This window comes from Felis catus, chromosome A3 (assembly GCF_018350175.1).
Source record: "Felis catus isolate Fca126 chromosome A3, F.catus_Fca126_mat1.0, whole genome shotgun sequence".
NCBI classification, from domain to species: Eukaryota; Metazoa; Chordata; class Mammalia; order Carnivora; family Felidae; genus Felis; species Felis catus.
In genome coordinates, this window is record NC_058370.1 from 31,266,116 (window position 1) to 31,479,694 (window position 213,579).

Sequence of the window (213,579 nt, forward strand, 5' to 3'; positions counted from 1 at the left end):
AGAGCTCAATGCTGGGCTTGAACTTACAAACCATGAGATCATGACCTGAGCTGAAGTCGGACACTCAACCAACTGAGCCACCCAGGTGCCCCAATAAATACACGTTTTTTGAAAAAGGGGGTGTCTGGGTGGCACAGTTGGATGATCTTTCGACTCTTGGTTTCAGCCTAGGTCATGATCTTGCAGTTGGGTTCACGGGATTGAGCCCCATATGGCAGAACCTGCTTGGGATTCTTTCTCCCTCTCTCTCTGCCCTTCCCCCACCCATGCTCGCTCGCTCGCTCTCTCTCTCTCTCTCTCTCTCTCTCAAAATACATGAACATTTTTTTTAAAACAAAACAAAAAAAAGAAGTACGTTTTGAAAGCCATCACCCTCAAGAGGAGGGAAATTCACTCCACTTTTTGAAGGAAGGAGTGTCAAAGAATTTGTGAATAGATTTTGAAATCACCGCACCCTTTATTTGGGAGGTCATCCTAGGAAGCACGAGTGAGGGAGTGAGGAAGTGGGACGAGGGAGGGAGGAAGGTGAATTAAAGGTGCGCTAATAAGCAAGTTACGCTGGGGGCAACTGGAGCTTGGTCCTGTGAGTTCTCCGAAACACTATGTGGAAGACGCCTTAGAGTCATCCCGTTGGGGGACGGAAGTCTGGGGCACGACCCACCTTTGCCAGTCCTGCATTGGTTGAAGTTAAATCCCTGCATCTTCCGCTTCTGGGTACCCCTGCCTTCAATGGAGCAAACGCGTGTGATGCTCAAGCTTTAAGCACAGAAAAAGCAAAATGTACACGTGCTTGACCTAGGAAGCTGTCAGTGGGCCGGAAACTGTCTTCTTCTGCAGCTGCAGATGAACTCAGGTGGCCCAGGGGGATAGGAAATAAGGCAGAAACAGCATCTACTCCAGCCTACAAGGTCGTCCATTAATTAGCGCTTACCTAAGGCTCCCTTTTCATGACTGACTTCTCTTTGGCTCACACTTGAATGCTCCAACAACACTGAAGTGTTTGTCACTCCCTGCAATTGCTCTCCGGGTTCACTCTTCCTTGACTTTGCTCGGTTAGCTATCACGCCCCAATGTGAGCAAAAAATTAATGACTGTGCCTAGCTAGATGTAAGAGCAGCACAAAAAATGTGGAGCTAAAATACTGAGCCTTATTATGAGTATTTACATATACAAAGTAGAAAGTACCATGAATTCTCATTTGCCCGTCCCCCAGATCCAGCAACTGTAAAGATTTTGCCACAGGCTTCATCTACTGCCTTTTCTTCCCTATTAAGTATTAAAAAAATTTTTTTTTGATGTTTATTTATTTTTCAAGAGAGAGTGAGAGAGACAGAGCATGAGCAGGGGAGGGGCTGAGAGAGAAAGGGAGGCACAGAATCCAAAGTAGGCTCCAGGCTCTAAGCTGTCAGCACAGAGCCTGATGTGGGGCTCGAACTCATGGACCATGAGATCATGACCTGAGCTGAAGCCAGACACTTACCTGACTAAGCCACCTAGGCGCACTGCCCCCACTACTAAGTGTTTTAAAGCCAATTCCAGGGGCACCTGGGTGGCTCAGTCGGTTAAGTGGCCGACTTCGGCTCAGGTCATGATCTCGCGGTCCGTGAGTTCGAGCCCCGCGTCGGGCTCTGTGCTGACAGCTCAGAGCCTGGAGCCTGTTTCAGATTCTGTGTCTCCCTCCCTCTCTGCCCCTCCTCTGTTCATGCTCTGTCTCTCTCTGTCTCAAAAATAAATAAATGTTAAAAAAAATTAGAAAAAAAAAAGCCAATTCCAGACAGCATGTTCTATCACCCCTACATATTTCAATAGGCAGCTCTAAAAAATACATACTTGCTCTCTTCTAACCATAACACTTGTTTCATCTACTTTTCTACTTTGCAAAAGTATTTTAAAGCCAACTCTAAAAAATATGGGCATCTTACCATCTAATCACAATGATAAAAATATGATTTTTTAATTAAAATTTTCAGTAAATGAGTTGAAGGAAAGGATGACTGATGTTGAGATCTGAAAGAAAGAACTAGGCACCTACACAGGAAAAAATAATCAAATTGGCACCAGACTTTTAATCTGCAACACAGGAAGCTAATGGACAGTGGAATAACATATACTGATAAAAAATTTAAAAAGTAAAAACCCAAGCAACCCAAGAATCCTCTATAAACCAAGATATCACTGACAGGTCAAGGTAAAAAAGAGATATTTGTGGATATGAGAGGCATCAGAATGTCCCGTTCCTTAGGGAAATTCTCAAGAAAGTACTGTCCAAAGACAAATGACTCAGAACACAGATTTCAAGTTGAGAGAGAGTAAAGACAAGAAGAAACAGTGGTGAGCAGTGGACCTTTAAAAGAGCACACTGTCGAATTAAACAGAATAATACACAGTGTGAAACTGTGTGGTATAAATATTCAGCAAGGATTGATAAATAGAAGAGACAGACTGTTAGAGAAATTCAAGGAATCAGCTGGAATGAAGGGTATTAAAGTATCTCTGCACAACTTAGAGGAATTGTATTTGTTTAATTATGAAATCTGGGAAAAGTTCAATGATATTCCCTAGCTAACCAGGCAGAGAAGGGAAAGGAAGGAAGAGATGAACACAATTTCATCACATTAATATGAAATGTTAGAAAGGTAAAACAGATACAACAAAGTAAATGATAAGTAAAATGAAGAAAGAATAAAATCAAGAATATCAGTTAATACAGTAAGTTCAAACAGAATTAATGAACCTGGTAAAATACAGAAATGTCAAAGTGAAAATGTGAAACCTAGGTTTATGCTGTATATAAAAAGCACAGTTGAAATAGAATGACAGGTTTTCAGCACACAGATCTCTTCCATCTTTGGTTAGGTTTATTCCCAGGTATTTTATGATTCTTGGTGCAATTGTGAATGGGATCAGTTTCTTTATTTGTCTTTCTGTTGCTTCATTGTTAGTGTATAAGAATGCAACTGATTTCTGTACATTGATTTTGTATCCTGCAACGTTGCTGAATTCCTGTATCAGTTCTAGCAGACTTTTGGTGGAGTCTATCGGATTTTCCATGTATAATATCATGTCATCTGCAAAAAGTGAAAGCTTGACTTCATCTTTGCCAATTTTGATGCCTTTGATTTCCTCTTGTTGTCTGATTGCTGATGCTAGCACTTCCAACACTATGTTAAACAACAGCGGTGAGGGTGGACATCCCTGTCGTGTTCCTGATCTCAGGGAGAAAGCTCTCAGTTTTTCCCCATTGAGGATGATATTAGCTGTGCACTTTTCATAAATGGCTTTTATGATGTTTAAGTATGTTCCTTCTATCCCGACTTTCCCAAGGGTTTTTACTAAGAAAGAATGCTGAATTTTGTCAAATGCTTTTTCTGCATCTATTGACAGGATCATATGGTTCTTTTCTTTTATTAATATGATGTATCACATTGATTGATTTGCAAATGTTGAACCAGCCCTGCAGCCCAGGAATGAATCCCACTTGATCATGGTGAATAATTCTTTTTATATGCTGTTGAATTCGATTTGCTAGTAAGCCAAATTATGGAAAGAGCCTAAATGTCCATCAACTGATGCATGGATAAAGAAATTGTGGCTTATATACACAATGGAATACTACTTGGCAATGAGAAAGAATGAAATATGGCCTTTTGTAGCAACGTGGATGGAACTGGAGTGTTATGCTAAGTGAAATAAGTCATACAGAGAAAGACAGATACCATATGTTTTCACTCTTATGTGGATCCTGAGAAACTTAACAGAAGACCATGGGGGAGGGAAAGGAAAACAAAAGTTAGAGAGGGAGGGATCCAAACCATAAGAGACTCTTAAAAATTGAGAATAAACTGAGGGTTGATGGGGGTTGGGAGGGAGGGGAGTGTGGGTGATGGGCATTGAGAAGGGCACCTGTTGGGATGAGCACTGGTTGTTGTATGGAAACCAATCTGACAACAAATTTCATATTAAAAAAAAAGAAAAAGAAATAGAATGACAGGGACACCTGGCTGGCTCAGTTCATTGAGCATCCAACTTTTGATTTCGGTTCAGGTCATGATCCCAGCGTCGTGGGATGGAGCCCCATGTGGCACTCCATGCTGAGCATGGATTCTTCCTCTGTCCCCCCACCCCTCCCCACTGTTTGTGCACGCTCTCTCTCTAAAATAAAATAAAAAATAAAAATTTAAAAAGTGTGATAATTTTATATTAAATATGAAATTTAAAAATTTAAAGCACTAAATAGAATAAGGAGAGTCACAATATATGTCACAGCATACAAAGAAGATATAACAGCTATAAACATATGAGCACAAAACAACATGGCAACTGGGGTGCCTGGTTGGCTCAGTCAGCAGAGTGTGCAACTCTTGATCTTGGGGTCATGATTTTGAGCCCCACCTTCGGCACAGAGATTACTCTAAAAAAAAGGAAACTAAATATATAAAGCAAAAATTATTAGAAACATGAGGATAATTCCATTTAAAAATTAGTGTTAGAGATTTAAATACAACTTTTTGACATGTCTAATAAATGTAAAATAAAAGCAATAGAATAATATAATAGAACTAACATACTTAAGTTTTTTGAGTAGAGAATATATTTTTTATGGATCTCGTGGTTCGTGGGTTCGAGTCTCATGTCGGGCTCTGTGCTGACAGCTTGGAGCCTGGAGCTTGCTTCAGATTCTGTGTCTCCCTCTCTCTCTCTTCCCCTCCCCTGCTCATGCTCTCTCACGCTCTCAAAAATAAATAAACACTGAAAAAAAAATAAAATGCTAAATAAAATTGGAAATTTCTTAAATATATAATAAAGTCTATTTACTAAGATCCAGTAGGAAATATTCTAAATGGACACTCAACCTAAATCAGCAACTACCCAGGATGCCTGACCTCATCATTATTATTCAGCATTGACTTGGAGCTCTAGTATTTGCAGTACGATAAGAGAAAAAGAAAAGAATCCCAGCATCAGTCAAGAAAAAGTAAAAACTATCTTATTTTTGTCAAGAACACACTGTTTGAATTCAAAACCTAATAAAACTAAAAGAATTAATAATAGAAGTTAGTAAGCTGGCTAGATATAACACAAATATATAAAAATTCATATCTGATGTGTACATGTGGAGATCTAGATCCTAGATAAAATATTCCATATGCAATAACAATAAAATTATTAACTTCTTACGAATAAACCAAATGAGAGGCATAGACATGTATGAAAAAACTACAAAATCCTTTTGAAGGTCTTAAAAACAAGATTCTAACCAAATGAAAGGATGTATCACATACTTTATTGGGGAAAAATATATAAGTATACTGTAATTCTAGTTAGCATCTTAACAGGGCTTCTTAGGGATTTGGATAAACTGTGATTAATACAATGTTAATAAACAAGAAACAGCTGAGGCTGCTCAGACCTCTCTGAGCCACTCCCCAGTCCCAGCCTCTGATTCAACTCCAACAAGGCAAGGATCTTCAAGTCTACAGAGACTGAGTGGTGCCCTGAGTCTCTGACTGCTGTGTTCCAGAAGTGTCCTGGGAGGGACGGTAACAACTGCAGACTCTCTCAGCGTGTGTTCCTAAGCATCATGAAGATGAAACTGACTGCCTTCACAAAGAGCCAGAAAGACCCTGGTGTCCTTGACCACATGATGCAAAAATGGAACCTCAACTGTGAAGGGCAGCTAGATTTCCAGGGGTTTCTCATTCTGCTTGGCAGCATGGCTGTGGCTTGCCATAACTCCTTTATCATGGCTACCCATTCCCATAAACTAATCCGAGGAACCCTTGGGCCTGGCCTCCAAACCCATCTTCTTTCTTTCCAGCTTCCCAACCAACATCTCACACCTACCCTGAACCCAGTGCACCGACCACCCACCCCATGCAGGCCACTCCTGTTGGTAGTAATAAAGCAATACAGTCTTTACAAATAAAATAAAAGCCTGAGAAAATGTAATAAATATATGGAAAAGAATAGTAGGCATGGATTTGCCTTCTTATTATAATAGGAACAGATTAGTAGAATAGCCAATCATAAACATAACTTCCAGAATCATTAAGCATTTAAATGTAAAAAATTAAATGGTAAAACTCAAGAATGAAATCTTGGACTACACATGCAACCCAGGGTGGGGAGACTGTCTTAATCAAAACAGGAAACACACTTGCTCAGCAGACACAGACATAGTTAACTATATAAACATTAATAAGAGCTCTTTATGCATCATGAATATTTAACTCTATCTGTACTGTGAAAATCCCCCCCTCCAAATTTGTCTATTAACACTGTTCCTGATATTTCTTGGCAAGAAATAGTAAAACAAATACACGTGGGGAAAAAATTATAATATAGATGAGGAGTTAAATATCCATAATACACCAAAAAAAAAAAAACCTCACAAAATAAAAGACAAACAACCTAAATGAAAAAAATGAGCAAAAAATATGAACAGACCATTCATCCAAGGGAAAATCGAAATGGCTGAGAAATATTTTTAAAAAGCTGTTCAAATACATGATGGTCAAGGAAAGGTAAGTTAAAGTCCAGTGAGATATCCTGTTATAGTTATTAGGCTGAGAAAAATTAAGAGGAAGGTAATGTCATTGCTGGCAGGGGTGCCGGGGTGAGGAAAGGGGTGAGATATTCTCATACCTTGCTCGCGGAAAAAAAAAAATTATTATGGCTTTTAGAAAGCAATCTGGTAAGATCCCTTAACATTTAAAGTACATATACTCTTTATCTTTTTAATTTTTTTTTTTTTTGAGAGAGGGCTCAAGTGTGCAAGAGGCAGAGAGAAGGAGAGGGAGAGAGAGAGAGAGAGAGAGAGAGAGCGCGCGAAGCAGGGCGTAAGCTCCCCGAAAGAGGGTCTTGAGCTCACTGATGCAAGACTTGGGACTCCTGAACTGTGAGATCATGACCTGAGCCGAAGTCAGATGCTTAACCGCCTGAGCCACCCACGCACCCCCAAAATACTCATGCTCTTTAGCCCACCAGTTCCACTGGTGGGAAAGTATTTTATCATTTGTTAAAAGCTCTTACAAAAATGTCTATTGTAGCTCTCTAGGACAGCTAAAAATGGAAAACACCGATATCAGCTTTGAATAAGCTACAGTGAATCCTCAGCAAGAAATATTATAAAATCTTTATGAAAAAATGAACCAGAGTGATGGTGGCTGACTTGTAGAAACTTCCGCAAGATATTGTTGAGAGAACGTGGTGCGGAAAAGTGTTTAAGAGGGTCTTTTTTTTTTCTTTCTTTTTTTGGTAGAGCAAAACCTGACAAAACATGAATGAATGTGTATATGCGATGTTGATGCCTATATGTGTGTACAGGTAGGTAGGCAGTTTGCATAGCTGGAGGAACATGGAAAAATGTATGAATGCTAAAAGCAGGTTGCCAACATGGATTACTAGAGCAACACAGAAGGATGGGCAGAGGGAGAGGGAAATGGAAAAAGAAAAGCAAGCAAACAGAAAAGATGTAAAGAAGGCTGCGCTAAAAAGAAATCGTTGTGTATAAGATCTTATTTATGTTAAACTGTATCTCAGGGCATAAAATATCAGGAAACAGATCTACCTCTTCCCCTTTGTAGGAATGCTTATGCCATACTATAAAATGAAAAAAAGCAAGTTTCAGAACGTAGTACGCCACCATTCTATTTCAATAAAATCAGCAAGCACAACCCTTGTATATGTCTATTTATGATTACATACATTTGTCAAACAAGAATATAGTGGAAGGAGACACCAGATGGGTAACGATGGTTATGCAAGATGGGGTAGGATTGGGGTGGTTGGGGGAATAGTTTTCACTCTTCACATCTCTGTATGATTGAGCTGTTTTGCCAGTCACAATAAGCACATATTACTTTGATGAGTCTCCAAGGGCAGTTGCTTCATAGTTGATACAAACAGAATTTGAGGCTCAGCATCTCCATAGTGGTTGAAGGTTGAGGCTGCAACGGAAGGAGAGTTTTCTAGTTGCTCTGCCCAGGCAGAGCACATCAGTCCAGAGACCACATCAGCCCAGTTCAGAGCAGCACTGTGTTGGTGTGTGTGTTGGGGGGACGGGGTGTGGTATGGGAGTGCACACTGTAGACTTCTGGACCCAGCTCAGGGACAGATGCCCAAAGTCCACCATCTGAGAGACATTCAGCTTGAACCTGTGTTTTCAAACCCCATTGTGCTCTCCCCAACTGACTTCCCCACCTGCCCCCGGTCCCTAAGGATGGAATGTTCTGGAAGATTTTATCCACCCAGCCATGTATGTCATTTAGGAGACAAAAATCTTCCTATATAAGACAAAGGGTAGCAAACAGAGTAAGTGATAGCTTTAGCACTTTCATATTTTCACTGAGGTATATTTGGCCACAACTATTATTTTAATGTCAAGTACAATTTGAGGAAGTGGAATGTTTTATATTAGTATTAGAAGAGTGGAGGGACTTTCCTATTTCTTCAACTGTGATATTACTATTTATAATACAATTTTCATCTTATTTGAAGAAACAGTATATGAGTAATTTGCATTTAAGACAGTTTAAAAATAAAAAAAATTAGGATAGAAAAAATGGCATTAAGTGTAACCTGCAACCCCACTTCCCAAAAATAATGATCACAGATCTTGGGCTACATTTTTGTTACTTTCTTGTAAGCACATGTTCACATAAATATGAAGGTATCCGTAATAAAATGGAAATGTTGGAAGAACACCTATGGTGAGTTACTGCCAAATAAACAAGAGTCTGGTAAATGGATGCAAACTGATGACAAGTCCAAGGAGAGGTCATCTCAAAAGGTCTAAAGGATTCTAGTTTCAACTCATAAGCTTTGGGGAAAAAGTAATCAACCAAATCCACCGTAAATCCTGTTGTTGAACAAACACAGACCTCCTTCTTTAGCATAAGCGGTCAGAAAAAAATTACCAGATACATGAAAAGGTTCAATAGTCCCAAAGAAGGGTATATTTAGAGTAATTGGAAGAAACATTTGCCAATGAAACGTATGAAATGGGAGCAAAGTCCCTAAGATATGCTTTCAGTGGGATTTGAGAGGTTATTGCATCTATGAAGACATCTTGTGGGAGTGTTTTAACTGGAAATGAAATTATTGAACCAAATTTAAAAACTGCAATGTCCCCCAATAAACTACCGGATCTGGGAATGGGGTACCAATAGCTGTAAACATCACAAAAGGAGAGACTGTGTGCTGCCTGACAGAAGGACACACAGCCACTTACAAAATAGTGCTCTCCCCCACCAATACCAGATTCGGGCCAAAGAACATATTTAAGGAGCTGTACTCAGCACTTCTTGTAGGGAACTGCAGGACAAATAAATTGCTCAACAAATAAACTCCAAGGAAGAGACTTATCAACCAATAACAAAGTATAAACATTACGCGGATTCTATCTCAAATACTTATGAGACAATTGTAAATTTGAACACTGAGTAACTATTTGATCATATTAAATACTGTTAAATTTTAAAGACAGGTTTTTTTTTTTTAAACTACCTTTTGGCGATAACTGCTGAAATATTTACAGATGATGTGGTATGTGAGGGATTTGATCAGAAAAATGGAGGGAAAGTTGAGAGGTGTAGATGTTTGAAACAAGACTGGCCAGGAGTCGACGCCTGTTAAGCTGGGTTGTAGGACGTGGGGGAGTGGTTATGCTTTTCTCTTTGTTTGAAAATGACCAAAATAAATTGCTTACAAGACACGAGTAAGAGATTCAGTGTTCTAGAAAACCCAGTCAGTAATCTAGATCATTGCTCAGGAAATTCTCCTAGAACTTAGAAGAAATGGAAAAAGACAACATGAGTGAAACTATATGAAACTTACGGGAGAGATCTAAGAGATGCAGTGTGGATGTAAAGTCAGAAGTCCAGGAGGCGTGCATAGAACCACCAGAGGATACACGATACACATCCATTAAAGAACATTTCTGTTATTGATTTCTTCTTTGAGCATGGAGCTATTTAGCAATATTCCGTACATCCAAATATGCAAACTTGTAAACTCAACTTTTTATTGACTTCCGACTTAATTGCTCATAGTTTAGTGGACATGTTCTGCTTAACACGTATTCTTCAGATTTTGGGGGCTTGCTTTAATGCCTAGAACATTTAGTTTTTAGAAACACCCCTGAGTGATTGTGAAGAATGTGTATTCTCTAGTCGTTGGGCGTAGAGTTCTAACCATGCCCTCTGACCACTTTCACTTCTGTGCCTCACTTCACTTTTTGCCTGCCTGACGTATCAAAAGGTAAGTGCTAGAATCTCCCACTGGCAGGTGGACTTATCCGTTTCTTCCTATAGTTCTATCCATTTATACTGCATGAATTTTGAGGCTGGGTTTAAAATGGACTCTTTGTAAATTGCACCTTTCTATCATTACACCATAAACTTTCCTACCTTAACAATGCCGTCTCAGGATTTACTTTGTCTGAGAATAATATGACAAATAGATGGTTAGTATTTACCCCATGTGATTTTCCCCCATCCTCTTACTTTCGATTTTGCCCATCCTTAAGTAAAACAGTTTCTGGTGAGGTGCTTCTAAATTTTTTTTTTTTTTTTACATTTATTTATTTTTGAGAGAGAAAGAGCACAAGCAGGGGAGCGGCAGAGAGAGAATGAGACACAGAAGCAGGCTTCAGGCTCTGAGCTGTCAGCACAGAGCCCAATGTGGGACTGGAACCCACGAACTGTGAGATCATGACCTGAGCCAAAGTCAGATGCCTAACTGACTGAGCCACCCAGGCATCCCTAGGTGCTTCTAACCCTATCTGTGGTGAAGGATTTTTTGTTTTCCCCAATCCATTATAGCCTAAGACTTTCAAAAAATATGCTTTAAGAGATTTATGAAATTCTGGAATTAGAGACATACAAAAATACAGGGGAGATACTTTAGTATTAAACTCAACACACATAAGACGATGTCAAATTGCCTAGAAACTTTTACATACTTTTTAAAAAAGTTTTTAAAATGTTTTTATTTGTTTTTGAGATGGGAGACAGAGCATGAGCAGGGGAGGGGCAAAGAGAGGGAGACACAGAATCCGAAGCAGGCTCCAGGCTCTGAGCTGTCAGCACAGAGCTTGACATGGGGTTCAAACTCACGGACTGTGAGATCACGACCTGAGCCAAAGTTGGACACTTACCCGACTGAGCCACCCAGGCGCCCCCAATTTTTTTTTAAATTTATTTTTGAGAGACAGAGAGACACAGCATGAGCAGGAGAGGGGCAGAGAGAGAGACAGAATCAGAAAGAGGCTCCAGGCTCTGAGCTGTCAGCACAGAGCCCAACGCTGGGCTCAAACCCACGAACCGTGAGATCATGACCTGAGCCCAAGTCAGACGTTTAACCGACTGAGCCACCCAGGTGCCCCCTACACACTTTTAATAAAGTTTCTAAGATGTTATCAGTTCCCGAACACATCTTGCAGCCATCAACAGAACCACACTTTTGAACACTAGTGTTGACTAAGTCAGGATTTTGTTCTAGCCGTCCTAACATCTTCTAATTGGCAAGTTTAGTCCAATAATTGTTATTGGTGCATTTGGTCTGGTTTCTCTCATGTCTAAGACTCCTCTCTTACCCCATCAACAACTTCATATGGCCTTGAATTACAGTTTGAGACCAGGAGCTATATAGACTGTCCCCCTACCCAACAAGTTCACGTGAAAACCTAATCCCAATACGATGGTATTAAGAGGTGAACGCATTGGGGTGACTAGGTCATGATCATGGTGGGGGATTTGTGAATTCCTCATTAGTGGGATTAGTGCCCTCATAAAAGAGCTCCCCACCCCCCAAAAGAGATCCTTTGCCTCTCCCACCACGTGAAGACACAGTGAGAGGGCAGCATCTATGCACCAGGTGACAGGTCCCTACCAAACACTGAATCGACTGGTGACTTGACTTCTAGCCTCCCAAACTGAGAAATGTTGGTTTCTAAGCCACCCCATCTATGGTTTTCTGTGATAGCAGCCAGAATGGATCAAGACCTCAGTTTTACCAAGTTATTTACTGTTCATCTTGCTCTCAGCAATTACAATGCTTCCTAGGTTTGTTTCTCCTCATATTCAAGAACTTTATCTGAAGCATTTAAGTGAGGGCATTTGAGTGGCTAGACACGAAATTCTAAGTTCAAAGTTCTTTTCCTTTGGTCCTTAAAATGTAACTCCATACACAAAGTTGCTGCTGAAATATCTGATGTGCACTGATCCTGGCTCTTTAGGCTCCGCTTCTGGCTTACAGTCTCTGGAAACTTTCAGAATGATCTTTGTGTTTGTTAACCTTAAATTTTACTACCCAGCAGTGAAGATGGATGAACTACATCATAGACACGTACCAACATGAAAGAATCTCACAATAGTGAGTGAAATATAATATATACACTACTATTCTTTTTACATGATGTTAAAAAACACGTAAAACAAACTAAACGGTAAATTGTTTAGGGACGCATATATATGACAAAATTGTGAAGAAAAATAAGGAGAGGATAAACCCCAAATCTGGACAGTGGTTCTCTTGGTGCATGGGGTGCCCCAGAAGAGAGGCCCATGGGGTAGAGGGTCTTGAGTATTGGTAATGTGCTGTTGTCCCGCTGGGGGGGTGGGACCATGGGTATTCTATTAATACCTTATACACATGTTTTGCATGTATGTAGTGTAAGGTGAACATTTCACCTTGTGGCTGGTTGCCCAGTGGCAGTGCTCAGGTTAGGGTACTGGGAACAGGAGGCAGCAGGTTGCACACTGGATGGGAGCAGCCGTGGTGGCCACTCATGGCCCAAACTGCCAGAGATGGACCAGGGATGGAGATGGGAACGGGAGAACTCCAAGTCTGCTCTACATCAATATACTCGAACACCTCCGCACACATCTTCAAGCCCCACCGGGAGGCCTGACAGAACGAGCTGTCACCAGCTGCTCTCAAGCTGGGCTCCGGGCCTCTTTGGCACCCACGCCTCAGCATTTCTGGCCCCTGCCTAAACACTCAGCAGGGCTTAGTCTGCTCTGGAAGCCTTTGATTCCACCGTGTGGACGGACTGGCTCTCTCGATCCAGCCTCCAGATGTCGCTGACTTAACAAGAGGTTCCTGATTTTGCCCACGGTGCAGCAGGGTGCATCCTGTAATGAAGGTTCGCTCAGGCATCCCCCAAGCGGCCCGCTGTGGTTCTCTGCTCGCGGGAACAGATGATGCTTTGGCTCCTGCTTTCCTCCTGTGGTCTTCCAGGTCCCCGACAACGGTAACATCTGAGACTTGCTGAATCGAGTTTATTGAGTCGATTTCCCTCCCCTGGGTGATGACTTTTAATTAACGACAAATTTCCTACAGACCAGCCAAAGGAGGAGGCACGTTTACAGGAACTGCGTCCAGGAGAGCTTTTATTTGTACGGAACAGTTTTAAAAATACAGAATAAAATAGCTTTATCTCTACTATTATTCACAACATCTGGTCCAAATATTACATATTTTTAAAATACTTAAACGTTTAATGAAGCCATGTTAGAAAAACAATATGAAAATTCTTTTTTAAAAACTCCATAAAAGAATTACACATCTCAAAAAACAACCCCACCCCCAGATACCCTCGGTATGCAAAATAAAAATAAAAAACAAACAAAACCCCAGAAAGGTATATAGCCAAAGTCAGTCACAAAAACGCAAGGAAAATATAGGCATCCCCACTGCTTTAAGAACAGTCAGAAATTTATTAATGTGTCAAACAGAGGTTGTTACCAACGAACAAAAAAGGGTATTAACTTGAACTGTCAGTGAGACGGAGACACTGGTGAGGGTGCCCTAAGTGCCGGGAAACGAGCGCAGTGAGTCTAAGGACGCCGGGTGTTCCTTCTGCGGAGGAGGACCAGGCACAGTCAAGAACAACCTAGAAGGGCAGGAATGTGTGTGAGGCTGCTGAAAAGGGGTGCCCAGCGCTAACGTGCTTTCCGCATCCACAGGGAGAAGCCGAATGTCCGCGACAACGGGCGGTCTTCTCAAGCTACTCAGGAGGTGACTGCAGGTGAAGTGGCGGGTGGGAAACGTCCTGTTTGTGTCCAAATCATAAGGGGACAGAGCGCAACACGTATGGCATGTGGAAACCCGGGGCCCTTCTCTGAGGCCCAGGGGGGCTCCCCTGAGAAGGGGCGCCCCCCAGAAGCCTCAGGCCCGCGTGCAGTGAGTGCACAGCCACGGTGCCCGGGGGGTGTGGCTGCGTGTGCACGTCCCAAGCACAGCGCCCACGCAACGCTGCCGCTCACTGCCAGGCAGGTTCTGGAATGAGGCTTCTGCCACAGCTCCTTATTCACCTTCTACCTGGCCTGGCCACTCTCGTGGCATCAGTATTCTGGATGATTATAGTTGCCAACTCGTAAGTCTAAGTTGCCAGTACCAATCCTTCAGCAGGGCCGTGAATGAAAGAATTACTTTAGCTCATGGTGATAAAATATACGCATGGTTAAATAAAGTATACACACATACTAGAGATTCATCAATGGAGAAATTCTATTATCACATGACATTGTCATGAAAATTATATCATTCCCTCCCTGGAGAACTGACTATTATCCTGGGTAGAAATGTTACTTTACTATATGGAAATACTGCAGTATTCATGCATAAACCAAGTCGTCATCATGAAAGTCAGTATTCTACAGTATAAAGCAAATCCGGTGTGTGAATTTGTTACCATGAAAACGGGAAACCACCAGGACACACGATGCCTCATTCCAACTGGCCTGGTTAAGCCACTTCTCTTACCTCCATCAATCACGAGAAACTACGACATCTGAAACCCTCTTAAGAAAGAGTCTGTATGAAAGAATCTAAGTTTAATTCCCTAATGAGACAAAGACTGGAGCCATTCCCCATTACTCTATGAACCACGTTAGATAGTTTTTATTAAAACCAGTGGTGGGCTCTCCCTTGCCACCCACCTCGATGGGACAGTATCTACTGTCCTTCTAAATAAATACTTTCTACTTCTTACATTGAGATGGCCAGGGTCAATGTAAAGACGGTGGGTAGGTGTAGTCACTATGGAAACTGGAGGCTGAATGCCCTGTCCAAGAACACTTACATCCAAAACATTTAAAAACGTTCTATTGGCCAAAGTGTGGTGGATATGCGGCCCCAGAAATGCAGGCCAATAATGTAAATGCACATGGCCCCTTCGTCCCTCAAAACCTCCCTTTCAGTGTGTGCTTGAACCTAAGGAGCAGACGAATACATTTCTCTTTTAATTACAGACTCATTCTGTAGCATATTTGCCGGCAGGAGGACCACTTTCGATCATGGTTGTGTGTGCTGCACATGCAGGATCTGTTCATTATCAGGAGACTCCACTCACTCAAGTGAAAGTGAGTGCAGAAAGCACCAGACTCAATAGGACCTTTAGTTGGGCTGCCCTCTTTCCTCCCCACCTCCTGTCCCCTTCCCCCTGCCTTAGAGAATCTAAAGTTGGCCCCAACGAAACAAAAAGAGCACAATCCATCATCTCTAACATTCGGTATGGATACAGGGCTTCCCTCCACATTTAAATGCTTGCAGAAGACATCCCCCAGACCAGCAGATTTGGAAGCTCCCAATAAAACCCGGCCCAAGGAGGGGTTTCAGAAGGGAGTGGGTTTCTGGATGTTTGAAGCACATATCCTAAGTGTCACTCACTTGGAGGGAAGATGCCCCATCAGGTTACGCTGAAAGTTAAATTACCCAATGGTTCAGATGCTTTTATTTGATATTTGGTCCTTCTGCTCATCTAGAGAACTAGAATACTGCAAATCTCTGGCCTGTTTAACAGTTTCCCCACTATTTAGAGCAGAGAAATTAGAGATGCTGAGCAAAAACACAAACAGAAGGAAACTGAGAGCAACTCAGTACAGGACGGCTGTCGGCATTGAGTGTTAGTTAACCAAGTTAAAGAGATGAAAACCATTGACCAGTGTGCTTCTACAGTTAACTATGCACCAGATACACTTTTAAAAAACATACAAAATTAAATGTAATTTAGAATCTCATTTTTTTGTTTTTTGTTTTTTTTTTTTTACTTAATCTGCAATAAGATCTTGGCAAAATGGTACAGTGGCTCTGAACTATTCTTGCCAGAATACGCCTTGAAGCCCCAAACTTCCCAGGAATCGAGGAGGCTATAGTGGTACAACAATGCTGCCAAAGACATCAGAACGAGGTGGAGGAGAACCAGCTATGGGGGCAGGAAACGGGCCCTGTGGACACAGAGCTGCTGAGAACCATGCCCTGCTGTCAGAGACAAGAACACCCATGGGCTGTCTAAGGCTCAACCAGGTTAACAAACGACCTAGGAAGCACAACCTCACGCAGCGAGGTTGCTACCTTGTGTTTCAGGGTTTCCTGTGGCTGAAAATTTTCAAACCAAATTCCACAGAAGTAACTTTTCCAGAAAAGATTTAGTGTTATTAATGAGAAATCAACAGAAGGGGCCCTGCCTACTGCTTTTCTTACCATCTTCTGCAATAACTTAAAACAAGAAAGGCAGCATTTAGCCAGTCTAATTTCCCCCCCTGCAAAATCAAAATCCAGTGGACATTCCACATGGTAACTCACAGAAAGTCTCCTTAAGCCTTAACTGCCAGAAATGACTTGCAACAGAACTACAGGGATGAATTTACCAGGATGTCCAACCATTCAATATGGCGGCTCTGTTGATTACCTGCCTCAGCTTCCCTTCTTCACAAAACAAATTCACGTGTAACTTAACCCACGGTTTCTGGGCTCTGGTCCAGTAGTCAGTTTTGATAAATAGATTAGGCATTACAGTATTTACACTTTCATGGTATCAAGCAATACAAAACACAACCACAATAATGGTTACTGGCCTTCAAAAGCCTTGACGACAAGCTTCCCTGATGGTATCCACAGCTTTATAAATGCTGGTTCTTTTCTTAATGGGAAGTGAGGGGTGGGGGACAAGTAATAGGGATGCAAGGAAAGAGGGTCACATGGAAAAACACTGATTTCAAAAACCTGTTATAGTCAATAACATTAAATAGGAATAAAATCTTGTAATTTATAGATACGCGCAACAAGAACTGACATCCACATGACGGCAGAGTCAAGACTCCCATAAACATTTGCTTAGTGCCCCTGTGTGGCACTCTATACCCATCACACCAGCCTAGAGTGATAAAATGTCAGATAGAGTGTCTCAATTATAGTGAAAAAGAGGCCAGTATGAAATGTGCTGGCCCATCCCGGGCCAGGGTGGCACCAAGGAAGAGCAGTTGAGAATCAGATATTGACTTCAAGGTCCTTTCCTTTCCCCTCCAATCCCCCAAACAGATTTCAATTCTAATTAACACCTGTACAGACCTTACCCACACACAGATATGGGTATAAGGTAACCATGTTGACTGTTTTCAATCAGGTCAATAGTTTGCTGCTACAGGAGCATCAGGGGACACAGAATCACATCTGACCAGTCAGATGTGACAGTGCGAGGATACTGGTGCCCCTTGAGCAGAGGGGGTCTATGCGGGTGCAGGCTGAGGTCAAATAAAATAGAAGCGGGTCCAGGTGCTTCTGGAACAGAAAAGCCCCTGCACCCCAGAGGCAGCTTGTAGGAAAGCTAGCCCAGGGTGGTAGAAGGAGACCGAAACCAAGGAACCGCTGTGGATTTAAACACCCACTCCCACAGGAGGACAGGAACTTCAAGTTCAATGGATGCTCTCAAAGGCAAGGGGTAGGGCTTAAATAAGGAGACAGGTGAGACACAATATTAGACACGATCACCACCCACAACAAAAAAAGCTATTTGTAATCGTCTTAGCTCTGGGTGCAGAATGTAAATGCAGATATACAAACATACAGGTTACTGCTTGTTACTCAGCAAGGAACTACAGATTCATGCCTCACTGCGGCCGGGCCACAGGGTGAGCTACAGCTATACCGTGGCCTGCGAGTCCTCGTCTGAACTCCGGCTGGTGGCATTCTTCCTGAGGCCTTTCCACGTGTAGCCCGCAAAGGTTGGGCTGATGGGTAAGTAGCCAAAGCATCTGTATTTTTTAATAATGTTCATGCCGAACGGCAGATCGTAGGATTCCATGCCATCGAGCGACTTGCTCCCTTTGCCCACGCCCTTCTTCCACTTCCGGATTCCTCTTTCCTCCGGAGTACCTGTGGAACACCCACACACGCACACACAAAACAATACAATGGAATGTTTAGTTTGACAGTTCCACCAAGAGTTGAGATTCTCCGACATGCTGTCCCATACATGGAACCTGCCAGGACGACAGCAAAGATCCCTTGAGGAGCAGTTGATGGCACTCAGCCATCCAGGTACCTAAACCAGAAACCTAAGAACCACTAGCCCATCCTTGTTCCTTTTGCTCCACAAACATCCCGATGTCTTTGCCTCCTCACTGCCCTCCCACGTGGCCCATATTCTCGATTCCCATTGTTGAGGTCAGTCCCACACCACGTTATTGCTTTCTTGGGTCATTTTAACAATCTCCTAACTGGTTGTCTGGTCTTCCATCTCACCATCTCTTTCCCCAAATCTGTTCTCAAAAACCAACACAAGAACTTCTAAAATGCAAAATATGATCTTGCAGAACAGGACCCGGTCTTTATTATATCACATATAATGTCTTCATAAACTGGTCAGGGCAAACCACCCCCCATCCACACATGCCAAGGTTTATCCTGCTTTGCTCCATCTGTGTGGGGTGGGGGAGGGGGAGGGAGGGAGAGGCACTTTTGCCACGTACTCCCCACTTGTCATGGATGAACATGTGAGGATGAACTTCCACGTTGTAGCCTGACAAATGAGTCAGGGAGAAAGATCTGGGCCCACAGGGCTCAGAAGCTCCTGAGCCCTTGACTTTTTCTGTAAATCTTTCTGGTGCAGAGAGGCACAATGGCACCTGCCCTTGGCTACATGGGATACCTAACAACATACTATCTCTGCCCAAACCCAGATGAGGAGCTTAAGTATATGGCGCAGGATGAGGAACACCATTGTTTTCTTACATCTAAGCAAGGCCCTCCCATCCATGTTGCTGTAACAAAGTGAACTTTAATTTCCACCTGTCAGACTCCTGTGCCTCTCGCTCAATTAGTTCTGAGAGAGTTAGTGACTGACGCCCATCAATCTAACACCTTCCACCTATTCATGCATGTGATTCCTTTTGCCTCATGTGCAGCAACCTCTTGATTGAGGCTTTTTGGAGGTGTGCTGTTTTTAGGGGAGAAATCTCAACAAAACCTTCAAGTTCAAGAATAAGCCTCACCCTTCCTTGATGGAAGGTACATTAATCAGTGTATCCGTGGTGGCACTTTCCAATGGTACCAGCAGCCTCCTCTAGGAAGCTGGGAAGGCTGTGAGGCAGGGCCCACATAGCATCACCCAGCTCGGCACAGAATGCACCCAGCTGAGAAACAAGGGCTACGGGTGTGGGGGAGACAGCTGCCTCCATCCACCTCTCAGTCACTGGTCCTGGAAAGATCCTGTGCCTACCATACTGTCTTTTGGTCCTAGGTAGCTGGGAGCCTGCCTCAGAAAGGAGGAGGAGACACACTGCAGGCTGTTAACAGCCGGCTCAGAAGAGTGTGTGAACAAGATGACAAAAGCCACCGTGGGCACTGAGCGAGGCTGTGCAAGGAGGGCTGGTGGCTTGGACAGTGCCCCAGACATCCCACCACCCTGCATCATGGGCAAGAAGCTTACCTGCTTTCTCTCAACTCAGCAAGGAAAAAAACCCCACTAGGTTTATCAGCAAAAAACTGATTCATAAAAGGAGGCTGGAGGCATCATCTTAACTGCTTTAGAAAAGACAGTTTGAACCAGTGAGGGCTCTGAACTGATTCACTCTTCCTGCTTCCGTATTTACTTCGCAAAACAAGTAATTCACATACGCAATAAGCACGTTTGGTGTATACCACATACCTGGGATGGTGTTATCCAAAATAAAAGCCACGCAGCCTCCTACAAACATAGCAGTTGTGAGAAGAACGTTCAACACCTGATCGATCCCCGTTATGCCTGGAGACAGAACACAGTGGGAGGGTCACTGCCACAGTCAGGACAGCTAGAAGGAGCACTGGGGTGGGGACTAATCACCAGCCAATGTGATGCATGAAGGTGAAAATTTCTGTTGTATATGAGCAGATAAATTTTTTGCTAGTAACATTTTCAACTATTATAAGTAATTTCCATAATAATCAAAAGGTTACCTCCATGAGGAGAATTCCCAACAATGGACCGTAGAAGATAAATCTAAGAATGAAGCTTACCCGATAATGAACTAGGAAGCCACTGGGGCGTGGTGTTTGCAGATTGAGAAAAAAAATTAATATAAAAGATAGCCGTTGCAAGGCTGAAAAAACTACAAACAGAATAAGACAACAAGCATATCTGTGGTGTTCACAACCAGATAAAGGGTTTCAGAATCCTGGATCACTGATGTGTGCTTTAGCTCCTTTTAATTAGGAGCAACTGAATTTATATAAGTGAACTCCGATAAATGTGATATATTAAAATGTGAAAAGCAGCAAGAATCTCCTCGTTATCAGAAGCTCACACACTTCCTAGATTTAAAGTATAAAAATCCTCAACAGAAAATAACAAGCGTTGGCAAGAGTGTGGAGAAACAGAAACCCCTGAGCTCAGGTGGTGGGAATCAGTTTGGCAGTTCCTCCCAGAGTGAAAAATCTAGAACTTCCCTATGACAAGGCAATTCTACCTCAAAGAAACAGAGAGCAGGTACTCAAATCCAGCTGATCCTCATGATTAGCAGATTCTGTATCTGAATTTACCTAAACACTAAAAACTTATCTGCAAACCCAGAATGAATCCTCCTGGCCTTCGCAGTCATTCACAAAGCAGCAGAAACTTTAAGTTGCCAACAACATGCATGTTCCTGGCTGAGGTCAATCAAGGTAACGCTCCGCCTTCTTGTTTCACCTCTGTTCTTCTCAAGTGTGCGCGTGGCGGTCTGTTTAATACCGCCTCTTCCCCCATTTTTGTGTTTTTGGTCGGTGATTTAGTTGTTTAAAATGGCCCCCAAGTGTCGTGTAGAAGCGCGGTCTACTGTTCCTAAGGGCAAGAAAGCCGTGCTGAGCCTCAGGGAGAAAACGCATGTGTTGGGTGAGTTACACTGCTCTTGGCTGTTGCTCCCCTAGAAGGGACGGTTCAGCATTTGCTAATTCTGCGTTCACAGTGACCTTACAGAGCAGAACTACCATGGGTGAGGACTGACTGTACTTGTATGCCAATGTACACAACAGCACTATTCACAACTGTCAAAGGGTAGCAACAACCCAAATGTCCACTGTTGGACAAATGGATAAACAGATTATGGTGTGTGTGTGTGTGTGTGTGTGTGTGTGTATGTGTGTGTACGCGCACACACACACACAATGGAATACTATTAGCCATGAAAAAGAATAGTTATATACAAATCTCAAAAACATGCTAAGTGAAAGAAGCCAGAGATCACATATGATTTCATTTATGTGAAATATCCAGAACAGGTAAATCCACAGAAACAGAAAGCAAATTGGTGGTTGCCAGGGGCTGGGAGAAGGGGGATAAGAGGAATTAACTGCTTAATGGATACGGAATTTTATTTTGGGGTGAGGAGACAGTTTTGGAAACTAAATAGAGGTGGTGGTTATACAACATTGTAAATGTACTAAAACAGCATTGAACTGTTCACTTTAAAATAGTTCATTTTAAGGGTGCCTGGGTGGCTCGGTCGGCTGAGTGTCTGACTTCGACTTAGGTCATGATCTCACAGCTCATGAGTTCGAGCCGCACATTGGACTCTGTGCTGACAGCTCAGAGCCTGGAGGCTACTTCAGATTCTGTGTCTCCCTCTCTCTCTCTGCCCCTCCCCTGCTCAGGCTCTGTCTCTTTCTGTCTCAAAAATAAATTAAAAAAAAAAAAAACAACATTAAAAAAAAACTTAAAATAGTTGGGGCACCTGGGTGGCTCAGTCGGTTAAGCGTCCGACTTCAGCTCAGGTCGTGATCTCACGGTCCGTGAGTTCAAGCCCCGTGTCGGGCTCTGTGTCTCCCTCTCTCTCTGACCCTCCCCCATTCATGCTCTGCCTCTCTCTGTCTCAAAAAAAAAAAAAAAAAAAAAAAAACCCTAAAATAGTTAATTTTACATTATAGAATTTTACCCCCAAAATATGTATTTATATAAATATATATTTAATATAAAATGCTTAATATAAATATAATTATAAATTATATTTATAAATAAGTATAAATATAAAACATTATATATAAAATACATATATAGTATATATGCTATATGTGTATGTATGTGTGTCTGTGTGTGTGTATATATATATATATACACATACATATATACACACACACATATATAATGTATATATAAAATGGTCCCCAATTCCGCATAAAATGTCAGCAGCCATTGCTACTTAAGATGGTTCCCCTTTGTTCATTCTTCATGACATCAGGGTATTAAAAAGGTGTTAAAAGGGTTAATCTTGAATTCAAAGTAGTTACAATCTCAGGAGAAAGACATGTACTTGAAAGTCTATGAAGCTGGGTTTTGAATTCTACGTTTTCAGAAAGCATTAGTCTGAAAAATCAAAAGGTTTTACACACAGGCATTCTCCCAAAAGACAGGGTCCCTGTAAATAAAGAGCCCTTAACGTGCACACGCCAGCTCATGCCGGAAGCGCGAAGGGCTTCCAGATAAGCTGTGGCAAAACAAGACTCAAATGAGATAGACACATGGACCAATGTTCACGGAGACAATTCCTGAAGTTCCAAAGTCTTCTCTGAGCTGGTGGCTGTGGCCAGTTTTCCTTACCTGTGACGAGAGGATTCTGCCTGAGGTAACTTGGAAGGACGAGCCCAAAGAAGATTGAAAATCCCAGGACAAAGAGGTTCCGGGAAGAATTTAAGTCGATAAACTGCAGGTTGGAGAGCCCAACAGCTGTGATCATTCCTGGAGAGAAAAACATCAGCTGGCGGGCAGCACACTAAGCTCAGTACAGATGGGCGATGGAGGGGACACAGACTCCCCACCCTGCCCCTCCTCTGTCCCGCCAGAAACAAGTTGGGAGACAGAACAGTGACAGGACAGGGTCGGAATGTGACCACCTGGGTCTCTGAACCAAATGACTCCTGGCCTAAGCACCATCTGGGCTTACACAGGGACACAAACATCACATTCACTTTCTTTAGACCAAGCAGAAAACTAAGGACATTGGCTGCCTTTTAAAACCTCTATGCAGACATCCTGATTAAACTGGAAAACCCACCCGAAGATCTGGGCCCTGATCACAACCGAATGGCACAGAGTTCATGTCAGTTGTAAACTAAATGCCATTCAGAGAAGATATCTGAGTTAAAGCAATTAGATACACCAATTAAAGATTAAGGTCATCTTATTTTTCCTAGCATAAGTATTCTACACTTGGTTCTACCTTTAACATAAATTCAACTCAGAGACTGATGTTTTTATGTTTTGAAGGGGTATTCCCTGTGTACTTTTAAATGGAAACGTATTAATTATTACCTCCCATCTTACTAAAGGGATTCCTGAGCAAATGTGAAAGGGAGGAGAGGAGACAGGCTCTCAAGGAAATGGGATTTTACCGAAGAGAGTACAGAAGAGGGCGCCAAGCACCGGATCCGGGAGGGAGGCGAAGAGGGCGCTGAACTTCCCGATCATGCCAAGAGCCAGCATGAGGGCCGCACCGTACTGAATCACCCGCCGACTGCCGACCTGAGGAACACACCAGAAGGCATTCACCGCCAGTTCTGCACAAATTTCCACACAGGCCCCTCGGGGGCAAATGTGACAGAAGCCCCAAGCTACAAAACTTTCGGTTAAGAGAGATGTCTCATTTTACAAGGAAGATGGCTCTCAGGACACAATTCCTCCCTCTAAAGACACCCAGAGTAAAGAGATTACCACCAACTCCCCTCTTCCTCTTCCTCCTTCCCTCCCCTCCCCTCCCCTGGAAGAAGGTGGCACCAGGGCCCAGCCTTTGCTCCCTGTTCCCTGGGTGATGTCACTTCAGGGTAGACCTGCTCCTGCTCTCAGGTCTGGGCTTTCAAATACCATTACAGTCAAGGGCCAGGGTGACCTTCTAACGTCAAATGCAAAAACTAGGCTTATTCCTGCTTTTCTCTTCCAGGTTCTTGGAATTACCCTTTATCAAGTTACCCCACCCAAAAGCAATTCACTTGTCTCCATCTTCCCCACACCTTGAATCAGACAAGAGTCCCAAATATTTCTGGAACCTCCTCCCCTCCTCCTCTCCTTCCCTGTGAGAGGTGACACGGCCTAGAGGCCAAGGAGTGTGGATTCTCAGCCCCTTGACTGGTCTGTACCCCACTCCACTCCAACCAGGGAACCAGGGCAAGCCACTTGGCTTCTTTGGGTGGCAGGATCCTCGTTTTAGAATGACACACCACGAGCTTTTGTTTTAAGGGTTAAATGAGACAAGGTGTAAAACAGTTTGAACAGTGCCTGACCAGCATGAGGCTACAGGACAGCCTCCCACTTGGGCTTGTGGCCTCAGCCTTTCCTCTACCTATCTGTCCTGTCCGCTGTGCAGAATGACCTTTCTCACACAGTGATTCGCGAGGTAAGCGCCTCCCCCCTTTAATCTTCTGGTGTTTGGGAAATAAAACCCCTTTCTCAGGCATCCCCCGGCCTGTCTACCTGGACACTCTTTCCCACATCCCCCTTCTGGCCGGTTCTAGACACATCCTTCAAAACACTACCAAATGCCACCTCCTCTTAAAAGCCTTCCTTGATGCCAAAGGTCTGCCCCCCCACACTGGGTCTCTGCAGAACCATTATAATATTTCCCACATGGTCTCCTCTCTGTTCGACCTGATCTCTGCCTTCTAGAAACTTCTGCCTGGGCAGAAGTGGGATGTGGAGCCAGCACCAGGCTCCAGAATCCTGCACTGTGTGCTGCCTTTCCCAGGAAAATACCTTGAGGACATAAATTGATAAAAGAGGTTCCAGAAGGATGACTTACAGTGAGGAGATGGCTGCTAAACTAAAATGAAATGGAATTTCAGATTTAGTCCCTCAGGTGCACCAGCCACTATTTCAAGTGCTCAACAGGAACGTATGGCTGGCAGATCCCACACAGAATGGCACAGGTGTGCATAGAACGTCCCACACCGCACAATGCTCTGCTGGGTGGTGCTGGTCTGGAGCTTCCAACAGGGCCCAAAAGTCAGGTGGTTAAGAATCAGAGTAGAATGTTACTGAGCCAACGAAGGGATGGCTGGCTGTCCGGCTATAAGCAGGCACAGCGGACCCTGGAGCCCAGGCTCTGCCGTCAGAATCTACCGCTCCCCCCAATATGTCATCAGGGCAGGGAGGCAGTGAAAAAGGGTACGCCAACTGGAGAATCGAGCAAAAATGACTTCTGTTTGGCTGCATTACATGATAGGGGAGCCTGCTGTTTTTCAGCAAACGTTTTTAGGAATCTACTATGTGACCAGCACTTGTTAGACTGGGGGGGGGGGGGGATACAAAGACGAGCAAGCCACAAACTTATGATCAAATAATTGTACGGCTGCAATGGTTATGCTGTGTGGGCACCCGGCAGGGAGGAAGAGCTCTGAAGAGCCGGGGAGGGATGAGTAAGAGTTCCCTGGAGGAAGAGCATCCAGGTACAGGGAGCCACCTGTGCAGAGGGGATCAGATGTGCAAGGGGAAGGGCAAGGCCGGCCTTGCTTGAAACAATAAATCCTATATGAAGACTGTACATGGAAGGCTGATCTGCCTTAGATACTCAAAAACAAGCAAACAAACAAATGGGCAGCAGCTAAGCCATTCTCCTGTTCAATGACTATTAACTGATGCCTATTACACACTTCTGGTTGAAACACCAGAAACACAGCCCTAATCCCTGTCCTCAAGGTGCGGTGTACATGGAGCCTTTTGCCTCTCCTTCCCTGCTGCTGGCTCCCTGGAATCTCTTCCCTGCCTCAGTTCTGACTTCTTTCTTGAACTCTGTGCCTGTAGGGCCATCAAAATATTGACACTGCATTTCTGGCTTTCCAGTCTTCGACAGTGTGGAATGCAGCACAGGAGAAATGACCTTCCTCTGGACACCTCCAAAGAGACTGCACTGTCAGGAGAGGTGGTATTTATTCTGTCCCTAGAAGCAAACTTAGGGCTAAATATCAAGGACGCTAGCTGGTGCTTACTGTGCATCTACACTGTGCCAGACTGCGCTAAGTGCATTACATCAATTTATTAATTGCAACGCCTGGCTTTGTAGACAAGGGCATGGAGACTCAGGGAGGTGATGTAAACTGTCCACGGTCACACTGCGAGAAAGTGATGGGATCAGGGCTGGAATCCAAAATAGTCACCTCCCCACCCCGATACGCCATCTCTCTTTGTGGGACAGACACTGGAACACACTGAGCAGAGAAGTACGTGGAATCCAACCCGAGGGCTTCTGAACACAACAGGGTAGCTGGCATCCTCAACTCCTAATCAAATAGGTTAGGACTGCCATGTACAGGGACCGTCATAACTGGATAAAGGATAACAAATGTCAGAGCTGCCAGGAAATGGGAGACAGATCCTTTGGAAGAACCAGAGTTCACCCTCTTTCTGTAGGCCACGGTAGTCTCACACAATGGCCCACACCACTGCTGTCCCTTAGAACTTTCCACAAGGATGGAAATGTCCTGTATCGGTGCTGCCCACTGACAGCCACTAGACACACGTGACTGCTGAGCCCCTGAAATGTGGCTAGTGCAACTGAGGAACTGAATTTCTTACTTCTTATTTCAACTAACTTAAATAGTAGCCACATGGAGCTACTATTAAACTGGACAGCACAGATCTTGATCTAGAATTGTAGGATTTCAGAGCTGAGAGTTCTCAGAAAAGGGACTTGTCCCAAGTCCTTCAGCTGGATGAGAACACAGCCTCCAGCTCGTGCCTTTCTTCTGGAACAGGGACCTTCCATCAGCTGTATGGCTGGGGCCAAAAAGAAATATCTGCTCCAAGTCCCATTTCCCACCCCAATGCAGCTGTGCAGACAGCTCAATTATCCCTCTAGTGAAGTCAGCAATGAAAACCAATTCCAGGCCCCTGAACGGATGCCGCCCTTGCCCGGGGATACTAATCCAACAGGATTCAGAAAGATCAATTAGCTCATTAAAAGTACTGGCAGGTTGCCTTTTCAGAATAAGCTGGCACCATTCAAACTGTAATAAAGAAATTACTCCCCAAACCACCTCAGTCGCATTTCAGAAGGGAGCCTCAATGAGCACCACCACCTACTCCCTACAGTGACCCGGGTTAAGTTTTGTGAGGCTCGTTCTAACGGGGTGCAGAAAGGGAGCTGGCTTGTTAAACCGCTTTGCCCTAGGAGTCCCTCCATCTGTAACAATTTTACTACTATGATATTTCAGATTAGTTACAGGTCTACTGGGCCACGGCAGCAAACTGGTTAAAGGGCCCTTAGCTCTGTGTGGTCGGCACCTGCTTCTACCATGGGCAGTGACAGGACCCAGCACAGCCTGTGAGGAGTAGCAGGCAGGGCTGTGTGCAGCCCCGAGCCCGAGCTCTGTGATGGTCCCGCCCACTTACAGGAAAATGAACAGGTCAGGTGTGCACTGTGTGCTCCCGCTCACCTGGATTTGTAGTCAAGATTAACCAAACTTAGTGTCTGGTTTCTTTTTATCTGGTTATAGAATCCTCCAGGGGGCGGGGGATGGGTTTCTAATTTTACAGAGGTCAGATAGCTCTAGAAGGCTGCAGCTCACCCCTAAATTCTCAGGATAGAGGGCTCAGGTGAGGGGGACCTGTGGCCCACTCAGGCCATCCCAGATGGTGAGCAGGTCCTAACTGTCTCTAGCTGCCCAGAGTACAGCAGCCAGGGCGCAGGCCCGTTCCAGCCTGGCAGACGACGCACTCTGGCCCAGGGCAGCTGGGATGCAGAACTTAGCAATAAATTTGGAAGGTCTAGGAGCAGGCTCCTTACAGAGGCCGGATTGTGGGGTGGGGCAGCCCCTGGTCACGTGTCTATTTGGAGGGGTGAGTCGGACTCCGGACCCAGGCCCTGCTCAGCCTGGAGACTTGCTGTAGCTTGTCAAATCCACTAACTCCGCATCAGATTTCATCTGAAAGAGAAGGACTCTGGTGCTGTGGTTTGAAAATCACATTAATTCTTTACTGTAAGGCTGATTTTTTTCCTCTAAGGACTGGCATCATCTCACATTTAGAACTAGTGCTGTCTCCTATTTCTACCTCCTCCCCTGACCCCAAAGTCCACTCTCTTTGTAACAGGGCAAGTGAGCCTTAAAAAATACCCTGACAGAGCCAAGCCCAGGGCACCCCCTTCTCCTGTCTCTGGCAGCTTACGGGGCTTGTGTGACTTCGTCCTGTTACCTGGAGGGCGTCAACTGCTCTCACCACCCCGTACTCTGCTCCTGCCCCACTGGCCTCCTTGCTGATCAGCAGCATGAGGGCCTGCTCTCACGATAGGGCTTCACCCTGGCCGCGTCCCTGGCCTGAACGTCCATCTCCATCACTCCCTCCACTGCCCTGTTCAGGTGCTTGCTCAGGGTCATCTCAGGTGAGGCTGAGCCTGACTTACTCCCCTTCACTGCCGATACCCCCATCCTGCCCCAGGTTTTTCTCATACTAACTATGCTTACTGTTTATTGTTGATCTTCCCCTCTCTAGAATGTAAACTCTGACAACGGGATTTTTTTTCATTCACTGACGCATTCCAAGTGTCTAGAACAATAGCCTGGCACAGGGTTGGGACTTAGTATTTGTAGACTGCACGAGGGAATGGTAACACTGAGTGCCTGGCTACCGGGGCAGCCAAGGGAGGGAGACCTCCATCAGCATTCAGAAACCTATCAATGAGAAAAAGATTGGGGAGCAGGGTGGGAAGATGATCTCAGAATCAGAAGCCTTCCTTTTGGAATTCACAGTGGTTAGACCAAATGATGAAATGGATCAACACCAGAGGCCCAACCATTTAATTAGAAAAATATCTGTACCTTAGTAATTCCCAAAACTCCAATGTTGGGACTGGACGAAGTAGAGCCATTCCCAGTACCAAATATGCCATCGAGAACACAGGAGAGACCCTCCACGAAAATCCCCCTAAAACGTAAAGGAATGGGGGAAAGAGAAACATTCATTCAATGCGGGAAACACTCTGGAATACTCTCCAAGTGGCTATAATCCAAAGGCGGTGTGCACAGGTGGGGAGCCTCCGCACTCCTGGGAAGGGTCAGAAGGGCAGAGTCTCAGGCCCGCCTCACAGACCTGCTCAAGTAGAACCTGCATTTTAACAGGACCCCCCATGCTCACTCAACTGTGAGAAGCACTTCTGTGAGCCACACATTAGACACAGGTGTTCAAAAATCATTCCAAATGAAAGGCTTTTAGCCAGAAAACAGAGCCATTTGTTGGGATCTGAGACAAGTATGGGCTGTCCACTGATTTGATTCCTTTACTATTAATACATAGTTTCATCAGGAAGGAAATGCTCTGTAATTTTGTCACACTGGAACTTTTTAAAGAATCAATATATAAGTAGCTCAATCATATGCAACACCCGTGGGAGAAAGCTATAAGAACCAAGACTATGAATGCTAACAGAACCAAAGCAAAACATGCTGACACCAGCCCAATGGATCTCATCACACATAATCCCTTCCAGAAGGGCAACAGCTAGTTGGGCAAGGGGGTCTTCTGTGCTCTTTTCTGCAACCCCTCAGGGTCCAATTCGCTCCTAGCTTCCAGAACATGAAGACCAGGTATGCTGAGAGGATAAACCCCCCTGCCCATAAGTCTCTAGGTACTGCAGATTTCACCTATTCCTGCTCTTCTGGTCTCTCTAGGAATTGTAATTGTGAACAGATGACACAGTATTTACCCTTAAGAACAGTAAGGAAAACAAGAAATCAAAAAGGACATACAACCCTGACCCCAAATCAAGCAAAGAACAATGGCAGTGTCTCGCCTCTGTTCTGGTGAGTTTAGGGTCTGGCACGGTCTCAGAAAGAGCATCTTACGTGACCATCACTGAGGAAGGAAGGGTGGGGACTGCGCTCCATGCTACAGATGAGGAAAAGGAGAGCAAAATGGGGGCAGGGACTTGTCCAAAGACAAACAACCAACAAAGAGCCCTGATGCTCAGCTGCTTCCACGCTGAAAGTCTTGGAAAGTCTTCTCCATGATTAACCAAAGAGCCAAGTAAGGAGGCACGGGGCCCAAGGAAGAACTCAAGTTTCTCAGGAACGTACCTGTTTATCGCATGGATGGGAGGTGGCGGGGCACAGGACAGCCTTGCACAGGCGTAATAGTCCCCAATAGACTCGATAATACTGGCAACGACAGCGCTGAGCATGCCAATGACACCAGCCGCGGAGACGGTGGGCAGTCCCCACTGAACTGCGGAAGGAAAACGAAGCAGGCAAAAGTGATCAGGACATCAGAGGACTCTACACGACACACTCAGGTTTTGAGGCTCATGGAAAAAGATGTGTTTATTTTTAAATGTTATTCATCAATGCACTACATGCCTGGAGACAGTTCCTGAGTTGGATGAAGAGGACCATAACCAGGATTGGTCTGCTCTGCATCTTTATTAAAAGTAAAGCGTTTGGCTACAAGAAAGAAGAGGGAAGTGCTTCTCTTCCTGCTTCAAAGCCACACTCTCTGTCTACTAAATTACACAGCCTGTTGGATAGGAATTCCTGACAGAATAGGAAATTTGTATGAAGAGGATTTTTAACCCTACTGTGCAAAGCAAGTAGGTGATCTTGCCCAGGAGGTGACATTAAATGAAAAAGCAGTGACAGGTCACCAGTTAAATTTAAATCCCAGCAGTAAAGCATGGCACAAGATGTAGTCAGCCCTCCAATGTAAGAGCAGCACTTTTTAAAGTAAACCGTGTTATAGAAAATTAAATAGTTTCCTTTAAGAAAGCAAAGATTAAGTCGCCAGGTGACTTTATTTTGAGTATCTGGATTTAGTTAATTCTACATTAGTTTTTTTTTTATGTTATTTGGATACTGAAAGGCATGGATCTTGGGGCGCCTGGTGGCTCAGTTGATTAAGTGTCTCTTGATTTCAGCTCAGGTCAAGATCTCACGGTTTTGTGAGTATGAGCCCCATGTCTGGCTCTGGGCTGACAGCAGAAAGAAAAGAAAGGAAAGAAAGGAAAGAAAGGAAAGAAAGGAAAGAAAGGAAAGAAAGGAAAGAAAGGAAAGGAAAGGAAAGGAAAGGAAAGGAAAGGAAAGGAAAGGAAAGGAAAGGAAAGGAAAGGAAAGGAAAGAAGGAAGGAAGGAAGGAAGGAAGGAAGGAAGGAAGGAAGGAAGGAAGGAAGGAGAAAAAGAAAGAAAGAAAGAAAGAAAGAAAGAAAGAAAGAAAGAAAGAAAGAAAGAAAGAAAGAAAGAAAGAAAGAAAGAAAGAAACAAACCATGGGTCTTATTTAATAAAAATATCATGAGAAACTTTTACTTTTAAAAAGAAGAGACTTTGATAATGTGCTTTCTTTCTCTGAACCATTATAGTGCAGTCACTAAGTAGGAAAGCACAGTAACAAAGAAAGATGTGTTAAATGGTCTTGTTCAAGACCAACAGTAGTTGGGGGGTCTGGACACTGCAAGACCTAAAACTGTAAAACAGACTTCAAACACAGGTGACCCACACCGGTCACAAGGACAGGTTAGGAAGATGCTGGGCTCTTGTCCAGAGGCTCTGGGGAGGGTGTGCAGGAATGGGCTGGTGCTCTGCAGAATGGAGTGCAGCGTGGGGAAGGTGGGCCTGGGAGAGGCTGGACGAGCAACACCGCAGGGCCTGGGTTGTGTCACAGGAGTGACCGCAGGTTTGGGAGGATAAAGAAGACACGTGAAGTAAGGTGTGCAGAGTATGTCTGCAGTGTATAAGGGCGGAACTGCTCCCGCCTGGGAGCAGACAGGGGCATGGTTGGTCAACTCGCATCTCCAGGTAGGTTTGGAGCAGATGTCTCTATCCAGCAACATTTTGTATTTTCTAAATAATCTTATAGTTACCATGTTACTGACACAGCATTGTGGCTTTTAGTGTCCTGATTTGGAGGGAAGGGATCCTTATTTTGCCATTTACTATTTCTTCAGAAATTGCCTTTTATTTTCTTAGTCTTATTACTATTTTCTTACTTTTTTCCCTTTTGCCTGCAGTCCTTCGATTTTTAAAATCTTTATTCCATCTACTTCAACATTTTAAATCTGCAATCTTCTAAATTTTTGACCCTTTTTCCATATATATATATATATATATATATATATATATATATATATATATATATAAATACGTGTGTGTGTGTGTGTGTGTGTGTAAATGCACTAGTCCAGGGCACCTGGGTGGCTCAGTTGGTTAAGTATCTGACTGGCTCAGGTCATGATGTCACCGTTGGTGAGTTAAAGCCCCGTGTCAGGCTCTGTGCTGACACCTCGGAGCCTGCTTTGGATATTCTCTCTCTCTCTCTCTCTCTCTCTCTCTCTCTCTCTCTCTCTCTCTCTCTCTCTCTCTGCCCTCTCCTGCTCATACTCTCTCTCTCTCAAAAATAAACAAACATAAAAAAATAAAAATAAATGCACTAGTCCACTTACTTGTTTTTTCCCCCCAAAATGCAGTAATGTAAATGTATTTTCTCTTATGACTTTAATAACATTCTTTTCTCTAGCTTACTTTTTTGTAAGAATATATAAAAACATGTAACATACAAAATATGTGTTAACTGTTTATGTTATTAGTAAGGCTTCCCATCACAGTAGGCTCTTAGTAGTTAAGTTTTGGGGAAAAAAGTTGTATGTGATTTTCCGACTGTGGGGGTGGGGTGCCCCAACCTCCCCACACCCCCACCTGTTGTTCAAGAGTCAACCATGTGCGTGCCGGAAGCAGGTCTGTGTATACATGTTGCTGTTTTCCAGCTTTCAGTCTTAACTGTCATCTCATGTCTCCTTTCAACTACAACACCTAACAACACCCATGTGGTTACTTTACAGCAGAGTTTCTCCACCGCAGCACTGTTGACATTTTGGGCCCCAAATCGCATTTTACCAACCAATTCAGGTAACTGTTATCAAACTAGAGACTCAGGACCACCGCTCTAGATACCTGAAAACCTGCCTCCAGGTTAAGCCAAACTGTCAGAGTGCGGCTCTCTGGGGGTGGCTTTTTACCCGGGGAGCGGCGGCAGCAGAGCCGCTCGGCCCCGAAGCGCTGCGGCCAAGAGGCCCTGCCGCATCACCGCACCAGGGGCCCCACCGCCCTCCTCACACAGGGGCCCTGGGAGACCCCGGGGAAAGCGCTTCGGACTCTCAGCACATGCGCAGCTGCTGCTCCCCAACGGCCCACCCGGCCCTCCTAAACCGTGCTCATCCGGCGAACGGCCTGAACCCCAGAGAAGCCCAGCCAGCGTGTGCTGTGGCGCTTCCTCCTGACCCCCCTCGCCCTCCGTACCTCCTCCTTCTCCCTGCACACGCCAGGCCCCCTCCTGGCTGCCTTACCGATTTCATCTCATTTTATCTCAAATTATATGTTTACAAACCACGCATTTATTCTTTTTTGGGGGGGGGGGGGCGGGGCAGGTATACAGAAATACATATGATCTGGTGAGGAAGTGATTTTAAATGTTTTTTATTTTTGAGAAAGAGAGCAAGCCCGAGAGGGGTAGAGGGAGGGAGGGAAGGAGGGAGGATCTCATGCAGGCTCCACACTATCAGCACAGAGCCCAACTCAGGTCTCTGAACTCAAAAACTATGAGATCATGACCTGAGCTGAAATCAAGAGTCAGCTGCTTAGCCACCTGAGCCACTCAGGCACCCCCAGATGGTAATTTTAGAGTAAATTTTGTCAAGTATAAATTTTGTCAACCATACAAGGAACAACTACCAAAATCACTTCCATTTAACATGCTTGGAACAGTTTTCTTTCACCCAACCTTAATATTCTCGGCTTTTCCTGCTCTTTCTCCATATCATCATAAGATGTGAAGATGTGACTGTTAAACCGGGGAATAAATCAGCACAACCCCACCTAGGTCAGGTTTGGGTTCTAATTAAAATGTCCAAATGCCAGGAACAGAGTCTTTACCATGGAACAACCAAACGTTAATAACCACTGGACTCACACAAGTCATTTTGGGGACTGGGGCCTAGAAAGTATTATGTGTACATCCAAGGAACACCTCAGCTTGGGACTGTACCCCCCGCCACACCACCTTGCCAAGAGTTACCCAACACTTAAATTATAACTTAAGACCCATCTTCCACCCACTGGTGAATATCAGTTTACTTCTGACAGCTGTGACCAAATAAAAACCAAAGATTATAGCTACCCATTAAAAGATTACACAAATCCCATCATGCTCGAGCAGTCGGCTTGCTAATCTTCAGGCCCCTTCTGCTCAGTTTTGGCGGCTTAGTTACTATGCAGCTTGATACTTGCCTTCTTCAAACCTGGCAAGAGACCCCTTGTCCAGGATTACATCCCAGTGGAACCAAAAGGACTAGATAATCTGAGAAGGGAGCTGGTTAGTCTCTGTGTGCTAACTACAGCCTCTGGGGACAGTGCCTCCCACCTTTCACTGTCAAAGCCTCCTACCAGTAAGCCCTTCGTGGGACCTCCTAGAACAAAGAAGGCTTTTCAAACTGCAGAGCCTCCTGCCATCTCCCAGCTCCTCTAAGTGGGACCCTCGTGAGCTCCTGACCTGCTCTCCCCCTGGCACCAGAATACTTACACGGGTACGGGACCTTAAACCACGGGGCTACCAGAAGCACGCCCTGCCTGGCATCCGTTCGAGCGTAGAAGCCATACTTTGTGCTGTCAGGAGGGAAGACATCTGTCACTGTGAAGATGAAGCACAGCAGCCAGGACACGAGGATGGCCAGGATGATCTAAAGTGGTCCAAGGGAAAAGCTCCATGAGGCCAACAGAGGCGGTGGATGCTGGCAAAACACACACCTTCCTAGAGGCTGAGTATCAGACCCCACAGCTTCCACCATCGTCCATACTTGGCAGAAAAAACACGTCACAGATCTGCTGGAAGCCTATTACTTGAGTGGAATCTCATTCAGAGAGAGCACTTTTATGTAGGAAAGAGTTATTTTAACCCCAAGTCGGGCTAGAAAATAAGAGTAATGGACAATGTGCTTGAAGAAGCCACGGGAACACAGATCGCCCTCCATCTCGAGAACCGTGTCCCCCTGCACGTGCCTGAAAGGACTGCAGATTCAGAACCTTCTACTGCTGTTAAACTTCAAGTCCATGACGATTTGGTGGTCCTTAGTACCCTGATGTCGCCACCCATAGTTCCCCCAGAAAGACCAGCTTAAAACTTCCTTTCACGTAAACAAAGGCAATATTGTCAAGGGAAAAAAAAGAAAGCGACTACTCACAGGGAACATTTTGAAAAGCTGTAACTTGTATGCAGTCCATCCTTTCTTGGATTTGTAAATTGGGAGAGGAAACTTCACGTTCCTGGCATACTGGGAAAACAGTAATACTAGGAAAATTGTCCTGACGAGAGAGAGAGAGAGAAAATAAATTCGGTTAAAGGCTATATGTCTGTGTTTTAAAATAATACTCACAGCTGCAAGGGCAAAACTAACCATGTGTGTTGAGTTGATTTCTCTACAAAGCTGCTAGTCCTCTTAACTGTTCTTTGGGAAATCATAGCTTTTGGAACTGTGATTTTTGAAAAAAATATTAGTTCTTAGCATTTCTTGATACTAAATAAAATTGCCATATAAATACTTGGGCTAACTTTTCCTTGGAGAACAAGAAAACCCAAAGAATGCGCACACTCCTGCCAAATGCTCACACCGTGTAAGGGAAAAAAGATACCATCTGCAACACAACGTACACTAAAATCACAACTAAGAACTGAAAAAAAGCAAGTACTGCACATGCACATACACACACGCAGGCGTGCACACAGGTAAGGAGGACAGGGTCCAAGATGCTCACAGGGACTGACCACAGGTGGCAATATGTTTTGAGACCTTTTTTCTACTTTTCTGTATTTTTTGATTCACGTGTCAAGAGCATAAACTGCTTTTAAAAAGCAAAAACTCCAATATTTAAGAAGGCTACATACAGATTTCAATATTAATAACAATGCTCCCAAGAGGTCTGTGTCAGGCGTTACGTGAAGGTCATCCTGCCCATCATCTCAGCCTTCTGCAGCAGTGGCTTCGAGGACAGTCCACTTCCCAGACAGAGCCAGCAGTCCAAGATCAGAGTTTGCAGGGTGGGAGGAGGCGGGGCAGGAGGTCTAGCTCTACAGCCTGGGCTCTGAACTGCTTTGTCGCAATACTTTGCCATAAGGGCAGGGATGCCGGGGTGTGCTCAGAAGTCTCTCTACCTTAAGCCCCACACTCCTGACCGAGCTGCAGTGAGGACCACAGGAGGCAGCACCATCAGCTGACTCCCCTGCAGCAGGACCCAACACGTCCTCATCCGTCTGCTACAAACGTGGCAGGTGTGGGATGGCTTCCCACCGCTGACACAATGAAGGAGTGTACAACAATGGGTTTCGTCACCCACAGGGACGCACTCTTTCACTTATAACCCGAGGGAGAGTTGGCACAAGAGTGGGTTCTCAGTCAAAGCTCAGCTTAATTGTTCCTGGGCACAGCTCCAATTGTGGAGATGGAATCATCAGCTCTGCTGACAGCCGGTCAAGTGCAGCTTCACGGTCATGTTCCTAACGAGGCGCATGGTCTGCAGCCAGCTGGAGAACAGGCCTGTGCCGCACCCCTACCTCTCCCACTTACCCAGGTGCTTGCTCACCAGGGACATGGGGGTCTCAGCCCAAACAAAGTCACCGAGCCGGTACCAGTCCAAGGTTGGAAATATACACAGTGCCCAAGTTATTCCAATTCTCTGGGGGAGAGGGGATGGTGAAGTTTAACAACAACAAAAAATGATATGGTAATGAGGAGTACTGAAACTGGCTTACTCTAAACTTAGATCAACATAAAATTTTTCACATTCAAAAGAATGCTGACTTATTTCGAAGTGAACACTATGAGATTCCAAAAAGCCCCAAGTCTATTATCATCATTATTTCAGGCAATACCCCGCTTGGCTGTTATCACCTGCACGCAGTGTTCACTTTTTAAAGCATTCGTACGAGGGGACGGAGGACCCCTGGCGAATTCCAGGAAGGACGCCCATCTCAGGCCAAATCTGGCAGGGCACATGGAAGTAAGTGGACCAAGCAGATGAACACTCCACGTTTTGTTGACTCTGTAAAACCCACACCCTTCTAATTTACGTTTATCCTCAAATACGCCTGTGGGGCAGACAGGGCAGGCAGTCCCACCCACAGCAGTAAGGCAGCAGCAGAGGCTCAGAGGTGGGAGATGTGCCCAAGCTCACGTATCTTGGCGAAGCAGAGAAGGGGAAAAGATGAGCCGCAGGTCTTCAGGCCAGGGTTCTATCCACCCACTGGCTTGCTGACCTTTCTTTTTACCTTACAAACATTATGCAAGGAAAGTTATAAAAGGCAGATAAGCAAAAAGGCAAAAGCCTGAAGATCACTGTTCATCCCACCCCAGGTAACAACTATGTAACATTCTGGTCTAGATTCTAAACAGCTTCCATTCCCTGGATATTTACAGGGCATCACTGGGTCCAGGGCACTGGGGTTAGACAGAGACACAAGACTGCCTGCCCTTGGAGCACAAATAGGTCACCATCTGACCTGAACTAGAATCATACTTCACAACGTACTTTCCAACTAACTCGTAGCCCCTACGAATGCCACGACCTCAACAGGAAGGAAATCGGCAACAGCACCTTAGTGGCTACTTATTATTCCATCTTATGGACACACATCTTGGTAAACAATTTCCATGTGGTATGATGCTGGGAGCAACAGAAACAACCGTGATAGATCACCCCTCCCTGGCACCTGTCTGCACATCTCCTTAGGGCAAGTTCCTAGGACTAAAACGGAGCTGTCAAATAGTAAATATCTTATTAAAAAGTTTCTTTAAAAAAAAAATAATAAAGTTTATTTGAGAGACACAGAGACAGCGTGTGCGCGCGCAAGAGAGAGTGAGCAAGTGAGCAAGCAGGGGAGTGTGGCGTGGAACCGGACGCGGGGCTTGAACTCACGAACTGTGAGATCATGACCTCAGCTGCAATCAAGAGTCAGACGCTTAACTGCCTGAGCCACACAAGAGCCCCTAAAAAGCTTCTGATGCAAACTGCCAAATACATAAAAGTTAGCAGAGTTTATAATCCCACCCAGAGACCAAAAATGCCTATTTGCTACTCACTGAAATACAAGATCTTATACTTTTTATTTAAAAAAACTTTTTAAATATTTATTTATTTTAGAGAAACACAGCGTGTTTTTATTTTAGAGTGAAACACAGTGTGAGCGGGGAAGGGGCAGAGAGAGAAGGAGACACAGAATCTGAAGCAGGCTCCAGGCTCTGAGCAAGCGGTCAGCACAGAGCCAGATGCAGGGCTCAAAGCCACAAACTGTGAGATCATGACCTGAGCTGAACAGTCAGACGCTCAACCAACTGAGCCACCCAGGTGCCCCACAAGGTCTTATCCGTTTAAGTCCCTACCAATTTCATCAATTAAAAAAACTATCAATTATTTTAATATTCATTCCTTACACTACATAAGAGTATGAATTTCAGTACTGTTTGCAACAGCAAATATTTTAAACAACCATGAGTATCAATTGGGAATGGCTGAATAAATTCTATATTTCATACTATTTAACACTGTGCAATTTTACAAAGAACGAAGTAGATCTAAACACACTGTCTTAGAGAGATGAGCCCAACAAATTGTCAGGGTGAAAAACAAATTATAATGGTGAAGCTGTAAATGTGTATACGTTTGTATTTACACATATAGGATAAATACTTTTTACTAGTTATTCATGAGATGTTTTTGAGGAGTGGCAGTTGGATGGATGGCAGGAACTATTATTTTACTTTAGATTTCCCTGTTTAATTACTGTTAAACTTCAAATGACTAGAATTTTAATGTATTTTGGGGGTAGAGAGAAAATGAGACTTCTCTTAAGTATTTGGTACTGGGGTGTTCATTACACTATTCTATTTTTGAATAGGTTTGAAACTGTATATAAGTAATCAAAACAATGTTTTCGCAAAAACAAATGGCTCCCTTCCAGGACCTATGTGTCACTCCATTTACCCTCCCCCTTGAGAATCTAACTGTGCCTCTCTTGGCTGACTTAGGAACCCAAGTCAGTACACTCTGATCCACCACCACTACCCCATTCTGTTAACAGAATCCCTGTGCATATGCATGTTAATAACTGGGGAGGGTAAGCCTTTCTGTGCACTAATTAGTGATCTGTACTTCCCATTTTGGTTAAATGGGTGCTCACATCTTCTCCTTCCTCCATTGTTCCACCAGGACTCTCTACTTCAGTTAGTGAAAGTATTCATTAAGGGCATTAGCCTTTTTAATGGAATTTGTTGTAAATATTTTCCCAGATGTCATTTATAATTTAGTTTCAGTGGGCTTTTCACTTATTTTCTAGAAGTTTATTTATTTTGGGAAAGAGGGGAGGAACAGAGAGCATCCCAAGCAGACTCCACACTGCTCAGTGCAGAGCCCAATGTGGGGCTCAAACTTAGGAACTGTGAGATCAGGACCAGAGCCAAAACCAAGAGTCAGTGACTTAACTGACTGAGCCACCCAGGCACCCCAAGTGATTTTTCTTTTGGTCACCCTGGCTTTTGTGAATTAAATCCACCATGGGCCCATAATGAATTTTTATTAATAAATTCTAATATTTAATCATCCTTAAATTCCTAAAATGACACACCTAATGTGTTGGATTTTTGTTATTATTATCCGGAACAGCATTTTCCCAAGCCATGTTCCAAAGAGCATTCTTCCAAGATATGTTAATAGATATGGCACTAAAAAAAATAGTGTGCGCAGAGCTGGATAATAAGACTTTCCGAAAAGCTTCTTCTGCACACTTGCATTAAAAAAAATTTTTTTTAATGTTTATTTATTTTTGAGAGAGAGAGAGAGAGAGAGAGAGAGAGAGAGAGAGAGAGAGAGACAGACAGAGCATGAGCAGGGGAGGGGCACAGAGAGGGAGACACAGAATCCAAAGCAGGCTCCAGGCTCTGAGCTGTCAGCACAGAGCCCGACGCGGGGCTCGAACTCATGAACCGCGAGACCATGACCCGAGCCGAAGTCGGACACTCAACCGACTGAGCCACCCAGGCGCCCTTGCACACTTGCATTTTAAAAGATCACAAGGAGACCTGCAGTAGAGCAAGACGCTAGGCTTTAGCATACTACTGCCTAAACATACCTGAACTCAGCCTGGGGCTTTACACAACTCTGGGGAGGAAGACGTAGGTCTGGGCTCTCCCTTTTGTATTAGCTCTGTCAGGATCCGCCACGGAGATCAACTTGGTTGGGAAGTTTCCCATTTCTTAAACTGCCAGAACCACTTAACCGGTGCAGGAATTCTCTCTTCCTTGAAATATAATATACTATTGGAGCCCAGAACTTTTTTGAGGGATAAAATCCTTTGATAGCATTCTTGACTTATGGTCACGGATGTACTCACAACCCCCAGTCCTCCCCGCCCTTACTACGAGGTGCTTACTAAACACCTGCTCTGTGACAGGTGGTGAGCCAGGTCCTGGGGGTGCTGCAGTAACCAGCATGGAGCTGAAGCCTTGCCCTCACACAGCTGGCATCCCAAGGATAAGAGAAGCTGGCTGGAAACTAAAAAACCTGACAGAAGAAAGGAAAAGCTTGGCAGAAGGATGTACAGATACAGCTGAGGAATTTTCCCATGAATGGAGAAAAAAGTTGGAGAAATGGAAAGCAGAGGAAGGAGTTGGGAGGTCCAAACATTCTAGAGGTTCCAGGAAGCGAAGAGCTAGAATGGAGTAAGGAAAGCATCCGTGAAATCATTCAATCATTTCCCACCCCCAAACGTCGGAGATTCCAACAGCGAAAGGCCCCAAGTGCCTAGTGTGAGATGTAAACAGAATGAGGGACAGCGGAGGTTTCAGACATAGACGAGAAGACCTACAAACTTCCAGAATTCCTGCTTGTGTCCAAGTGGAGTTTCAAAAGGAGGAGACAGGAGAGGAGAATGGCCAGGGACTTCACGGGGCTGTGAATGAGCAGGGAGGGAGCAAGAGAGAAGCTGGAGACGTTGGAAGCATGGCCACGGGTGAGGCTTGTCCAGGGGAGTGGCAGTGGCGTGACAGGCTGGAGAGAGGAGGGAGAAAGATGGCTTGTACATGAGCTGAGGGGAAGCAAAGAATCAGGGACAACTGTAGGGCTTCTGACTCCATCAGCGGGGTGTGTGGTCGTGGCCTTGCCTGAGAGCAGGATGACAGGAGGGGGACTGGGTTTGGGGACAAGGAAGGAAGCAAACGATTGACACCATCTCCTTTTGAAGTCTGAGGAGTCCTGTGTAAAGGTGACTGGAGGGTGCGAACCAGGGTTTGGCCCTCATGGCTGGTGTTCGGGGGTATGGGCTGCAGGCTCACATGGAAGTCAGCAGCATCACAGGCTTGCTGGGGCCGTGCACTAGACGAGGTCTTCCTGGGGAAAGGCACGTGGCAGGGAAGTGCCCAAGGACCGGGTTCTGGGGAACCCCAACATTTAGCGCTCAGGGTGAGGAAGAGTCCATTTTTGTTTTCACGTCTTGGAAAACCACCCATTTTATTAATTTGTTGTTGTTTTTAAGTTTGGGGGCGGGTAGCACAGCTGGAACTCTTCTCCCCTGGACCTAAGGGTTTATCCCTCTATTTGTGCACTCACTCCCTCCTCTTCTCAATCAGCCTCGCCTGAAGTATGTCCACACGCTCTTTTCCACAGAACCAATATTTGAATTTTTCACTTCTATGTTTTACATTTTTTCTATCTGTATTAATTTTTGGTCCCCTGCTTCCATTAGGCTCATTTTCATCCTATTTTTCTAGTTTCAAAGACATAAGCTCTTCATGTACTTTGCTTTTAAGATTGTATGTTTTTTTCAAGAACAACTCCGCTCTGTGTGACTGGTTTGTTCTTGTCCTCGTGTTCTAAATTATCAGCAATCATGAGTTTCAATTTCCCCTCTGACTAGGGGTGATTTACAACAGTGTTTTTCAGCTCCTAGGCGATCTGGGGGTTCTGTTCACCCTTTGTCATTGGTTTCTAATTTCACCATATGATGGCAATTCCAATTTCTCCTTCTTGGAACTTACTGCGTTTCATAGGACATCCTTCCCTGCCTTCTACACACCCATGCTGGTGTGGGGAATATGGACCAACCTTCAGTGAAAGGAGAAATGAAGAATAGCCCTGGACATTTTCACACACCTTAATCTGTAAGGCTAGATGGATTATAGGTACGTAAAGATGCACTTTAACTTGCACACCGTGTTCCAACACAGACGGGCAGGATGAAGCGTTAGGGACTAAGTTCTGACCAGACTACTTGGGTTCTGAAAACCATCCAGCCAATTACTACCTGTGCGAACCTGGGCAGCTAACTTTGCGTCTTTGTGCCTCTGCTTCTTTTGCTGTTAAATGGGCACGATGCCGGCACCTATCTTAACGTACAATATATACGACGAGTGTTTTTATAAAGCACTAATGCAGGAGCTGGAGAAGCGCTAGCTACTGTTTAAGAATTACTGAGTAGTTCACAAAGCAAAACAAAAACCAGCGGAAACTCCCTTCTGTTATTACTTACTTTGTTTTGGGAATTGTACTGGTTGGCAAATGCCAGGTTTTGAACCATTTCCCTATAGCGTGATCAGCTCTTACACATGTTCACCAGGCACACAACAAGAAAGCAGGCTCTGTTTGTGGCACACAGAATTCCATGGCTCTAATAATCCATCTTGTAATAAACCGAAGTCTTGGATGTCTTTACTGACAACACATAAAGGGGTAAGTGACATTTTAATGAACTTGAAGTTCTGTGCTTAAGGACCAGCAATGACTGGCAGGACTCTGGCAAGAACCATGGCATCCCCACAGGTGTAGGAGGGAGCCAGGGGAGCCACGTCTCTCTCAATGCCAACAGACCCTACTCGTGCAGCATCTCTGTCTCCTGCCAATCTGGAAGTTTTTTTGAGTCTCGCCGAAAGGATTTGGCTTCGCGGTATTTCCACTCATGTGCAAGAGACTTGGCATGACCTCAAAAGTTAAAAGCTAATGGCATCACCGTCTTACACCCCCTTCTTAAAGTCTGAAACCTCACAACTCTCCCTCTGCACATCACTCCCAAACAGGTCTTTGGAATACCGTGCTGCATGTCACTTCCCAACCTCCGGGTCTAAAACACCCTTCGGTAACTTCCTGGCAAGAAATGAATGAACTTTAAACCGTCAGCCTCTTCTTACTTTAAAAAAACAAAAATAAAAACAAAACCTATCTCCTAAGTCTTCGCGTAAATGCTCAAACTATCCCAAGAGACTGCGCTCGGTGGTGGGAAGAGGAGGTGCTGACAGTCTGCGCTACGTAGTCCAGAGCACTCACAGCATGGCGATGCCCCAGTGCTTCCCCGCTCTCTCTCCTGCCGCCTGGAACCCAGACAGCCCGATGAGGGCCACCGTGGGCGTGATGGTCAGGGGCCCGATGTATTTCAGCAGAGCCCCGGGCAGGCCCAGGAGGCCGATGACCACTTCTATCAGCGAGGACATGATGATGGCACCTTGGATCTGGAACGAGAGAAGGCACAGACGCGAAGAGTGAGCTGCTTGTAGATCCAGACTCCAAGTGTCACCTGCAACCACAGTGGACAGTTCTGACAGGCAGCGGCTTATTACCTAACAAGTGTGACACTGCTGGAAAATTCCCAGGGCCCCAAAGAAACCAGTGGGGTGAGCGGGGTCTAGCCAACCTATGAATGACATGGTTGACACAGGGGCATTACAGAAACGAGAAATGGACGTATAGCCACCCTACCTCTCCCATGGAGAAGTGAGAGATTTATCATTCCTGCTCAAGACACACAACATTCAAAACCAGGCTCAGAGGAACACTGTGGCACAAAGATTCTGGACTTTAAAAAGTGAATCTCTGACGGACATTTAGAAGATCGTGTTATCAACACAAATTCTAAAGGAATGTTTCTATTGTGGAAAACGACTATTATCTGTGCTAACTCTGAACTAATGGTGAAGGATCTTCCAGATTTGGGAAGATGTGGATAAGCTGTTGGCCATTCTTCATGTCTGAGGACTCCCATGCCTTGTTCTGTTCAAGTGCACCACAGCGGACAAGTATCTATAATTCTTTACACACACACACACACACACACACACACGGAAATGCGGGCTAGAATGAAGAGGTGTGTGCCCTCAGGCAAGCCTCTGTAGCTCTTTCTAAGGGAGCCACGCCCCTCAGCCAGTTATGCTGCAGCGTGTGAGTGGGCAGGTCTGTGGGTACCCAGGGGTTGGGGGGCGGGGGGAATGAAGGCTAGAAACTTCTGACAGAAATACTGTCTGGCTGTACAAAGCATTTCTGTGTGCTTTATTTTATGGTGATGCCATCTACATTTAGTTTCACAAAAGAAATAAACATGTCAGTAGTTGAAAAGGAAAAGGAAGGCTTGGTGTGCATCACTACCACTTCTTGGGCACGGCCAACAATGGAGCAGGAAAGAAACACAAAGAAGCCAAAAGCAGACAATGCTCCTCTTTTACCTCACGTATCCGGGGATACCAGATGTGCTCTGTGTGCAACAGCTCTGTTGTTCCATTGGACACTGAAACATCTTGAAAACAAAAACAAAGACAACATTTTTTTGGAGTGACACCCATGTTTCACGGGATACATTCATCTTACTCTTTGTAAGATGAAATTTCCTCCCTGTTTTAAGTTTTATTTTCCATAAAACACCCATCCCTAAAATTCGAGTTACAACAGTATGGCTTACCATACTGAAAGGTGTCTTCCCCAACGCTAAATGTAACCAAATTTATTCATCGACTGCGAGCTCCCAGCTTGTCAAAAGCTGAACTGGGGGTGCACACTGCTAGTGCCAGCCTCATGCAAAGACCAACCTTTGCGAGCAGCTAACGGAAACGCCCAAAAGCAAGGTTGCCTGACTGAGGTTTTTAAAACCTAGATAAAATAGAGGGCCTTTTCCAGTTCCTGAATCAAATCAGTGGTCACAAACTAACTCCTGGGAGTAAATGGGAAGCAAATGTTGGAAAACTTTGCTCCTAGAACCTAACAGTATTTTGAAAGTATGACAGGTCTACTTGATTTTCTTAAACCTCCATCTGATCTTTTCCTGACCTCATCGGGTTATTTAAGGATCTTTGCAATCACTAATGGGGTGGGGGGGGGGGGGAGTTAAAGTCATTTGCAGAAAACCAAAGCAGCCAGATCCTTAAAAAGCAGAGATGTTTCAGAGAAGGGATGCTGACGCAGCAAAGAGAGTGATTACTGGTGGTTCATAAAATCCACTGAAAGAAAGAGGCAGAAAAATAGCACAAATGTTCTATTCCGTTCCCATATTTATCAGTTTCATTAGCATAGAGAAATGAGGTCCTTTCTGGTCCTTACTTGCTCTGAGGTTAGGGATGAACGAGTGGGGAGAGAGAGAGACAGAAACACGATCCACAGACTGGAGTGTTCTAAGCGGTTTGTTGGTTTGTATGTTCTCTGCCCGATTCCAGAAAGGATTTAACGCTGCCAAGGGCAGCACGTCCAGGCCTCCCTTCTATCGCGTGCGTTAAAGGACCCCAATGACGTATGCGGAAATAACTGCAATTACCTGTGGTGTTACATTTCCATTTATCTAAAGACAGGATGGCTCGAGCAGGGGCCAGAAATGCAAAAGCACTGGCCTGAAACAGGGGTAACCTAAAAGAAACGAGACCAAAACCATGATCACGGCATCAGGAACTACCGAGGTAGTTCACGATTTGACAGCTTAACAGTCTTTTCCATAGACAAACAGCACATGAGTAAATGCAGGCACACGCCGAAGAGCGAGCCCCGGTCTGCAAAGATCTCCTCCGCCACACAGCCGGGCCCCCGGCTTCTCCGTCTTCCCCTCCCACTGCTCTCCCCACAGACAGCCCCAGCATGGGCCCTGGGGGAGCCCTGCACCCCTCCACCAGCCCCTGCCATCACCACCTTTCCCTTTGGGGGTGGGGGGTGTTGGGCATTTGGGCATCTCGCTTTCCTGCTGAGCTTGTGAGCTCCTTCTGAAATATCGGTGTGTGTCTTCCACTTTACGACCCTCCTCCTCCTCCCTTTCACATTCTTATTGGTTAGCACAGGGAAAAAAAAAAATCTATCTCCCCCGTCACTCCATTTTGTAAGTCAGAGGCTGCCCTCAATCCTAGAGGACAGGCATCATAATCGTGTTAGTGATCTAGAGCTATGAGGAAAGGAAAGCTGTACGTTACAAATCAACAGTAGACAAGATATTCTGCTCAATCATAAAAAAAGCATGTGGACTCTCTGTTAAATCCCCTGCCTACAATCCTCAAATGTCACCATTCAATTACATTTTAGATATTTCATGTTGACTTTCTGAACACCTGAGCTATTCAAATTCAGGAGATTTTGCTTTTTTTTTTTTTTTTTTTAATGTACAGCATTTCAGCTACAGTTGTATAAAGATAGCTTTATGAGCTAACATGAAACCTTGATATCTATTTGCTATTTTTAACATTATTTTCAGGGTAAAATATAAAACTGGCTCCTTCTGTTTGCAGGGCTGGGAACTCTCAGATGTCCAGATCTTTCTGAAATACCCCCAAACCACCTGGTACCAGCGTCCTGGACAGTGGACGGGAACCCAGCACGTGCCCCTCAGTGCTCTGATGGCGTATCCTGCCCCAACTGGAACAGGAAGTGGACTAAGAGAAGGTGGCTCTAGCGGGAAGCAGCGATGTTACCAGCCCAGGACCAGCACAGACCACTCTGCGCCAGACACGGGTAAAGATTCTTTTGTTCTTCTGGCCATTTTAATCATGCAATGAAATCAACCAAGAGTAGGCATGATGCTAGCTTTAGAGCGTAGAGACAGGCTGCACAGTATAGACCAGATACATTGCTGGTGGTTTCTCACGTGGGCACACCCTCCACCAACCATCCATTTATAGTTACCTGTCAGAGGGGCCCAGAGCACAGTACCATCAAAAGTGGACATGAAAGTCATCTAACGTGGGAACGTATGCCACAAGGGAAACTCTGATTCACAAATACTCCTGGAGCATAACTTTTCAGAAATGTCTTGAAAGGGCAAAGGGTGGTCCCCACTAATCAGGAATGGAAGCCTTCTCAAATGGCCCAAATAACATCTGCTTTACTGTCATTTCAGATTTCCAGCAACACATCCTAGGGCCACGTAACGTGGGTTGCATTCCGAGATCTCGGCCTAGGAACGCTGCAATCGACACCACACTGGTGGCTCACTGGTAAAGTGAAGACTGGCTCTGGGTTCCACCCCCAGTGACGTGAACTGCTCTTGACCTCAGTCTAGGCACCTTACGGGGCAAACATTTTATGGCTTAACCATGACCAAAGGTCCTGAGAACACAGCTGCAAAGAAGCTCACTCATTTCAAACAACCAGGATCCTGAATTCCTTTGGAAGTAGGTGATAATAGAAAATTCCCACATGTGCTGTCTCGAAGTCTCCCAAAATGATCTGCAAAGGGGCTGCCATGCCAGCTTACACGTTCCCGTTCAGCCACACACACGCTGACCGCCACAAGCAGTACTGGCCGGACGACAAGCGGCCGCTGTACAGGAAGGAGCAGAAGTGCCCCAGAAGTTAAGGGTGGTCTCCACAACTAGCAGAGTCAATCAGTGGGTTGACAGAAATTTTCTTAGGGAAAGTGGTGACAAGAGCTATTATTTCACCAAATAAGAACTTCCCTAAATACAAAGCCAATTTTCCAAGAAAAAGGCTGAGGACGATAAAGCACTAGATATTCTCATCTGATAAGGCAGCTTTTTCCAGCCCTTCCCCAGTGTGCAACTGATCAACCCCAGGGCTCTCCTTCCTGTACCTCGGGTCCCTGGGCTCTCCATGTAGACAAGACTGCCTGTTCTTTTAATTTTGTCCCGACAGCTAGAAAGGAAACTAATTCAGCTGTGCCTTTCTTTACACCAGGAGCTGACAAACTGGACCGTGAACCAAGTCTGGCATATGACTCGTCTTTGTGAGTAAGGTTTCACTGGGACACAGCCTCTCCATCCGCTGATTGTCTGCGGCTGCTGTGGGGCTACAATGTGGAATCCAGAGGTCACAACAAAGACGACAGAGCCCCAAATATTTATTGCTTATCCCTTTACAGAAAAAGTTTGCCACCCTCTTCTATAGGGAAAGTAGATCTTAAATACGGAAGAGAGGTGGTGGGTTTTTGCAGATGAGTTTTTAAGGTTAACAAGATCACTAGAGGTTAGTAAGAAAAAATGTGAGCAGACAGACACTTCTGTTGTGACACATTCCCATGTCAGGCTCTGGCCCCAGGATGGAGAAAAACCTAACCAGTCCCAGACAAGACTTCCTTTCTTCAAAACTCTGCTGGAGGCGTCCCATTTCCTCCTCTGAGCCCAGAAGACCAGAGCCCTGGGCCCCCGGCTCTTCCTCACCAGCCCCTTCACAGACCTGCACTCCAGATTCTTGCCTCGGAGCCTTTGCTCTCCGCTCAGTCATCAACTCACTTCCGATGTTCAATGTTTATTCATCATTAAGGCACAGAGGCCACACCACCTCATCCAGAAAATGCTCCGGGATCTCCTTTGGATTTGTAACGTGTTCCCCTTACAACTCAGGACTTTCTGGCCGTGATTTCCACAAGTCACTCCACAAGTTGCCAGGAAGCTGCTTCAGGGGTGCTGGTTAAAAATGGAGACTTCTGCATCTTACCCAGTCCTGGTTAATCAGAGTCTCGGATGGGGCCTGCACCCTGCACCCTGCATAATCACTTGTGGGCGACGCTGAGGCACCAGGCACCTCGAAGACGGACAACCCCTGGGCCAGATGAAGGGATCTACCATTCTGCAACGACAAAAAAAACTACCCTGGTCTGCCGACAGGTTTCTGCCGTGTGAAGGAAGACAGCTAGACATGGCCACACACGGAGGTGGTGGTGCCGATGGGGCAGGTCACTGAGGCAGGCATCTGCAGGGGTCGTCACCTACCTAAGGGGCAGGAAGCGCCACACCACACACGGCAGGGGCTGTGAGGAGCGCAGGCAGAGAGAAGAGCAGGCACACACCAGAGCCACAGAGCAGCCCCAGGAGTCCTCAGAGAACTGCAGCTTGACTGTGGGCAGCACTGCCGTACTGAAGGTCAGAGTGGACCAAGGGCACGTGCCCCAGCTGGCGCCCACGGGCAAAAGCGACCTTGCTCGGAGAGGACCACCTTGGGGGAACTGGGAAAGCTGACCTTAATCCCAAAACGTCACCAGAAGGCACTCTGGCAGCCTGTAGCCATACCGTCTGTGGTCCATGCTTCCAGACTCGCTCACTCTGTGGTGTCACGTCAGCTCCAGGGACCTGCCGGCCCGGGCCAGGTCTCCGCACCTCAGCCTCGGTGGCCCCCTTCACAGCACTGAAGCTATCTGTGTGTGGACCCGCCCATCTCCCAAAGGGGCGGAACTGCCCTGACCGTGGGAACCAGGCCCTTTTACCCATCACCATGGTGTCCCCGGCACCAACTTTCACTTAACAATTAATTAATGGATTAAAGGTGCTATTGCCAAATGTTATTCTTTGAGAAGAATTTTATTAGACTAAACATAAGAAGTCTTTCTGTCATGTTGATTTTAACTGCAAATTAGGAAAAAGGACTTTCTTTCTTTCTTTCTGACTTTCTTTCTTTCTTTTCTCTTTCTCTCTCTCTTTCTTTATGATAAAAAGCACTGGGCAGAGAGAACAGGGAGTAAAGTGTACATGTGAATTTTCCAGACAAAACCAGACAACTTCTCCAAGGTCCCAGGGGCTAGCAGTCCTCCTTGGTGTCATCAGGAGAAAAGTCCTTAAAAAGCTTACAAGGGCAGGTGGGCCCTACAAACAGCACCTCAAAGGTAAGAAACGTTATCTTCCCAGAACTGAATCATTTCGGGAAAATGAATAAAATAAAACAGTTAATCTATACAGTAAGTACGCTAAGAATCTGGCTGACTTCCTTGGTCTACCAAGAAAGCTATCAAGTTGGTACAAAACCTTTTGTTGTGAAATAAATATTTACTCGAGTCTAAACGGCAGCATGATTTTAAAACAATAATCTCTGAGAAACATAGAGCAGGTTTGGCTTCAAAGAACTATAGTTTCAAAACTCAATCTGCCATCAGGAATGTGTATCCTAAGTGCCTTTAAGGAAAAGCAAACCACAGTATGTCACAAGAAACTCTTTAACTGGTAACATTTTCCTATTGTTTCCCATATGTATAGATGTTCTATCAACTAAACTATCTGGAAAGTAGCCCCCATTTCCTAAGGATAAACATACCCTCCTGCATCATCGCTTTCCCATATCATACCCAAGGACATTAACTTAACAATGTTATCTAATATTCAGACCATATTTAAATTTATCTGTTTATAAATATGCTTATACCTGCTCCCGCTCCCCCAAATCCAATCAGAGTTCCTATACGGCATTGGTAGTCTTGTGTCAGGCTTAGAGCCAGGCCAGACACTTCCCGAAAGGACACTGCCTGGGTGTTGGGTGCTGTCCCACAAGGTGGGACCTTTTTCCTGTTGTAATTAACAATCTATCGCGTGATTCTTAGGCTGTGTGAATATTATATTCCCACTAGCTTATGAACATTCTTACATAGTGGGCTTAAAAATTACAATTTTTCAATTTGATCATTCCATCTGTATTTAATTAGTGGCCTTTTGTAAAGAGCTTGCCTTTTTTGTCCAACTTTATCTTTTTCTTTTTTGAACATCATTGCAGGTGCATGAAGGAATTCCTTTCAAATTCAGTTTTACAATTCACTTCCATGACCATTCTTTTTAATGTACTGTCCCAAACTTGCCCAAAGAACCTGCTCAAGCAGGTTCTCCTCCTTTATGAAGTTGACTCTCCCCCTACACCCCCCAACGCCCTGACCTCCACCCCTTATTCTTTAAGCAGTTTTTTGCTTTCTGGCACAAAATGCTCCAGGGTCAACGTGCACTTTTTTCAGCCCTGGCCTTTGAGTCAACCACTACTTTAGGAAGCCCAGGTCCATTTTAGTGGAGAATGGCATTTAGAAACCAAGATTGAGCACCAGGTGGGCTCACTGTCACTGAGCGGACATTTAGTTAGTAAACAGAGCTACAATTCATTTTTGAATTATGGGGTCATAATGATACCTATAGTTCAGCCCAATACCCCTGGATTACCTTCTTTCTTTCCATATTTGTATCTTTCCTTTTCTTACACCAAGTGTCCTGATTCTCCATCATTATCAACATACCATTCGTTTGTCTTACCCTATATAACATCATACAGCACAGTCCAAGAATTACACATCTGTGTAATTACGTGTCACTATGAACAAGACTATTAAGATTATTAAGATTTCTCTTTACTTTGTGCTTAGGATACACCCCAATAACGGAATGTAAAATACTGTGTTCTAAAGTCTGTGAATGAATTCTTTTCTATGTGGTTAGCAATCTGACATATAGCTCACCTATTTCTATAATTCAATTTTAGGTTTGCTTTTCTTCGTTTTTGATTTTATGTTTTGACTATGTTGAACATTTGTACAGTTTAAAAATCAAATCATATAGGGAGATATACCAGAAAAGTCTCACTCCCATCCCTAACCCCTCTACCCCCTTCCCATCTAACTCACTATAGTTAACCGTTTTCATTAATTCCTAACTTACCCTTACTCCTTCATACATACACTCACACACACTTTTTTGCAGCTTGTTTTTTCAATATATCCTGGAACTTACTGTATACCAGTTAACAGAGATCTTTCCCATTCTTTTCAGGGCTGCATGGGACCATACTGTGTGAGGTACAGATAGCAGCCAGTCTCCTACAGATGGACATTTAAGTGTTAAATATTTTGCCATTACAAATTATACAGCAATAAATCACTTTTTGTGTATTATTTTGCATTTATGAGAGTGTATCTTAAGAGTAAGTTTCTAGACGGAGGATTGCTGGATCAAATGGTAAATGCACATGTACTCTAGATACTGTAAAATTCTTCTTTGTTATAAAGGTTGAACTCCTGACAGCAATGTATTAAGAATGCCTGTTCTCCCCACGGTCTTGCTATCAGAGTGGCTCATCAAAATTTTTATTTTTTGTGAATCTAACAAAGGTGAGAAATGGTTATCTCAGGGTAGCTTTCGTTTATATTCTGTTATTATAAACCAACTTATCATTTCCAGTGGAGAAGGACCATTCTATAACTCTGCTGTGATCTGTTCACAACTTTTGCCTTTACAATTTCTGGTATCTTTTAAAAATACTTAATCTGCAATACATTACAAATATTTCCTCCAGTTTACCATTTTTTGTTTATGGTATATTTTTCCAATGTAAAGTTTAACGCTTTTTAGATTTAATGTCATCAAATTTACTATCCTTGTTTCTGGGATTTAAGTCCTAGTTTAAAAGTTTTTCCCTACTTCTGGGTTATAAAGGAATTTACCCTTGTTTTATTCTTCTATAGTTTCATGATTCTTACATTTGGATCTCTAATCCATTTTTAGTTGATTTAAAATACTCCTAACTAAAGATAAGTGTAACCTTTTAACTTCAAGTTCATGCCATTCTGGTTTTATAGGCAAATGCCCAGATTAGATGAACTATTCCAGTCAGTATTTCCAATTACAGAGTCCTGGAGATCCTTGGCTGGAAGCTATCAACCAGCTTGTCTCCCAAGCCACAGCTCACAGCCAGAGGCTTTGTCCAGACAGAGCACAGGAATTTAGGAAGGAGGACTAGCTGAATACAATTTTGATAACCTCCTTGTCAAGCATGATAGTATCAACTATTTCCAGTCAAGAGTGTGTTAGCCTAAAATATCTGAAGAACTGAACTCATCGACCCCGCCATGTACTAAGAGGACTCAGCCAGTCTCCTAGTATCAGAAATACAGAGAAACAGCATGTCAGCTGAAGGGGAGACCACCTAGCAAAGCTAGTGTTGAAGGAGCTAACTTGAACAGCCTCAGCTGAGAGACGGCCGGTGCTCAGGCTGCAGGAGGAGCTGGATAAAGTGCCCTCACCACTTTCTGATGGCCTGAGACAGATTCTGGGGGCCCTTCCTGATCGGGGGATGCTGGCAGTGTGGCCGAGGATTGCACCCAACCACGTGCTACACGCCATCAAGGACATGCCGCTCTGCCAGACGTCCTAGACCTTGCCCACTGCGCCCTTCTGCCTCACCTGCACTCACCTGCCTCCTTACTTTTCAGAAGGCCCACAAAAATAATGAGAGCCAAGAGACAAGTACAGACAGGTGCCAGGAATTATCTCATTCAGCGCTCACTAACAATTTCATCATTATTAATTATCATTTTACAGATGATGGAAGGGGGCCCTGAGAGACCAGGCAGTTTTTCCAAAGTCACAAGGCTGGAAAATGGTGCAACAGGAGTGAGGCCAACTCTGAAACCAAAGCTCCCCGATGCAGCTGGTTAGGGGATCAAGGCAAAGCTCCCTCCAAAGTCATTAGCTCCGGGTTCTCACTGGCTCCCAATTCTGTAATGTACTACTTGAAATGTAAGTTAAATGGACAATTTTTTTTATTTAGTGGGAAAAAACCTGTGACCTGCTACTATGTGTCTGCTTAACATGACAGAATATGAAAGACAGTCACCTACATGGTAATTTTGGCAAACATGTTCACCTGAAATCAACGATGCCTCTGGCTGGCCCCATCCTCCAGTTTACAGAAGATGAGGGGGACTGTGGAAAAAATCAAATACCATCCCGAAGACACAATCAGACAAATTCAGACCATTGGATGCTCCATAAGAACACTGGCCTGGGCACTTTAGGAAGGTAATGTTATGCAGGAAAGAAGTGAGGACGGTTTATGATTAAGAAACCAAAGAAACACATAAAACAGATGTGCCACATGACCTTGACTGCATCCGGGTGCAGGGAGGTAAACGAATAGTTAAGGAAGGTATTTTAGCGACAACCTGAGAAATTAAATAGCCTGCACATTAGATGACATGAGGGAATGACAATGTTCTCAGGTGTGGTAAGTGGTTACAAAGGGGACCCTCATTCCTAGAAGAGCATTTAGGGGTGAGCTGGCATGTTATCTACAACTACACCACCAATACATAAACAGAAAGCGGGAGAGATCCCAATCTCCCTCACCCCCAATATAATCACTGCGTCCTGTCATCCCTGTTAGTTTTATGAACTGTGAAGAGTTCAAGGCCCCAAACTGGAGCCCTGGAAGCATCCTGCAGCCGCCCGTGCTCAGTGAGCACACATCTCATACAGGCCCCTAGAACCCAGGCAGGTGACAGACAGGGGAGCTCCCTCCTCAGGAGGGACGATCCGGTTAGAGAACAGGTTGCTGCACCAGCTGTCACTCTTGGCCCAAACCCTACCTTCTCTCAGCAAAGGAAGGTTTTGCATGCCTGCTACAGGCCTGTGATGGCCAGGAGGGGCTCCTTTGGGTGGGTGGGGGTGGGGGGACCCCACCTACAGTCTCTTTTTTTGTGGGAGACCTCAGAGTGAGGCCTCCAAGAGGCGTCTGGGGCAAAATGCTGAAGGTAACCCCCAAACACAGCACCTGTCACACCAAGGGGAAGGTCAACATGGCAGATGAGGGCAGGGATCAGGGCCCTCCCTTCCCCCCAGCTCTGTACTGACTGGGGTGAGGGGCGAGGACTCTGGGAAGCTCAGAGCTGGACTGAGACTTGACCTCTGTTTTAAGAGGCAGCAGCAGCCAATGCATCAGCTGAGTCCTCCAGCTCAAACCTACGGTGGGGAGGGGCGGTTAGGGGGATGGTGTCAGAACAAACTTGCCTTGATCTCTCGGGATTTCAAAGTTTTGCACTAATTCTTGGAACAAGCCTGAGGAGTTCCCAGGATTGACATCACAAACTAACCAATGAAGACCTCGTTGAAAGCAAAGTGCAGGGAGTTGAGGTCAAAGGGCAGGAGGAAGAAGGAAAAGGCAGGGTGAGGAGGAGGGACGTGGCAGCGGCCGTGGCAGAAGTGCCGCCCCCAGCAGGCAGAGGCTCAGGGAAGCACTAAAGCCACAGTCACTCACATCAGGGACTGCGACCCACGACCGTCATTTCAAAACAATCAGGACCTAGGGGACAGGAAACCACCAAGTGTGCCCGGGGAGGTGTGCAGTGAAGGGAGGAGGGTCTGCAGCACACGTGGTGTGGCCTCAGCCCACGGGGGGGGGGGGGGGGGGGGGGGAATTGACGGGACATATCCCCCAAAGGAGCCTTCAGGAAGCGGCATCTGAAAGCTGGCACTCTGGGCTCGTGCCCAGTTCGCAAAGGCCTGCATCTGCTTCACCTTCAGTTTCCCTACCAATTCCGGTTATTTTTACGGAATGAAACGGGTTTCCCGGAACAGCGCACCACTCTTCAGCAGGGTGCCCGTGTGAAACGAGGAGGAGGGACGACCTGGTGGCAGCCCACAGGTCAGGGGTGTTGACACTTTCCTCCCTCTTCTGCTCTAGACCCCAGCTTCCTCAAAGGAAAGGTCCCGCTCCTCACAGCCACGGGCCACAGTTGGTCTTTAAGCCCCACGCACCCACTGCAACCAATGCAGGGGAGCATCAGGTACTCAGTACACGCTGGGCAAATATGCAGACATGTACACAACTCAGGCACTACAGGGTCTGAAAATAGGTCCTAGAAATCAGGAACACTGAACATGAAATGTTGTCCTTCTGCTGCTCTAAACCCAAGGAAACAGGCACCAAACTGCAAACACAAATGCACACACACACGGACACACACGGCTGCACACGTGCACATGCATACACAGGCCACCTACGATCCTTACAGCTATAACACCAGGAATAAACCTCACTCCAGGCTCCGTCAGCCCTCCCTTCCTGCGCTGTCCCTCCCTGGCCATCCTCTCTGCCCCAACTGCTTTCTGTATTTAAATGATCCCGCTGTGATCAGGCAATAAATGCATAAGTCTGTTAAGATGATAATTCACAGCCTGTGAGGAGGACCCACATTAGCACCCAGAACTAAAAGGTGTTTCATATGATGCATACTCCACAACTTCTCAAACCTACTGTAGAAAGCTTATAATAATATACAAAAGCAGAATAATGGCAAAACGTCATCTACAGGCCACCTTCAGAAAAGCTGCCACTCATTTTCACAAACGGAATCGGCTGGGGAGGTCATCTGCCCAAGGTCAGGGGGCTGAGTAGGTCCCCGTAACTTCTTGTGCTCACTGAACTCCATGTATGAAAGGAAAAGAAACCATCATTTGCCACATGGCTTCAGCTAATGCTTTATACTGGGTACTGTGGGTTCTCCCTTCCCATGGGATTATAGTTCAATCACTGTAATATCCCAAAACTTGATTTCAAAAAATACATCAATTACTTTTATTAGCTGCAATTCAAAATTAGTTTTCCTTAAAACAGTAATGTTTGACTTTTAATATTATTCATGCATTAAAGCACCATCACTGCACTGCAAAATTAACCATACGCAATTAAACAGCTGACAGGTGCATCCCAACTCGATCTGAACCAGCAATGCAGCCAGCTCTGGCAGCACCGACTTGGTGGGTCTCTGGAACAGACCCGGGGACGCTCACCCTCAGCCCCTCCTGAGTGTCTGAGTACCACGGATGGATCTTCACTCTGAGATCTGACCGCCAGCCCTGCTCTGCTGGCAATACTGGAAGAGGGGGCGTAGAGGGGAGGAAGTTGGGTATCTGGCCACTCTGGGGATTTCTGCTCTTCTCCCATTCAACCTACGGGAAACTGGACAAGGGCGAGGAGGTGGTTCCGCTGGAGAGGGGAGCCCTGCCTCTTGGAGCCCAGTGGAAGGAGGGAAGAGGGCATTAGAGAAGTTAGAGCTCTAATGGAAAGGGTGGGGAGATGCAGGGGACACAGGGAGATGGGAGGGACACATGAATATATAGGTGCAGCAAACAAACCCCAGAGGTGGTGACCAGCCAGTCAGGGAGGGAAAATTCCCTCACCCACCTCACCATCTCAGTTCATCTTTGCTCAGCAGGACCTCAAGTATAAGGTGGACAGACACTGAAAAGAATGTATCAATAACAGCTTAAGGCTTTGCAGAATTGGGAATCCACACCAATGGAAGCTAGGATCCCAGGCAAGAAAAATATGCTATTAGCACAGAGAAGTAGAACAACAGTTAACCCTGGCAGGAAGGGCCAGGAACCCAAGCGACTGACACTGCAAGGTGGGCTGCTCCCCACCCTGCCGAAGCCCAATCTCTCCAGTCCCAAGGGCAGCTGCTCAAATTCATTCAGTCTTGATTCTTTAATCAAGACACATGAAACACACACCCCATGCTTTTCTTTCCATTTAAAGATCAAAGGCAGGAACAGACCTCCAGAATGCAGGCTAGAGCTAAACTCTAGCTAAACTCATCACTCAACCCCCAAACACACACACTCACTCTGCCTCCATCTGTCTGTCTCTTCCCGCTGCCCCCTGGCTAGCTATTTCATCCCACATCTGGGCTCTGCCACCTCTAACATTCTCCTTATCTCCCCACCAGATTCCTTTGCATGGATCCCCACTGCCTTTCTCTTGGATATCCCTGACCCCCTGAATCTGGCCCATAACCCCTTCTACATAGCACCCAAGTAATGTCTTTCAAGGCTCAACCCCAGTAGGTAAGTGCCCTGCCAACAGAGCCCTAGCAAGTTCCCTGTGCCCCGTTGATAACGCCCAAGTATCAGAGATGGGCCGGGCCCACAGCTCAGCCTCTGGTCAGGGGAAGCACTCACCAGCCTGACTTCCTGCCTTTGCCCCTGCCCTTCCCAGGACAGAAAATGCTCCTTCAATCCTCCTGGACCAGGGGCCTACTGAGTGTTCAAGACCTATCTCACATGCTGCCAACTCCCCTGTGACTCTCCCTTCAAGTCTCCAGGACATCACTGCAAATCTCCGAAGGTGCACATGGCTGCCCTTTAGGCTTTGCATCACGTGCTCCCTTCACTGCCTCCATAGCTGGGGCCAGCCAGTCACCCAGGGCCTTATATAAAGACTGTTTGCTAAGTGGGAACCAGTCCATACTTTTCTCCTCCTCTTTTCCCGGATAAAGAACGTGGACACCACCCCACACGCCAACAGCCAGAGAAAATCCACATCCCAAGACAAAACCACACCAAGTCACCCCATCCAGCAGCACATACTTGCTGGTGTGGCTGGCAGATGTGAGCCACCCCCTCCCAACTTAGAGCCAGTGCAGAGGGGCACCACAGTAAGGATGGGACTCACAGCTGCTCATGCCATCCAAGGACATGGGTGCAGCTTCCCTGACACCTCCAGCAAGACAGAGCAGGGAAAGCTATTCTCACCAAGCCTTTTGGGCATAGAGTGCAGACCCAAGCACTTGTACTGCGCGTGCAAATGTGTGCCCGTGCACACATGCTACAGCTCTGCATGATGGGGCCACGAGCCATCCCAGCAGCTATGTCCCGTCCCAGCAGCTACGTCAAAGCCCTCTCCTGTCCTCCTCAGCTCAGCTGCTGGGAGCGGTATGGCAGCAGGGGTGAAATGCACAGACCCAAGCTGTTCTGTTTACGTCTCTTGTGCCCCGAGAATGGACAAGATGTCCCTGAGCGGGTGCCCTCCCATGATGAGAGCCCTCACCGAAAGTCCCCACCCCTCCCTTTTGTGTCACTAGCAGGCACCTGTGCCCGCCGCTGCCAGGCCCCACCGTCAGACAGGACTAAGAGCACAGTGCGTATTCTACCACAATGAAGACGCACGCATCCCTTCCCCTCTTCAGATCAACCAGCACCATCAACTCTAAGCACTGCCCAGTTCATAGATGGTTTGTGATACAAGTTCCACAGTGAGTCACTTGTTTAGAAAAAGAACAACTCCCCCAGAAAACTGGTGGCCTGTGTACAAGGTAACGCTCCAGAGTCAGCCAACAGAGGTTTCTTAATACACTTAGACCGGAAGTGCAGAATCTTGAATGTTCTATCAAAAGACTGAAAGATGCACCCAAAGTTACCTACCTGGCTCTAAGAAAGTAACTCAAGTCCTCCATGGGATGCCCAGAACACATCCCCTGCCCCCCAGCAGGTCAATGACACCCTGCCCCTCCCCTCACGGATCCCCCAAGGAGATCCTCCCACTGAGGGAACGGATCTGCTCAGAGCAGTGGCTGTAGGCGGGCCTGCCGGGACTGGAGTGTGACAACTCCAAGAGCTGGGCGGCCTCCACCGCCTTCCTTCCATCAGCAGACCTGCCAGGGAGCTGACCCTATCCCTTCCCAGGACATCACCTTAACACTGCTCACAGCCCTTCCCGTATTTCTCCTGTCCCCAAGTAAGGGCAACCCTCTTGAGGGCCCTGAGGATTCTGACTCCTTGGAATACAGTCCGTGATTCCCAAGCTGCCTCTCATCTTCTCCCTGCTGTACCGCCCGCCGGGGAGGCAAACCCCTCCTCCAGCTGTCTCTAATGGAGCAAGAGACAGCACTCACAAGTGTGCCCTGCTGCCCTTCCCCTGGGGACAGTCCTGCCCCAGCAGGCTCCACCCTGTGAGCAGAGCCCAGGGCCAAGGAAGAGGCTGTACTGTGAAGAGGGTGAAAGAGGAGAGAGGAGAGGCACGAGCGGCCTGCAAGAGGCAGGCAAGGACGGTTCTCTTCCTTCTTGAGCCAGCTCCACACCTGTTCTAAGCTGGGGGCTGGGGAAGCGAGATGAACAAGCCAGAGCCCTGGCACCAATGAGGGAGCACAATCCAGTGGGAAAAGACATGAAAACAAAAAAGGACAAAGTAGAGGAAGAGCCACATTAGAAGACCGTGCACAAGATTCACATGTGGGGATTCAGAGGCGGCAGCAACGGGGCCTTGAAGAGACAAGGATGCTTCACAGAGGTGGGGGGTGCGGGGCAGGCCAGGAGGATGAGCAGGGTTTCCTGGCTGCTAGGGAGCCAAGCACAGGACGGTGAAACAGCAGGTTCCAGAAGGAGCTCATCGTAGCATAGGTGCGGGGCTCAGAGGCAGGCCGGGAAGGGCGCTCGGTGAGACAGAGTGAAAGGGAAAAACCTGAAGAGTGGGCGCAGTGGGATTTTTAAACGGGGAGTGGGGGCTGCAGCCCAGCACCCGGCAGCATGGAGGAAGACGTGGTGTCAGCAAGAGGGCCGGGGACAGAGTGGGGAGGAGGGGAGGAGAGCAGCTCTGGAGGCGGGAAACCAACTGGGCATGAATGGGGCAGTCAGGTCTGAACTAAAGGAAGTGGGGCAGAAAGGGGCTACTGGAGAGAATGAGCCCCACCGGCTGGGGATCTAGAAGGAGCGGAGAGAGAGACTGAGTTTCCAACTTGCACACCTGGGCGAGAAGCAGGGCCACTGACCAAGAGAGGAAACACAGGATTGGGGAGGGGGGCGCACTGGCCAGTAGGACATGCTCCCTGCCAACTCCAGCTGGTTCTTCCGTGTGGCCCTAGGTGAGCGGCACTGCTCATGCCTTAGGGGGCTTCCGCATCCCAATTCAGCATCCCAATCTCACCTGCATCCAAACGTTGTCTGCAGCAAAGTCGTGATTCCCACACAGAAGAAAATGGTCCCGATGAGCTGGCTGGTGGCCCACTGGTCGTACCCCACGCACATGGCATCCGCCAGCAGAAAGGGCACAGCGATGGTGCCACTGAAGCAGGTCAGGTAGTGCTGTGGGCGACAGGAGATGGTTGAGGGAAGAGTAAACTCTTCCTTGTGTGTGTGTGTGTGTTTGGATTTTATACTAACTTTGACCCGTTGGGTTTTTGTTGTTTTTTTTTTTTTTTTATTTTTTTTTTCAACGTTTATTTATTTTTGGGACAGAGAGAGACAGAGCATGAACGGGGGAGGGGCAGAGAGAGAGGGAGACACAGAATCGGAAACAGGCTCCAGGCTCTGAGCCATCAGCCCAAGCCTGACGCGGGGCTCGAACTCACGGACCGCGAGATCGTGACCTTGCTGAAGTCGGACGCTTAACCGACTGCACCACCCAGGCGCCCCTGTCCCGTTGGTTTTAAAACAGCCCACGTGAAGAATCTCTGGTTTTGGTGTATACGTGCACATCGTGTGCCACATCATCTATCTATCTTTTCCAGCATTTCTCCTTTCTAATACATTTTCCTGTCTTACCACTCACCTGAATCCAGGCCTGCACAGAGCACATGATTCAAGCACTGGTGTGATTTTGTTTACACAACTCTTACTGGAAATACCTGCTTCTTTCAAATGCTTTTTTAGCATCAATTGCTAAAATCCTAGGTCTTTTCTTCCTCTGATCTGGTGACGTGAATTGGGTTGCATGGTACCATTCTTGAAACAAATCCTAGTTCGTCATGCTAGGTTTTTCTTCTGGGATTTGATCTGCCAATATTTCATGTGGACTTCTACATCTATATTCTTGAGATAATTAATCTGCTTTTTAAATTTTTTTAATTCTCTCAGGGTCTGTGGATTGAAGTTACACAGACTTCACTGCACAGGGTGTTTTCCATCTCTTTCTAGGGTCTGGCATTATTTGACTACCATCAGGGAAGGGTTATGGACATATGGTAGCTGTGGGAATCCTCTAGAAAGAGCCCATCCCCTCTTCCCTTGGGCCCCAGCCCTACCCTTTCAGCCCTGGAGGGACATTCTTGGCCCTCACTGCTCACGTCCCTTCCTCCCAAAGGCCTGTCTCTTCAGTTCCCACTTCTGTTCTGCAAACGTCCTACTGTCCTTCCCAAGTCCCCCATCTCTGCTCACGTTTGCCAAAATGTGTGCAGCCCCTGACGCTCAACTGTACAACACGCAGGGTGTTCCATGCGGGGAACAGAGCGTTCCTGTGCAGGACTTCGCAGAGCTTCTCACAAGCTTAAGAGCACTGCATATTGTCAAGAAAGGCACGTCGCACATAGAGTTTCCCAATCCTAGACCCGGGCACACTTCTAGAGACATCTATAACACAAACATTCCCCAAAGCGAGTTTCCTGAACCTAAAGACCCCTTAACTCCTTTGGCCGTGACTCCTCCTCTGTCAGACACCTTTCAGTCGGGGTGACCAACTGCTTTCATGCCTGGGTGGGAGATGAGGGTAGGAGGTGGGGGAGTGCTGGAAACCAGGCCAAAGCATCAGGTGTGGGCAGGTACGGCCCGGCCTCCAAGTAACTACCCCGGTATGGGTGATGGGATCGATTTTTCTCAGCATCTGAAATCCTTCAGGTTGAACAGCCCATTCCAACTTGAGAAAAGAAGAAAGGGAGGTCAGACCCCCAAGAGAGTCCAGGCTAAAACAGCCAAGGCAAATACAGGCCAGGGGAAAAGGGCCTCCCAACTTATGTTCTTCTCCAAAAGCCCCACTCCAATGCCTAAGAGGGAAAAGGGGATGGACAGAGGGAAGAGGGGAGGAAAATACCCAAGATGCAGGGACCTGGTGTCAGCCTGGGTCACCTCCCGCCCCACCCCCCCTTGCCCTGGTGGCCTGCCCTCTCTGATCACACTGTAACCTGCAACCTCTACCACAGCAATGCTTCCCTTCCTTTACAGAGAAGACTGAGCCTCCCACGTGTGTCCTGGCCAACACAGCGCTTCTCAGGGTCACCCACATTTCGTGGCAGAGCTGACCATGACTGGACTGCACGGGTAGGAATGAAGACAAAAGCTTCTCTGCCCTCCCTGTACCCTCCCCTCTTTCTAGATCTCTACAGTCCTTGCTCCTTCCTTCCACATCACTGATCTTGCTCACTCCTTGAACATTTTCCTTCCTTTGTTCCCTGGTTGACCTCCTCCTCCTGTTCCTTTCTTCCTTTCACTACCCTGAAATGGATGCTAACCAGTCCCAGTCATCATTCTTAAAAGAGTAATTTATAACAAAGTCGGCAATAATAAAAATCAAAACTGAATTTTTAACGGATCCAGCCAGATGAGTCGAACATCTGCTGGTGGTCACATCCTAAGGGAACCACCTTACCTGCAACCCCAGAAATATGCACAGGTACCAGGGGGGGACGTCTTCTATGGTGTAAATCATGTCCGATCTCTGGGGGTCTAGACTGCCGGTGCTATCCAAGGTCTCGGCGAGAGAGCTCTGTGAGTGAGAGGGAGAAAAGGAATTGTTTAACAAGAGCAAGGAGTAATAGTAACTCAGTTCAGTACAGCCCACAGTTACTGAAAAACAACTTTATAAAGTGGTGACCATTCTCTTGTGTAAAGATAAGCCTTAGCTGCCTTTTACACAATGCTCAGTCCACTCAGTGAGACGAGCTGTCCTCAGAATTTGGGGGTTCGATATCCCCTGTCACTGACTCATCCCCAAGAGCGCCCATCTTGCTCAGAACTTCTCCCCAAGCCTAGGGAACCCCTACATAGAGAGGGATGCTCCCAGGTTGAGTCTACAAAGCGATACCTTGGCATGAACAATCCTTGAGTGGTGCCCCAAAGGAAAAAAGGTTCTGAAATGCTGATCACTTTGAAACAGAGAGCACTAATCTGCCCTTCCTACCCCATCCCATTCCTGCAAGGACAAAGATCTCTGTACCCTAAAAACCAAACAAACAAGTCCTACGCCTTCCTATCAAAACACTGCTTCTCAGACACAATGCTGAGTGAAAAGAGCAAAATTTTAAGTACAGAGACAGGAAGATTTCAATTTTGTTTAAAGACTAAAACTTTGCTTATAGTTTAGGGGACAGTGGTTTTTTTTTTTCTTCTCTTTCCCTCCCCCCACTGTTACTACAGACTTTAAAAATATTAGGTGTTGCATGCTTTTTGAGCCCAAAATTTTCACCAAGACTGAACACGTTAGGTTATAGTCTAGACGTTTACAGTCAGTGTCTGCATTACTTCTGAGCTAAATAGAAAACTGAATGTAACCCCAAGTCCCCATGTACCCTTAAAACTGCTCTGGTTTCTAAAACTCTATGAACAGTTTCTTAGAATCCACGATGAGCATTTTTCCTAAGTCTTTTGTACTTAAAAACGTGCCTAACAGGAAACAAAATTAAAAGATGTTCCACAAAAAAAAGTAAGGATAGCGACCTTCTGACTATACCTAGCCCCATTTGTGCCCCCTTGTCCATGGATACAGTCCACAGAAAGATGCAGACTCTCTGTCTGTCGCTTGATTTCCCATGCAGAGGTGGACAGGGATTTGGGGGCCAAATATTCTTGAACAAAAGGAGTGATGCAGTTCAGCCTTACCTTCTAAAGCCTAAAAGTAAATGTCTCCTGTAAGTTGACATTTGAGTTAATCCAAATGAGAACGGAGTATGACCTTTCAGAGAACTTTTTCTTACATTCAAACAACGGATATTGGCAGATTTGCATTCCTGAATGAGTTAAAATATACTATGTAAGTCTTTTAAAAATCTGGGATTTTTTAAAAGTGGTGGTAGAGAAAGTACATGTGTATGGAAAATGTGATATGCTATGTGGTGATGTGCAGTAAAGGATGAACAACAACAGGACTGGGTTGTCCAAACCCTCACACATTTCAAAAACAGCTTGGTCTTGCTTGGCAAGTGGGAGAGAACCTGCGAGTTCTGGGAATATGCTGCTCTTAAGAGTGTGTCTACCTCGAGCCTTGGGCTGCCCCAAATGGTTTATGCTAACGATGCCATTTATGGAGGGGGCCTTGAACCACACAGCATCAGTATGACCTTTGGAGGGGCTGGATGCTAACATCAGCCACATGGGTGGGTCAGCCATACTTAACATGGCTGGCCCCAATCAAAATAATGGATGCCAAGGCCTGAGTACACATCCCTGGCTGACTGAACAATCCTTGAGGGTTGTCACACATTGTTTTTGGGAAAATTAATTAAGTGCTGCCCACATGCCTCTACTGGGAGGAGACAATGGAATGCTTCAGTTCCTTGGACCCTGCCCTATGTACCTTCTTCTGCTGATTTTAATCTGTATCCTCTCGCTGAAATAAACTATAATCATGAGTTTAATGGCTTTCCTGAATTCTGTGAGTCCATCTGGCTAACTACTGAACTATATTCGAGAACCCTCAACTCAGATTTTGGGAATCCGTGAACTCAGTTGACCATTTTGTTCACATGATAGAATTATGGATTATACAAAGGACAATCCAATACCATCTTATTACCCATGGCCTCACAGGTAGGGGTACTACTGCCCACAAAGAAACAAAAAATATCTGAAAACAGAGTATATACTAACACTACAACTAACAGATTTGGACAAACTATTACAATAATACTGTGTGCAATATTATTCTAGTGATTCCAAGATAACTGGTTTTAACTATAAAAAGAACAGAAATGAAAAGATTTCATTATCTGTCCTCTTTCAGGTCTTTCACTAAGACATGTACACAAACACACACCCCATTTTTCTTAGTAATGAGGGTGGTTCCGTAACTCATAAATGGAACTAATATAAATGCCCGTGAATGGTATTAAGATGACACAAAGTAGGAAACTATGTGGTCATGGGGGTCAATTAACCCTTGAAGACAAAATGCTGCACTGCCCCCCACCCTCGAGACAGGAATGTGTTTGGCCATTGTGAGCTATGGTACTACACTCAATTATCACTGCATGAAAATATAAACCATTTAAAACACTAAAGGAAAAAAAGGCCCTCCAAAAGTTTTTTTCGAGGACTACATTAACAGGTTAACAATGTCATTTTCAAAAGACTTTTCCATCTTATTCTATGGTCTGAAATAATCTAAAGAACTAGGTAATTACTTGCCCATCAAAGAGTAGGAAACTCAGAATTCAGCTTTCTGGTTAGAGCCTTAAGACTGTCAATAACCTTTTCAACCTCCTCTATCATTATTTACCAAGTCTAGCATTTTTGCGATCCATTGTTGTCACTTTTTCTCTAGGAAATAATTTATGCTAGATCAGGAGTCAACACTTTTTCTGTAAATGGTTATATAGTAAATATTTTATCTTTTGTGGGCTATATAGTTCTGTCACAACACAACTCTGCCACTGTAGTGCAGAAGAACCTTCGATGGTATGCCAACAGGTGAGTATGGCTGTGTTCCAATAAAGCTTTATTTATAAAAATAGGTATTGGGCCAGCGAGATATAGCTTGCCAATCCTTGCTACAGGGTTTCAAACTGATAATCATAAAGTTGTAGTTAACATCCTCCTTCACGGAGCACCTGGGTGGCTCAGTCGGTTGAGGGTCTGACTTCATGATCTTGCAGTCCATGAGTTCAAGCCCCGCGTCAGGCCCTGGGCTGACAGCTTGGAGCCTGGAGACTGCTTGGGATTCTCTCTCACCCTCTCTCTCTCTGCCCCTCCACTGCTCATGCTCTGTCTCTCTCACTCTCAGAAATAAATAAACGTTAAAAGAATTTTTTTTTAAATATCCTCCTTCACAATTCTTACATCACCTTTCACATTGCTAATATATATTTGTGCTTTCTCATTTTTTTCTTTAATCAGGTCCGCCAAAGATCAAGTTCATTGGTCTTTTTAAAAAAAAGCTTTTGAGTTCCAGTTAAATATGGTAGACTGACCACCTGTCACTTCCTCTAACTCCTAAAAGCACACAGAAGGAATGATCACACCACAAATTTACAAAGATGAAGTAAACAAGAACAGAAGAAATTAGATTAACCCCCTGGTAGAATATGTAAAACATTCCCATGAGTTGTGACCCACTGGGGAGTGGGAGGAATCTAAAACCTGGGTGTTCAAAGAGGAAGAGCGTGAAGAAGTGAGCTGGTTGACCTAAAGATGCCCCGACAGGTTCTATGCTTGCAGACACAGATAAGAGTGGGAAAGGGAAGAGGATGGGCTTTAACAGCACAGACCAATCAAATACCCTGTTGCCTACTGCCTTCCTCATCCTTCAAGATAGGAAAAGGCACTGTTTTAAGAGCATGAACCAGAAAGACTTCCACCTCAGAGGTTAAATGCAATCATGAACAGTGGGATCCTCATTTGCTTCTGGAATGCCAGACACCAGGTTACAAAAGCCAGGCTAACCCCCACAGGAGTCTAGACGATTCCTTTCTGGAGGAACAGACCCAGAAATAGTAGGCTTTAAAAATAACTAAAATAAAATAAATTTTAAAAAGTTTTAAAAAATAAAATAATAAAATAAAATAAAATAAAATAAAATAAAATAAAATAAAATAAAATAAAATAAAATAAAATAAAATAAAATAAAATAATAAAGTCAAGTCAAATCAAAGTTATAGTAGAACAGAGGCGGCGCCTGGGTGGCTCAGCTGGTCCAGCGTCTGACTCTTGATTTCAGCTCAGGTTATGATCTCGTGGTGCATGAGATCCAGCCCCACATCGAGCTCTGCGCCGACAGCATAGAGCCTGCTTGGGATTCGGTCTCTGCCCTTCCCCAGCTTGCACACTCTCTCAAGATAAACTTTTTAAAAAGTCAGAAAAGAACAAAGAAAACAGAAGATAGGAATTCATCGAAGAGATTTAAAAATTTCTAAGAACTAAAGAACACATTTGCAAATTAGACCCACCAAGTATTCAATGAATTAATGAAAACCTATTCAGATATTTTAGAATGCACTTTACCACCAACATTGCAACGTTGTATTAAGAATGGCCCCAGAGTAGAAATTTAAGAACAAAGGGAAATAAAACATGGGTTGGTAGAATTTGGATAAAATTAAAAATTAAAAAACAGAAAGTAGAAGTAGAAGAACACGAGAAAACAGACATCATGAATAATACAGTAAAGGTCACAGGCTGGGGAAGAAAAAAAAAAAAAAAGAAATCAAACAATGTTGGGGGGGCAGGAGGGAGATTAGAAATGATAGCCAGAGAAGGCAGGCGGATCCAAACACCTATCATCGGAACCCCCAAATAAGAAAACCCAAAGAACAGACTGAAACAAAAAATAAAGATAGAGTTCAAGACAGCTTTACTAAAGTAAAAGGATCTTTAACATTAAATACTCCAAGTGCCAGAAAAAACTGACCCAGAATGGCCAACATGAAAACATATCTATGTAAAGTTACTGAATATCAAAGATAAATAAAGAATCCAAAAAAAGCCAAAAAGATCAAGATACTGACAAAAAGAAGAAAACAAGACAGACCTGGTATCTTCACAGCCACAATCAATACCAAAAAATGAAAGAGTAGCAACAGTAAGTTATGACTCAATTATTCTCTCAACTTTGTATCACACAATTATCCAAACATATACAAAGGTGGAAATATGGAATGCCCACCCGTACCTGTCTCCATCCTTCAAAAATTACCAATGCTGTGTTCTTGTTTAATCTATTCCAAGAGAACTTCCTTTTTCAAGAACTTCGGGTATCTCAACTACAAGGCCGGGAGGGAGGGGGGGGCGCGGGGGGGGGGGGTGGTTGGTAAAGAGAATCCACAGGACTGAAAGTTAAAAAGACCTTTAACTTTAAAAAGAAATCTCAACATTATGAAATCAAGTTTATCTTCTATATAACGAACTCGGCGATAACTGCAACCACACAGCTGTTGCAATGACCGGCAGGCAGCCAAAGATCCCAGTGCCCAGCTGGGTGGGATATTCAAGTGAGGACACACTGTAAATAGTTCACCTGTGACTGGTTTCACATTTCGACAATCTGCTCCCTAAAAGCCTCACGTTATTTTACACTCTGTCCTCTCTTCCTCACGATGGCCCTGGGAAGTTACGTGCTTTATAACCCCTTTCACAAACGAGGAGTTGGAGACTCTGAGAGACTGAGGGAGCTGCCCAGGATCTGAACAGACAGGCTGTCCCCAAAGACTGCATTTGCCACCATACTACATGGCCTCCCAGGGAGAAACAGAGCTGCTCTCTAGTCATTACGAGAAATACCTGATTTTTTGACGTTGTGATTAATAACAAATTGCCCAATACCCCTGCAACCACTTCACAAGCTCTTGTAAACACATGTGGTGGGGAATCTGTAAAACAACAAAATGCTGGTATTTCAATGGGAACATCTAAACCTTTGGCTTGTATTTACTTCATTTTGTTCCAAATGCCCTCTCTATAAACAAAATCAATTCTTCAACATCCCTCACTGAAAATTCTCAATGATACTGAGATCAAGTTCAGAACATACTGGGTGTGGGTCCCAATGCTATCTTACAGACTCACTGTTCCATGATCCTTCTGGGCCTTTTAGGAATAAATGTCTTTGAGCACATTCCAAGATGGGTACCTTGTGGCTAATACCATATTAACCAGCATTTACCATTAGTAGTTAAGTTTTGTATAACGTTAAGTGAACATATGACAACCGAGAGCATGCCATAATTAGGAAAACAAGCATGAATACGGAGAACGCATGAGATGATCTCTCGGGCCCCCACTTCTCCCATCTCTCCTGCAATGTCGCATTGTTCACTCACGCTCAGCTGTCCAGAGACAGCCTGTCACTGCCCTCTGAAAAGCAAGATCCCCCGGGGCAGCATTCTTTGGTGTGAAGTTTTCTTTGCACAAATTCAAGACAGCGGAAATCCTAAACATTTCATTTTCTTCTTCTCTAAAACAGAGATAGTGGCAGCACCTTTCTAATAGAGCTTTGGTAAGGACTGAACGTGACCCATTGCTTAAAGCATTCAGCCCAAGGCCTGGACCATTAGCACTGTTTAGTACACGGTAGCTCTTCTCCCTGAACTTGCCATTTCATAAAACAAGAAGAGTGGCCAATGAAACAGGAAGATATTCCATCTCACTGGTATTCTAGGAAATACAAATGTATCAAAGTTTTGACAATGAAAAGATTTTCAAACAGGTAAATGAATGTCTAGCATAAATGTGCTAATATAAATAAGCTAGACACTTTTCCTACCGACAGTTCACTAGCATCAGTAAAAGGTGCCACTAGAGGTGTTAGAAAGCCCTGCATGTTAATGCTCCTTGATATTCATTTCAAAAGGTGACCCTCACTTACTGGATACTGGAGGAGGAAGTCTAAAATCATGACAGTCTATACCCTGGAAATTCCGGTGGTTCTGACTAAGGGCCCAGTACCCGAGAACTGGATACAGCCTAATGAGTCTGGGAATTCAGAAGCACTCTGCTGCAAGATGTACCATTTGGATGCTGAGACCCAAGCAGGCCAGGCGGTAGCTCGCGGCCGAGATCCCACTCTGCGGGCCGTGTCTCAGCTGCAGACGTAGGCGTCGGTCAACATGTCCACAGTGGCAACTATAATTTCTGCACTCTGAGGAGTAGCTTAGAATCCAAAACCACAGGAATGTCAACAACTCAGCATGAATCTAATTAGCCTCCACAAAATTTATAATAGCCTGACCAAAAAGTAATATTGGTCAAGAGAGCCAAAAATGGAAAAAAGAAACCATACACAGGCACAAAAATTTGATTATTCCATAATTTCAATATGATTTCCTTGTTCTTTATCATTTTAGTGATTACACTGTAAACTTACTGTGCTAATTAATGCCCAAGCTGGGTACTATGTTTGCATGTATCAACTTTCTAGTGGTCCCTTTCTAAAATATTAAGTGTGCACTATCTAAAGTACAATTCAGGGGACTCCTGGCTGGCTCAGTCAGCAAAGCATGCAACTCTTGATCTCGGGGTCAAGCTCCACAGTGGACATAGAGATTACTCTTTAAAAAAATAGAATACAGTGGTTCTAGAAATACAGAAACTGATTAAATTAGCAAATTTTCACAACGAATACAAAATGTGCTTTAAAAAGTCTACCAAATAAAACTCAAATGAAATTGAGGAGTCTCAGAGCTACAGTACAATCTGGAAATATCCTCTTGTCAAACTCTTCATGCGTTGGGCACAGTGACCAATCAATACAGAGTAAAAAAAAAGAAATTAAGGCATCTGGATCCTCTTTGGGCAGGCCTCTTCTGGCCTCTGTGAATAGGGTCACACAGACTAATCTCAAGGAAATGGGATGGCGGGGGAGGCGGGGGGAGCTTCTCCCCACCTTAACATGTGATTTCTGCCCCTTTGTTCAGTCTACACAAGCTACCGCTGGCTTCTTGTATTATCTTGTTCACTCCAATGGAGTATGTACCAGGCACAATGCTAAGAACCACACAGGTTATTATTTCATTTACTCCTCACAACAACCGAAGACAGATGCTGACACTTTTATTCTCATTTTGGAGATGAGGCAACGGATGATGCCCAGAGACCTTAAGTAATTCCCTCGGGGCCCGGGTCACATTAGCACCCAGCCCTGAGTCCAGACTCACACTCTTAACCACCTCCCTCAGCATCCTGGCTAAGGCTTTTCAATATAAGAACTTCTATATGGACCTCACCTTAATCGCCATTTAGACAATGAAAAGTTAGTAACTTCTACTCCTCATCATCCCTTCTATTTCCACTATGAAGGGAACACACCCACTCGGGAGGGCCGAGACGAGCCCGGGGAAGGACAGCCACATCCCGTGACGGGGAGGAGGCTGGGGCAAGGGAGTACCTTTTCTGCGATGCCGTTTTCTGTGGTGTAGATTGCCATGAGCTCGGTGTCTTCATTGTCCTGTTCACCGCTGGACGTGGCGCCTCCATTTATCACCACCTGAAGACAAACACTTCATTTATAGGCTGTTTCACCGTGCACCGCTCTGCCGTGTGGAAACATCCTCCCCAAACACCTTCTGTCATTTTCACAACAGACACAAGCTGTGTGTCTTTTGCCTACCACATCAGCCAAGTTTCGAATTTTCTTAAAAGAAACTCCCGACAAGTGTGACCACACGTGGTTCCGATGGAGGAGAAATGCATCGTGGGTCCCCCAGGGGAAGGCCGGAAACGGAGCACCCCCAGAGAGTTCACGGAGTGGGGCCTGCAGCTCCATCCAAGGCCAAGGGAGGCACAGCTGGTCACCGGAGCGGCTGTCTCCAGACGGGTGGGAAGCATCAAGGGCGGCCTTGGTCAAGAACCCTGCCCGAGTCACCACGTGCTAAGGATTCTGTGTGGCATTCCCAGCAGGGGCAAGTCAGGCACTGCTGATCGCCTGATGTGCTGACATTTCCCGCCGTGGATACGACGCAAACCAGCCTGCTGGTGCATGCGGGCAGTAGTGTGTGGCATCGGACAGGCACGGGGGCCGTTCTTGCCAACAAAATCTAGCTTCTGGGTCCTCAAGGTAAGAACCAGAACTCATCTTGAGGACTGGAAGGAAACCCCTGGACACATGCAGGCCACCAGCCCTCATGCCTGCCCTGGCAAAGCACTTGGAGTCGTCCGAGGTTCTGGCTGCGTTCTGGCAGCCTGCAGCAGAATCTTAAAATATTTTTACTTTTTTTTTCTTTATAATTTATTTACTTCGAGAGAGCGAGCGAGCACATGCAAATAGGGGAGGGGCAGAGGGAGGGGGGAGACAGAGAGTCCCAAGCAGACACCACAATGTCAGCACGAAGACCAATGAGGGTCTCGAACTCACAAACCATGAGATCATGACCTGAGCTGAAATCAAGAGTCGGACTCTCAACCAACTGAGCCACCCAGGCACCCCAAAATAGTTTTACTTTTTAGCCAGATGGTTCCATTTCCAGAAATCTATTTTGAAACATTAATACTAAAAATAACTGTATGCGTGAATGACAGCACAACTACATTTTGTATAAATTTTTTTAACACTTATTTTTGAGAGAGAGAGTGCAAGCAGGAGAAGGGCAGAGAGAGAGAAAGAGACACAGAATCCAAAGCAGGCTCCAGGCTCTCAGCTGTCAGCACAGAGCCCGACATGGGCTCAAACTCACAGACCATGAGATCATGACCTGAGCCGAAGTCAGTCACTTAAGCCACCCAGGTGCCCCAGCACAACTACATTTTTAAAATAAGAGAAAAAAGACAAAGTATATAAAAAGTTTAAAATCTGATATTGCGAAGTATACTACAGAGAAATAAAAGGTGAGATGGCATAGGGGAAGGTACCATGCGATGTCTATAGCCCACAAAAGTTGGTACCAGTAGGGGGCGCCTGGGTGGCTCAGTCGGTTGAGCGTCTGACTTTGGCTCAGGTCATGATCTCATGGGTTCTGAGTTCGAGCCCCGCGTCGGGCTCTGTGCTGACAGCTCGGAGCCTGGAGCCTGCTTAGGATTCTGTGTCTCCCTCTCTGCCCCTCCCCCACTCACACTCTGTTTCTCTCTCCTTCAAAAATAAACACTAAAAAAAAAAAAAAAAGTTGGTACCAGTAGTTCATAAACACCTGCAAATCAATAAAGCAAACAATCCACAGGAAATGGGCAAATGACAGGTGTATGCAATTCACAGAAAAAATCTGAATATTTAAAACACACGAAAAGCTGTTCAACCTCATTTAAATTTATAGAAATTAAATTTTTTTGATAAATTTCATTTTTAACATAAATTAGGGGGATATTTTAAAAGATGAATCTAGTGTTGACTAGGGTGTTGGGGGGAAAGCTATGCTTAGTTATCAGAGAAGATCACATGGACTGGCCTCTGTAGAGGGTAACTTAGCACTGGATCATTTTCTTGGATCCAATAACTGAACTCCTAGAAACATCCTCCAGAAATATCCATGCAAATGGTATGTGCATTCAAGACTGATGAATGCACTATTTTTAAAATACTGAATCCCTGGAAACAACCTAAATGTTCATCCAAAAAAAAAAAAAAAAAAAGATAACCAATGGGGTTGGGGGGAAATAATGATGAACATTAAATTATGGTACATCCATTTCAAAAATAATGTTAAAAAGAAAATAATCAAAAAGCCACTAAAAAAGAAAAAAATAAGCTGATGCACTGATAAGAACTCCAAAAAATACAGTTTTTGAAAAGAGCCACAAAACAGTAAGCCTAGAATTATCACAATTATACTAAAAAAAAAAAAAAATCTTAATAACCTCCTTGTCTTAACACTTGGGAAAGGATCCAGAAAGGTCTGAAACCAACAACAGGAAGGTTGCCCTGGGGACAAGGAGTAACGATGGGCACTTTTCATTTTTCACTCCCAATACTGCTTTAGCATTTGGGTCTTTTATAAACAGCATGTATTTGTGTGGTTTTTGTATACTGCTGTTTTATTTGTATGCCTGTATGCTGCTGTATACTGGCACCTGGGGTGTCTGGGTGGCTTAGTCGGTTGGGCTTCTGACTCTTGATTTCGGCTCAGGTCACGATCTCACAGTTTTTGAGTTTGAGCCCTGAGTTGGGCTCTGCGCTGGCAGCACGGAGCAAGCTTGGGATTCTCTCCCTCTCTCGCTCTCTGCCCTCCACTACTCATGCTTGCACTCCTGCTCTCTCAAAAGAAATAAAACATTTAAAAAGTTTAAAAAAAAAAAATGTTCACCAAAATATTAACCATGGTTGTCTTTAAATTTTTTTTTCAACGTTTATTTATTTTTGGGACAGAGAGAGACAGAGCATGAATGGGGGAGGGGCAGAGAGAGAGGGAGACACAGAATCGGAAACAGGCTCCAGGCTCCGAGCCATCAGCCCAGAGCCCGACGCGGGGCTCGAACTCACGGACCGCGAGATCGTGACCTGGCTGAAGTCGGACGCTTAACCGACTGCGCCACCCAGGCGCCCCTGGTTGTCTTTAATCAGTAGGGCTGTTTTGACCTTTTACCCTTTATATATTTTGAGAATTTCCTAGAATGAGGACAACTTCTTTTTACAACAGGGGAGAAATTATAAAGAGTAAAGATCTAAGCAGCATACCTTAGACTGAGGAGGTCCAAAGATATTTCAATCCACTTATTTTTACAAGTGAAGAAATCGGGCCAGTGAAAAATTAAACTTCTCATACAGATTAATACCCAAGTATGAGGCTACTTTCAAAAAGTATGCCAGAGATCTCAATTACCTCCTACATAATTTTGACAGGGCAGAGTTTTCTTATGGCTCTTCAAATAAAGATTTACCTCTAAAACTACCTCTTCAAGTAATGCAATAGCTTTTTACGCAAGCTAACTGGGTTTGTGGCATTTGTTGGGCCGTAAAACCAGCTGCGGGCAACACAGACGTTCCTAGCCAAGTTCAAGTCCACAACAGGAAACTCTTAACTATCAGAGCCACGCTCCAAGTCCCATCACAGCAGTGCTCAGCCCACGGAGACGCCAAGAGGTACACACACTCAGGATGAACTCTCTTACAACAACAACGCTCAGTTACTGAGTCATCAGAGAAACCCAGATCTGATTGAAAGTCCTACCCCGGCTGTAACTCACCCACATCTGCACTCATCGCTAGCCACTGTGGGGAACAACTGCTCTATGGGGACAGGGCTTCCTTTAGGGTGATGAAAGGTTTTGGAACTAGGCAGAGGTGATGGTTGCACAACACCAGGAATGTATTAAATGTCACGGAGTTGTTCACTGTAAAATGGTTAATACTGTTAACCATTTGTGTGAGTTTCACCTCAATGTTTTTCTTTTCCAATCTGTATACTGGCACCAAAGAGATTTTGGCAGGAGTGATCAATTCCCACCCATTTCTGACTTATTCCTTACACATACTCTCAGTGAGAGAAGTACCATGAAATGCAAATGCTTCCCAGCCCAGGAAAAGGCTCGCGTACTCATTCCAGGAACCATGTGAGCACTTGCTGCGCCAGGTAATGATGATGCGGTCCTGCCAGCCCCCAGGAGGCCACGTGGAGTGGGTGCCAGGCTGTAAGGAATTCTGACTCAACACGGGGTCCAGCAGGGAGCCACGAAGCAGTGCCGAGAATAGCAGTGCCACAATCGGATGTGTCCTACGATGGCCACTCTGACGCAGTGGGAGAGAGGAAGGGTGGCGTGCGGTACAGGGCATGGTGACAGGAACAGGAGCAGACAGACCCTTTATGAGGCTAGTGCCAGGCACCAGAGACAGCAGCTGTGGCCGAGGTGTCAGTAGTGCTCTGGGAAAGGTAGTGTGGTTTGAGACGGAGCAAGGATGTGGCCTGATGCCCCCGGGGACTGGCCTGAGGGAAGCACAGCCTCACAGCTGCTCGGCATGGGCGCCTGGGAGACACCACTGCAGTACAATGGGCAATACCCTAGCCCTGGACTGAATGTTGGGGACAGAGGGGGCAAGTGTCCAGGCCACCATCCAGTTCACTCACTTGGCGGCTGGCTGGATGTGGGTGCTGGGCCAAAGAGACTGGAGCAGGGAAGGGCAGAGAAACAAATCGGTACAAGAGCAGTGCGTGTAAGCCAATCCAAAAGGTATGTGTTTCATAGAAGGCACACAGGAGGCTTGTTTTCCCAGGCCAGTGTGGGGCATTTATTTAACTATAAATATTACTGACCTAAATAACCTAACCATGACTTCTAACACATTTCCACAGGTCAAGCCCCCACTGAGGACCTCGGAGCCCACCTTCCATCCCCATCAGCCTCCTGTTCCACAGCTGCACTGCTGTCCTCCACACGTGACCTCCTCACTCTGCTCCAGCACTCCACCAATGCCCTGGGGCAAAGGGAACAAGCGTGGAAGGCAGTAGGTTCTGGAGCAAGTGGGAGAGGAACCAAGTTTCTACTGAAAGGAGAAGGGGATTCAGCACCAGAGAGAGGCTGAGGTGACAGAAGGCGGGGTAGGTCCACCAGGGCGCCCATCTGATCTGCTGCCCCCACTGTGCGCGCGTACGGGAAATGACCCAACATTACTGAAAAAATAAAACGCTGGTTTTACTAATGTTTCCTTTGGTTTAAACTAGCTATTCTGATGATCTATACATTTTTTAATGTGAAATGTAAAAAATCAAATGTTCAAAGCAATTCTTCAGGAAAGGCACAGACACTTGTTAAGAGAAAAGGATAAAAAAAATGTTGCTTATACTATTAAAGGCTCACATTTTTGAATCTCTAATATTATTTCAACTGGGAAATAAAACATGACTTGGAAAGCTTCTCAAATGCAGTGAGACAGGTTTTCTTTTGTGTCATTAATAGCATGGCGGATAACGGGGATCTTGGATCTTTCATATCAGTAAACTGATCTAGTTTTTATTTTAAAAAATCAGATTATTTTTGGGAACAAGATGTCCTTTCTCTCCCTGAAACTATTTGAAACCAGACCTGATGGCTTTAAATTTTTTCTGAACCAATATTGTATAATCACCCCACCAGCTGTGATTTAAGCAGGTTTTCTCTGCCTAAATTTGTCCAGCTGATGGCTTGTCGTGACATGCAGGGCTCAGGTTGTCTGTGGGTAGGAGTGTGTGTCTACTGCTCAATAAACATGTCTCTCTTGGTCAAGTGTTTTATCTCTAGTAAACAAAGACAATAGTGCTAAAGTACTTGTTTGTAAAAAGTAATCCTGAGATGGCCAAACCTACAGGAAGCAGGAGAGACAGGAGCCATAGCTGAGGAGTATCATGCTGAGGGACAGTATCACAGCAACGTCAGTTTCAACTGACAGCAAATGAGCCTGTGTTACTCGCAGAGAAGTTACAGCAAATCAGCAGCTGTGGACACGGGTAAGCTAAAGCGTACCAGGAACCTGGGAAACCCAGTGATTCTGAGCAGAGGTTCAGAAATCAGTTTATCACCTATTTGAAGTCTGGTGTAAATCACCCACCACTATCATGTGTTCAGTAGCTAAGAAGTACCCCGAATTACCTGTTTTCTATTAAGGTAGCACTATTCTTACCCTCCTATACATACACACACACACACACACACACACACACACACACACACACGATTATTTCCACTAGTTTCCATGTCTACTCTACAATTAAAATGTGTTTAGGGGCGCCTGGGTGGCGCAGTCGGTTGGGCGTCCGACTTCAGCCAGGTCACGATCTCGCGGTCTGGGAGTTCGAGCCCCGCGTCAGGCTCTGGGCTGATGGCTCGGAGCGTGGAGCCTGTTTCCGATTCTGTGTCTCCCTCTCTCTCTACCCCTCCCCCGTTCATGCTCTCTCTCTGTCCCAAAAATAAATAAACGTTGAAAAAAAAAAATTTTAAATGTGTTTAAAGAATAGAGGTATCAAGGTGTCAAGGGGCACCTGGGTGGCTCAGTCAGTTAGGTGTCTTGACTCTTGATTTTGGCTCAGGTCATGATTTCACGGTTCCCGAGTTCAAGCCCTGCCTGCTTGGGATTCTCTCCCCCCTCCCTCTCTCTCTGTCCCTGCATATAGCTCATACACACACTCTCTCTCTCTCTCTCTCTCTCTCTCTCAAAATAAATAAATAAACTTAAAAGAAAAAAGAAAAAAAGAATGGAGATGTCAAGATTAGTGCTTCTCAGGGGCGCCTGGGTGGCGCAGTCGGTTAAGCGTCCGACTTCAGCCAGGTCACGATCTCGCGGTCCGTGAGTTCGAGCCCCGCGTCAGGCTCTGGGCCGATGGCTCAGAGCTTGGAGCCTGTTTCCGATTCTGTGTCTCCCTCTCTCTCTGCCCCTCCCCCGTTCATGCTCTGTCTCTCTCTGTCCCAAAAATAAATAAATGTTGAAAAAAAATTAAAAAAAAAAAAAAAAAACTCAGAGCACAAAGCAAGCATCGAGTAAGAGTAGAATGGACAAGATGTGCGTTACGGCCCGGATTCGGTGGATCCGGCCTCACACAAAATTAAGAGACAGTCAGCCAAAACGCTTCTCAACTTTGTAAACCTACTCTAGGAAGTGACTGCACCAATTCTGTTATTTCGTGATCATTTATACCAAACTGTCTATGTCCCAACTACCAGGTGAACTTTTTTTTATTACTAACATCTCTCATTTAAAACTACCAAAGGTCTATTTGAATTAAAAGCTGAAGTATCAAATACTATCTGAAATCTCAAAACCAAAGCATAAAAATTCATTTTAATGGGGCACCTGGCTGGCTCAGTCGATGGAACACACGACTTTTCATCTCAGGGTTGTGAATTCAAGCCCCATGCTGGCCAAACAGACTACTTAAAAATCTTTAAAATTAATTTTTAAGAACATGAACTCTAGAAAGAAAGAAGGGAGGGTCTCCTGGGTGGCTCAGTCGGTTGAGCATCCGACTGTGGCTCAGGTCATGATCTCATGGTTTGTGGGTTCGAGCCCCGCGTCAGGTTCTGTGCTGACAGCTCAGAGCCTGGAGCCTTGCTTCGGATTCTGTCTCCCTCTCTCTCTGCCCCTCCCCCCCACTCTCTCTCTTCCTCTCTCCCAAAAATAAACAAACATTAAAGACAGAAGGGAAAGAATCTCTCACACTATGCGTCAAAACCACTTGCATCCCATCTTTTCAGTGTTTTTATTTCAAAGCATGTATCAGCATATCCCACTTCCTAAAAAATTTTTCCAACTGATAGACTTTAAACAGCAAGTTATGCTGCCAATCTTGGCTGTTCATCTTTGACCTGTCAGGAGCATCCCTTCCCTTACGTTGGCCACTACGCAGTAGACTCAAGCTCTTATCTTACAGGAGGGAGAGGAATTAAACCAACTCTCTGGGAACCACAGCAAACATACTCTCTTCATCCTCTGACTGGTGTCAGAATCACACTCTCGATCCCAAATCTAATTATTCTTCTGAAAGAGAACATTTCCCAAGACAACTATTATTACCATCCAGCTGAGACTTAACGGTTTTAAGAGCTAACAACTCTAAGCCCTCTATTTAGGAATGCATCAGAAGAGACCCCCACGGCACCTGGCATTTAAGTCACAAGAACAAGGACATTTTGGAAGTTTCCATACTCAGTTTTTTAAATAGAACTATCTGCACCAAAAAAATCTGGTGCCTTCTTTTCACTACTGAGGATGAGCCTGTTCAAATCTGCCATCAGAGAGCCAGCAGCCTGGAGGAATCAGAGTCATTATTACATGGTTTCTTTACCCACCCTTCCCTACCTCTACCTTCCCTTTTAAGAAGAAAAAGCAAGAGAAGGGAAGGGAAAGAATGGAAAGGAGAGGAAGGAGGGTGAAGGGACAAGAAAGAGGGAAATGGGCACCTGTCTCCCTGGCTGCACTCTTACATGGTACAGCTCTGGGCTGCTGCCCTCCCCACCCAGTACCTCTGGCTAGACCAGGGCTCTTTCTCTGACTTCCGTGTAATGACCTCCTTTTTTCCTTCAGACTTTCTCACGATCCATCGCCTTCTTCTACTTCAACTTCGAAGTTTAAACTTTCCCTCCTTTACCTGTAACTTAAAAGACAAGGACAGTGTCTTTACTGGTGCTGATAAAATGCCCCAGATCAGCAGCAAACAAGGAAAGCCCTCCTTTTCTCTGGTTTGCTGGATTACGGAAGTGGCCAAATCTGGCAGAAGCGTAAATTTACAGGAAGAGAAAAATTCATTTGTAGTAACTATAAAGGTGGGAGGCAGGGGACCCAAAGATATTTTCTAATCAATTCCATAACCTTCCAATTCAAAAATATTCTTTCATTTTTAAATGCTTTGCTGTATTTGCCACATTTCCTAATGTGAATGCATATTACTTTTACAATCAGGGCAGGGTCTAATCATATAGCAGACTTTTCAGAAAGTTTCTCTGAAAGAGCTGAAACGTTCTCAGCGATTTCATATACTTATGTTTGGTTGTTACCAAGGTGACCATGTAATTTCCCATCCAAACCAGGCCCCGTGTGGGAGATCAGGGGAGCTGGATCTGTTGTGTGAACGGGAACAACAGACCTGAACCAGCATGGCCCCAGCAAACCTGAATGTCAGAGAGCCTGCGTGTGACCTTCCTACATTCCTCTTCCCACCTGGTAGCTGAGGGAACTGTCTTCTGTGCTACAAGATGCCAATGCAAACAGTGTTCAGAGCGCATTTTAGCCGGTCACTCTGCAATAACGCAGGAGGCCTGCTGCCTGGCTGACAGAAGACAAGAAGAGGGAAAAGGCAGCTCAGATGCAAAGGGATCAGAATTCCCTGACTGGAAATGGACACAGAGCATCACAGAAGAGTAGGCTCTTATTTTCTGTGTTTTATTAATTCCTTACTTCCCTACACCAACTTAGGAACAAACAAAGCACCCGGTGCCCAGTGTGCTTATTTCACAGACAGGTGCCTCCACGCCCCCAGGTGCCCAACCCCAGCGCCTCCAGCCTGACCTTGCTGCCCACATCCAACCCGACACCAAATCTCGTCACTGTCACGTCTACCTCTTCGCTCCTCTCAGAGCCACCTGTTTCCCCACCCACCTGTCTTTCCTTCTAGGTGCCCCCAAGGACCCCAGGCCCCAGCTTCTCCACCCCAGCAGGCCTTCTCATGGCCTTGCTACCCCACTGGGACTGGTGGAATATCCCTGCCACCGCTCTCCCACAAACTCTCAACCCACTGTCCTCTCTGGCCCTCACCTGGCAAAGGCCCTGCCCTGGCTAATCCTACAGCCCACCCATATTCTCCACCCACGAGGCTCACAATACCTTCATGGCTGGCTGCCCACCACGCTGCTTTCTTGGTTCCCCTCCCGCCTTAGCAACCACTCCTTACGTGTCCCCTTTGCTGGCCCTCCTCCACCTCCACACCCTCTTGGGCCCTCAGACCCCCTTACATCCCTAGCGACATCACCTCCCAGGTGATACCATGCAATTTCCTGGCTCTAAATACCCCCTCCCGCTACAAACACCCATGCTGCTTCCCTAAGCACCACAATCTTGAGCCCTCTTCCTACCCAGTGTCCCCGTGGCCAACACCACATTCCTGAGCTGCCCCTACCCCCCCCACCACCACTCACCTGTCTTCCATCCACCTCAGTACTTGGCCAATTCTTCCAGATGCTCAGGGAAAATACCTGAAGCTGTCCTCGCCTGCCCTCTCTTGCTTCTATCCTCATCCAGTCAGCTCTGCTCCAGGGCCTGACCACTTCTCACCACCCCCACACAGCTAGCACCCTGGCTGGAGCCACCGTCAGCTCACCGCCCTGGGGGAGTCCACTCCTGACTGGTCTGCTCCCCTCTTGGCAGCCAGAGAGAGCCTTTTAAAACTAGGCAGGGCATGCCACTCTGCTCAAAGCCCTCCAACAGTTTTTCATTGAACTCAGGAAAAGCCAAAATTCTTAGCAGGGTCACGCGGCCCACATAATCGCTGTTGACCCCCTCTTGCCCTCTGTCCAGCCGTACCACCTCCTCAGGATCCCTCAGACGTACCAGGCACCTCCCCCTCAGTGCCTCTGCACCTGCTGCCCACACACTGCTGTGGTGGGCTTCCCTCAACTCCTGCAGGTCTTTATTCACATGTCATCTTCTCGACACAGCCTTTCCTGGCCAGCTGAACATGCAACACCTCACTCCTAGCAGTTTCTCTCCTTCTTCCCCATCTTATTTCTGCATTCATATTTGTCAATATCTAACATCTCCACCTGACTTACTTCTAGCATGCACTCCTGACTTGTCACCAGCATGGAGCTCTGAGAGGTCAGGGACTTGTCTGTTTAATTCACTACTGTTCCCCAGAGCCTTAAACCTGTGGGAAGCACTCAGCACATTTTAAGGGATGAGTTAGTTAATGGCCTACAGGTCCTAGGTGATCCCTATATGACTTCACATTGCATTCCTCACTATCCCTCTTCCTTCATTTATTTCCTTCCAGAATTTGTCACTGGCTGCCATTTGATGCTTCTACTTCTTTGTTTATTGTCCATCTCCTCCCACAACTGGAAGTCAATGCCAAGAGAGCAGGAACCAGGTGGGCACCTAGTAAACATCTGCTGCAGGAAGCAGTCCCTTTCCTGCCTGCCTTGCCAGACCAGGCCACGATCCGCTCTTACCTGGACTGCCATAACACCACATTGGGCTTCCTATCTCCAGACGCTTTCCTCTCCCAGCACCCGAGGCAGGAATTCTTTACCCCAAAGCTCAAGTAACTTTGCTACAACTGTTCATCGGCTCCCCGGCTCCCCACCTCCATTCTCTGTATTCTGACGGTACTAAGCTTGTGCCAGGACAAGGCATGGCCATGTTGTTCCCCAGCTGAACAGCCCTGGGTCTCCCTCCTCTTGACCTGCTTCACGTAGACATTTCTCAGGACTCTGAGGTCCTCTCCCCTGGGAATCTGTGACAGCCTCCCCACCCCCGACCATAACGTGGCTGGGCAGAGGCCCCTAAGGGCCGACTTGCCATCTCTCTCCTAGTGGGGTGTAGTGGCTTTTTACACGCTCTATGTGGTGCCCACCCACTGGGGGCCCTATGGGTTCCTACCATTATATGATTCTGAGAAAAACACACTAGGGAAGTGGAAACAAATTATGGATTTGTATGAACCATGAGTGTTTCTCCCACCCTTCCATAAAGTTGAACCTAATGAAGCTACTATTCAGTCCACACCCCTAACATCTCCAGACTAAATGATCTACTCTTGGCACCCACGAGAGGAGACCCCAATATTCTCACAGAGGCTATTAGAAAAAGTAGAGGATACAAAACCTTAAGGAACCCTAAACTTCTGCCAGCTGTGAAATTGGCACTGGGACATCAACGTGTTGAAACAACAGGCTGTACTACCGGTGGGCCTCTGCCAACACCAAGTTCAGGCTATTAACTTGGTTTCCCCTGGACACCCCTCCGGGTTCAGATGACACAAGAGCCACCGACACAGGAGAACTGCAGAGCAAACACATGACCTTTACCTGGCTGGTGTCCTTAGGGTTCAAGCCTTTTTGCGGTTTTTCTGGTTCTAATTTCTTGCCACATGGCATTCGCCCATATGACACATTTCCTAGTTGCCTTTAAAAGCATACAAATTTGCCTAACAAGATTCCCATGGGATAAGGAGATCTTTTGTTATGTTTCTCCTATTTAATATCAATTCTGATCACACGATCTAACTTCTCTGAATGCCAGGGCTTTGCAAGTCTCTGGTTCTTCCTGTGACCTACTCACTGTTCTTCTATGTATGGATTTATTCTTTTTCTCTTTAAATTATTGTCATGGGCCATTATTTTACCTTGTTTAAAGAAACTCTGATCCCCTTTCCATATGAGTTTCTCAAAAGTCACCCCTTGCCCCATTTGAGGAAGCTTTTATTCAGCATAGGAGGCCCAAGAGAATCTCCAGTGAGAAGATCCTCAGCACCCCACCCCCACCTCCAGCAGTCTGCTCCAGCAGACTTCCCCAATGTGGTTCGAGGAGGAGCCAGCTTTGGTTCCTGCTGCCCCAGCCTCCGGGCACTGGTCTCTCACACAGTAACAGCTGACAGCCTGAGCTCCAGCTTCTGACTCCAAAGCAAACATGAAAATAAGAGCCTGCATTTTAGTCTGGCAAGGCCTTGACCAGCAAGCAAAAAGAGATGGGCTAACCAGTAGCCTCGTGAGGCTGTCAAGCACTTGATCAGTGCGACTGAGGAACTGAATTTCAGATTTTCATTTTAATGAGTTTAAATAGCCACATGTAGCTAGCAGCTACTGTGCTAGGCGGCACAGATCTGGCGAAAAGGACAAGTATCATTTATCGGTGCACAGAGAGGCCATGTCATATAAGAGAAAACAATACACAACCAGAATCACCAAGACAGCCAGATGCTCACAGTGACAAGGAGCTGGAGGCAACAAGAGACCAAGCCTCATCTTTCACCTTCGCTCCCGCCAGAGCATCAGCTACAGCAGTTCAATCCCCGCCCATCCCAACTCTTTAAGAACATCCCCAAGAACACCCGTTAGAGTCAGCAGATCAATCCACCATACCTGTCATTAGTACTGCTTACGTGCAGCTCCTGTCTTCCTCACTAGCTGTGAACTACCTGGAGCCAAGAGCCTGTGTGATCCAACTGATAGAAAAGTCTACCTAATGCACCAGGTGAACTGTAGGCTTGGGGCAAACCCGTGTACCTCACCTTCCCATAGAACTATCAGGAGAGTTCTACAGCCACCTTTATCTCTCAGGTTGTCAGATTCAATGAAATTAGCATCGAGACCTGGGCGGGACGAGGAACAGGGAGATACAGATGTACATCCCGAGAGCAGAGAGGCAGCGACCCAAATAATCCTACCAGCTGGACAGTGGAAAGAGAGCAGCTGTGACCTAGCCCCTTACACCTGTCCTGTTAACAAGCAAATCATGCAGAAGGGTCTTCTATCTTAAGCTTTCTTAGGCAGCAATTTCACTAGTGATTAAATACGGGCAATGCAGCTTTCCTACACGTGAACTATTTCTTTAACACACACTCCTTGTTAGACTTTAGTTTTCATCTGTTTTCCTGCTGCTTGGCCCTCTGCTTTCTCATATGCTCTGCAGGCGCTCGTGTGAACACACTTCCTGACCTCCCTGCTTCTAAGTCATCCTGGTGGTGCGTGTGCTGACCCTTCACAGCCCCTCCTCCTGGAAGCTCACGCCCATGATGCCAACTCTATTTCTCTTCTTTTTCATCCCCTTTTTGATACTTACCTTGATAACCCGACACAGGGGTAAAAATTCCAGAAGTTCCCTACTGAAACTGCTATAATGTTAAACCGACCTTAGGTGTACATTGTTTATATCCAACTACACGTATGTCCACGTTCTCAGCTCCGATGTACTTGCAGGAGCAAGTAGAGAACGGTAGGGGGGGGGGTGCCTAGGTGGCTCAGTTGGTTAAGTGCTGACTTCGGCCCAGGTCATGATCTTGCAGGTTTGTGAGCCCTGCACTGCACTCTGTGCTGACAGCTCAGAGCCTGGAGCCTGCTTCTGATTCTGTGTCTCCCTCTCTCTCTGCGCCCCGCCCCCCCACATTTGCATACTCTTGCTCTCTCTCTCAAAAATAAAATAAATATTTAAAAAAATAATTTAAAGAACAGTAGAGGGAAAAACCCCCAAACAGACAAACCTTTCTGTAACAAGAAACATAAAAAGCAACGAATAGGCTGACACTGGGCCAGGCGGGGCTCTGAGCCCAACAGACCTCAGTCAGGCAGCCCTCGGCTCCAGCTGGTAGACAGGAGCTGGGGAGCCCCCACACAAGGGGGAAAAGAACCAGGTCCATTGCTCAAAGCCAGGACCCAGCAGGTCATGCCATGGTCGGCACCACTGAGGGAGAGAGTAAGACCTCTGCCATACGACCTGGTCCTCGACTGGATCCAGAAAGAGAGAATGCAAAACCACAGCAACAGAAGTGGGAAGTGGAGGGGAGAGGGGAGAAAATCTCAAAAGAAACACTCAGAAGAGGATTTCACACCTCTTGATAAATAGAACAACTGGAGAATTACTTTAAAATAAGTACATTAGGGTCCTCGGTGGTTTAAATAAAAAAAAATTTTTAAACAACACAAACACACATACGAGAAATTAAGAACCAAAAATAGGCAGGAGTGAACCAAACAGAAATCTCAGAAACAAGAACTATAATTAATGCAACAAAAACTCAACATAAACACATGACCATACACAAGGAACTAGTAAACTGGAAAATAACACTGGGGAATCCATCCAGAATCGTCACTAGAAAAAGATATCCAAACCATGAGAATGCGGTTAAAGAGAAACACAGACCGACTGGAAAGCGCTAGTGTGTAATTAACAGAAGTTCATCCAAGAGTTGAGAGCAAAATACAGTTATTTTCAGATGTACAAAGATGAAGGCAGTGACCGTTCACAGACCCTCAGTGTTTTTTTTTGTTTGTTTGTTTTTTTAAAGAAAAGTGAGCAAAGAGGAAGGGAGAGGGAAACAAACAGGGGAATAAGTATGAAAAAGGACAGCAAATGCTGTGGGTTTAACAAACTGTAAAGTATCACAATCTGAATATGAAAATAAGTCAACCTAAAACTCGACCATAACGATAAGGTGGGTGGGTGACCAAGGAAGCTCCAGTTTTTTTCTCTCAAGTAGAGGGTGAGGGTGAGCGGTCTGCTGGGCTCTCAGGCAACAGGAGAGGCAAACTGATAACCAGGCACAAAACCCTCCTTTTCATTTTTCAAAGATGATCTTATTTAATCTTGAAAAACCAACTTGCCTCTTTCTCTAGAAAGACTGTCTATGTCAATCCTAAGCCTTCAACACAGCAGAAAATACCATTTAAAATTCTCACTTTATAGGAAGAAAGAAAACAGTGATGCGAGGTGTAAAATCATTGAGACAGCTCTGTGAATTAATTAATAGGGTAAAAAACCAAAATGTGAATACAAGTCGGTCAATCAATGTGCTTAAAGATACGTGTTCGCATCCTTCTTCCTGAGTTAATGCCACAGTGAGGCAAATTCCAGGACCATTCAGTAAGGAATCTTAGGATAAGGTATTCTTTTTTTTTTTTTTTTTTTTTTTTTTTTTTTTTCAACGTTTATTTATTTTTGGGACAGAGAGAGACAGAGCATGAACGGGGGAGGGGCAGAGAGAGAGGGAGACACAGAATCGGAAACAGGCTCCAGGCTCTGAGCCATCAGCCCAGAGCCCGACGCGGGGCTCGAACTCACCGACCGCGAGATCGTGACCTGGCTGAAGTCGGACGCTTAACCGACTGAGCCACCCAGGCGCCCCAGGATAAGGTATTCTTGCCCTTAACCTCATTTCCAGTATTAAGAGAAAAACAGCCAGAGGCAAGTTCTCTCTGAAGAGCTTTTTCCTTTTTTGAACCAACACTTTAGGTAACTTCATACACATCAAATCATAATCCTGCATCTGGAAAAATATTAGCATTGAATATAATGAATGTGTGTAATCAGCTTTATCTAACTGATAACACTTGTCCAGATAAAACTACATCTTGGATGCTGCTGCCATAATACAAAGCATGGACTTTTAGGTTCCAAATAGTAAGTCATCCATTCGTTCTCCTATTTTGCAATATAAATCCACAAAGTTGGGTTTGGGGTTATTTCGGTAGAACACTGTTTTGGAGAGAGAGAATTAAGCTCGTAGCACGCTCCAGTACACAGTAAGCACTGGGCTGATTTCATGATGTTCCCGCCAATGCATGCTTCCTTCCTGGAGCTAATCCCATCAGGTGACTGGGCAGAAAGCAGGAGAGCCAAAACCTGAGTCAGCCAACAGGGCTCCCAAAGACCATCTCACGTGAAAAGCATTTGGTTTTCAAATGCCTTAACCTTCACTGACAACAGGGGTATTAAAGCTAATCCTATGCTGATTCAATACAAAAACTACTTGAGAGTGATTCAAGAGGAGAGAAAGAAGGGAACATAGTTACCGGAAGAGTAAAGAAAGCGGGATGCTTCGCTTCATCTTCGTATTTGCCTTCAGTTGAACTTCCAGCCTCCATGGATTTGGACGTAGTGTTCTTACCAATACCCATCATTAAGAGAAAATGAGTAGTTTGGCCGTTGGACTGGAGCGGCTGGAAGAGAAGGCTTGTTCAAGCAAGGAGCCCAGGATCTGAGCTGGCTCTTCCAGTGCCAGGAGCACCCAATTCTCAGGCAGAGATGAGCCCCACAAGTGCCATCTCTAGCACCTAGAAAGAGAGGAAGCAGCCAAATCACCAGGAGCACACAAACAGCACAGGACACACATTCACTGCATTTCCTGCAGAGAAGTCAGAGCATAAGTCACATCCAAACATCAAAAAAGCACATTACTTAATCACACTTTTCAAGTCCCCACTATTTTGGTTATAGTCAGTCACACAGATTCTGAACTGGCCCCTGGAGAGTGGGACCACTGAACTGGACCATCAGAAATACCCAAATACAAAGATGAAAAGGCAGCACAGGGATTTCTCTGACATGCATTATGGTACAGATCTCACAGCACAGCACTATCCAATGGAACCTGCCACAGTGATTAAATGTTCTGTATCTGCCTTGTCCAATCCAACAGTCATTACCCACAAGGCAATTAGTACTGAGCCCTTGAAATGTGGCTAGCGCAATAGAGAAATGGAATTTTTACTTGCATCTAATTTTAACTGATTTGAATTTAAACAGTCACATGTCACTAGTGGTAACCACAGCTAATTTACCAGGATATCAAAAATTCTGAATTGTCTATAGGTGCCCAATTAAAGGCAGGGGAAGGCATTCAAAAGCATAAAAAAAGGGGGGGGGGGGAGATAAAACGAACCCAGGATTAAATGACCAGAGTTCGAGAACATGTCAAGATGACCTTTAAATGGGCTAGAATGCCACACAAAACACAGAGCCAGAACATTCCGTATCAATCAAATGACAACATAAACCTAAACAGGAAATCAGAAAGACAAAATAGAGGAAAGGAGGTAAAAAGGCAAGAGATAAGGGAGGAAGGGGAAGGAGCACAAGATGGACCTGGAAGGCTCAGGCAAACTGATATTGTTTGAGGAGGAAAAGTGCACTGCTCTAGGCTAAGAAAAAAAATCTAAGTAATAGATGAGTAGGAAATCACTGGAACAATTCTCTGTGGCCAAGTTTCAGTGAAGAAAATTAAAAACTCAATGTCAAACAACAGAAGCAGGACTTACACAATGAAAGAGATCCACCCAAAAATTAACAAGCATTTGGGGAATTTCAGCTTCCAGAAATGAGAGGACACATAAGATCCCTACAAGGATTGGCATGTGTACAATAAAACATGCCTAAGTATGCCCAACATTTTATTAAAAAAAAAAAAAAAAACCACAATCAGATAGGGGTGAGAAGGGACAGAACACTCATTAGAACGATGTCAGATCTCAGTGCCAATTACTGTTCTAACTGAGAAGAAATAACCCAGCCAAACAGTCCTGCAAATGTGAAGACACACCTACGAAGTTTAGGAATATAAGTAGGAGGACCACCTGGGTGGCTCGGTCAGTTGAGCACCCGACTCTTGATTTTGGCTCAGGTCATGGTCCCGGGGTCATGGGATGGAGCCCGGCACCAGGCTCCAGCATGGAGCCTGCTTGGCATTCTCTTTCTCTCTTTCTCTCTCTTTCTCTCTCTCTCTCTCTCTCTCTCTCTCTCTCTCTCTCTCTCTCTCTCTCTCTCCTTCTCTCTCCCCCCCCCACCCCCTGCCTCTCTCCCTCTCTCTCAAATAAGTAAAAACAATGAAGAAAGAAAGAAAGAAAGAAAGAAAGAAAGAAAGAAAGAAAGAAAGAAAGAAAGAAAGAAAGAAAGAAAGAAAGAAAGAAAGAAAGAAAGAAAAAGAAAGAAAGACGAAATACAAGCAGGAAAACCTCCTGTTCAGGGAATTCTGTTACAGACTTTCATTCAATAATGACTTTGGATGAGCCAGGGGAAAAACTGAAATATAGGCAGATAAGAGAAAGAATCACACAAAATTTGATAGTTTGGTAGAGTGCAAGATGGGAAAATAAAGGAAACGGCTGCCAGAATATCAAGTTGCCTCAAGTAGAACAGAATCAAATGCACATATCAAACTTTTTTGAGGGGCTCGTTTGTTTTTTTGCTTGTTTTTAGTTTTCTTTTAATGTGTATTTTTGAGAGACAGAGCACAAGCCAAGGAGGGGCAGAGAGGGAGACACAGAATTCGAAGCAGGCTCCAGGTTCCAAGCTGTCAGCAAAGAGCCAGATGCAGGCTTGAACCCACAAACCATGAGATCATGACATGGAGGGGCTCTTTTGGTTTAAATATTCATGCACATTTTGCATTCTTGGTTATATCCTATCCATGGTCTGTTGAAAGCAGCAGCTCTCAACCCGGAGTGACTTTCCCTCCAGGGGACATTTGGCAATGTCTAGAGCCATCACAACCCGGAGAGAGCCACCAGCATCTAATAGGTAGAGGCCAGGAGTGCTGCTAAACATCGTACAATGCATGGGGCAGATCCCAAATGTGACCACCCCCATGACTGGGAACAAAGGGGGACAGTTCCACCGTTGCAAGACCACTTTCCATCAAGTACCCCGTGTCCTATTTCTCTACCGAATGTTTAACTGGCCCTTGTGAGCTCTACCGGGACCTACCCCCTGCCTTTGCTGTCTCTTGCAGAGCAGCACCCTTTGGGGTACCCTGAAGACAAGCCCAGTGAGCAACAAGAGGAGATGGGGCCTCTTGTACAGGACAGTGATGTACTGAGAGGCTTTGGGGCAGAAGGCTCCCAGACCTGGAAGAGGGGACACCCTTTTCAAGTAAGACAGAGAGCGGAAGAAGGAGAGGAAACTGAACAATGAGCACAGAAAGATATCCTCACAAGTCCCCAGGTGACAGAGCATTCCACACTCAAGTGTTTGAGAGTGAAGAAGACAGTCTCAAGGCCAGAACCCACAGCAAAGTGCTTCATCCACATAGGCTGAACTTGAGTGGGGAAACGTCAAGGCCCAGATGCAAAGCACAGCAAAAGACAAAAGGGGGGGGGGGGGGAGTTAGGGTCTGGTTTAAAGTTTGTGTTAAAAGGCAAAATCTCCCAGGGAATCCAACACTGGGGAAGATCTGCCTGCCCCCAGCCCCCCATCGCCCCTCTTCCTACTCCTTGAGAAAGGAAGACTAAAGCAAAGCCACTGCTATCTTGCCCCTGACCTGGTGATGAGGGAAAGGAGGAGCTGAGGGATGAGTGATGGGGCTCATTAACGATGAAAAGGACGAGGAACAACACAGTGAGAGCGACAACCACAGTCTCCCAGCTAAGCACCTGCCTCACCAGATCAACAGCCCCTTGTCCTCCTGAGTAGGAAACGGTATTGCATGATATTCCACTAATTCCAAGGGGAAGGTAAGCTTCAGAGCAGCTCAGTAACTTGCCAAAGGACACACAGCCAAAAGCAGTGGAGCAGGATTCAAACTTTAATCAGCATTCCTGCCCTAACAGCGTTTATACAAGCAAGACCCTCGGCCCCCCTCCTGGAGCGAACGTGGCCCAGGCTGGCCTGGAAGCCCAGCCGCCCGACTTGCCGTGTGCCGTCTGCCCTACCTGAGATTTCTGGGGAGGCCCCAACGGGGCAAGGACCACCAAGCTCCCTCTCCAGGAGCCCCCACCTGCCCCAGAGCAGGAGCTCCCAGAGCCGTACCCTCCAGGCGCTGTGCGGCATCGCCACCACCTTACCAACAGCCCTACCGCCTCTGGCCTCCCTTTCCTGTTCTAGCTCGAGCACTCCACTTGTCCACAAAAGCGCAGCCAGCATGCCCTTTGATGTGTCCTGATGCACCTGAGAATAACAGCCCAATTCCTCAGCAAGGCCACAGGGTCACCGTGAAGCCTCCTGGGAAGCGTGGCCCCACTGCGCCGTCATTTCCATCTTTCAGGTTCTCGGGTGCTGGGTCCCTCACGAGCCCTCAAGCTCACGTACAGGCAGTGCCTCCAAAATCGACACCCTTTAGCTCGCCCCCTTCCATCGGGGTAACTCCCATCAGTGCTTCCTCTGCTCGCCACCTCACCGTGGCATCCAGGAAGCGTGAGGATGGATGGCTGATACAGCGAGATCACATCTGCCTGCCCAGCCAGACCACACGTCCACTGCCTGTATCCCTGGCTCGCGCGGCTCAATTTGGCACCTGTATTGAAGGTTGCCCGCTATTTGTGCAATGAATAATACACTGTGAAAAAATAAAGGTACTAAATATAATGTAAGACTCAGTCTGGCTTAATACTCTTACTAAATTGGAAAAGGAGATTAACAGCCAACATTCACCACATCTGTAACACCGTGGATGCACGGATGTCAGGGACAAGCCAGGGTGTGGACATCACTGCGATCATTCGACTGACAGAAAGAGGAGGGAAGTGTCCGAAAGGAAAGGAGCAAATGAGAACCACAACCAAGAGGTAGGAAAGTCAGAGAATCTACCGATAGCCAGCTAGGCACAAAATATGTGAGCAGAGCTCCTTTGGCGCTGATTGGCTCAAACATTCCCCAAATGCCACCAACGAGCATCTGGTTCCGAAGCTGGCAAAATACCGCCCTGCCTGGCTTTACAGGGCCCCCAGGTAAGAGTGGGTTTTACGTTGTCATGGGTGGTAAACAACAGCAAGGAAGAAGCACACGTGACAGGGTATCTGGGCCAGAAAACCTGAGATGTTTATGGAAAAGTTTACCGACCCCTGAAGACAACAGGATGAACAAATCCTGTTTAAAATGGCAATTATAGGGGAAAAAATAGTTTCAAACAGAGAGGGAGGCGAACCATAAGAGACTCTTAAATACAGAGAACTAACTGAGGGTTGGTGGGGGAGCTGGGGAGAGAGGAAATGGGTGATGGGCATTGAGGAAGACACTTGTTGGGATGAGCATGGAAGTGATGAATCACGGGAATCTACCCCTGAAACCAAGAGCACACTGTACATAGCTAACTTGACAATAAATTACATTTTTAAAAACGGCAATTATAGCATTAAATACTTAAGTTTCACAAAAAAATGTGCATGACCTTTATTTATACAACAGTCAACTATTACTAGGGATCATAAAGCAGATTTAAATAACTAGAAAAAAAGACTCAACCCTGGAATAAGAGTGCTATTCGTATATTCATTTTCCGATATACATAATGTATATGAATTCAATAAAAATTAATACCCCAAAAGAAGAGAAAGGGGGCTAAAATTCCTGTGGAAGAATAAGGATAGCCACAAATATCTGAAAAAAATAATAAGAATGTGCTCTATTAGATAGGAACCCTAACACAAAGTTGGAATAAACAGGGGAGCTCACAAAAACTGACAGACGAGACAACAGAAATCCCTGAGGCCTGCTTCAGATTCTGTGTCTCCCCCTCTCCCTGCCCCTCCCCCTTTCATACACACTCTTTCCCAAAAATAAATAAACATTAAAAAAACGGGGGGGAGGGGCGCCTGGGTGGCGCAGTCGGTTAAGCGTCCGACTTCAGCCAGGTCACGATCTCGCGGTCCGTGAGTTCGAGCCCCGCGTCAGGCTCCGGGCTGACGGCTCGGAGCCTGGAGCCTGTTTCCGATTCTGTGTCTCCCTCTCTCTCTGCCCCTCCCCTGTTCGTGCTCTGTCTCTCTCTGTCCCAAAAATAAATAAAAAACGTTGAAAAAAAAAATTAAAAAAAAAAAACAAAAAACGGGGGGGCGGGGGGGGGAATGCCTGGGTGACTTGGTCAGTTAAGTGACTGACTTCAGCTCAGGTCATGATCTCACATTCCGTGGGTTCAAGCCCCACATGGAGCTCTGTGCTGACAGCTCAGAGCCTAGAGCTTGCTTCAGATTCTGTGTCTCCCTCTCTCTCTGCCCCTCTCACGCTCACGCTCTGTCTCTCTCAAAAATAAACATTTAAAAAAAAATTTTTTTAACTCAAATGAAAGTATATTAAAATGAGGTACTTTTTTTAAACTATGTGGGTTGTTTTTAATCCCTTATTTGTAAGACAGTGAATAGACAAACTTACACTCCTAATGAAAAATAAATTTGCTAATGAAAAGGCAATTTGATTATATGTATCAAAAGAGGCCTATTAATGTTCACTTCTAACATTAATAGATATATTTACTGTTTAATATTTGTTAATTAGGATGCAAAGATTTAGGTAGGAAAGTGTGCACATTAACATTATTAATAAGACTTAAAATCAGGAAACATCTAATATTCAACACTAGGAAATTGAATGGCAAAATTATGGTATATTCCTACAAAGAAATACCACGTAGTCAGTAAAAACAGGACACAGAAATAATGACTGACATGGAAAGATGTTCACCTTATATTATGTAAAGAATCAGGTTTAAAAAAAATAGCATGCATAAGACTATGCTAAGTGAAATAAGCCAGTCACAGAAGGACAAGTATGGCATGATTCCAAACTTATGGGGCACCTGGGTGACTCAGTGAGTTAAGTGTCCAGCTTTTGGTTTCGGGTCAGGTCATGATCTCACAGAGTTCGTGAGATCAAGCCCCGCGTCCGGCTCTGTGCTGAGCGTGGAGCCTGCTTGGGATTCTCTCCCTCTCTCTGCCCTTTCCTCTCTCTCTGTCAAATAATTTTTTTTTTTTTTTAATCACTATCCTAAAGCAAGTAGGAAGCCATCACTGGCTCCTAAAAACAAAAATCTTTTTCGACCTCAAAATAAATCTGCAGCCTGACAGGGTAGAAAAACAGCAATTTGGCAAATGCTGCTATGAGCAAGTAGAAAAGTAAAATATTCAGATCTTTATTTAATAAGCTTCCACTTCTCCAGGAAGTGAAGCACCAATAATCATGAACAAATGCAGAATAACAGCATTGAACCAGCACTTCTTTGGTCAACTATTCAGCCAGTGATCCTTTCTTTTGCACTTAATCTGACCATTTCTCTGCTGTTCAGGAATGTGTCGACTCCCTACTGTGGCTTCCCACAGCCACCTGACTTGGCAGTATGATGGTACTATCCAAACAGAATTTAAAGGCTGAGCTGCTCCCGGGGTTTACTAACCAAGACTTTGTGTTTCTTGGAAGCAAAACCTAAGAAAATGTGTCTTCCCATCACCATCTGGCAGTACCTAGTCCAAAGCACTTAATGGCTGAATGAAGGAACCACTAAGAGTCCTCCCAAAGGGCAGAATTCTCCTGTGTACAATTCATCTTTATATTCCCAGCTCCGAGCACAGGATACTCAGTAAACATTAATCAACTACACATTTACCCCATATAGATGGCACTGAATGAATACTACATCAAAAACATAAATGCATGCCAAATCCAACTTTTACAGTTCTCCAAAATGATACAAGAAGAATAAGAATAGAAAGAATCAGTTCATATGGCTAAGACTTGCGTGGGAAGGTTATTCAAAATACAGACTTCTTCCACACAAATACCTGTGGCAAAGTCTCAAAGCTGTCTTCATTATAACAGCCCCAAATTCAAGACCCCAAAAGGTCAGGGGCGCCTGGGTGGCGCAGTCGGTTAAGCGTCCGACTTCAGCCAGGTCACGATCTCGCGGTCCGTGAGTTCGAGCCCCACGTCAGGCTCTGGGCTGATGGCTCAGAGCCTGGAGCCTGTTTCTGATTCTGTGTCTCCCTCTCTCTCTGCCCCTCCCCCGTTCATGCTCTGTCTCTCTCTGTCCCCCAAAAAATAAATAAACGTTGGAAAAAAAAATTAAAAAAAAAAAAGACCCCAAAAGGTCCATCGACAGGCAAATGGATAAACAAGCCATGGTGGGTTCCTACAAAAACTACTCAGCAATAAAAAGGAAGCAACTACTGATGCATAAACGTGGAGAAAATGCACAGACACTATGTTGAATGAAAGAAGCTGGACCCAGGACATGCTGCCTGACTCCTTGATCTATGGTGACAGGAAGCAGATAGTGGGGATCTACTGCAGGAAGGGAGGAGGGACTCCCACAGGCAGAAGGAAGGAAACACTGAAGAAATACTCTACACCATGGTTGTGATTCTGGTGGCTCCATCTGTATGTATATCCATTTACTGTATGTGAACTATACTTTGGTAAAAATAGATTTTCAAAGGAAAAAAAAACAATTTAAAACTCCCATAATCCCACCGACTTAAAAAATGTTCCCTCCTCCAAATTCTGATGCTGTAGACCTATATTGGGACCTGGGAACATTTTTTTTTTCAATATTTTTGAGGTGCGGTGGGGAGAAAGAGCACGAGCAGGGGAGGGGCGGGGGGGGGGGGGGAGAGGATCACAAGCAGGCTTAGAGCCGACAGCAGTGAGCCCAATGCAGGACTCGAACTCACAGTGAGATCATGACCTCAGCCAAAGTCGGACGCTCAACCGACTGAGCCACCCAGGCGCACCACCCCCCCAACGGGAACATTTTTAACAAACGCACAAACGTTCTGATGCTAGCGGTCCTCAGATTACCCCTACCTTTTGATGGACAACCTGGGGTGGGATAAAACTACTTTCTCTGCAGCAACCTACCCAGACAGCTGAGAGTATGACTAACAAGGAAAACTCTGGGATAAAGAAACTCAAAACCTCAACTTGCCAAGTGGTAGTTTGGTTCTTACCAAGGTACAAACAACAGCTTTCAGAGCCGGCCAGGTTCAATGATAAAGCACATTTTAAAAGCCAATCCGTGGCTCTCTCTGCTTAAATCCCATCATTAGGGGATTATAGTTGAACTGCGGCTGCTCCATTAAATTCTGTTAAATGCTAACATTTGACCTAAATGCTTTTAATCCAAGACAAAAAAGGATTATTGGAACACATATCCTCAACTTATAGATGTTCAACTCCCTTTAATTAAATAAAAGGACTTAAATGGTTGCCTAATACATAGGGTCCTGCTTTAGAAAGTTTACAATCCTGACATTCATCCTAGCTATTATTATTCCCTTTAGGCAGCAGCGAATGAACCAGTTAGGGGTGGTTATTATTTGATCTTGTGATGACAGTTACGGTCATGGGGTATAACGGGGGGGGGGGGTGGGGGGGGGAGGGTGATCCTCCCGCAGCCTTTTCCGAAACACTCCAAGAACTTTTGCTCTTATTTTTCAAACTGCCAGTCAGTACCCACTAGTAGTGGGCCATGATCTCAGCCAGAATTTGTAAGACGATGAAATTTAGCAGAACAAAAAAACCTCAGAGCACATCTCATGAGACAAGTGTATCTAGTTTCAAGGTAAAATACTTTACTGTGGCTCAGTCAACACACACACACATACACAAGCCTAAAAGTCACTGATGTCACTAATGCCCTGCCGAGTGACATAGAAAGCATATTCCAAGTACCCAATTTAAATCAGGTTATTTTCTGGGCTTCAAGTAACATACCCATAGAAATAATTTGTCCAAGTGGTGCAAGATGAAGACACTGCTAAAGTGTCGTACTATCTCCTTGCTATAGGAAGAGACCGCCCAGAACAAAAGCCTCCGAGTGGCCCTTCTTCAGCATCTATCAGAGCCCTATACCAAACGACCTCCATGGCTGCTATCAAGAAAATCTCTAATCCCCGCAACGAGCTGGTGACAGCTTTCTGTCACCATCTCAGTTTGTCCACTTTTCTCTCAGGAGGAGAAGTTTAAAAGAAGCCGGATAAAACCTGGATTTCCGGAGGGGAGCCCAGAGTCAGCTGCCAGGTTCCATGTCAGAAACCTGCTGAGAACTCCAGGAGGAACAGTCCTTGAGAGGTCACACCCCTGGGGCCCATGAGATGCCCCCATGTGACAACCCTGCTCTGAAGGCGGAAGAAAAGGCTTTGGGCAAATATTGCTGGACTACCTGGGTGTCCCCTGAAAATGGAGTCGGGGGCCTCGGCCACAGGGCCCCCTGGGAAGACATGGCAGATCTTCCTGGAACACCACAGGGTAAGGGAAGATCATTCCCATTCGAAAACAAGTATTTTATGAAGCATAATGTGAAAACCCCCAACTGCTAAAATGAAACAGAAGATGTTAAAGAACACTCTGTGCCTGCAGAAGACCCCTTCCGTCTCTTCTAGAGACAGGGCCCGAGAGGCCAGGGTACAGAAAAGGCTCTAGACCCAAACTGAACTCTAAATCCTAAGAGAGCTCTTAAATCCAGGCTGAGAGGGAACTGGATTTAAGCTGATGTCAGTTTACACACAGGCTGAGCCATGAAAAGTGACGGTCATGGGATCCAGAGGGCAAGACGCTGACTCATCGACTGCTCAGTTAGGGGAAGACGGGAGTCAGGCGTACAGTAAAAGGTCAAAGCAGCTAATGTTTTGCTGGTGTAGGGGCTTTAAAATACAAACTCATCAGTGATCCTTGTTCTTCTGACCTAATGTGGTAGCTAGCAGACATCTTCTGCAGTTGATCTCATCCAGCAGAAATTTCTTCCCTAAACTTTCTTTAAACACAATTATGACAAGACCTTGAGCCTCATTATCCTAACAATGCCTCTCCCACCCCAGGTACCATCCACATGGGCCACAATGACCTGCGGTTCCCAGGTCGGAGCTCAAGAAGCCTCCTCCTCCAAGAAGCATCCCTGGGTTTGCTGCCCCCCTTCCATGTTTCCATGGCACATGCCTTCTTGGTCTAGCTCCCTGACCAGGCAGGGATAGGGACAGGGATGCAGTGCCCACCACATAAAAGGCACTCAAATATTTAAGGAAAACTTGAACATTTTCCCAGAGGCAAGTCATACATCTAAAACAAAACTTGTCCCTGCCCTCCAGATTCACTCAGGGAAATCCTGTGCCCAGGACAAGTGAGGCGAGGACAGGTAATGGAGTAAATTAAAATATAGGCCAGAATTAAAATATAAATGTATATTTGAGAAAACTCAAGCAAAATCAAGTTTTATCGCATTTACTTCTACTATATGATTTAACATATCATTTTGTACAAGTGGGTTTTTTTTCTTTTTATTTAAAGACTACCTTAAATTATTAATCGGTAGTTTTAGGAGCCACTGGGAAGCTAATTTTGTACGGAATTGTAACAGCAAGATAAGAGCATGCTCAGAATTAACTGACTGCCTATTATATCCAAGATACAAACAGGATTTCACTTAACCCTTACAAAAATACCGGAAGGGCTATTATTCTCACCCTTTCACAACTCAGAAAACAGAGGCAGAGAGGCTGATTTTCCCTTGGACAAAAGCCAAGGGCAAGTGGCAGGCACAGCAATCCTGAGAGCATGAGAGCTGCTCCAGTGTCCTTAGACACCAACGGCACGAGGCTCCGAAGAGGAGCACCCGCCAGAGGCCCAGACAGTTACGTGTAAAGGTCATTTTGGAAGAAGCTAAGAAAAGCCTCCCAGTTACTATCCAGGAATGGGAAAAAGCTTCCTCCTCCAGCACACCTCCAAAGGACCTTTGCCATCTGCCAGCTCCCCCACCACCCCTTTCCCAGTACAAAGACAAACTTGAGTGCTAAGGTGACTTCTAGGGATGGCTGTCCCCTGCTAACCCTGTGGCCGCCTCGGTGCTGCTCCAGCCCCCGGCTCCACCCTCCCTTTCCAGCACAACTGAGGACTCGTGCTCCCTCTCCTCCTGCAGGGGAAGCCTCCAGAGGGCACAGAGTCACCTCCAACTGCTTTGCCACGGCTGCCTGGACTGGGAAAGGCTCAGGTGCTAGCAGAAGCATTTCCCACAATCCTTCACCCCATCGCCTCAAGCTCAATGTACTTATCAGCCCTCCCTCTGAACTACTCTTCAGACTACACCATTCCTCTCTGGAACGTTCTTATCAGTTCCTCCAGCCCCCAGCGCCAAAGCCAGATTTCCTTCCCTCACCTGCAGACAGAGGTCAAGCTCGTCCTTCCCTCCTTTCCTAACTGCCCATGACACCTGCTTGGTTTTGCTGGACTTTGGCACCTTTACTCAGTCCCCTCCACCACCTGCTTCCTTCCTACCGTCCATTACATCTGCAAATCTCTTCTGCAGTTATCTTTTTTCTCCTCACGCAACCCCCACTTTATCAAGACTTCTGTCTCCTCCTCACACACTTTCCCAAGATAAGGAAAAGGGCACTCTGAAATTTCACCTACACTGATGGATTACCTGATGACTGAATGTGGGTTTGCCTAAACTGCACTGCAATTACCTGGGGCTGAGACGCTGTAATTCTTCTCCAGGTTAACCCCAAGTACACAGTGATCAAAATAATAGGTTTCCCCTGACCTTCAATAAATGGGAGCCTTTTCCCTGACCGTCAATAAACATCTCATGCCTGGGAGTATGTCATATAGTTTTTTTCTGCAAAGGAACATATTCCTCCTAATTCATAAAAAAAATATATCCATTCAATACAGAGACTGAAACCACTTAGAATCCTGTGCTACACATGTACAGCTTTTTTTTTTTTTAGTGTCTGAACCTAACATTTTGATAATCCCCCAACCTTAAAGGATTAAAAAATTGATGTATTCATCTATAAAAGACTCCAGCTCTCCATGAAGTTTGTTTAGTCTGTACTCCTTTTTGTTTGTGTACTTAGTTTTCCTTGAACCCCGAAAATTCTGCATAAAAGAAAACATAAAAGGCACACAAAGCCTTGGATGGCTGGGGGCTGGACCTCACTCAGACAAGGTAAACGAGCACCTGAAACACACCGTATCTGACATTTCAGCTGTTGCAGATGGGGTTCGAAGGTCACTCTTTCTCACATGTTTAATGAAGGGCACTGCCTTCTAAGAGTTGTATAAATGCTAATGTTCGGTTATTTAAATATTGTCAGACGGCACTGAGAAACTCAGGCTGGAGACTTTCTAGTAACACAGCTGGGCAAGCTGGAGCCGCAGGCTCCTCACCCGCCCACAGACACACACGCAGACATAGTTGTGTATCTTCGGAAAACCAGACACACAGCCACAGACGGGAGCACATGGTCACAGATGCGTGCGTGCGGAAACGGACCCTGCAACCCCAGATGCACATGCAGACAGAGACACGTACACAGACGCTAATTCCCCCAAAGCAGAGTTCACGTACCCAAAAATGGTCTTACCTGCAGAAGGAAATCTTACCCTGTCCACAAAAACATTCGTTCATTAGCATCCCCCCCACCAACTCTCTGCTGGCATCTGTGCTGGGCTGGGACCGTTCTAATGCTCAGCCTGAGACGCTTCAGGTACCGAAGGAATTTCAGCTTTTATAACCCACACAGGCTCGCCAAAATTGTATAACCACACCACCTAGTCAGAAATGCTATCCATCTGTATTACACAACAGCCACCACCTGGTTACGAACGGTTACTGCACACTTCTAATTCGGCCCGCTTACCCTCAGTCTGTAGCAGGTTTCTACGTGGCACCTGGATATTCTATTGTGGAAACCAACCAGTCGCTGGGATTACATTTCTCAAACCCACACAAACAAGGGTAATTAAAACCTATCTTTCCAAACACTCTGTTCAGATGAACAAGTCCACCCACACTGCTTTCAGCTCCGTGAAAGGGGGGGATTAATTTTGCTTCCTGGTAATTTCTCATTTCCCCCCTTGGGAGCCCCAAAACAATTGTTTTCAAAGGTCAAAGCCTTTCAAAGATTAAAAATACATTTTCCAGGCATGATGTCTTCACTCCAATGATAGGAAAAGCCACGAGTAACTGCAATACGGAGAGCCAAGGGCTGGAGCCCGGCTGCGTGTGGTACCCGCTGTGCAGGTCCCAGCTGCAGAGGCCCCACTGGAGAGTCGAAGCGCCTGAAGAAACACAGAGGCGCGTGCCTCTGGTACCCATAAGACGGAAGGAGCCACACCCGTACTTGGACTTTGTCCTTTCCGGTCCTGACTCCAGGCCAGGGCCTGCCAGAAGCCTGGGCGGTGGGCCTCTGGGCCCCTGGGGATGTGCCGTGAGAGGGCAAGTACCACCTCCATCTCCCCAACACCACACGGGGACCACAGGCTCAGAGGAGAAGCAGCCGGGCAGAAGGGGCATCCACCAGCAGCAGAGTACATCTTGAAAGATGTGATAAAGGCAGAGGAGACAGGACAACCTAGAGAGCAGCCTGAGAGTGACTCATCCATGAACGATCTTAGGGAAGTCCGCGGTGGGCACAAGAGAAAGATGCCAATTGACTGGAGGAGAGGCCACAGTAGAAGCTGAGGAGGAGGTTGGGAGCCAAGAGCTTGCAGTGTCCAGGAGCAGGAGACTCACCCCCACAGGTCCCCAGAGCACAGGTCACACGTGACACACCCAAAGCATCGGGGTGACACGCCCAGGGAGACCAGAAGGCCCCTCACTCCAGAGTGAACCGGGAGAGAAGACCCAGTAGATAGCCTACGGAAAAAATAATCCAGTCCCTGTACCCTGAACACAAGAACTGTCCTTGGGATGTTCTATGAAGATTCTCACCTCAAAAAGGTTAAACTGCAGGAACCAAAAGAAAATTTCAATTTGGAACAAAAGAGTGAAGAATTAAAAAAAACAAAACAGTTGTTATTTTTTTTTAAAAAAGGGGAACAGGACCAAAAGATGACAAGCTGGGGGTGTTAAAGAAGCGACAAACACAAGTGAAAACTGGAGGAAGTAGCAGAAAACTAATGGGTGGAGGACAAGCTAAAGAAACATGGGCAGACAAGGAGAAGTCCAGAAAGGCAGTTAACAGTCCACAGATGAGAACCACAGAGGGACAAAAGCAAAGAGCAAAACCAAGACATGAACAACCTGTGCTCCTTGACTAGACTTAAAGAGAACAAAGAAGCCAGTCATGTTGTAGGGCTCCCGTTTACATGAAATGTCCAGACAGGGCAAATCTCGAGAGACAGAAAGTAGATTAGTGGTTGCCTGGGGCTGGGGTGGAGATGGGGGACAAGAATGGGGAGGGACTGTTAATGAGTTTGAGATTTCTTATGGGATGCAGAAAATGTTCCAAACTTGAAGGTGATGGTTATGCAAGTCTGATTCACTGGAGGCCGCTGAACTGTATGTGCTAAAGGGGAGAACTTTGTCGTGTGTGAATTCCATCTCGATAAAACTTTTTTTATAAAGAACCAATGGGATAGAAAATATAAAAAAGATACAGAATAAAAACTACTCTGAGATTGAGAAAAATCTGAGTACAGAGATCACAAAGGCACACCAAATTCATGCAAAATCAGAGACAAAAAAACCTATACTTGGTCACATCCTGGCAAAATAATTTAGCTACAGGAAGAAAAAGGTGTAGAAACATCCAGAGAGAAGAAGAAAATATTTGGTTTACTTAATAGCAATGATAAAGATGAGCCCCAGGATTTTCCAAGGCAGCATGAAAATGCCAGAAGGCAATAGAAAGTGAAGACAGAACCGAGGAAAAGGTTTCCCCAAAGAATTTTATACCCACACAAGCTGCCCTTAATGTAGGAAAACCAAAAAATGCAACCTCAGACATGCGCAGGCTAAGAAAAAGGGGGTGGGGGGAGGCTGAGAGGTTGAGGTTTATTATTCCAACCACGTAAGAGGCAAAATCCAGGGAGGCCACTAATACACAGGGCTGCTAATCATGTATGCCAACCCCAACCGTCAAGGTCAGGGCAAAACTAAATAATGAAGATAAACCTAATTATAAGACTGAATGCAATGTCAAATTATTCTCTAAGCATATGCTAGGTGATATGAAAAATGTAATAACAATAAAGCAGATCAAGCAAGATTACATTAATAAAGACTGAAGACAGGCAGTAAAATAATGCTGAACCCCATCTTGCAAACAGGCAGGAGTTTTAAAACACCATTAGATCTTAGCGACAACTACTGGAGAAACAGGGGTGGGTTTTTTGGGGCTTGGGTGTGTGTGTGTGTGTGTGTGTGTGTGTGTGTGTGTGTGTGTGTGTGTGTGTGTGTGTGTGTGTTTTAAAGGAAACCACATTAAAATTTGAAACATTACAGACTAAAACACAAACCAAACTGTAAATGAGTTAAATTCAACCTATTCTCAGATGCACCAGAAAATAAACACCAACACCCAACAATATACCTTAAAGTGACACACAAGTAAAGCAACAGTAATTCTGCCTCGTGATTTTTTAAGTAACAGACACAATGAAATCATGCTAGGAAGTAATAAATGCGGGAAAAGTAATAAACGGGGCAAACTTCACACTGTAAAAAGTAAAAAATTCACAAATGAAGCATCATGTCAGTTTTTATTTCCAAACATTACTTCATGGACATAAAAAACTTTCATAAACACACCTGTCTCCAAGAAGATGGGTGCAAGAGGGTGGAGGGACAGGGGCATAGGCTGCATCTCCATGTGAGTTTTCTTATCAATTAGAAAACCTGACCAATAAAATGAATAAAGCAAATATGATAGGTACCAGACTGTGCATCCCACAGAAAACAGAACCTAATTTCATTGGCTAAAGAGCATTTGTGAAAACTGACCATCATCGCAAATGAAAAGTTCAACCCCACAAAAGGAGCATTTATTTTTTCCTCACTGCCTGAGGATAATGCCCAAAGAGATCAAAAGAATTATTAACCAACAAAGTCTAACAACTTCAAAATTTTCAACCTTTCTCCAAAATAACTGTTGGGTCAAAGGTGAAGCTGAAACTGTAAGCACACCCTTACGAAAAGGAAGAATAAGCAATAAAATATCATACACAAAGCATAAGAAATTAGAGAAAGAAAAATTAGCTAGAAAATAAGGAAAAAAAAAGATAAATTTGATAAATACATCCAAGAAGGTTCTTGAACACACCTCCCAAGGCCAAAGCAGATGGAAACCTTCCACTCAAAAATACACAGGCCCAATTAGCTTCCCAGGCAAATGTCTCCAGGCACTAAGGAATAGTCACTTCCTATACTACTCAGCTGCAGAGCACTGGAAAAGGAGAAAAAGACTGGTGAACCATTTTAGAAATCTAGTACCATCTTGATCTCCAACTTAACAACGAAAAGGAAAAAAACCTAGTATCACAACTCACATCAACAGGTAGAAAGAAGAAAGCCTGTAAGACCAATGAAAACCAAAGGCTCTGGATAAAACTCATCATCAATTTTCAAATAACTCTTAGCACATTTGACACAGAAGAAAACAAGTCCTCCAAAAGAATCCCTATCTCATGCCAACAGCCAGTGATACTCACTCCGAAAAACCCCAAGTGGTACCCATTAAAGCCAGAAACAGATGGAGTCTGATAGCCTCCACTATAGAAGGCTGTCTTAATTCCTACAATATGAAAAAAGGTTTTAAAAGTTCTAACACTGGAGAGGCGCCGGGGTGGCTCAGTAGGTTAAGCGTCCTACTCTCGAGTTTGGCTCAGGTCACAATCTCACAGTTTGTGAGATGGAACTCCCCCTCCCCCAGTTGGGCTCTGGCTGACAGCATGGAGCCTGCTTGGGATTCTCTCTCTCCCCCTCTACCCTCTCCCAACTCTTGTGCTCTTGTGCACTCTCTCATAATAATAAACTTAAAAAAAAAAGTTCTAATACTAGAAATGGAAAGACAAAGTAATGATTTACAGGTAATGAGTCTAACTCAGAAAATGAGTTTAAAAACTTAGAATAAAATACTTCGGAAAGGTAGGTCATTACAAAATAAACACAGAATGGGCTCCTGGGTGGCTCAGTAGGTTAAGCTAAGCATCTGACTCTGAATGTTGGCTCAGGTCATGATCTCATGGTTTGTGAGATTGAGCCCCATGTCAGGCTCTGCACTGAAAGCAAGGAGCCTACTTAAAGACTCTCTCTCTCTCCCTGACCCTTCTCTGTTTCTGCGCACGTGCTCCCTCTCCCCCCTCTCAAAATAAAAATAAAAAATAAAATTGGTTTAAAAAATGAACACAGAAAAAACATGCCAAACACTAGCATTAACTCATGATTTGCTCACCTTGTAAAGTATCGTATACATGCACGCACAAGTATACTTACTAGCAAAGGAGGTGGCAATACACCGATTACTTTAGTCATTTCTGTAAAGCAGGATTCTGAGTATTTCTTCTTTACATTCCCCTGATTTTCTAAGTTTTATGTCCCTCCCATTATTAAGGGACAAATCAGAAGTAGTTGAAATCTTAGTGCCTGGAACTGTAGTAAATCTAGGACCAAAAAAATATGCAAAGCAACTAAAAGGCTAACCTTAAAACAAATACTGAAAAAAATGTTGAACTCTTCAGAAATCATTATGCATTTGAAAATATTTGATTAATGTAATCTCTGGTTTATGTTTTCCTTTTAAGGACAAAATCTGAACTGTTTTGAGAAAACATCCTTATATCTGGGTGGTTATTTCTGCTTTTCCAAATAAATGTTATATACTGACATTTTAATGTTGAAAAATGGAGTAAAACAACAGAGAAAGTTTAGGATTATCAACTGGACAGAAACTACTCTGATTCTGTAATGAGCCAACTTGGGGTGGGGAAATAATTCTGGAAACACGAAGAGCAAAGGCGCTGACTTACAGCACCCCCTAGTGTTACAACATTCAACTGGCACTTGGTAAAGTAAATTGGAAAATACAAAACGGCCTCAATAAACTTCCGGAAAATTTCAAACATACAGAAAGCTAAACAGAATTAAAAAACACTTTATATACAACTTACTTCCAACTATGCGTTGTTCTATGTGCAATGTCTGTATTTCATCAGAAGTGTCAGAGACCACCAGGTGTCTCCAACAAGAGTCCTCTCTCACTCAATTTATTATTACAAAACCCCTTGATTTTAAGCTGGGGACACAACCAACAAAATTCAGGCAACATCTCCCGGCTTCCCCTGCAGCTAGATGTGACCACATGACTATGTTCTGGCCAATGGGATGTGCATGGAAGTACGTCCTCTCCTTCCCGCTAACTGCAAGAACCATCTTGAGCCATGTTACTAAGTCAGTATGCTAACAACGGTGAAGCAATAAGAAAAAAGGAGCCAGGTTACGTGACAGAAAAAAAGCTTCCATTTCGTATGTGGTTATATTAGAATTACCAAAACTATACTCTTTAAAAAAAAAAAATGTAGGCACAGACACAATGTGGCAAAACAACACATTTTAGAATTAACCCCAGTTACTAAATTTTCAAAAGGAAATGGATCAGTACACATTTCAAACCTAGATGAATGTTATTTTCCTTCAAACGGTAGCTTCATGATCAAGGGTAAACATCTGGGTGAGATGAGTAAATTGACTGTTCACCTTGACTATCAAAGACTTCAATAAACGGGCTTGGCTTCTCTGACATTTAAAGGCTACTTGTTCATGGTCTCAAAGCATGACTCAGAATGTGTACTGACAGCACATGCCAGAACTCCAGCACTGAAAGTAAAACCAAGTTTCTCCGGCTCTCAAAGTAAATCCATTATAAAGACTGCATCCTCCAAACCCAAGATTCACATCACAGCACGGCCTAGTCAGCACCATGCAGAACACAAGGATTAGCGGGAGAAAGCACTGCACTGGGAGTCCAGAAGCCCACACTGCAGACTAAGCACAGTGGCGTATGTGCAGGAGAGTCATTAACTAGTGGGTCTCACGTGTTTTGCTCTATAAAAGAAGGGTGTTGACCTACCTCTGTGGTTTCTGCACTTCCGTTTTTCGTAATGGAACAAGCATTCTCAAATCTTATTCAAGGCCTGGAGAGAGGGAAAAAAATCACAAGTAGGTGGGTGAGGTCATTAAAATAGGACTCCACGCTCTTCACTGTAAAGTTTTAATACATATTTTCCAGAAATAAAACTAAAAAGTCCAGCCGGTAAATCAGAGTCCATAACTTAAGAGAACTTTGCTGAAAGCAGCAAGAAAACTACCCTGACCAAATTTCCTATCAGCAGCCTGCAAATGCTCCACTACACCCTACCACCTCTTATCACTGTTGGGTTCTCCTAACACAACGCTCGGATTTTGAATGGGGGGGGGGGGGGTCAAAGAGCAAGAAGGGCAAAAATCAATTACTTTAAGTCATTTTAAAATAGCCAGTTTTTACAATTTAATTATTTGGGTTAAAAAAATATAGGACATACTTATGAGAACGGAGAAAACAAACATGAAAACTGCTGAGACGATACACCAAGTTCTGATCAGGACACAGAGCATTTGGGACTCCCATACTGTCCTGGTCAGTACATGAAATGGCACAACCACTTTGGAAAAAGTTTGGCCATTCCTTATAAGGTTAAAAGACACATTTACCCTATGACCCAGTAATGTTACTCCTGTTCATTACGTAAATGTAAACTTCTGCTCGATCCAAAACGTGCACATAAATGTTTATGATGGCTTTATTTATGATAGCCCAAACCTGGAATCATTCACCTTTAGCCAGTGAATGGATAAACCAATGTGGCATATCCCTGCTAATGAGAGGTCATCCCACACCCATCAGATAAGGCCAGTACAAAAGAGTTTAATAATACCAACTGTTGGGAAGACTGTGGATAAACAGGAATTTTCCCACTCTCTTGCCAGAAATGTAAATTGGTTCAAACACTGGGCAAAACAATTTGGTGGCAGCTAGCAGGTTGAAGAGGTGTGTGCACTATGATCCGGCAATGTCACTTCTCAGCATCTTGACCCTGTTTTTAACAGTACATAACCAATACATCAACAGAATATAAAAGTTAAGTTCTGCTACTTAAACAGAATTTAAAAAGAGCAGTTCAAATGAACTCTATCTAGCTACTCAGGTCAGCATGCCTTGAAAACATTCCTGAATAAGCAGACTACAGAACACGTATCACATGAAATCGCTTACTTAAGGTTTTAAATCATGTAGTCAATACTGTATGTGATGTGGGTTTATGGGTATATAAACATGTAATTCAAAAGTGAAAATATCGATGCAGGGTTACCTCTGGGAGAGAAGGGAAGGAGAGGACACTAGTAAAGAATACAGAGTACCTAAAATGTTTTATTTTCTTTAAAAGGAAGGAAGAAAGGAAGGAAGGCCTAAAGCAAAAACAGCATGTTTAGATTTATTAAATCTGAGTATCTGGCATGAGTGTTCATTCTTTGATTTTTTTTACATTTGAAATTTCACAATTAAAAAGCAGACTCTTAAAGGATACACAAACCAGATGCATAAAAACTGGTACAAGTAGTTGCCTGCTGAGAAGGGAGAGGCAATCAGACAAGGAGGGAGACTTAATTGCCTTGACTGTCCTCAGGACCTCTTAAATTTTGTTCCATGTATATCCATTATCTATTTTTCTTTAATTACAAACACATCTGATGTCCTCATCACCTCCAATCCCACCTCCCCCTTAGGGGGATTTTCATTTACAATCAGGCAAGGCCACTGAAGAGGCAATGGAGATTCCAGACTCCTGACTGGGCCACATTTGAGCTCCATCATCTCAAGAGGTCATTTAACCTGCTCCTCTCCAAGGGTCACGCCACTTCTAAGACCCTACCTTCTGTGAAAACACAAACCTATCTCCATAAACCAGGGAACAGGAAGCAATTCTCCTGTGACCACAGCAGGAAAACTTAGAATCTGTTACAACAGCTCCACACAGACCATCAGTGGGATTGCCTCATTTCCTCTGGAAATGGAATAAAGTGGGCAGAGATGTATTCAGATAGTTACTATTTCTCAATACTCGAGGAGGTAGGAGAGCAGGAAGCTGAGGGGATCATTTATCTGAGGACTTCTTAATGAACTAAGAAGCAGAAGTCATGGTGGAGAGGACAGGTGGAGGATGAAACTAGAGGAGTGAACAGATGACATAAGGAACAACAACAACAACAAAGTCAAGGGTCTGGCTGAGCCCAGAACTTGGACATGGGTGATAGAAAAAGTCACTCTGATACCTGGTTTCTCTCTAGCAGAGCATGACGGGCAAACAAAACAAAACAAAACAACAACACAGAGAAGTTACAACAGCAGGACTGTGCCACTGAGGAAGGCTGGGAAGTCACCCAGACAATTCAGTGAGGAAACCAAGATGTCAGCAAGAGGACAGTCACATGACTCCCTGAGGAGTCCGCAGCAGGTAAAAAGGGTGAGGAAGGGAAGTGGAAGCCAGAGAGCACCGGAGTGCCTGAGGATCAAGAACTAGGAGATGAGAATGAAAGAGACCTAGGGAAGTACAGGATGTGTGCAGAGAAGACGCTCTCGAGCTCAAGATTCCAAACGTGTCATCTGGAAGAGAACAAGGCCCAGGAAAGTGGAAGTAACTGGAAATAAAAGTTCCAAAAAAGATCCTGTGAAGGGAGGGTGAGGTTTGGATTGGAGGCGGGAGGAGCCAACAACACAGAGACAATGTTAGAAGACACAGCAGAAAGAAAAGGAGCAAGCCAGGAGGCTACATTCTCAAGGAACATTAGGAACGGTTAAGAAGTTGGCAGACGGAGGCGCAAAGGTAAGGGGAGGGCGGGGCGACAGACTGGTGTGGCCTTGAAAATGGCAGGCTTTGTAAAGATGAAGGCTGGAGGTCACCGTCCACTGTTCTCTCCATCTGGAAGGAGGGCACATCCAGGGAACTCCTATTCACATTTGAGATCTCTGGTAAAATCACCAATTCCTCAGAAAATCCTTCCCAGACACCTCAAAATCAAATCACACACTTTGCTTTGCCATCCCCTCCAAAGCAACAACCACAATTCATACCAAGTATCCCTCGTCGTTCAAATGTACGCTCTTCTTGGGCTCACTCAATGAGAAATCCACATTTTTCTTAATCTACTTGGTTCCAAGCTTTGGCTAACAAAAAATACAACTTCAGAGAATAAAGGGTACATCTAAAATTTATCCAGAGAGCCACCGAGTCAGGAAGGCTTCTGGTTCTCTGGTAAACTGGGCTTCAGAACACCTTAACCACACACGCTTAAAAATAGTCTGCTTGGGGGCACCTGGGCGGCTCAGCCACTTAAGAGTCTAACTCTTGATTTCAGCTCAGGTCATGATCTCATGGTGTGTGAGTCTGAGCCCCCCAACAGGCTCTGTGCTAACAGTGTGCATCCTGCTTGGGATTCTCTCCCCCCACTCCTTCCCTCTGTCCCTCCTCCACTCACTCTCACCCTCTCTCTCTCTCTCAAAAAAAAAAAAAAAAAACTAAAAACATAAATAAAATAAAAATTTTTTTAAAGTAGTCTGCTTGGCTGTAAGAATTCCAAATATTGTCAAAATTTGCTTTTTATTTTTTCATTTAATGTATTCTCACTGTATTGCTGACAGGAATATAATCATGTATAAGCTTTCTTATAAAAAATAAGGAAATATAAAAGAGTATACATGAAATCAGAATCTACTGCTTGTAAATCATTCCAAAAATCTTAACACTACTGAATAATTGCTTAACATCCCTTCAATAGGCAGGCACTTGCATTAACTGCTGGTGGGAATAATGATTGGCTTAACATTTCTAGATGGTCATTTAACAACATCAAAAGCTCTAAAAATACACACAGCCTTTGACCCAATAATTCTATTCATAAGGAATTTAACAAAATAATTAAAATAGGCTCAATTTTTCATTATGAGAACGTTCACCTAAAAGAGTACACAGAACAATCCAGAACTGGAGGGGAAAATACTAATGTCTAAACTGGTTGGTTAAATTATGGATACATTCTTAGAATATTGTGGGGACTTAAAATTTTGGTAACAGAAGTACCCACTGACATGAAAGATAATGTGTTGAGCGTGTCCCTGAAAGGAGGAAAAGGCGGGTTACAAAACACACTGAACACTTCCATTACAGTGTGTACATACACACATGGAAAACAGGAAAAACACCAGTGTCTGGTGATTTTGTGATTACCTCCAGATGACAGGATGACTTTTTGCTCTTTTTTGATTTTTGCTTTTTCTACAGCGTGTGTATCATTTTAAAGATTTCGTTTTTTAAAGTAATCTCTACAGTTAACGTGGCGATCAAACTCAACAACCCCAAGATCAAGAATCGTATGCTCTATCGACAAAGCCAGCCAGGAACCCCTATTTTCATTTTTAAACCTTAAATCACTGCCTAAGGATAGTACTAAAATAAATATGCAGGCAAGACAAACTAGGTGAAATTAAGGCACTCAAATCCTTGTAACGAGATGCTTAGCCCCTCATTTCCAAGGACTTATTGACCGCAGCTGAGTAACTAAAGAAACCAAAAGGTGTGGTCAGAAGGGAGGCACTCCAACGTTCTGCAAACTTTCAGAGTGGAGGACTCCCGATTTTCCTGTATTTCCTCACAGCCCTGTGTTCTCTTCAGCTACTTCCAAAGGCTGTTGTGATCTAAAGACAGTACTGTACTGCACTTCTTCACATGTTTCTAGGTAAAATTCTTCATTTTAAAAGAAATGAGAAATATTCACTAGACCCTAAAAAAGGGGAGCACTGAGTAATGAACAGAATTATTGAACCACTATGCTATATACCTGAAACTAATCTAACACTATATGGTAACTACACTGGAATTAAAATTAAAAAGTTAATTAAAAAAAAAAAAGAAGAGGGATGCCAGGGTGGCTCAGTCTGTTGAGCATCCAACTCTTGATTTCCACTCAGGTCATGATCTCACAGTTGGTGGGTTCAAGCCCCACATGGGGGCTCCTCACTGTGAGTGCAGAAATTCTCTCTGCCCCTCTCCTGCTCATGCTCTCTCTCTCTCAAAATAAAGAAAGAAATAGACTTAAAAAATTTAAAAATTTAAAGAAATGAGAACTATTCATTGGACCCTAAACTTCAATGTATTATAACCTAAAGTTACATTTATATATAATGCAAAATTTATATTTAATATTTTTATGTATATAAACATAAACATTAACTTATTAAAATCATAAGCTAATATTATATCTAAAATCATAAGCTATAAAACATTTGTGATTCTTGGGTAAAAGAGAAAACTAGTTTACAAAATTTGTATACATATATGTAAATTTTAAATACATTAAAAAAAACTTTTTTTTCTTCTCAAGCCAGGGAATAAATGAAATAACATCTAGAAAATACTGCCTTATCAAGCAAATTAATTGAACCGGTTCAGAACCATTTTCCAGGCAATGGGAAACCTCTCAATTTGACAGGGAAAAAAATGAGAAAGGGAAGCTGAAAAAAGCATCGTTTGATGATGAGTGTATGGTATTACACAGCCCATGAAAACAAGTGGCTTATGTTATGAAATACCCAAAAATCCAAAAGCTTAAAAGTTGAAAACACTACTTAATGTACATAAAAACAATGTGGGCCTTGAGCCACCCAACCCAAGAGCACCAGCCCCATGGGACTACTAAGCACTTGAACCGTGGTCAGCCCAACTGAGATGTGCTGTTAAGTATAAAATACATATCAAACTCCAAAGACTTGCTATGGGGAAAAAAAGCACATCTTACTAATAATTTTATATTATGTGAAACGATAATTTTTTAATATATTAGGTTATAAAACCTATTACTAAAATTAATATTACCTATGTCTTTTTACTTTGTTTACTAGAGCTACTAGAAAAATCACATATGGGACTCCCATTATAATTGTATCGAACAGTACCGGTCTATAGAAAGTGGATACCAGGAAAAGAGAAAAAAGTTACTGCAGAGTACACAACCATGGTAATCATGATCAGACTTCCACCCAGAGAGTATGTTGTGATACTGATTTTACAAGCACACATGCACACAACACAGGCAAGGCCACGTATCTTAGCCCAAACATCAGAACACTGTAGTACTATGCTCCACCACCAGTTCTGTAGCCTGCCTTCTGAAGGAGGGGAGCAGGTGCCATAACCTAATTTCTCACACTCACAGCACCAGAAGGAGGGAGGGAGCCAGATGTGAGAAAGGTGAAAGCAGAAATCCACATGCTAACAACAAGCAGGAGCTAAAAGGTCATAAGGGGACCTGGGGGCTCTCCCCTAGAAGCTCAGAACCAGCACAAGAAACCTAAATAAAGCTAACAGGGTCTATCCATGGGGCTCAAATCCAGAGGGGCTTTGTAACTATTGAATTGCCAAGTTCTAGTTTTGTATGGCAAAACTAAAATAAAATACATGTATGAAAAAAAATTATTAAAAGGAATGGGACAAAGTTATTGATGAGATTTTTCCATACCAAACAGAAAGGCAGCAAAGGACTTAGGCAATTTATCAACAGCTGGTAGTAATCCAACACTAACACATTGATTTTAAAACAAAGCCCACTGAAAAGGCCAGAGCTGTTCTAATGCGCTTGGAACCCCTTCATAGTAACGGTTTCATAGAAACCATCTTCCTTCCTTACCTTCTTATGCAAGCTCTGTGATCATCATCAGTGTTTACATAGGTTTTTGAAAGTACCCACTTTTCCCAGTAAATATTTAATTCTCTTGTTGCTACCGATCAAACTATAAACAATGCAGCATTTTATATAACATGTTTAGTTACGAGAAAGTGGGACATTGACGTCAATAGCACACAGTCTGTAAACCAAAATTACCAGACAGAGACTCTCAGAAATCACCCACTAATAAAACAGAGATTTCTCCTCACGGCTGAAAGTTTTTAATCCAGTTTCTATCCGAGTCCTTCCACATCTGAGGATCAACTTCTAAAACGTGCCTGAAGCAGAACTGGGTATGGGGTCTGCAGGCTCCAGGCGCTGGGCAGAGCTGGTGTTCTTCGCTATGAATGCCCAGACAAGTGTATGCTCTTGAGAACAAAGATGAAAGGTACTAACTAGCAAACCTTCTCTTTTCTCAGTTTAGTAAACTGAATATTTAGGATCTGTACTGAAAAAGAAAAGGATAAATCAACCATTTGGCTAGTTTCCTGAACTGCCAAAAGTCTCAGCACTGAGATGGAAATGGATTATATGTGAAGCCATCTGCCATCTCAGTGGACAGATTGGGACAACGAGTCAATCACAGAAACATGATAGATACTTCCCAAACTGTGCATGAGCACTCGGAGAAAACCGCTCAATAGAGCCTGAAATGGTCAGAAATGAATTTGTGGAAATGGGATTTGGGGTCAGCAGGAAAGTCCTGAGTGGAAGGCCACCTTGGAGACCAAGGCAGGCAGGAGTACTGCAAGTCTCAAGGCCATGAAAACAGCTTAACCACAGCTCACAATGGGAGGTGGAGGACGAAAACAACTTGCAGGGTCAAAAGTCTCAAAAGTCTCAAAAGTCCAATGTAAATGCAACATGGCTTTAATGAGACATCAGTTTCTGGGCAGGTGAGGAGAGAGAGTCCACCACTGGAAAAATCTCAAGATGGAAGGTCAAGAAGCTACTGTGTTAATCCAAGTATAAGGATCTTGGCAACTGGGGTGACAAAAGGGATGACAAAAAGGGACAGATAGAGTGAGTGATTTAAAAGAGAAAAAAAAAAATCAAAGATCGGGTGTCAAAGAGGACCTCTAGAAAAAGAACAAGATTGTCTCCTTTAAATAAGTAAGGAGATGGGCTCGACAAGGCAAGTAACGAACGAGGTCTGGACATGCTAAATTTGAGCTGGGGGTGGCATGTACATCTGACAAGTGCCCACCAAAGACGAGAGATTTGAGAAAAAAGCTCTGTGCACAGAGCAGAGAAAGAGATGTGTGAATTGAAATATAAAGATGGTTAACAGAAACTCTGAGAGCTGGGAGACCATGTATTCGGCAGGTATTCCCAGAGATATTCACCTCACCTCCCTCGTGGTAATAAATACTACTTTTAAGAAAGTATTATAAAAAGGCCCCAAAGAGCCAAAATAATGTTGAAAACGAAAACCAAAACTAGAGGCATCACAATTCCAGACTTCAAGCTATAAAAGCTGTAATCATCAAGACAGTATGGTACTGGCACAAAAACAGACATGTCTTAGAGGGGCACCTGAGTGGCTCAGCTGGTTAAGTGTCTGACTCTTGGGTTCAGCTCACGTCATGATCTCACAGTTTCACGGGTTCAAGCCCCACATTGGGCTCTGCACTGACAGTGCAGAACCTGCTTGGGATTCTCTGTCTTCCTCTCTCTTGCTGCCTCCTCACTCATGCTGTCTCTCAAAACATATAAACTTTTGAAAAATTATTTAAAAAAAAAAAAAAAGACCAATGGAACAGAAGAGAAAACCCAGAAATGAACCCACAAATATATAACCAACCAATCTTCAACAAAGCAGGAAAGAGTATCCAATGGAAAAAAGACAATCTCTTCAGCAAATGGTGCTGAGAAAACTGGATGGCACCATGCAGAAGAATGAAACTGGACCACTTTCTTAACCATACACAAAAATAAATTCAAAATGGATGAAAGACCTAAATGTAAGACAGGAAACCATCAAAACTCTAGAGGAGAAAACAGGCAACAATCTCTTCGACCTTGGCCGCAGCAATTTCTTACTACACATGTCTCCAGAGGCAAGAGAACAAAAGCAATAATGAACTACTGGCACTTCAAGATAAAAGGCTTCTGGAGGCGCCTGGGTGGGTCAGTCGGTTCAGCGTCCAACTTTGGCTCAGTTCATGATCTCACAGCTTGTGGGTTTGAGCCCCACCTCAGGATCTGTACTGACAGCTCAAAGCCTGGAGCTGCTTTGGATTCTGTGTCTCTCTCTGCCCCTCCCCTACTCACGCTCGCTCTCTCTTTCTCTCTCTCTCAAAAATAATGTGGAAAAAAAATTAAAGATAAAAGCCTTCTGCACAGCAAAGGAAACAATCAACAAAATTAGAAGGCAACCTACTGAATGGGAGAAGACATTTGCAAATGACATATAGGATAAAGGGTTACTACCCAAAATCTAAAAAGAACTTACCAAACTCAACACCCAAAATACAAATAATTTAGTGAAGAAATGGGCAAAAAACATGAACAGACACTTTTTTCAAAGAAGACATCCAGATGGCTAACAGACACATGAGAAGATGCTCAACATCACTGATCATCAGGGAGATACAAATTAAAACCACAATGAGATACCACCTCACACCTGTCAGAATGGCTAAAATGAACAACTCAGGAAACAACAGGTGTTGACAAGGATGTGGAGAAAAGGGAACCCTCTTGCACTGTTGGCAATACAAACTGGTGCAGCCACTCTGGAAAACAGTTAAGGAGGTTCCTCAAAAAATTAAAAATAAAACTAGCCTACAACCCACCAATTGCACTACTAGGTATTTATCCAAAGGATACAAAAATGCTGATTCGAACGGGCACATGCACCCCAATGTTTATAGCAGCACTATCAACAATAGCCAAACTATGGAAAGAGCCCCAATGCCCATCAACTGACGAATGGATAAAGAAAATGTGGTATATATATACAATAGGATACTACTTGGTGATGAAAAAGAATGAAATCTTGCCATTTGCAACAATGCCGATGGAACTAGAGTGTATTACGCTAAGCAAAACAAGTCAGTCAGAGAAAGGCAAACATCATATGATTTCATTCATATGTGGAATTTAAGAAACAAAACAGATGAACATAGGGGAAGGGAAGGAAACATAAGAACAGAGAGGGAGGCTAACCCTAAGAGATTCTTAAATACAGACAACAAACTGAGGGTTACTGGAGGGGTGTTAGGTGAGGGGGATGGGCTAAACGGGCAACGGGCCTTAAGGAGGGCACTTGCTGGGATGAGCACTGGGTGTTATATGTAAGTGACAAATCACTAAATTCTATTCCTGAAACCATTATTACACTATATGTTAACTAACTTGGATTTAAATAAATATAAATCGAAAAAAAAAAACGTATTACATACAATTTGATGACAGCTTAAGACAACAACTTGGGGCGCCTGAGTGGCTCAGCTGGTTAAGCATCCGACTTCAGCTCAGGTCATGATCTCACAGTTTGTGAATTCGAGCCCCAAGTCAGGCTCTGTGCTGATGGCTCAGAGCCTGGAGCCTGCTTTGGATTCTGTGTCTCCCTCTCTCTCTGCCCCTCCCCGCTTGCTCTCTCTCTCTCTCTCTCTCTCTCTCTCTCTCTCTCTCTCTCAAAAATAAACATTAAAAAAAGAAAAAAAGAAAAAAAAGAAAACAAACAACTTCACATAGAAAACAAAAAGTGGAAGAAATCCACAAATGTTCACGGTGGTGTTATTAGGTGGTGAGACCAAGGCTCTTCCTAAATTCTTGGAATTTCCCTCTTTTTTTTTAAGAGCAAGTATGGACTTTCTATTAGAAAATGAAAATAATTTTTTTTAAAAAAGAAATGATACCCTTTCAGCATTTATAAAAGCTCTTATAAATGTATACCTAAATACTGAATGTCACTGTTTGTAAATTAATAGTAAATAAAAGTACTACTGACATAACTTTCTATACCCACCATACTGAATACATTTAGTTTTGACAAGACAACCTGTTTGCAAGAATGTTTATTAGGAGTATAAATTCTTGTAGCTTCCCTACGGGACAATTTGTTAAAATTAAAAAAGTAAAAATTCGTAAGCACTGTACTCAACAATTTTACTGTTAAAAATTTACTTATGGGTATTGTCCCTGAAATAGGTGCAAGAAATTTCACTGCAATATTGTTTGCAATAGCAAAAAATTTTAAATAACCAAAATACCCATCAAGCCTTGGGACAGGAGAGCATGGGAGGAAATGCAGTGTAAATGTGCTTATTTAGTCTCACTACTTAAATTGAAGAATGCTTGAAAAAGAAGGAACAGGTCTTCAATCTCTTTACCCCCGGGGTTCAGACCTGTGACCCAGACATGGAGCCTCAAAGGCAATAGGTATTCAAAAGTTTGCTGATTTAAAAAAGCCAAAAGCATGTAAAGGAAAAAGAAAATACTTACTTCATTACCTGTACATGGCAAGACTTTGCCTATTTTCTACTTTAATCTACTTAACAAGGAATTTGGCCTACAACAGCCCATTACCTTATCATTAGCATTAACCAAACAATTAATTATTCCCAGGATTGCATTTAGACCTTTGGTGACATGTACAAAGGGCGAGGTCAAGCACAAATGAATTCTAACACTAAAGGGCTGTCAGCACAACTGCATCATGAAATGCAGAACGAAAAAGATTAGGTTTCAGACGCACCTAAATGCCGTGACGTGAACCTGTCCATATGCTTTCCGTTACAAGCCGCTGAGCTACATTTCCCGGTGCTGAAGTCCAAGCTCGAAACCACAGGAGGATCCCGGTTGTCAGAGTCAAGACCTAGCTAGAGAAAAACAGATGATCAATAAAAACAGAGTAATAATAAACCTAGCAGGAGGCACTCTGCATGAATGGAATCTACTTCTCATTCAGCTCTGCCCAATCCTAGAACTTGCTCTGTTGCTCCCTCATTCTTAAGGAGCATCTAGGAGTCCCCAGCCCATCCCCAGGCAGAAGCACAAGCTGCACCTACAATCCCTTCAAAATTGGCTCTCCATTTGCACAAAATGTGTTGGGAGATGGTATTTTAGAGTATCTGGAAAAAGCAATTTTGTACTTAGTTGGGGTTTTTTTCCTTTTAAACTCCATATTCCCTAGAATAAGATCTCAATTTCCAAAAAAAAAAGACAAAAAAACTTCTCTAGTATTCAATATGTGCCAAGCACTGTACTACACACTTCTTAAAATTAATAAAGGGAAGCCTCACTAAAGTGGAGTGGGGAAGAGAGTAAGGGAAGCTAGAAGAGGGAAGCCACTACCAATCGGTCAATTACAGGAAATTGTCATCACAGACCCCAACAGAACAATCTCTACAGGAAAGAATCATCAATGACAGGCCTCGACAGAGAAAGATATAGACTGCAGCTCTACAAGAAACTGGCTACCCTTGCAACTCAGCCAATGGCAAACCATTAGCCTGAATTAGTATTCTCCTCCAATGGGCTTTGTTCAAAACAACCCCTCCCAGTTTTCTCCTTCTCCGTAAGATAACCTTCTTCTTTGTTGGACTTGCCTATGGCTTTGTTATAGCTTAATGCCCAGGAGTTGTAATTCTTGGTTACTCCCAAATAAACCCATTTTTGTTGGTAAAATAACTTTTTTTTTAAGATTTATTTTTAAATTTATTTATATTTAGAGAGGGAGAAAGCAGGGGAGGGGAAGACAGAGAAGGAGAGAATCCTAAGGCCGTCAGCGCAGAGCCCAACACAGGGCTTGAACCCACGAACCATGAGATAATGACCTGAACTGAGATCAACAGTCGGATGCTTAACCGACCGAGCCACACAGGTGCCCCTAAAATAACTTGTTTTTAAGGTTAACATTATTTGGTGGGATCCAGAAGACCACCAACAAATCCAAGGCTAGTGAGCAAATACGCACCCATACCCATAGAGCTCACTGCTTTCTTGCCCACCCTAAAATTCTTCTTCTGGATTTTGAGCTCCACTCTTGTGTTTTAAGCTCTCCAGGAATTATTCTGAATCTGTTTTAAGGCTTGGTCCTTTATAAGAACACTCGTTTGGCCTTTGGTCCGACTCCTCTTAAGAACTAGGCCATTCCTAATAAAACTGCTAGTCCTTGGCCCAACTTCTCACAAACAGGGCTGTGCCTACCCGAACAGAGCTGGCCTTTGCTCGGATTCCTTTTAGAACCAGATTGATCATACCGTTTAGGAATCTTTCTTTCCTGCTCTAGAAAAGACAGACAAACCAAAATAAACTGCTAAGAAGTGGGATCCCAGTCATCAAGATGTTTTGAGGGTGACCCCTCTTCCGGCACCCTGGTCAGTTCCTCTTCACGCACACAGTAGTTTAAAACTCCAATGGCCATTGCAGGGAACTCGCCATCTCTCCCAACTTACTCTTCATCAAAAGTAAATTGGACAGCGCCGCCTGAGTGGTTCAGTCAGTCAGTTAAGTGACTGACTTCGGCTCAGGTCATGATCTCACAGTTTGTGAGTTTGAGCACCACGTCGGGCTCTGTGCTGATAGCCCGGAGCCTGGAGCCTACTTCTAATTGTGTCTCCCTCTCTCTCTGACCCTCCCCTGCTCACACACTGTGTGTGTCTCTTTCTCAAAAATAAACAAACATTAAAAAACAAAAAAAAGTAAATTGGATAGCCATGGCTCTAAAATTGTCAAAACTGAATGGGATGCCTACTTTGGGATTGTGAAGCTTCGGAATTCTGAAGCTATAAGGAATCTAAAATTGCCTCTCTGCAAAATACAATTTCTAGACTAACAGAGACAAACAAAAGAAAGGGCTCCTGAGGCCTCTTTCTTCCCTTCCTGTCTTCTAGGTCTCAGGATGTACAGCAGCTGTCTTGTGTTCAGTCCCCACCTTCACTTAACTTTTTTCTCTGAACCTCTCCCCACTCCCTTCTTTCCTGAATCTAAGAAAACTGCTCCTTTAAAATTAAGTCTTCTGGATCTGAAAAAACCCCAAACTTCTTATGTTCCCTGGACCAAGGCCAAACTGCGAGCCAGAGTTGAAGAGTTTCCGAAAGTGACTCAGGACCCACATTTGCTGGAGAATTTAACATAGTTACTCCAACTTAACCACCCTGCCTTCTCAGATCTGTATCAGCCAGCCCATGTGCTTGTTGGTGAGGACCAGGCCTAACACGGGATGAAACTAATCTCATAAGAACAGCCTAAAGGATTCAGAGAATTAACCCTAACTTTTGGCAAGATGCTAGAACACTCGCTGGAAATCTCCATTGAGCAATTACAGTAGATTTCCTAAGACTGTTGATTAGAACAAAATTCAGGCTTCACAAAAAAGCCTGATCAACCTGTTCACGACCATTATAATCAACTCCAAATGATCTTTCAAAAAGATTCTGGTCTTCCTTTAGAGGCTGAATCCAAATGGGTAGCATTAACTGCATTTACTAACAGGCTGAACCAGGATCTTCTGGTTAAAGGACCAGCATGGAATGGGAAACTGTGCCCACTCCAGAATTAGCTAGCTCGGCAAACCAGCTCACCCACATGCTAGAGGAGTCACCTCAAAGAAAGACCACTAATATTCTCAGTTTTCGACTCTGGCAAATGAAGGTCCCTAAACAGAACAAAACCCCCTGGCTTTCTGCTATCACTGCAAAGGGCCAGGGCACTAGAAAAAAAAAAAAAAGACTGTTACAAACATAGGCATTCCAGAAGCCTTCAGCCCTCTAGCCAGCCTTTCCACTGTCCTCCTAATTCCCAGTGATGGGACTCTGAGGACCTACAAGGGCTCTTCCCACTTCTCCCCGTTAACTGGCTTGGAAAAAATACTCTCCTGACTGAGAATGAATCTCTTTGTCTTGGTGACCCCAGAGCTGCATTCTCGGGGTTCAACACCACTCCTATAAAGCAGGTCCTGTCTCAGAGCATGAAAACAATTCAAATAGAGGGGGTCTCTCATAAACCTCAACAGGTTCCTGTCTCTGCACCTGCTCCCATTTGTTTAGGCCTATTGAGATTCCCATCCTCACCTCCTTAAGTTTCTCTACCCCATTCATTTACTGGGCCAAGATTTCTTAGGAAAGTATCATGCCAGAATTTCTCCCAGAAAAAAGAAATAATTATAGAATCAAAACCACCAACCACATGAATTAATTGACCCTTCAACATCCCTGATGGCACTATAATAGAGTCTGGGGACACTGATCATTTATCCCTATTAGATCAGCTACCATCCTCTTTATGGGCAGATTCCCCAACTGATACTGGCAGAATTCACAGTGCACCTCCCATCAAGATTCAAACAGATCCTTCAACACCTCTCCCCAGAGCTAATACCCTATAAGTAAAAAAGCCCTTTAAGACATCAAGCCCATATAAGGAGACCAGAGACTCAGGGCCTTTCTATCCCCTGCACTAGTCCCTGTGATACCCCCATTTTATCTGTCAGAAGACCCAGTGGCTAAGGATGGAGGTTAGTCCAGGACCTCAGAGCAATAAATAACACTCTCCCTTGGCACCCCATTGTTCCTAACCCCCACACACTGACATCCATCCCCACTGAAAGCAAAGTTTTCACTATAATTGTTCTATACAGTGCACTTTTACTATCCAGTTGACAGGGATAACCATTATTTTTTTGCTTTCATTTGGGAAGAACAGTACTATACCTGGACAGTAATGCTCCAGAGTTACAGAGAGAGTCCTTCTTAACTTTTTACAAACCTTAAAAGCTGATTTGGAAGATATAAAATCTTCTGCAGGCTCTGGTTGGTTACAACATGGAGATGATTTGCTTCTCTGCTCCCTTTCTCAAACCTCTTCACAGGAGACAACATTCACCTGTTAAAACTTTTGGCCTTAAAAGGACAAAGTCTTTAAAGAAAAATTGCAGTTTGCTCAAGCTAAAGTTCATCTGAGGGCACCTGATTTCAGAACAAGGCCTACACTTAGATCCAGGTAGCTTTCGTGGCATCCTGAACTTCCCAAAACCTACAACTAAATGCCAATTACAAAGTTTTCTTGGACTGGCTATCTACTGTTGAAATTGGGATTCCAAACTTCTCTCTTACAGCTCAAGCTCTATAGGCTTTACTAAAAACTGACAAACCTGACTGCGTCATTTGGAAAGAATGAGAAGACCTAGCTTCGGAGACTTCATAAAGGAAAGTCTAATAAAGCCTCTTGCCCTCAGAGATCCTAATTATCAACTCCCCTTTTCTCATTGTTTGTGAGAGGGAAGAAAATGCCCTTGGAGTACTTGCCCAAAAACATGGGGGACCATCACTGACCCTTGGGGTCTTAGAACCAAGCACTGGAGCAGCCCATGGCCAGGGATCTCCCTCCTTGCCTCAGGGCCATTCCTGCCACTGCCCTTCTAGTTAAGGCCCGTGAAGGGTCACAGGCCTCCCTCTAAGCACACTTGTGCCGCGTACAGAGAAGCCCCCCTAAATCCTCACCACTGCACTCACCCAGGAGATCCCCCTAACTGTTCCTCATATAACTCCTCCTCACTGCAAGAACCTTAACCCTGCTATTCTCCCTCCTCCCTGGCAGAGACCACTCACAACTGCTTCAGACGGACAGATCACCTCTTGACTCCCTGTGACTGTTTATAGGAACCTCCTCTAACCTATGCAGATTTTTCATGGTGTCCCGATGGTTCTTACTTAAAGGATGAAAATGGCAAATCCTGTGCTGGGAATGACTCCTTTTGAAGCCACCGCCACCGAGGCAGCACTTTTACCTTTCGCTATCTCAGCCCAACAGGCCAAGCTCTATACTTGTACCTTGGCCAAAGGTAAAACCACAAACATTTATACCCATAGCTGATATACCTTTGAGGTAGCTCAGGACTCTGGAATGGTACCCAACAATGAGGTGCTCTCACCTCCAATGGGGATAAAATTTTAAATGGTTCCTATGTCCAAATTTTATCAAATGCCACACTTTGGCCAGATACTCTTTTATTAAAGTTCCTCAGCATTCTAGACTCCACTCTGTGGAGGCCAAAGGAAACCACCTCGCTGGTATTTCCACCAAAGCACTGCTCTCAAAGCAATCAAGAGCCAAACCTCTGTCACAGTCCAAAGGGATATTCTCCCAAATGAAGATTTTGAAAAACTGACCAGAAACGCCCAGTAACTGGCTCCAGAAAAGGAAAAATACTGGGAACTTAATCACTGTTGGTTTGATAAAAAGAACGGTGGGTTAGACCAAATAATCTGGCCAAATTCATGGACCAATATTGGTGGGGAAATAAAGCTACAAAAAGTGTCTACCCCACTTGTCCCATGCATCCAAAACACAACGCAGAAAAAGGTGCTCACACCGCTCATTTTAAGTTACCTAAGGGGCCATTCAAGTTTTGGTAAATGTATTTCATACAGCTACCCCCATCTCATGGATTTAAGTACGTTTTAGTAATGGTTTGTAGGTCTTCTCACTGGACCAAAGCTCTCTTGTAGACAGACCACTGCTACTTGTGTAGATAAAATTTTGCTAGAAAAAAATTATAATGGGACACCTAGGTAGCTCAGTCGGTTGAGTGTCCAACTTCGGCTCAGGTCATGATCTCATGTTCCGTGGGTTCAAGCCCTCCATCAGGCTCTGTGCTGACAGCTCGCTCAGCACCTGGAGCCTGCTTCGGATTCTGTGTCTTCTCTCTCTGCCCCTCCCCCACTCGCACTCTGTCTCTCAAAAATAAATAAATGTAAAAAAAAAAAATTAAAGAAAAAATTATACCAATGTGGAGAAGCCCTCTTTAACTTCATAGTCCTCAAGGAACCCATTTCACCAGGTGCTTGAATAAGTCCGTACTGTTTCACCAGTTTTACAATACTCACTGGGCGATACCATTCTCAATCCTCAGGTTGGTCAAATGCACTAAGGACACTATTAAGACTCAATCAGCAAAATTTATAGAGACCTCCCATATCATCTGGCCTAAAGCATTCCCACTGGCCGTTCTTAACTCAGATTCACCCCTTCGGAACTCACAGACTTTTACCCTTTGAGATAGTCAGAGAAGGTCCAATGCACTTGGCCCCTGACTCCTTTGACCCACAATTAATAAAGATACACTTCGGGGACGCCTGGGTGGCTCAGTCAGTTTAGTGTCCGACTTTGGCTCAAGTCATGATCTTACAGTTTGTGAGTTCAAGCCCTGTGTCTGGCTCTGAGCTGACAGCTCAGAGCCTGTCAGCTCAGAGCCTGGATCCTGCTTCAGATTCTGTGTCTCCCTCCCTCCCTCCCTCGCACTCTGTCTCCCTCCCTCCCTCCCTCTCTCTCTCTCTCTCTCTCTCTCTCAAAAATAAACACACACACAAAAAAGATATACTTCAATATTGTAAAGGCCTAACTGCTCCAACTAAAAATAACCAGAAAATTGATAGAGCAATTTCACCATGCACTCTTGAGAGATGAAGACAAGTATCACACCTTAATGCCTGGGTGGCTCGGTTAGGCATTCGAATCTTGGTCTCAGCTCAGGTGATGATCTCACAGTTTGTCAGTTAGATCCCCACATCAGGCTCTGTGCTGCCAGTGGGGAGCCTGCTTGGGATTCTCCCTCTCTTCCTCCCTCTCTGCCCCTCCCCTGCTCACATTCTCTCTCAAAATAAATAAATAAATAATTATTTATAATTTTTATAATATAAATTTTTATAATATAAAAAATTATAATTTTTATAATAATCAAAATTAAAAAAAAAAAGCATCACACCTTGCAACTGGAGATTTTATCTATTAGAAAAGACACCTCCAGAAAGAGTCTCTTCAACTTCACTGGAAAGGCCCCTCTTACGTACTGCTAACCAACCCTTGTGCTGCCAAACTCCAGGGAATAGACTCTTAGATTCATGGACATGTCTAAAGAAAGCAAACTCTGAGTGGACCTACACACCATCTGATGACCTGAAAGTAAAGATTTCCCTGTATTGAAGCAGACAACATCTGAGGAGACAGCTTCCTCAAGAAGCCAGGTCTGGTAGAAGGCTCAGGATACAAAGTCTCTCTTTTTCATTTGGACTACTGTTAACCGACTCTGGATTCTTTTCCAAAACTCGTGGTTTCTGAATTTCAGTTTTACTGTACTATTGACACATTTGGTTAGAACAGTTTTCTTGAGATAACAATACTGTTTTAAAATGTCTTTGAAGTTTTGTTGTTTTGCAAAAAGCCCACCAACTGCTGCTTCATGCTTATACCTGCACTGTATCTTCCCAAATGTACTCGGTTAATTCTCAGATTCTCACTATTCTGCTTTCATGACTGCTCAACGGGTGACTCCTCATCTGCATACAGGACTCTGGGTTTGCCTCTGGAGGGGGATCTTTTCTCCCCTAAACTGGAATGAGTGCCAATGAATATTTTTAGTTGGCTACTTTCGGATCTAGGATCCTGTTTTAGAACCACCACACAATTTGGAATTGTCACGTTACTTTTGATTCCATACTTGCTGCCTGTCAAACTTTTCTAACAACGTACCCAAGAAGAGATGATCTCCAACACTTACAATCGTGCTAAATATGGACTAGAAGTAGGAGGTACCTGATTGTTCTCCCTGCTCCTCCTCCTTGTTACTCAAATGTGACCTCAGATTTCCAATCCAAATAATTTCCCCCCAGTGTGGGACATTATACCCAGGAAAGGTCTTTCCTAGAACTGAGGGACAAAAGAATTAGAAAAATCAGACTCTTGATCAGCAATGCTTTTGGAGAAAGATCATGATCAAAAGGGGGAAAATGTGAAAATTTATAAAGGGAAACTCCATAAAGTGGAGTCAGGAGGCTAGAAAGGGAGCCAGTACCACTGAATGTCAATTGCAGGAAGAACTGTCAATTACAGCCCCCAACAGAAGAATCTCAACAGGAAAGAATCATCAGTAACAGACCCCAACAGGGAAAGATGTACACTGCATCTCCCATAAAAAAAAAAAAAAAAAAAAAACTAACCACCCCCCTGGGACTCAGACAATGACAAACTCTTATGACCCTGGATTCCCACTTTTCTCCAATGGATTTTTCAAAACAACTCCCACCTTCCTCTTGTTTCTCTGTAAAATAACCTTTTCCTCCTTTATCTGCTGGGCATAGCTTGCATGTCCAAAGTTGCAAGTCTTGGTTATTCCAGAATATATCCATTTTTGCCAGTAAAGTAACTTTTATTTTTAAGATTAACACATCATACCTGTGCAATTATCTTCATAACCACCCTCTGAACTACTGGGTCCACACTTTACAAGTAAGAACCCAAAAAGGGAAAGGCCTGGTCTGGGTCCTGGAGCTTCTAAGATAGATGACAGTAGGGGTCAGAGCCCATTACACCCATGACAACGGAGCCCTCACCTTTATAACTCTACATTGCTTTCAGTGCCGCCACTAGAATAAACTGCTGATGCTGTTTTTAATAGGGAAAACAGAAGAGACAATTTGATTTCTTAAAAATCACCTTCTTTTAAAGTGTCTTACAAATGTATTAATATACATCGGAAGGATGCTTATAAAAAAGCTGGGTCACATTCCACTTTTTAGGCTGGGTTATCAATAGGTACACAGATATTCATTTTCTTGTTTATTAAATGAATGTGTTTTTTATACTCTTGTACCTATGCAGAGGCATCACAATAAAAAAGAACCCAGAGCCTGACCTGGGGAGCTATCTCTGAAACAGCTGGCAAGGCACCAGTCACCAGCCTGGCCCTCCATTATAAAGAAAAATACAAGGGTGCCTGGGTGGCTGAGTTGGTTGAGCATCCGACTCTTGATTTCAGCTCATGATCTCACGGTTCATGAGTTCGAGCCCTGACATCAGGCTCTGTGCTGACAATGTGGAGCTTGCTTGGGATTCTCTCCCACTTCCTCTCTCTGCCTCCCCCGACTCCCTCTCTCAAAATAAACTTAAAACTAATATCACACAGGTGATGACAGTTTAGCCAGATACCAACAAGTTCTTTTTGTTAGAAAAAGTTAGCTGTGTCTACGGACATACCACCCTGAACGCGCAGATCTCGTCTTATCTCGGAAGCTAAGCAGGGTCGGGCCTGGTTAGTACTTGGATGGGAGAAAAAGTTAGCTGTGAGTCAATTTTTTTTTTTCTTTTTTTTAATGTTGTGAATCTTCCAACTCCACAGTTTGTTTTGGAGCAAGTTAGCATCACAATCACTGATCTTCTAGAGGTAGATAAGCAACACAAATGCCATCAGACTTGTACCATCCAGCCTTCAATAAGCCTCCAGTGATCCTATTTTTTTAATTTCAGAAACTAAACATTGGTCTTTTGCTGTTTGGAACAAAAAAATTACTACTTATTTTAATTGATTAGAATATGAATGGAGAAGTTATTTTTCTCTTGCTAAAACATTTTGCATTCAAAGAGGAAAAACAAGGTAATTTATTGCCCAAAATAAAATCTTCATAACCACAAATCTATTTTAAGCTATGTTTATTAAAAATTTAGAGTCAGAAGGGAAGCACAAAGGCAACTTCCATCAATGAAGATTAGGCAAGAAGAGAAAGAATGGAAATAACAGAAAAAAAGTAACAAAAGAAAAGCTTTAAAAGAACAGCTTATTTTCGGTTAAACTGAAATTATATATTTTGTCCTTTGAGAAATGCAAGTTGCACAATATGTATAGTATAATCCCATTTTTATTAAAAGTGTAATTATACAGAACATATTTGTGGACATAAGAAAGGGCTGGAAAGAATAAAGATCAAACTGCCTTGAAGTATAGGGGGTAAAAGAGGCTGTGTGACTTTCAAAATTTGCTTTATCCAATTCTGACAAGTTAGAATTATTTTCCAACACGTGTATGCTTCTTTTGTAAATCCTTTAAAACGCTAAAAATAAAAGAAAAAAAAGTAAGAAAGAAAGTTTCCATGAGGGCAAAGCTGCAATTAACAAAATCACTTTAGCTGGAAATCAAGAGAAAAATTATAGAAGGGCGAGTGCAAGTACTATGACCCCATGAAGATTTGTTTTTGGAAAGTATTTTTTAAGCTGATTAGTACAACCAGTGTCTGGAAGGACTGGCTTTCTACTTCACTGGACGACTATCAGAGACCAAAACACAGAATTGGGTCATAAGTTTTAATATTGGAAAAATACAAATATATTTTTGAAAGGGGAATTAAGCAGGAGGAGCCGAACAGAAACAAGACTGAGTTATCAGGGCGCATCCTTGAACTTCTGTCCTGGTGCCAGCCAGCACCCCTCCCCTTGTGTGCCACCACACTCGACATGAAGACCTGCCCTTTGCACGCAAGGTTACAAGGCTGAGATCAAAGCCCGGGGCCCTGTGAGCAGCTCAGAGGAAACGTCACTTGGGAGCTCAATGACGCACCACCTGACTGTCCCCCACAAAGGCCACTGTGAACGCACAAGAAAACATTCACAGGGCTTCTCTACACTCTTAATTGGGGCGTGCAAAGGTACTAAAAGCTATGATTTTCAGGCTTTGATTTCACAGAGAAAAAAAAAATCCAAAAAATTGGGGGAGGGGGAACAACATCCATATTCGTATAACTGTCATCTCTATATTTTAGCATTTCCTTGAAAAAGGATGTTAATACTTTAGAAGCAGGAAGGATATAGCCCTGGGGGCCAGTACCATTCACAGGCCAGAAACTAAGCAACCAAATCATTTTGTCAATTTAGTAAACGCCAAAAAAGCTGACAAAATACCTACCTACCTAATTCAAACAAGAAAAAACCTCTTCAATGAAAATTAAAATACCTGTGGAACAGGACAGCGAGTATCTTCTGAAAGCAAGGGCCAACACAAGATACTACATACCTTCATGCTTCTACATGGAATTTGTATTTTTTAAAGGACTTAACAAAGGAAGCACACGTATGTACCCCAAAATCTAAATGAAATGGACAATTTTTTTAGGAAAAAAAAATTTTAAGCCTGAATAACAGTAAACGAATAGACAAAATTAAAAAAGCAAAGACCTAGGCTTGAAAAAGGTGCCAGGCTCATACAAAATTCACAGGCCAGTTATATCCTATCCTTCCTGGTAAAGAAATAGGAAATGGGAAACCTTCCCAACTCCTTCTGGGAAAACTGACAAGCTAACAAAGAAAGCACAAGAGAAGAAAACTGTATGTTAACTTCATTTGCCAGTCCTAGATTTTTTTTTTTAACGTTTGCAAATTTGACATGTAAAGAATGACATCTGGTTTCAATCTTGATTTCTTTGATCCATGTATCTATAGTTCTCTTATGAACTGTAAAGTGCCTTTTGTCTACTTTTTCAGTAGGCTTCCTTTTTTTTTCTTATTCATTTGTAAGAGCTCCTTAACAAATTAAGGACATTAAATTAACCCTTTGCCATGTTGCAAACATTTTCCCCAGAAAAAAATAAATGACTGCTTTTTCCTCTCTGTCACTTGAAATAAAGGATTTTTTTTTTTTTAATCTCTCTAAAGTCAAATCTAACATCTTTTTGCAATTGCTTCTAATACTTTCAGGCTTAGGAAGTCCCTCGTCATTCCAAGATCAGAGAAATATTCGCCTTCATTTTCAGCTAGATGTTTTTGGTCAAAATCATTTTAAAATGTTTGACATCCACCCCTTTAAAAATGTATATCCAATAAAATCACTGTTCTAAGAAAATACCTAGTGAGTACAATTATAGTCACTTTAGTTGTAGAACAAGTAAATGCCCAATATTTAAGGGCTGGCTAACCAAATGATGACAAGAAAATGCTTTATAATAAAACACTACACAGCCACTCAGGAAAACAGCCATGCTCTATTACTAAGGTGTGGGGGGGGGGGGGAGGTCAGAACATACCCCATTTTTATATAAAAACTACAGTTATGTGGTAAACCAGGCAGTCTAAATACTCTCCCTAAATATTAACGGTGATCCTCCCTGGGTGTCAGATTGCATGTGAGGTCTTCTTTTTTTCTTTAACGTTTAGTTATTTTTGAGACAGAGACAGAGCATGAACAGGGGAGGGGCAGAGAGAGAGTGAGACACAGAATCTGAAACAGGCTCCAGGCTCTGAGCCGTCAGCACAGAGCCCGAAGCGGGGCTCGAACTCACGGACCGTGAGATCATGACCTGAGCCGAAGTCGGACACTCAACCGACTGAGCCACCCAGGCGCCTCGAGGTCTTATTTCTTTATGCTTTTCTGTTTTACATTACTAATGAACATGTATTTGTGATTAGGAAAAAAAAAAAAAAAAAAAAAAAGCTTGAAATTCAAGAATACACATACAAAACAAGATAATTTTGCCCACATGCTTAAGTTGCAACTGTCTTTAAAAAAAATTAAAAATGCCTTTCACTTTACATATTTAATCCCATATTACAAATAGGATAATAATGACTTCATTCAAGAAGAATGGAGCCTTGCCAATCTTCCTAATTACCCAAAGATCTAAGGAGCAATGTCTGATCTATGTTCCTGGCAAAATGACCAAATTAAAAACACAGCCCAATGACAATTATCAGTGGTAATAAGTCAAGCTCAGCTAACACAAACGGTTCCATTTTCCCCTAATAAACTGTGCCTTAGTGCGTGAACAAGTACAGTGGGGTTACGCTGAAAAGCTTACCCCAAAGCTTCCCTTCAGACTGGATGTGCCTGTATCTTCTAATGACCCAACCTCTCTCTGAAACCCCCTATTCTCTGCCTGTTGGTGCTGGGTGTTCCTTAAGCCACCCAGCCTTGACCGCTCAAAGGGACTCCCCTGCTATCACTCCTCCCATCCTGTACCCATTTCTGGGGCCGCATCACTGTGGAAGACAGGAATAATTTGGGGACAGAACCAGGAGTGTGGGTGAAGAGGAATGACAAGGTTCTCCAGGAACCTTGCTAACCCCAAAACTAATTCCAAAAGTCCCTAAAACTTCTCCAAAGTGTCTAAGAATGGTAACAGATAATGCCTGTAATCAGATTAAAGTAAATCAGGGTCAGAATCCTGAACTCAGAACCAGGGAAGACCTATGGAGATGGTGATGCCAGGGTCCCAAACAGGCTACTTCTTCCCAGGTGTGCCTCAGTACCCTGTCCAAGATGGTGCTCGATAAAGGTGGGTGGGAGAACGAACACAAAAGGTAAATGAGAAATCCCACAGACCCACCAGCCAAGGGCAGTAAGGGGCAGAGAGGGGAAGCAGAGACACAGGCCCAGAGAGAAGCAGAACAGATCCCAAACCAGTCTCACTTCTCAGTAGAAACTGTGGGGAGGCACAAAACGCACCCAGCACCTGCTCTGAACCCTTGCCACACGTTATTAACTTTCTGCCCACAACTCCACGGGTTAACAAGACTAACACTACAAACTAGTTAGGACAAGTGTTTCCAGAGACCTGGAATACAAAGGAAGTCCGTATTTTGGAAAAAGCCTAAAGGATATAATTAGAAAGAGTCACTTGAGGCTATTATTTAAGTATGATGCAAAAGTCTCAATTTTTTAATAGTACTGGACTTAAAAAGTAAGGAATTAAAGCACAGGAGCTCCATCAACCCCAAAGAGACATCATACATACCCAAAGGGAAAAAGCACTAACCACCAAAAGTGTCGAAATATTTTTTAATTTGAGTGGAAAGCTCCTAAGTGACATCTAGCCCCACTATCTGGCTGTTTAGAATAACAGCACCCAACTGCCAGGTGATCCCACTTACAGTTCTCATTTATTGGGACCAGGATGTTGAAAAATCTCCAAGTTCATTTTTAACTTTTTAAAATTCAGCTGATTATTCTCCTCATACTTTGACAGGCAGATGTGAAATCTAAAAAACTTATTTTAGGCAAAATCACATCCTGACAGATTTTTATTCATCTTCAAGAAAATATTTCATTTGAAACTTTCAAGTCTGAAAAATGAGATTTTTATTTTGAAAACGGAAGCCCCCAAAATGATCTACAAGTAAAACTTCTTGAACGTATCATAAAATTACAAGACAAAATGGGAAACATATTTGCAACATTAATTAAAGTGCTAATATCCTGGTTGTAAAAAGAACTGCTATAAACCACCAGGAAAAAGATGAACACAAAACTAGAAAAATTAGTAAAGGAAATAAATAAGCCAAACAAAATACAAATGGCCCAAAACCTAACGAAGAAGTGTTCAAACTCCAAGTTATCAAAGAAAAGCAGAATAAACAATGATTCTATTCTCCGGCCAAATTGGTAAGAAAGAAAAAAGAAAAGGAAAGAGAACAGGATTGTTCAACTATGGCAATAATTCCCAGTCCGTTAACCTGGATGCATCTTATGTATGTAACAAAGCCTTAAAAAATGCAAATGATGTCCCTTCCAAAAAGTAGTCTAAAGAAATAATCTGAAAAATGCACACAGATTTCCATACAAGGCTGTTCACTATTGTATTATGTTCCCCACAGCAAAAAACGGCTCATAAGCTAAATGCCCAACAATAGAAGGATTTGTCAAATAAAACATGATGCATTCAGCACAAATGAGCTGTTAAAAGCCAAGTTTTAAAGGGCTATTTAATGATTTAGTCATATGCCTAAAGTACATTGCTAAATAAAAAAAGAAATTGGTTTAAAAAGGCCCCGTATCTCTACTTTAAAATACAAATATGCATGTGCGCTTGTAAGTACACAAACAAGAAAATTTTACTTTCAAATAAACCAGAAAAAAAAAAAATTCAAATGAGTAAAATAAGCTAGTTTGTGTGTGTTTTCACCACAGTCCTAATTTCCCTTAATATTCTAAGACAGGACACCAGTTCCACTTCTGATGGCTTTTCAGTAATTCTGACCATAGCTTTATACACTTCCAACCAAGAAGTAATTCTAACCAAGAGCTTCAGTGTTCTTTAAGGGACAATCCCTAAAATAGCTGTGCATTTCCTCCATATTCTTCTCAGATCAGTCCATTTCCAAAGGCAAAAGACACAAAAATTCCTGAGAAATGACCCTCTCCAGGACTGCTCTATTCTTGCTCTCTATACAGACCAGAGACAACTACCCACACCCAGAAGTCCAAAGCAAAATGATTTCATTTCTCCAGAGGACAATGTTAGCGAGCAGATTAAGAAAAAGTACACAGGGGCGCCTGGGTGGCGCAGTCGGTTAAGTGTCCGACTTCAGCCAGGTCACGATCTCGCAGTCTGTGAGTTCGAGCCCCGCGTTGGGCTCTGGGCTGATGGCTCAGAGCCTGGAACCTGTTTCCGATTCTGTGTCTCCCTCTCTCTCTGCCCCTCCCCCGTTCATGCTCTGTCTCTCTCTGTCCCAAAAATAAATAAACGTGGAAAAAAAAAAATTAAAAAAAAAAAAAGTACACAGACCTAACACATTCCTCACCTAAGTGACCAAATGTTTCACGCATGTGGCTCTGCAGCTATAGTATGCACATTCCCATCCCATAATATGTTCAGCTAACAATGCACAGGCTTTAAAAGGGATATCTATATGCACTTCAGTTCTCTTACTGCAATGGTTCTCAACCCTGGCTGCACACTGAAATCACCTGGGATAATTTTTTCTCTTAATCTCAACACTCAGGCTGGACTCCTGATCAAGGGCACCTCAGCCTCTGGGATGAGACCACGTGGATATAAAGTACTCTGGATGATTCCAATTTGCTGTCAAGGTTGAGAACCATTGACTTGAAGCAGGTTTTTCAAATAATAGACAATAAACCCATGAACAAAATTAAAAAATGGAATGGACTAGATAGGCTAGAATATCTGGATACATGCTCCTAGTGCAAATAGATATTATCTCATGAAATTTTTCCGTTAAAAATATGTAGTTCTTGGCAATACTACCCAGACTGATCTACAGATTCAATGCAATCACTTATCAAAATCCCATCTGCCTTTCTGGCAAAAATTGACAAACGAATCCTAAAATTCAAATAAAAATGCAAACGACTCAGAATAGCCAAAACAGTCTTGAAAAAGAACAAAACTGGAGGACTCGCGTTTTCTAATTTCAAAACTAAATACAAACCTATACTAATTAAGACATGCTGGTAGAAGGATGGACAGACAGATCTATGGGGGTAGAATGGAGAATACAGAATAAACCTTAACATTCATGGTCAGGTGATTTTCAACGGTGCCAGGACAATTCAATGAGGAAAGAATGGCCTTTTCAACAAATGGTGCTGAGAGAACTGGAAATCACCGTAAGTGAATGAAGTTGGACCCCTACCTCACACCATATACAAAAATTAACTCAAAAGTGATCAAAGATCTAAATCCAGAAGATAAAACTCTTGGGGCACCTGGGCGGCTCAGTCAGTTAAGCGTCCAACTTTAGCTCAGGTCATGATTTCACAGTTCAGGAGTTGAGTCCCGCATCGGGCTCTATGCTGTCGATGCAGAGCCTGCTTCATACCCTCTGTCTCCCTCTCTTTTTGCCCCTCCCCTGCTTGCTTTCAAAAATAAACAAACATTAAAAATAATAATAAAAGATAAAACTCTTAGGGGCACCTGGCTGGCTCAGTCAGAAGGGCATGTGACTCTTGATTTCAGGTTCCTGAGTTCAAAACCCACATCAGGTGTTGAGGTAACTTTAAATAAATTAATTAATTAAATAAAACTCTTAGAAAATATAGGGGTAACAAGAAATGGTAAATCTTTGTGACTTTGTGATTTGGGGTTAGGCAATGGTTTCTTAGATATGACATATTAAAAAAATAAAAAGAACAAAAAAATAAGTGAGACTCCAACCAGAATTAAAAACTTTTGTGTTTCAAAAGGACAGAAACACAAAGTAAAAGGACAATCCATAAAATGGGGGAAATTTACAAATTATATATCAGGTAAGAGACTGGTACCTAAAACCTATTAATAAAATGACAATGACCCAATTAAAAAGTGGGCAAAGGATTTGACAGACATTTCTCTACAGAGGACATATAAATGGCCAATAAGCACATGAAAAGATGCTCCACCTCATTAGTTATTAGGGAAATGCAAATAAGATCCACAATGAGGTAACACTTCAAACCCAACAGAATGAGTATAATCAAAGAGACAATGACAAGTGTTGGTGAGGATGTGGAGAAATGACAACTGTCAGACTGCCAACCCACCTACTTCGGAAAAGTTTGTTAGTTCCTGAAGATGTTGAACACAGAATCACCGTATGACCCAGTACTTCCACCCTTTGATATTTATCCAAAAGAACTGAAACATGATCACACAAAAACCTGTACAGGAACATTCACAGAAGCATTATTCATAACAGCTACAATGCAGGAACACCCCAGATGTTCATCAACTAACCAGTAAACAATACAGCAGTGATACATGCCACGACATGGATAAACCACAAAAACATGCTAAAAAACAATCACAAAAGGACACATAGGTAGGATTCCATTTATATGAAGTATCCAGATAAAGCAAATCCATAGAAATAGTGTAGGTTAGTGGTTGCCAGAGGCTGAGGGGAGAGAAGCATGGGGAGCCACCACTGAAATAGGCACGCGGTTCCTTCATGGGAGGATTAAAACGTTCTGAGAGAGCAGTGGGTTACATACAACTCAGTGAATATACTAACACAACAGAAGCATATCCTTTAAACGGGTGGGTTTTACGGAATAATAATTCAATAAAACTTTTTTTTTTGAAGGTTCCTCCGTGTCAAGAGTTTCCTCCCCATCATTCGCTCCTTACCATAACACAGTATGGATAAATAACCTCTCAAACTCACAAGCAGAGCCATGTACAGATTTCACGACCAGATCACAAAATCAATGTAGAGCACCACAACGAATTTTTTCATGAAATAGGAATACAAAATTTCAGAATACACAGCATACAAGGTTATGCGTGTTTTTTTGTGAAACTTTGAGATGCACACAAGCACACTTGATGTACATATACTTATCAATGAAAAGGAGTCAAAGCTGTCTGGAAAACAGGAGTTGACTGACACCTGACACCAATTCAAAAAAACAAAAAAATAGGAGATCTTAGAGTTGAAAACAGAAAGTGAAGAAAAAGTTGAAGCCATTTTGGAGCAGCACCCTAGGCACTAAACTAAATGCTAGAAAAAAGAGTTGGACCCGTCTGCTTTTACTGCCCAAGTAATAAGACTCCCTACCCCACCCACCTGCCAGGGCCTCTCAAGGGGTTCAGAGCAGCATCTGGGGCCACTGGTAGGGGAGTCCACAGCAGACCCACAGGGAGCTCAAGGGGTGAGGGTGCAAACCCATCATTTAAGAAGGCGGTGGGGGGGGGGGGGGCGCGGCACACACAGGCTGCAGGATGGGCAGCCTAGACATGGGCCTGAACTCACAGTGGGTGTCAGGAGGCAGGAGGCAGGTGCAAAAGGCAGAACTTCAACAGAAGAGGCAAATCGACATTGCTAGAGTATTCAGTGTATCTTCACAGGGATGAAAGAGTAAAGGAAGGGAAACAAGAACCCACAAATACTTCTCGAAGGGAGAGCACATTTTCAAAGCCTGTGGGTCAGAATCCCAGACACAAAAGATGCCAACAGCTGCACAAGACGACAGCATGGTTAGAAAATAGAAGCCCTTGGGATGAACCTGAAGGAAAGATATAACTCATATAATTTCTCCTGGCAAGAAATTTGAGGTCATCCTCAAATCAGCAGGGAAACTGAACTTCTTTGGAGAATTACCACAATAACAGGGACAGAGACGGCTGAGGATTTTTGTGGTGTACAAAATTCCAGGGTCAATGTCAAGGTGACAAACTGTTCATTCAAAACCATTATGTATAAATACTGCAATTTAGTGAAAAAGACCTTTAAAATAGGACACTTCTTTAATATCATTAAAGACTATATACAATAACGCATTCCAGTAAAAATTGACTAAAAGGACTGTTACATTAAAACATGTTCTAGGTGCGCCTTGGTGGCTCAGTTGGTTAACAGTCCGACTTCGGCTTAGGTCAGGATCTTGCGGTTCACGAGTTCAAACCCGGCATCAGGCTCTGTGCTGAGCGCCTGGAACCTCCTTCAGATTCTGTGTCTCCCTCTCTCTGCCCCTTCCCCGGCTCACACTCTGGCTCTCTCTCAAAAATAAACATTTTTTAAAAAATCTGTAAGTACTCTACAATTTATTAAGAAAAATGTGTAAGAAAAAAAAATCCAAATGACCATATTATTGCCTAAGAAACTCAAGAATCAACTGAAAAATAAGAACAACCGGGGCGCCTGGGTGGCGCAGTCGGTTAAGCGTCCGACTTCAGCCAGGTCACGATCTCGCGGTCCGGGAGTTCGAGCCCCGCGTCAGGCTCTGGGCTGATGGCTCGGAGCCTGGAGCCTGTTTCCGATTCTGTGTCTCCCTCTCTCTCTGCCCCTCCCCCGTTCATGCTCTGTCTCTCTCTGTCCCAAAAATAAATAAACGTTGAAAAAAAAAAAAAGAAAAAGAAGAACAACAGAGTTTGGTTAAGTACAACAGCAGACACAGTGCCATTTCATTTTCATCACAGATACACAGAAGGACATGCGTCTGTCCCCGTGCCTCTGGGACAAGCCAACAGACTGTGGGAGCAAATACTGCTACTTCCAAGCCTAGCCTGTGAAACAATCTTCCACGCACAGAATTCCACGGCAAACTTAGAAGCCACATTATGAAGTCAGCAGTAAGATGGAAGGAGCCTAGATCCGTAACTCGCCACACTTGAGGAAAACAACCCCAAAAAATGTAAGAAATAACTTTATTTTGTTAGAATACATATAGCACATATAGAACACACATAGCATAACCACCCTGAGTTAATACAGGTGGTTGGTCAGAACAATTCACTATTATAAAGATGACAAGTCTCCCCAAATTAATTTATATACATTTAATAAAATGTCCCATTATTTTGAAACCCTAAACTGAAAAATACAGGAAAAAAAATTGAGCATAGGCACTATCAGACAGCAAAGCCTACTATTAAGTAATTATAATGATGAAAATAGCTAGGTCATGGCAAAGGAATAGACAGATAAATGGAACAAAAGAGTAAGTCCCACAACAGATCTCCAGATTCAGCATATGATTAAGGTGTCATTTTAACTTAATAAGGATGAATTAATGAATAAATGGTGCTAGGAAAAATGTAGAGAAAAAATAATCCTTACTCCATGCCACACTCCAATAGTTATTAAATTATAGCCACATATTTTTCAAAAGAATGAAGACACATATAAAGGAATATTAAAATGTCAGGATAGAGAAAGCACAAGAAAGAAAAAGACTGACAGATCTGAATTCAAAGCATAGACAAATATTTGCAACTTATGACAAAAAAATGCAAATCTTAATGGCTTATTTCTCAAACAGAGTGAAGCAGGATTAAAATAACATATCCAGTAGCATCAACTTTACTCAAAGATTAAGGACAAAAAATGTTCCATATTAAACCAAGCACTGATGTTTCTGGAATAGAATAAAAAATTCACGTTATTTTTAGATAAAACAGAAGACTTAAAAGAAGTGTCATGCGTGTTATACACCCTAACACTCCAAAATATGCATATATTCCCCATATCATACTTTTGTGGAATAATTTGCGAATCAATGTCTTAATATATGAAGAGCTCTTGATAAAATATGAATTCAATAGAAAATATTCAGCACTGATCTCATCCATCCATACTGTGAAGCAGAGGTAATCAAACTTTTTCTATAAAGGGCCAGACAACAATCATTTTAGGCCTGCAGGTCATATGGGTCTTGAACGCACATGGCTGTGTTTCAATAAAACTTGATTTGCACAGGGGCCAGTGGTTCTCCCACCAGCAGCATTCTCATCACTGGGAACTGGTTAGAAATGCAAATTACTGGGCCCCACCTCCAGACCTTCTGAATGAGAAACTCTCCAGTTTGAGTTCAACATGTTAGACAGGGAAGAGATTGCACCCCCAGCCAGTTGATTTGCCTTTGGTGACAACAAATGATTTAGCCAGCACCGAATAGGGAACAAGAAAGCCAAAGCAATGGGAGGCTGAAATTCCAACTACAGTACCAATGTAGAAGAAACAGCATTTCCAGCAGTGCTCTTCATCAAAAGTGGGGGGGGGGGGGGGGGGGGGGGGCTTGGGGCACCTGGGTGGCTCAGTGGGTTGCGCATCCGACTTCGGCTCAGGTCATGATCTCACAGTTCAGGAGTTCGAGCCCCACATCAGGCTCTGTACTGACAGCTCAGAGCCTGGAGCCTGCTTCGGATTCTGTGTCTCCCTCTCTCTCTGCCCCTCCCCCATTTGTGTTCTCTCTCTCAGAAATAAACATTAAAAAAACTTTTTAAAAACAAGTAGGTGGAGAAGACCATCCAGAGTCCTAATACCAAGACCTCCTTGATGAAGTGATGCTCCGGGATGAAAAAGCTAATGCAAGTTTAATAAAATGAAGCTGGTGGCAAAGGGCTGCTGCCTCAAAGAGAGACCATGTAAAAGAAAGGTGCATGTGTTGGGGGAGAGGGGCTATGGAAAATTCCTACAGGAAATGACGAAGGAATAGAAGGAGCGAAGGACCCAAGCTGGGGTACACAGAGGAAAATACCATAGCCAGGAATGAAAAACAGGCCAGGTAAGAGGAAGGCAGGAAAAAGGAAGAAGGAGCCAGATCTTGGCATCCTCAGCTGTAAAGCAGAAACAAGAGTTAACACCTAGTTCATAGGGCTGCTGTGATTAAAGGACATTAGTGAACACAGGAGGTGCTAGGCGGAGCACCTGGCACCCACCACCAGCTTCTTTGCCCTCTTCTAGGCCAACAGGAACTTGAAAACCCAGAGCTTCAGACAAGACCAGGGAATGGCATAGTATCTCAGAGGGCCCCACGGATAACTGGAGCTTAAGAGCAGAAACCGAGACCCAAGAGTTTATTCTGGTAAATTAACCAAACTCCAGTTTCTTCATCAATAAAACGAAGCCCAGACAGAAGCACTCCGCCTGCCAGTTGCTGGGACTAACGATAATGACCTCAGGTGCTCAGCACCTAACCGATGCATACTGGCGCTGTCGTTACTGCACTGGCCCTATCTCACAGGGCTCACCGTCTAGTCTTTGTTGGGTCTTCTCTACCACCTGGAGAGGCTCCTAGAGGGGAAGTGCATTTTATTAAACTGAGCTCACACTCGACTGAGAAGATGGGGGGATTTGGCTGTGTAAGATTCACACTGAGAGTGAACTGAGAGGTGGCCGTCCAGAAGGGTGAGCCTGCACCAGACACTCACTAAGATGCCCCAGGACAACTGACACCAGGGCGCCACTTCGGCCAAAACCTAGGAGAAGAACTGTATGTGAAGAAGGCTTTCCTGACCAGAGAAAACCATGGTTTGGGGCAGTCAGGCAAGCAAAGGCCCAAGGCCACTCTGATGCCCTTACAGAGGGACAGACTCCTGGAGGCTGCAGAGAGAGTATGCATCAACAAGAACTGGGAGTCCAGACAATGGCCAACAGAAAGTGGCTTTGGGCTGCAACCTAAAGCTACTCAGTAGTTCGTGACCATGAGAACACTTGATTTAAATCGCAAATATGATCCTCTGTGAAATTATACACTGTCCACGACTGTGTTCACTACATGTAAACAGAGGTTTCCCTACAGAGCGTATGTGCAGATCGTGCCTGCCACACTCCCTGGGATACAGGAATTTTCAAAGGTCATTTTTTATGAATCCAGATCTTTGCTTTTTGTGCTATCTTTAGATGCTAGGCCTGCATAACATGTAACCCCACTGAAGCAGCGCAAGAAATGGCTCTTGAATAAATAAGAAGATGAAACTCTCCTTCGTAAGTAAACGTTCAGAGGGCCTTAGAGGCCACCTACACCTGAAGACTTGCTGAGGTCACAGGAGAGAATTAAAACGAAAGGTAATGAGGAATTCTCAAGAAGATTTACATTTCCATGGAGGAGCCCCCCCCCAAAGCACGCACCCTCTCCCTTTATGACTGCATTTGGGTTTGTCAGTTTAGTGTGACAACTTAACCTGAGGAGGAGCTATACCAGCTCCTCAGCCATCACCGACATCTCGGTCCCTTTCATTCTAAGTGCTCAGGCCAGACCCTGGGCATTGCCCCCAACTTTCTTTCTGGCCTATCGGCAATTTCCTGGGCCCCACCTCAGAATCCCGTCATTTTTGAATACCCTCCGGCTACCCTAGTCTGACCACCACCCTCAGCCCTGCACTAGCAGGTCACACGGCTGCCCTGCCCTCCTTGCTTCTAGTTGATTCTCAAACAGCAACAACCAGCATGTCCCCGTTAAAAGCTATGTCAGCCCATGTCCCCTCTACTCAAAACCCTCCAAAGGTTTCCATTCCCCTCAAGGTAAAGTCCACAGACCTCACTATGTGTCACATGGCCTTACAAGATCCAACTCCCAAGATCTCTTTGACCTCAAAACCAAATGCTCTCCTCCTGCCTCAGGGCCTTTGCATCTGCTGTTGCCTCCACTGGGAATGCTCCTCCCCCAGATATCATATGACTCACTTCCTCCTGTCTTCACTCAAAGGTGACTCAGGCCTTTCCTGTCTATCCTTCCAAAGTTTCAGCTCCCACCCTAAGTCTTAATACCCTCAATCCTGCCAGATTCTTCTTCAGGGCACCAGATCTCATGGTCTGCCTCCTCACCAGTGTGTGAGCTCCATGTGGGCAGAGAATCTCCAACGAAGCATCCAAAACACCAAAAACACTGCCTGGCACACAGCAGGCTCTCAATAAATGTATTATGTGCAAGTCCTATGAAAAGTATAAGATGGAAGCAAACCTCAGTCATTCGAGAGTCAACAATCTAGACCCTGTGACAAAATAACAGGCTAGAAATAGAAAAGCCAGGGAGAAAATCGAAGACAGTGCCATAAAGCACACACAGGGCTCATTTAAATCCCGCGTCAGTAACACACAGCCTAACCTGGAGCAGGAAATGTTCCCCAGCAAAATAAAAAGCCCAGACAGGCAGCCCTCTGAGAAGAGGGTAACTACAAGAACAGCAGGGAGTAAAAATGAATTAATGAGGTTATCTGGTATTGGGAACCGACTGGCGTGTTGGGAATTTTATAGGCAAGGCCTGGAAACAGGTCAGGGAAGGACTATAAAATGTTTAAATTAAAAAAGCCTAAGAGGATTAAACAAAAATAAGTTTTTAAAAAGCTTTCATTTACAAGTACAAAGCACTATGTAATTGCAAATTATGACTGCTGACTTTTAATTCCCTTAAGCAAAATGGGAAAATTCCTCAAGCTACCAGTGGTGCCAGAAAGGAGTCCCCAAAAGGATCCCAGATTTGTCTTTAGAGACACCGAATAGGATGGCAATGGCCAACTCAGGATTTCCAATATCCCAGACCTTAGGCTCCTTGAGGGCAAAAGACTGGGTTTTATTCAACAACGATTTGTTCAAACAGCACCTGGCACCAAATTAGCGGCTGGGCTAATGGAAGGCTATGGGAGGCTGCTCCTGAGATACCTAATTTCTGCAACGCTAAGACCTCTAGCCTTTGCCACACAAACGCCACAGGCAGTGTGGCATGAAACGTAGCAAAACCTCCTACAATATTCTAGCCAGGTGCTTTCATAAGCATTTCTGAAACATCCGGACATTAAAACTCAGCTTAATTAACTTTGCCACAGTCAGAAAACACAACTACTATGCAACCGTGTGTGTGTGTGTGGGGGGGGGGGGGGGAGACAATATGTAAAGTTTTTGAAATACCTCTTTTCTTAAAAAAAAAAAAAAAAAATCACCCCCCACTCGGAGCAAAGAAACCAAGAGAAATGCCCTGGATTTCAAAGAAAGGAGCCAGTCGCCATTTTGACAAAGGAAATGGTCTAGAAAGCAGATAGCTCATGTTCAGGCCGTCAGGTGAAACAGGTAGCTGGCTGGACACACCTGCTCATCTCCTTTAACTAACAGGTGTGCCACGAGGACTTACACGGCACACCCACTGCTGACCATTTAAAAGGCTGGTGCCCAAAAGCCATGACATTTTGGACAAGTGCAATGATCCTGACAGAGTCAACCATAACCCCTTCCAGAATTCAGAATTTCTGAGCTGAAAGGCCCTTTCTCAATCTCACCAGATTCAAACACCTTCAGGGCCATCCAGGGAAAGTCCTGTGCAAAGGTGAAAAGGCAGGTGGACACAACTGGAAATGGGGAGGCCCCTGCCCAACAGAATTCAACTACAAAAAACAGAAATAAAAAAGCTCCAGCTACCCTTGATTCTTGCTTGTCTCAGGCTTTAGAGAGGAAGAACTGGCCGGGAGAAGTCACATGGCCAATTAATGACAGCTCAAACCAGACTGCCTCGGGACTCCCGGTCTCCTGTCCTCGCACATCACCAGCCTTCTCAGCACACCCAGATGTCAGCAGGGACAGCATCTTCCCCCTCCCACCTTCCAGCATTGCAAGAATAAAAGTAACAGCTCCAGCTGACGCCCCAGACCCAGAAATCCCTTATGGGTGACTTTCTTCCACCTGCAGTTGCCCTCATTTACCCTTTGCCCTGACAATCAAGAATTTCTCATCAGTCATGTTTAAAACCCCCAGCCTGTAGGCCGAGTTCCCGTCAGCTATCCATTCAAGGGTACATCAAGAGTCAAAGGAAGGAGAAAATTCGGAGCCCTTAAAGTAGTCACACTGGAAAAGCTCAATTTCTCCTTCCATCAAGGCAGCCAACAAGGGGAATCCGCGACCCCCCGGGAAACAGGCCGGGGAGAAAGGCCCTGGGGTCGGGGCAGAAGCTTCCAAAATTACTCGGCGCAGCCTTTGTAGGAGGGAAGAAAGCAAAAAATGTACAAGGCACCCCCCGCCGCCCTCTTGATGGCCCTGAATTCCGGGGGGCGCGGGGATGCCAGCCGCACCTCCCGCGGAGGGATGACGGGGCGAGCGACCCCAGGACGCGCGGGCCGAGGGCCCGGCAGGAAGCGGCGGCAACGGCCAGTCCGGTCCCCGGGGACCCACTTGCCTCCCCGCGGCGCGGCCTGAGGGCCCGAGCGCGCGGCGGCTCGCGCGGCGGGCAGGGTGAGCGCCCGGGGGCCGGGCCGGGTCCGGTGGGGCGGCGGGGACTGGGGGTCGCCGGGCATCCACGGGCCCCGCGGCCAGGCTGGCCCGCGGGTGCGGGGACCCGGGGGAAGGGCCGAGGCTGGGGGGGCGCAGGCCGCGCCGCGGGGCCGGTGACAGCGCTCGGGGGCCGTGCCAGGCCGGCCTCGTGGGCGCGGCGGGCACCTCGCGGCCGGGCCCGGCAGGTGCGGTTCGCCGGCCGGGCGGGGGGCGCGACGGCCCGACTCTCACCTGGCTGCAGCTCGCTGGGCTCCCGTCCTGCCGCCGCGCCTCGGCGCCGCAGTGCCCGCCGCCGCCTCCGGTCCCCGCGACAGCCGCCTGCAAAATGGCGCCGCGGAGGGGCGGGCCGGGGGCGGGGAGCCGCGGAGCCGCCCGCCCCCGCGCCGGCCCGGGACCCACCTCCCTCTCCGCCCCAGACCCCCGCCCGCCGTCCTCCCCCCAGGGGAGGGGCCGCCCCCTCTCTCGCGGGGCCCCGGGCAGGGCAGCCGGCTCCCTGCAGCCGCCCCCCGCGGCGTTCCCTGCGCGCCCCCCCCCCGGTCCCTTATAGCTCCTTCCCCTGCGTGAAAATCGCCCCCCTTCTCGCGCCTTCCCGCCACACCTGCTCCTGGGGCCCACCTGGAAGGCAGAGCGCTCGCCCGGAGTCTCCCCCTCTTGGCGCCCCCCATTTACCCGGCCTGACACTGAGCCCTGTCATCGCTGCGGGAAGATAATCGTGCAGTTTGCGCGGTGCATTGGGCTCAGGGAGCCGGAGGTTTCAAGCCAATTTCACCGTTTCTCGGGTCAGGTTTTTTAACTTAACTGGAGGAGAGGTCCTCATTACATGAGGCAGACACGGTAATACAGACCGACATTTCTCAGACTCGACTACCCTGGGGATCGTGTTTAACTGCGGGTGGTGATTCAGCGGGTCTGGGACGAAGCCCGAGATTCTGCATTTCTGTAAAAAGCCCCCGGGTGAAACCGCTGGGTCAGGGCCGCTGTGCGGAAAGGCTGCAGGTAAAATTTAGCGCAAAACAGCCCCACCTTGAGCGTTTGGGTAAGACGCACGTGGTTGGGCCCCACCCCCCGGGCTGCTGAGGCCGGAGGTCTGGAGTGAGTGATGCTGCTGCTGCTGTCTGAGGTCTACACTTAGCGAGCCAATGCTGAAGACTGTCTAAATACATGGCCAGAAACAAACAAAAAACACTAGTAATTAGCACTCTCAGAGCACCTTCCATCTTGAAACCACTGTGGTGGTTGCTGTTTCCACCGAATAACTGACTAGTTCCCCCAAGCAACTCTCGAGAGAGCTGAAGAACCATGGACTGTGTCTGACCTGACATGGGGAGGAGGAGATTTTATCATCGGAATTTTCGTCTGTTTCACACAGTTTGGGGAACTCCATGTTGTAGGTATCATACATATTAATGAGGGGGGAGGGGTCTGACCAGCCACGGGGAATTTCATAAAATACAGGGGTGTAGTCTGTGTTTTTGAGAATCAGTGTGTCATCATATTTACTTCTCTAATAACTTGTATGTTTAAAATACAACAGTTGGCTGGTAAAATTCTGTACACATTCTATTGTATGTTTACTATACTTGAGTAAAACAAAATTTTTTTTTTACAAAAAATATCAGGTGTTCTGATCCTCACTGAAGATGGAGGAAATAAGGCAAGGAGATTCTGTGACCAGCAGCTAGAGAAAAATTCACGTTCCCTCTCCATGTAACATCCCCAGCATCCTTCTACACCAGTGAGCACGTTTTACAGCCAACCTTGTTTTTAGGGGGTGAGGAGTCCTAGGTATTCTGCTCAGCCACGGATGTGAGATCTGGGATTGAAAAAGGAGAGCTGTTACATCTCCAGTGTCTCTCTCTCAGAGACTTTTCTCTATCCTAGAAAAACTTCCACTTTCCCAGCCACTCTTCTTTCCCCTCCTCCCCATCGCTTCTCAGGCACTGTCACTGCCTGCTGCCTCAGACGTCACCAGTGACCTTCTAATGGCCAAATCCAATTGCCTGTTTGGAGCCCTGCCTTTCTACAGAGATGGCTCTGTAACCTTCCATTGGCTTCTCCCCCCACCTGGAAACTTTTTCAGGGATAATACTCCTGGGTCCGGTATGTGCTACAGTCTCCCCACTTCCCTTTCCGTGATGTGAGAGTTGCCCCGTGCTCACTCCTAAAAAGGTTAGTTTTCACTAACATTTCCTTTCTCTCCTGTCTTTTCCCTTTCCCTCTCCTTCTCGAATCCCTCTGAAAGACAGCCATTTCTTGGGGCGCCTGGGTGGCTCAGTCGGTTAAGTGTCCAGCTTCAGCTCAAGTCATGATCTCGCACTCCGTGAGTTCAAGCCCTGCATCGGGCTCTGTGCTGACAGCTCAGAGCCTGGAGCCTGTTTCAGATTCTGTGTCTCCCTCTCTCTCTCACCCTCCCCTGTTCATGCTCTGACTCTCTCTGTCTCAAAAATAAATAAATGTTAAAAAAAAGAAAAAAAAAAAAAAAAAAAAGAAAGAAAGACAGCCATTTCCTCGTGGTTCCTAAATCTCTCTCTCCTGCCCAGACAGATGTCTTTCTGAACTTCTAGACCCACATTTCCAATTGCCCCCTGGACGATCTCCCTGGATATTATCCAGGAATTTAGAATATGGCATCTCCCTACTCCTTATTCTCCTCCCACAAACTTATCTCTTATCTGGGTTCTCTCATTTTGCCACCAGAAACTTTGAAGTTGACTTTGGCTGCCTGCCCCTCAGCCCCCATTTCCATTTTGTCAACCTCTGGCCTATTGGAACAAGGAAGTGTATCTGGAATTCTCTTCTCTGCATGTACCTTCCCAGACCCTCGCTGACTCTTCCTTGGACTGTTGAAAAAGCTTCTCTCTGGACTTTTGGCCTCAAGAGGTATCTCCCAAAGCCATCCTTGTTATCGTCCCAAAACGCAGAATTGACCACTTCACGCCCCTTCTGGAAATTCTTGAGGGCCTCCTGGTCTACAGAATAACCTGGTAAAAAGAAACAGAATATTTCCCAGGACAGCATTCAAGGCCTTTTGCCAGCTAGTCTCCAGCTGCTGCTTTTTTTCTGGACAAAGTACCACTTTTTGAAGCTCGCAGACGGGAGTTGGTATCAGGTTGACCTTGACTTCAACCTTGTAGGGTTCTTGTGAGGATATAATGAGATCATTTATATAAAATGCTTATTCAGTGCTTGAATTTCTCGTAAGTGTAGCTTACATAGTCAATATGTAGCCATGTCCTTATTTTTATATAACTATTTTTATCCTCATCAATTCAAAAAATACATGAATAATTTCATATTCGTTTCATTTTCCTATTTCCTATTCATTTTCCTTTCCTATTACAGCAGATACAAACAGGGTTTTTTTCTTCCTCCTTAACTTCTCTAAACTAAATCAGCAGAACGTTTTGTGACCTGGATAATTTGATTGAAATTTCTGTCATTTCCAGGCTGTGTTATTTTTGAGAGGTAATTGTAGCTTGGGGCTATTCCATCTTTATGCAGTGCTTTTCTTTACAATATTTATTTCCAATAACTCTCCGGAGTCTAGAACTGAGATTGGCAAACTTTCCACAAAGGGCCCGATAGCGAATGTTTCAAGCTTTGTGGGCCAAGAGGCAAAATCAGGGATATTATATAGGTGGTTATAAAATGAGAGAAAATGAATTTGCACAAATTTTTTATTGATGGAATTCACAATATGACACTAGTCATTGAGTATAAGCTTTTTGTAGTGCAGTCCTACTAATGAGAAGAATGGAATTTGGGGGGCCGAGGGGAATAAGATTTGGCTTAATTTGAGTTCAAAGTTAGCGTCTCCTATCATCAAATCAGTCACAAATGTGCATCTGTAAAAACCATTCGTAGCTGATACAAAAACCAGCCGTGTGGTGTAGTTGGCTGACCCTTCACCTAATCCATAACTCCCCTCACTTCGGGTTGTCTCCTCAGGGTAGTGTAGAGCCAATATAATTTTTTTTTTAATGTTTATTTACTTTGAGAGAGAGCGAGAGATCAGGGGAGAATCCCAAGCAGGCTCCGTGCTGTCAGCATAGAGACGGACACAGGGCTCCATCCCAGGAACTGTGAGATCATGACCTGAGCCGAAATCGAGAGTTGGACTCTTCACCGACTGAGCCACCCAGACGCCCCAGGCCAATATAATTTATAGTAGATCTTCAATGATAGAAGAAAGGAAAGTGATGGTCATCTCAAGGACTTTTCTTCTAACTCTGAGAAAGCGCTTGGAGCAGAGGGTGAACGCCTCATCCAAACACCATCTCTTGTTGTCAGCGTAATGGACACTTTCTAAATCAGGCTCTGGGGCACCTGGGTGGCACAGTCGGTTAAGCGTCCGACTTCAGCCAGGTCACGATCTCGCGGTCGGTGAGTTCGAGCCCCGCGTCAGGCTCTGGGCTGATGGCTCAGAGCCTGGAGCCTGTTTCCGATTCTGTGTCTCCCTCTCTCTCTGCCCCTCCCCCGTTCATGCTCTGTCTCTCTCTGTCCCAAAAATAAATAAAAAACGTTGAAAAAAAAATTTAAAAAAAAATTGAGATACAATTCACATTACATAGTATTCACCATTTAAAGTGTTCAGTTCAGGGGCACCTGGGTGGCTCAGTCGGTTGAACATCTGACTCTTGATATCAGCTCAGGTCATGATCTCAGTCTGTGAGATTGAGCCCTGTATCAGACTCTGTGCTGGCAGTGCAGAGCCTGCTTGGGATTCTCTCTCTCTCTCTCTCTCTCTCTCTCTCTCTCTCTCTCTCTCCCTCTCTCTCTCTCTCTCTCTCTCTCTGCCCCTCCCCCACTCATGCTCTCTCTCAAAATAAATAAACTTAAAAAAAAATAAAGCATACAGTTCAGTGGTTTTTAGTAAATTGGCAAAGCTGTACAGCCATTACCACGATGTAATTTCAACGTTTTTTTTTTTTTTTTAATTTATTTTTGGGACAGAGAGAGACAGAGCATGAACGGGGGAGGGGCAGAGAGAGAGGGAGACACAGGATCGGAAACAGGCTCCAGGCTCCGAGCCATCAGCCCAGAGCCTGACGCGGGGCTCGAACTCACGGACTGCGAGATCGTGACCTGGCTGAAGTCGGACGCTTAACCGACTGCGCCACCCAGGCGCCCCACCACGATGTAATTTCAAAACATCTCATCACCCCAAAAAGAAACCCTGTACTTATTATTAACAGTTGCCCCCTATGTCCCCCTCCCTCCAGCCCCTGGCAACCACTAATCTACACTCTATTTCTATGGATTTGCCTTTTCTATTTTTTTAAAACAATTTTTTGAACGCTTATTTATTTTTGTAGGAGAGAGAGACAGAGCATGATCAAGGGAGGAGCAGAGAGAAGGAGAGACACAGAATCCGAAGCAGGCTCCAAGCTGTCAGCACAGAGCCCGACATGGGGCTTGAACTCACAAACCGTGAGATCATGACCCTAGCCCAAGTCGGACGCTTAACCGACTGAGGCACCCAGGCACCCCCGGATTTGCCTTTTCTAAACAGTTAATATAAATAAAATTGTATCACATGTGGTCCTTTGTGACTGGCTCGTTTCGCTTAAAAGGAAGTTTTCACAGGGGCTCCTGGGTGGCTCAGTCAGTTGAGCATCCGACTTCAGCTCAGGTCATGATCTCCTGGTTCATGAGTTTGAGCCAGGCTTTGGGCTCCGTGCTGACAGCTCAGAGCCTGGAGCCTACTTCGGATTCTGTGTCTCCCTCTCTCTCTGCCTCTCCCCCGTTCATGCTCTGTCTCTCTCTCAAAAATAAATAAACATTCAAAAAAAATTATTTTTAAAACAAAGTTTTCACAGTTCATCCATGTTGTAACAGGTGTCAGTATTTCATTTCTTTTTTTAATTGTGGTAAAGTATCTACAACATAAAATTTACCATTTTACCCATTGAAGTATAGAGTTCAGTGGCATTAAGTGCATTCACACTGTTTTGTCGCCATCCTCCAGAACGTTTTCCTTATCCCAAACTGAAACTGTCCCCGTTGAACACTAACTCCCCGTGGCCCCTGGTAACTACTATTCTACTTCCATCTCTATGAATTTGCCTACTCATATAAGTGGAATCGTACAATATTTGTCTTTTTGTGTCCAATTTCTTTCACTTAGAATAATGTTTTCAAGGATCATCCTGTTGTCTCAGAATCCCCTACCTTTTTAAGGAAGAAAAATATTCTGTTGTATGACGATACCATAAAATGCCACCTTGACCACCAGGCTGACCGCCAGGAGAGACCTAGCTGTAAGTACCCCCATCGGGGGCACAGTGTCCCGAGGGTCCCAGCAGTGGCTGGGAGTGCAGGGGTGGGGAGAAAATCTTCAAGGAGGAAGGTGAGATGAGCAGTCAAGGGCACCCTGCAGGAGGGGTCGTGACAGCACAGGGGGTCAGCCCACCCGAGCAGGCAGGGCAGAGCTGGCCTGAGGCGTGGGAGGGACTTGGGCTCAGTGGTTGAGGACTAGAGAATGCCACCCAGCCCTTCTCTGAGAGCTAGGGCCCCTCCTCCCCAAAAAGAGGCAGAAATGTAGTCATCCATGTATCGTCTTTCCTCTTATCTGATTGGCAAAGATTAATAACATCCAAGGATGGTTAAAAGCACAGGGAAATAGGCTTTCCCAAAATCGGTGGGAAGGAGTCCGAATTGGTCTGCCTTTTGGGAACATAATTTGGCAATATTGATTGCAATGTTTCTATGCATGCCCTGTATCTGTTAAAATATCTATGTAAAATGTACACACCCTTAACCCAGAATGCCGATTCTGGGAATCTATCTGACACAAGCCCACACCGGAGGGATTTATGCACAGGGTGCTCAAGGAAGCAACATTCCCTGCCCCTTTGGCCTCTTCCACACCCCCGCCCCTCCCACCACCCCCCTCCCCCCACTGCTGGCCTCCTGGCCCTGGCTCCCCTGCCCTCTCCCTGTGCTCTACCTGAGCCCCATGCCCACCTGGTCCATTTGAAGCCCAGCCCCATCAGCCATGGAAGCCTGCACCATGAGGCCTCCCCCCTGAACAGCCCTCTGCCCTTTATCTGTCCTTCCCAAGTGACCTCTCCTGCCCGCACTCTCCTACCCTGCAAATAACCTCAAATCCCCTACCTAACCATTTCCCCTGACTTTCAGCTTCCTGCTTCCCTCCTGGGAGACCATTTCTGAGAGGTGCTTCCTCAGCCCCACCTGTCCATGGGGGACCCCTCCCCCCTCCCAGCCTCTCTGGGGGTCTCTCCAGAGACCACCTGCCCTCAGGTATCCTCTTTCTCTGCATCTCCACACTCACCACCCCCTTCTAAATCCTGTATCCTCCCCACTTCTTGCCCCTCTCTCCCCTTCTCAGCTCAGCTTCTGGAAAGAGCCATCTCCAGCCTCTGTCTCCATTCAGGCATCGTCCTCCCTCCTCCCCCTGGCAATCTGGCTTCTGTCCCTGTTTCCCTCTGAAGCCACCTAGGTAAATTGGCCATTTCCTCTACATTGCACAATCTAGGGATCTTTTCTGTGTGCACCTTACTGGAACTTTCTGGAGGCGGTTGGCACAGCTGGTGCTGTGTTCTCTCAGGAAAATCTCTCCTTTGGGCTCTGTGGCTGCATTTCCCATTGGTTCTTCCATGTCTCTGACCATGTTTTTGCCATCTCCTTCTCAGATTCCTATTCCTTCTGTCCCTTCAAACACCGGTGTTGGGGGTGGGGCTAGTGTGTCCATTCCTATTTTCCCCTCAAAAATCCTTTAGGGGCTTCGCTGTTCCTTCTGCCTGGATCATCTTAACCTTTCCTCTGGATCATTGTGACTCATAGTTTAAGTCCTCCCTTGGTCTCTCCTGGAAACCTCCCCTAAACCCCTAAGCTGGTGTAAGCGTAACCCTGCGTGCTTCCCAGGATTTTTTTTTTTTTAATTTTTTTTTTCAACGTTTATTTACTTTTGGGACAGAGAGAGACAGAGCATGAACGGGGGAGGGGCAGAGAGAGAGGGAGACACAGAACCGGAAACAGGCTCCCTGCTCTGAGCCATCATCAGCCCAGAGCCCGACACGGGGCTCGAACTCCCGGACCGCGAGATCGTGACCTGGCTGAAGTCGGATGCTTAACCGACTGTGCCACCCAGGCGCCCCTTCCCAGGATTTTTTAATAAAATGATATTGAAGGGCGCCTGGGCGATTCAGTTGGTTAAGCGGCCGACTTCGGCTCAGGTCATGATCTCACGGTTTGGGAGTCTGAGCCCCACGTCTGGAGCTCTGCTGTCAGTGCAGAGGCCACTTTGGGTCCTGTGTCTCCCTTTCTCTCTGCCCCTCCCCTGCTCATACTCGCCTGCTCTCTCTCTCTCTCAAAAATAAAGGAAAAAAAATCAGAATGAAATTATATTGAAACAATTTGTTTTTCTTTTTCCTCTGCCTCACAAACTGTCAGCTCCCCCAGGGCAGAGATCTTGATTTATGTAACTCTGTGTGCTGACTGGTCACATGACGCCTGACACACAGTGGATGCTCAGAAAGTAGTCAAGGATCTCAGCTGTTGGACTGAACCACTCCAGGGCCCAAGCACTGATGGAAGGTGCCATATGAAGGGAGAGGAAGACTCAGGATCAACTCCCAGGTTCCTGCAGAACTGGAAGCCAAGAGGGAAACATACATCAGAGGCAAAACACAAAAGGCCTCAAATGCCAGCAAATACTTTTTTTTATTCAGTCAAGGAGTCGTTTGAGCCTAGAATTTCATGGTCTTAGTCTTGGGCGGGGGGGGGGGGGGGGGGGGGCGGGGGGGGAGTGGGGGAAGGGCCAAAATCCATCAGTAATTATATCAAGTAGAAAAGAGGTAAAATCAATCCAAGCTGTTGGAATTCAGGATGCTGTCACCCTGTGGGGGGGGATAGTGACTAAGGAGAGGCCATGGGGTCTTCTGAGGAGCTGGTCATGTTCTATGATTTGATCTGGGTGCTAGGCATGCAGGCATGTTCACTTTGTGAGATTTCATCAGGCTGCATGCTGATGATACGTCTGTTTTTCTGTATGAAAGCTACAAAGCTGGTGGAGCCTAGGTGGCCCGGTCGGTGAAGCATCTGACTTCAGCTCAGGTCATGATCTCGCGGTTTCTGAGTCCGAGCCCCGCATCAAGCTCTGTGCTGACAGCCTGGAGCCTGCTTCGGGTTCTGTGTCTCCCGCTGTCTCTGCCCCTCCCCGGCTGGTGCTCTCTTTCTCTCTCAAAAATAAATAAACATTAAAAAAAATTAAAAAAAAAAACAAAAAAAACATTTTTATTAAGTAAATGCCACGAGACTTGGAAAAAAAATTTGGTTAACAGATTTATATTCAGGAAATTGGGTGGTCCCTGTTTTAAATCACATGGCCCATCTCCAGAAGAAAGTGGAGATGAAGCCTACCTAGAATGAGTCCTGGGGCAGAAAGTCAGGCCCAGGGAGGTGACCTGGTCCAAGCTATTGTCTCTGGGAATGTGCATCTTAGGCAACAGTGTTTATATGTGCTTATATATTGCAGGATGTGAAAGTTTAATTTAGAATATTCTTTTGGTCTTAGAACAAATGTGTCATACACCGCATGCAGCCTTGGGGAAAAGGCACAGGGTCCCTGCCCCACCTCTGCCTTGCTGGATGACCTTGGGGAAATCATTTTACCAACCTACATGTAGGTCTCCCAAATATGCAAACTCGAGATAATTCTGTCTGCTCCATCTACCACCTAGGCTGGTGTAAGCATTAAATGATACAATTGCTGTGAAAATGTTTTCTGCAAATGTTTTCTATAGCCCTTTACAGATACAAAGTATTAGTATAAGAGGCCTAATCTAGTCGTAGGACTGAGTCCACAATTGGTTTTGAGCCATAATCACACAGTCTTTCCCTAGACTATGTTTACACTTCATTCATATGAAATTTCATTCTCTTTGTTTTTGATAAGGTCTCCAGTTATGTAAGCTCACTTGGAACTCAGGTTCTTTGTGCCCAGACTGTTGGCTGCACCACTCACTCATCTGATACAAGTTAGTACAGCCACTCTTCGCTGATCACATGGTACCTGGCAGGCATGGGGCTAGACGCCATTGACAAAACGATAGATAAGTTCACCTCACCTGCCCCAAGTGAGCCTGTGTACTAGAACGTGAGAAATCGTTGCTTACTCAGTGTCTGGCTGGGTTTCTGGTGCTCAGTGGACTTTTTCTAAGACATAAACCATAAGCAACTAAAAAGGCATTATGTTTGTGGTAAGTGCTAAAAAAGATATCATAAAAAGGGCTGACTATGATCCAGTTTGGGGAAGGGGTGGGCATCATAGGTAAGGTAGTAAAGAAACACTAAAGAGGGGACATGATTGGGGCACCTGGGTGGCCCAGTTGATTGAGCATCCAACTTCCCCTTAGGCTATGATCTCGTGGTTCACGGGTTCAAGCCCCACATCAGGCTCTCTGCTGTCAGGGCAGAGCATGCTTTGGATCCTCTGTCTTCCACTCTCTCTGCCCCTCCCCTGCTTGCACTCTCTCAAAATTAAATGAAAATATTTGAAAAAAAGAAAAAGAAGGAACGTTATTACTGAGCCTTGAAGAATTCAATCATGCAAAGAGCTGGGAAAAAAGGCCATTTCAGAAAGAGGGGATAGCAAGTACAAAGGTCCTAGGGCAGGAAAGAACTTATCACATTTGAGAAGCTGAAAAGTGGTTGGTATGATTGGGATGTGGCCGGTAGGAGGAAGAATGAAATGAGATAAGACTGAAGAGGAGGTCATGGGGGGCTAGATGGCGTTCTGATAGGAAGTCATCAGAGGCTTCCAGCAAGGGAGTGACATGGCCTCATTTCGGTTTTAAGATCGCTCTGCCGCCCTGTGGAGAACGGATGGGAGGGCCAAGGATAGAGCAAATCGAACAGGGAAGAGTTAGAGCAGTTCACGTGGAAGACAGTGGCTTGGCCTGGGATGAGAGCAGTGGAGATGGAGATAAGGGGCAGATTCCAAATACTTTGGAGATAAAGTGACAGGGCTTTGCTAATGCATGTGGAACATAGAGGAAAGAGGGGAATCAGGGTAGCTTCTGGTTTGGGAGCTCGGGCAGCTGGGAGATGAGTGGCCACTCTGTCGATGAGGGATGGACAGAGGTGGGTTTGGGGTGGGGAGACTTCTTTCTGTGACATCCCCAGAGGAAACAATTGCATAGCTGCTTCCAGATTCCCTTACATGGGCTCAGGGAGGAGGACAGGCTGGAGCTGTACACATGGGAGCCACCAGTGCGATGTGATATTTAAAGCCAATAGATTCAGTAGGACCATGGAGGGAGAGAGCATAGAGGGAGAGGAGCAAAGGCCCAGGAACGGGGTCCGGGGGCTCTTCCAGCATAGGAGACTGCATCTAAGCAAGAGAGGACAGTGGGTGAAGGGGACACAGAGCATCCACTCTTAGTGGATGGGACCCTCCAGCCATAACACATCCCTTAAAAACTTGCACTCAAGGGGCACCTGGGTGGCTCAGTCGGTTAAGCGTCTGACTCTTGGTTTCGCTCAGGTCATGATCTCATGGTTCATGACTTTGAGCCCCCACATCGGGCTCTGTACTGACAGTGCAGAGCCTGCTTGGGATTCTCTCTCTCTCTGCCTTTCCCCCACTAGCTCTCTCTCTCTCTCTCAAAAATAAACAAACTTAAAAAAAAATTGTACTCAGCCCAGATGGAGGGAGTAGAGAGGAAAATCATGGTGTGAAAATGGGTTGATGCTTGAAACTGGCCTAGAGAAAACCAGAGATCTTGGTCTCAGGGCAGGGGGTTAGACCTTTAAAAAAAAAAACAAAAACAAAAAACGAAAACAGGGGCACCTGGGTGGTTCAGTCGGTTAAGTTTCTGACTTTGGCTCGGGTCATGATCTCACAGTTTGTGAGTTCGAGACCCTTGTCAGGCTCTGTGCTGACAGATCCGAGCCTAGAGCCTGCTTCGGATTCTGTATCTCCCTCTCTGTCTGCCCCTCCCTTGCTCACGCTCTGTCTCTGTGTCTCTCTGTCTCTCTCTCAAAAATAAATAAACATTAAAAAAATTTTTTTAATAAACAAAACAAAAAACACTAAAACCTAATATACTTGAAATAAGACACACAGCTTAATGTGCTGGTTGATGAATTTTTACCTAGGTGTGCACCTGTGTAAGTACTACCCAGATCAAAATTGAGGCCCTTTTCAGAAATCTAGAAGTTCCTTTATGCCCTCTCCTGGTCATTACCCATCTCTCCCCTGAAACCACTATTCTATCACCATCAACTGTTTGGCCCATTTTTGAACTTTGTATAAACAGAATCATCCAGCGTGTGCTCTTTTGTGTCCGGCTGGTTTTACTCAACGTAATGTCTGACATTCATTCGTGTTGTTACAAGTGACAAGAGTTCATTTTGTTTCACTGCCGCACAGAGTTCCATTGCATGAAGACCACCATTTATTTACTTATTCTGCTGTGGATGGACATTGGCATTGTTCCCAGTTAGGAATATCATACGCTATGAACATGTTTACACAAGTCTCTTGTAACAGGTTTACATTTAAGTTTTCATGTGGGTGTTGTTTTTTTTTTTTAAGTTTATTTATTTTTGAGAGAGAGAGAGCACAAGCAAGGGAGGAGCAGAGAGAGAGGGAGACACAGAATCCGAGGCCGGCTCCAGGCTCTGAGCTGTCAGCACGGAGCCCAATGCGGGGCCTGAACCCACGAACCATGAGATCATGACCTGAGCCAAAGCCGGATGCTTCACTGACTGAACCACCCAGGCGGCCCTAGTTTTCATGTGGTTTTAGGAACAGCTTCACGTAAGTACCAACAGAGTTTCGTTAAAACTCAAGGAGATAGAAAGAAGACGCAGGTGGCAATCCTCCCAGCTAGAGTTGCCGTATGTGTTTGGGACATCCATATTCCAAAAAATATTTATTATAGAGCTGAAAGTCACTTTCAACTGGGCATCCTGTATTTTTATTTGCTATACCTGGTAACCCTATCACACCTGGCCTCATTTTTGCACGTGGTAGGTTTTTAATAAAATATTTTTAATAAGCATGAATGTACCTGGATGTGTCTCTCCTTCATCAATTCATGCCAACTAGCTCTCCGTGGGAAAAAAGACGCCTGGGTATCTACCCAGAGAAAACAAAAACAGTAATTCAAAATTCAAAAAGGTACACGCGCTCCTGTGTTGATTGCAGCATTATTTACCATAGCCAAGATACGGATGGATAAAGAAGGTAACTGTTACTCAGCCATGAGAAAGAATGAGATCTTCCCGACTGTGACAACGTGGATGGACCGAGGGTGGTACGCTAAGTGAAATGAGTCAGAGAACGATAAGTACCATGTGATTTCACTTATATGTGGAATCCGAAGAACAAAACAAAGCAAGCAAAGCAGACTCGTAAATACAGAGAAAACCTGGTGGTTGTCGGAGGGGAGGGGTGTGGGGAATGGGCAAAATGGGCGAAGGGGAGAGGGAGGTGCAGGCTTCCAGTTACGGACTCAGTGAGTCATGGGGACAGGGACGAAAGGTACAGCATAGGGAATACAGTCAGTGGTAGGGTAACAGCGTTGTAGGGTGACCCACAGCAGCTACGCTTGCGGTGAGCACAGCATAGCTCTAGACTTGCCAAATCACCGTGTTGTACACCTGAAAGTCATGTAACACTGGGTGTCAACCGTACTTCAGTTAAAAACAAAAGAGAAAAACCCTTCCGAGGCATTTAGCACCATGTTCGTCATCCTCTGGTGAGGTGGGATCAATCTTCATGTGTTTGTTCTGATTTTCCTTGAATAACAAGCATATTCTAGAATCTAAGCTCCAACATATAGACGTGTGGAATTCTGTGTTGGAGAGTGTTGATGGCTGCCTCAACATCTACTTTAGAAATGGATTGTTTCTGGGGCGCCTGGGTGGCTCAGCTGGTTGAGCGTCCAACTTCGGCTCAGGTCATGATCTCACGGTTTGTGAGTTCGAGCCCCGCATCGGGCTCTGTGCTGACAGCTCAGAGCCTGGAGCCTGTTTCGGATTCTCTGTCTCCCTCTCTCTCTGCCCCTAACCCACTCGCATTCTGTCTCTGTCTCTCTCAAAAATAAATAAACATTAAAAAAAAAAAAAATGAAATGGATTGTTTCTTCTTCCAGTGTTTACGGGTGCTTGCCTCCTGGGGCTGCCTCACCACTGTTCTGCAGATACATTTTTGGACAAGTGGACAGCCTCTCAGGACAGCCTCTGCCGAGCGACCTCCTGTTGCCACACTTCAAAATACCACACCCGAGCTGCCACCTGCCATTTACTCCCCGTCATGTCTCCCCTGCCTGATTTCTTTAAACGGAAAATACTGCCTGATTTCTTTAAACAGAAAATAAGCTATTTGGAAACAGCTTATTCAGGGCATAAAAAGAGTCCATAAGTTGATTTTTTAAATACAGATTTTAAGTGATATAGATAATTAACATACAACTTTTTTTATCTTTAATTTTATCATGACAAATGCCGGTTATAGAAAATGTAAATCAAAAACTGGAACCCCCCGAATGTCTAACAAGAGGGAAGTGTTGAATACATTACAGCCCAAGTGTTATACAACCATTTTCTTTGATGATGTTGAAAAATATCAAATATGGGATGTAAGTGAAAAACAGATTAAAATGCATATAAATTAGATTGCTTTTGGCTGAAAATCACAAAGAATGCTGAGTCCTACTTACGCGTAAGAGATCATGAATATACGGAAGTAAGGAAAATATATTCTTCCTGATAACAAGCCCAGAGGTAAAGATGGGTTTGGCCTGATTAGTGGCTTGATGACATCTTCAAATCATGATGTCATCAAGGTTCTTTTCATCTGTCCATCCCATCTCATCAACATATCTGCCTACTTCCCCTCAGGGTTGCAAGATGGCTCCATGGTTCTAGGTATAACGTGCATTTGTAGTAATGTCTGAAGAAGAGGACTATTTTTTCCTATGCATCTTTTGTTTGTTTGTTTGTTTGTTTTTTCAGTTTGTTTAGAGAGAGAGACCGAGCACGAGTGGGGTAGGGGCAGAGAGAGAGGGAGAACGAATCCCGCACTATCAACACAGAGCCCAAACTCATGAACTGTGAGATCGTGACCTGAGCTGAGATCAAGAGTTGGATGCGTAACTGACTGAGCCTCCCAGGTGCCCCTCCTATGCAGCTTTCCAAGTGCAAGGAACTCTTTTCCAATGGCCATTATCAGAACCTCACATCTCAACTCAGCGGATCAGAAAGGCATGAAGCTCCCGCGCCCCCGCGGGACCAATCACTGATGAGGTGTGCTTGTGCCCTGAGTGGTGTACAGGTGGGCCAAGCGACTGGTCCCCAGGGCCCTCGGACAGCCTGTCTCCTCCCAGGCGGCAGCGTCCATTTAGCTAGATGGGGCAGGGTGTGCAAAGGGTTTGGAGACAGTGGTTTCGGTAATCCTTATGCCATCAGCACCAACTGGGAATTTTTAAAAAATACAAACCCTTGGGCCCCAGCCCAGTATGGTCTAACTCTGAAACTCTGGCGGTGGGACCCAGGAATCTGTGTTTCAACAAACACGTAAGGTGATAATAATGTTTGAAAGCCATTGACCTAGACTCTTTGGGATTTGCTCTTGAATTGGGACTACCTGAAAAGAGATGCCTTTTGATGGCTGATGTTGGGGTTCCTTTTCTAGCACACCGTCCTGGACTGGAAAGGCTGGAAGCGAAAACTGCATTTCCGCCTGTCCAAATACTCACGTGAGTTTCTGCATGAAGGCTGAATCACGTGGAGGAAAAGGCACGACACAGAGAAGGTTGACTTGCTCGTGTGAACTTGGCCCAGGGGTTGGGATTCTGCAGGTGGCAGATGTGGTGGCAGCTTCCTTATTTGCAACATGCCCCCTGCGGCAGGGACAACGGGACCCTTGGCATTCCAGTTCTCTGTGTGCTTGGGGGAGTCGTTCTGTGACTTGTTTTTTCTGTGTGTGGTAAAAACAAAAACCAAAAAACAACAACAAAAACACATAACATTAAATTTACCATCTTCACCATTTAAATTTTTTTTTCAAGTTTATTTTGAGAGAGAGAGAGAGAGAGAGAGAGTACAAGTGGGGGGGGGGACAGAAAAAGAGGGAGAGAGAGAATCCCAAGCAGCTTCTGCACCAGCAGTGCAGAGCCGGATGCGGGGCTGGGACCCACGAACCGTGAGATCATGACCTGAGCTGGAACCAAGACTCAGATGCTTAACCGCCTGAGCCACCCAGGCACCCTCATCTTAACCATTTTTTTTTAATGTTTTGTTTTTTTGTTTTTTGAGACAGAGGGAGACAGAGCATGAGCAGGGGAGGGGCAGAGAGGGAGAGAGACACAGAATCCGAAGCAGGCTCCAGGCCGTGAGCCATCAGCACAGAGCCCGACGCGGGGCTCAAACCCACGAACCGTGAGATCATGATCTGAGCCGAAGTCAGATGCTCAACCGACTGAGCCACCCAGGTGCCCCACATCTTAACCATTTTTAAGTGTACAGTCCAGCCGTGTTATGTACATTCACATGGTCGTACAACAGATCTCTAGAACTTCTTTCATCTTGCAAAATGGAAACTCTACACATTAAACACAAATTTCTCCTCCCTCCCCTAGCCCTCGGCAACCAACTTTCTACCTTATGTTTCTACGCTTTGGACTGCTTTTGAGGCCTCTGTGGAATCATACAGTATTTGTCCTTTTGTGGCTGGCTTATTCACTTAACATAATGTCTTCAAGGTTCATCCATGTTGTAGCCTGTAACAGGATTCCCTTCTTTTTTTTTTTTTTTAAATATATATTTTTTAACGTTTATTTATTTTTGAGACAGGGAGAGACAGCATGAACGGGAGAGGGTCAGAGAGAGAGGGAGACACAGAATCTGAAACAGGCTCCAGGCTCTGAGCTATCAGCACAGAGACGGATGCGGCGCTCGAACTCACGGACCGTGAGATCGTGACCTGAGCCGAAGTCGGATGCTTAACCGACTGAGCCACCCAGGCGCCCCAGGATTCCCTTCTTTTCAAAGGCTGCATAATATTCCATTGTGTGTGTATACCACGTTTTGTTTATCCCTTTATCTGTTGACGGACATTTAAGTTGCTTGCACACGTTGGCTCTTGTGATAATGCTGCAGTTCTGGGTGTGTAAAAATCTCTTCGAGATCCTGCTTTGGATGCTCTTGAATATATACCCAGACGTGGGATTGCTGGATCATATGCTAATTCTATAAGTTTTTGAGGAACTTCTATATTGTTTTCCAGAATGGCTGCACCATTCTGACTTTTTCTTAAAGGGCCAGGTAGTAAATGTTTTAAGCTCTGTGGGGCATAAGGTCTCTGTCACAACTACTCAACTCTGCGTTATAGTGTGAAAGCAGCCATAAGACAGTATGTAAACAAGTGGGTGTGGCTGTGTCCCGATAAAACTTTATAAAAATTGGCAGCAAGCTTGCTGGCCATAATGTGTCCATCGTTGGTATAGATCATGTTTCGTCAGCCCTGCCAACGATTCTGGGGGCAGTGCACATCATTTTCTGCTAGAGTAGATTGTGTTGTCCGACACTAAGAATCCCGAATAATAAAACTTGAATGAATTGCTGCTCTGTTAACAGAGGGAATGGCAGTTGGGTTCGCAACCAGTACCAACTCCTACAAAAGGCAGTGTGTGCGGTACAAGAGAGAAAGAGTAGATGAGAGAGAAGAATGGAAGGGGATTGTGATAGCCACCCTCCCAGACGGCCCCCAGTGATCTAACCTCCTGCTGTTCACACATTTGGGAATGGTTTAGGGTAGGTCAATGGTTTACAGGGTAGTTTTTTCCCACAATGAATCGGGCTGAGCTGTGTAACTCAAGGATGTTGCAGAAATGATAGCGTGCGACTTCCAAGGATAAGTTGTGCAAGATCGGCCACTGCACGAGTGAGAAGGCCTAGGTGAGTGATGTACAGAAATGGTCAATGGGACCCTTGGGCTCCGGGGTGGACCACTGAGACCATCTACCGACACCCCATGTGGGTGTTTAAGACATTTGTTAAGAAGCTCACTGTCACTAAATGTGGAGAATGGGGAAGTAGGCAAAGAGATGGGTGGAAAGAAGGCTACTTAGAAGGTGATGAAAGTCTGGATAGGAAGTAACGAATGAGGAGCACCTGGGTGGCTCAGTCGGTTAAGCGTCTGACTTCAGATCAGGTCATGATCTCACAATTCGTGATTTCCAACCCCGCTTCGGGCTCTGTGCTATCAGCTTCTGATCCCCCCTTCTCTCTGCCTCTTCCCCACTTGCTCTCTCTTAAAATTAAATAAACATCAAGGATGCCTGGGTGGCTCAGTCGGTTGAGCGCCGACTTTGGCTCAGGTCATGATCTCACAGTCCATGAGTTCCAGCCCCGCGTCCGGCTCTGTGCGGACAGCTCAGAGCCTGGAGGCTGCTTCAGATCCTGTGTCTCCCTTTCTCTCTCTGCCCCTCCCCCACTTGTGCTCTGTCTCTCTCTCTCTCAAAAATAAAATAAACATAAATTTAAAAATAAATAAACATTAAAAAATTTTAAAAAATAATAAAAAGTGATGGATGAGCATTTTGGCAATGGGGACACACATGGAGAGCCAGGCTGGAAAGCCCCAGCTCTGTGAGCTTAGAAGAGTTGCTTAACCTCTCTAGGTCAATTACAATAACAGTGAAAAAATGAGAGTAGTGGTAATAACACTTATTGAATGTTTTACTCCGATCAAGATACTGCTTGTCCAAAGATATTACAATTCTAACTCTTAGTTAGCCCTCCTAACAACCCTATGAGGTAGGCACAATTATTGTCCCCATGTGATGGATGAAGACAACAGAATTCAGACACATTAAGGAACTTGCCTGAGGTCCCACAACTAGTGCTTTCCTCAAGATTGGTGATGAGGGGCGCCTGGGTAGCTCAGTAGGTTAAGCATCTGACTCTTAATCTCATCTCAGGTATTGATCTCAGGGTCATGAGTTCAAGCCCCGAGTTGGGCTCCGCACTGAGCATGAAGCTTAGTTAATTAAAAAAAAAAAAAAAAAAAGATTATTGATGAGATTAGTGGTGGCCCAGGGATGAAGGAGTTGGAGGGAAATGGGGAGTGGCTGCTAATGGGGGTGATAAAAGTGAGCAAACAATGACAGGTGTTGGTTGCACAACTCTGTGGAATACTAAAAACCATTACATTTTAAACTTCAGAAGACTGAAGTGTATGGTAGATGAGTTATATCTCAATAAAGCTATTTTTAAAAAATTGTTTTTACATTTTATTTATTTTTGATACACAGAGAGACAGAGCTTGAGTGGGGGAGGGGCAGAGAGAGACGGAGACACAGAATCTGAAGCAGGCTCCAGGCTCTGAGCTGTCAGCACAGAGCCCGACGCGGGGCTTGAACTCACAAACGGCGAGATCATGACCTGAGCCGAAGCCGGACGCTCAACCGACTGAGCCACCCAGGCGCCCCTGAAGCTATTTTTTTAATGTGAAATACCCAACAGGTAAAGTTTATGAAAATGTGTGCCATGTGCCTATAGAAGTAATAAGTGGCTTTCAATGGTAATAAAGAGCATTTCATTACGGCGAGAAAAAAAAAAGAATTCTTCATATATCCTGGATACTCTGGATACGGACTCCTTTGGCACATGGATGTACTGGCCTAAGGCAAAACTGTGAAACTGAAGTTCAAGTTAACATGTACTTGTGTCTAGCAGGTGCCAGGTGTCTTGTGCTGCGTGTTTCTCGCCCTCACGCTGCAGGGAGGCATTATGTTCTCCATGTTGACGCTGAGATACCAGAGCTCAGAGAGGTTCAGTAACTTGCTCGATACTCTACAGCATTTCAGGGGAGGAGCCGAGATTCAAAGAAATCTAAATTCTGTGCACTGAAATTAGTGAGCTCTCGGCTCTCCTTCTCTTCACTTTTAACAACCTCATCTCCCCTAACCCTCAGCCAACTTGTCTTACTCCCCAGCGTCCCCGGTCACTTCCTCTGCGGAGCTGCCTGCCCCACGGGCATAGGGGCAGGGGCCTTTCCAAATCACTCATCACACCATTCCCTCATCTGGTCCAGATTGGACTCTGGGCTCTGGGAAGCAGAGGGACCATATCAGTCCTGCCCATTTTTATATCCCAGTAGTAGATGCCCAGTAGTTGGTTCCTGAATCAGTATGAGTTTATTGGGCGAGTGAAACAACACCTCTCTTACGGTAGACGTTTTGGCTTCGTGAAGGGGGTGGCACAGATGTGTTTGAGCAGGGGACCCCGGCCAAGCATCAAGCCCCCAAATCACACACTTGTGCTTCTTTCCTAGACTCGACCTCCCTGTCCATCAGCCACGGGCACAGCCCATTTCAGTGCCCCACCTGTGGCTTCTGGCTCACTCCCTGCTGGCTGGATGGCAACACCGAATAGGCCTGGCCTTTTTGTTCACCTCCGCTCCCTCGCGGAAACTCCAGAGGCAGGGTGCCTACGTCCTTGAGCCCAAGCCGGGTGCATTTGCAACTCCACAGGGCAGTTCCTTCCAACACCCAACGTCTGGTTTTATTTTGTTTTTACTCCTAACATTTTTACTTTGAAAGTTTCGAATTTCCTGAACAGTTGCAAGAAAGATCCAATTAACCCTCCCTAATCCTTCCCCTACATTCTCCGTTGCACTTCCTCTCCCTCTCTCTCCTTTTTTGCCCCTGAACCATTTGGGAGTCACTGCAGACATTATATGACATTTCAGCTCTGAACCCTTCACCGCAAACCTCCCAGGGACTAAAGACTCTCCTACACAATCACAACTTCACACTTGGGAAAGCTAACATTGTTACTCTACTGCTTTTTAATATTCAGTCTATATTCAAATGTCCCCAGCTGTCCAATGATATCCTTTATTTTTTTCTTTTTGATCCCGAGTCCAATTAAGGATCACAAGTTGCATTTGGTTGTCATGCCCCTTTAATCTCTTTTTCATCTGGAGTTTCTTTGCCTCTTTTTATTTTTCATGATGTGGGTGTATGCATTCGGAGAGTTCAAGTCACTTATTCTGTAGAGCGTCTCTCTATTTGGATTTGTTGATGTTTTCTCGTGCTTAGATTTGGATTCAACATTTTTGGCAAGAATCACACATGGATGTTGTATTCTTTTCAGTGCACTGTATCAGGAAGCATTATTGCTATTTTGTCCTATTATTGATGATGCAGGGCAATCGCTTTTTTTTTTTTTTAATTTTGATAAAACTTACCATTTTGTTTATCTATCCATCCATCAACGGACACCTTGGGTGGCTTCCACTTTTTGGCTACTGTGAATAATGTTAGCAGCAATTTCGTGAAGATTTTCCCCGATGTTCTCTACTGTTTGTTTTTATAGTTTTAGGTCATATGTTTAGGCCTTTGATCCATCTTGAGTAATTTTTTTGTGTCTGGTATAAGGTCAGGTCCAACTTCATTCTTTTACACATGGATATCCAGATTTCCCAACACCATTTGTTGAATAGTCTGTCCTTTCTCCATTCTATGGTCTTGGCACCTTTGTTGAAATTCAGTTGACCAGAGACATAACAGTGTATTTCTAGGCCTCTCTCCTATTCCATTGGTCTCTACCAGTAGTCTAACTATATGCCAGTTTCACACTAATTTTTTTTTGACGTTTATTTATTATTGAGAGACAGAGAGACACAGAGCATGAGCAGGGGAGGGGTAGAGAGAGGGGGAGACACAGAATCTGAAGCAGGCTCCAGGCTCTGAGCTGTCAGCATGGAGCCCGATGCGGGTCTCGAACTCACAAACCGCGAGATCAAGACCTGAGCCGCAAGTCAGTCGCTTAACCAACTGAGCCACCCAGACACCCCTCACACTATTTTGATTACTATAGCTTTGTAGTAAATTTTGAAATTGGGAAGTATCAGTTCTCCAACTTTGTTCTTTTTCAGGATTGTTTTGGCTGCCAAGGGAAGGCAGAGACTTTTCAAACAAGATTCCCGGAGATTCCACTTGGTATCATGGAAGAAATGATAGCTGATGCTTACGCACTTTAAGAAGAATGTTGGCAACTGTGTCCGGCCGCCTCGAATCCCATCTCGTGGGTTTGGTGACTTTAATATCTGTACCAAGAAGTAGAATGCATGGCCTGGTAAAGATAAAGACATTACGTCCCATTTCACTATATGCTGTCCATGCTTCATTTATTCAAAATGTATAAAATAGCATGGGCTCAGAAGTATCTGAGCTGCCCAGTGTGTGCACCTGTGACACCTGTCTTCCCTCTAAGTGTTCCTTTCCTCTCCGCAGCCACCTCCTCCCTTATTTTCCCCACAGCCCGATGCCACATGGAAGTCATTTTTGTAATCTATTTTTATTCTTTCCCTTCCCTGCAGGCTACTTTGCTTGAACTGTACTGATGAAAAATAAGGAATACATTCACCGGGTTCTAAATTCAAGAGGTAAAAAACGTCCCTGCTAAAAGTCTCCCTGGCCTCCCTGCCATCCTCCTGCCCCGCAGCAACCGGTCTTGCTTTCTTGTACACATGTAACAAACACACTTTTGGGCCCAGGCAAGCACAAAGAACTTCCTGACCCAAACAGCTGCCTAGCAGATGCTCTCAGCCCTCCGCTGTGCGCCTTGGGCCTGATCTTCTTCACGGTGCTCTCGCTCACTGACCCACCTGCCTGAGCATGGCTGTGCGCCTGAGCTTCAGTGGGAAAGCGAGACAGTGGACACAGCAGCAGGCTGTGCCTGGGGGAATTACTTCCATCTAGGAGTGCCCCCATCCAAGAGCCTTCCAGTGAGATAACTGGGCGGGGGCGGGGAGGGGGGGGAGTGAGTTGTGAGTTCTCCACTTCTCAGCAGGATTCAGCTCCACTTGCCCACATCGGTTGTTGGTTGGAAAAGCCACGCATCACAGGTCGCCCTTCCCTATCTCCCTTCTCCACTCTACCTTCCTAATGTTTCCCCAGCTCACTTCCCAAATAAATGGTTTACTCTCACGTCCTCGTCTCAGAGTTTTCCTTGGCAGAAACCCAAACCAAGACCCACGGTATACCATACACGCTGTTCCATTGCCTGCTTGGCTTGACGAATGTAACCGGGAGGTAGTCCCGTATCACCACGTGCGCAAAGCCTTCCTCATTCTTGCACGGAAACCGGAATTCCTGGCAATGTCTCTGTGCTGGCGTGACCACAGTCTTCAGGGCTGCACCTGAGGGTCCCGCCCCCCGCGGGGGCAAGGGTTGAGGTCTTCCTGCCATTAGCCCGTCCCACACAATGGGCTCCTTATTCATTTATGGGACCTCTCTGGTCCTAGCAGGTGACTGAGGCTGAAATCCCCGGTTTGGGTTTGCAGTGATGCAGGAATGAAGTATTTCTAAAGCATGTAAAATTAAAATGCAAATTCTGGGGGCACCCGGGTGGCTCCGTCGGTTGAGCGTCCAGCTTCAGCTCAGGTCATGATCTCACAGTTTGTGGGTTCGAGCCCTGCATCAGGCTCTGTGCTGACAGCTTAGAGCCTGGCGCCTGCTTCTGATTCTGTGTCTCCCTCTCTCTCTGCTCCTCCCTCGCTCATGCTCTGTCTCTCTCTCTCTCCTTCAAAAAATAAATAAAAACACACACACAAAAAAAATTTTTTAAATGCAAATTCTGATTCAGTAGATCTGAGTCAGGGCTCGAGATGTTGCCTTTCTTATAAGTGTCCAAGTGATGCTGGTGTTTCCTGGTCTACAGTCCATTCCTTGAGGACCAAGGGTCTAGTCTCGCCCTTCCCCAATCCATTTTGCACATCATTGTGCGCACTCAAGGGGAGGGGACTCAGAAGGAAGGACCTGTGTACCAGGAGGCGAGATCATTGGGGGATCACCTTAAGGACTACCTACCACAGTACATTTATTTTTTTGAACTCTGTTTCACTGTTAAAAAAAAAATCCCAGTGCTTGTCGAATATCCATGGCAGTTTCCTTTTTACTATATAATTTTTTTTCAAGATCTATTTATTTTTGAGAGAGAGCACAAGTCAAGGAAGGGGTAGAGAGAGGGACAGAAGATCTGAAGCGGGCTCTGCACTGACAGCAGTAAGCCTGGAAGTGGTGCTTGAACTCACAAACCATGAGATCATGACCCTGAGCCAAAGTCGGATGCTCAACTGACTGAGCCACTCAGGTGCCCCAGTTTTTTAAACCACAGAATCTTTTGGCTTCCTCAGCACAGAGCTCTTGTTTGATCCCGTATATAATATACCAGTGAAGTAGAATAGGGGTGCTACTGAGGCTGGAGAAGGGGCCTTGGGAAATAGGACCCTGAAGTTTCCACCCCCCACACAACCCCATGGATCTCCAGATCCCCACAACCAAGCCACAGGAATTTAAAATTGTAGGAAACTCAGTTGAAAATCAGAGAGAGACCTTCTTCTAGTATTCCAAGTCTTTAGGAGTTAGGTAACTTGCCCGAGGTCACACAGCTGCAAAGCCTTGGATTTTCCCAGCCCGCTGTGCCTTCTTGTTACAAGGCCACTTTCACACCCTTTCCTCCCACCACCCGAGGCAAAATCAACCCACCTGATTGCAGGCTTTTCCTGCCCTTGCCACATCTGAGACTCAGCTCTTCTGGGGGCATTGCCCCCACCCTGATGCTCCAGGCTTTCCCCAACCTTATCTCTTCTCAGCTCTCCAGCTGTCTTTTAAAATAAGGGCTTAAATATTGTAAAAAAAAAAAAAAAAAAGGGTCTGTGTTCCCCACCCCTCCCCTGCAACTCTCTCCCTTCTTGACTTAGCTTCAGGTCTCCATCATGCGGCCTTGGCCTCCATGCCAGATAAACCTCTGGCCTTATCTCTGTGTCCACCCCAGGAAAGCCTCCTCGCTGCCCAGGTGGTTCTCACCTTCACTTGAAATTACCTTTGGTGCTCCTGCCTAGCCTGTGGTCCCCACTGAAAACATCTGTGGTATTTAATGAGTTTTTAAAGAATTACAATGAGAAATCTTTAGAGAAATTATTGGCTCCTCCCTCATTTCTTTTAAGCACGTGGGCCATCAGAGGCCAAAGAAAGCATCTTTTTCCTTGCTTCTGTCTGTGTCTGCCCAGTTCTGTGGGGGCTGGGAGGAGACAAGCATTTGTCCTAAAACTGAACTCTGAATGTTAAACTACACATTTAAAAAATGAGATAGGGGCGCCTGGGTGGCGCAGTCGGTTAAGCGTCCGACTTCAGCCAGGTCACGATCTCGCGGTCCGTGAGTTCGAGCCCCGTGTCGGGCTCTGGGCTGATGGCTCAGAGCCTGGAGCCTGTTTCCGATTCTGTGTCTCCCTCTCTCTCTGCCCCTGCCCCGTTCATGCTCTGTCTCTCTCTGTCCCAAAAAATAAATAAATGTTGGAAAAAAAATTTAAAAAAAATAAAAAAAATAAAAAAATAAAATAAAAAATGAGATAAAGTGGACAATTACCTGGAAAGATATCACTCACCAAAACTGTTCAAAAAGTAGAAAATCCAGGGGCCCCTGGGTGGCTCAGTCGGTTAAGCATCCGACTTCCACTCAGGTCATGACCTCACAGTGCGTGGGTTCAAGTCCCACATCAGGCTCTGTGCTGACAGCTCAGAATCTGGAGCTGCTTCGAATTCTCCCCCTCTCTCTGCCCCTCCCTGCTCACACGCTCTCTCTCTCAAAAATCAGTAAACATATACAAAATTTTTTTAAAAAGTAGAAAGTCCAAATACACTTATACATTAAAGTTTGAATCCAAATAAAAATTTCTACAAAACACTGCCCCAAGCCCACATGTCCTCACAGTCACTTTTATTACCCTCAAGGCACAAAACAATCTCTACCTTACTCGAGTTCCAAAACAAGCTTCACCAATCTGTACAAGGCTAGTCACAAGCCATGGCTAGTGTAACCCTGATCCAAGCCAGAAAGAACGGCAGAAACAGGAAACCGACCGTCCAACTTTATGCATTTAGATGTGACAGTTTTATGAAACATCCATTAGCTAATCAAATGCAGCAATGTGGGGGAAAACATTACCAAGTAGCCTTTATCCCAAGAGGAAAGGATGTCACGACCATTAGAAAATAGCAATAGAATATACACAGCTTAAAGACGCAACACCATACGGTCATCTCAATAGATTCAGGAAAAAACAAGTGGTTAATCCAACAACTATTTTAGGAAAGTACAGTCTTCCCTTGGGTTCCTGACCCCCCACCCCCACCCCCGGAAACAGACCCTTGTAATTATCCCACCAGAGGGCAGAGGGGTGAGTGAGCTGGGGGATGTATACTCCAGTTCCCAAGAGAAAGTCATTGCTGGCAACTGACCCTGGAGCTTTGAGTCCTCAGCAAGTTCAGCTTTCCCTTTGCTGGGCCAAAGTGGCCTTCCTAGGTTTGGGGAGGATCAGAGGAGGCCTCGGGCCCAGAGAAGCTGATTCTGGCATTTGAATGTGGACCCAGGCAACCTGAAAGGTCTAAGATGGGGGGCGGGGGGCACACTGAGCACACTAGAAACAGAAGAGAATTACTTTACTCCGTTTTCTGTTGTAGTGGCACCTGCGTGGCTCAGTCGGTTAAACGTCCGACTACCGCCCAGGTCATGATCTCGAGGTGTGCGAGTATCAGCCCCGTGTCAGGCTCTGTGCTGACAGCTCAGAGCCTGGAGCCTACTTTGGATTCTGTGTCTCCCTCTCTCTCTGCCCCTCCCCTGCTTGCACTCTGTCTCTCTCTCTCCCTCTCTCTAAAAAATAAACTTGAAAAAAAATCTGTTTTCTGCTGTTAAGAAATTTACCAAACAAAACAAAAAAACATATCCTTAGTGTGAGACGTTTGAAGAATTTCCTTTATTTCAACAACGTGGATGGAACCAGAGTGTATTGTGCTAAGCGAAATAAGTCAGTCAGAGAAAGACAAATAGCATATGATTTCACTCATACGTGCAATTTAACAAAACAGATGAACATAAGGAAAGGGAAGCAAAAAAAAGATAAATACAGAGAGAAAGAGACAAACTGTAAGAGACTCTTAAATGCACAGAACAAACTGAAGGTTGCTGGTGGGGTGTTGGGTAGGGGGATGGGCTAACTGGGTGATGGGTATTAAGGAGGGCACTTGTTGGGATGTTATATGTAAGTGATATGTAACATTGGGTGTTATACATAAGTGATGAATCAATAAATTCTATTCCTGAAATCATTATTATGCTATATGTTAACTAACTTGGATTTAAAAAGAAATTCCCTTTAAAGTCAGAACCAAGGACAAGGATGTCCTCTATCAGTATTTTTTTTTTCCAGAATAAAAAAGACAAAGAAAAAGAAGAAAAGTGAAAGAATTGGTAAGAAAACAAAAACCTTTCACTATCTACAGCTATATACGAGTAATGCTGTGTCGTCAAAAGTTGCCCCAAATTTTAGTAGGTTAAAACCACAAACATTCATGATCTCAGACACTTCCTGAAGATTAGCGGTCCAGAAGTGACAGGGTGGTCCTGGCTCAGGGTCTCTCCTGAGGTTGTAAGCAAGTCCGTGGCCAGGGCTGCGCTAATATGAAGGGAGGAAAATCCACTTCCAAGTTTATTCACAGCTACTGGCAAGAGGCTCTGATTTTCACCATATGGGTCTTTCCATAGAGAGGGCTGCTCACACAACATGGCAGCTGGCTTCCTCCACAGTGAGTGATTTGAGAAACTGAGAAAGATAGAAAAGCCAAGATGGGAGCCACAATCATCTTCTTCTTCTTCTTCTTCTTCTTCTTCTTCTTCTTCTTCTTCTTAAAATTAATTTATTTTGAGAGAGAGACAGCACAAGTGGGGGGGGGAGAGAGAGAGAGAGAGAGAGAGAGAGAGAAAGAGAGAGAGAGAATCTCAAGCAGACTCCACACTGTCAGCACAGAGTGTGATGTGGGGCTCGAATTCACAAAACCATGAGATCGTGACCTAAGCCAAAACCAAGAGTCAGAGGCTTAACCGACAAAACCACCCAGGCGCCCCAGCCACAATGGTCTTAAAATAACCTCATCTGAAAAGTGACATACCCTCATTAATGGCATATTCCACTCATTCCTAGTGAGTCACTATGTCCAGCTCACTCTCAAGGGGAAGGGACTAAAAAGGACCTGCGTAGCAGGAGGTGAGATCACGGGGGTCATCTTAGTGGCTCCCTGCCACAGTACATACAGGAAGTGGAATTACAAATACATGGAAAAGGGGGTGGGCTCTTTATTAAATGTGACTGGGAGGATTGGTTATCCACATAGAGAAAAGCACCAGTGAGATCCTTAGCTCAGACCACACTCAAAATAAATTCCAAGGGGATTAAAGACTTAAATATTAAAAGTAAAACTTGTGGAGGAAAATTCTGGAGAATTATCTTTATGCCTTCTGGATAGGAAAGAATGCCTAACAAGACTGGATATTGTCAAATTTAACGACATTAAAACGTAAAGCTTTTGTACAGATACATTGAAAACTCATACAGTCATGGAAAGCCATAAATAAGGTGCAAAAGAAAAGCTAGAAACTTAGATAATACTCGTAATGTATATAATTGAGAAAGAATTGGTACCCCAGATATTTCTTTAACCTACAAATAATAAGGACGAAAATCTAAAGGTAAACAGGCAAAGGAATGGTTTCTATGACCAATAAACACGTGAGACACATAAACAGAAAAACACGCAGTTTCTGGGGCACCTGGGTGGCTCGGTCGGTTAAGCGTCCAGTTTCCTCTCAGATCATGATCTCGTGGCTGTGGGTTCGAGCCCCGCGTCGGGCTCTATGCTGACAACTCAGAGCGTGGAGCCTGCTTCCGATTCTGTGTCTCCCTCTCTCTCTCTGTCCTCCCCTACTCATGCTGTCTTTCTCTCTCTCTCAAAAATAAATGAACGTCAAAAAAAAATTTAAAGAAAAACACTCAGCTTCTTCAGTACACACGGAAATGCATATTAAAACATAATGAGATACCATTTACATCCTTTAGACTGGCAAAAACTAACAAACCCGCCTATATTAATCAGGAACACATTAGGCTACGAGTAACAGAAGATCTAACAGTAACTCAGACAATTATGAGATTCTTTTCCTCACATAACAAGAAGTCTGGGGAAGTCTGGAGGTGACCAACTGTGGGCACAGGTTCCGTAGCTCAACCACACGATTGTAAGGTAGCTGGTGTGCCTCCCAGCATCTCACCCAGTTTTAAAGCCAGAATCAAAGAAGAAAGACCAAAGTTAAACCATTGATCCTCTTTGTCAGAAAAGCAAAAGCTTTAAAATCCGGCCAGCCAACTTTTGCCATATAAAGTATTTCAAACATCCACAAGAGAACCGAGAATGATGTAACAACACTTATGCGCCTGCAGTCAATTCATAATGCTGACATTTGGCCAATGTTGCTTCTAATTATTCTTCTTTAATAAAGCATGGGAGGGACGCCTGGGTGGCTCAGTCGGTTGAGCATCTGACTTCAGCTCAGGTCACGATCTCGCGGTCTGTGAGTTCGAGCCCCGCGTCAGGCTCTGGGCTGATGGCTCAGAGCCTGAAGCCTGCTTCCAATTCTGTGTCTCCCTCTCTCTCTGCCCCTCCCCCGTTCATGCTCTGTCTCTCTCTGTCTCAAAAATAAATAAATGTTAAAAAAAAAATTTAATAAAGCATGGGAGGCACAGTGTCCAGAGCTATGTTCCATGGCTACAGATGAAAGGGAGACGAGAATGTTGGTATTTGGTTGTCCCATCCATCTCTGCGATACAGATAAGCTATGCAGAAAGGGCTAGAACGTTACCCGGTCAGCCAGCCCATGGTGTCTAAAACACCAACGCAGTGAAAGGTGGCGAGAACTCGAATACCGAAGAACACTTACACGTGTTTGGCAAAAGCGTCAATTGGCCCCGAAAATCTCCTCCGTATTTGCAAGATGTGAAATGCTCACACCTGTGCACAAAGACCTGCAAATGTTCATTTCAGCTTTTCTCTCGTGACAGCCAAAAATTGGAAACAGCCTAATTGTTACTCGGTGGGCGAACTAACAAATACATTTCACGATATGCCATCAAAGGAACACGACACAGCTATTAAAACGAGTGAACTCAGCTGCGGTAAGTCAACACGCATCAGCCTGTGAGACTCAGGGCTAAGTTACAGAGGCGAGTTGCAGAAAGATACGTAGGGTGTGGTAGCATTTGTGTACAATCAAATGCCCATGAAATGATTGTGTGTTTGTGCATTCCTACCTTTGTAATAAAGGCGTAAATAGAATACAGGGGAGGAAACACCAACTTCCTGGCAGCAGCTCTCCCCAGGAAAGGAAAGAGAACCAAAGTGGGAGGAAGAAACTATACCTTTTCTGTGTTAAGGACAAAAAGGAAGAAAAAAAAAGAATCTGCAGCGAATTTGTCAAAACGCTAACATTTGTTATATCTGAGTTGTACATTCCTAAGTGCTGCATTATTTTTATACTTCTTTGGAGATTTAAAATACTTCATAAACTAAAAATCAAGGGAAGAAATGTGACATTTCTTGCAAAGTAGGACTGCTCAGTCTTTCATGGGCACACGAATCCTCCTCCCCCGATCCTGCTAAAATGCAGATGGTGAACCATCGGGGCCTGGGGTGAGGCCTGAGGCTCTGCATTCCTAACAAGCTCGGGTAATGGGGTGTTGCTGGTCAAGGGCCCCACTTTGAGAAGCAGTGTTCTAGAAAATTCTGCCCCAGGTCTCCCTAGGTGGGAGCAGGGGCCCAGCCCTGAGATCAGAGGCTGCAGATGCAGAGGGTGCCTGAGGCCTTCCTGCCTATTTTAGGATGAGCTAGAAGCTTGATGTGTCCTAAAAACCCTCTTTCAGTCTCTCCACAGCTGCCTCCAGTGAGATTTTTCCACCCTGCCTCCTTTTTAACCTCCTTGCTGATTATTTTTTCATGCACGGGTTTGGCTTCAGTTTCTTTTACATCTTTGTAAACCCCCCTTTCATTGTGCATTAGCTTTGTGTTTCTCCCTTGATTGTTCTTTTTAAAACTCCTAATCTTACTTTGCAGGATTTTAAGCTGTAGTCTTACCCTGCTTTGTCTTCTTCCTTGGCCTTAAATTTGCCTTCCATTTTAAACCATCACTGTTTCTTTGATCTACTTTATCCCTTTATTTTCACTGGCTCTCTGTCGCCCACTCCCAGCTTTATTTTTCCCATTCTAATTTTCAGTTTCCCTTTTCTTTCTAGCTCTTCTGATTTAATCCTCGTTTTTTTTTTTTTTTTTAATGCCCACCAACTGGTGCCCCACTGAGGCCGTGCCATGTGCTGGTGACAGCCTGAATTCAATCTCCGCCTCCCTCCCCGTGGCCGTGAAGTGTTGGACCAGTAGCTGAACTTCTCTGCGCCTGTTTCCTCATATGCAAAATAAGACTGAGAACACACTTACCTTTAGGGCTATAGGGAGAATGAAACATGTTAATACATTAGGACAGTGCCTTACTCAAGATAAACACTTACAGACATGTTACCGCCGATTCGCATTTATATAGTATGGTATTCAGCCTCCAAGATGGTCCCCAATGACCCTTACTCCCCGTATTCCACTCCCTGTGTGGTCCCCTTCCTAGTGAATGGAGTGGGTGGTGAGCTGTGTAACAAATAGGACATTATAGAAATGGGGGTGGACGGCTTCTGCGGCTTGGCTTATGTCATCGTGGACATCTTGTGTCACTCATTCTGGAGGAAGCCGGCTGCCATGTCCTGAGGGAACGAGGCCTTGTGCCAATGGCCCTGTGAGCCATGAATTGGATTCTCCTGCTCTGTTAAGACTTCAGAGGGCCGCAACCCCCTGAGAGACTGAGGCGGAAATGCCCAGCTAAGCTGTCCCCAAATCCTGAACCCACGCATGAAACTATGTGAGATAATGAATGTTTTGTTTTCAAGTTTTTTAACATTTATTCATTTTTGAGAGACAGAGACTTGAGAGACAGAGCGTGAGTGGGGGAGGGGCAGAGAGAGAGGGAGACAGAATCCGAAGCAGGCTCCAGGCTCTGAGCTGTCAGTACTGAGCACCACACAGGACTCGAACCCACGGACCACAAGATCATGACCTAAGCTGAAGTCAGATGCTTAACCGACTGAACCACCCAGGCTCCCCAAGATAATATTTATAGTAGTGTTAAGCTGCTAAATTTTGAGGTAATTTATCGTGTATTAATAGATAACCAATACACATAGCTTTCGAATTTTCTCATTCGATTCATTTTTTTAAATTTATGTAATCCCTCAACTTTCATCATGATTTGAACCCCCTTTTCTTTTCAGGACTTACTTTCACAATGACTGGAAGAGACTGAGGCACAGAGACTTCTTTAGTCCCAGCTTCCCTGTGGCTCCCCGAACTCGACAGCCCTGAAAGATTCTCAGGTCTCTCAGAAGATGGAAAAATGACCACTTCAGTTCTCCACAGGACCACAGGCCCCAACACGCACATTTGTTTTGCTAGAACAGTGTTGGGGGCTTCTACCCCACAAGCATCATGTGAAAAACTACACGTCATGAAATCATGGGCTTGGACTGGGGAGGCCGGTGATAAGAGTCCAGATGGGCTGGAGAGGAGCCAGGCGGCTTGGGGTCTCAGCTCAGATGTCTCTGGGAGGGAGGCCAGGGGTTTGGGGTCACATCCTGGGAGGGTCCATGCAGGAGCTGGCCTCAGGAGCTTAAAACAGACTCCTTGTTCCCTTTTGTAACCTCGGCTGCCAGACCGGACCAGTTTAGCAAGGGTGGGCATAGTCTTGCCTTTTAGATTATGGGCCATCTTTCCACTCGGAGGAATCTTAAGGCAGGGATCATGGCAGGTCACATGGTATGTGACCCCTGGAAGCACAGCACCGTGATAAGGGGCACCTGCTCTGGAGTTCAAGCAGAGACCCTATCACTTTTGATCTGTGTGTCCTTGGCAGGTACTTAACCTCTTTGTGACTCATTGGCCCCTCTATCTATGGGAAAACGATAGATCAGTCTCATCAGGTTGCCATGTGAGGTTTCAAGGATGTAGAATGGGGCCCGGCTCAGCATAAGCACTCAGTCAATGTTAGCTCTTCATTACTCAACCTCGGAGGCACATTAGAAGCACCTGCAGATGGTTAAAAACTCTCCAGGCTCGGGCCGCACTTACATCAGAATCCCTGGGTGGGGATTTTAAAGCTCCAGGGTGATTCCATTGAGAAGACAGAGCCCGAAAATGAACCCTCACATATATAGTCGAAGGTTTTGGTTTTGGTTTTTAATGTTTTATTGTTGAGAGAGACAGAGAGACAGAGCACAAGTGGGAGAAGAGCAGAGAGAGAGAGAGAAGGAGACACAGAGTCCGAAGCAGGCTCCAGACTCTGAGCTGTCGGCACAGAGCCCGACGTGGGGCTGGAACTCACAAGCTGTGAGATCATGTCCTGAGCTGAAGTCGGACGCTCAACCGACTGAGCCACTCAGGCACCCTTCAGATGTTTTTTTCTTTCCCTAAGTTTATTTATTTATTTTGAGAGCAAGAGAGAAGGAGGGGCAGAGAGAGAGGAAGAGAGAGCATCCCAATCAGGCTTTTCAATGCAGGGTTTGAACTCACGACCTGTGAGATCATGACCTGAGCTGAAACCAAGAGTTGAACGCTTGACCAAGTGAGCCACCCAGGCACCCCTAGAGTCAAATAATTTTGACAAAGGTGCAAAGACTATTAAATGGGGGAAAGGAGAGTCTTTTTATTTATTTATTTATTTATTTATTTATTTATTTATTTTTAATTTTTTTTTTCAACGTTTATTTATTTTTGGGACAGTGAGAGACAGAGCATGAACGGGGGAGGGGCAGAGAGAGAGGGAGACACAGAATCGGAAACAGGCTCCAGGCTCTGAGCCATCAGCCCAGAGCCTGACGCGGGGCTCGAACTCACGGACTGCGAGATCGTGACCTGGCTGAAGTTGGACGCTTAACCGACTGCGCCACCCAGGCGCCCCAGGAGAGTCTTTTTAAAATATGGTGCTGGGATCGGGTGCCTGGGTGGCTTAGTCGGTTAAGCATCTGACTTCAGCTCAGGTCATGATCTCCCAGTTCATGAGTTCAAGCCCCATGTCAGGCTTTGTGCTGACAGCTCAGAGCCTGGAACCTACTTTGGATTCTGTGTCTCCCTCTCTCTCTCACTCCCCTCTCCCTCTCCCTCACTCACGCTCTGGCTCTCTCCCTCAAACTGAAATAAACACGAAAAGAATTTTTTTTAAGTATCGTGCTAGGAAAATTGGATAGTCACATGCCAAAAAATGAAGTTAGACCCTTACTTAACACCATGTACAAAAAATTAATTCAAAATGGATTGGAGACCCAAATATAAGAGCTAAGACTATAATATTCTTCATAGAAAACATAGGAGGAAAGCGTCATGATATTGGATTTGGTAATGGTTTCTTGGATATGACACCAAAGGCACAAGCAGGAAAAGGAAAAATAGATAAATTTGGGCCTCATCAAAATTAAATTTTGTGCAATATAGGACACTGTCAACAGAGGGAAAAGGTAACCCACAGAATGGGAGAAAATATTTGAAAATCACATATGTGAAAAAGATTAATATCCAGAACGTATAGCGAACGACTCTACAACACAAAAACAACCATGATTCAAATACAGACAAGGGACTCGAACGGACATTTCTCCAAGAAAAATATACAAATGAACGTTAAGTGAAGCACATGAAAAGATCCTCCACATCACTAGGCACTAGGGAAACGAAAATCAAAACCACAGTGAGATACAACTTCCCACCCATTAGGATGGCTATACTTAAACAAAAAGAAAACAAAACAGAAAACAAGTGTTGGTGAGAATGTGGTGAAATTTGAACCCCTGTGCATTATTGATGGACATGTAAAATGGGGCAGCCGCCACAGAAAACATTATTATCGGTTCCTCAAAAACCTAAAACATAAAATTACCATAGGATCCAGCCATTTCATGTCGGGCTGTATAACCAAAATGCTTGAAAACAGGGTTTTGAAGAGATATAACACCCATGTTCATAGCAGCATTATTCGTAATAGCTAAAACAGAAACGAAGTAGAGGCCACCCAAGTGTCCAAGAGATGAATAAACAGACTGGAAAAATGGAATATTATAGAGTCTTAAAAAGGAAGCCAATTCTGTGACATGCTGGAACACAGATGAACTTGAGGACATTATGCTAAGAGAAACAAGCCAACGACAGCAGGACAGATACTGTACGTTCCTACTTTTTCAAGGTGCCTACAGCAGTCAAATTCATCGTAGAATGGTGGTTGCCAGGGTCTGAGGGGAGGAGGGAATGGGGAGTTTTTGTTAAACAGGTATAGACTTCCAGTTTTGTGAAATAAAAAGAATTTTGGAGGGGCACCTGGGTGGCTCAGTCGGTTGAGCGTCCGACTTCAGCTCAGGTCACGATCTCGCAGTCCCGAAGTTTGAGCCCCGCGTCGGGCTCTGTGCTGACCGCTCAGAGCCTGGAGCCTGTTTCAGATTCTGTGTCTCCCTCTCTCTCTGACCCTCCCCAATTCATGCTCTGTCTCAAAAATAAATAAACGTTAAGAAAATTAAAAAAAAAAAAGAATTTTGGAGGTTAGATACACAATAATGTGAGTGTGTTTAACTTTAGTAAACTATACGCTTAAAATGGTAAGTTAGTAAATTTTATGTATATTTTTTCCACAATTTTTAACTTAACCAATCAACCCTAGAGAGAACATGTAATATGCTGAAAATTGATTTTTGGTAAATTATGTGAAAGGAGAAATTAAATATACCCTCCTAATTACTAATCGGTTATCCTAATATGATTTACTGAACAGTTCTTCCCTGTTCTTTTGTGTTATTTTGTGGAACGTGTTATTTCCTTAATTTTTAAAGATTCTGTGAATCTGTGGGTTCGTTTATAAGCCCCCAGTATTTTAAATCCTTTAATGCTTAAAATCTTGGATATTTGTGTGATCGCTCCTTAATGATACACCTGCCAGAGACTTGTCTGTTCCATTAATCTTTTCAAATGATTCTTTTTTTAATGTTTATTTCTTTTTGAGAGAGACAGAGACAGAGACAGACCGTGAGCGGGGGAGAGACAGAGAGAGAGGGAGACACAGAATCTGAAACAGGCTCCAGGCTCTGAGCTGTCATCACAGAGCCCAACGAGGGGCTCGAACTCACGGACCGCGATATGACCTGAGCCAAAGTCGGATGCTCAGCTCATATTCATCTGACACCACATGGCCACATGGCGGGAACTCGTCCCCTTTTGCCTTCTTGCGCCCCAGGTCAAAGATGCGGATCTTAGCATCAGGGACACCTCTGCAGAAGCGAGACTTCTTTAGGAATAAACATGCCAATATTAATATAGATTCTTATTTTTCTATTTTAATCCCTAAGATAGCATACTATCATACTGTTCGGCAATTTCCTTCTTTCGTGTAACAATGGATCTTGACAGTCTTTCCACGTCACTCCTGAGAAAACGTCCATGTTCTTTTTAAGAACATAATTGTGTAGTGTTTCACTGTATGTTAGGCATGGTGTATTTTTGAGCTCTGGCGTGTCTGAGAATAAGCTTCTTTTCCCCTCATACGTGTAAAATCCTTGGGTCCCAGGGTATTCCTCCTTAAAACCTTGCAGATGCTGTGATCAACACCAGGCTGATGTTTGTTTCTTTGTTGGTATCTCCATCTTTTCTACCTGCATCCTATCTTTTTCCTCAAAGTTTAGGTACTTTAATGGGATGTCTTTAGATCTTTTGTTGATTCTATTCCGAAGACAGTAAGCTCTTTTATCTGCATATTTTTAAATCTCAGGATAATTTTATTCTCACATAACTTCAATTATTAGGTCTAATTCACATGTTCTGCTCTCCTCTTCAGAAATACTAATCACATTCATACTAGCACATCATACTAGGGCTTGGGGGTTCCTATTTCAGAAAACCAGATTACCAATGGCTTAAATAAAATAGAGGTTAATTTGTTCACATAAAGAAAAGTCCAGGGATAAGCAGTTGCTAGTCTTGGTTCGATATTTTAAGGATGTTGGAATCTAAAGCCCTGATTCCCTTGGCCTTTTCCCTCATGGTCAAAATATGGCTGCTCCAGCACCAGCCATCACATCCCCGATCCAGTGAGAAGAAAGGTGAAAGAAGCCAGGAGGAGGAAAGGATGGTACCTGTATCAGGAAACCAAGGGGCCCCCGACAGGCTCAAAGAGTATGTGACTCTTGATCTCGGGGCTGTGAGTTTGAGTCCCACCTTGGGTGTAGAGATTACTTTCAAAAAAAAAAAAAAAAAATCTTAAAAAAAAAAAAAAAAAAAAAAAAAAAAAAGCAAAACTGTCCCAGCAAACTTCAGCAGAGTTTAGCTTACTATCTCCTGGGCAGAACTATGTCACAAATCCACATTTGAAGAATTTTTTTTTTAATTTTTTTAATATTTATTTTTCTTCTGGGGGGGAGGGGCAGAGAGCAAGGGAGACACAGAATCTGAAGCAGGCTGCAGGCTTCAGGCTCCAAGCCTGTCAGCACAGAGCCTGATGCGGGGCTCAAACTCATGAACCCCAAGATCATGACCTGAGCCAAAGTCAGACGCGTAACTGACTGAGCCACCCAGGTGCCCCTGGTGAGTGTTTTTTTAATGCCACCTCCAACAAAACTAGGATTATGTCAGTACAGGAAAGGAGAGTGTGGATAGTCCTATTGTGTCTCTGGCAGAACTATGTGTTCTCCGGCTTCTAATCCTTTGCAGCTATCATTTTCTCGGATCTTTTTCCCTCCCTTCTAGGTGAACTTTCAAAGGACATTCTACAAAATGGATTTTAATTCTGTTCTTGGATTTTAGTTTTCCTGTAATATTTTCTGATCTCATTCATCTTTCCCCTTCTAACTTATCCTACTCTCTTTTCATCTTGGTTTTTTTCTGTGACTTTTTTTTTTAAATTTTTAATGTTTATTTTTGAGAGAGAGAGAGAGAGAGAGAGAGACAGAGACAGAGCATGAGTTAGGGGGAGAGGTACAGAGAGAGGGAGACACAGAATCGGAAGCAGGCTCCAGGCTCTGAGCTGTCAGCACAGAGCCCGACGTGGGGCTCGAACTCACAGACTGCGAGTCGGCCGCTTAACCAACTGAGCCACGCAGGTGCCCCTCTCTGTGTGACTTTTTGCTTGCTTCTCACAGAAGCCAGAGTTTCTCCATGTCATGTTATAGTGGACACTTCTGTGGAATGCCTGCTCAGCCCATCGCCCTCCCCTCCCCTTGAGGAATAGGCTTCTGGGCATTAGGAGGACCATTTTGATACTATGTTATCTATCCTGCGTCCTTAAACTGAGCTGAGTGGACCAATGGCAGTCAATTGACTCATCCTATCAGATTAGATGATCTCCCCCTGGGAGTACAAAACTGGAATTTAAAAGGACTATTTTAATCTGGTTGGAAATAGATGTTATTTCAGGAGTATGAGGCAGGCATCCAGGGGGATGCTGGTAGACGTTTAACAGCCAACTCTTTGTGAAAAATAAATGAGTATATATATAACAAAGCTTACTGATGTATAGCATATAATTTATATATAATAAAATATATAATACTCTATTGCAAATCCCACATAGCCAATTGATTCTAATGGAGAGCTTTCACTCTCCATGATTTTTGCTGAATTCTTGTATTTGTAGCAAAACTTTAGTCATAATTGTTGGATGAGGATAATTCTAACATGAATGTTATGAACATAAATTCTCATTTATGTTGTGTTATCTTAGGAAGGCAAAAATAAAACAACAAAGACCTATTTCAAAACTTTTCTTGTTAGTGATAGGAGGACTTCTTTGCTGCAAAGGGTAATAGTTTTGGAACATTTGCTCAAATTTTTGTGCTATTCCCAATGCAAAGGCTATGGTGCATTAAAAAAAATTTTTTTTTAATGTTTATTTATTTTTTGAGAGAGAGATTGATAGAGTGAGCAGGTGAGGAGCAGAGAGAGAGAGAAGGAGACACAGAATCCGAAGCAGGCTCCAGGCTTCCGAGCTGCCAGCACAGAGCCGGATGCGGGGCTCGAACCCACAAACCGTGAGATCATGACCTGAGCTGAAGTTGGAAGCTCAACCGACTGAGCCACCCGGGCGCCCCTATATAATTTATTATTTTTTTTATAAAATTTTTTTTAACGTTTATTTATTTTTGGGACAGAGAGAGACAGAGCATGAACGGGGGAGGGTCAGAGAGAGGGAAACACAGAATCCGAAACAGGCTCCAGGCTCTGAGCTGTCAGCACAGAGCCCGACGCGGGGCTTGAACTCACAGACCGCGAGATCATGACCTGAGCCGAAGTCAGCCGCTTAACCAACTGAGCCACCCAGGCGCCCCTATATAATTTAATTTTTAATAACAGGCATGCCTAACAGCCAGTCTACAAAATTCCTGCAAATAACAATGGGCTTTCAAGAGTCTATAAGAACCAGCTCCAGTGCACAGCTGCAGCCAAGCTCTGCGACAGGCCTAGGAAGCAGAGGAGGCCAGTGGGCAGAACCAGAGGGAGACAGGAAGGGGTGGCGGGAGGAAGGGAAAGAGAAGGAGGAAGAGAAGAATGAGAACAAAGCAAGAATACAAAGAAAGGCAAAGAAGAGAGTGGTTGGGGGACCATGACGAGCATTCCTGACTTGTCCAACTGCTTGGTTCCAGTCACTCCTTCAGCCTCATGCAATTCTGCATTTCTATATTATAAAGATGTACTTCATATCCTTATCACAAATTCTTCTTTTTCCTTGTGTTTTTTTTTACACTTTATTAAGACCAAGTTGGTAAATCCAAACCAGCTTAAGATTAATACTTGCTGTTCATGCGGGACATCTGGGTGGCTCAGTCAGTTAAGCGTCCGACTTGGGCTCAGGTCATGATCTCACATTTCATGAGTTCAAGCCCCGCATCCAGCTCTGTGCTGGCAGCTCGGAGCCTGGAGCCTGCTTCAGATTCTGGGTCTCCCTCTTTTCTGCCCCTCCCCTGATCGTGCTCTGTTTCTCTCTCTCTCTCTCCCTCAAAGATAAATAAACATTAAAAAAAAGAAAAAACCTTGCTGTTCATAACACTGAATTCTATGTTGAGGACTTTTAGGATACAATGACAAAAGATAAAATATTTATATCAATCAACATTTAGAGTCACAGTGCTAGCCACCCGATGTGTAAACTTCCCCAAATGGCTTTGACCCAAAGTTCTATATGACACGTATAGTGCTTCACCATAACACTGGTGCTTCCTCGTCATGTGCCTGCTTGATATTGAACTATGGAATTGTTTGTAAACGTAGCATTTAACTAAGCTTCTCTGTTTACGAATTCTTCTTGATTTCAACTGAAGTACAGAGGTGTGTGGGAGGGCAACGTAGAGTGAGGTTGAGTTTTCTGGTTTGTCGTTTACATATGTTTTGCAGTTGTGTTTAATGATGGTTATAATGTGGGTTACACTTGATTTTAGTCAAAATTATTTACAAATTGCATTGTCAAAATTCCAGCCTTTCCTTTGAAGGAGCTGTCAGTTTCGCGTGAAAAGATAACAATGGTGACGAGGTTTTGTTCTCAAGTGAGACATTAGATCAAAGATCACGCAAGTGGGGGAGAAGGGCAAAGGGAGAGAGAGAGGCGGAGGGGGGAGAGAGAGGGTGGGGGTGGAGAGAGAGAGAGACAGAGAGGGAGAGGGAGAATCTCAAGCAGGCTCCATGCTCAGCACGGAGCCCGACGCGGGGCTTTATTCCACAATCCGGGGATCACGACCTGATCTGATATTAAGAGTTGGACACTTAACCAAATGAGCCACCCAGGTGCCCCAAGTGAAAGATGATTGAATGAACCCCCATGTATGTATCATCTACCTTCAACAATTACTAACTCCTGGTCCATTTTGCTTCATAGACAGACTCTTCTCCCACTGGATTACTGTAAAGGAAATGCCAGACATAATGTCATTTTCATCCACAAATAAGGAAATTAAAAAAAAAAAGTATTCCCAGTCTTAATTTGGTTTATGCGATCGCACTTAATATTAGTGCCAGATTTTTTTCAAGTTCTATTTATTTTTTAGTGATCTTTACACCCAACGTGGGGCTTAAACTCACAACCCCGAGATCGAGTTACTTGCTCCACCCACTGAGCCAGCCAGGTGTCCTCAGTATAATAATCTTAAGCTTCCTCTATTGAGAAATCCTGGGGGCCCTCGGTGGTCACGAATGAATCAAGCCAGATGCCCAGGAAAGACCCCTTTCCTCGTTTAAGCTGTTTTAAGTTCGCAAGCACAACAATGTGTAACACAATTGCAGTTTTCTTTGTGTGGTGTGCCCAGTTTCCAGCCACGCTTCTGCTGAGTCCCCCAAAGCCATTCCTTTTCCTCGGTTTTATTTTTCTTTGGCCCCGCGGTTTTTCCTTTTTACCACTTGGAACACCAGGTTCAGAGTAGATCCCAGGAATCTGTGTTTTTAAGAATCATCGGGGTAAACCTTGCATCCGGTACATGTGAAAAAGACCAAGGTGGGAGATCCTTGGACCACACAGAGGCCTCCCCACTCCACCAGCCCATAGAGGGACTCTCAAGGATTTCTCTCTGTGTCACCCTCTAGGCCACCAGCGGAGCCTCTCAGCTCTCCCTTTGAAACACACTCAAGAGTCAGATCCCTCCTCACCAAATCCACGGCTACCACACCTCAGTGGAGACAACCATCTTCTGTCCTCTGGATTATTGCAGGAGCCCCCTGATGGGTGCCCCTCACCACCATTGCCTTCCTATAGTCTATTCTATTCTCAAAATTCCTATGTTGAAGCCCTAACCCCCCCAGTGCCTCAGAATGTGACTGTATTTGGAGACAGGGCCTTTAAGACATAATTAAGTTAAAATTTGGTCATTAGGGCGGGCCCTAATCCAATATGACTGGTGTCCTTAGGAGAGGGGATCCGGACATAGACACGCAGAGAGGGAGGACCATGTGAAGTCACAGAGAGAAGACAGATGCCCCCCTGCAAGCCAAGGAGAGAGGCCTTGGGAGGAACCCACCTGTCCGCCCCTTGATCTCAGACTTCCAGCCCCCATGTGAGAAAAGGCATTTTTGTTGTTTAACCTCCCCCATCTGCGGTACTTGGTTATGGTACCTGTAGCAAACTAATACACCATTGGAGAATGGCTCCTGACCCCACCTCGAGAAAAAGCCAAAATTCGTACTCAAACCTACCAAGCCCTAAATGATAAATGTACCAGATTAGGTGCCCACTGTTTGGAAACTCACTGTTACCGCAAGTTGGAAGGCTGAGGAATTCCCATTGTTACGTGAAAATGGGATCAACACGGTTACTGTTGCCGCAGGAAAAATCCAGAGTAGGAAGGAAAATTAGTCATCAAAAAGTATTAACCTTGGGGCGCCTGGGTGGCGCAGTCGGTTATGGTCTCAGGTCAAGATCTTGTTCCTGGGGCGCCTGGGTGGCTCAGTCGGTTAAGCGTCCGACTTCAGCTCAGGTCACGATCTCGAGGTCCGTGAGTTCGAGCCCCGCATCGGGCTCTGGGCTGATGGCTCAGAGCCTGGAGCCTGCTTCCGATTCTGTGTCTCCCTCTCTCTCTGCCCCTCCCTGGTTCATGCTGTGTCTCTCTCTGTCTCAAAAATAAATAAACGTTAAAAAAAAATTTAAAAAAAAAAAAAAGATCTTGTGGTTCCTGAGTTCGAGCCCTGCACTGGGCTCTCTGCTGTTAGCACAGAGCCTGCTTCAGATCTTCCGTCTCCCTCTCTCTCTGCCCCTCTCCCACGTGCTCTCTCTCTCTCTCAAAAATAAATAAGCATTTAGGGGCACCTGGGTGGCTCAGTCGGTTAAGCCTCTGACTTCGGCTCAGGTCATGATCTCATGGTTCATGGGTTCAAGCCCCACATTGGGCTCTGTGCTGTCAGCTCAGAGCCTGGAGCCCGCTTCGGACTCTCTGTCTTCCTCTCTCTCTGCCCCTCCCCTGCTCACACACACACACTCTCTCTCTCCCTCAAAAGGAAGTAAACCTCAAACAATTTTTAAAAAAATTAAAAGTAAATAAATACATATTAACCTTCACGGTGGTCACATAAATTAAAGTCTCATCTCAGAACGCTTAGCCAACTCTGCCTCCTCACCTTTCTGGTCCTCTCTTCAATGGAGATGTTGGGGACAATCCCTTGGCCTTTTGTAGACCCGGCAGGACCACACAAATCGCCCTTCGTCGTCCGAACTGGGTATTGACGGTGGGTGAAGGACTGAAACGCAGCGACAGGCCATTGCTCATTGGAACGGAAGGACCGTCCATCTGTAGCCCGGCTGCACTGTTCCGAGTGCCGAGATGCTCCAACTGCGGCACGTAGGCTGGGTGAGCCGGCTGGCTCCTGTCTGGGGCGGGCAGCTGATATTCCAGCCAGGAAATGAACTGCCTCTCCTAATTGGTGCTGCTGCTCTTCATGAGGAGGGGGAAGGCAGATTTAAATGACCTGCTTCGGGCAGGGAGGTGGGGCGGGAAAGGAGAGACGGTTTGGGTGAAGAGCTTAAATGAAGATGGAGAGAATGTTGTAGGTGCCATCCGGGTCCCACTTACCTGCTGATTAGGTTGCTTGGGTGGCCAAGACCCGGTGGCTTCGCCGACAGAAAATGGGTTTTCTCACCGTTCTGGAGGCTGGGACGTCCGACATCAAGGTGTCAGCAGGACTGGTTTCTTCTGAGGTCTTTTCCCCTTGGTTTGCAGATGGTGGCCTTGTCTCTGTGCACGTGCACATCCCTGGTGTCTCTCTGTGGGTCCTAATCTCCTCTTGGACGCCGGTCAGACTGGATTAGGGTTCACCCTAATCGGCTTCCTTTTAATTTAATCACCTCTGGAAAGGCCCTGTGTCTAAATACTGCCACATTCTGAGGGCCTGCGGGTTAGTGCTTCAGCATATGAATTTGGGGGTGGAACACAATTCAGCCCCTAACACCTGCCTGGGACAACCCTCTCCTCGCTATTGAGTGCTTGTTGCTAGTGACTTTCAGCTGTCCCCTTCTCCAGAGACTTGTTCTGGGCCAACCAGGTTTCCCTTACCCTGTGGTTCCTCTTAGACTATTGTGTAAAAGGCTGGCCCTCTTGCCTCAAGGTGAGACCAACGCATTGGGGCTATCTGCTACGGAGCTGTCTTTGGGGTCACGGTAAGGCCAGATTCCACATGAAACCACAGCCTCCTTAGCTTCTTCCTCTGCGCCATTATGCTTCCCTCACTCCCCTCCCTCTGGGAGCACTCCTCCAGTGAGTCACAGACACCTGGATCCCTGCCTCAGGCTCTGCTTCCAGGGAACCCGATTGAAGGCAGTGTTATCTTAGATCTTCTTTAGAACTACTCCAATTTTAACCCTAGAATCTAAGAATGGAAAATGGAAGTTTCTGTCACTGCATTTTGTCTTCTCCATCTTTGAAAGGGACCTTGAATCTGTCCCCTCCTCTTCATTCCTTCAACCACTATCCTAACTCAGGGCATCATCACCTCTTGCCTAAACAATAGCTCACAACAAGGCTCCCTGCCTCAATTTCTCCACATTTTCTTCAGAGCGCCTTTCGGTAAAACTATTAGGATTAACTTTGATGTGGCTTAAAACCTTTTAATACCTACCCAGCTGCTCCTTATAACACCCTCCAGCACTCACCCTTCTCTGCCTGCAGCAGACAGTCCATATTCCTTAGCATGGCCTTCAAGGCCCTTTCCAGCAGGCCCCTCCTCACGTTTCCAGTCCCCAGGTGGGGTGTTAACTTATGTGACCTGCATAAGGCAGTCTAAGAAGTGCAGGTGTAGACAGCCTCTGCTAGTCGTTGGATGAAGGATGTATGTCCTCCCTAGTCCAGAGGCACACATCAAGGCTCTGTCCTTCCCAAGCACTTATCTGTGCACGACAGGAGAACAGGGGGACAGGCTGCTCTGATCTGCCGACAGTAAGAATCCCAGAGGGGCAGCAGAAACACTGGATCGCAGAATCAGGACACGAACACGCTGAGAAGTCGAAGTGAAGGACTGACTCTAACCATTAGTCTAAATAAGATTTGATCAAGACAAGAGGGTTCATAGGAGTATATTTGAGAATAGGGCCTTGGGCAGCGTGGCCTACGGTACCTGTTCCGGAGCATTATCCCTGTGCCCCACAGAAGGCTTCCATTCCAGATGAGCTTGGGAAACACAACCATGCTTTTCCCTCCTGTTATAAAGTCAGTTAAACCACCAGAAAATACAGAGGCTCTGAGATGCCATAGGAGCCCTTTCTCTTTGTTTAATCCACCAGTCCTCAAACAGACCCCTTTCTGTATATCATCTATTAATACCCACAGAATTGGTGTTCCATGGAACCCGGTGTGAGAAACTCTGGCGCGGGGCTTCCTTTCCTTTCCTTTCCTCTCTCAACACGTGTGGTGGGTGGGGGACAGAAGGGCAGGCATCTGAATAGCTAAAGAAGACCCCAGAAGAGGAAAAAGACTCTGGGGGAATCCCCTCCCTCCACAGGTATCACCAGGTCACTGCTATCAAATTTTTACCGGAGCATCCCGCGAAAAGAGGAACCAAAATGTCTTTGAGAGGGACCAGAGAACGGTTCAGAGACAGATGGATTAGTTTCAGAAAAGTGAAAAGTACAAAGTCAGACAAGCTGTGTCCTCGGATCCCTAGGCAATAGGACTACAAATTAATAAGAAGAATTTAACCCAAAATGGGTTAACGTGAAAAATTTTACAAAAGCTTTCTAAATGAGTCTTGGTTTCAAAAGGAAGTTGAAAAAACAAATTACATACTATTCAGAAATAACCACTAATTAGAGAGCTACATGTCAGAACCTGGGCGATGTGGCTAAAGCAGTACTTAGGACAATGCATACCCACAGGTACATTGATAACAAAACAAGAAAGACGGATGATATTAGGTGAACAAAGTTTCCAACCTAAGAAGCCAGCAGGCGAAGAGCAAAATCAATCCAAAGGAAGTAGAAGCAGAAATCATTAAAGATAAAAGCAGAAATAAATAAAAGAAAAACAAATTAAACACAATAGTACATTTGATCAATCAAAGCCGATGGTAATTCACTGAAAGAAAAACAATAGACATTTTTTTTTTTAAAGAACATTCAGGGGCGCCTGGGTGGCTCAGTCATTTAAGAGTCTGACTTCAGCTCAGGTCATGATCTCACAGTTCATGGGTTCGAGCCCCACATCGGGCTCTGTGCTATCAGCGCGGGGTCTGCTTTGGATTCTCCGTCCCCCTCTCTCTCTGCCCCTCCCTGCCTGCACTTCTCTCTGTCTCTCTCAAAATAAATAAATAAACTTTAAAAAGAAAAAAAGAACATTCACTCTTTTTTTTTTATTAAGTTTATTTTTTTAATTTTTTTCCACAGAGATAGAGAGCAAACAGGGGAGGGACAGAGAGAGAGGGAGACAGAATCCCAAGCAGGCTCCGTGCCCGCAGTGCAGAGCCTGATGCGGCCCTTGAACTCATGAACCTGGAGATCATGACCTGAGCCAAAATCAAGAGTCTGACGCTTAACCGACTGAGCCACCCTGATGCCCCTAAAATAGACATTTTTGGAAAGTGCTATCAAAGAAAAAAAGGAGGCAGTAAGTATAAGAACAACAAAGCATAGATATTTGAACAGATAGAAAATATCAGGTACAATTTGTAGCAATAAATTTGAAAATTGAGACACGAGCTATGATTTTTGTGAGGGAAATATAAATATCCAGAAGACATATGCAAAGATGGAAAATATTATAGGAAAGCAGGTTTGATTTCATCATATGCAATGACTTCCTAACAAATTGGAATGGTCCGTGAATGATATCACCTATGCTTCTAGGCAGGGAGTATCATAGGCCCAGATGCTGGTTGACCAGTTGTCAGGAGCAATGAAGTTGGTGCTGTCGAGGGGGACTGGAAAGAGAGAATTCTCCATTTCTTTGGTTTCCGTGATCCACCTCCCTTAGCTGTTTGTTATTTTTGCCAATGGCCCTGGTTATGGGTAGCAAAGTTGCTCCGACAATCTCATAGGGACTAGTAGGCAGCAGAGAGGCGATGGGCATGATCAGGAGGCCAGAGCAGAGGCCCCTCGCTACTACCAGCCTCCCAGGTTCCCAGGATACATGTAGGGATGCTTCTGGAATAATTGGGTTAAAGTCAGGTCAGGGCCCATCTAATGACTGCGCTCTGGGGCAGGGCTCTGACACGAAGGACAGGAAGTGACCAGCCCACAGAATGGACCATAAAGGCTGTGACTCACTGGTGGTCATGGGACGCAGGTCATGCCCCCAGTAGGCCAGATACCACAACTATGGGTCCCATTGTGGAGATGGGCAGTCCCGGCATGGGAGGTAGGCTGCATTGGTGATGTCCATGCCTGTGAGCACCAGAGAAGCAGGAACTGCCCTGAGCAAGGGGGAGAGGGACCACCACGCAGTGGAAGGAGCCCGCAAAGTGTCACAGTTTTGGCCTCTGCCCTCACCCCTTGTTCGGTTCTGCCCACACACCCACACTGACCCAGACTGGGAAACATCACAGCCTTGCCCAGTCATGGTCAAACCAGTCATGGCCAGCAAACCAAGGAGGTGACGCATCATTGCCACACTGGCAGGCCTCCTGGACTGGGCTGGGACTGGCCAGCCAAGTCCCGGGTACTGGCCTTGGGCCATTTTGCCAGCCAGGCAGGGTGGAGTCACTCTCCCTTGAAGGACACTGCCTTCCCTGATGGAGGATGTGAAATGTTTCTCTGTCCTCCTAGAGTTTTGAAGGCATCTGAGAAGGAGCAAGACTGGGGAGCAGAGAAAGGAATATTTCTTTGTAAACAAAATCTGTCAAAACCCCAAACATACCCGAAGAACCTTCTTCCGGTGTTAGTCACACCTGCGATTCCCAGAATTTATGCCTGAATGTTTCTGGGATCAGACAGAACCTCCCCACTCAGGTCAGCTCGCAGACATGTGCGTGCTCATCTCCCCCACTGACTTCTTTATATCCCCCCCCCCAGCCGGGTCCCCAGCTACCAACCCGTCCAGATCTGAGCCCCTATTTACAGGCGCTGGGTGTTCCCATTGACCTAAAATGAAGCTACTGTTTCAGCTGGTCTTGGCTTGAGTTCCAACAAAAGTACATTCTGGCTACGGGGAGTTTGGAAATGATTCCAGGAAGAGGTGGGGAAGTGATACAGAGAAGGAAGGAAATCCGAGGAAGAGAAGCCGGAAGAAGTTGTCTCGATCACCCGGAAATGTCACCGGTGAGGAAGCACAGTCCACCCACTCCGCCACAGTCGTGTCCCAGGTGAGCCGAGGGCTATGGCAGGTGGCGGGTGGCGTTCGCACAGCACCGTGACTCCACTCGTCCAGATGGAAATGCAAAGCAGTATTTCATTATTGAGTGGGAGAAAACTCCACAAATATTTGCGTAAGAGGATTTTTGCTCACCCTGGGCGAATAGCCCGGCAGGTTTTGTTGGTTGGTTGGGATTGGGCGTAGTGGTTGCTCTGGAGCAAATGTGGCAGAGAAAAAGAAAACAGGCTTCTCAGAAGATGTTGGGGATTTTTAAATTTGTGTTTGTTTTTCTTTGTTTGCTAGGAGCCGGCAATGCCCTGTTTCTAGGTGAATGACAATGGGATGGTTGTCAGGAGGTACTCAAAAGTCAGGTGATCATGTATCTGTAGAAGCCCCAGAAATGACAGTAAAACTTTGAAGTGGGAATGTATTTGACCCCGGCCATTAGGGAATGCCTTGGCTCAGGAAATACGCATCACTGGGCTACGTGTGGCTTTAACGCAGGGCTGGGGAAGTCGAGAATACAGAAATACACTGATAGAAACGGGTGTGGCGAGGGGGGAGCTGGAGAAAGACGGGGAATTAACGTACATATGAGGATATACAGATCTTTAATTACAGTGATACATATAACAAGGTGAACGTAGACACCAATATGTGCGCTTAGAGAAAGATATACAGAGATATACAAAGAGGTTCACATATGTAGAGGAGAGTTTCTTTACCTGTGTGTGGTGAGATAGCTCCTGGATGTTTTCCCTTTCTGCTCGTCTACTATAATCTGCTTTTCCAGAATGGACTTGCATCATTTGTCCAAAAAGAAGGTTTAAAAAAAAAAAAAGATTGAAGATATAGAAAAAGTACAAAACAGCTCGTAGGAAAGGCTTCAGACTGGCGGACACTTTGAATTAATCTCCTATCTAGTTAGTGTTGAGGCAAATAGAGGACTTTCTGCATCACGGAGGAGGGAATATTGGTTACTCCGAAAAAAAAAAGAGAAGTTATGTCCATGGTCCCAAACAGCTAATAACATACCTTGCTATGTTTCTGTCTGTGAAATAGTGGACTCCTGAAAAGCGGCAGTCTTCGACGAATGTCCAGTTTGCAATCCAGCTTTTCTAGGAGGACAGGAGCGATTATTTGTGGGTATTCCTGATCCCAACAGCTTTCTACATGCACGTTGCTCTCAACGTCTGTGGCACATTTAAATAAATCAAACGAACAGGTCCATAATTAAATGGACTCATTTGATTATAAACAACTTCTCATCCTTTGAGAGAGGATTTGAAATATGAAGCATCAAAAGTTATCACTGACCATAAGTGGGGACTAAGATAGTTTAGAAAAGGCATTGTATTTGTTTGTTGCTGTGCAAAAATTATCATAAACTGAGCAGCTTAAAACCACATCTATGTAGGGGTGCCTGGCTGGCTCAGTCAGTAGAGCATGTGACTCTTGATCTGGGGGGTTGTGAGTTCAAGCCCCACGTTGGGGGTAGAGTTTACTTTAAAAACAAAACAAAACAAAACAAAACAAAACAAAACAACACCTATTTATTATCTCACACTTCTGTACATCAGACATCCAGGCAGGCCTGGCTGGGTCTTTATTTATTTATTTATTTATTTAAAAGTATTTTTGTTTATTTATTTGCTTATTTATTTATTTAGAGAGAGCACGAGCAGGGGAAAGGCAGCGAGGGAGGGAGGGAGGGAGGGAGGGAGAGAGAGAGAATCCCAAGCAGGCTCCACAGTGTCAGCACAGAGCCCGACGCAGGGCTTGAACTCACGAACCGTGAGATCATGACCTGAGCCAAAACCAAGAGACTGATGCTCAACCGACTGAGCCACCCACGCACCCCATTGGCTGGGTCTTCTGCTCAGGGTCTCACAAGGTTGAAATCAAAGGCTGGGTAGGGATACATTCCTCTCTGGACGCTCTCCTGGGACAGAATCCACTTCCAAGCTCCTTTAGGAACCGGCAAAATTCAGTTCCTTCCTGCTGCAGGACTGAGGACCCCGTTCCTCATTGGCCGTCGATGGGGGGCCTCTCTCTCGGTTCCTTAATGCTGCCCACATACCTTCCCAGGTGGTTCTCACAATCTTCAACCCAGGAATGACATATCAATTCATTCTCACGCTCTGAATCTCTTTTTCTTCTGCCTTCTGCTGCTGCTTTGTAAAAGACTCATTGTGATTAGATCAGCCCTACCCAGATAACCTCTGTGTGTTAACATCTGTGGATTGGGAACTTCAACTACAATTGCAAAATCCCTTGACAGCAGGGTCGACGTTATTTGATTGACTAACTAGGGGATGAGAATGTGGAGTGGAGATGTGGAGTGGAGAGAATCCCATCTTTAGAATTCTGCCTACTGTAGGCATAAAATGGACCATGTAGGCATAAAGAGGGACCATATGCCCCACTTAAAAAAAATAACTCAAAGTGTCATTTTCAGCGTATAGAGAACTTATTAAGATAATGTTAAGTGGTATTAGAATGTAACATAATGTATGTTATGGGGCTCCTGGGTGGTTCAGTCCCGTTGGGCGTCTGACTCTTGATTTCTGCTCAGGTCACGATCTCACAGTTTTCCTGAGTTCAAGCCCCACAACAAGTTCTGTGCACGACCACACGGAGCCTGCTTGGAATTCTCCCTCTCTCTCTCTCTGCCCCTCCCTGGCTCGAGCTCTATCTTTCTCAAAATAAATAAATAAATAAATAAATAAATAAATAAATAAATATTTTAAAAATGTACATGATAATTATAATTTAAATATTAATATAAATTATAAATATTGTGTATCATTTAAGTATTAATTATCATTTTAAGTAAGGTATTTGTCGGCCGTTAGTTCAGCAGATACATTTTTTTTAAAGAGCTTAAGAAAGCGTTGTATATGGATGAACAAAATGTGATATATACGTACGACGGATACTATGCAGCCTTAAAACGGAAGGACGTTCCGACACCTGTTGCAACGTGTTATAACACCTGAGGACAGTGTGCTAAGCGAAATAAGCCAGTCACAGAAAGACAAGTATTGTTTGGTTCCTCTAATATGAAGTACTAGAGGCAGAAAGCAGAGTGGCTGCGGGGGGCGGGGCGGGGAAGGGGAGGTGGGGGGAGGGGAGAGGGGGGGATGGGAAGTTGCTTAGCGGGTGCAGTTTCTGTTGTGCAAGATGAAAGGTTTTAGAGATGGACCGTGAGGATGGCAGCAGGGTAAATGTCCTCAATGCCACTGAACAGCACACTTCAAAGTGGTTAAGATCTGGGTGCCTGGGGGGCTCAGTCGGTTAAACGTCAGGCTTCAGCTCCGGTCATGACCTCCCAGTTCTGGAGCTCTAGCCCCGCCTGGGGCTCTGTGCTGACAGCTCAGAGCCTGGAGCTTGCTTCAGATTCTGTGTCCCTCTCTCTCTCTGTCCCTCCCCTGCTCACAGGCTCTCTCTCAAAAATGAAAAACATTTAAACAATTTTTTAAAACTAAGTCTAAGTAATTCTTGTTTATAGTATTAGAAGACATTACTAATGTTATTAGAAGAATCAGAATTGATTTAATTAGTTATTTAATTAGAATAATTCAGTTATTAAAAGAATTAGAATTTATTATTATTTTTTTAAGAATTGGAATTTTTAAAATATTTATTTATTTTTGGGAGAGAGAGAGAGCAGGGGAGGGGCAGAGAGAGAGGGAGACACAGAATCCAAAGCAGGTTCCAGGCTCTGAGCTGTCAGCACAGAGCCCGACGTGGGGCTCGAACTCACGAACCACGTGATGATGACATGAGCCAAAGCTCATCCTCAACTAACTGAGCCACCCAGGCTCCCCAAGAATTAGGATTTTTTTTGAAATGTTTATTCACCTATTTTGAAAGAGAGACAGAAAGAGGGAGGGGCGGGTGGTGGGGGGGGGGGTGTGGAAAGAGATTCCCAGTGCGGAGCTGAGCCCTATGCAGGGCTAGATCTCATGAACTGCGAGATCATGACCTGAGCTGAAATCAAGAGTTGGAGACGCTTAACCAACTGAGCCACCCAGGCGCCCCAAGAATTAGAATTTTAAAGTAACTCATGACAGGGGCGCCTGGCTGGCTCCGTCAGAAGAGCAAGCAACTCTTGATCTTGGGGTCATGAGCTCGAGTCCCATGTGGGGTATAGAGATGACTTAAATACACGAACTTAATAAAAATAAAAAGACTCGTTACAAATAATAAGACGTACAAGTTCAAATGATTTAAATAGAAACTGGAAGGTGAGAGAAGAGAAAGAAAACTTGGGCTTTCGCGACCTTACGAAATAGAAGTCAATAGAGTCTGTTTCATTGGTGACGTCTGGCCCAGAAGGCGAATTCAAAGGTCTCTACATTTTAAAGGTGACACATAGAATCAAGATGAGAAATATAACTTCCAAATTACTGGATGGAGGGGAAAAAACTCAAGGGGGGCAGTACAAATCCCGCTGGTCAGCAAAAGGTGAACTGCTAAGCTTCAAATCTTGGCCCTCCCACTTTCAAAGAGTAACTGTGAAGAGCGCAAGAGAGAGAACGTACGTACGGCACGATCTCGGTGGGAACACAGCAGTACTCCACGATTGCTGCCACGCAGAAATGTATGGGTCCAAGAAGGAGAAAGGAAAGGAGCTAGCATTTCTGAAAGCCTGTTGTGACCAAGGCTTTGCCAGCTCTTTTAGGTCCGTTACCCTACCTCACCCCCCCACGACAACCGTAATTTTATGCCAGTTTTACATCTGATGTCAAGTCATTTCCATACCTTCACACAAAGACTTCAGCGGCGGATCCCGAATTTGAACCCCGGAATAATTGACTCTAGGGAAGAAATTCTTGAGCCTGGTGAGACAAGACTGGGACAGAATACGAAGAGGGCTGGTTATTTATTTATTTATTTATTTTAATGTTTATTTATTTTTGAGAGAGTGCAAGCAGGGGAGGGGCAGAGAGAGAGGGAGACACAGACTCCAAAGCAGGCTCCAGGCTCGGAGCTGTCAGCACAGAGCCTGATGCGGGGCTCGAACTCACAAACCGCGAGATCATGACCTGAGCCGAAGTCGGATACTCCACCAACTGAGCCACCCACCAGGTGCCCCTATGTTTTTATTTTTGTTTTTTAGAGAGAGAGAGAACGAGAGCATGAATGGGGGGAGGGGCAGAGGGAGAAAGAGAACCTTAGGCAGGCTGCAAGCTCAGTGCACAGCCCAACGTGGGACTCAATCCCATGACCCTGAGCCGAAATCAAACGCTCAACCGACTGAGCCACCCAGGTGCCCTGAGGGCTGGTAATTCTTAAAGTATTCCTGTAAGTTTCTTTATCGTTGTTAGGCTACCTTTTCCGTAAAAACTAGGGTCATTAAGCCTGTCAAACAACCTGTAAATTCATTATTGGCAAGTCTGAAAATTGGTATACAGAATAGCATGTGTACAATTATATGCAAAATGCAATCACATGACAAAAACTGGAATGATATGTGTGAGGGTCATGTTAAGGGAGTGGGTTGCCGGGGATTACTTTTATTTACAATGTTTTAATGTTATGTTGGTATTCTTTTTCTTTTTTTTTTTGTATTATTTTTCAATAACAACTTTTTTAAAGTTTTTTTTTTTGTAAATTTTTTTTTAATGTTTTATTTCTTTTTTTGAGACAGAGAGAGACAGAGCATGAGCGGGGTAGGGGCAGAGAGAGAGGGAGATGCAGAATCAGAAGCAGGCTCCAGGCTCTGAGCTGTCAGCACAGAGCCTGACGTGGGGCTCGAACCCATGAATCGTGAGATCGTGACCTGAGCCGAAGTCGGACACTCAACCGACTGAGCCACCCAGGTGCCCCTAAATTTGTTTTTAATGTGTATTTATTTTTGAGAGAGAGAGAGAGACAGAGCATGAGGAAGGGAAGAGCAGAGAGAGAGGGAGACACAGAATTTGAAGCAGGCTCCAGGCTCCGAGCTGTCAGCACAGGGCCCCATGCGGGGCCCGAACTCACGAACTGTAAGATCGTGACTTGAGCTGAAGTTGGACCCTCAACCAACTGAGCCACCCAGCCGCCCCTCAATAACAACATTTGAAAAGTAAAAGTCGAGGAGAAAAGAGAGGGGAACTTAAGCCATGGAGTTTAAAACCTGGCTCCCAAGCTGGGACAGTGGCCTGCCTCGATGCCATCTCTGTGGCATCTCAAGACCCAGCAGACACTAGGATTGGCCTCTAAATTCACTGGCACAACCTCCGCATCCTGATGGGCAGACGCTGGCCACATGGAGGATTTCTGAGTCCTTCTGTAGGAAACCAGGCCAGAAAGTAAACACAAGAAAGAACGGACTCATTCATGCTCTCGCTCCCTCGTTTAAGGAGGCCTGACAGCCCCCGTGTCTGGGCTGAGCAAAGCCAGGAAGCCTTGGCCCTCTGTGGTCTATGCTGGGACCATCCACATGCTCAGGATACCCTTGGACTACCGGTCCCTGTGGAGCTCTGTGATACTCTCAAAGGGCAGGTGAACCTTACCCAAGGTCCAGGGGTCAGGGCCAGGGATGTCAATAATCAAGGGGGACCCACAGAGACAGAGCTGTGAAGGGGAGCTGAGGCTAAGAACAGTGGGAGAAACAGTCCCGAGATGTGCCAAACTGCAGGCACCCCAAGTCTGCTTCATTGCAGAAGATAGAAGCTTACCGTCTGAGGCTGATCTTAAAGTGCTATGTATCTACCTGCTGAGTTGCACTGCCACCTGAGTTCAAGGTCCCCCCTAGCCCGCCCAATCTGCTGGAAGGTACAGAGAAGCATTGGGCCTCTGCACCACTGGGACTTAGTTGGCTGCTAAGACGACTATCGTTGATTTTGTATGTCTTCTCGCGATCTCCAGTTTGTCATACCTACCACCATACAATAATCTTGCTAAAATGCAAATTTTACTTATTTATTTTTTAATGTTCATTTATTTTGGAGAGAGAGAGAGAGAGAGAGAGAGCGTGAACAGGGGAGGGGCAGAGAGTAAGGGAGACATAAAATCCGAAGCAGGCTCCAGACTCAGCTCAGAGCCCGATGTGGGGCTCAAACTCATGAACTGTGAGATCATGACCTGAACCGAAGTTGGACACGTAACTGATTGAGCCACCCAGGTGCCCCAAATGCAAATTTAATTATATCACCCCTCTCTCAAAAACCTTCAAGGACTCACTCCTCAGTGCCTGCTGGATAGTCAGCTTTCTTTTCCTAGTCTGTCATCACCAGCTTTCTAGCCACTTGACTTCAGTCAAATCAACCTTGTCGACTCACCATAGAGGTGAACACAGATTCCTCCAGACTTTTGTGACCGTGTGCACACAGGTCCCTCCCCTTCCCCAGAGCTGACCCAGCATGGGTCCTACAACAGAAGTCTTGGTAGAAACAAACTGAAAAATGACAAAATATATAGTAGACATCTTTGCAAATGTAGGGGTTACAATAGAAAAATACCATCGAGAGAGCTAGAGGAAAACATAACCCCTATTGAAGGTCATATTTCCAACCTGTTCCCTGAAAACACCCCTCCCAGAAGTGTCAGGAAGTGGGAAAGCAATCTGTGTCCTCCCCAGGAGGGTCCTAGTGTACATGAGCACATTTACAGTTCTGAGAAGTCCTGTCATTTAAAACAAAGAGACAGGGGCACCTCGGTGCCTCAGTGGCTCGGTGGATTAAGCGTCTGACTCTCGACTTTGGCTCAGGTCATGATCTCACGGGTTGTGAGTTGGAGCCCCGCACTGCCAGCGGGGAGCCTGCTTGATTTCTCTCTCTTCCCCTTTCCCGCTCACGTGTGCATGCTTGCTCCCTCTCTAAATAAATACAATAATTTTTTTAAAAATTAAAAAAAATATATGGGGCGCCTGGGTGGCTCAGTCGGTTAGGCGGCCAACTTCGGCTCAGGTCACGATCTCGTGGTCCAGGAGTTCGAGCCCCGCGTCAGGCTCTGGGCTGATGGCTCAGAGCCTGGAGCCTGCTTCTGATTCTGTGTCTCTCTCTCTCTCTGCCGCTCCCCCGTTCATGCTCTGTCTCTCTCTGTCTCAAAAATAAATAAAAAACGTTAAAAAAAATTTTTTTAAAAATTAAAAAAAAATAGAACAAACAAAAGCCAAGAACAAACTAGCGTTTAGCCCAGCATGTCCCAAATGCAGTTGATTGTGGAATCCTGACTTTCTGCCCCACCCATCAGCATCCCTTGGAAAAAGCATTTTGTAGAATATGACTGAGAAGAATTACGTGCAGTTGTTCCTTTTTCACTGTGGCCTGAGATTTTTTTGAAATCTCATCATTTTTTCCCTCTATGCCCATAATATAGTATTTGAAAGAAGTCTTGGAAGACCAGTGGTCTCCCAAAGATTCTTGTCCCCTTGTCCCAGAATAATAATTTCTTAGTTGCGCACGTGGCTACCAAGAATAAAGTTGGCTCTACCCAGCCTCCCATGTGGCTAGATGTGGCCATGTGATGAAATGCTGGTCTGTGGAACGTGAGAGAAAGGCTATAGGTTCTCGGTTATATTCACACACACACAAAGGAATATGCTCACCCCTCTCCTTCCCCTTCCTCCACCACAGTGACTGCAGTGCAGAGGGGTGGGGAGCCGTCTTGAATCATGCAGTTAAAAGCAACACAGAGCAACAAAGGCAGAGCAAGAAGACAGAAGGAGCCCGAGCTGGCAACATCACAGAGCTGAGATGCCATACCACCGTGTCCCATTCTACGAGAGGAAAAAAAACCTATTTCTAGCGTGTGTAAGGTGGTATTATTTTCTATCTCTGTCACAAGCAACCAAACCTATATTGTCACAAATGCAATCACCGTTTATTATCTTGTCTGACTGGCATAGTAGGCCTACCATGTAGGACATGCTTCCCCACTTTCTAATTGTGTAGTTCTTGGGGAGTCTTCAGGATCCCATTTTCCTGTCCGTGGTGATGGTTGCAGGGGTGTACACGTGATCCATGTCAACCAAGCAGAACTCCCTCTGGGATCTTTCTATTCAGAGCTGACGGGGAAGAGCTTTTCTCTTTGCCGGTTATGACGCTGTAAGAATATGAGCTTGGAGCTTCCTAAGGATCTAGTTCCGGGCTCCTGTGGGGATTGATGACCTGAGAGACCTGGGCCAACCAGCATAGTCACGTAGGTCAGATTCCCCGGAAACAGACCGTGAAATGGTCTGTGTGCGAGAGATTACTGAGGAGGGTTTCTAGGGGTGCCAGGAAGGGAGTGGGGGAAAAGAAGGAGGTGGGGAAAGGGAGGAAGCTGAGCCACGGTGGCATTTCAGGTGAAGTGTGAGCCCCACCTGGTCCCTTAAGAAGCTCTGAGTGTTGATCATACCCTGGGGCTATCCTTGCCTCGGGCAGGAAAGCAGGACCTGTCCTCTCTGGAACTCTCACTCACTAATTAAGGGCTGCCCTGGGGGATGCAAAATCCCAGTGCCTATGGAATAGCTCCAGGAACCCCAAGGCAGTCTTCCCTCGAAAGTCACAGATGCAGGTTGAGGAAGACCAGGGAGCCCCCAGGGTTGGGCGCCTAACCAGTGAGAGGGCTGCCAAAGGGTCTGGACAAGGTGCAGGTGGTAACTGCCACCAGAGCCCCCGATGGAGCCAGCCTGGAGAGCCCTTGTGTTTCCTTCCCCGGGTCTTGACTTCACTGGCTCAGGCCACAGGCTCCCGGGCATTATCAAGGCGCTACTGAGGGACAGAGATGGAACCAAGTTCAGGCTGAGGCCTGACACCACTGACTGTGCTGAGTGGGCAGCTCCGGGGCTCGGCGAGGAGCAGTTCGCAAACCCCCCACCCCGCCCCTACCCCACCCCCACCCCCACCCCCCCGGGGGCAAGCGGGCGGCCAGCTCAGAGCCAGGTGAGTCAAGGCCAATGTGAAGCTTGGGTTGGTGGGGGTTGACGCCCCACTGTGGGAGAAACTGGAAAAGGGTATGCTTGTCCCCCTCACTCTTGGACTGGCCCCCTCAACGCCACACTTTGTTCTCCTTTCTACAGCTACGCTCATCCGGTCCCGTTGTGGGGTGTTCCTTGGCCATACCTGCAGCTTACTCCTTTGTGTGGCCTCTCTGGGCCCTGCCCTCAGGCCGCCTGGGCCTGCCCATCCGGCATCATCGGCATTGGCTTTCACAGCAATCCTGCTCACGCCTGCTCTGCCTGTAAATTATATCCTGGTGAAACTGATTAAAAAAAAAAAAAATCTTTTTCCTGCAGGGGTCCAACCTCATGACATCCTGTAAGCTTACAGGATTCTTAACAGGATATCTAGCAATGACTCAAGCACCCAACTCCATCACTGGACAGGGAGTGCTGTGGTTTGGCTGTCATCACACCCCCAGAAGATAATTTGACGTAGTGATCAGAGAGGCTACCATTAAATACCATTGAATGGATGGACCCACCAATGCCTGAATGCCTGTTACATACACTCTTACTGATATCCCTTAATTCATTTACTTGGTCAACAAATATTTACTAAGCAGTCACGATATGACAGGTGCTGTCCACTTAGATGTTGAGGATACAATGGTGGCCAAAAACTGACAAAACTCTGTGCCCTCATGGATTCCATTCTAGTAAAGGAGATACACATAAATAATATAAATGAGTGAACCCTGATGGATGGTGATAAGTATTAAAGAGAAAAATCAATCAGGATAAGGGGTAAGGAACATGGAGGAAGGGGATTAGCACCACTGAGAAGGTGACATTTTTAAATAAGGGAACTGTTCCTTCTTTCTTTCAGGTTTTTTTTTTTAATGCTTTTTTTTTTTAAGTTTATTTATTTTGAGAGAGAGCGAGCGAGCACACAAGTGGGGAAGGGGCAGAGACACAGGGAGGGAGAGAGAATTCCAAGCAGGCTCTGCGCTGTCAGCACGGAGCCTGACACAGAGCTTGAACTCACAAACCGCGAGTTCATGACCTGGAGCCTGACACAGAGCTTGAACTCACAAACCGCGAGTTTATGACCTGGAGCCTGACACAGAGCTTGAACTCACAAACCGTGAGTTCATGACCTGAGCTGAAATCAAGAGTCAGACGCCTAACCTAACTGAAAGCCACCCAGGCGTCCCAAGATTTTGTTTTTAAGTAATCTCCACACCCAATGTGGGGCTCGAACTCACAACCCTGAGATTAAGAGTCACTTGCTCCGCCGACTGGGCCAGCCAGGTGCCCCTCGAGGGACCTGTATTTTATTAATTTTTTTTTTAATTTTTAAAAAAATTTATTTTGAGGGAGAGAGAAGCAGAGTGGGAGCAGGGAAGGGGCAGAGAGAGAGGGAGACACAGAATCTGAAGCAGGCTCCAGGCTGTCAGCACAGAGCCCCACACAGAGCTAGAACTCATGAGCCGTGAGATCATGACCTGAGCCGACTGAGCCTCCCAGGCACCCCATGGGACCTGTATTTTCCTTTTGCAATGGGGCCCACCAATTCCATGGCCGGTCCTGCATACAGCACTTTGTTCTTTTGGATAGGCAGTACCTTCTCTCAATACCCGCTTTGAAAGCATAGATATGGGGTGCCTGGGTGGCTCAGTCGGTTGAGCATCCGACTTCAGCTCAGGTCACAATCTCACGGTTCGTGGGTTGGAGCTCCGCGTCAGGCTCTGTGCTGACAGCTCGGAGCCTGGAACCTGCTTCGGATTCTGTGTCTCCCTCTCTCTCTGCCCCTCCCCTGCTCATGATCTGTCTCTCAAAAATAAATAAACATTAAAAAAAATTTTTTTTAAAGATTGTTAAAAAAAAAAAAGCACAGAAACTCCCAGTAAACAAGAATGATCTGCATTTCTAATACATGAGTGTGACTTTTCTTCTGACAGCTGTGAAGTATGAGCTATGACATAGCAATTGTACCAGTCAGGGTAGGCTGCATAACAGAACCCCCCAGGTCCTGTGGCTTAAAACCTCTCACACTGTGTGCTCATCATGGGTCAGCTGGGGATTCTGCTGTGCATCGTCCTCACCCCGGGACTGAGGCAGAGGGAAATTGTGTAATGGCTCTTCCAGCTTCTTCTCAGAAGTGACACCCATCACTCCGATTCACTTTCTGTTGGCCAGTGCCCATCACGTGGTGACACCCAGCCTGAAGGAATGTGGAAGTATAATCCAAACAGGGGCCCAGGAGGACGGGGCAGATTTGTTAATCCGTTATTCTAACACCCTTTAGTAAATAATCCATCCTTTCTCTCTTAATTCTCCTTGTCCCTTTATCCTACAGTAAATTCCTATTGACCTTCAGGCCTTTTTCGGGATAATCTTTCTGCTCCATTGATTTCCCTCTCGATGCCTATGCAGAGTTACTGTTTTAATTTCTGTAGCTTTATAATGTTATTTAATGTTTTTTACATTTATTTATTTTTGATAGAGAGAGACAGAGCGTGTGTGGGGGAGGGGCAGAGAGAGAGGGAGACACAAAATCTGAAACAGGCTCCAGGCTCTGAGCTGTCAGCACAGAGCTGGATGCAGGGCTCCAACTCACAAACTGCAAGATCATGACCTGAGCCGAAGTCAGACGCCCAACCGACTGAGCCACCCAGGCGCCTCTATAATGCTGTTTAATATCAAAGAGGACCATCGCTCCTGGGTGGCTCAGTCTGTTAAACATCCAACTCTTGATCTTGGCTCAGGTTATGATCTCACTGTTTGTGAGTTCAAGCCTCACATGGGGCTCTTTGCTGACAGCACAATGCCTGCTTGGGATTCTCTCTCTCCCTCTCTCTCTCTGCCCCTCCCCCACTTGCATTCGCTCTCAAAAGTAAACATTAAAAAAAGAAAAAGAGTACTTTTACTTTTCTTTAAGTACTTTTACCAGATTCTTCTTTGACAAAATTTTCTGGCTATTATCGTCCTTGATCTCTAGACTGATTTGAAAATTACTTTGTCAAGTGTTCTCCCCCCTCTTGTGTGATTTTGATTAGAAGGGGATGGCATTGGAGACAAATTTGCGTCTCTTCACAATACAGAATTGCTAGTAAGAAAATTTTCTGAGTATTTCCCTCAGGTGGTATGATTTTCTCCAAATATATTCTTTTGATCTCCAAATGTTTTGTTTCATGGTTACTGTGAGCAAGACCCTTCCTGTATTGTTTTCTAGGCATTATTCTAATACAGGAGAAGCGCTCTTGAGCTTGATATTCTTTGTAGCCATTTATCCTACTGAACTTTCTTTAAAAAAAAAAAAGTTTATTTGGCGGGGGAGGGGCAGAGAGAGAGAGAGAGAGAGAGAGAATCCCAAGTAGGCTCCGTGCTATCAGCACAGAGCCTGACTTGGGACTAGATCTCACAAACCTTGAGATCATGACCTGAGCCAAAATCCAGAGTCCGTTGCTTAACCAACTGAGCCACCCAGGCGCCCCAAATTAATGATATTTTCTTTTTTTTTTTAAGATTTTTTTTTCTTTTTTTTTGAGAGTGAGAGAGGGAGGGAGGGTGGGACAGAGGAAGAGAGAGAGACAATCTCAGAGGGCTCCATGCTCAGAGGAGGCCCTACAACCCTGGGGTCATTACCCGAGGAAATCAAGAGTCTGACGCTTAACCGATTGAGCCAAACAGGCACCCCAAGTGTTTGATAGGTTGTACATTGATTTACATTTACTTATTTACAAATTATGATTAATCTCTCGCTTTCACCATTAAAAAAAAATCTTATACTTCTCATTTCTGCAGCAAGAGTGAAACTTGCTGTGTGAACCGATGCGATTTTCATTTCCACTATTTTCTGTGATCTCATGACCACTGCTCTCCAGCCTGGCAGCAGCTAGGGTGTTCGGTGACTACTGGCTTAGGGAAGGGGTGACACAGCAAAATGCACAGGGAAAGGAAGTCAAGTTCTTGGAATTTTTATTTTTGAATGTCTTTACCACATTTAGAAGAACAGATGAGGAGGTGACTGAGCCCTTATACCGGGTTACTCAGTGTGGCCTCTGACCACTGCTGGCCTGTGAGCTGTTTGTCACTGGGCCATGATGAGTTAGGTACATATCTGGAGAGGAATCATTTAGAAACTTTTATAGCAATTCGATGTTGCCACAATATCCAGACGCGTGAATGGCCGACTGGCTTCATCGAACAGTGTATAGACCAAAAATACTGATCCATGACAACCGGAAGTAAAATGATTCTTCACCCCACCTTGTTTCATCTTTAGATTAACTTCTTTAGATTAACCAAAAGGTTCTGGATTGAGAGAAAAGAGGAGAGTTAGAAGGAAGCAAGTGGGTTCAAGACCTCAAATGTGTCCCAGCGTCCTGGCCCCGCCCCCAGATGCTCTGTAAATGGAGGGCGGGGGATGGGAGAGGAGAGCTGCCAGCGGAGAACAACAGATACCCTTGACAGACTGGGAAATTGGAATCGGAAGGGGCCCATGCCCTTTTCTAAGTAGAGCCTGGGAAGCAGCGAGTTTCGATCATTTCTTTGAAAGATGAAAAGGCCCTGGGCAGAGCTAGACGGCTGGATTGGAGACAGCCCACACACTTCCCACACACCCAGCATGCCATGCCGCTGGGAGCAGCAGAATAATTTGCTGTGTATCCAAAAGGAGCCCAAAGGCGGTGAAGAACCTTGGAAACTCCCACTGTGTAGGCCCAAGGGCCACCTGATGTCCTCGCGTGCCCGGCTGGGGTGCAGAAGGAGCTCAGGGGCAGAGACTTAGGGAAATGTGCAGTTGATACACTTCGTGGCGAGCACAGCATACTGTATAGACTTGTTGAATCACTATGATGTATACCTTATATACTTGCTTAATATTGGGTCAGCTATCCTTCAGTTGGAAGGGAGGAAGGAAGGAAGGAAGGGAGGAAGGAAGGAAGGGAGGGAGGAAGGAAGGAAGGGAGGGAGGAAGGAAGAAATGAAGGAAGGAAGGAAGGGAAGAAGGATGAGAGGGAAAGAAAGAAAGAAAGAAAGAAAGAAAGAAAGAAAGAAAGAAAGAAAGAAAAAGGAAGGAAGAGAGAAAGAGAGAGAGAAAGTGGAAGGTAGGGAGGGAGAGGGGAAGGAAATGTGCAGCTGAGAACAAGGGACAACACCATGGGTACATGTATGGACCAATGCCTAAGGTCTCGACAAGACAAAGGACATCTCAGCAAATAATAGTGTGGAAACACAAGGGCCAGGTGCTTCCTCTCCCGAAGACCTTGACACCACTGGACACTCCCCTCCTGCCACTAAGATGGCTAACCTGGTGGCAAGGAGACCCTCCCAAAATGACCAAGAGTAAATCTCAGGCACCTGGTGGAATGGTGACCCGTGGTTGAAATTCAGTGGAGTTATTTAAAAGGCAGAAAAAATCGAACACCATACGTCTTGCAAACTTGAGTCTATGAAATGAGATTCATGCCCACTTTTGCTTTGTGTAACCAGAATGAGAGGTGTTAATGGATACCATACCTTGTTTCTGATTTTAATGGGAATGCATCTGGCATTTTACTGTATGACATTTGCCATTGATTCTTCATGCTTTTATGATGTCAAGGTTTATCTATTTGAAGCTGGTTAGAGAGTTTTGTTATTAAATCAGGAATAGATGTCGAATTTTGTCTAATGCCTTTGGCACCTATCAGGAGGGTCATATGATTTTTGTCTTCTAACCTATTAAAGGAATGTAGTACAGAAAAGATTTTAATACACTTTTGAGTTTGCCTGTTTAACTCATAGCTGAATTTGAGCTTATAGCTTATTTACAATTAAAAATTTTTTTTTGTTAATGTTTATTTATTTTTGAAAGATAGAGCACGGGTCGGGGAGGGGCAGAAAGAGGGAGAGACACAGAATCCCAAGCAGGCTCCAGGCTCTGAGCTGTCAGCACAGAGCCTGACGTGGGGCCCGAACCCATGAGCCATGAGATCATGACCTGAGCTGAAGTCAGAGGCTTAACCGACTGAGCCCCTATTTACAATTTTAAAAACAGTATTTATAAGTGAGTTTTGTGTGTACTTTTTAAAAAAATTCATTTAGACAAGATTTGATAAGGGGTTATACTAGGCTTATAAAATTTTCTCATGCTTAAGATTCTAGAATGTAACAATTATCAACAGCCTCTCTTGAAGATTTGCTAGAAAATTTCCACGCTATTGTCCATCTGGGTCCAAAATTTGGATGAATAAGACCTTTGGCGACCCCTTTCCTATCCCTTAGAGTTAGTGGGTCTATTCGGGTTTTCCATTTCTTACTGAGTCAATTTTAGGAATTTATATTTTATTCTAAAAGTACATTTCATTTTCATTTTTAAACTCTCACATCAAGTTGTGCTTAACATTCTCGGGGCACCTGGCTGGCTCAGTTGGAGGAGCATGCAACTCTTGATCTCGGGGTCATAAGTTCAATCCCCATGTTGGGTATAGAGATTACTAAAATAAATTTATGAGGTGCCTGGGTGGCTCAGTGTGCTGAACGTCTGACTCTTGATTTAGGCTCAGGTCATGATCTCGCAGTTCGTGAGGTCGAGCCCCATGTTGGGCTTGGCACTGACATGGCAGAGCCTGCTTGAGATTCTCTCTCTCTCTCTCTCTCTCTCTCTCTCTCTGCCCCTCCCCTGCTTGTGTGCACTCTCCCTCTCTCAAAATAAATAAACCTTAAAAAATAATTACTAAGTAAATAAAATTAAGAAAGAAAAAAACGGTACCTAACATTCTCTTCTCTGAGTATCTACTCCCGAGTAGAAAGCAGTATTCATCTGAAAGCAGGATTCCCAGACTCCAGGTGGCCCCTCCAATGTCCTCACCAATCTCACCACAAACATGCATCTCCTTTTGGGACACACTTCCCGTTACTGGAAGCAACGCTCCTCTCACTTCCTGCTCCATTTTCTTTTGTGTTCCTGAATCTTTTCATGTGACTCTTTTCATCTTTACCCACAAGAGTCTGTTTTTATCCAGTGTCAGGAGTTTCATGGGCTGATCAAAGACCGGGATTTTCTGTTCTAATCTTCTAGCCTCAAAGGGAAGTCATACTTTCTCTGGGTTATTTGCCAGATTTAGAGGATGAGCTGGGAGTGAAGAGAAGGGCTGGGCGCCCAGCTGGGGTAGGGGACGGGAGGCTAGCCTCTTCCCCATGGCACAGAGGGCTCTCCAAGATCTCACCTGCCTGCGCTCTCTCCAAGGCCCCTCCTGTTAGAATATCTTCGCAATAAGGAGCCGGCAGCTCTCAGGCCACATCTGCTTTGTCGCCTCTTACCTTCTTGTCAGCCCTGCCCCATCTGCCCGGGACGCCCTTGTGGTGCTTCTTGACTTGACAGGTGTTTCCCTGAGTTTTCACTTTACAATTATGTAAGCTATACATTTCTGTTTTGTGCACTTTTCTGTATATGTATTATATTTCACAATGAAAAGGGTTTAAAAAGAATCTACATATTTTTATATTATACTTTTTTTTTTCCTGAAAGAGTATACTAACTTTGGAGGTGAGTAGGTAATTTTAATACAGTTCCATATTTAAATAAATTATGATTTTTCAAAGCCTGGAAAATGACCAGGTAGCAGGGAAACCCCAGGCTGATCCCAGATGACCAGAGACACCCTCGCAGTCTTGGCTGCGTCCAGAGATATTTCAACACGCATCTGTCTCCTTCCTGGACCACAGACAACCACGCCTTTGACCTGCTGCCTTCTACCCTCATTGCAGACTGTCAATCAGGGTTTTGGGCCTCAGGACCTGATCTTTGCCAGATCTGGCTCTTCGAGGCTTTCTAAGGATCTCAAAGAGCAACAGGACGTTTTTAAAAAAACAAAACAAAACAAAGCTTCAAACACAATGAATTCTTTTTTTTTTTAAGTTTTTATTTATTGGGGCGCCTGGGTGGCTCAGTCAGTTAAGTGTCCGACTTCGCCTCAGATCATGATCTCACCGTTGGTGGGTTCAAGCCCCATGTCAGGCTCTGTGCTGACAGCTCAGAGTGTGGAGCCTGCTTCAGATTCTGTGCCTCCTTCTCTCTCTTCCCTTCCCCCCACTCGTGCTCACTCGCTCTTTCTCCTTCAAAAATAAACAAACATTAAAAAAAATTTGTTTTTTAAGTTTTTATTTATTTTGAAGGAGAGAGAGAGAGAGGGAGGGAGAGTGTGAGCAGGGGAGGGGCAGAGAGAGAGAGAGAGAGAGAGAGAGGGAGAGAGAGAATTCCAAGCAGGCTCTGCACTGTCAGCACAGAGCCCAACGTAGGGCTTGAACTCATGAACCGTGAGATCATGACCTGAGCCGAAACCAAGAGCCAGACGCTCAGCCGGGCTACCTAGGTGCCCCAAACACAATGAGTTCTAGTTCAATTTCCCTTAAAGAAAAAAAACAAGAGTCCTTTCCAGGGTAGAGACTGAAAAGGAAGGAAGCTAGTCCTGTTTTGAGAGTGGCATAACATATATTTATTGAGCAGTTGTGGTAAATAAGTTAATGAGTGAAGTGGTGCCCATGTCTTTTAACTTGGCTAGGCCAGCAGAAGCGAGAGCAAAGGCCTAGCAACTGGGTTGAATGACAGAGAGGCCACTGGTGATTGGAGGTCCGAGCAGCAAGTATAATGTTGATGACACAAGCTTCTCTGCGCGTGGGTGGTGGGAACACAGCAGAATCCAGGCCCTGCAAGGGTTTGGGGGAAGAAGGAAACATGGTACGAGCAGAGAGCCCGTGGTAAGGATCCGTGCAGGAGAGCAGGAAGTGGGGGGGATAAGAAAACGGGCCCACATACAAGAACGGGGGGAGGCAAGAGGAAGAAAATCAGGGCTCAGTTACTGAAATCATCGCTCACTTTCCCTCTCATCTGTGGCACAGAGAGCAAAGAGAAAAAACGTTCGTGTGTAGCTCTGCTGGGACACCGACAGCTAGATTCCTTTCACCCAGGGCCAACACAGACCTTAGGACCCCGGGCAGTCCTAGGAGAGTGGTTCAGCTTCTCAGGGACAAGCAGGCTGTGCAGACTGACCCACTCTGACCTTTGTCCCATTTGCTAGAGAATGAGGAATCCTGATTGCAGAAGAGAAAGTGAAAAAGCAGAGAAGTAGCATGAGTTTATCATAGGACCCCCCCCCCCCCCGCCAAACTCAGGGAGTTGATGATGCCAAGTGCCTCTAAAAGTGGAGTTGAGGTCAAGCATACATGAATGGATTGGCTAAAACGTCTAGTTAAAAATTAGACTTTATGTGTTTATGAAAATACAACAAGCTTTCGATTTGGGTACTTTTATGTATGCTATACTTCAATAAAAAGTGAAAAATAAAATGAGTTAAACCCGACCTCTCCTCCCCAAGTCTAAGAAACAGGGCAAAGATCACTCCAATACCCTTGCAGAAATCTGGAAGCTTGCTCTTTGCAGAGGGTTTGTGAAATCAGGGTTTTTGACCGAGAGGCTGGGAGATACCATTTACAGGTGAGGTGAGAGCAGCATACTGAGAACAGGGAGTTAAGTAAGTAAAAGTCTACAGACCGAACGTCGAGACTCCCAACTCTTGTTGCCAACTTTGTTCTCAGGCACTGGTGGCCAGCCCTGTCTGGGAAAGACCAGCCTCAAGGAAAGATCGAAAGTTACTGACCACGAGTATTCCCCAATGAATGGTCCCTGCAGAAGATCCCATAGTCAACAAGGCCCTTCCCCAGGCACAGAAGCTGCCCTGGGTTTTGTATCCTGACTCTGTAACATGAGCTGACAGTCATGGATCACCTGAGAGATAGAGACTGAAGTGAAGAAATAGAAAAAGCAACCTAGAGAAAAGAAAGGCATGCAGGGAGAAGGAAACTCCGAAAACAAACCATGAATATCCTCAAAGACATTCATTCATTCATTCAACAAATCTTTTCACTCAGCATAGACTACCAGTGCCCCTTGTGCCAAGCATGGTTCTGAGGTGCTGAGAACATCAGTGAACAAAACAAGGTGTTTGCCCTTCTCAGTGGCGTGGGGTGAGGGAGTGGAACAGGACAGAAAGCAATGAAGAACACACACAATAAGTAAAATTAAATAGTGACCTAGAAAGTGACAATTGCTATGGGTAGCATAGAGTCGGGCAGGAGAAGGGAGCCCGGGAGTGCTGATGCTGTAGGCAGGGGTGGGATGCGAGTGTGGGCAGGTTGCAGTATTATCATGGAGGCCAAGGCATGCCTTACCGAGA

At 45.0% G+C, this 213,579-nt stretch overlaps 1 protein-coding gene and 2 long non-coding RNA genes across 13 annotated transcripts; 1 reads left to right on the forward strand and 2 right to left on the reverse strand.

Moving 5' to 3' along the window:
- Positions 1-13,366: 13,366 nt before the first annotated feature.
- On the reverse strand, positions 13,367-145,634 carry SLC23A2 (solute carrier family 23 member 2). Of its 10 annotated transcripts, none has more exons than XM_023251435.2 (19): positions 145,497-145,634; positions 119,005-119,128; positions 108,462-108,616; positions 107,614-107,677; positions 88,084-88,344; positions 71,576-71,674; positions 63,134-63,250; positions 60,701-60,858; positions 45,804-45,892; positions 44,725-44,795; positions 43,556-43,737; positions 35,434-35,554; positions 34,776-34,932; positions 30,292-30,439; positions 29,038-29,143; positions 23,626-23,755; positions 22,835-22,972; positions 19,934-20,029; positions 13,367-18,159 (listed from the first exon to the last, which is right to left on the reverse strand). In XM_023251435.2, exons 5-19 carry the CDS (start codon positions 88,189-88,191, stop codon positions 17,927-17,929), a joined length of 1,953 nt encoding a protein of 650 aa, XP_023107203.1. In that variant the 5' UTR covers positions 88,192-88,344; positions 107,614-107,677; positions 108,462-108,616; positions 119,005-119,128; positions 145,497-145,634; the 3' UTR covers positions 13,367-17,926. The 10 variants fall into 10 exon arrangements, with proteins under 10 accessions (XP_023107203.1, XP_023107202.1, XP_044909778.1 ...); XM_023251434.2 differs by having other exon boundaries at positions 108,458-108,616; XM_045053843.1 differs by having other exon boundaries at positions 108,458-108,616; positions 119,005-119,124; positions 145,497-145,629.
- Positions 145,635-145,826: 192 nt separating this feature from the next.
- LOC109498071 lies at positions 145,827-153,997 on the forward strand. Its single transcript, XR_006595341.1, has 5 exons — positions 145,827-146,652; positions 146,885-147,000; positions 147,963-148,145; positions 151,393-151,525; positions 153,681-153,997. It is a non-coding gene; the product is annotated as an uncharacterized LOC109498071 (long non-coding RNA).
- A 33,794-nt stretch (positions 153,998-187,791) lies between these two features.
- On the reverse strand, positions 187,792-191,316 carry LOC109498070. Of its 2 annotated transcripts, none has more exons than XR_002154648.2 (3): positions 188,800-191,316; positions 188,348-188,695; positions 187,792-187,842 (listed from the first exon to the last, which is right to left on the reverse strand). It is a non-coding gene; the product is annotated as an uncharacterized LOC109498070 (long non-coding RNA). The 2 variants fall into 2 exon arrangements; XR_002154647.2 differs by having other exon boundaries at positions 188,348-188,698.
- Between the last annotated feature and the right edge of the window lie 22,263 nt (positions 191,317-213,579).

What these genes read in the sequence shown, in the direction of transcription:
- SLC23A2 (XM_023251432.2), bottom strand. Translation starts at nt 88,191, where the DNA reads ATGATGGGTATTGGTAAGAACACTACGTCCAAATCCATGGAGGCTGGA. An exon ending in CAGACAACGTTTGGATGCAG is followed by an intron (nt 45,893 to 60,700) that starts GTGAGATTGGGA and finishes CGTTTCTTTTAG; the next exon opens with GTTACCCCTGTTTCAGGCCA. An exon ending in CCCATCCATGCGATAAACAG is followed by an intron (nt 29,144 to 30,291) that starts GTACGTTCCTGA and finishes TTTACGTTTTAG; the next exon opens with GGGGATTTTCGTGGAGGGTC.